This window comes from Pseudophryne corroboree, chromosome 2 (assembly GCF_028390025.1).
Source record: "Pseudophryne corroboree isolate aPseCor3 chromosome 2, aPseCor3.hap2, whole genome shotgun sequence".
NCBI lineage: Eukaryota > Metazoa > Chordata > Amphibia > Anura > Myobatrachidae > Pseudophryne > Pseudophryne corroboree.
Genome location: NC_086445.1, coordinates 407,396,259 through 407,645,444, shown reverse-complemented (window position 1 = coordinate 407,645,444; position 249,186 = coordinate 407,396,259). Strand labels below are relative to the sequence as shown.

At 45.6% G+C, this 249,186-nt stretch overlaps 1 protein-coding gene, 1 long non-coding RNA gene and 1 pseudogene across 3 annotated transcripts; 2 read left to right on the top strand and 1 right to left on the bottom strand.

Annotated features, from left to right (window-relative positions):
- Positions 1-15,193: 15,193 nt before the first annotated feature.
- LOC135023928 (uncharacterized) lies at positions 15,194-52,614 on the bottom strand. The gene is made up of 3 exons (XR_010220821.1): positions 52,529-52,614; positions 16,038-16,166; positions 15,194-15,723 (listed from the first exon to the last, which is right to left on the bottom strand). It is a non-coding gene; the product is annotated as an uncharacterized LOC135023928 (long non-coding RNA).
- Positions 52,615-52,747: 133 nt separating this feature from the next.
- Positions 52,748-201,301, top strand: LOC135023902 (sodium/hydrogen exchanger 2-like). 2 transcript variants are annotated; one of them, XM_063953426.1, is made up of 12 exons: positions 52,748-52,993; positions 88,048-88,511; positions 130,362-130,612; positions 158,452-158,669; positions 160,176-160,381; positions 167,555-167,644; positions 170,464-170,534; positions 180,180-180,338; positions 184,000-184,096; positions 190,388-190,522; positions 197,395-197,485; positions 199,265-201,301. In XM_063953426.1, the coding sequence occupies exons 1-12, from the start codon at positions 52,762-52,764 to the stop codon at positions 199,627-199,629; spliced, it is 2,379 nt and encodes a 792-aa protein (XP_063809496.1). In that variant the 5' UTR covers positions 52,748-52,761; the 3' UTR covers positions 199,630-201,301. The 2 variants fall into 2 exon arrangements, with proteins under 2 accessions (XP_063809496.1, XP_063809497.1); XM_063953427.1 differs by lacking the exon at positions 52,748-52,993 and adding an exon at positions 53,157-53,214.
- LOC135052378 (5S ribosomal RNA) lies at positions 172,381-172,499 on the top strand (annotated as a pseudogene).
- Positions 201,302-249,186: the final 47,885 nt, after the last annotated feature.

Sequence of the window (249,186 nt, the reverse complement as noted above, 5' to 3'; positions counted from 1 at the left end):
CTTAATCCTGGCAATTTCCCCGGAACTTCTCCTGCGTCATCTAGATGTGACGGTCCGGTTTCTGCAAGCCCACGGGTGGCTCATCAACTGGAAGAAGTCATCCCTGATCCCTGCTCAGAGCATGGTGCATCTGGGAGCACTATTGGACACTCACAACCAGCAGTTGTTCCTGTCTCAGGAGAAAGTCCTGAAACTTCAGGACAGGATTCGTTGCTTCCTATCTCGTCCGCAAGTGTCGATACATTCGGCGATGCAGGTGCTGGGCCTCATGGTGTCAGTATTCGACATGGTTGTGTACGCTCAATTTCACTCTCACCCTCTCCAGAGGCTGATTCTAGCCAAATGGGACGGCCTGCCTCACCAGATCAGGTCTCAAATGATCTCATTGACTCCAGAGGTCCGTCTGTCGCTGCTATGGTGGCTCCGGGACCAACAACTGTGCAGGGGCCATCCGTTCTGGATATCCAACTGGGTCCTGTTGACGACAGATGCCAGTCTAAGAGGTTGGGGCGCGGTGCTGGAGCAACACTCCCTTCAGGGGCGGTGGACCAATGAGGAGTCCCTCCTCTCGATCAATATTCTGGAGTTGCGTGCAGTCTTCAATGCCTTGAACCTAGCCCAGCATTTAATTCAGAACCGTCCTGTTCAAGTACAGTCAGACAACGCCACCACAGTGGCTTACATAAATCATCAAGGCGGCACTCAAAGCCGCCTAGCAATGAAGGAAGTCTCACGGATTCTACAGTGGGCAGAACGCCAACTACCGGCCATATCGGCAATATTCATTCAGGGAGTCCTGAATTGGGAAGCGGACTTTCTCAGTCATCAGGATGTGCATGCCAGCGAGTGGAGCCTCCATCCAGAAGTGTTTCAACTCCTAGTGGAAAGGTGGGGCCTTCCAGACGTAGATCTGATGGCGTCTCGACACAATCACAAGGTTCCGGTCTTCGGAGCAAGGACAAGGGATCCTTAAGCAGCATTCGTGGATGCACTGGCGGTACCATGGAGGTTTCGGCTGCCGTACGTGTTCCCTCCGGTGTCACTCCTGCCCAGGGTAATTCGGAGGTTCAAGCAAGAAAAAGGAATTCTGCTTCTCATAGCTCTAGCGTGGCCCAGATGGCACTGGTTCTCAGACCTGCAAGGCCTATCGTCAGAGCATCCAATTCTGCTTCCACAACGCCCAGACCTCCTCGTTCAGGGCCCCTGTGTCTACCAGGACCTAGCCCGGCTGTCTTTGACGGCGTGGCTCTTGAAGCTTCCGTCTTAAGGGCTAAAGGGTTTTCTGAGGCGGTCATTCAAACTATGTTGCAGGCCCGGAAACCGTTTTCGGCTTGGATTTACTATAGGGTCTGGCATTCTTACTTTGTTTTGTGCGCATCTAACGATTATGACGCTTCCAAGTTTAGTATAGCCAAGTTGTTGGCTTTTCTTCAGCAGGGCCTGGACTTAGGCCTGCGTCTGGCCTCCCTCAAGGTTTAAATATCTGCCTTGTCGGTGTGGTTTCAGAGAAAAATTGCGACCTTACCTGATGTGCATACCTTTACTTAGGGCGTGTTGCGTATTCAACCTCCCTATGTCCCGCCTGTGGCTCCTTGGGACTTGTCGGTGGTTTTGGAGGCATTACAAGAGTCTCCGTTTGAACTAGTGATGTGCACCGGACATTTTCGGGTTTTGTGTTTTGGTTTTGGATTCGGTTCCGCGGCCGTGTTTTGGATTCGGACGCGTTTTGGCAAAACCTCACCGAATATTTTTTGTCCTATTCGGGTGTGTTTTGGATTCGGGTGTTTTTTTACAAAAAACCCTAAAATACAGCTTAAATCATAGAATTAGGGGGTAATTTTGATCCCATAGTATTGTTAACCTCAATAACCATAATTTCCACTCATTTCCAGTCTATTCTGAACACCTCACACCTCACAATATTATTTTTAGTCCTAAAATTTACACCAAGGTCGCTGGATGGCTAAGCTAAGCTACACAAGTGGCCGACACAAACACCTGGCCCATCTAGGAGTGGCACTGCAGTGTCAGGCAGGATGGCACTTCAAAAAAATAGTCCCCAAACAGCACATGATGCAAAGAAAAAAAGAGGCGCACCAAGGTCGCTGTGTGACTAAGCTAAGCGACACAAGTGGCCGACACAAACACCTGGCCCATCTAGGAGTGGCACTGCAGTGTCAGGCAGGATGGCACTTCAAAAAAATTGTCCCCAAACAGCACATGATGCAAAGAAAAAAAGAGGCGCACCAAGGTCGCTGTGTGACTAAGCTAAGCGACACAAGTGGCCGACACAAACACCTGGCCCATTTAGGAGTGGCACTGCAGTGTCAGGCAGGATGGCACTTCAAAAAAATTGTCCCCAAACAGCACATGATGCAAAGAAAAAAAGAGGCGCACCAAGGTCGCTGTGTGACTAAGCTAAGCGACACAAGTGGCCGACACAAACACCTGGCCCATCTAGGAGTGGCACTGCAGTGTCAGACAGGATGGCACTTCAAAAAAATAGTCCCCAAACAGCACATGATGCAAAGAAAAATGAAAGAAAAAAGAGGTGCAAGATGGAATTGTCCTTGGGCCCTCCCACCCACCCTTATGTTGTATAAACAGGACATGCACACTTTAACAAACCCATCATTTCAGCGACAGGGTCTGCCACACGACTGTGACTGAAATGACTGGTTGGTTTGGGCCCCCACCAAAAAAAGAAGCAATCAATCTCTCCTTGCACAAACTGGCTCTACAGAGGCAAGATGTCCACCTCATCATCATCCTCCGATTCCTCACCCCTTTCACTGTGTACATCCCCCTCCTCACAGATTATTAATTCGTCCCCACTGGAATCCACCATCTCAGGTCCCTGTGTACTTTGTGGAGGCAATTGCTGCTGGTGAATGTCTCCACGGAGGAATTGATTATAATTCATTTTGATGAACATCATCTTCTCCACATTTTCTGGAAGTAACCTCGTACGCCGATTGCTGACAAGGTGAGCGGCTGCACTAAACACTCTTTCGGAGTACACACTGGAGGGAGGGCAACTTAGGTAGAATAAAGCCAGTTTGTGCAAGGGCCTCCAAATTGCCTCTTTTTCCTACCAGTATACGTACGGACTGTCTGACATGCCTACTTGGATGCGGTCACTCATATAATCCTCCACCATTCTTTCAATGGTGAGAGAATCATATGAAGTGACAGTAGATGACATGTCAGTAATCGTTGGCAGGTCCTTCAGTCCGGTCCAGATGTCAGCACTCGCTCCAGACTGCCCTGCATCACTGCCAGCGGGTGGGCTCGGAATTCTTTTCCTTTTCCTCGCACCCCCAGTTGCGGGAGAATGTAAAGGAGGAGATGTTGACGGGTCACGTTCCGCTTGACTTGACAATTTTCTCACCAGCAGGTCTTTGAACCTCTGCAGACTTGTGTCTGCTGGAAAGAGAGATACAACGTAGGTTTTAAATCTAGGATCGAGCACGGTGGCCAAAATGTAGTGCTCTGATTTCAACAGATTGACCACTCGTGAATCCTGGTTAAGCGAATTAAGGGCTCCATCCACAAGTCCCACATGCCTAGCGGAATTGCTCTGTTTTAGCTCCTCCTTCCATGTCTCCAGCTTCTTCTGCAGAAGCCTGATGAGGGGAATGATCTGACTCAGGCTGGCAGTGTCTGAACTGACTTCACGTGTGGCAAGTTCAAAGGGTTGCAGAACCTTGCACAACGTTGAAATCATTCTCCACTGCGCTTGAGTCAGGTGCATTCCCCCTCCTTTGCCTATATCGTGGGCAGATGTATAGGCTTGAATGGCCTTTTGCTGCTCCTCCATCCTCTGAAGCATATAGAGGGTTGAATTCCACCTCGTTACCACCTCTTGCTTCAGATGATGGCAGGGCAGGTTCAGGACTGTTTGGTGGTGCTCCAGTCTTCTGTACGCGTTGGCTGAATGCCGAAAGTGGCCCGCAATCCTTCGGGCCACCTACAGCATCTCTTGCACGCCCCTGTCGTTTTTTAAATAATTCTGCACCACCAAATTCAATGTATGTGCAAAACATGGGACGTGCTGGAATTTCCCCAGATGTAATGCACGCACAATATTGCTGGCGTTGTCCAATGTCACAAATCCCCAGGAGAGTCCAATTGGGGTAAGCCATTCTGCGATGATCTTCCTCAGTTTCCGTAAGAGGTTGTCAGCTGTGTGCCTCTTCTGGAAAGCGGTGATACAAAGCGTAGCCTGCCTAGGAACGAGTTGGCGTTTGCGAGATGCTGCTACTGGTGCCGCTGCTGCTGTTCTTGCTTCGGTAGGCAATACATCTACCCAGTGGGCTTTCACAGTCATATAGTCCTGAGTCTGCCCTGCTCCACTTGTCCACATGTCCGTGGTTAAGTGGACATTGGGTACAACTGTATTTTTTAGGACACTGGTGAGTCTTTTTCTGAGGTCTGTGTACATTTTCGGTATCGCCTGCCTAGAGAAATGGAACCTAGATGGTATTTGGTACTGGGGACACAGTACCTCAATCAAGTCTCTAGTTGCCTCTGAATTAACGGTGGATACCGGAACCACGTTTCTCACCGCCCAGGCTGCCAAGGCCTGAGTTATCTGCTTTGCAGCAGGATGACTGCTGTGATATTTCATCTTCCTCGCAAAGGACTGTTGGACAGTCAATTGCTTACTGGAAGTAGTACAAGTGGTCTTCCGACTTCCCCTCTGGGATGACGATCGACTCCCAGCAGCTACAACAGCAGCGCCAGCAGCAGTAGGCATTACACTCAAGGATGCATCGGAGGAATCCCAGGCAGGAGAGGACTCGTCAGACTTGCCAGTGACATGGCCTGCAGGACTATTGGCTTTCCTGGGTAAGGAGGAAATTGACACTGAGGGAGTTGGTGGTGTGGTTTGTAGGAGCTTGGTTACAAGAGGAAGGGATTTAGTGGTCAGTGGACTGCTTCTGCTGTCACCCAAAGTTTTTGAACTTGTCACTGACTTATGATGAATGCGCTGCAGGTGATGTATAAGGGAGGATGTTCCGAGGTGGTTAACGTTGTTACCCCTACTTATTACAGCTTGACAAAGGCAACACACGGCTTGACACCTGTTGTCCGCATTTGTGTTGAAATAATTCCACACCGAAGAGCTGATTTTTTTTGTATTTTGACCAGGCATGTCAATGGCCATATTCGTCCCACGGACAACAGGTGTCTCCCCGGGTGCCTGACTTAAACAAACCACCTCACCATCAGAATCCTCCTTGTCAATTTCCTCCCCAGCGCCAGCAACACCCATATCCTCATCCTGGTGTACTTCAACAGTGACATCTTCAATTTGACTATCAGGAACTGGACTGCGGGTGCTCCTTCCAGCACTTGCAGGGGGCGTGCAAATGGTGGAAGGCACAAGCTCTTCCCGTCCAGTGTTGGGAAGGTCAGGCATCGCAACCGACACAATTGGACTCTCCTTGGGTATTTGTGATTTAGAAGAAAGCACAGTTCTTTGCTGTGCTTTTGCCAGCTTAAGACTTCATTTTTCTAGCGAGAGGATGAGTGCTTCCATCCTCATGTGAAGCTGAACCACTAGCCATGAACATAGGCCAGGGCCTCAGCCATTCCTTGCCACTCCGTGTCGTAAATGGCATATTGGCAAGTTTACGCTTCTTCTCAGACGCTTTTAATTTTGATTTTTGGGTCATTTTACTGAACTTTTGTTTTTTGGATTTTACATGCTCTCTACTATGACATTGGGCATCGGCCTTGGCAGACGACGTTGATGGCATTTCATCGTCTCGGCCATGACTAGTGGCAGCAGCTTCAGCACGAGGTGGAAGTGGATCTTGATCTTTCCCTATTTTAACCTCCACATTTTTGTTCTCCATTTTTTAATGTGTGGAATTATATGCCAGTAACTATCAATAGCAATGGCCTACTACTATATATACTGCGCACAACTGAAATGCACCACAGGTATGGATGGATAGTATACTTGACGACACAGAGGTAGGTACAGCAGTGGCCTTCCGTACCGTACTGCTATATATACTGGTGGTCACTGTCAGCAAACTGCAAAACTAAAATGCACCACAGGTATAGAATGTAGATGGATAGTATACTTAATGACGACACGGAGGTAGGTACAGCAGTGGCCTTCCGTACCGTACTGCTATATATAGTATACTGGTGGTCACTGTGTCAGCAAACTGCAATACTAAAATGCACCACAGGTATAGAATGTAGATGGATAGTATACTTAATGACGACACAGAGGTAGGTACAGCAGTGGCCTTCCGTACCGTACTGCTATAAATAGTATACTGGTGGTCATTGTGTCAGCAAACTGCAAAACTAAAATGCACCACAGGTATAGAATGTAGATGGATAGTATACTTAATGACGACACAGAGGTAGGTACAGCAGTGGCCTTCCGTACCGTACTGCTATATATAGTATACTGGTGGTCACTGTGTCAGTAAACTGCAAAACTAAAATGCACCACAGGTATAGAATGTAGATGGATAGTATACTTAATGACGACACAGAGGTAGGTACAGCAGTGGCCTTCCGTACCGTACTGCTATATATAGTATACTGGTGGTCACTGTGTCAGCAAACTGCAAAACTAAAATGCACCACAGGTATAGAATGTAGATGGATAGTATACTTAATGACGGCACAGAGGTAGGTACAGCAGTGGCCTTCCGTACCGTACTGCTATATATAGTATACTGGTGGTCACTGTGTCAGCAAACTGCAAAACTAAAATGCACCACAGGTATAGAATGTAGATGGATAGTATACTTAATGACGGCACAGAGGTAGGTACAGCAGTGGCCTTCCGTACCGTACTGCTATATATAGTATACTGGTGGTCACTGTGTCAGCAAACTGCAAAACTTAAATGCACCACAGGTATAGAATGTAGATGGATAGTATACTTAATGACGACACAGAGGTAGGTACAGCAGTGGCCTTCCGTACCGTACTGCTATATATAGTATACTGGTGGTCACTGTGTCAGCAAACTGCAAAACTAAAATGCACCACAGGTATAGAATGTAGATGGATAGTATACTTAATGACGACACAGAGATAGGTACAGCAGTGGCCTTCCGTACCGTACTGCTATATATAGTATATTGGTGGTCACTGTGTCAGCAAACTGCAAAACTAAAATGCACCACAGGTATAGAATGTAGATGGATAGTATACTTAATGACGACACAGAGGTAGGTACAGCAGTGGCCTTCCGTACCGCACTGCTATATATAGTATACTGGTGGTCACTGTGTCAGCAAACTGCAAAACTAAAATGCACCACAGGTATAGAATGTAGATGGATAGTATACTTAATGACGACACAGAGGTAGGTACAGCAGTGGCCTTCCGTACCGTACTGCTATATATAGTATACTGGTGGTCACTGTGTCAGCAAACTGCAAAACTAAAATGCACCACAGGTATAGAATGTAGATGGATAGTATACTTAATGACGGCACAGAGGTAGGTACAGCAGTGGCCTTCCGTACCGTACTGCTATAAATAGTATACTGGTGGTCACTGTGTCAGCAAACTGCAAAACTAAAATGCACCACAGGTATAGAATGTAGATGGATAGTATACTTAATGACGACACAGAGGTAGGTACAGCAGTGGCCTTCCGTACCGTACTGCTATATATAGTATACTGGTGGTCACTGTGTCAGCAAACTGCAAAACTAAAATGCACCACAGGTATAGAATGTAGATGGATAGTATACTTAATGACGACACAGAGGTAGGTACAGCAGTGGCCTTCCGTACCGTACTGCTATATATAGTATATTGGTGGTCACTGTGTCAGCAAACTGCAAAACTAAAATGCACCACAGGTATAGAATGTAGATGGATAGTATACTTAATGACGACACAGAGGTAGGTACAGCAGTGGCCTTCCGTACCGCACTGCTATATATAGTATACTGGTGGTCACTGTGTCAGCAAACTGCAAAACTAAAATGCACCACAGGTATAGAATGTAGATGGATAGTATACTTAATGACGACACAGAGGTAGGTACAGCAGTGGCCTTCCGTACCGTACTGCTATATATAGTATACTGGTGGTCACTGTGTCAGCAAACTGCAAATCTAAAATGCACCACAGGTATAGAATGTAGATGGATAGTATACTTAATGACGACACAGAGGTAGGTACAGCAGTGGCCTTCCGTACCGTACTGCTATATATAGTATACTGGTGGTCACTGTGTCAGCAAACTGCAAAACTTAAATGCACCACAGGTATAGAATGTAGATGGATAGTATACTTAATGACGACACAGAGGTAGGTACAGCAGTGGCCTTCCGTACCGCACTGCTATATATAGTATACTGGTGGTCACTGTGTCAGCAAACTGCAAAACTAAAATGCACCACAGGTATAGAATGTAGATGGATAGTATACTTAATGACGGCACAGAGGTAGGTACAGCAGTGGCCTTCCGTACCGTATTGCTATAAATAGTATACTGGTGGTCACTGTGTCAGCAAACTGCAAAACTAAAATGCACCACAGGTATAGAATGTAGATGGATAGTATACTTAATGACGACACAGAGGTAGGTACAGCAGTGGCCTTCCGTACCGTACTGCTATATATAGTATACTGGTGGTCACTGTGTCAGCAAACTGCAAAACTAAAATGCACCACAGGTATAGAATGTAGATGGATAGTATACTTAATGACGGCACAGAGGTAGGTACAGCAGTGGCCTTCCGTACCGTACTGCTATAAATAGTATACTGGTGGTCACTGTGTCAGCAAACTGCAAAACTAAAATGCACCACAGGTATAGAATGTAGATGGATAGTATACTTAATGACGGCACAGAGGTAGGTACAGCAGTGGCCTTCCGTACCGTACTGCTATAAATAGTATACTGGTGGTCACTGTGTCAGCAAACTGCAAAACTAAAATGCACCACAGGTATAGAATGTAGATGGATAGTATACTTAATGACGGCACAGAGGTAGGTACAGCAGTGGCCTTCCGTACCGTACTGCTATAAATAGTATACTGGTGGTCACTGTGTCAGCAAACTGCAAAACTAAAATGCACCACAGGTATAGAATGTAGATGGATAGTATACTTAATGACGACACAGAGGTAGGTACAGCAGTGGCCTTCCGTACCGTACTGCTATAAATAGTATACTGGTGGTCACTGTGTCAGCAAACTGCAAAACTTAAATGCACCACAGGTATAGAATGTAGATGGATAGTATACTTAATGACGACACAGAGGTAGGTACAGCAGTGGCCTTCCGTACCGTACTGCTATATATAGTATACTGGTGGTCACTGTGTCAGCAAACTGCAAAACTAAAATGCACCACAGGTATAGAATGTAGATGGATAGTATACTTAATGACGACACAGAGATAGGTACAGCAGTGGCCTTCCGTACCGTACTGCTATATATAGTATATTGGTGGTCACTGTGTCAGCAAACTGCAAAACTAAAATGCACCACAGGTATAGAATGTAGATGGATAGTATACTTAATGACGACACAGAGGTAGGTACAGCAGTGGCCTTCCGTACCGTACTGCTATATATAGTATACTGGTGGTCACTGTGTCAGCAAACTGCAAAACTAAAATGCACCACAGGTATAGAATGTAGATGGATAGTATACTTAATGACACAGAGGTAGGTACAGCAGTGGCCTTCCGTACCGTACTGCTATATATAGTATACTGGTGGTCACTGTGTCAGCAAACTGCAAAACTAAAATGCACCACAGGTATAGAATGTAGATGGATAGTATACTTAATGACGGCACAGAGGTAGGTACAGCAGTGGCCTTCCGTACCGTACTGCTATAAATAGTATACTGGTGGTCACTGTGTCAGCAAACTGCAAAACTAAAATGCACCACAGGTATAGAATGTAGATGGATAGTATACTTAATGACGACACAGAGGTAGGTACAGCAGTGGCCTTCCGTACCATACTGCTATATATAGTATACTGGTGGTCACTGTGTCAGCAAACTGCAAAACTAAAATGCACCACAGGTATAGAATGTAGATGGATAGTATACTTAATGACGACACAGAGATAGGTACAGCAGTGGCCTTCCGTACCGTACTGCTATATATAGTATATTGGTGGTCACTGTGTCAGCAAACTGCAAAACTAAAATGCACCACAGGTATAGAATGTAGATGGATAGTATACTTAATGACAACACAGAGGTAGGTACAGCAGTGGCCTTCCGTACCGCACTGCTATATATAGTATACTGGTGGTCACTGTGTCAGCAAACTGCAAAACTAAAATGCACCACAGGTATAGAATGTAGATGGATAGTATACTTAATGATGACACAGAGGTAGGTACAGCAGTGGCCTTCCGTACCGTACTGCTATAAATAGTATACTGGTGGTCATTGTGTCAGCAAACTGCAAAACTTTAATGCACCACAGGTATAGAATGTAGATGGATGGTATACTTAATGACGACACAGAGGTAGGTACAGCAGTGGCCTTCCGTACCGTACTGCTATATATAGTATACTGGTGGTCACTGTGTCAGCAAACTGCAAAACTAAAATGCACCACAGGTAAAGAATGTAGATGGATAGTATACTTAATGACGACACAGAGGTAGGTACAGCAGTGGCCTTCCATACCGTACTGCTATATATAGTATACTGGTGGTCACTGTGTCAGCAAACTGCAAAACTAAAATGCACCACAGGTATAGAATGTAGATGGATAGTATACTTAATGACGACACAGAGGTAGGTACAGCAGTGGCCTTCCGTACCGTACTGCTATATATAGTATACTGGTGGTCACTGTGTCAGCAAACTGCAAAACTAAAATGCACCACAGGTATAAAATGTAGATGGATAGTATACTTAATGACGACACAGAGGTAGGTACAGCAGTGGCCTTCTGTACCGTACTGCTATATATAGTATACTGGTGGTCACTGTGTCAGCAAACTGCAAAACTAAAATGCACCACAGGTATAGAATGTAGATGGATAGTATACTTAATGACGACACAGAGGTAGGTACAGCAGTGGCCTTCCGTACCGTACTGCTATATATACTGGTGGTCACTGTGTCAGCAAACTGCACAACTGAAATGCACCACAGGTATAGAATCTAGATGTATAGTATACTTAATGACGACACAGAGGTAGGTACAGCAGTGGCCTACTGTACCGTAATGCTATATATTATATACTGGTGGTCACTGGTCAGCAAAACTCTGCACTGTACTCCTCCTATATAATATTATACTGGTGGTCCCAAGTCCCCGCAATAAAGCAGCACACTGAGCACAGATATGGAGTGTTTTTCAGGCAGACAACGTATACTGGTGGTCACTGTCAGCAAAACTCTGCACTGTACTCCTGCTATATAATACAGCTGCTCCCCAGTCCCCACAATTAAGCAGTGTGAGCACAGATATATGCAGCACACTGAGCACAGATATGGAGCGTTTTTTTCAGGCAGAGAACGGATAACTGGTGGTCACTGATCAGCAAAAGTCTGCACTGTACTCCTCCTATAGTATACAGCTGCTCCCCAGCCCTCCCCACAATTAAGCAATAGTGCACAATCAAGTTCAACAATAACGGAGAGGACACCAGCCACGTCCTCTCCCTAACATTTCCAATGCACGAGTGAAAATGGCGGCGACGCGCGGCTGCTTATATAGAATCCGAATCTCGCAAGAATCCGACAGCGGGATGATGACCTTCGGGCGCGCTCGGGTTACCCGAGCCATACGGGAGAATCCGAGTATGGCTCGGACCCGTGTAAAAAGGGTGAAGTTCGGGGGGGTTCGGTTTCCAAGAAACCGAACCCGCTCATCACTAGTTTGAACCTCTTGGTTCAGTTGACCTTAAGTGGCTTTCCCTTAAGGTGGTGTTTCTGCTGGCTATTGCTTCAGCTAGAAGAGTGTCGGATTTGGGTGCCTTGTCCTGTAGTTCCCCATATCTGATATTTCACTGTGACCGGGAGGTTCTTAGAGCTCGTCCCGGCTATCTACCTAAGGTGGTTTCTTCGTTCCACCTTAATCAGGAGATTGTAGTTCCGGCACTTGTTTCTCCTGATCTGTCTCCCAAAGAGCGGTTTTTGGATGTGGTACGGGCTCTCCGTATCTATGTGAAAAGAACTGCTTCTATTAGGAAATCTGATTCTCTCTTTGTGCTGTTTGGATTTCACAAACGGGGCTGGCCTGCTCACAAGCAAACTTTGGCCAGATGGATTAGAATGGTGATTGCACATGCTTATGTGAGGGCTGGTCTATCAGCTCCTGCTCACATTACGGCCCATTCTACTCGGTCTGTTGGACCTTCTTGGGCGGCCCGCCGTGGTGCGACCCTTGAACAATTGTGCAAGGCGGCTACGTGGTCCTCAGTGAACACGTTCATAAGGTTCTATGCCTTTGATACTGCCGCTTCCCAGGATGCTTCCTTTGGACGCAGGGTTCTTGTGCCCGCTACAGTGCATCCCCTCCCATAATGAACTGCTTTAGGACATCCCCTATGTCTATCCTTGTGGAGCCCAGTGTACCCCGCAGCAGAAAACGAGTTTTATGGTAAGAACTTACCTTTGTTAAAACTCTTTCTGCGAGGTACACTGGGCACCACAAGGCGCCCACCCTGACGCAATTAGCTTCTTTGGGTTGGTATGGCATTAGCCGCTGACACTTCCCCTGTCGGGAGAGTGTGGTGTTTGTGGCAACTGGCAGTTGTCGTCTCTTTTACTTGCTACTGCATTGGGCTGGTTAACAAAACTGAGATCCTGTGCACGGAGGCGGGGTGATATAGGAGGCGGCGCTATGCATCTTGGGAAGAAGGTCAAAGCTTTTGAGCCTGTTGGTGCTTCGGATCAAGATCCTACTCTACACCCCTATGTCTATCCTTGTGGAGCCCAGTGTACCTCGCAGAAAGAGTTTTAACAAAGGTAAGTTCTTACCATAAAACTTGTTTTTTGAATGGTAAAGATGAGAAAATAACACATTTACATAGTAATAGAAAAGTAGCAAAAGAGCATGGAAAGATGGGGCAGATGTATTAAGCTTGTAGAAGTGATAAAGCAGTGATTAGTGAAAGGTGATAACGCACCAGCCAATCAGCTTCTGTCAATTTACATATTGGAGCTGATTGGCTGGTGCATTATCACCTTGCACTTATCACTGCTTTATCCCTTCTCCAGGCTTAATACATCTGCCCCAATATGTGGGAAATTGATTAAAAAAAAAAGTATTCAGTATGTTTAATATAACTATACTAGTTACCAGCCCGACAAAATGACGGAACATAACAGTAATGACAGCGCCAGCTGCTGTGCTCGCCCGAATGGAGAAACACTTGAATTGCTCTGTCGGGCGCCATCTATTGGCCACCGGCATGCAAAACACTTGAATTCCCCCATAGAGGTGAGGAGCAGCGTTAGCCTTTTATAATATAGGATGCATTAAGTTTTCAGTTGGCTTTAGTGGACTAAAGAGTTAAATAAAGGGTAACACAATTCAACATATATATATAAAATTAATGATCAAATGGTTTGCAGTGCAATGCTGTTTATTCTTATTAAGCCAAATTTATTTTTTAATGCTAACAACATTAATCAAGTGACTATACAGAGAAACTGTTTGAGGCATTTACTGCCATTGGGTGTGGATCATTACGTCAACCAGTATTAGGTTAACAGTCAATAGTCAAACCCATATAGTTGACATGCAAATGGTCTACAGGGTTAATAGGTCAACATGTAAAAGGTAGGCACTTGAATAGATCGACATAGTGAAAAGGGCATCATGGAAATGGTCGACACAAAAATTGTTTGAAATAATTTTTTGGGGTGTCATTTTCAATGTTAAAACACATATACCACCAATTAGTGCACCGTGTTTGTTCGCCAAGCTTCGTGCAAGGTGCCCTCCTCCACTATTGCTGCGCCCAGCACAGGTTACTTTTTCCAGTTATAGTCCGCATATGAAAAAGCTACAAAAAAACTCCTCCCAGAAAACAAACTTGTACTTAATATGTGTGTTGACCTTTTTTACCTGTCAACCTAATGCATGCCAACCATATGGGGTTGACCTGTTGGCTGTCGACCTATCAACCGGATGCCATCACCATCATTCTTCCTACTCTGCTCTGACGTTTTTCAATTTTTTTTATATTCCTGTAAGAGGTAGTCTTCTGAGGTCCAGGGGTCAATTCCACAATGACAGTAATCTGAAAGCCAGTAGGGTTCAAACAGAGGATGGGGTCCAAGCAGTACAGGGTATAAAGTGTGGTTCACAGCGTAAATCTCAACAAATCTAACTGTGTGCTGATCACAAAAATCTACCTATAAAGGCCTTGAACAGGCCTCAGAGTAACAGGCCTCAGAGTTTGGACTGGTGACTCATTACTAATAGCAAGTCATAAGGTCAGTCTATCATGCAGGTCTGTACAGATAAAGTGATAAAGAAAAGGATACAGTAAGAGCCTGTGGCTCATGTGCAGAAAAGAGGCATGCTCTTAAATTGTGACCTCTGCAAACTAACAGTGAGGCTTTCACGGCGGGTATGGGTCGTTGGATCGACTCAACTTAGGTTGACAGTCATTCGGTCGACCACTATTGGTCAACATGCATCAGGTCGACAGGGTAACTAGGTCGACAGGTAAAAAGGTCGACGTGAGTTTTTTTTAACTTTTTTGGGTGTTGTTTTCTTTGTAAAGTGACGGGGAACCCCAATTAGCGCACTGTGTCCCCTCGCATGGCTCGCTTTGCTCGCCATGCTTCGCCAGGTTACAATTCCCAATCGTAGTCCACGTGGATCGCAAAGTATGAAAAAGTCCAAAAATTTAATTTAAAAAAAAAAAAACTCATGTCGACCTTTTGAACTGTCGACCTAGTACAGGTCGACCTAATGACCATGTCGACCTAGTGACCCTGTCAACCTAATGCATGTCGACTAGTAGTGGTCGACCTAATGACTATCGACCTAAGTGGTGTCAACCTAATCACCGTATCCATTCAGGACATAAAAGAACCAAACAGCGCGGTAATTCAGGGACTGTACTAGAACAGGAGCAGGTGTTATCACTGATGGCTGACTCCTTCTACACTGACACTCAGCTTTAAGTACTGCAGAGAAACATGTTAAACTTATGTCAAAGGTGATATATTTTAACCTTCAGACCTTTAAGTAGAAAAATCAGGATTATGAAATCATTCTAATAGCAGATGGCAGATAGTGCTAAAACGCAATTACATACACAGCAACCATGCCAAATAGCTCAGTATGTTTGTCTCTTAGAAATGATTAGTGTACTAGTATCCAAAGCATGTAAGTTCAAACCTTTATTATACATCCCTTTAATTGGTGTATTGTTCTTTGTGTAGGTCAGAGGTTTCCAAACTTGGTCCTCAAGGCACCCCAACGGTCCTGGTTTTAAATGTATCCATGCTTGGCCACAGGTGACTTAATTAGCTCCCTAGTAAATTTGATTTAACCATCTGTGCTGAGCCATGGATATAGCTAAAACCTTGACTGTTGGGGTGCCTTGAAGACCGCGTTTGGGAACCTCTGGTGTAGGTCATAAATTATTTTTATTTTTCTTAAACGCGACACATATATGTCTATATGTTTCTTTTTCAGCTCACGATGATGATGACTCCATATTCTCAGAACGTCTGGGTATCCTAGCTGATCCTGGGACCAGTTTTCCAAAAACTCTGTCAAAACAAATTAAAAGAAAAGAAGAAAACAAGGAAACAAAAAACAAAACCAGAACAAGAACTTGGCCACCAAAGGGGAATAAGCCCCAGAAACAGCTGATTGCAAGGTCAATATATCAACCTGCAAGGTCAAGACCTTACTTTGACATAGTGCTTGAGGAAGATGATGATGATGATGATGATGATGATGAGGCACACGTAGATAGCCATAATGAAGTATTGTAGCAAAAGCACTTTCTAAAACTGGGATATTAAAACATGAAATTTCTCATTTAGCTATCACAGGAAATTGTAGAAATGACATTAGGTACCTGGGACACTGCAAGGCAAAGTAACCAGGTGCATGAGGCACTTTTGTGGGGCTTTCCAAGAGGAAAAGGAACTGTGTCTACTCAGCCAGTCTTCATATGAAGAAGTAAGAACATTCTGAAATCCTTATACTGTATATGAAAAAAAATAAAAAATAAGGGTTAGGAGAAACAATGATAAAAACTAACCTCCAATGTCTAATTTGTATATGGGTTGCCCTATTTTGTAGTAAATATCAAATTTGGCCACTTTTTATTCTACCTTGAGGATGTTCATACTCTATCTATCTATCTATCTATCTATCTATCTATCTATCTATCTATCTATCTATCTATATTTATAAACAGTGTTAGCAAATAAGAATATGGGCAAATTGCATTGGAGTAGAGTGCCTGATTCAGATAAGTACATAAACCTGATGGACCAGAACCTGCATTATCAACTGCAGCCTCCTCCCTTAGCCGCAGCTTGATTGACATGCTGCTGCGTTTGTGGGGTGGAGCGGGGAAGGCAACCAGTATTGTTGTACAAAATGGGGGCATGTCACCCCTGTTTTGTAAGCGTGCCAAGCACAGGGTCTGCATTGTCAGATGCACACTTCCTGGACCCAACAGAGGGGTTTCCGACAGTCAGTCTGAGTAAGCTTCAGCTTACGCAGACAGCCGAGGGCAGCGACCATCGTGACCAATGTTGCGATGGTGATCAGATGTTGCGTCTCGGATGCAGCACTCGGATTGCAGATGCTGGCACAAGGCATCTATTTCATACATATGCCTACTACAAAATTAGAATTATACATGTACGGTATTGCACAGCAGCTTCCCTGTGGCTGTATAAACCATCCACATCAGAAACAGTCCGAGAGACCAAAGGCTACATAACAGAAGTAGGCATGAGAGGTAAACCTAACATTATTTCACGGGATCTACACCTGTATGTAGTCATAGATTAAATCAGTAAAACACAGCATTATACTTTTACTTTTTCACTACATTTATGTTCATTAAACTTTACAGAGAACAGATTTGTTCCTTGGGTAACAACCAGTTGTTAATCAAAACAGATTATGAGAGTCACTTCCCAATACACAAACGATATACTGTATGTTTACTATATGTGTACAGAAACGCCTTTCTGAGTCACAAAGTTATTACTTATGAAACAACATCATTTGCAAATGTTAAGGGAATACTATTGTTATTAAATACGCAGAAACACATTGTATTCTTTAAGATTATAAACATACAGTCATGGAAACATTTTTTTTTCAACTGACCTTTTTTTATACCCGAGTTTTTATAAATCAGGACAAAATTAACTAAACGTCACCAAGTTCTTAGATTGGTAAACTTAATGTCTTATGGCAAATAACACATAACAGAATACGTCTTTATATAACATGTAATAAATCAACATTTAAGTACAAACCTTGATTTAGCAATCCTTGTAATAAACGATGAAAGAGGCAGAAAATCAAATAAAAAACAATATATGTAATGAAAGTGTGTTTTTAGAAAATTTGTAGTGCAAATATTTTGTGAATATTTTATATTACACAGCACACTATATTATTTATTGATAACAGCTGTACTGTCAGAAAAGCAGAATTGTCATGGAAAAATGAGCCAAATTCTTTACTAGTTCTACATGAGGTCTGTGTCAAAAACTCAAAATGATTGGAACACAGTATTATACAAAGTGGGTCCCTACTCCAGTCACCTGAGTAGGCCACTTGAAACCATGTACTGCTCCACTTCATGCTCAAGTAAAGTTCCAGTTCTGCTCTTCTAAGCAGATCATCTTAATGATTATTTTTGCTCAGTATTTACTACTGAAAGAGAGGGGAAGGGGCCACAGTTAAGTTGCAGGGATATTCAGGAAAATGAAACAAGTACATTTACAGAGGAGAAGGTCCTAACAGAACTCTCAAAGCTGAAAGTGGACAAATCTATGGGGCCAGATGGGATACATCCAAGGATACTAAAAGAACTTAAAGAGGTGCTGGTAGCACCATTGACAGAATTATTCAACCAGTCATTAGCTACAGGAGAAATTCCAGGGGACTGGAAAAGAGCAAACGTAGTCCCACTGCACAAAAGTGGAAGCAAGGAAGAGGCAAACAACTACAGACCAGTGAGTCTTACATCAGTAGTAGGGAAATTGATGGAAACACTCTTAAAAGAAAGAGTTGTAGATTATCTCAAATCCGGCAATTTACTGGATCCCAAACAGCATGGATTCACTGGGGGGAGATCATGTCAAACAAATCTTATTGACTTTTTTGATTGTGTGACTAAAGTGATGGATAAAGGTGGAGCCATGGATATAGCTTATCTAGACTTTAGTAAGGCTTTTGACACAGTTCCACATCGCAGACTGCTAAATAAACTTGAAAGTTTGGGATTGGATATTAGGATTATTGAATGGATAAGATCTTGGTTGAAGGATAGAAAACAGAGAGTTGTGGTAAATGGAGTGCATTCACAGGAGGGAAATGTTACCAGTGGAGTACCCCAGGGATCTGTACTTGGACCAGTGCTTTTTAATATCTTTATTGGTGACATTGCAAATGGCATTAAAGGGAAAGTATGCCTTTTTGCAGATGACACAAAGGTATGCAACAGGGTAGACACACCAGGTGGGGTAAAACAAATGATTGAGGATCTAGGTAGACTAGAGGAATGGTCAAGAGTCTGGCAATTACAGTTTAATGCCAAAAAATGCAAAATCATGCACTTGGGTCTCAAAAATCCTAAAGCTAAATACAGTATTAATGGCACTATACTGGAAACTACTGAGGAGGAAAGGGATCTAGGAGTCACTATTTCAGATGACTTAAAAGCAGGTAAGCAATGTAACAAGGCAATGAGGAAGGCTAGTCAGATGCTTGGCTGCATTGGGAGAGGAATCAGCAGCAGAAAGAAAGAAGTAATAATGCCACTGTATAGGTCATTGGTACGGCCTCATCTAGAATACTGTATTCAGTTCTGGAGGCCATATCTTCAAAAGGATATTAATACATTAGAAACTGTACAAAGGAGGGCAACTAAAATGGTGCATGGCCTACATCACAAAACATACCCAGAAAGACTAAGAAATCTCAATATGTATAGTTTGGAGCAGAGAAGGGAAAGGGGGGACATGATAGAAACTTTCAAATATATGAAGGGTTTTAACAAAGTCCAGGAGGGAAACATTCTCCAAATGAAGAGAAGCAATAGGACACGAGGACATGCACTGAGACTGGAGGGGGGGAGGTTCAGGGGAAATTTGCGGAAAAATTATTTCACAGAAAGGGTAGTGGACAAGTGGAATAGCCTCCCATCAGAGGTGGTAGAGGCTAAGACAGTAGAGCAATTTAAACATGCATGGGATAGACATAAGGATATCCTTACAAAGAAATAAGGATCAAATAAGGTTAGTGATAAAAAATAATATAAAAAAAAAAAAGGGGCAGACTAGATGGGCCAAGTGGTTCTTATCTGCCGACAAATTCTATGTTTCTATGGTGTATGTGCAGTGGAGTGCATTTTCCATAGTGGGAGAAGGGCCACAGGAAGAAAAAATGCTAATTAATTTTGAATGCACAGATGCAGCTAATGTATCTACCTGGCACATACAGGACCTCATTCAGCTTGGATCACTATTGAGACAGAAAGTGCGATTTTCTCAATCCTGGTTCTGCTAAAAAAAAAAAAATGCACGTGGAGAGCCACCGAGAAAAGAAAAAGACATCCACCGCTGCAGTCGCATAATTGCAATGCATACGCAGAAATCAAATACCATCGACAGCTGCGGTTGACCCAGTGGTACTTAGAATAATGATAATGCAGTTGCATCGGCGCCATGTCTTTAGTTGCAATTCATTGCAACTGACATCAGATACGCGTCCTGAAAATGGCCATGATCCACCTGTGTTTTTCCAACCACTCCCCACAAACTCCATGTAACCTCCCACAAATGGACACTTCCTGGAAATCGCTATGCGATCGCACCTTGCTGTGCCTGCAATCGCATTGTGGCTCTGATGCATGCGCAATGTGAATGCAGCCCATACGCAGTTGTCTGATAATCAGCCGATTTGTGATATTTAAAAATTGCAACTGAAACTGAATAAGGCCCACAGTGCTGCACTTCAACACTCCACTTTGTGATGCTCATGTTTGCAGACTCTTGTGACATTGGCCCTCATTCCGAGTTGTTCACTCGCTAACTGCTTGTAGCAGCCATGCAAACGCTAAGCCGCCACCCTCTGGGAGTGTATCTTAGCTTAACAGAAGTGCGAATGAAATGATCGCAGCGCTGCTACAAAAATAGATTGTGCAGTTTCTGAGCAGCTCCAGACCTACTCCTAGCTTGCGAACACTTCAGACTGTTTAGTTCCTGATTTGACGTCACGAACACACCCTGCGTTCGGCCAGCCACACCTGTGTTTCCCCAGGCACGCCTGCGTTTGTATCTGACATGCCACACTCCCAGAAAACGGTCAGTTACCACCCAGAAACACCCACTTCCTGTCAATCACTCTGCGGCCAGCAGTGCGATTGAAAAACGTCGCTAGACCTTGTGTGAAACTGCATCGGCTGTTGTGAAAGTACGTCGCGCATACGCATGCGCAGTACTGCTGTCTTTTGCCTGATCGCTGCGCAGCGACCGAAAACAGCTAGCGAACAACTCGGAATGACCACCCTTATACTGGGTTGTAGTCTGTAATAGGGATGTACATGTTTGCAAAAGTGAAAATGTAACTGGAAGTTCCATCTCCTTTTACTGTGCATGATCATGGTTCTGGTATGAATGGTCGACCATGTTAAGGTCGACATTCATTAGGTCGACCACTATTGGTCGACATAGACATTGTCGACATGGACTAATAGTCGACACATGAAAAGGATGACATGGCTTTTTAAACTGTTTTTGGTGTTTTTCCGTAACATGACCAGGAACCCCAATTAGTGTACCGCGTTACCTTGCATGGCGAGCAAACTGCGGGCAAGGTACCTTGCTCCGCTACCGCTGCGATCGGCACAGGTTACCATTCCCAATCGTAGTCCATGTGGATGGTAAAGTATGAAAAAAGTTAAAAATATTTTTTTTTAAATGCCATGTCGACGTTTTCATGTGTTGACCTGTCCTGTCGACCATTTTCATGTGTCGACCATATGTCCATGTCGACCATGTCAATGTCGACCAATAGTGGTCGACCTTAACATTGTTGACCATCCAGACTTATAGTCATGATCATCTCATTTACAATTTTTGTACTTTTCTCCTAAATGACATCATGATAAATATATGGGCTACATTTATTGCTGTTGTTCTAATTGAATATGTTGATATGTATTTACTTAGGTTTAAATGTGTTACCCTTTATACATTGGGGGTTATTCAGAGTTGATAGTAAACCAAAAAAGCACACTAATTGGAAAAATCACGTGCACTGCAGGTGGGGCAGATATAACATGTGCAGAGAGATTAGATTTGGGTGGGGTGTGTTCAAACAGAAATCTAAATTGCAGTGTTAAAATAAAGCAATCAGTATTTTCTATACACAGAAACAATATAACCCACCCAAATCTAAATCTCTCTGCACATGTTACAGTACATCTGCCCCACCTGCAGTGCAACCTGGTTTTGCCCAATTGCTAACTTTTCTGGCTTTCTAACAAGTCTGAATAATCCCCATTGCCCATTAAAAGTGAAAAAGTCACCCTAGTAGTGTCACAGGTGGTGTAAGAATCAGAGCAATGAATACTTCACAGGCCTGGTTTGTGAAAACATCAAATCCCCTCTGGCATAGGGAAGGGCAGAAACTATAATTAAAACTTAACACAGATTCAGATGCACAGAATCATGTGCATGCATTTATTTTGGGAAGTGAAAAACAGCAAAGTGCTAGAACACTGAGGGGGAGAGCAAGGGGTTACACAGAAATAATGTCCATGAGGTATATTTACTATTGCGTGTTTTCTTAAAGCCATTGATAATTTGTGACTTTGACAGTTGGCTTTAAATGCTAAATCAGGCTTGTTTTATACTATAAACTGACAGAAAATCTACCAGGGGGTAAATTTACTAAGATGGGAGTTCTATTTCAGATGAGATGTTGCCCATAGCAACCAATCAGATTCCAGGTATTACCTTCTAGAAGGTGCTAGATAAATGAGAAGTAGAATCTGATTGGTTTCTATGGGCAACATCCCATCTTAAATAGAACTCCTATCTTAGTAAATTTCCCCCAAGTGTCTCAAAAAAGAGGAAACTGTTTCCAATATCTCTTCCCTAAATAGCCATCATTTCACCAGTCATAGGTGGTCATTCCGAGCTGTTCGCTCGCTAGCTACTTTTACAGCAGTGCAAACGCAAAGCCGCCGCCCTCTGGGAGTGTATCTTAGCATAGCAGAATTGCTAACGAAAGATTAGCAATTCTGCTATTAAGTATTTCCTTGCAGTTTCTGAGTAGCTCCAGACCTACTCCTAGATTGCGATCACCTCAGCCCATTTAGTTCCTGGTTTGACGTCACAAACACGCCCAGTGTCCGGCCAGCCACTCCCCCATTTCTCCAGCCACTCCTGTGTTTTATGTTGGCACGCCTGCATTTTTTTAGCACACTCCCGGAAAACGCTCAGTTACCACCCAGAAACACCCACTTCCTGTCAATCATTCTCCGATCAACAGAGCGACTGAAAAGCTTTGTTCGCCCGTGAGTAAAATAGCATAGATTTGTGTAAAATTGCTTAGCGCGTGCGCCCTGCGGTGCATACGCATGCGCAGAACTGCCAGATTTTAGCCTATTAGCAATTCTGCTAAAATAGCAGTGAGCGAACAACTCGGAATGACCACCATTAACTGAAATTTTCTGATGGAAAGAGAAAGACAGATCGAGGGTGTTCATTTTTAACCATGTAATATGTACACTTAATGCTCCCAATTTAAACAGACATACATACCGGAAATTCCATTTTACAGAAATTAAATGAAATTCAAGATGTGGAGAGAGTTTCTTGTTTTACAGCAGGGGTGGGGAACCTCCAGCCCGCGGGCCGTATAAGGCCTGCAAAGCCGTTTGCTCCGGCCCACCCGCTTCTCCCAGTGAGACACGCCGCCGCTCAGTCCGGCGGCAGCGTGTCTCAGCTGTCAGTGTCAGGACAGGGAGGAGAGCGCGGCGGCGGCGTGTAGAACTTGAAACCAGCCGTCGGTTCGTGAGCCAATCAGAGCTCGTGGACCGGCAGCCAATCAGGAGCCGCGGCTGCCGGTCCGCGAGCTCTGATTGGCTCTCGAACCGGCGGCTGGTTTCAAGTCCTACACGCCGCCGCCCAACATAGCCGCGCTCTCCTCCGTGTCCCGCCGAAAGGAGCGGTAAGTAGCACGGAAGGGGGGGGGGGGGGCACTGTGGGGGCATCTGTATACCTGGCACTGTGGGGGGCATTTGTATACCTGGCACTGTGGGGGGCATCTGTATACCTGGCACTGTGGGGGCATTTGTATACCTGGCACTGTGGGGGGCATTTGTATACCTGGCACAGTGGGGGGCATCTGTATACCTGGCACTGTGGGGGCATCTGTATACCTGGCACTGTGGCGGCATCTGTATAACTGGCACTGTGGGCGCATTTGTATACCTGGCACTGTGAGGGGCATTTGTATACCTGGCACTGTGGGGGCATCTGTATACCTGGCACTGTAGGGGCATCTGTATACCTGGCACCGTGGGGGCATCTGTATACCTGGCACTGTGGGGACATCTGTATACCCGGCACTGTGAGGGGCATTTGTACATCTGGCACTGTGAGGGGCATTTGTATACTTGGCACTGTGGGGGCATTTGTATACCTGGCACTGTGTGGGGCATTTGTATAGATGGCACTGTGGGGGCAATTGTGGATCTGGCACTGCACTATTGGGGGCATATGTGTATCACGTCCCATTTTAACTGTCCACACCCATTTTTTGGGCGTGCGCGCCTCCGGCGCGCACACACAGTACCTCTATGGGGCAGACCTGCTGGGGGGCAGGGTAATTTTTTAAGTTGAGAATTTTTGTATGGCCCCCGAAGGATTTTATAAATATCCAAATGGCCCTCGGTAGAAAAAAGGTTCCCCACCCCTGTTTTACAGGATCCCATAAAGTCAACACACCCCTCTTCCTAGTGAGCTCTTTTAGGTGTTGTGTGCATGCTTATCAAACAGGACCCATAAAGGCTGTGCCAAGCATGTTTTATAAGGGTAGTTCCAGAATGAGAGCCTCTTCATTGTTATGTTTCAGATGAACAATTAGATACTTTTGTAATGTGTAAACAAATGCACTGTAGTATGAGTTTTTATGTGTACAAATCTTAGTGGAAAACAGCAGGATCTTACAAAAACACGTGTGAAATGTATATACATTGAAATAGTAGTTAGTAATACATTACCTGCAACAAATATAAATAATGCATTATAATTTATTTTGTGTAGCACAAATAAGCAAAATCAAAACCAAATAAATGTAAGTTAATTATTTCTGGTACCGTATTATACAGGTAGTGTGATTAGTCATGGAGAAAGGCTGGTATTTGGTTAACAAATATGCCAAGATAAGCAACAGGCAGGTAAATAAGTTTCCAGATCTCTGATATAAAATGCATAAAAGATAACTTGTATCAATCTAGAATGCCATTGCTCATTCACTGAAACTCAAACAGGTTTTCCTTGATATGTTACAAGTTAAACATGTCTTGAAGCAGAGAAACATGTTGTAATCAGTTAACTCTATGTTTACCAGCAGTATCATTATATAGTCAAGTATTTATATAGACAACAAATCATACAGACCTGATCTGGATAATTCCATAGCATATAATGTCTGAGTTTTGTGCAGTGAGGTCAGTTGTTGGTGAGGCACTAGCTTGTATCAGAGCCAGATACAGTATCAGAGACAGTATACTGTACTGTATGATTTGTTGGTGAGTTTTGACTATAACAATGATTCGAATAACAGAAAGATAATATGAATTATACAAAGATCATATTTCTAAATATCTTCTTTGTATTATTCAAATCATTTTTATAGTCAAAACTCTGGAGTGTACTGGAGTATGACAGGTGGTACTGGAGTATGATAGGTGATACTGGAGTAAGACAGGTGATACTGGAGTATGACAGATGGTATTGGAGTATGATAGGTGGTACTGGAGTAAGACAGGTGGTGCTGGAGTAAGACAAGCGGTACTGGAGTATGACAGGTGGTACTGGAGTATGACAGGTGATACTGGAGTATGACAGGTGGTACTGGAGTATGATAGATGATACTGGAGTAAGACAGGTGGTACTGGAGTATGATAGGTGGTACTGGAGTATGACAGGTGATACTGGAGTATGACAGGTGGTACTGGAGTATGATAGGTGATACTGGAGTAAGACAGGTGATACTGGAGTATGACAGATGGTATTGGAGTATGATAGGTGGTACTGGAGTAAGACAGGTGGTGCTGGAGTAAGACAAGTGGTACTGGAGTATGACAGGTGGTACTGGAGTATGACAGGTGATACTGGAGTATGACAGGTGGTACTGGAGTATGACAGGTGGTACTGGAATATGATAGATGATACTGAAGTAAGACAGGTGGTACTGGAGTATGATAGGTGGTATTGGAGCAAGACAGGTGGTACTGGAGTAAGACAAGTGGTACTGGAGTATGACAGATGGTACTGGAGTATGATAGGTAGTACTGGAGTAACACAGGTGGTACTGGAGTTTGACAGGTAAAGCTTTGCCTCCCATGAACCCTGACCACACGTTACCGGTTTTGTGCTACTATCAGGGTTGTCTATCAAAGATCATATGCAGTCCCCAGTTTGCTGAGAATATGAATGCTGTACAATAAACCTTTTGACCTGCAGGTGATTGATATAAGTAAAATTACCCTGGTGCAATGATTGGCAAAATTATATCTAAATTCTAATTATAAGCATTGGCACACCATGTTAGTACAGAGATAGTATGTTATGTTCAATTAAAAAGCATTGGTAGTGGGGGGGTTTATGGTTAGCTTTTAATTAGAGATCAGCGAGTTTGGTTTTACTCGGTTTTACTCGGATCTCAAAACAGCATCTTATTGGCTCAAGGATGTCACGTGTTTTGGATAGCCAATAAGAAAAATCCGGATAAAAGTGAACTGGCATTAATTCTGGCGTTAAATCCAAACCCACTCATCTCTACTTTTAAATAAGATGAACCTTACATTTAATGAAACCCTTTTAGGTTTTAACAAAACATGTTTAGGATTAGAGAGGTTATATAAATACAATATTCTGAGTAATATCAATAAATACTTTTAAAGGAAGCCAAAAAACATTTTTTAAAGTACAACATCCGTTATATTTCCGTCTTTTTATTGTATCATGTTATGATTTTAATACTTCTATATTAAATAGGATAGTTTTGTGAGACGTAGTTGCTAAATATATGATACCGAAACAAATCCTGGAATAATCAATCAAAGTATTAAAGGAATGATGTGTATAATACAGGAAGGTTAATATATGCAGTGTGTAACCTAGGGGTGGGCAAAATATGGCCCGCGGGCCGGATGCGGCCCACAAACCGATCCTGTCCGGCCCACTGCCTCCCACCAGCGAGCAATGACAAGCGGCCCGAACGGCTGAGCTGCTTGTCATTGCTCTGAGCTGCAGTACCTCCAAGCTGCCGGCGGCGCCTCTCTCCCCTACTGCTGCATTGTAGCAGCCTTCTCCCTCCTCCAGAGTCCCCAGTGACAACGGCTGGGTTCAGCCAAAAAGGGGCGGCGCTACGTGCCAAGGAGGGGGCGGGCCTACACGGGACCTCAGGGGGCGGAGCTACACGGGACAAGAGCCAGACTTGTACAGAATAGATCCATCCTTCCTGCCACTGCCAGCCAAAGTGAGTGAGAGAAAGAAAGGGGTGTGTGTGTGTGTGTGATAGTGTGCGTATATTTGTGTGTGCGGGCAGTGGCGTCAGTCTGTTTTTAGGTTTGGGGGAGAGATCTTTAGCTCTCGCTGTACCAACCCCTCCCGTGTTCTGTCACCATGTCACCCCCGTGTTCTGTCACGTATAACCCCCCGTGTTCTGTCACTGTCACCCCCCCCGTGTTCTGTCACTGTGTCACCCCCCCCCCGTGTTCTGTCACCGTGTCAACCCCACCGTGTTCTGTCACTGTGTCACCCCCCCGTGTTCTGTCACCGTGTCACACCCCCGTGTTCTGTCACCGTGTCACAACCCCCGTGTTCTGTCACCGTGTCACACAGCCCGTGTTCTGTCACTGTCACCCCCCCCTCCCCGTGTTCTGTCACTGTGTCACACCTTTCCCCAGGGGCCATTGTTATGCACACCAGTGCCAGCAGGAATGTACTGGTGTCTGAACGGTGAGGGATGCAAAACAAATGAACTCACAGACAGACTGGGGAATATGACATTACATACACAGAAGGTGATAGGGTAACAAAATAAACACAAAATGAACAGAGAAGCCCAAAGGCTAAGAAACTGGGTGTCTCCCTAGTATTAGGAATGCTCAGATGGAAAGAAGCGAGATGTAGTGATTTAATACGTAGAGAACCCGAAATGCTGTTGCTAAGGGCAACAGCAAAAAACCTAAAGGGTTACCAACGGGTGTGGCAGTAAACTCCTTGGTCAGAGATGGAATAATAGACACAAGGAGAGTCTCCACAATCCTAGTCCTCACTTGCAGTGCACTGGTTCAGCTTACTGCCACTAAACTGACACCTGAACACCTTGCACAGTGAGAAAGGATTTTGGCAGGCAAGTCTGAGAATACAGCCGCAAACTTGCTAGGTTCACAGAGTAGCAAAAGAACCCCAGCAGGTTAAACGACTGACTCCAGTCTTACTGCTAGGTCTGGATTGACAGAGTGTAATACCAAATCCCAAGGCTTATTTGCAATAAGCAACAAACAAATACAAAGTTTACACAGTACTAGCTAGCTTTCAGGAACTGACTAACCAACAAAGATTCAGCAGCATCTGCCTAACCTGAGAAGAGGGTTTATATAGCAGGTGCTGTCCACGCCCCACTCAGACCTCACAGACTGTGAGCACAAAAACCAGCACCGGATCCCCTGCCGTGCACAGAGCCTGTAACCACTGCACAGCAAAAGACCCGAACCGGAGTATCAGCTACGCTCAGGTTACTCCGCTAGCACTTGTCTCCCGGTTGCCATGACGACGTGGCAGCACAGAGCAGGAGACCCTAACAGCCATAAGACACTGGATAATTTGCTTGCTGCACAATAATTATCCTAAATAAAATGTTAATGTGTAAAAGGGGCTCTACCTTCCATACTGGGTAAAAGGGGCTCTATCTGGTGTAATGTGTGTAAGTGGCACTGTGTGGCGCAATTTGAATAATGGAGACTATTGTGCAGCCTAATATGAATCTGTATTATTTTTTGCCCACACCCCTTCCACATGAAGCACGTCCCTATATTTTTGGCAAGTGGGGGGAGCTGCTATTTTGTATGTGGCCCTCGGATACTGACAGGAAATGTCAAGTGGCCCCTCAGCTGAAATAATTGCCCACCCCTGGTGTAACCACATCATCCCAGGTAGCACAGTAAATCTCTCTTCCCCTTCACCATCAATGGCACTGCAGTCAAATCTCCTCTGTTCCATCATTAGATCTGCTACAAATATCACTGACCTCTCAGTATGGCCCTTCCAGTGCATTTGCTGGTACATACAGTTGTTCTAGCATTGACATTGGCCAGAGATTGATCCTCCTGATAAAGTAGTGCATAGCAAGTGTGCACACATACTATGAGCTTTTGAAGTGTAACACTGTATATCTGATGTACCAGTCACTCTGACAGGTGCAACATAATTTTTTTGTTAGAGAGTTTGTTATTCCTGAATTACTTTATCACATCCCTATATCTTTTCATAGGGGCACAGTGTAAATAATAATAAAATGTAAAAACATAAAAATGCTTTCACTGAATTCTCAAAAGGAAGGGTGGCTGCATATGTCATACCCCGCCTTTGACCATTGTCTTTGTAACCTATCCAGAAAACTGGGCCTGACTGCAGATCAGAATACAGTATGCACTGCAAGTTAAGAGACTAGAAGGAGACAACATGGCAAACCATGGCAGTTTCAGAATGTTCTATTGATATGTTTGGAGGTCTATACATTTAAATTGGAGGACGCCTTTTTTACAGATACAGTTCTTAGGATAAGCATTCATAAAGAGTTGATTTTGTGATTCTTTAAGTTTGGCGTTTGACAACCATATTAATAAAGCAAAGATCAACTAAGAAAACACTGCCATCTAGTGGTAATTACAAAAAAGACATGCATGCGTAATTGATATTAGAAAAATATGTAATCCTGATGTGAATTATTATGTCATTTATACTGACTATACTTTTGATGTTCACTATTATGTAGAGGCTTACCATCCTATCCCTTTAAACTGGGATGCTCATGGACTACACAGGTTCTGTGGCAGACTAAAACCATTTGATATGCAGGCTTAATTCAGCCAGCCACGGAACCTGTGTAATTCATTAGTGTCCCAGGTTAAAGGGATAGTGTGGTAAGCCTGATTATGTATATTATTGAAATTGTATATCACTGTTCTGGTAAAGAGCTTGTAAAGTGTGTATATAAAAGAAAAGCAGCAAAATCAGTGTTATAGCTTGCATTACGGATGGTGTAAGGGCTGTATGGATGGTGTAATGGTTGGTTAGCATTACTACTTTACAGCACTGAGGTCATGTGTTCAATTTCCACCATGGCCCTAACTGTTTGGAGTTTGTATATTCTCCCTATACGTGGTATATTCTCCTTGTACCTCTGGGTACTCTGGTTTCCTCCCACAATCAAAAAATATACTGATACTGTAGGTCAGGCCTGGCCAACCTGTGGCTCTCCAGCTGTTGCTAAACTACACATCCGAGCATGCCCTGCCACAGATTTAGCATTCCAGAATACCAAAACTGGGACTTGTATTTTCACAACAGATGGAGAGCCACTGGTTGGCCTGGTCTGCTGTAGGTTAATTGGCTGCCAACAAAAATTAACCATACTGCGGAAGTGTGTGTATGTATGCATGTATTAGGGAATATAGATTGCAAGCTCCAATGGGGCAGGGACTGATGTGGATGGTGAAATATTCTATGTGCGCTACATAAATAACTGTTAATAATAATAAAAATTGTGGCACAAGGAAATTTGCTATTTTTTGGAATGGATAGACACAGCTGTTTTTTTTACCCGGGTAGGTATCTGGATCCAAAATCTTGGAGGATGCAGGCAGTCAGAATACCAACAGCGGTAGGATCCCAAAACTTACTATGTAAGGATGGTACTTCTAATCCCTAACCTTTGGCTCTAGACCGTTTACACCCGTTGAGAATTTGGTGTTCCAGAATGTGTCCACCAAAGCGCTTATCTCAACTCTATACCCATTGCTCATACACCATACCCTGGACACTAGATATTCACACAAGAGGACTTGCAAAGCAGATTTGGGTGAGACTTTAGATTCGGAAGACTGGTCTGAAATCTATACTAATGTTGCTTCTAGCTCTATTTGTGTTAATCTGAAAGAAAACGCATATAACCTATTCTATAGATGGTATTATGTCTCTACTAGACTTAACAAGATGCACCCAGAGATCTACCCTTTATGCTGGCAATGTAAACATGCAGATGGTATGTTTCTCCACATCTGGTGGGACTGCCCGAAGTTATCTACGCTATGGCGCAAAGTGGCGGCTCTAGCTAGATCAGTTTTGTCTATTCCTGTTGCTCTTAATCCCAAATATTTTCTTCTTTCTATGAGCTTTCCTGAAGCAACCCATCATCAAAATAAAGTGTTTACCCATATTGTTCTTGCGACAAGGTGCTGCATAGCGGGATTATGGAAGACCACTGAACCCCTTACATTGGGTGACATTATTGCCAAGATTTGGTATATCCACTCGATGGAACATATTACTAGTATACTCCGTGGTTCCGCTATCACCTTTCTTAAAGTTTGGGACCCCTGGACTTCCTATTTCAATATTGCCCCTTCCCTACCCCCCTTACCCTTCTTCTAATACCCTTCTCCACCTTGCCATCTTTTCCCTCTACCATGATCACATTTCTCTTTCACCTTTTATTGCTTGAATTGATACTTTACTTTTCTATAAAACACAAAAGAGATGTTTACATATAGTTCTCTTTATTGAATTGACTGCTACAGCAGAAATGTACTACACGTAGATCCTATTTTATTACTGTCTTGTTATTGTAATCCATAATGTCATTCTGGTGGAGTTTATCTTCAGACCTCTACATACTGTAGGTCAGCCTTTCATTTATGTGTATCATTTTGCAAATAAAATTATCTTTAAAAAAATAAAAGAACTCACCGTCAAGAAGTGGTGTTGTAGAACTAAGTAAAACGATACCTTTATAGGAGGAATCTACTCCACTGTGGTGTGAGTATGGTACGCTACTATAATCTAAACACTCCATTGCTGATTGAAAAGACTTTTCACTCTTTTTTGAGAAAATACTAGATGTGAACTAGACAGTATTACACTATATATATTTCCTCTTCTTTTGCATTTTATATTACTGAGGAATTCAACACATGGGATACCGAATGGAGAAAGACTTTTGCCACATTCATTGACAATCGAAAGAATTCAATTGAAAGACTGACTTCTGTCATTACACTTGGTGGTATAATACTGTATATATCTTGTTTGTCTTACAGAGTGAGCACTTCTAGTATTTGTGCCCAAAAAAGCTTTTGTATATATTTCTAAATTGGTGTGTTGTGACACACTGAGTGCATTTCCACAGGCTGCTGCTCCTGGAGTGCGCACGGGATACCCTAAAAAATTGTATTGTTTTAGATACCCACCATAAGGTTTCCTGGCATATGTCAGCATTGTTGATACCCAGGAATGCTAAGTATCAGCAGAGAAACAGTGGAAATCCATGTGACTCGCATGTACTCATAATCAGGTCATTATGGCTAAATATGATTAAATCTACATATTCCTCTCTCAGGCAATTGTTCATATCACATTCAGCTTCAATACAGCCTGCAAGTGTAGTTGTAAGATATCCACACACAAAGGTTGGTACAGGTTATCCAGAGGCGTAACTAAGGGGGTTCGAGCAAGGCACGTTCCCTGGGTGTCTTGGCAGGCCCAGCAGAGGGGGGCACCACTGACGGCCAGGGCATCATGCCCACTCGCTCCCGCTATTGTAGCTCTGCCCCCCGGGCCGTCCCCGATCCCTCTGCTATGTGAGGGGAGGAGAGCGCAGTGCCTCTCCTGCCCCTCAATGTGCTGTGTCTGGTCTCCGGCGGCGGCGGGGCGAGTTTCCTTGGTTTGGTTTGTTATCAAATCAAAGCTCACAGACCGGCTCCTGATTGCCTGCCGGTCCGCGAGCTCTGATTGGCTAACGAACTGGCGTCAAGATATCCACGGCCGGCAGCCGGAGACCGGACTTCATGGTGCATTGAGGGGCAGGAGAGGTGCTGCGCTGCATTCTCCTCCCCTCCCTCACATAGCAGATAGTAGTGGCCTGGGCAGCGCTAGCGTTGAGAGCGGTGAGTGGAGGGGATAGGGGGGGGGGGGAGGAAATGTGTATCTGGAAATGTGTATCTCTGATCTCTGTGGGGCAATGTGTATACCTGTGGGTCAATGTGTATTTGGCAAAGTGGGGCAATGTGTATATATGTGGGGCAATGTGTATCTCTGTGGGGTAATATGCATCTGGCACTGTGGGGTAATATGTATCTGGCACTGTGGGGTAGTATGCATCTGGCACTAAGGGTCAATGTGTATCTGGCACTGGGGGGCAATATGCATCTGGCACTGTGGGGCAATGTGTATCTGACACTGGGGTATATTTACTAAAATTCGTATTTTCCCGTTTGAGGTCAAAGTTCAATCACGAATGACATCGAAAGTGTAAAGTTGCAACTTTTTAAATTTAGTACGACTAATTTACTAAGCTGTCGTATTCTGCATTTTCGGATTTACCGATGTCGATGTCATTCGTTTTTTTTGGCAGTGTTTTACGTGAGTGACTTGTAAAACACTGCCGACTTTAATACAATGAATCTCGCACGGATCTGAGAGATCCGTGCTGGGCTTCATTGTGCACCTTTAAAAAAAATGTAATCAGTGTTAAAATCTAAAAAATAATTGCGTGGGGTCCCCCCTCCTAAGCCAAACCAGCCTCGGGCTCTTTGAGCCGGTCCTGGTTGCAAAAATATGGGGGGAAAAATGTCAGGGGTTCCCCCATATTTAAGCAACCAGCACTGGGCTCTGCGCCTGGTCCTGGTTCCAAAAATACGGGGGACAAAAAGCATATTTCTGAAACCAGCACGGGGCTCCACTAGCCAGATACATAATGCCACAGCCGGGGGACACTTTTATCTAGGTCCTTGCGGCCCTGGCATTACATAACCAACTAGTCACCCCTGGCCGGGGTACCCTGGAGGAGTGGGGACCCCTTCAATCAAGGGGTCCCCCCCCTCCAGCCACCCAAGGGCCAGGGGTGAAGCCCGAGGCTGTCCCCCCCATCCAAGGGCTGCGGATGGGAGGCTGATAGCCTTTTTGTCAAAAAATGATTATAGTTTTTAATAGTAGTGGGAACTTTGCGGTCAGCGGTGAGGTTACTTTCGGTCAACTGCTGACCACAAAGTTCCCACCATTGGTTACAATGGAGCGCATAGGCGCTACATTGTAACACTGCCGGGTGCTGCCTGTCATACACTACAGAAGCACACAGCCAATCAGGAGGGTGCCACAACGTGGCGCTCCCTGATTGGCTGATGGAACCCTCTTAGACATAAGTCAGAGGGGGTTTCTGGCATTCGAGGAAAGGGGTCCCATGTGAAAACAAGGGGCCCCTTTCAGTGCGAGGTCGGGTGTCCGTTTTGTTATTTTGCAAAGTACGTGGATTACAAATGGATTACAAGAGGAGCCATCTACACTGGATTTTGTGAGTATAATTTTTTCAACAGGTACACCATGGATTTTACATGGAGAAGAGGACCGACCCTCGTGTGAACATAGGTAAGTATGTGTATATGGAGGTGTGGATGTATGCATTAAAGTTTTACTTTCAAGGTGTGTGTCTTATGTTTTTATTGGGGTATTTTTTTAGTAGTAGTACTACAGGTACCAGCGGGCCCGGTTTTCCTCCGCATGCTGGTACTTGTGGTTCTCCAAGTACCAGCTTGCGGGGAGGCTTGCTGGGACTTGTAGTACTGCTACTAAAAACAATATTCATTTTTTGACAAAAAGGCTATCAGCCCCCCATCCGCAGCCCTTGGATGGGGGGGACAGCCTCGGGCTTCACCCCTGGTCCTTGGGTGGCTGGAGGGGGGGGACCCCTTGATTGAAGGGGTCCCCACTCCTCCAGGGTACCCCGGCCAGGGGTGACTAGTTGGTCATGTAATGCCAGGGCCGCAGGAACTTAGATAAAAGTGTCCCCCGGCTGTGGCATTATGTATCTGGCTAGTGGAGCCCGGTGCTGGTTTCAGAAATACGGGGGACCCCTATGCTTTTTGTCCCCCGTATTTTTGGAACCAGGACCAGGCGCAGAGCCCGGTGCTGGTTGTTTAAATATGGGGGAACCCCTGAAATTTGTTCCCCCATATTTTTTCAACCAGGGCCGGCTCAAAGAGCCCGAGGCTGGTTTTGCTTAGGAGGGGGGACCCCACGCATTTAAAAAAAAAAAAAATAACACTTTCCCATCCCCTTCCCACTGATAAACATGCACGGATCTCATGGATCCGTGCATGCCTATCCAAACACGGGAAAAAAAAGCAGGTCTGTTTTTTTTTAGCACTTTTTCACGAATTGTATTTCAGCACGGCAGTGTTTGGCTATTGTCGGCAGTGTTTGTGATTTGCACTTTTTAGTAAATTACCGATTTCTACCAAATTGCAGGCGTATTTGACCGATGGTGTATTGATTCGTAATTTTTTCCTAGGACTTCCAAAATATTACGAATGCCCTCATCACTGCCGAGATTTTTGCTTAGTAAATTCCCGAGATGACACTTTGAAGAAAAAACGTAATCTCGGTCAAAATCGGGACCTTAGTAAATATACCCCACTGTATGTACTGTGTAAAAAGGACTCTGCCTGCGTACTGTGTAAAAATGGAACTCTGCTGCCGTAATGTGCAAAAATTGAATGATAGTGTGCTGAGAGACGACACAGGGGGTAGATGATAGTCATGTTTGCACGCCCCATTTACAGTGGCCATGTCCCTTCTGGTATGTGACCATGCCCCTTTTGCTGCATGGCCATGCCCATTTTGCGCGCACACATACTTTTTTTTCCTATACTTTATTTTTTTTTGGGGGGGGGAGGAGGCGCGCCACTCTTCATCTTGCCCTGGGCTCCGAAAACCCTAGTTACACCTCTGAGGTTATTTTATAATCACATCTTACATATAATAAATCTGTAAGGGTTGTGTCTTTACATAGCAATTTTTGTTAGAAAAAAGAATAACCAGACGCTTGAAATCCGGCGCACTAATAGTTTGTGTTCAGTTTATGCTTCTGTGGAACTTGACTCAGCCGAAGTTATGCAACGGAACCAGATTTAAAGTAACTGCTCCGCAGAGGAACCTATTTAAGGCAGAGATTATAAAGGGCTGTGGTACAGGTGAGACTGTGTTTATACCACGTATACATCATATCTCCTACAGTTTCCTGTAAGCTTCAGCTTCGATATGACAATCAACAAGTTACAGGAGCAAATGCTCAGGGCTGCAGCCGTAGATCGACCAGCTGCTTCTCACATGGGCAGCTTTACGTGGCTTGCTCATGTGTAAATAGCCTCAAACATCTTTCTGTGTTAATCCCTGAAGGAAAAACTGCAAATATGGCTTAAAACAGGATTTTAATACCTACTGGTAAATCATTTTCTCCTAGTCCGTAGAGGATGCTGGGGTCCACTTCAGTACCATGGGGTATAGACGGTTCCGCAGGAGCCATGGGCACTTTAAGACTTTTCAAGGGTGTGAACTGGCTCCTCCCTCTATGCCCCTCCTCCAGACCTCAGTATAGGAACTGTGCCCAGGGAGACGGACATTTGGAGGAAAGGATTTACTTTTAAACTAAAGGTTAGATTCATACCAGCTCACACCTCAACCATGCCGCACAACATGGCATTCAACTTAACACACGCCAACGGCATGAACAATTGCAGCAACATGCTGAAAATAAACGTAACACAACACTCGTGTAACAACAACTAACAACTGCAGGTAAAGTACGCACTGGGTCGGGTGCCCAGCATCCTCTACGGACTAGGAGAAAAGGATTTACCGGTAGGTATTAAAATCCTGTTTTCTCATACGTCCTAGAGGATGCTGGGGTCCACTTCAGTACCATGGGGTTATACCAAAGCTCCAGTACTGGCGGAAGAGTGTGGATGACCCTGCAGCACTGATTGACCAAACTTGAGGTCCTCATTGGCCAAGGTGTCATACTTGTAAAACTTTGCAAAGGTGTTTGCCCCTGACCAAGTAGCTGCTCGGCGAAGTTGTAATGGATGAGCCCACCTTTCTAGTAGAATGGGCATTACCCGAATTCGGTATCGGCAATCCTGCCATGGAATGAGCGTACTGAATCGTCCCTCTGATCCAGCACGCAATGGTCTGTTTAGAAGCAGGACACCCAATCTTGTTGGGAGCATACAGGACAAACAGAGCCTCTGTTTTCCGTATCCGAGCTGTCCTAGCGACATACATTTTCAAAGCTCTGACCACATCAAGAGACTTTGACGCAATGAAGGTGTCAGTAGCCACTGGCACCACAATAGGTTGGTTTATATGGAAAGACGAAACCACCATCGGAAGAAATTGCTGACGAGTTCTTAACTCTGCCCTATCTTTATGGAAGATCAGGTAAGGGCTCTTGTGAGACAAGGCCCCAAACTCAGACACCTGCCTTGCGGATGCCAAGGCCAATAGCATGACCACTTTCCAAGTGAGAAACTTCAATTCTATCTCCTATAGAGGTTCAAACCAATCCGATTGAAGGAACTGCAACACCACATTAAGGTCCCATGGTGCCACCGGAGGCACAAATGGAGGTTGGATGTGCAGCACCCCTTTCACGAACGTCTGAACTTCTGGAAAAGAGGCCAATTTGTTTTTGAAAGAAAACTGACAAGGCCGAAATCTGAACCTTGATTGAACACAATCTTAGGACCGCATCCACACCTGCCTGCAGAAAATGGAGAAAACGTCCCAACTGAAACTCCTCCATAGGAGCCTTCTTGGATTCACACCAAGACACATATTTTCTCCAAATATGGTGGTAATGTTTTGACGTTACTCCTTTCCTGGCCTGAACAAGAGTGGGAATGACTTCCTTGGGGATCCCCTTTCTGGCTAGGATCCGGCGCTCAACAGCCATGCCGTCAAACGTAGCCGCAGTAAGTCTTGCTATACGCACGGACCCTGCTGTAGCAGGTCCTCATGAGGAGGAAGAGGCCGAGGATCTTCCATGAGTAACTCCTGAAGATCTGGATACCAAGCCCTCCTTGGCCAGTCTGGGGCAATGAGGATTGCTCGAATCCTTGTTCTTCTTATTATTTTGAGAACTTTTGGTATTAGTGGAAGAGGAGGGAAGACATATACCAACCGAAACACCCACTGGGTCACCAGTGCATCCACTGCTACTGCTTGAGGGTCTCTCGACCTGGAACAATATCTCTGAAGCTTCTTGTTGAGACGAGATGCCATCATGTCTACTTCAGGAACTCCCCAAAGACTTGTTACCTCTGCGAAGACTTCTTGGTGGAGGCCCCACTCTCCTGGATGGAGATCGTGTCTGCTGAGGAAGTCTGCTTCCCAGTTGTCCACTCACGGAATGAAAACTGCCGACAGAGCTTTTGCATGTCTTTCTGCCCAGAGGAGGATCTTTGTCACCTCTGCCATTGCCGCTCTGCTTTTCGATCCACCCTGACGGTTTATGTATGCGACTGCTGTTACATTGTCCGACAGGATCTGCACTGGCTGATCTTGTAGAAAATGCACCGCTTGTAGAAGGCCGTTGTAAATGGCTCTCAATTCCAGAACGTTTATGTGAAGACAGGATTCCTGACTTGACCATTTTCCTTGGAAGCTTCTTCCCTGTGTGACTGCTCCCCAGCCTTAGAGACTTGCATCCATGGTTACTAGGACCCAGTCCTGAAACCCGAATCTGCATCCCTCTAATAGGTGAGAACTGTGCAGCTACCACAGGAGTGAAATTCTGCATGTGTAGGTTGGATCCGGACCACTTGTCCAACAGATCCCACTGGAAAACTCTGGCATGGAATCTGCAAAAACTGTATGGCCTTGTAGGCCGCTACCATCTTTCCCAACAATCGAATGCATTGATGTATTGACACTCTTGTCGGTTTCAAAACTTGTTTGACCATTTTCTGGATCTCCAGAGCTTTTTCCACTGGAAGAAATACCCTCTGAACTTCTGTGTCCAGTATCATCCCCAGAAAAGACAATCTTGTCGTTGGTTCCAACTGTGTCTTTGGAAAATTCAAAATCCAACCGTGTTGTTGGAGCACTGACAGGGAGAGTGCAATGTTCTGCACCAACCATTCCTTGGATCTCACTTTTATCAGGAGATCGTCCAGGTAAGGAATTATATGGACTCCTTGTTGTCGAAGGAGGACCATCATCTCTGCCATCACCTTGGTGAATACCCTCGGTGCCGTGGAGAGTCCGAACGGCAACGTCTGGAACTGGTAATGGCAATCCTGTATTGCGAACCTCAGATAAGCCTGATGTGGAGGATAAATGGGAACATGTAAGTAGGCGTCTTTTATGTCTACCGACACCATGACATCTCCTTCCTCCAGACTGGAAATCACTGCCCTCAGAGATTCCATCTTGAACTTGAACCTTTTCAGGTAGAGATTCAGAGATTTTAGGTTCAGAATTGGTCTGACCGAGCCGTCCGGCTTCGGAACTACAAAGAGGCTTGAATAAAAACCTCCTCCGTGCTGTGACAAGGGTACCAGGACAATGACTTGATTCTGACATCATTTTTGAATTGCAGCCTTTACTACTTCTCTTTCTGGAAGAGAAGCTGGCAAGGTCGATTTGAAAAATCGGCATGGGGGGACGTCTTGAAACTCCAGCTGGTATCCCTGGGACACTATTTGCAAAACCCAAGGGTCCAGGCCAGATTGAGCCCAGATCTGACTGAAAAATTTCAGACATGCTCCCACCTGAGTGGACTCCGGGAAGGGAGCCCCAGCGTCATGCTGCAGATTTGGCAGAAGCAGGGGTGGACTTCTGCTCCTGCGATCCGGGAGACGCTGCAGACTTTTTTCCTTGTCCACTCCCTCTACCTACAAAGAAGGGAGAACCTTTGGCCTTTTTGTATTTGTTGGGCTGAAAGGACTGCATCTGAGAGTGATGTGTCTTTTTTGTCGGTGCTGGAGCATAAGGCAAGAATGTCGACTTACCTGCGGTAGCCGCAGAGACCAACGCATCCAGCCCATCTCCAAACAAGGCCTCACCTTTATACGGGAGAGCCTCCATATTTCTCTTGGAATCTGCGTCAGCATTCCACTGGTGAATCCACAACGCCCTCCTAGCCGAGACTGCCATGGTAGCGGCTTTTGAACCTAAAAGCCCAATATCCTTCATGGCCTCTAGCATGTATGCAACAGCGTCTTTAATATGACCTAACTTTAGGAGTATCTCGTCTCTATCGTGTCAATTTCAGATGACAAGTTATCGGAACATTTTTTTATAGCACTACTCACCCACGTGCAAGCAATGGTGGGCCTGAGCAGTGTACCATTGGCCACATAAATAGATTTTAATGCAGTCTCCAACTTGCGGTCTGCCGGCTCCTTTAGTGAAGCCGTCCCAGGTGCAGGGAGAATCACCTTTTTTGTTAACCGTGATAGGGCACTGTCTAAAACTGGGGGTGACTCCCACCTTTTCCTGTCCTCTGCCGGGAAAGGATAAGCAACCTGAATCCTTTTGGGATTCTGAAATTTCTTTTCAGGGATTGCCCAAACTCCCTCAAAAAGAGTATTTAGCTCGTGAGAAGGAGGGAAAGTTACATGAATTTTCTTTTCTTTATAACAATAAGCCTTCTCCTGTGGTACCGGAGGGGCTTCCGTAACTTCCAAAACCTCCCTTATAGCAACAATCATGTATTGAATGCTTTTTGCCAATTTAGGATCTATTCCCCTGGAATCACTAGTGTCGACACAGGAATCAGAGTCTGTGTCGGTATCAGTTTGTACTATTTGTGCAAATGGTCTTTTATGTGACCCAGAGGTGACGCCTGTGGATGAAAAAGCAGAACCACTAAAAATGACATCTTCCACTGATTTTCTCCAGCTTTCTGCATGAGACTCAGACTTATCTAATCTTTTACTGATATGATTCACACTATCACGTAATTCTTTCACCCATTCAGGCTCATGGTGGGTCGGCAGTGCCACCACATTACAACTCTGTGTCCCTAAAATGGCTCCCTCAGGGGAAGAGCTCCCTGCCTCAGACATGTCACACACGTGCACAATCACACCACAGACACTCCGAGACTTATAGGGGACAGACCCACAGTAAAGTCTGTCAGAAGGACACAGATAGGATTTGCCAGTTCACAACCCAGCGCCAGTAATAAAATGTCTGTGTAACACAAAATGTCCACAGACCTGTAGCGCTTTTATAATCACACAATATTATATATGTATATATACAGTGCCGTAACTAGGCATTTTAGCGCTATGTGCAAGAAATTACATTGGCGCCCCCCCATGTAAGACAGGGGCAGTGCGCGCCGTAGGCGTGCAAAATATATATAGGGGCGTGGCTTTATGGGGAAGGGGCGTGGCCACAAAATAATAGAAATTCATACTATGGTGCACAGTAGTCTCCATTATTCAAATTACGCTGCACAGTAACGCCACTACACCAGGTAGAGCCCCTTTTATACATTACAGCAGACAGTGTCCCCCTTTTTACACATTACAGCAGACAGTCCCCCTTTTTACACATTACGGCAGACAGCGTCCCCCTTTTTACACATTACAGCAGACAGTCCCCCTTTTTACACATTACGGCAGACAGCGTCCCCTTTTTTACACATTGCGGCACCCAGTCCCCCTTTTTACACACTGCGGCAGCTAGTCCCCTTTTCACACATTGCGGCAGCCAGTCCCCCTTTTTACACATTGCGGCAGCCACAGTCCCCCTTTTTACACATTGCGGCAGCCCCAGTCCCCCTTTTTACACATTGCGGCAGCCCCAGTCCCCCTTTTTACACATTGCGGCAGCCCCAGTCCCCCTTTTTACACATTGCGGCAGCCCCAGTCCACCTTTTTACACATTGCGGCAGCCACAGTCCCCCTTTTTACACATTGCGGCAGCCCCAGTCCCCCTTTTTACACATTGCGGCAGCCCCAGTCCCCCTTTTTACACATTGCGGCAGCCCCAGTCCCCCTTTTTACACATTGCGGCAGCCCCAGTCCACCTTTTTACACATTGCGGCAGCCCCAGTCCCCCTTTTTACACATTGCGGCAGCCCCAATCACCCTTTTTACACATTGAGGCAGCCCCAGTCCCCCTTTTTACACATTGCGGCAGCCAGTCCCCTTTTTACACATTGCGGCAGCCCCAGTCCCCCTTTTTACACATTGCGGCAGGCAGTCCCCCTTTTTACACATTATGGCAGACGGCGTCCCCCTGAGAGAGAGAGAGAGAGAGAGAGAGAGAAAGAGAGGTAGAAAGAGAGATATACTTACCATCTCCCCGCTGGCAGTCAGGCTCCTCGTGCAGCTCCCTCTGTGCAGGCATCGGACAAGGAGGAGGAGGGAGGGGGAGTGGAGCCGCAGCAGCGCTATTTCATTGGTAGTAAGCGCCGCTGCAGCAGCCCCCTCTCCTTCCGTATTGGCTGCCCGGCGCTGCTGTGGATGCTGGGATGAAGGAACTGCATCCCAGCATCCACAGCAGCGCCGGGCAGCCAATACGGAAGGAGAGGGGGCTGCTGCAGCGGCGCTTACTACAATGAAATAGCGCTGCTGCGTCTCCAGTCCCCCTCCCTCCTCCTCCTTGTCCGCTGCCCGGCGCTGCTCTGTGCTCTCTTCTCCCTCCACAGCGTGGCGGCGCACGGCGCACACAGCAGAGGCGGCATGTAATGAGTCAATTTGACTCATTACATGCCGCTGGCCGTGCGCCCTCAGGGCAACTGCGCTGTGTGCCAAGCCCACTTGGCACACGTAGTTACGGCCCTGTATATATATATATATATATATAGCACCAAATTTCACTGTGCCCCCCCTGTTTAGCACCCTCATACTTAGTTCAGCAGTGGAGGAGGACCAGCGTTCTTCTCTGCAGCCTGGAGGGAGAGAAAATGGCGCTGAGCAGTGTGCTGGCTGACTGAGGAGGAAGCCCCGCCCCCGTAATAGCGCGTTTCCCCTCAGATCTTTTGAACTAATATTTATATTGGCGGGGGTAGGACTGTGCCTCAGCATCTTATGCCCCTTATTTTTGCCAGTTTTAGTAGGTTTCATGCTGCCCAGGGCGCCCCCCCATGCCCTGCACCCTGCAGTGCCTGTGTGTGATGGGTAGCATGGCGCGCAGCGTTCCCGCCCGCTGCGCGGTACCTTTCAGCCGTCTCAATGTCTGAAGATCCTTTCATTCTTACACTCACCTGTCTTCTGACTTCTGGCTCTATAAGGGGGATGACGGTGGACTGTGGGAGTAAGCACATAGCCGCAGCTAGCGTTCAGTACCCTTTAGGAGCTAATTGTGTCCTGTCAGCCAGAAGCAGGGCCATGAAACTATTCAGGAAGTTGGTTCCTACTTCTGTCCCCTAAGTCCCACGAAGCAGGGAGACTGTTGCCAGCAGTCCTCCCTGAAAATAAAAAAACTAACATAAGTCTTTCAGAGAAACTCAGTAGATCTCCCCTGGAGTGCATCCAGTCTGCCTGGGCACATTTTCTAAACTGAGGTCTAGAGGAGGGGCATAGAGGGAGAAGCCAGTTCACACCCTTGAAAAGTCTTAAAGTGTCCATGGCTCCTGTGGAACCGTCTATACCCCATGGTACTGAAGTAGACCCCAGCATCCTCTAGGACGTATGAGAAAAATTAATTTTGTGATCAATGTCTACAATATAAAATATACATCATAATATTAGATGGCACTACTGTCTTTGTAAAATTAGTTCTACTGAGCAATAACAGACATCCACGTCAGCGAAGCCACAGGCAAACACTAGTTTATCATAAAGATCAAAAATTATTGTACAACATTTGCTGTTTGGAGTCACCCATGCTACAATGAGTATGGTATAAATGGTTGACAGTCATCAGGTCGACATGAGAGTATTGAAAGAGTCAGACTGTTCACATGCAGCACGTCGGCATGCTCATGTCTACCTGGAGCATGTGCTGACACAGTGAGCTGTTAACCAATTCCTGGTGGTCTAGTGGCTTTTTACCTGCTTCCAGCAGCAGTCATGGCTCCTGTGTCTTCTTCCAGGTCCAGGCAGTGGTGTGGGTCACTTCCAGGTGAGAGCTGCAGTCCTTCAGCATTCCAGTAAGTATATTTCCCCTTTCCCTAACCCTGTGTGAGGTGCAATACCTAAATTTAACCTGCTAATGCTATGCGTTTCGGGATCCGGTCTCTAGGTCGACAGGATTTCTAGGTCGACAGGGTCTCTCGGTCGACATGTTCTAGGTCGACAGGTCAAAAGGTCGACATGCATTTTTCACAATTTTTTTTAACCTGTTCATAGTTAACGATCCACATGGACTACGATTGAAACGGTAATTGCCCGAAGTTCGTGAGCCATGCGAGGGGACACGGTGCACTAATTGGGGTTCCCGGTCACTCTATGAAGAAAACGACACCAAAAAAACATTAAAAAACTCATGTCGACCTTTTGACCTGTCGACCTAAACCATGTCGACCTAAATACCGTGTCGACCTAGAGACCCTGTCGACCTAGTTACTGTCTACCAATAGTGGTCGACCTAGACACTGTCGACCTAGTTACTATCCACCTTCCATACCACACCCATGCGTTTCACAGACTTCACGTCTGCTTCCTCAGGATAATAATATAGCATTGAGAAGAGCAAGCTATTTAAAATTTTATGCAATATAAGACTTGTACTCTACACCAGGCCCATTGTCTGCAATATTGCAGTTTGTGTGGCCACCTTAATGAGTAAGTGATATACTCAACAAATTCCTGCAGATTCTGTGATAAATACTGATATTCAGTGCAGTAGAGACACAGCTGCAAGCTCATTGATCTCAGTCTAGGAGATGCCTGCCTGTCCTGAACTCCTTTACCCATTAATATAGTTAAATTAAGGGAGTTGCAGCACAACACAGACACTTCTGCTCTGCTGGCACAAACCCTCCAAAGTTTTTTATCATACTTCTTTCAATAACAATCATTATTGCCTCTCTAGATCCCCAAACAATTAACAGCTTTCATACCTCACCTCTTAGCATCAATTATTTTAATGTTCTCCTAATCTAAATCCTCACATTCAATGTATGTAATATATGTTCTGCTACATGAGTATTTATATTCAAATATTATAATAATAATATAAATATTATAATCAAATATTATTCAAATTCTCTCATAAGCAAACATAAGTTGTAGAAAACAATCCAGGCTATAAATGTAGCACATCTTACTGTCTTACTAAGTAAAGGTGTACTATTATTATCTCATTACTCATCCTCCAGTTTTATCATCTCCTTAGCTAAATGACACTACTGTAGCTTCATGTGATTATATTTCAAATGAAGTAAAATAAGCCCTGGCCTGCCAATGTTCCTGTCACACAGGAGGCAGTGTCACCTTTGCTTTGAAGTCACAATATTAATTCACATAATTTGCATCATTATTTGATTTCGGGAAACAATTAAAGCCACATTACATTGGTTGACGCGACAGAGACTTTTACTGACACAAATTCAGAAAAAGAGACTCATGGTGGTAACTGTGTGTTTAAAAGCTATACATTGGTTGTCTGTACTGTGCAGGATCTGCTGCCCAACAAAAGCTGTCACTAGTATGTGGTGTAGTATGGTATGCCGGCGGACGGACTCCCGGCGGCCAGCATACAAGCGCCAGAATCCCAACCGCCGGCATACCGACAGCTGGGCGAGCGCAAAAGAGCCCACTGTGCGCCACGCTATCTATTCTCCCTCCAGGGGGGTCATGGACCCCTTAGAGGGAGAAAAGGGTGTCGGGATTCCGGTGCTGGTATACTGTGTGCCAGGATCCCGACAGCCGGAAAACTGAAGATCACCCCTAGTATGTACTGTATCACTAATAAATAGTTTGTTAATATTTACATTAGTGTAGAAGATTTGCAGCCTCACTGAATGAGTACTGATACTGTTTGTACATAGCTATATTTATTTACATTTTCAAAGATACTGGGCTGGATGTAATGGCTTGCGAGACGGCCGGAGCTCCGAGACTCTGGCCGAACTTGTACTTTTTTTTTAAAGCAGCAAACATTTGCAAGGCAAAACCAAACAGGTATTCCTCTCTGGGGGATGCAGTCAATTTATCGCGTTCAGGAGATCGACGCCGGAAACGCAACAGCAAGTGAAATACCGACACCCGAAATCGCGACACACTTATGGTATTCCCACTCAGTTGGTGGATCCGCGCCACCAACCGAGTGGGAATAGAACCTGTAGCGAGCAAAGCAAGCCACCAGGCCTGATGCGTGGCGAGCACAGCAAGCCCGCAAGGGGACTCGCTGCCGGGATTCCGGCCAGGCTGGATGCCGCTGTTGGTATAGTGATAGCCGGCATCACATCTGCCGGGATATCATATGTATCCCCTCTATGGAGTGCAAAGGTAAATTGGAGTGTTTGTGATTATAAAGTGCAGCTGTTCTAATCCTTCCAAAGGCACTTTGCGGCCATTACTACTTCCATGGCACCCAAATATTTGCTTGGAGTTCCATCTATTTTGAGCCGCACCACTCCCAGTCCTCTGCTTGTGAAAGCAGCTGTCATCATTATCATCAGAATGATCATCATCCATGGTGCAGGAGATCAAACTGAAACTGACCAGATTGCTGCATGCAGTCACCTCAGAATAGCCTGCAAATCTATCTACATCTCAATGACACTCCCAGGCAGAGCCGGATTAAGGCCCCCCCGCCAGCAACCACAGATTGGATGCTGACAGACGTCCCTGGGGCTCTCTCCTGGGGTCCAGCCTTGGGCCCGCACCTATCACAGCGGCCCGCACCTGGCTGCACGGATTGGGGCTATCACTCTACACCTGGCAGCACCCAGGAGAGAGGCTTCCACACCTCACCGACTCACCGCTTTCTGCACACGGCAGCCCCCAGAGAAAGACCCCCACGCCGCACCAACCGCTGCTCTCAGCACCCAGGAGAGAAGCCTCCGCACCGCATCCTGCACCCGGCAGGACCCAGGAGAGAGGCTTCTGCGCCACACTGACCACCGCTTGTGGAGGTAGGCAGAGGATGCTCCAGCAGCTGGGCCACTTGTTTGAGTCTGCCCCCAGGCTGAAAGTTGCCAGCCAGCCCCTGCCGGCAGCCCCCAGAGAAAGACCACCACACTGCGCCGACCACTGCTCCATGCACCTGGCATCACCCAGGAGAGAAGCCCCCGCGCTGCATCCTGCACCCAGGAGAGAGGCCCTTGCGCCGCACTGACCGCCGCTCCCTGCAGCACCACGGCTGCAACCTGGTGGGGACCCATACCGAACTCCGTAGCCTGCACCTCCAGCCGCTGACTACCCGTAGCAGCAATCCTGGTGTCAGGGTGAGCAGGTACAGTAGAACCTGCGCTGGTGATGACATGGGGGAGGGCTCCCTGTGTTAAGTGCCCCAGCCCACCAAAGGCTTAATCCAGCCTACCAGGGGTTGCAGTGATCTACTATAGTCCCATTGCCACCCAGTAGTGTCCATTCAGACCTATGAGAAGCGTCTAAGATGCAGCTGACTCAGAATCACTCGGAATTGGTCTAAGTTACGAATGCATGATGTGATGCATGCACCATTTGCTAAACATTGTGCGATCCACCTTCATCCAGAAACACGCCCTCTGTTTGAAGTGTGAGGTTAGATCTTTGTTAGATCTTTGTTTTATGTGTCAGCACATACACATGCGATGTCTACAAAATAATGCATTAATTGTACAAATTCAACTGATTCGCTGCCTTGCACATATATATGACATATACTATTATTTTCAAACTAGCAGCTACTTGTGAGCGCCTTACTGATTTTGTCTCTGCATTTTTATTGCCTATAGACTTCCAGATGTATATTGTATAGTAGCTTTTACAGTTGCTTTTTCTTTTCATAATCTAACTTACAGTATACAGTATTACCACATTATTTAATTTGAAGAGCCCATATATTGTTTTACATCTGTATAACCAACTATCTGACTGTTATTCCTACATGTATGTCCTAATGATATCTAAAGCCCAACATATTCAAAACAGTTCTTACCATCCTTCAAGAGTTATTCACTGTCCTCAAATCTCCCTCACAGTCAGGGGCGTAAAATCGTAAATATAGGAGACAATGGAAGGCAGTCGCTTCCGGACGCCAGCCCTGAAGGGGGCACACTGACCTCCTCCATTGCTCCAGGTTCTGCTTTATGTGTCCCAGAGCAGTAATAAGCAGCGAGCCCAGGGGGGCATGTACTGCCATCCTCCCTCTCCCTGTCTGGGTGCTGTTGGGGTGGTGGGAGTGAATGTGCAGAGGGAGGGTGAATATGATCTGCAGAAGTCAGGGCCCATTCCACAGCAGCTGGCACCTATGGGGAGAGACTTCCTCTTAAGTGCACACATCCACATCCTAATGTCCCCTCCTCCTTGCAGCTGTACAGGGGGTAAAGGCATCCACACAGAGGGAGCATGTACCCCTTAGCCGATGACACGGGCTGGGATTGTCTAACAAATCTGGGCCAGGTAGTTAGTACTCACCCCCTTGCCATCTCAACACCCCTATAGAGAGTGTGTTTTTAGGTCAGTGGTTCTCAAACAGTCTAATAACACTTCCTGCTCTGTGAGCCTCTGGGCAGGCACAATCCAGGGGCACATACCAGGTAATACTACAGTGGACATAATGATTAAGGGGCACTACAACTGTGGGCATAATGTGTAAGGGGCACTACTACTGTGGGCATAGTGTAAGGAGCACTACAACTGTGGGCATAATGTGTAAGGGGCACCACTATGGTGGGCATAAAGTGTAAGGGGCACTACTACTGAGGGCTTAATGCATAAGGAGCACTACAACTAAGCTTTTCCCATGACCCCTTAATTTTCTCATCAAAAGTATTCTGGGGTGCCAAAGTATATATTCGCTTACTAATAAATTTGGCCTCACACTTGTGGTACAGATACAGGAAGAGGGAGGACCTATTTGAGAGGTTATAATCTACATCTCTATGCTACTTGCTCACTGTCTCTCTCTTGTCTGCACCACCCATAATTCAATCCTGCCAGTACCATGTTACAGAAAGATGCCTCCTTTATTTATTAAATTATTTTTTTTGGGGGGGAGGGGGTTAGGCGGGTTCTATGGCGTCCTCCAGAGGCTAGCACCCTAGGCAGCTGCTTAATGGTATTGCCAGCCCTGCCTTTAATGTTGAATCTCATTTCTACACTCTGATCTTAAAGCAGTGGGCCTTCACTGTGAACTGCAGTTTGGAATGGACTTTTTTTTCTGCATCTACTAAGAGTTAAGCAATGTTCAAATATAAGCTGCCTCGGGGCTATTTGAATCGTTCTCTAAGCTTACTTTATACATAACATACACATAGTGGGTTTATCGGTACAGCGTGTACCAGCAACTTAACCTGTACTGAAAATTTCTGGTGACAGCTTTCCCTCAATCTTGGGCCTCTTACATAAGGGGTAAAAAGTACACTGACCAAAGTCCATACTGTATGAAATGAGGTTCTTCCATAGTACTAAAGTTAACCCCTGTTTCATCACAATAGGTTATAGTATCAGACAATAAGAAAAAATGAATTTGGAACTTTTTTTAACTTTGGGTTCACTTGATAATACATGAGTGATAGCAATACATCTATAAACGGGATGCGGTCAAACTCCCAGCAGTCGGGAACCTGATAGTCAGAAGACCAACAGTGGAATCCTGATGGACAGAATCCCGACAGATATTGCTGGTAAGCACAGTGGTTAGGGTTAGGCACTAGGGTTAGGCTGCGGGGGTGGGAAAGGTTAGGGATAGGCTGCAGGGGTGCTTAGGGTTGTTAAAGCTGATTAACATACAGGACAGAAAAGCTATACCTTTTACACTAAAACCCTAGCCGCTGCTGGATGTAATCCTTAACCTACGTACTTTTTACCCAGTTAGTGTACTAAGGCACGTACCCTGTACGCTTTTGCGTACACACGCTGCAACGGACGTACAAAGTACACACTTTGCGTACACACACATCGACACGCTGTAAGCACAATGCAGCTACAAGTGTGGCTGAAATACGCCTTAAACCTTAGCAGGAAAGGGACACGACACCAATTGTATTTAAATAAGTTGGGATCCGACCCACCAACAGTTATTTACTAACAGGGGGTTACAATAGTAATACAATTCACAATAAGAGATACAGGCTACAATCAATGATACATACGTTTGTTCGCAAACGCCACCCGCTCCCGGTCCTCGGTCAATCAAGATACATCACTTTCAGAGAATGTGTGGCCGGCCAGGCAGCGTGGCTTTTTATACATTTGTCCATTTCATGATACAATAGAAACTGTAATCGCTTCACCCATAGGTCACAGGGCTAGTCATTTACAGTACAGGAGGGGTCATAGGTTTGAATAGGTGGACGATGCCTGGTTCAGGTGCACTTGCAGATGGTCTCGACTGGGTTCCCGCCGAATATCAAAGTACAGTAAATACAGTGTAATATTAATATTCTGTTCCTGCACATATTTATGCGCAGGAGCGTGCTATCTTCTGCAAACTGCTACCGGAATATTGCTCTTAATATACTGTACAGCTAGATACCAAACACCACCTCCTAACCTAATTCTGTCCCCTCATATCCTGTAAAGGTAAATTGCTTTGTTATTGTACCTTTCAAGCAATTATAACTCGCTGGTGTGGTGCATGTAGGCTATGTGTAAATCGTGCACTATGTGGATTAAATATGAAATATGTCTTTGTGGCTTTTCCATGCAAACACAAATGCTACCGTATTTACTCATACCACGCGCTAATACGCACCACCGCGTGAGCGGTCATACGCAACTTGCGAGTATGTGCACACACGGCAGAACAAGTACGCGCACGGAGGCCATCTGTGTGGTGTTTGTACTTGGTGCGTATGGCTGCAATATTTTCGACTTCGACAGGGTTAAGCTGCTGGGGGGCTAGTTTAGGGTTATGGGTAGGGTTAATATACTTACCAAGATGCGTCAGGATTTCGTATCCAACCCATATAAACATCTGTGAATGATATTCTTGTCTTTTTTACCTGTCCAGGTTTACAGTTTCCTACTCCACGCCAGAGTGACAAAACTGTTGGATGATACTTACAGCTTGTCTTCTTTATTCCTAGCTTTTGTCTTGGATGATACTTACAGCTTGTCTTCTTTATTCCTAGCTTTTGTCTTGGGGGCGGGATGCATCAAGCATTGTATTTTGCATGCGATACGTTCTGCCACTGATCGCAAGCATAACCGGGTCTAGTAACGCTGAATGCTTGATTAAAATCCCAAAAGACAGCCCTCCTGATAAGAGCTGTCCTTTGCAAAGAAAGCACTGCTGCTGACACATGCTTCGCTGGGGACACTGGGAGGGTTCTGATTGCATCCCTCTCAGTGCACATTGCGTTAAGAAGCCCATAGGCTTCTATCACGCACCATCATCTACAGATGGTGTTGGCTACCTGGTCTTATTCCAGAGCTTGGTGCATATGAGAAATGCGGCTAGTCCTTTGAAATTGGCAGTTTTGGATATTGATGCATCCTGTCCTCAGATTCAATCAGGGTGGGATGCATCAAAGCTAAAAATGCAATCAAACCTTTGGAATTCAGTTTTCTCCGGTTTGGTCGCATTTCTCTTATGCACTAAGCCCCAGAATGTGATACATTCTGGAGCCTGGCCTGGTAGGCAAAGCTATCTGTAGATTGTGTTGCCTAATAGAAGCCTATGTACTTCTTATTGCAATGTGAACCGAGAAGGATCCCTCCCAGTGTCCCTTGCGGTGTGTGCGTCAGCCTATGCATGTGCAGATAGGACTACCAGGTCATAAACAAAAAGACAGTTCTTATCGGGAGAGCTGTCTTTTGCAATTTTATTCAAGCGTATGGAGGGGATGTAGTTATGTGACTGGCGGTCAGGAGACTACCTACATCCCACACCCTCATTATCCTGATGGTCGGCATGCCAACCAATAGGGACTATTATCCATGACACCCACAGAGTGGGAATAGGACCTGTGGCAAGTGCAGCTCGCCACCGAGCCCACAGCGTGGAGAGCGCAGCGAGCCCGCAAGGGACTTCGTTGCACTCGTACCCCCCAGACCAGGCGGCAGCTGTCTATAGATATCATCTTTATGTTGCTGATCCCTGATCTAGAAGAGACATCCTTAATTTTTCATCCAGGCAGCCTGCTTACCCAGGACCAGACGCCTTTAGGCAGCTGCATAAAGCTGAATAATGGAAGTGCCGTCCCTGGATGCATTGCATGCAAACTACAGTGCATGATGCAGCCTGCCCTGTCATACATTACAAAAAATAGATATAAACGTATACCCAGGATCAGCCCTGTTCCTGAAACTTCAGCCCTATCCCTCTTGCAGCTACCCATTACTCAAGACCTAACCATCATGCAAGTATATCTCCCAACTGTCCCGATTTTAATGGGACAGTCTCTTTTTTTTGGGACTGTCCCACCTGTGGGTAGCAGTGCCCAGTGTTCAGGGGGAGGCTGGTGGCTGGTCAGCAGCTACATGAGAACAGGGCAAGCGTCCAGCATGATAAATACATGATTTCGGGCGTGGTCTGCCACCATGAAAGTAGGAAGGTATGCTCAATACCTAATTTACCTGTGTGATTCTCTCACAACATTTATTATTAATATTAGTTGTTATTATTATTATTATTATTACTACAGGACTACAATGTACAAATGAATGAAAAAGATGTGTACCTTAACATACAGTAACACAATGGTGATGAAATACAGAAATGTTTTCAGACGTAAAACAGTTTGATGTCTTACCTACTTTATGTGCAGTGTGGCAACAAACAAAATGCACATACTGTATAAAACAAGAACGTCAGACATGTTACATTACAGCACAATATGGTAATGAGAACAATGCTACTTTCTCTGTAGTTCTAGTCTCCATCGTTCCTTTAGTTAACACTCCGCAGCTACGCGGTCACCCCCTGTGATCTGATGCCAGTGCCCTATACTTACATATGCATGAGGGGAGGGGTCGCCGGGCTGTGCCAGGGCCGGTGGGCAGGTCCGCACTCAGCACCTGTTCTCGCTGGGAGCCTCCAGGAGACAAGACAGGAAGTCAGCGCAAGGTCTCCCAGTCCCCAATCAGTGCCGGCGTTATGTGTCAGTGGTGCTAGGCTGCTGGGGAGTGCGGGGACTGGATGCATCTACCCCGGGCAGACTCTGCCTGTGTGCACTGATACTGTAACATGATGCCCCGAGTGGCCAGAGCCGGGCTCTCTCCTGTGCTGCTCTGCCTCATCACACTAGCCCGGCTAGCCAGCTCATCTTCTGCTCCCAGCACAGAGCTGCACACCGTGCCCCACCATGCCGTCACCCCTGTCGAGACCCGGCTGCCAGTCTTCACCCTGGACTACCCCCATGTACAGGTTCCTTTTGAGATCACACTCTGGATCTTGCTGGCCTCCCTGGCTAAGATCGGTGAGTAGATCCAATGTCTTCCTTGCGACAACTGTCTGCTGCCACTGTTCCACGGGTGATTCTGTCACTCAGGAGCTGAAATGTCCTGTGCAAAGGTACTCGTGTTACTGTCTAGAGAAACACTGCTCGTGTTACTGTATGGAGGAACAGTTGGGCAGCAGGGAGCACGCAATCTAGCAATCATACACCAGCATGTGTAAGCGTGCATGCCAAGCCGGCAGGTGATTATTACACAATCACTCTATAATTATATACAGTGAACTCTGTTTTTAGGATATCCACCCTTTCATGTGTTTGACACTTTGCAAACTAATAAATAAATAATAATAATAGCATCTATGAAACTGTACAGTATATGTATATATGTAGCATGGTGTACAATATATGTATTATGTTGATCACATACAGGATATTGTGTGCATGCTATATCTATATTATTCATCAACTTTAGGGTGCCTTGGTTTCCATTACAGACCATTTTAATTCCCCTTATAAGTTCCTGTACAGATGAGACGGTCATGGTTCTATCCGCAGTTTATCACATCATTTACATTTGTCATGGCACTAAAATCCACACTCTTATTTTTAAATGCAATTGTTGCCCTATTACTTATTCACTCTGAAAACTTCCCTGAGAGACCTGTGGTTATATAAAACCTGACAAAATCTGGGATGCTTTATAAAGCATGTCCCTTCTGTGTTTGGTTAATGATTATTTGGGTTCATTGCAGTCATCTTTTTACACATTACTTTTCATTTCATTCCCATTCAACCTTCATTTACCATGTACTGTTATAGTTAAAATGGTTATATTGAATAAACATCCCCAGTACTGAGAAAAACAAGGGTCCAGATTTATCAAGCATGGAGAGAGATCATTTGCACGGTGATAAAGTACCAGCCAATCAGCTCCTAATTGCCACGTTACAGGCTGTGTTTGAAAAATGACAGTTAGGAGCTGGTTGGTTGGTACTTTATCACCGTGCAATTTATAACTCTGCAAGTCTTGATAAATCTGGGCACAGGTCTTGCTAGGCACTGTATAAATTATTACTGTAGAAGTAAGTATTTGTTGGCAGGTTATTGGAAATTAATAATTGATATGCATTTCATAATTTTAGAAGCTAAGCAACAACAATGAAAAATTACAAGAAGGTTTCTTTGCGGTGTTGTGACACTATCTAATGAGCTGATGCTGCTAAATGCAGTGTCACAACACCGCAAAGAAACCTTCTTGTAATTTTTCATTGTTGTTGCTTAGCTTCTAAAATTATGAAATGCATATCAATTATCACTTTATCTAATGAGCTGATGCTGCTAAATGCAAAGTGATGCTACAAAGGAGAACCTTTTAGACTTTGTACATGTTTAAATTGCTAAATTGTAGACAGCTTTCCTTATTCACATGTAGTTACTATAGCTGGAAACCTATTAGATTAAAATGAAAACGTTTTGAAAACAATAAGATGTGTGGTATTTAATAAAGTACAGAAGCAGAGAATTTCTGTTATTTAAGAGATTATCGGATGTATTCAATTGAAGTCGGAACCGCCACCAAGTCGGAAAGACGGCAGTTTTTGACTTTTTTTGGTCGAATCAGGGTTTGACCTATTCAATGGAGCTGCCGTTTTTCCGACTTGGCAATTCCGACTTGTCGAAAAACACGTGGATTGGTGGATTAGCCGCCGGTCCATGTGTTTTGTCGAATTATCGTCCGATTCCGACAGTTTTTTGGCCCGTTTTCGACAATGCTGATTAGCATTGTTGGAAATGGGCAAAACTTGTCGGAAATGCCCTCTAACTGCACTGTTGGATCCTCTCCATCGGAGAGGATCCGACATGCATTGAATAGACCCCATAATAGTTGTCTGCCCTACAGCTTGTCCTTATGCAACTTGTACAGTCTGACGTAGGAGTTTACAAAAGCTTTACTTCAGGACAAATATCCCACACAACACAATGTAGGTCATGTGGTTTGTGTTTTCCAGGAAACAATCTTACCTATTGACAAGACCTGTCATATGAAGAGGTCTTTTATGTTGCTTCTGGATTTACAAGGTGACTTGTTTCAAATAGTCCTCACTCAGTAAGGCCTACAGCCCAAATAAAGTACATTTGTACAGTATTTTTTTTTACTTAGGTCATGTTCTCACCAAATTATGTTTTCTCTGTAACATAAAATGTCAGTGAGTATCCCAGGCAGTGTAATATGACCTTCTGTAATAATTGTGTTCATAAATAACACTTTATGACTGCACAGCAATTGCAGTAATCATCTATAAAAAACCTGTTGGTATTTAAGAAACTGTAGTAAAAACAAAATTAAATGATTTATGAGTAAGTTAAATACTGTATATTTTGTTAGCTGTGCTCTACTGGAAAAAAAAAGTGTTAGACGATTTACCCTATGGTACATTAGTACAGGGGTAGGCAACGTGTGGCACTCTGCAACTTCACATCCCAGCATGCCCTGCCACAGTTTCAGCACGCCTTAACAGCAAAACTTTGGCAGGGCATGCTGGGATGAGTCGTTGCACAGCAGCTGTAGTGACGCACATTGCCTTGAAATGAACTAGATACATTTGCATGCTTTTGCGACATGGAGCTTTTTAAATTCATTTCAGTATCCCATTCATTTTAATGAAGGTTTCAGTCTGCAGAAATCCAATTAAAATAAATGAGTTACTAAAATGAATGGAAGAAACTTCAATAGCAGCTAAGAAGTAATTTTTAAAAGCATTATTTGCTCCTGAGGTCCTCACAAGGCCCCAATGATAAACAGGTTTGGCTAGTTAACACTATTAATGAGGAAACTTGCATCAGGGGGTTCCTCTCTCAGCGGAATCTGACTCATGCTGGTCAATGTGGGGCTGCAGTCTGAGGGGTCTGTTCATCAATCACTGCTATTTGGCAGTGCCAACTTAGGGGTACATTTACTAAGCAGTGATAAGAGTGGAGAAATGAGCCAGTGGAAAAATGTCCCCATCAACCAATCAGCAGCTCTGTATCATTTTATAGTATGCAAATTATAGATGTTACTTCAGTGCTGATTGGTTGCCATGGGCAACTTCTCCACTGGCTCACTTCTCTTAGTAAACGTACCCCTTAGTATCCAAGTCACTGCAAGTATCAGCGGTGGATACTAAAGCCCCGTATCTTTTCAACATTGCTCTGGTGAGGGGACAGCTGATCTGGTTGTTTGTTTAGGTGCGAACGACTTGCATTCTAGTACTTGTGTGCACCCATATTCTGAGCATGCACATTGCACGCAGAGGCAACATATATTTCCTAGACAGATTGAAGTGATGGAAGAATTCTGTTCCTTTCACAAGAATTGTAATACTCTGAAGGCATAAATATTGTGAAGAGTTGGGTACAACAGTTTTCCGTCATTACAACCTAGTGCCAAGGGTGCCGTTCAGCTATATCAAAGCTAGTTCATTTTCTACCTGGAAAAACCTGTTTTTTAATCACTTGATTGACGCCACCTTTATTGACATGCAGTGTTGACATGAGAGCTTGTGTTGCTTTGTATAATTATGCAGTTATAGATAGTGCTGGGCAAGGCTGTCCATCATAGAGATAATTCAACCTTATCTTACGGCAAGTCATTCGCTGAAATGTAGGCTTCATTTCTTCATATGGGAGTACCAATGCTGGCATCTCCACAATAATTACGCTCACCGCTTCTCATCTCTGGAATCTTCCATAGTTAGACTTATCACTTGGACTCGGCTGCTTGGTATATTACTTCCATGCCCAGTAGTGATTTGTAAAAACTTTATTATGGGTTTGTCACAACTGAGGGCCTGAGCTGACGGGAGGCAGCCTCAGTTGTAGGGGCTGAGATGTACCGGAACCTGGGAGGTTGTATCAGACCCCTGGACATGTAAGTAACATGAATAATAACTGCCCGAAGGCGTGACCACGACAACTTGGATAAAAGTCAATGATGTTTATTATGACAACTCCGCAACACAGCAGCAGTAAAAGAAAACGTAAAAGTCAGCAAAGAATAAATACAGTTCCTGGGTACTACAGGATGGCAGGAGCCACAGGGCACTGGTAGTGTGAGATAGTTCTTATGATCTTCTAGATGGAAAGTCCTTACCAGGCCCGACTGTAGCAATGGAGATAACCCAGGATTGTGCCAGCTGGTGTTCCAGGAAAAGCTGGGTTGCTGAAGATAAAACAGCTGCTGTGGATACTGGCTGGAACCTGACTGTTGTTAGCACGGAGTGGATACTGGCTGGAACCAGTTAAATAATAAATGAACTTGGGAGCGATGAAATATGAACTGAAATGTAGAACTTGAGAGCGGAGAAATAATAATACCGGTGGAGAGTGGTAAAGTGTAGAAAGGACACCGGCCCTTTAAGGGAAGCTGTACTCTGCTGGAAGCTGAGCTGGAAGCAGGTAATGTTGTAGCTGGAAACAGATGAATCCACAATGGATTGGAGAGTCAGGCTACACCGCAGGTGGAATGCTGGTGCGGGTCTCTATGGTGGAAGTCTTGAGACAGGAGCTGGAACCTGGAAGACAATCACAGGAGAGAGACAAACAGGAACTAGGTTTGACAACCAAAGCACTGACGCCTTCCTTGCTCAGGCACAGTGTATTTATACCTGCAGCAAGGAAGGGATTGGCTAGGCAATTATGCAGATTAACAATACTGACAACAGATTGGAGGAAATGATCAGCTGACAGAATCCAAGATGGCTGCGCCCATGCAGACACTTGGAGGGAAGTTTGGTTTGTAATCCATGTGGTAATGAAAACAGTAATGGCGGCGCCGGCCACTGGAGACAGGAGACGCCAGGCTGACAAGTGCACATCTAACCACGCGGACACAGCGGAGGCCGCGGCTGACGTAATCGCCACTCTGACACTCTGCATGCAGAAGCTCAGGGACGGCGGCGGAGGCCGCGGGAGACGCCATGCCAGATGTAATAAGGCGTTACTGTGACAGCGTCTCAGAGAGACAGGAGAGGATGCAGGAATGTGAACATTAGGATAACAGATGGGATCCGGTCCTGGAGCGCTGAGCCAGCCGTAGGAGGCATCTGATGGGTAAGAAATGGCGTCCAGATACCCGGATCGTGACAGCACCCCCCCCTTTAGGAGTGGCCCCAGGACACTTCTTTGGCTTTTGAGGAAACTTGGAATGGAATCTCCGGACCAAGGCAGGAGCATGGACATCAGAAGCATTGGTCCATGAACGTTCCTCAGGGCCGTAACCCTTCCAGTCAATAAGATACTGTAGTTGACCGTAACGGTGACGTGAGTCCAGGATCTTGGCCACTTCATACTCAACGCCTCGTTGAGTTTGGACTTTCGGAGTTGGAGGAAGTGAGGAATGAAACCGATTCAAGATCAGCGGTTTCAACAGGGAAACATGGAATGTCCTGGGTATTTTTAAGAAGGGAGGCAACTGGAGTCTGTAAGCAACAGGATTGATGACTTGTTCAATCTTGAAAGGACCGATATAGCGAGGTGCAAACTTCATACTGGGAACTCTTAACCTCAAATTCTTCGTGGATAACCATACCCGATCACCCACCTTGAGAGCAGGAACTGCTCGACGCTTCTTATCCGCAAACTTCTTGTACCTGAACGATGCCTTGAGCAGAGCTGATCGTACGCTCTTCCAGATATTGGCAAACTGATGCAAGGTGATATCCACTGCGGGAACAGAAGTTGCTGGAAGCGGTTGGAACTCAGGAACTTTAGGGTGGAATCCAAAGTTAGTGAAGAATGGTGTTGAAGCAGATGAAGAATGATACTGGTTATTATGACAGAACTCGGCCCAGGGAAGTAATTGAACCCAGTCATCTTGAGAGGAGGACACATAGATGCGGAGGAAGGCCTCCAAGTCCTGATTCACCCTCTCGGTTTGACCATTGGTCTGAGGATGGTAAGCCGTGGAAAACTTTAGCTTGACTTGGAGGACTTGACATAAACTTCGCCAGAATTTGGCTGTGAATTGAACTCCTCGATCTGAGATAATTTCTTCAGGAAGACCGTGGAGTCGGAAGATCTCTTGTATGAATACTTGAGCCAACTTGGAAGCTGACGGAAGACCGGTGAGAGGAATGAAGTGTGCCATCTTGGTGAACCGGTCAACTACCACCCAGATGGTATTGAACTTGTTGCACATGGGTAAGTCTGTAATGAAATCCATCGACAAGTGGGTCCATGGTCGACGGGGAACGGATAGTGGAACCAGTTGCCCCGCAGGCGACTGGCGGGATACTTTATGTTGGGCACACTTTGGGCAAGATGCAATAAACTCCAAGACGTCCTTTTTCAGAGTTGGCCACCAATAGGACCTAGAGATAAACTCCAGGGTTTTTTGGATACCTGTATGTCCGGCAAAACGGGAAGCATGGGCCCAATGCATGAGCTTCTTCCTTAGCATCGGCTTCACAAAACTTTTCCCTGATGGGGGCGTAGAGTCCATCCCTACCGTGGAGAATGCCAACGGATTTATAATAGGATGCTTGTCTGAAGGCTCTGACTCATTTTCTTGCTCCCATGAGCGGGAAAGGGCATCGGCCTTGCGATTCTGAGAGCCCGGACAGAACTGGAGTTTAAAGTCGAACCTGGAAAAGAAAAGTGCCCATCTGGCCTGACGAGGGTTGAGACATTGTGCGCCCTTCAGGTATAAAAGGTTCTTGTGGTCTGTAAGTATTGTGATTGAATGAGAAGCTCCCTCCAACAGATACCTCCACTCTTCTAGAGCGAGCTTGATGGCTAGCAACTCCTGGTCGCCAATGGCATAGTTGCGCTCAGCTGGGGAGAACTTCCGGGAGAAGAAACTGCAAGGGTGTAAATGGCCATCTTTAGCCCTCTGAGATAACACCGCTCCTACTCCAACGGAGGAGGCATCCACCTCTAAGATGAAAGGAGAGTCGATGTCAGGCTGTTTCAGAACAGGCGCAGAGATGAACCTTTGTTTTAAAAGATGAAATGCTTGCATGGCTTCTTCAGACCACTTGGACGGGTTAGCACCCTTCTTAGTGAAAGCAGTAATAGGCGCCACAATGGTGGAAAAGTCTCGTATAAACTTTCGGTAATAGTTAGCGAACCCTAAGAACCTCTGGACCCCTTTGAGGGTTAAGGGTACCGGCCAATTTTGGATTGCTTGTAGTTTCTCAGGATCCATCTCTAGTCCGGAACCGGACACAATGTACCCTAGAAACGGAATGGACTTGACTTCAAAGACGCATTTTTCTAATTTGCAATAGAGATGATTGACACGGAGACGGGACAGAACCTCTTTAACCCAAAAACGATGTTCCTCTAAATCGTTGGCAAAAATGAGGATATCGTCTAGATAGACCACGACATGACGGTATAGAATGTCTCTGAAGATCTCATTGACAAAATGCTGGAAGACAGCTGGAGCATTGCTCAATCCGAAGGGCATGACGAGGTACTCATAATGTCCGTCACGGGTGTTAAAGGCGGTCTTCCACTCGTCACCCTCACGGATCCGGATGAGATTGTATGCACCTCGCAAGTCCAGCTTTGTAAAGATGGTAGCTCCGCTAACTCTGTCAAAGAGCTCAGTAATCAGGGGTAAAGGATAACGGTTCTTGATGGTAATGTCGTTCAAACCTCTGTAGTCGATGCACGGCCGCAGACCACCATCTTTCTTTTTTACAAAAAAGAAGCCTGCGCCGGCTGGAGAAGAAGAAGGTCGAATGAACCCCTTTGCTAGGTTCTCTTTAATATATTCCTCCATAGAATGCGTCTCAGGCAGAGACAACGGATAAGTTCGGCCTCGAGGTGGAACCTTCCCTGGAACGAGATCAATCGGACAGTCCCATTCTCTATGAGGAGGAAGGATATCAGCAGAAGCTTTACTGAACACATCCGTGAAATCTTGATATGGAGGAGGTGGAACATCAGACGACCTGGGGGAGGAAGAACAGACAGGCAATACTTTAAACAAACATGTCTCAGCACAGGAGGAACCCCATGCCAGGATTTGCGTAGTCGTCCAATCAATTGTAGGATTGTGAAGACGGAGCCATGGAAGGCCCAGGACCACAGGATGTGTGGCTCTTGGAATCACTAAAAAAGAAATAAGTTCGGAATGAAGAACTCCCACTCTCAGACGAACTGGTAGAGTCCTTAAAGAAATAACTGCATCAAAAATTTTGCTGCCATCCACGGCAGTTAAAGAAATGGATGAAGGAAGTCTCTCGGTGGGTAGGGACCACCGTTTAACATAGGCTTCGGTAATAAAGTTCCCAGCTGCTCCGGAATCAAGGAGGGCAATGACGTTCCGATAACGTTGAGCAACTTGAAGCGAGACTGGGAGATTACAATCTTGAGGAGATGGAGAGGAGATCATTACTCCTAGCCGGCCCTCTCCTTGGCGAGCTAGGATTTGGAGTTTCCCAGACGTTTGGGACAGGCATTAATGGTGTGAGACGGAGCTGCACAATAGAGACAGAGAAACTCGGAGAGGCGTCTTCGGCGCTCAGCAGGAGTTAAACGGGAACGGCCAAGTTGCATGGGCTCATCTTTAGATGGTGACAGTTGACGAGGAGGAGGAGCAGAAGATTTTGGAGCAGATGATCTTCCACGCTCAGTTGCTCTCTCTCTGAAACGTAAATCAACTTTCGTGCAGAGTGAGATTAGCTCATCTAACTTAGAAGGTAAGTCTCTGGTAGCTAACTCATCTTTAATACGCTCAGATAAGCCATGCCAGAATGCAGCATACAGGGCCTCGTCGTTCCATGCCAGTTCGGATGCCAGGATCTGGAACTGTATCAGATATTGTCCTACAGTACGTGACCCCTGGTGTAAACGGAGAATCTCGGATGAAGCTGAGGTTACCCGGCCTGGCTCGTCGAAGATGCGCCTGAATGTTGACACGAAGGCAGTGTAGGAAGATAGCAGGGTGTCGGACCTCTCCCATAACGGTGATGCCCAATCAAGGGCTGAGCCACTGAGAAGAGAAATAATGTAGGCAATTTTTGTACGGTCACTGGGAAAATTGCCAGGTTGTAGCTCAAACTGAATCTCACACTGGTTGAGAAATCCCCTGCAGAATCTTGGAGATCCGTCAAATTTTGCTGGCGTTGGAAGATGAAGACGTGGAGCAGAAATGGGTAAGGTGGGTGGGGTTATAGCTGGAGTCACTGTGGTTGACGCACCAGACGCGCCTGATCCACGGAGAGTTGTCTGAATCCCATCCAGCCGAGTAGAGAGATCCTGGAGACAGCGGATGATGTGGCCCTGTGCAGCCTCCTGATGTTCTAGTCGGGCTGCCAGTTCTTGCATCGGCCTGGCCGCTTGATCCTGGTCTCCGGCTGGATTCATTAGGTCAGTGCTTACTGTCACAACTGAGGGCCTGAGCTGACGGGAGGCAGCCTCAGTTGTAGGGGCTGAGATGTACCGGAACCTGGGAGGTTGTATCAGACCCCTGGACATGTAAGTAACATGAATAATAACTGCCCGAAGGCGTGACCACGACAACTTGGATAAAAGTCAATGATGTTTATTATGACAACTCCGCAACACAGCAGCAGTAAAAGAAAACGTAAAAGTCAGCAAAGAATAAATACAGTTCCTGGGTACTACAGGATGGCAGGAGCCACAGGGCACTGGTAGTGTGAGATAGTTCTTATGATCTTCTAGATGGAAAGTCCTTACCAGGCCCGACTGTAGCAATGGAGATAACCCAGGATTGTGCCAGCTGGTGTTCCAGGAAAAGCTGGGTTGCTGAAGATAAAACAGCTGCTGTGGATACTGGCTGGAACCAGACTGTTGTTAGCACGGAGTGGATACTGGCTGGAACCAGTTAAATAATAAATGAACTTGGGAGCGATGAAATATGAACTGAAATGTAGAACTTGAGAGCGGAGAAATAATAATACCGGTGGAGAGTGGTAAAGTGTAGAAAGGACACCGGCCCTTTAAGGGAAGCTGTACTCTGCTGGAAGCTGAGCTGGAAGCAGGTAATGTTGTAGCTGGAAACAGATGAATCCACAATGGATTGGAGAGTCAGGCTACACCGCAGGTGGAATGCTGGTGCGGGTCTCTATGGTGGAAGTCTTGAGACAGGAGCTGGAACCTGGAAGACAATCACAGGAGAGAGACAAACAGGAACTAGGTTTGACAACCAAAGCACTGACGCCTTCCTTGCTCAGGCACAGTGTATTTATACCTGCAGCAAGGAAGGGATTGGCTAGGCAATTATGCAGATTAACAATACTGACAACAGATTGGAGGAAATGATCAGCTGACAGAATCCAAGATGGCTGCGCCCATGCAGACACTTGGAGGGAAGTTTGGTTTGTAATCCATGTGGTAATGAAAACAGTAATGGCGGCGCCGGCCACTGGAGACAGGAGACGCCAGGCTGACAAGTGCACATCCAACCACGCGGACACAGCGGAGGCCGCGGCTGACGTAATCGCCACTCTGACACTCTGCATGCAGAAGCTCAGGGACGGCGGCGGAGGCCGCGGGAGACGCCATGCCAGATGTAATAAGGCGTTACTGTGACAGTGTCTCAGAGAGACAGGAGAGGATGCAGGAATGTGAACATTAGGATAACAGATGCGATCCGGTCCTGGAGCGCTGAGCCAGCCGTAGGAGGCATCTGATGGGTAAGAAATGGCGTCCAGATACCCGGATCGTGACAGGGTTCTTAGTAAGAAACCACCACTGTAATTATTTCTGTAAAAGTAAAGTATTTTCACCAAATTCACGTCTTTGAAAATCAAGATATTCCTTCCAAGTTCCGTATATTCTGAATCCTTGTAAACTTTAAAAATGCAAGAAGTATTTAAAAACATTTTTTCAGACTATTGTGTATAGAGATGAATGGTTTGATTTCTTCACTATCGCACTTCATCTGAAGCAATTTTAAGGGTGAAAGAAAGTAAAACAGAATTAAATATTGACGTTAATTCCAAACAAATAAATGAGTGTGTAAAATGAAATAATTTTTTTGGTGTGTCAAATAGAATTGTACAAGAACAGTTAGACACAGTATTGATTCAAACAATATTTTTCATCCCTAGTCATTCTGCAAACTATAGGGCTCCATTCACACAGTACAATAAAACAAAATATAATTTAAAAACGATATTGTGTGAAGAATAGAAATAGGTATTGTGTGAAGTATAGAAATATCTACTAAAAATTGTATAACTGCATCAGTGTGGTTCAGCATGTTAGTGAGAAACTTGTCCTGTTTGATCTCCAATTGTATTTAATGCACTCTACAGGGTAGGGCACACAAATTCACAACATAATAATTGAGTCTTTCTGCATGGATAACAATGCATTTACAGTAGCTCTAACTTAATCCTATCCTGTGGAAGTCCTGATGATAATTGTAAGTATGTCTGAATCAGAGGCATTGAGAGTGAACACACCCTCATTGAACATCGCCTATGCGCAGTTACAGCCCATTTTTTTCTTCTTGTAAGTGTAGATAAGATTGAACTATGTATGACACTGCATTGTCCACACTTGCACCTACCTGTTTTTCGAGCATGCTCAGTGCAAACCCATCCAAAATATGCTTTAAAAAACCGGTGTACGGTCAGCTCTACCTCAGCACCAAAGTTGTTTTCTGTTATAAAGACACTGTTAAATTACTGATAACCAAGTTACTTTCTATGGTTCATTTTTGCAATCTTTTGCTAAATAAACTGAGGTTACTCAGATGACCGACGTTCATGCAGATATCCGATGCTGTGTCTTTAGATGCAGCTGCAGATCACAGAAGCCTGCAGAAGGGGTCTATGAACACAAAATTCCTCCTGCAGCATTAGCATATTTTAGCACAGCCTCTGTGTCCAACCCTGAATCAGGCACTATTTGTGAACTAAAGGCCCCATACATCAACCCTGAGGGAAACGCTAATCTGCCAACTGGAATGTGCCATCGATGACCGGTGATCCGTTGGGGGATCAGGGAAATGAACAATATTAAAAATCTCTGATTCCCTGATCCCGACCAAAAATATATTGCCCCAATATATTGCTGATATATGGGGCCATTAAACACAAAATTGAGGAAAAGGTACAGTGCACAGTACAGGAATCATGTCAGGTGTCTCACGCTGTATGGCACAAAGGGGGTAATTCCGAGTTGATCACTCGCTAGCAACTTTTTGCTGTGCTGCGATCAGATAGTCGCCGCCTATGGGGGAGTGTATTTTTGCTTTGCAAGTGTGTGAACGCTTTTGCAGCCAACGGCACAAAAATGTTTTTTGAAGTTTCTGAGTAGCTCTGTACTCACTCAGCCGCTGCGATCACTTCAGTCTTTTTGGTCCCGGAATTGACGTCAGACACCCGCCCTGCAAACGCTTGGACACACCTGCGTTTTTCTAAACACTCCCAGAAAACGGTCAGTTGACACCCATAAACGCCCTCTTTCTGTCAATCACCTTGTGATCGGGTGTGCGAATGGATTCTTCGTTAAATCCATCGCCCAGCACCGATCATCTTTGTACCCGTACAACACGCCTGTGCAATGCGGTGCATATGCATGCGCAGTTGCTAGCGAAAAGTTGCTAGCGAGCGATCAACTCGGAATGACCCCCAAAAGGAAGAGGTGTACGAAGACACATCTGTCCACTATTATCCTGGAACCCTATGCCAAAAGGCTGCTGATAAGCGTCCCAGTGCTACTCTTGAGGCTGGTTTGCCATATGGGGAATTCCAATGTGTAAAACATAAGTAGTGGAGTATTAAATTGGGAATAGTTACCCTTGAGGTGCAGAAACTCTCTCGAATAACTTTGATCTCCTCTCAACTGCTTCTGATTTAAAGTTCCTGTAGGAACACACCCCTAGCAGGGAGGCAAAGTCCTTAAGTACAATGGCCCTCATTCCGAGTTGTTCGCTCTGTATTTTTCATCGCATCGCAGTGAAATTCCGCTTAGTACGCATGCGCAATGTTCGCACTGCGACAAGTAACTTTACTATGAAGAAAGTATTTTTACTCACGGCTTTTTCTTCGCTCCGGCGAACGTAATGTGATTGACAGGAAATGGGTGTTACTGGGCGGAAACACGGCGTTTCAGGGGCGTGTGGCTGAAAACGCTACCGTTTCCGGAAAAAACGCAGGAGTGGCCGGAGAAACGGTGGGAGTGCCTGGGCGAACGCTGGGTGTGTTTGTGACGTCAACCAGGAACGACAAGCACTGAAATGATCGCACAGGCAGAGTAAGTCTGGAGCTACTCTGAAACTGCTAAGTAGTTAGTAATCGCATTATTGCGAATACATCGGTCGCAATTTTAAGAAGCTAAGATTCACTCCCAGTAGGCGGCGGCTTAGCGTGTGTAACTCTGCTAAATTCGCCTTGCGACCGATCAACTCGGAATGAGGGCCAATGTTCACACAAGTAAGGTCACAAAATAAATGGGGAGAGTTGGAATAAATAATTACCAGATTTTTATTTATCAATGGGTGGAAAAATATAATGTGAATCAATTCTAGCTTTAAAAGGTATATACAGATCAGCAAATCTATAAATTAAATCTATAAATATTGGTTCTTGTTAATCCTGCAATAAAGTAATCCTCTTCCAATTACAATTAATGATCATAATTATAAAATTCATACTATGTACAAGTCTTCAATAATAAATTCAACTTCACCAAAATAATGAACAAACACTACCAATTAAAAACCTTTCTACCCTATAATAAGTTAGTAAGTATTAAACTTCTGTGTTCCACAGTGAATAGTAAAGTAAGTTCATCTACCACACTAATTAATTGCAATGCTGGTGCATAGTTTGGGTCAATATCACATTGTTTGAGGTAATATCTGTAGTTGCACAAATTACTTTTACAGTATCCGTAAATGTTGTGTTGCTTTCCGTGTCCCAATTGGTCATAGTAGTGCAAACTTCTTTCACGTTAATATTTACAGCTTTCAAGATGATAGTCATAGTCATTTCTAACAGCGAGTGGCTAATCACTTTTCTGCTTTCCATATAGTTTGAATGTCGTCTCTGATACATATCAGCAGATTATGCCAACATTAGCAATAGCATCTCTCTGTAGTGACTGACAGTTGGATAGGAATATGGCTGACACATTTGCCTACCCAATGACAAGTGACTGGTACTTGCTGCTGCTCATACTAATGATGGATACACACTAGAGCAGTATCGGCCCTGTCAGGTGCTGAGGGGTTTCCTCCAGAGCCAGGGTCTGAGACTTGCCCGTCCGGCTGCTGGCGGTGCTGCGCTGCCGTGGTGAGACTCAGCAGGGCTGGCAGCGGTGACAGTGTGGCTGCTGGAGTGTGGGAGACAGGGGACCTGCTGGGTAAGAGAATAAGCTCCTGTGTGTCTGCAGCACTGGAGCTGCCATGTTGGAGACCAAAGTTCTTTGTGTTCAATCGCTGAGCTCTGTGGAAAGCTCAGTCCAGTGGGAGGCAGTTTCCTCTTACAAAAGGGGTCAGCCCACTCTCTTGCATGCTGCCAGTGCTTTATGTTACTGCTTAGAGCAGAAGCTCCAGCTCTGAGCTCCCTCAGGTGTCCCCTGTGGTTTCTCATGATCGAAAGGGTCTCCAACTCCGCTGTGCACACCTGTCACCTTCCACTGCACCTCTGCCGGCGGCTTCTCTGTTCTGCAGTCCGCAGCTGTCTGCCCTTCGGGCGGCACCCTGGATGCCCTGCAACCGTGGAGGGGATCTCCGGTCATCCGCAGTGCCCACTAGCCATGACTATTCAGCATTCATTCCTCAGTCTTTAAAGCAGCAATATTCAGTGTCTTTCAGCCACGTCTCTGCAGCATTCATTCTTAAATATTTGTATTCAGTGTTCCTTAGTCACACCTCTGCAGCATTCATTCTTCAACAATTATATTCAGTGTTCTTCAGTCACGCCTCTGCAGCATTCATTCTTCAACAGTTATATTCAGTGTTCTTCAGTCACGCCTCTGCAGCATTCATTCTTCAACAGTTATATTCAGTGTTCTTCAGTTACGCCACCACAGCATTCATTCCCCAACAGTAATATCCAGCGTTCTTCAGTCACGCCTCGTCAGTATTCAGTCTTCAGCAGCGGTCTTCTGAGTTGTTCAGTCACGTCTCCCTGTGAACATTCTTACAACTTCTTCCAGAGTATTGTAGCCTAACCCTAAGTTCTGTTCTTCAGTTACTCATTCTAGATCCTTGAGTTATATGAGAAAGAACTACATCCGGCCTCCCCAGTTCCTCCCTGCTTCTACAGCCACTCCTCCAATGAATGCCTAGCCTTCGGATTCTCAACTACAGCCCGCTGTGAAAGGCCCAATATGTCGTTTCCAGACTAATTGGAATTGCACGCTCACGCAAATGCCGCCGTCAAAACACACTGCTGCGAATGGGTAGCGGGAGCATAGCACCCTGCTACCCGTTCTGACTAACTCCCGCTGCTTCCCCCTAGGTACGCAGGCAGCAAGAGCAACGCTCCCTGCTGCCTGCGGCCGCACAGCGTTTGTCCCTATACTGAATAGGGGATGCTCCTACTACGATACGCTGTTCCGGAAGTAGCAGACTGCGATGCATATGCACGCAGGCAAAGATGTGTGAGGACACATTTGTATAGGCTGGATTGTTCAGTGTGTACCCCAATCTGTGCCCTCCTGTGGTCCTTAGCGTCAGTGTTAATTTTGACAAGGATTTTCAGTTTAGTTTTAGTCTCAGTTGCTTACTTAAAATTGTAGTGCATTTTAAATCACATTATTTCGGGGATATTCAATGCATGTCGGATCCTCTCCGGCGGAGAGGATCCGACAATGCAGAATTCAATTAGCGGGCAATTAGACTGCTTTAGCCCGTTTCCGACAATACTGATCCGACTTCTGTAGAAGTTGGATCAGTATTGTCAAAAACGTGCCAAAATCCTGTCGGAATTGGCCGCTAATTTGACAAAGCACGTGGATCTACGGCTAATCCGCCGATCCAAGTGTATTCCGACAAGTCGGAAAAACGGCAGCTGCATTGAATAGGTCAAATCCTGTTTCGACCAAAAAAAGTCAGAATCTGCCGTCTTTACCCCCATGTCCATAGATGAGAGGGGACAACCAATCCCGGGTCCCGGCACCTGCGCAATGGACACAGCAGGTGCCAGGACCGGCACATACTCAAACCCCAGGCTTCCATGTACTGCATCAGCTGCAGCCCATAGAAGAAAACATAAAGAAGCGCTGTCATGGAAAGTATTAATTACACAATTTATTAAAAAATTATTTTCTCTTACGTCCTAGAGGATGCTGGGGATTCCAAAAGGACCATGGGGTATAGACGGATCCGCAGGAACCTGGGCACACTATAAAGACTTAAACTGGGTGTGAACTGGCTCCTCCCTCTATGCCCCTCCTCCAGACCTCAGTTAGACTTTGTGCCCAGGAGTGACTGGACACACACTAGGGGAGCTCTCCTGAATTTCTCTAAAAGACTTTATGTTATTTTTTTTATTTTCAGGAAGACCTGCTGGCTACAGGCTCCCTGCATCGTGGGACTGAGTGGAGAGAAGCAGACCTACTTCTTCTTAGTTCAAAGGCTCTGCTTCTCGGCTACTGGACACCATTAGCTCCAGAGGGTTCGATCACTTGGTGCGCCTAGCTGCTTGTTCCCGGAGCCACGCCGTCACCCCCCTCACAGAAGCCAGAAGAAAGAAGCCAGGTGAGTATTGGAAGAAAAGAAGACTTCAGTGACGGCAGAAGACTTCAGTAACGGAGATAACATGCAGTGGTCAGGCTGCCCTCCATGCTCCCACACACCAACGCACTCACAGGGTGCAGGGCGCTGGGGGGGGGAGCGCCCCCCGGGCGGCATGTTGCTGAGGTTGATATCACTGGGGGGGGTCATATTTAGGTGCCTGGGCACCGGGTATGGTCACCCCGCCAGTGTGCTGCAGAACGGGGGGAGTAGCAGCGTTAGCGCTGCCCTCCCTGCTCCTATTTACCAGCGCCTGTTGCAGGGCGCTGGGGGGGAGCGCCCTGGGCGGCATATTTCTAAGTGCTTCGCTGGCGGGGGGACATACTTAGGGGCTCGACCGCCGGGTATGTTCACCCCGCCAGTGTCCCACAAGACGGAGTGAGTAGCAGCGGTAGCGCTGCCCTCCCTGCTCCCGTTTACCGGCGCCTATTGCAGGGTGCAGGGCGCTGGGGGGGAGCGCCCTGGGGGCATATTTCGGAGTGCTTAGCTGGCGGGGGCATACTTAGAGGCTCGGATGCCGGGTATGTTCCCCCGCCAGTGTACCGCAGCGTGCGTGGCGCGCCCCCTGCTCCCACACACCAACGGCTTCCGAGGGTGCAGGGCGCAGGGGAGGGGGGGGCGCCCTGGGCAGCATTTGCTATATGGCTCATTTGAGGCAATATATACATCCCCCCAGCTCAATATAGACATATTAGTTGAGCGGGCTTTAGCATGCCGATTAGGGGCGGAGCTTAGCCCTCACAACAGAGTCAGCGCCATTTTCTGCAGCTCTCCGCCAAAGCCTTGCTTTATAGTATGGAGGAGGGGGGGCACAGTGAATTTTAGTGCTATATGGCAGATATATAGCACTCTGTTTATAATGGACGCATAATCCTTGTTGTGTTATGATTTTCAGTGTTTTCCTATATATTACCCACTATCGGTTAGTCGACCTGTATGTCGACATGTGTGAGGGCTTGGTTACAAGCTGCTGTGGGGACATTAAGTATTAGCAGGTTGGTGTTTGTGTGCTTATAAGAGTAGACACGCCATGGGAGACACAGTTGTTGGTGGGTGCCCTGTGGGCATCAACGGTATTACAGGCTGTTATGGCCGGGTACCTGTATATGTAATTATAGATATAGATAGTGGGAGTGCCATGTTACAGGCTGTTTGAAAAATGGCAGTTAAGAGCTGATTGGCTGGTGCTTTTTCACTCTCCATTTTATCACTTTCCAAGCGATGACGCATCTAGCCCCTGGACTGATTCCGCCACATTACGTATGCGCAGGTTATTGCGATGGGATCGATTCTCTTGGTCCTCTTGGGGTTCCTTCAGGGTCTCAACTTCAGCATGGAGCCTCGAAAGCTCGTGGTCTAGACGCTGTTGCGAGCGACATAAGTCGTCCGTCTTCGTCTCCAAAGCATCCGTACGATTTCCAAGCAAGGCAATCTCCATTTTGAAATCCACAACAGCTTTGGACAGTTCTTGTTTAAAGGCTGTTTGCACGCCGTCCAGAAGGCCAGACATCACTGCCTGTATTTGAGGGTAAATGCCCATCTCTGAAAAATGCGGGGACGAAGGAGACTCCGGGAGTGCACAATGTTCTGGGGGCCCTTAGCCTTGCTGCCGAAGAAGTTTGTGAAGGCCTGGGGAGCCTTCTTGTTCCTTTGTGACATAATGCAGGCAAGGGAGAGGTCTATCTTCTCCAGTACATTTGCAATACAGAGGGGGAAGGAGCAGTGGGGTAGAGAGCGGGAAATGACACAGGTGAGTTATGGGGCGGTCAGGCCGACCATGGGGTATTATTCATCCAGAGACCATCGCAGCCGCGAGGAACCACAGGGCCAGACTGTATAGGTAGCTAAGACGATGAAGAAATATCATAGCCGTGGGTTACAGCGACCACTGGAGGGGGTCAGTGTATCAAAAATGGGTAAGCAGAGTCCAAGCAGGGACGTTATATCAGAATACACTGTGGAGACACAATTATATAGCTATCGTGCCCCTTAGTAGAGGTGACTGTCCAGACGTTGACTTCCAGCAGGTGGGAGCGTAACAGCTCGCGGGTAGCGGGAGACCGTTTGCGAACGGCAAATAAAGAGCGTGGAGGAGAAAGGATAAGATTTTCCAGACAATGAGATACCGAGCCTGTTCAGACCCCAGGTCACTCTGGTCGTCACCTCCAGTGGGTACTTGCAAGGGGTACAGCAGGCCCTCGGGGCCCGGGTCAGCCCACAAATCCAGTCCCTGGCTTCAGAGAGCACCTGGGCCGCGGCCAGTCAGAGCGCCCAGGATCAACTCAAAGGGCAGGAGGCAGGGGTATTATCGGATAATAAAGAGAGCAGTTATAGAAGGTGCAATGATGATGCAGTGAGCCAGAAGAGCCACAGGAGGGAGCTCCAACATTAACTACAGCATAGAAGTGACCATTGATATCACCCAAATGTCTTACCAGCCAGGTAATGCTGCTACCAGAGCTCCAGTGGGCAAGGTGTCATGGGGTCCCAGGTCCACAGTGACCAGCACGCCAGCAAGAGCAGCGGAGCAGCCCAGGCAGCACCCAGTGACTGCCAAAGGTGAGGGGCACAGATGACAGCAGCACCTAGGGGGTGCAATCCGGCAGCATAGATATCACCAGCAATGAGTGTGGATGCAGGGGGGTACTGTGTGCAAATGCCAGGCTGTGCGGTAGTGGAGGCCAGGCTTAGCGGGTGTGGGGGTCAGGCTGAGTGGATGCGGTCCCAGGCAGTGAAGGGAGCTGCAAGATGGCCGCCGCAGCGCAGGGAGCTGGAGCAGAGACACACCTCAGACACAGAGGACAGACGCCAGGAGGAGGTGCAGGAGTCGCGGTTGCAGCGGGGAGCCAGGGCGCTGGATGTCCGTAGGAGCGGCGGCTTCAGTGAGCGGCAGGCGTCCCGGCGGTGCATGCTTCCCTTCTCTGATCATCTGCGGCGGATGCTGGGCCGAAATCTAGGTCCCGGCTTAGGAGGGCGGACAGGCCACAACCCGCGGGCTCACCTAGTGTGAACCCCGGCTCCGCATCGCTGTCCGGGAAGGCATCGGGGGAATGGAGGAGACAGGTGGGTGGAGCGGCAGGGGGATTATAGCCCCCAGGAAAAGCTAATAGGACACTTTAAACGGGTCTGGTGCGGGACCACGGGAGGAACACGTCTTCCCCTCTACAAGGCTAGGCCACGGCCCCCACATAATTGTTCTTTTACAATGTAAAACCCAAGTTCCAGTGTTAATTTTGACAAGAATTTTAAATTTAGTCTTAGTCGCTTTTTTTATTTGTTTTGTTAAGATTTATTCAGTGGATCTCAGTTTTCATTTTAGTCTGATGTTAGTCTAATTTCAGTCCTGAAGTAAACTGTATTCGCCAATACTTTTGGTCAAAATTTGAATCCACAAAATTAACACTGATTAGCGATATCTTCCGGTTGGCCGTGCTGCACAGGTGGGGGTTCAAGTTATTCACTTATGGAATTACCCATGGTGTATTTTTTTTTTATTTAATGTATATTTTAGATAGACTACAAACAAAAATATGAGCATTACAGATGTATGAAATCGAATACCCAAAATTACATAGCAACACACGTCCATAGGTCACAATATAACGTGCAAGCCAGTAACGTCTAGTAATTCTCCACTCAATAGAATAATTCAACACAGTCTAATATCATATAGAAGTAGGGAAAGGAGAAAGGAAAAAAAGAGAAGCCAGCAAGAAATTAAAATAAAAGAGAAGAGGCAGAGGCATGGCAGTTGTATCATAGAGTAAGGGTAACCTCAGTATATTTTGCGGGGTTGAAAGGAAAGAGCAACTGTTCCTGGTGTTTGTATGCAGTACGCTGTGGGATGGGGTTCGTTCAAGGGTATAAAGTCAGTGACCTCAAATACTTAAAAAATATTGGCCTGAATATGTAAAGGTAAATGGTCAAAATAAAGACCCCATTTCTTATGAAAGTGTACCACTCCTTTTTTTAGTATATAGATGTGTCCTTTCTCATCTAGCCTCTGTATGTCATGAGTTGTGGCACACAGAGTGCAGGAAAGTGGCCTGTAACGATCACATTTTCCCCCAAAAAAATGTTCCCAAAACTTTTTGCAAGTAAAACACAATTTTGGGGAAAAATGCAGAAAAAATACGTTCAGTGTTAGTGAACGCGTGACAACTAGGCGTGACTAGATGGGCTGTTTAACTTGACTGCACCAATGATGAGGGAGGACACATCTGTAAGTGAGGGCTGCTTTCCTATCAAAGTGCAACAGGTCTACTTATTCAGATTTGACCATAGTAAAAATAGGGCCGGGGAGACCTATTTGTGGAGGATGGCCTTCATTGTCAAGTTGCCACTATGAGAATAACTAGCAGCGGGGGTTTACCCAAACCATTACAAGAATGTCCCATTTAGCAAAATGGCAAAACAGAAGGCTTAGTGATTAATGGGAAAATGAGCATAGAATATTGAGGCAATTAAATCCAGGAGTTTATTTCAGAATCAAAGAAACTTAGGGAAAAGCCAAACATGGCGAAGGAAAGTCCCAAGGTAGATTTACATTTAGGGCTGTACTGTTTTACCTGATCTGCTTCTCTGTTCCGAGTTCCTCATTTGGATTCTAGGGCCAGGTGTTGCGTAAGAGCAGTACCAGGGATCAGGGCCAGATTATAGGAGGGGTGACATGGGCGGTTGTCCCGGGGCTCCCACACATTAAGGGCCCCCACACTCTGCTATTTTAACTGCAGTACTCCACAGCCGCATAACCGCACAGCCATATAGCCACATAGCAGAGGGGGGAGTGGTTTCCTGCACTACCCTACACTTGGAGGGCGGGACTCCTGGCGCTGAGTGCAGCTGCATAGCCCTGCATTCACAAATGGGAGAGTGACTGTCACTAAAAGAATGGCATGTCCTGGCAGATTTACTACTCCCGCCATCTTGTGGATGTCTGTTATTGCTCAGCGGAACTAATATTTCAAAGACAGTAGTGCCATCTAATATTGTGATGTATATTTTATAATGTACACATTGATCACAAAATGTCTTTACAAACAATGGGCCTAATTCTCTGTGGCATCAGCCAAGTCAGGTTGCATTAAAATGTCCTTCAAATTATGTCCTCGTTTAAAGCTAATTAGAGGCTTACTTGGTAAGTGCTTGGAGAAAAAAAGTGAGAGCAGAGATTGCCGTATCTCGCCCTCAAGCTACTGATGTTTTACAAGCTGAAAATTCACAACAGTGGTTGAACAAACTTAAAGAACAGATTGACAAGTATCACACAGATTTGGTCACATTTAAGAGAGCCAAATTGGTCAAGGTTGAACGTGATTATAAAGTAGTGATGAGCGGATTCGGTTTTACTCGGTTTTACTCGGTTCTCAAAACAGAATCTTATTGGCTATCCAAAACACGTGACATCAGTGAGTCAATAAGATTCTGTTTTGAGAACCGAGTAAAACCGAGTAAAACCGAATCCGCTCATCACTATTATAAAGACCACCGTGTTTATAGGTGGCTTACAGGGAGTGATAACTATCTACTGAGTCAGAAATAAGTTTGCTTTCTAAAGGGTTAAGTTTTATACCTACACCTAGATTTGATAAGTTTCGCTGGTCAGTTGACAAGTTTAAACTTGGCAGGAAACTCATTGAGAAGTTTCAGAATACACGCAAAATGGATTACACGTCTATACCATTAAAGAAAAAAAGTAGTTATGACCCTCCCTCACAAAACCATAGCATTAAGACCTTCACTAGGTTATTGGACCATAATATCCAGAAATCACTTGTGAAACAAAAACATATTAGATATAATTTGAAGCCTCTTGAGAGAAAAGCACTTAATGATTTGAAAAATAATCCTTTGTTAACCATACACCCTGCCGATAAGGGGGGCGCAGTGGTAGTACTTGATACCAAAGAGTATGATGTTGGGGCATTAAGACAATTAGCAGATGTTGACACCTACAGGCTGCTAAGTAGTGATCCAACTGTTCCATTTAAAAACCACTTGGATAGTATTTTGAATATGGGATGTACAAATAACTTGATCAATGGGGAGATATTGACTTTTCTCAAGACCGAGTTTCCTATTTGCCCTATATTGTATTTGTTGCCCAAAATACATAAGGCCTTGGTGAAGCCACCGGGCCGCCAGATTATATCGGCTCGCAAGTCTTTATTTTCACCTGTGGCACAATACTTGGATAGCCTTTTACAGATTTGTGTTAAAAACACTGCAAGCTATGTACAGGACACCAACAACTTCTTGAGATTAATCAATACCCTCCCAGCCTCTGACCATAGAATTTTGGTAACGATGGACGTTACATCCCTATATACTGTGATACCACACAATGAGGGTTTATCGGTTACCCGATGAGCATTATCTCGCTGGCATACAGCTTCACCACCGATTGAGATTTTGGTTGATCTGTTAGAACTAACCTTGACGTGCAATTACTTTCAGTATGGCGGCTGATACTATCTCCAAACGGCGGGGACAGCGATGGGCAGTAACGTACCGCCTTCTTATGCTAATTTGTATATGGATGTTTATGAAAACACACACATCCTCCCGCTGTTTGGGGATAGTATTGGCTTCTACCGTTGTTTTATCTGAATTGCGTAAAGTCTCCTATTAGATTCACAATGGAATATAGTAGGGAGGAAATTAACTTCTTAGATGTGACTGTCTATGCCACGGAAAAGGGGTATGGATACAGACTGTATAGGAAGCCAACGGATTGTAATGCATTATTATACTTTGGAAGTCATCATCCGGGCTTCTTGAATCGAAATTTGCCGGGTTCACAATTTTTGCGGGTTTTCCGCAATAATTCAGAGTCTGATACTGCTAATACACAAATAGAAGAAATGAAACAAAAATTCTCTTCACGTGGTTATAGTGAACAGACCATCAACAGTTGCTTGTGCAAAGCCCTGAACATCTTTTCCAAGGGTAATTTGAGGAAACAACAAAAGCTATAAAATCCTTTTGACGTCACAACGACATTCAACACTGCCGGTCCTACTATACGACAAGCAGTTAAAAACCTTTAACCGGTCGTGAAGAGTACGCCTCTAATTAGCTTTAAACGAGGACGTAATTTGAAGGACATTTTAATGCAACCTGACAGGTCACCAAGATTGGGATCTGAATCTTGGCTGATGCCACAGAGAATGGGGCGCTACCGGTGCCTGAATTGCACCACCTGTAGAAGCATGACTTCAGGTGAATACATCCATCATCCGCATACCGGACAAAAAAATCATGATTCGCCAGCGATTGATCTGTACCTCGGATTTCATATTATATACACTCACTTGCCCATGCTCTTTGATGTAGTATAGTATGCTGGCAGCCGGGCTCCCGGCGACCAGCATACCGGCGCCAGGATCGTGACCGCTGGTATACCGACAGTGTGGCGAGCGCAAATGAGCCCCTTGTGGGCTCGCTGTGCTCGGCACGCTGCGGGCACGGTGGCACGCTAAGCGCGCCATGCTATTTATTCTCCCTCCAGGGGGGTCGTGGACCCCCAAAAGGGAGAAAAAGTGTCGGTATGCCGGCTGTCGGGATTCCGGCGCCGGTATACTGTGCGCCGGGATCCCGACAGCCGGCAAACTGAAGACCACCCCTTTGATGTATGTGGGCAAAACAATTCGCCCGTTCCGGGAGAGGATGGCGAATCATCACCTATCTATTAGAACAGCACTGACAGAGGGAAACTCTGACAAACCTGTCGCCAGGCACTTTTATGAGGCGCGACACACCCTGGCATCATTAAAATGTATGATCATTGATCGGATTGCCCCTCTAAAAAGAGGAGGTGACAGGGCAAGGTTATTGCTCCAACGAGAAGCGTCGTGGATTCACCGATTGGGTACTGTACGTCCTCGGGGCTTAAATGAAGGCATTCAATATGGTAGATTTTTGGAGTGAGCTATTAAATTCTCTGAATTAAAAATATTGGACTTTACGTATATATATTTTTTATTTTTCTTTATTTTTATTTTTGTGCTTTCTCTGATAAACAGACTGTATCCATGCTACCTAAAACAGCTTTATCTAAAATATTGTTTTTTCCATTTTACATTGTTGTTTATATATTGTTTTGGTTTGTATTGTGTTTTTGTTGCATATGCTGTATCCAATACAGTTCCTCCTGATCTGTATGAGCCCACAACGGATTGCTATATTTAGGAGATGTTACAGCCGTAATTAAATTGTTGTGTACATGTGACGCTGCAGCCAATAAGCACTACTAGATATGAGATATATCTCTATCTATTTGCTCTGATTGATGAGATTAACCCAGATGAGTGATGCGCTGATCTATGATTGGTCTTGGCGTCGTGGTCACCATAGTAACCAGAGCACTGGTTAATTGCTTCTAGTATTGGCTAAGGTGTCTCTGCACAGGAACATGTACTTCCTGTCACATGACCGGAACTTGCATTCCAAAGACCGGAAGTGCCGCTTTCCAGTCAGTTTGCAAGCCACTGAGGATCTCTACAGTATGGGATATTGGTATGTGTTATGTGTTGGTTTCAATCTATGTATTGTGTCTGTATGCACATGGAAACTGATCTTTGTGCTTTAAAACATGATTGGGTATCCACTGATGATTAATTGGTGGGAGGTGCTATATTGGTATATATGTGGGCTGTCTAAGGATTTGTGATCTTGACAAAGGTCCCATTTGGGACCGAAACGTTGATGTCTCTGTACTGATGGTCTAATCTGATGATAATAAAGAGGCTTATAAAAACTGGTGAGTGCTTCTAATTACTGGTTCTACGTTTGAATGGATTGGTCATGCTGACCTTGTCCATATGTGGATGCTACCCCAGCAACTGATACTAAGGCTAGAGTGTGGACTGATCTGAAACTATATATATATATATATATATATATATATATATATATATATACACACACACACATAGTCATTTTGGACTTGAGGAGCCTGCACACTGCAAATGCCGTGTCAAGCATCTGATTTTTTTCTTTATTCCTCCTCTTCCTGATGTCACATAGAGATCATATATTCCTCCTCTTCCTGATGTCACATAGAGATCACTAATACCGCTTTCACACTGCACAAATAACCCGGTATCGCTGTACTGTGTGAAAGGGGTCAGTCCTGAATTTCCGGGTCACCTGACCCTGTATTTCAACCCAGGAATAAAGAAGGGTTATTCCCGGGTTATTACCGGGTCAGGTTCAGTGTGAACGGGTTGCTTGGTCGATGCAACCCGGCACCCGTTCACAGTATAGGCAGAGGCGGCGTGGAGATGATCTTATCTCCTAGCGCCGCCTCCGCATCCGCCCCGGATGCCGCCTCCATCCCCGCCTGTGATGGCAACCCGACCTGGCAAATTGCCGGGTCTGGAAGCAAGTGTGAAAGGTCTAATGCTGGGTCACACCTGAGAAGGACCTGTTTCCAAATTCCGGCCTGGCATTGCGATCTGAAAGCGGCATAAGCTACACAATAGTGAAAAAAAGAAAACGCAATCCAAATTCATCCTGTAGTTTTTGTGTGATGCCAAAAATTCTGATTTTTTTTTTGTCTCCATACTGTAGTTCATAAACAGTCTCTAGAAGTATATTTCTCAAACAAAATAACTATGGGGGTCATTCCGAGTTGTTCGCTCGTTGCCGATTTTCGCCATGCTGCGATTTGTTGTAAAATGCGCATGCGCAAGGCACGCAGGGCGCATGCGCTTAGTTATTTAACTAAAAAAAACTTAGTAGATTTGCTGTGGATTCTGCGGCGCTTTTTAGTCGCTTTGCTGATCGGTGAGTGATTGACAGGAAAGCGGCGTTTCTGGGTGGTAACTGAGCGTCTTCCGGGAGTGTGCTAAAAAACGCAGGCGTGTCAGGGAAAAACGCGGGAGTGTCTGGAGAAATGGGGGAGTGGCTGGCCGAACGCAGGGCGTGTTTGTGAAGTGAAACCAGGAATTAAACAGACTGAGGTGATCGCAATCTGTGAGTAGGTCCGGAGCTACTCAGAAACTGCAAGGAATTATTTATTAGCAGTTCTGCTAATCTTTCGTTCGCTATTCTGCTATGCTAAGATACACTCCCAGAGGGCGGCGGCCTAGCGTGTGCAATGCTGCTAAAAGCAGCTAGCGAGCGAACAACTCGGAATGACCCCCCATGTACAGACAACCCTTGCAGATTTATTTTATATATATATATATATATATATATATATATGTATGTATATATATGTGTATATATATATATATATATATATATATATGTATATATATACATATAACAGTTTGGGACAAAGCTAGTAAAGATTCCAGAGTAGCAGTCTTTTCCACAGGAGACTCTTGCTGCTGATGTAATAAACGTTGGCCAAAATACTTGTGTCTGTTAGGAGGGATAGTTAGTATTTTCAACTATAGTTATAGGAAAAACATAGGGATACACAAAATGTGTCATACTTGTATATAGTGTGGAAAATCCCAAATCTTCTATTGACGTTACCAGGCAGTATGTGATTCAGGGGGATCCGGTCTCTAGGTCGACAGTAACTAGGTCGACGACTATTGGCCAACAGTAACTAGGTCGACAGGTCAAAAGGTCGACATGAGTTTTTCACAAATTTTTTTTTTTTTTTTACCTTTTTCATACTTAACGATCTCCTCGGACTTTGATTGGGAATAGTAACCTTGTCCGAAGCATGGCGAGCAAAGCGAGCCATGCGAGGGGATGTGGTGCACTAATTGGGGTTCCCGGTCACTGTACGGAGACAACGAAACAAAACCCCCCATAAAAAACTCATGTCGACCTTTTGACCTGTCGACCTAGTCCATGTCAACCTTGAGACCCTATCGACCTAGAGACCCTGTCAACCTAGTTACTGTCGACCAATAGTGGTCGACCTAGTTACTGTCGAACTTGCATACCACACCCGATGAGCCATAGGTGTGCAAATGATAACAGCTTGGGGAGTATGGGAAGAACAAAGCTTTCTCTAAATATTCACTTTTCAAACCTCAGGTACCAGTCCAAGGCATACTGAAACATGACAGCATGGGAAAATGCTGCCACATCCTGAGGCAAATGCAGGATTTATTCAGGGGGGTTTCCATGGGTGTGGATGTGTGTATAATATATATATATATATATATATATATATATATATATATATATATATATATATCTATAAATATATATACAGTATGTATATTGTAACACTGTAGGGGTGCAAGGCGCCTTTTCCTGGGGAATATGGTAGCACGCAGCAGCTGAGGAACAACACAAGTCCAGTTTCTGGTACAACTGACCCCGGCCAGTTTTATTGAAACAGAAAATAAAACAAACCCCAAAATAAAAATACCTTGCCTGTCCGGCACTAACTAAACATAAGATATTCCTAACTGTCACTAAACAAAACACAGAGTTCTTCAGTACATACTGTATAGCTTACTTGCATCAGAAAGCGTGTCTCTCACACACAGATCCCTCAGCCTTCCCAGGCAGTCTGCCCATACTAATCAGGTTAGCAGCACTATAACACACTTACACAGCTGAAACCCTGATTAGCCCTCTGTGAGGCCAAAGACCCGAACTGGGCCCAATGTCTAGAACTCGCCTTATCTCTCTCTCAGAGCCTTTACCCAGCTTTTACAGCAAACTGAAAAGGTTCAGACAAAACAAAAAGCATTTTTCCTAGAAGTTAACATTTTCTAAAACATGTAAGACAAGAACCTGGGACAAATATACCTGCCCTCAAACACTATCCCAGTGTTCTTGTCACATATCCCCCTCCCCTGTTTCGACCTAGGGGCCGGAACACTTGTAGCCCCCAAACAGAAGATGCGAGACAATGCATCTGCGTTGGCCAATTGTGTTCCCGGTCTATGTTCGACAGTAAACTTAAAGTCCTGCAACGCTAGAAACCATCTAGTTACACGAGCATTCTTGCCTCTATTTACATACATCCATTTTAAAGGGGCATGGTCTGTCACTAGTCTGAATTGTCTACCCAAGAGGTAATATCTCAAGGTATCTAGTGCCCACTTAATGGCCAAAGCCTCCTTTTCCACAATGGCATACCTTTTTTCATGCTCATTGAGTTTCCTACTCAAATAAATGATAGGGTGTTCGTCCCCATCTCTGGTTTGGGACAGCACAGCACCTATCCCTACCTCTGAGGCATCTGTCTGTACCACAAATTCTTTTGAAAAATCTGGTGTTATCAACACCGGTTGTGAACACAAAGCCACTTTTAACGCTTGGAACGCCTTTTCTGCATCAGGGTTCCATTTCACCACATTTGACTGCTTCCCTTTGGTAAGGTCTGACAACGGCACCGCTGTGGTCGCAAAATTAGGAATAAACCGTCTATAGTACCCAGTAATTCCCAAAAAAGCCCTTACCTGTTTTTTATTCACTGGACGAGGCCAGTTTTGAATAGCATCAACTTTATTCAATTGGGGCCTAATCAGACCTCTGCCTATGGTGAAGCCCAAGTATTTGACCTCCTCCATTGCGAGGCAGCACTTCTTTGGGTTAGCAGTTAACCCTGCCTCTCTGATTGAGTCCAGTACTGCTTGTACTTTAACCAAATGGGACCCCCAGTCTGTACTGTGAATTACCACATCATCCAAATAGGCAGCTGCATATTTTCTATGGGGCCTCAAAATTTTATCCATCGCCCGTTGAAAGGTTGCTGGAGCCCCATGCAACCCAAAGGGTAACATCTTATACTGGTACAGCCCCTCCGGAACCGAAAAGGCTGTTTTTTCTTTGGCGCTATCAGATAAAGGTATTTGCCAGTAACCTTTGGTCAGGTCCAATGTGGTGAGAAACCTGGCTGTTCCCAGCCTTTCTACAAGCTCATCCACACGGGGCATGGGGTATGCGTCAAACTTGGACACCTCATTTAACTTACGAAAGTCATTACAGAAGCGTATGCTACCGTCGGGCTTCGGGATGAGCACTATGGGACTGGACCACTCACTGTTAGACTCCTCTATGACTCCAAGTTCTAACATGGTTTTAACTTCCTTAGAAATAGCTTCTCGCTGAGCTTCAGGAATCCTATATGGCTTTAAATGAACCCTGACCCCTGGTTCTGTGACAATGTCATGTTTTATTATGGTCGTTCGGCCAGGCAGCTCTGAAAATACCTCCCTATTTTGGATGAGAAATTCTTTAACCTGATTGTTCTGATCAGCTGATAATGTCTCTGACACCTTCACTGCGGGAAGCAACCGGGGTGAAGACACCGAAGGGCAAGGCTCCGCTGACAGAGACAACCTATCTTTCCAGGGTTTGATTAAGTTAACATGGTAAATCTGTTCGGGTTTTCTCTTTCCCGGCTGGTATACTTTGTAATTAACCTCATTCACTTTTTCCCTAATCTCAAATGGACCCTGCCATTTAGCTAGGAATTTGCTTTCCACAGTGGGTACCAAAACAAGAACTCTATCTCCAGGAGCAAATTCCCGTATCTTGGCACTCCGGTTATAGACCCTCTGTTGAGCACTTTGGGCCTGTTCCATGTGCTCTCTGACAACAGGTACCACGGCTGCAATCCTATCCTGCATTTGTGTTACATGCTCAATAACGCTTCTATAAGGAGTGGGCTGTCCTTCCCACGTCTCTTTGGCAATATCCAACAACCCTCTGGGGTGTCTACCATACAACAAATCAAACGGAGAAAACCCCGTAGAGGACTGAGGAACTTCTCTGATGGCCATTAACAAGTAGGGCAACAAACAATCCCAGTTTTTCCCATCTCTCTCAACAACCTTTTTTAACATACTTTTTAATGTTTTATTAAACCTTTCCACCAACCCGTCAGTTTGGGGATGGTAGATGGACGTCCTGAGGTGAGTGACCTTAAATAACTTGCACAATTCTTTCATGATCCTTGACATAAATGGAGTACCTTGGTCAGTCAAAATTTCTTTTGGTATTCCCACTCTACTAAATACCTGCACCAGCTCCTTAGCTATCGCCTTGGTTGTGATAGTGCGTAAAGGGACAGCCTCAGGATATCGAGTGGCATAGTCCATAATTACCAGGATATACTGATGGCCCCGAGCAGACTTTAACAAGGGCCCCACGAGATCCATGGCTATTCTGTCAAACGGGACCTCTATAATAGGCATGGGAACTAGTGGGCTCCTGAAATGGGGTCTAGGGGCATGATACTGGCATTCAGGACAGGAAGAACAATATTCAGACACTTCTTTATAAACCCCTGGCCAAAAGAACCTTTGTAAAACTCTTTCAGTGGTTTTTTCTGCCCCTAAATGTCCTGCGGTAACGTGACTATGAGCTAAATCTAGTACCGTTCTCCGATAAGGCTGGGGAACTACCAGCTGTTCTACCACATCCTCACCCCTTTTGACAATGTGGTACAAGAGCTCATTACAGATGGCCATGTGGGGATACGTAACCCTGTCACCTGGTACCACAGGTTCCCCATTAACAATCTTAACATTCTCTCTAGCCTTTATTAAGGTAGGATCCTTTAACTGTTCAGACGCAAACAGATCCTTCTTTACCTCCAGGTCAGGCACGCTTTCAGTTCTAACTACTATGTCTCTGTTCCCGGCAAGAGGGTCCTCACTGGACTCCCCATCTGTCACTTCCCCAGCCAAACTAGCAAAAGGCAAAGGGCCAGAAAGTTCCGAAGACCCACGTACATCCATAAAATCACCGGTATTATCAACTGGCTTTTTACTTCTCACATCTGTTGATAACCGTGATTCCCACAGTTTCCAAAAATGAGGAAAATCCCTCCCTATTATGGCCTCATGCACCAAGGTAGGGACCAGTCCCACTTTAACCATTGCTGACCCACAACAAGTTTCTATATTCACCTCAGCAGTGGCATAATGTTGGGTATCCCCATGTATGCAAGTTACCCCAATAGGTATTTGCTGGACCTTTAAGGGGTTCACTAACCCAGCTTTCACGAGGGTAACTAAACTTCCTGAATCTAGCAAGGCCTCTACCCGGTTACCCTCTAAGAACACATCACACATTTGTTTTTCCAGCTCAGGTGAAGGTACCACAGTACAGGCTAACCTAGCAAAGAAAGACATTCTGCGACATTCAAAGGCAGCATCACATTGCATGGGTTCTTGCATGACTGGGCAATTGGCAACAACATGACCTGGCATACCACATCTAAAACATTTAACCACACGATTATCAACCCGTTTGGCCAACATAGACCGTTCTAGCCCCATTGGCCTGTCTCCAGGGCCAGTGTTTACAGTCTCTCCAGCCTTGCGTTCTCTTAACCGCCCAGCAACGTTTTCCCACGGAACAGTCTTACCAGTCTTTACTGAAGGGCGCTGTCGAGGATCTATGGGTTGCTGGGTGGTCATCAGTAGTTCCTCTGCTGCCAAATACCGCTCTACCATGTCTACTAATTGGTCAGCAGTACCCGGGTTTCCATGGCTCACCCACTTGCGCAGGACCATGGGCAAAGATCTCAAGTATCGGTCCATGACGACTCTTTCAACCATCTGGGGACCAGTTAATGTCTCTGGCTGTAGCCATTTTTTTGTTAGCTGAATAAGGTCGTGCATCTGAGAGCGCGGAGGCTTCTCCATGGCGTACACCCAACGGTGCACCCGTTGTGCTCGTACTGACAGCGTGACTCCCAGGCGGGTCAGGATCTCAGTCTTTAGTTTATCATAGTCCCGAGCCTCAGCAGGGCTTAAATCAAAGTACGCTTTTTGGGGCTCACCTGACAGAAAAGGTGCCAGCAGACTGGCCCACTGTGCTTTTGGCCAGTTCTCACGCTCTGCAGTCCTTTCAAACGTGGTCAAGTAGGCCTCCACATCGTCAGCCTCTGTCATTTTCTGCAAGAAGTGACTGGCCCGTATAGAACTAGAGCTGGTCGGAGCACTGACGGCCACATCTCCAATCCGGGCTGCAAGGCTCTGCACCACTTCTGTTAAGGCCTCTCTATCCTGACGCTGTTGCCGGTAAAGTTCGTCAATAGCCACCTGCTGCTGTCTCCTATTTTCCTCCATTGCCACCTGCTGCTGTCGGTTGGCCTCCTGCTGAGCCGCTGTAGCTTGCAGCAAGGCTTTAAGCAGATCCTCCATGTCGACAGATTTTTCAGGCGGCTTTGTAGCTGCTTTCACCCAAGACATATATCAAACCCTCAGGGGTGAGTCTCAGTAACTTCACACTGGGCTGTATCTGCATAAACCACCGTTTTCTGCAGGCCTCACAAAGCTGCTGCTTTCACTTATGCGCAGAACGGGGTTGCTCGCATTCTCCACCAAGTTGTAACACTGTAGGGGTGCAAGGCGCCTTTTCCTGGGGAATATGGTAGCACGCAGCAGCTGAGGAACAACACAAGTCCAGTTTCTGGTACAACTGACCCCGGCCAGTTTTATTGAAACAGAAAATAAAACAAACCCCAAAATAAAAATACCTTGCCTGTCCGGCACTAACTAAACATAAGATATTCCTAACTGTCACTAAACAAAACACAGAGTTCTTCAGTACATACTGTATAGCTTACTTGCATCAGAAAGCGTGTCTCTCACACACAGATCCCTCAGCCTTCCCAGGCAGTCTGCCCATACTAATCAGGTTAGCAGCACTATAACACACTTACACAGCTGAAACCCTGATTAGCCCTCTGTGAGGCCAAAGACCCGAACTGGGCCCAATGTCTAGAACTCGCCTTATCTCTCTCTCAGAGCCTTTACCCAGCTTTTACAGCAAACTGAAAAGGTTCAGACAAAACAAAAAGCATTTTTCCTAGAAGTTAACATTTTCTAAAACATGTAAGACAAGAACCTGGGACAAATATACCTGCCCTCAAACACTATCCCAGTGTTCTTGTCACAATATATACACAGTATATAAGTATATATATATATATATATATACAGTATATATATATATATACATACACAGTATATATATATATATATATAATATACATAAAACTATGATTCTCAGCATGCGGTGCGCTGCGGGTGGGGATGTGCGGGGGAGTGGGTTCCGGAGGCGCTATGGGTGGGGGAGGGGTGGGGGTGCCGTGGGTAGGGGAGGGGCAGGTGCGGGGATCTGGCGGATGGGGTTCCGGAGGCGCTGCAGGTGGGGAAGGGGCGAATGCGCCGCGGGTGGGGCAGGGGGTCCGGAGGCACTGTGGGTGGTGGAGGGGCAGGTGCGAGGGTGCGGCAGATGGGGGAGGGGGTCCGGAGGCGCTGTGGGTGGTGGAGGGGTAGGTGCAGTGGGGCCGCGGGTGGGGTAGGGGGTCAGGAGGTCCTGCTGGTGTGGAAGGGAAGAGTGCGCCGTGGGTGGGTTAGGGGGTCCGAAAGCGGCGAGCGTGGGGGAGGGGCAGGTGCGGGGGTGCGGCAGATGTTGGAGGGGGTCCGGAGGCGCTGTGGGTTGTTGAGGGGCTGGTGCAGTGGGGCCGCGGGTGATGACTGCGGATGGGGGAGGGTGTCTAGATGCTGTGGGTGGAGAGGGGTCTGCAGTTGGGAGGTTCTGTGGTTGAGGGAGGGGCAGGGGAGTGGGGGCTGCGGGTGGGGTAGGAGGCACCGCATATGGGGGAGGGTAGGGGCAGGTGCAGCGGACGGTGGATGCGCTGTGGGTACTGTACCTGCCAGAAAGGTAGTTGGAGGTTAATCAATAACAGCTATCAGTTACACTGCTAATCTCTCTGGCTCAAAGATCCCATCTCTCAGCAGCAGCAGGGCCGCAGACCACCCGGGCTCAGTGTCAGGGTAACTATCGCGCTGTCGCGGGCAGCCAGGGAGCACTGCAGTGTGCGGTGTCCCTGTTCCCACGTAAGCCGCTCTGCCTCACATCTCCCCCCGCCAGCCGCCCCACATGCAGCGGGCCGCACTGTTTTGATTGCATCTGGGACCATCCTTCTTACTGATACTGATGTAATAGGTAATGTTTGTGTACAATATGACAGAGGGTCAGATTCAAAGATTTCCGGAAAGCCAATATTTACCAAAATCTCAGACGTTTAATGATCTGTCCATGCGCAGGAGTCACACAGCACATGTGCAGATCAGATCCTGCGATGCTGCTTGCAGTGCCCTAGAAGCCACAGCATGATTGACATGTTGCTGGCATTTGGAGGTTTTCTGCGAGGAATGTTCCAGAAAATGGAGGTATGCATGACCTATTTTCTGGGCGTGCCAAAGACAGTAGCTACGTCCTTGGATGTAGTTTCACTGGCCCTGGCAGCATGATGTTGCTGGACATCTTGAGCAACCTGGAGGTTAAATTATTTAATTTGTTTGTGCATGAGGAAAATACTTGAAATGAATTTATCAATTTTATGTTTCTATCTACGACTGTTCAATAGCAGTATATAATATTTCACCTTTTATGTATCTTTCTCACACAGGCTTCCATCTATACCATAAGCTGCACACCATAGTACCGGAGAGCTGTCTCCTTATCCTGGTTGGATTACTTCTTGGCGGAATCATATTTGCAGTTAATGAAAGGTCTCCGCCTGCTATGAAGACAGATGTCTTTTTCCTGTATCTTCTGCCTCCAATTGTGTTAGATGCAGGTTACTTTCTGCCCACACGACCATTCTTTGACAATGTGGGCACAATATTCTGGTATGCAGTTGTGGGCACGCTATGGAACGCTATCGGGATTGGCATATCACTCTTTGGAATCTGCCAGATAGAAGCATTTGGGCTGTTAAATATCTCATTGCTGCAGTGCCTGCTGTTTGGAAGCCTGATTTCAGCTGTAGACCCAGTGGCTGTTCTGGCTGTTTTTGAAAATATTCATGTCAATGAACAACTATACATCTTAGTATTTGGAGAGTCCTTGTTGAATGACGCTGTCACAGTGGTGAGTATATATATCTTGCATGGGATCCAGTCTCTAGGTCGACAGTAACTAGGTCGACAGTAACTAGGTCGACCACTATTGGTCGACAGTAATTAGGTCTACAGGGTATCTAGGTCGACATATTCTAGGTTGACTGGTCAAAAGGTCGACGAGTTTTTCACAATTTTTTTCTTTTCTTTAACTCTTTCATACTTAACGATCCATGCAGACTACGATTGGGAATAGTAACTTGTGCCGAGCGCAGCGGTAGCGGAGCAAGGCACCTTGTCCGAAGAATAGTGAGCGAAGCGAGCCATGTGAGGGGACACAGTGCACTAATTGGGGTTCCCGGTTACTGTACGGAGAAAACGACACCAAAGAAACATAAAAAACTCATGTCGACCTTTTGACCTGTCGACCTAGACCATGTCGACCTAGAGATCCTGTCGACCCCTGTTACTGTCGCCTAATAGTGGTCGACCTAGTTACTGTCGACCTAGTTACTATTGACCGTCTATACCACACCCAATGCATATCACGTTTTTTTTTAGTATTAGTATTACATAATACAATATGAAAAAGGTTTTAATAGAATGTTGTTTCATATTATTTCTGATTAGAGGATGTATTTTTTTTTTTTATATAGCTATAGTGGGTTAAGCAACTAAATTAATAATTCCACTTACGTCTTAACACTGAGGTAGCATACGTGCATTCCAATGATAGACATCAAATTCTGTCATGCCAGGGAATTTAGTCTATAAGCTGCTATGTGTCAGAGACTGATATGGATTATACAATATTATCTGTACAGTAGTGCATTATACCAGACATGTCACTTGGATCGGTGATACCTGGGTGTATATTTACTAAAAGTCGATTTTGGTTCAAAATCGACCAGAATAGAACCAACATACACAAAAAATCGACTACAGTGTTTCTATTCCAAATAGCTCATTTACCAAAAGTCGATATTGAGGTCCTTTTAAAACTTGCAGTGTGATGTGAGTTCTATTTGAAGTTCTAATAGTGTTCTACTCATCAAAAAGCAACTCAAAATAAACCCAAAATTGATAGAAAAAATATCGATAACATCGACCAAACATTAACCCAAAATGGACCCAAAATAGACAAAAGCATTTCCATTGGTAAAAACAGGTCACATGCACTGTATTACCCACAAACACCTTCATTCTTGGGCTAAATTTGCATATCCACGATTTTTGTTAAATCATTGCTATGCCTTTCAATGTCATGACTTTTGCAGCCAGAGTGCCCCACATGCTTCTCTTCCATGTTTTTTCCATCATACAATTCTACTTGATAAAAACTCAAATACAGTAGAACTATTTCTGATGATTCTATTAAAAATTATGATTTTGGGATGATTTTCAAATCAACTATTAGTAAATATGAGTTAGGAATTGAACTCTATGCTAAAGTATTGAAGGTTCTATTGTAGTTCTGTTTAAGTGTAAGGTTCTAATTCAGTCGATTTTGAGTTGATTTTTACTTTAGTATATACCTGTCACACAAAATAGACTGAAAATCGACTAAAAATCTAAATTGAGTTTTAGTAAATATACCCCCTGGTGCGCTAAACAGACCCCAAATATGGCCTCATGGGAAGGGGGCTTGGCCTGATAGCGAGCCCCTGTTTTCATCACTCCGGGGGCATGCCCAGCAGTTCCATAGATGCTGGGCTGCCCCCAGAGACTTTCCTTGCAATACTGACTCTTACATTTTGCTATCACCCCTTCGGGGGGTGATACCCGGTTGCTTTTCACACCCCCTGCACCCTTCTAATGACACTTTTACATTGTGGTACTATACAGACGAATGATTGTAATAACCAATATAGAGTTGGAGTTGCCATCTTAAATCTTGTCTATAATATCCCTTTAGATCAACATCATTAAGCTATAATATTTAGCACAACATTGGCAAACAGGTATATAGTTGTTTTGTACATGGGCCATTTAACCCTCTTTATCTGATTAGTGCACCACATCCCATGCACTACATATGCTGTTCAAATATCCTCCTTAGTCTGAGTTGCATGCAAGCTGTCAGCCACAGAAAGCAGATTTACTACATTATGCTGATTCAACTAATGTGAGGTTTGTGCATGTGCAAATGGAAACCACTGCCACAATAGTCATCATTAGTATAGTAGATGCACTTACACCAGCCCCATGCTAGGGGCAAGAGATATATCAGAAACAGACTACCCTTCCCCATACACATAGCTTTCGATACACACGAACAACCACTCACATGACATTTGCATGGTACTTCCACAAGTCAGGGTGCTTATTTGCAGTCTATATGCTACCACCCAGTTCCCATCACAAAACTCCCTATTTTACTGAAAGACAGAAACAGCCAAGTTCCATCCAATTCAGAATAGGACTGACATACCCATAAATGTGTCAATTTGCTTTTGTGCATTCACTGTATGCAAAAACTCGCTGTTTGCATCTTTGCTAAGAGGTCTGTCCACCTCATAATCAGTATTAAACAGCTCAGGTGCAATGACTTAGTTAAAAAAGATATTTACATAAATCTGCACAAAATAATGTAAGATCAACCTACAGCACCTGGTATTCCCAGGTGGCCTTCCATCCAAGTACTAACCAGGCCCAACACTACTTAGCTTCCAAGGTCAGATGAGACACAGTGTGGTGTGGCTGTAGGTTATGTAGTAAGAATGAAAATGAAAACTAGAACACTCATGCAGTGTGCTGTACTGATGTGGTAGCAATGGAAAGGGTTACATTTTTTATTCTCTAAGTGAAGAGATAAGGCTAAAGGGGGGTACACATGGAGAGATCCGTGCTTAAATTCCAAGCAATCTGACTAGATTGCTTAGAATTTAAGCACGGATCTCTCCGTGTGTATGCCCATAGCAATAGCGATGCACGACCACGCGTGTCGCTATCACTTACTCTAGATTTGGCATGCATGCCAAATCTAGTTAGATCGCTCATTTCACCGCTGGGTGAAATGATCGGCCCCCTGTACCACCCTGTGCTGAACGGGGGAGAGATGTGTGCTGAGTGGTCTGTGCTAGATCGCTCAGCACACATCTCTACCGTGTGTACGGGGCTTAACCTGAAACCTTCATTCACATAGTGAAATCCAGTAAGCAGAGGGTCACCAGTTCAAACCCAAGAGTTTCCAAGTTTCTCTATCGTCCTAGTGGATGCTGGGGTTCCTGAAAGGACCATGGGGAATAGCGGCTCCGCAGGAGACAGGGCACAAAAAGTAAAGCTTTACGATCAGGTGGTGTGTACTGGCTCCTCCCCCTATGACCCTCCTCCAAGCCTCAGTTAGATTTTTGTGCCCGGCCGAGAAGGGTGCAATCTAGGTGGCTCTCCTAAAGAGCTGCTTAGAAAAGTTTAGCTTAGGTTTTTTATTTTACAGTGAGTCCTGCTGGCAACAGGATCACTGCAACGAGGGACTTAGGGGAGAAGAAGTGAACTCACCTGCGTGCAGGATGGATTGGCTTCTTGGCTACTGGACATTAGCTCCAGAGGGACGATCACAGGTACAGCCTGGATGGTCACCGGAGCCTCGCCGCCGGCCCCCTTGCAGATGCTGAAACGAGAAGAGGTCCAGAATCGGCGGCAGAAGACTCCTCAGTCTTCTTAAGGTAGCGCACAGCACTGCAGCTGTGCGCCATTTTCCTCTCAGCACACTTCACACGGCAGTCACTGAGGGTGCAGGGCGCTGGGAGGGGGGCGCCCTGGGAGGCAAATGAAAACCTATTTTGGCTAAAAATACCTCACATATAGCCTCCGGGGGCTATATGGAGATATTTAACCCCTGCCAGAATCCACTAAAGAGCGGGAGACGAGCCCGCCGAAAAAGGGGCGGGGCCTATCTCCTCAGCACACAGCGCCATTTTCCTCACACAGCTCCGCTGGCTCTCCCCTGCACTGCACTACAGAAACAGGGTAAAACAAGAGAGGGGGGGCAAAATTGTGGCAAAAATTATATTATTAAAGCAGCTATACAGGGAGCACTTATTATAAGGCTATCCCTGTCATATATAGCGCTTTTTGGTGTGTGCTGGCAAACTCTCCCTCTGTCTCCCCAAAGGGCTAGTGGGGTCCTGTCTTCTTTAAGAGCATTCCCTGTGTGTCTGCTGTGGGTCGGTACGTGTGTGTCGACATGTATGAGGACGATATTGGTGTGGAGGCGGAGCAATTGCCAAATATGGGGATGTCACCCCCTAGGGGGTCGACACCAGAATGGATGCCTTTATTTATGGAATTACGGGATAGTGTCAACACGCTAAAGCAGTCGTTTGACGACATGAGACGGCCGGACAATCAATTAGCACCTGTCCAGGCGCCTCAAACACCGTCAGGGGCTGTAAAACGCCCTTTGCCTCAGTCGGTCGACACAGACCCAGACACAGGCACTGATTCCAGTGGCGACGGTGATGAATCAACCGTATTTTCCAGTAGGGCCACACGTTATATGATTTTGGCAATGAAGGAGGCGTTACATATTGCTGATACTACAGGTACCACAAAACAGGGTATTATGTGGGGTGTGAAAAAACTACCTATAGTTTTTCCTGAATCAGATGAATTAAATGAGGTGTGTGATGAAGCGTGGGTTGCCCCCGATAAAAAAATGCTAATTTCAAAGAAGTTATTGGCTTTATACCCTTTCCCGCCAGAGGTTAGGGCGCGCTGGGAAACACCTCCTAGGGTGGACAAGGCGCTCACACGCTTATCAAAACAAGTGGCGTTACCCTCTCCTGAGACGGCCGCACTTAAAGATCCAGCAGATAGGAGGATGAAAAATATCCAAAAAAGTATATACACACATACAGGTGTTATACTACGACCAGCTATAGCGACAGCCTGGATGTGCAGTGCTGGGGTAGCTTGGTCAGAGTCCCTGATTGAAAATATTGATACCCTGGATAGGGACAATGTTTTACTGTCTTTAGAGCAAATAAAGGATGCATTTCTTTATATGCGTGATGCACAGAGGGATATTTGCACACTGGCATCACGGGTAAGTGCTATGTCCATTTCGGCCAGAAGAAGTTTATGGACGCGACAGTGGTCAGGTGATGCGGACTCAAAACGGCATATGGAAGTTTTGCCGTATAAAGGGGAGGAGTTATTTGGTGTCGGTCTATCGGATTTGGTGGCCACGGCTACAGCCGGGAAATCCACCTTTTTACCTCAAGTCACTCCCCAACAGAAAAAGACACCGACTTTTCAACCGCAGCCCTTTCGTTCCTTTAAAAACAAGAGAGCAAAGGGATATTCATATCTGCCACGAGGCAGAGGAAGGGGGAAGAGACTGCAACAGGCAGCTCCTTCCCAGGAACAGAAGCCCTCCCCCGCTTCTACAAAAGCCTCAGCATGACGCTGGGGCTTCTCAAGCGGACTCGGGGGCGGTGGGGGGTCGTCTCCAGAATTTCAGCGCGCAGTGGGCTCACTCGCAGGTAGATCCCTGGATCCTGCAGATAATATCTCAGGGGTACAGGTTGGAACTAGAGACGGATCCACCTCGCCGTTTCCTGAAGTCTGCTTTACCAACGTCCCCCTCCGACAGGGTGACGGTCTTGGAAGCCATTCACAAGCTGTACTCTCAGCAGGTGATAGTCAAGGTACCTCTTTTACAACAAGGAAAGGGGTATTATTCCACTCTATTTGTGGTACCGAAGCCGGATGGCTCGGTAAGACCTATTCTAAATCTGAAATCCTTGAACCTGTACATAAAGAAGTTCAAGTTCAAGATGGAGTCACTCAGAGCAGTGATAGCGAACCTGGAAGAAGGGGACTTTATGGTATCCTTGGACATCAAGGATGCGTATCTCCACGTTCCAATTTACCCCTCACACCAGGGGTACCTCAGGTTCGTCGTACAGAACTGTCACTATCAGTTTCAGACGCTGCCGTTTGGATTGTCCACGGCACCTCGGGTCTTTACCAAGGTAATGGCCGAGATGATGATTCTTCTTCGAAGAAAAGGCGTATTAATTATCCCATACTTGGACGATCTCCTAATAAGGGCAAGGTCCAGAGAACAGCTAGAGATGGGATTAGCACTGTCTCAAGAAGTGCTAAAACAGCACGGGTGGATTCTGAATATTCCAAAATCCCAGTTAATTCCGACAACACGTCTGCTGTTCCTAGGGATGATTCTGGACACGGTTCAGAAAAAGGTTTTTCTCCCGGAGGAAAAAGCCAAGGAGTTATCCGAACTTGTCAGGAACCTCCTAAAACCAGGAAAGGTGTCTGTACATCAATGCACAAGAGTCCTGGGAAAAATGGTGGCTTCTTACGAAGCAATTCCATTCGGCAGATTCCACGCAAGAATTTTCCAGAGGGATCTGTTGGACAAATGGTCAGGGTCGCATCTTCAGATGCACCAGCGGATAACCCTGTCTCCAAGGACAAGGGTATCTCTTCTGTGGTGGTTGCAGAGTGCTCATCTATTGGAGGGCCGCAGATTCGGCATACAGGATTGGATCCTGGTGACCACGGACGCCAGCCTGAGAGGCTGGGGAGCAGTCACACAAGGAAGAAACTTCCAGGGCGTGTGGTCGAGCCTGGAAACGTCTCTTCACATAAACATTCTGGAACTAAGAGCAATCTACAATGCTCTAAGCCAGGCAGAACCTCTGCTTCAAGGAAAACCGGTGTTGATCCAGTCGGACAACATCACGGCAGTCGCCCATGTGAACAGACAGGGCGGCACAAGAAGCAGGAGTGCAATGGCAGAAGCTGCAAGGATTCTTCGCTGGGCAGAGAATCATGTGATAGCACTGTCAGCAGTGTTCATCCCGGGAGTGGACAACTGGGAAGCAGACTTCCTCAGTAGACACGACCTTCACCCGGGAGAGTGGGGTCTTCATCCAGAAGTTTTCCACATGCTGGTAACCCGTTGGGAAAGACCAATGGTGGACATGATGGCGTCTCGCCTCAACAAAAAACTGGACAGGTATTGCGCCAGGTCAAGAGATCCGCAGGCAATAGCTGTGGACGCGCTGGTAACGCCTTGGGTGTACCAGTCGGTGTATGTGTTTCCTCCTCTGCCTCTCATACCAAAAGTATTGAGAATTATACGGCAAAGAGGCGTAAGAACGATACTCGTGGTTCCGGATTGGCCAAGAAGGACTTGGTACCCGGAACTTCAAGAGATGATCACGGAAGATCCGTGGCCTCTACCTCTGAGAAGGGACTTGCTTCAGCAGGGTCCCTGTCTGTTTCAAGACTTACCGCGGCTGCGTTTGACGGCATGGCGGTTGAACGCCGGATCCTAAAGGAAAAAGGCATGCCGGAAGAAGTCATTCCTACTTTGATTAAAGCAAGGAAGGAAGTAACCGCGCAACATTATCACCGCATTTGGCGAAAATATGTTGCGTGGTGCGAGGATCGGAGTGCTCCGACGGAGGAATTTCAACTGGGTCGATTCCTACATTTCCTGCAATCAGGATTGTCTATGGGTCTCAAATTGGGATCTATTAAGGTTCAAATTTCGGCCCTGTCGATTTTCTTCCAGAAAGAATTGGCTTCAGTTCCTGAAGTCCAGACTTTTGTTAAGGGAGTGCTGCATATACAGCCCCCTGTGGTGCCTCCAGTGGCACCGTGGGATCTCAATGTTGTTTTGGACTTTCTCAAATCTCATTGGTTTGAACCACTAAAAACTGTGGATTTGAAATATCTCACATGGAAAGTGACCATGCTACTAGCCCTGGCTTCGGCCAGGAGAGTGTCAGAACTGGCAGCTTTATCTTACAAAAGCCCATATCTGATTTTCCATTCGGACAGGGCAGAACTGCGGACTCGTCCGCATTTTCTCCCTAAGGTAGTGTCAGCATTTCATCTGAACCAGCCTATTGTAGTGCCTGCGGCTACAAGCGACTTGGAGGACTCCAAGTTGTTGGACGTTGTCAGAGCTTTAAAAATATACATTTCAAGGACAGCTGGAGTCAGGAAATCTGACTCACTGTTTATACTATATGCTCCCAACAAGTTGGGCGCTCCTGCGTCTAAGCAGACTATTGCTCGCTGGATTTGTAGTACGATTCAGCTTGCACATTCTGTGGCAGGCCTGCCACAGCCAAAATCGGTAAAAGCCCACTCCACAAGGAAGGTGGGTTCTTCTTGGGCGGCTGCCCGAGGGGTCTCGGCATTACAACTCTGCCGAGCGGCTACGTGGTCGGGGGAGAACACGTTTGTAAAATTCTACAAATTTGATACCCTGGCTAAGGAGGACCTGGAGTTCTCTCATTCGGTGCTGCAGAGTCATCCGCACTCTCCCGCCCGTTTGGGAGCTTTGGTATAATCCCCATGGTCCTTTCAGGAACCCCAGCATCCACTAGGACGATAGAGAAAATAAGAATTTACTTACCGATAATTCTATTTCTCGGAGTCCGTAGTGGATGCTGGGCGCCCATCCCAAGTGCGGATTATCTGCAATAATTGTACATAGTTATTGTTACCTAATTCGGGTTATTGTTGTAGGGAGCCATCTTTCAGAGGCTCCTCTGTTATCATACTGTTAACTGGGTTTAGATCACAGGTTGTACGGTGTGATTGGTATGGCTGGTATGAGTCTTACCCGGGATTCATAAATCCTTCCTTATTGTGTACGCTCGTCCGGGCACAGTATCCTAACTGAGGCTTGGAGGAGGGTCATAGGGGGAGGAGCCAGTACACACCACCTGATCGTAAAGCTTTACTTTTTGTGCCCTGTCTCCTGCGGAGCCGCTATTCCCCATGGTCCTTTCAGGAACCCCAGCATCCACTACGGACTCCGAGAAATAGAATTATCGGTAAGTAAATTCTTATTTTTACAACTATAAGGAAATGTATTATTAGTGGCTAGCTCATATTTACATTTTAGATGACCAGTATGTTTTACATATAAATATATCAGAATATCATGTTGATGTGTATGTATTCAATGTTGACATTTTATTATGAGAAGGGTATCAGTGAACCACAGTACATGAGCAAAATACGATCTGTTACATATATAGTAAAATACAATAAAAAATCAGAGGTCTGTTCAGTGTAAATATAATACAGATATTGCATTTTTTTATTCTATTATTAAAATGATAAGTCTGACGGGAAATCTTCATTCTCATAACCAGATTCTGTGGCTCAACATGTTGGGTCACAGTGACTGAAAAGAGGGTCACCAGTTTGAATCCATGACTTACAAAATTTTACATCTACAGTATATGGGGAAAGAGATTGCTATTTATGTCTAAACAAATAACATTAGAATAAAATGTCCCTTTCTTTGGCGGTTCGTTCCTCATGTATCAAACATCCTTACTAATTCTATAAAAATAAAAAGCACAAAAAGCATATGTGCACTATCAACATGTCTGCGAATTGTATGGTTAAACATTACCAGTAGTCCTTTCATACAGTATTTGTCTTTGCAATAAGTGCTTTGTGCCAAAAATACTACAGCGCTAATTGTCAATAAGTACACATAGCAAGAATAAAGCAAGGAATCACTGGATTCATTAATACAGCTTTCAGATCGCAATGCCGGGTCGCACCCAGGGTTTGGCTACGGGTCCTTCCCGGGCGCAACCTGGCATTGGACTCTTTCACACTGGCTTTCCAACCCGGCAATATGCCGGGCCGGGTTGCCATCAGGGGTGGAGACCACAGCGGCATTGGAGGCAGGTGCGTAGGCGGCGCGTGCGCACAGCATGTATTCAGCGATCACCGGCTGCTTTGCAGAGCAGCGGGTAATCAAAGGCTCTCCCAACTGCCCCCCCCTGCCCGCGGGTGGGACAGCGGGATAGGGTCCGAATAGCGGGACAGTTGGGAGGTATGCAGTTACACCCTTTCAGATGCAACTGGAGATGCTACTGAGGTATGCCCGACTCAACATCGCCAGTAGATATATGTGCTGCAGAGCAAGCGCAGTGTAAAACTGATTTGCAAGCTCTGCATTTAACCTCTAAGGGAGTTATGTAATATGGTCCGAGTTTCTAGACGCTGTGGGATTCCAGCAATCTCAACTGCAAATTTAAAACAGCCATTTAAATCTACAACCAAGATCACCAGAATCATGCTTCTGAAATCTCAGACCCTATTACATAACCCGTTTACTGCTCAATAGAGAACAATGAAGAAGTAAAGTACAAACATTTCATGTACCTAATTGTAAAAATATATAATCAGACCAGTAAAACAATGTGTTTCTTAAATATTTTTATAGTCACAAAAGAATATAAATAGCTAAGAGGTTTTTTTGTATCTTTCTGTCAAACTTCTATTGTAATATGACTTAACTGAAACTCACTAACAAGTTACAAAACAGCAGTTCTACATAATCCTTTCTGGTCTCCCACAGTGCAAACTTCCTTGCTGCATTCTTGGTTCATTCCCTTTGTAGGTTTTATCTTTAGTGCACTGAGCTGATTCCTATAGTTCATTTCCTTTGTAGGTTTTATCTTTAGTGCACTGAGCTGATTCCTATTTGCAAGTAAAGCAAAAATGTAAACAACTGTGCACAACCATGTTGCACTGCAGGTGGGACAGTCATATCATGTGCAGAGAGAGTAAGATTTGGGTGGGGTGTTCAAACTGATCTCTAAATTTCATTGTAAAAAATTAGCTGTCTAACATATGTGGGCTACATGCAGAAGCAGACAGTATTTACCCTGCGCAGAAAAAAAATAGGATTTTAATACCTACCGGTAAATCCTTTTCTCTTAGTCCGTAGAGGATGCTGGGGAAACTTCAAGAACCATGGGGTATAGACGGGATCCGCAGGAGACATGGGCACTTCAAGACTTTAAAAGGGGTGTGAACTGGCTCCTCCCTCTATGCCCCTCCTCCTCCAGATTCCAGTTATAGGAACTGTGCCCAGGGAGACAGACATTTAGAGGAAAAAGGATTTATTTTGATTTAAACTAAGGTGAGAAACATACCAGCTCACACCTCAAGCATGCCCTACAACATGGCATTCAACCCAACGCATGCAACGGCATGAATAATGACAGCAACAGGCTGCCTATAAACGCAACACAACACATGTGTAACCATAACCAATAACTGCAGATACAGTATGCACTGGGACGGGCGTCCAGCATCCTCTACGGACTAAGAGAAAAGGATTTACCGGTAGGTATTAAAATCCTATTTTCTCCTACGTCCTAGAGGATGCTGGGGACACTTCAAGAACCATGGGGCTTATACCAAAGCTCAAGAACGGGCGGGAGAGTGTGGATGACTCTGCAGCACCGATTGACCAAATAAGAGGTCTTCCTTAGCCAGGGTATTAAACTTGTAAAACTTTGCACAAGTGTTTGAACCCGACCAAGTAGCTGCTCGGAAAAGCTGTAATGCCGATACCCCCCGGTCAGTCGCCCAGGATGAGCCCACCTTTCTGGTAGAATGGGCCTTCACCGATTTCGGTAACTGCAATCAAGCCATAGAATGAGCCTGCTGAATCGTATTACAGATCCAGCGTGCAATAGTCTGCTTGGAAGCAGGAGCCCCAATCTTGTTGGGATCATACAGGACAAACAAAGCCTCCGTTTTCCTAATCTGAGCCGTTCTGGCGACATACATTTTCAAAGCTCTGGCCACATCTAGAGACTTCGATTCCTCTAAGGCGTCAGTAGCCACTGGCACCACAATAGGTTGGTTCATGTGAAATGATGACACCACTTTTGGCAGAAATTGCTGACGAGTTCTCAACTCCGCTCTATCTTCATGGAAGATCAAATAGGGGCTCTTGTGAGACAAAGCCGCCAATTCAGACACCCGCCTTGCAGAGGCCAAGGCCAACAGCATGATCACTTTCCAAGTGACGAATTTCAACTCTACCTTACGTAAAGGTTCAAACCAATGAGATTGCAGGAACTGCAACACCACGTTAAGATCCCATGGTGCCACCGGGGGCACAAAGGGAGGTTGGATGTGCAGCACGCCTTTCACGAAAGTCTGAACTTCCGGAAGGGAAGCCAATTCTTTTTGAAAGAAAATTGATAAGGCCGAAATTTGTACATTAATTGAGCCTAATTTTAGGCCTGCATTCACCCCTGCTTGCAGAAAATGGAGAATACGGCCCAGCTAAAATTCTTCCATAGGAGCCTCCTTGGATTCACACCAAGACACATATTTTCTCCAAATACTGTGATAATGTTTTGCTGTTACCTCTTTTCTAGCCTGAAGCAGTGTGGGAATTACTTCACCGGGAATACCCTTCCGGGCAAGGATCTTGCGTTCAGCCTCCAAGCCGTCAAACGAAGCCGCGGTAAGTCTTGGTACACGCACGGCCCCTGCTCTAACATCCTCTCGTAGAGGAAGAGGCCAAGGATCTCCTATGAGCAATTCCTGAAGATCTGGATACCAGGCCCTCCTTTGCTAGTTTGGAACAATGAGGATTGTATGAACCCTTGTTCTTCTTATGATCTTTTTCACTTTTGGAATGAGTGGAATCGGAGGGGACACATATACCGACTGAAACACCCACGGTGTCAATAGGGCGTCCACCGCTATTGCTTGAGGGTCCCTTGACCTGGAACAATATCTCAGAAGTTTCTTGTTGAGGCCAGACGCCATCATGTCTATTTGAGGAATTCCCCAACGACTTGTCACTTCTGCAAAGACCTCTTGATGAAGACCCCACTCTCCTGGATGGAGATCGTGTCTGCTGAGGAAGTCTGCTTCCCAGTTGTTCACACCTGGAATGAAGACCGCTGACAAAGCGCTTACATGCCATTCCGCCCATTGCTGCTCTGCTCTTCGTTCCGCCCTGGCGGTTTACGTACGCCACTGCTGTTATGTTGTCCGACTGAATCAAGACCTGCAGATCACGAAGAATATGTTCCGCTTGTTGAAGGCCGTTTTAAATGGCCCTTAATTCCAGAATGTTTATGTGTAGACAAGCTTCAGGGCTTGACCATTTTTCCTGGAAATTTTCCCCGTGTGACTGCACCCCAGCTTCAGAGACTCACATCCGTGGTCACCAGGTTCCAGTCCAGGATCCCGAATCTGTGTCCCTCTAGGAGGTGAGAGCTGTGCAGCCACCACAGGAGTGAGATTTTGGTCTTGGAAGACAGGATTATCTGTCGGTGCATGTGCAGATGGGACCTGGACCATTTGTCCAACAGGTCCCACTGAAACACTCTGGCATGGAATCTGCCAAACTGAATGGCCTCGTAGGCCACCACCATCTTCCCTAGCAACCAAGTGCATTGATGAATCAACACTCTTGCTGGCTTCAGAATCTGTTTGACCAGGTTCTGAATTTCCAGAGCCTTTTCCACCGGAAGAAAAACTTTCTGTAATTCCGTGTCCAGAATCATACCAAAGAACGACAGCCTTGTCATCGGAACCAACTGTGATTTTGGCAAGTTTAGGAGCCAACCAGGTTGTTACAGAATTGTCAGGGAGATCGTCATGCTCTGCAGTAATTGTTCCTTGGACCTCGCTTTTATCAGGAAATCGTCCAAGTACGGGATAATTGTGACTCCTTGCTTGCGCAGGAGAACCATCATTTGCGCCATAACTTTGGTGAAAACCCTCGGAGCCGTGGACAGACCAAACGGCAACATCTGAAATTGGTAATGACAATCCTCAACGGCAAACCTCAGGTAAGTGTTATGCACACCAGTGCCTGCAGGAATGTACTGGTGTCAGAACTGTTATGCACTCCAGTGCCTGCAGGAATGTACTGGTGTTTGAACTGTTATGCACACCAGTGCCTGCAGAAATGTACTGGTGTCTGAACGGATAGGTATGCAAAACAAATGAACTCACAGACAGACTGGGGAATATGACATTACGTACACAGAAGGTGATAGGGTAACAAAATACACACAAAGTGAACAGAGAAGCCCAGAGGCTAAGGAACTGGGTGTCTCCCTAGTATTAGTAATGCTCAGATGGGAAAAGCAAGATGTTGTGTTTTAATACGTAGAGAACCCGAAATGCTGTTGCTAAGGGCAACAGCAAAACCCTAAAGGGTTACCAACGGGTGTGGCAGTAAACTCCTTGGTCAGAGATGGAATGATAAACACAAGGAGAGTCTCCACAATCCTAATTCTCACTTGCAGTGCACAGGTTCAGCTTACTGCCACTAAACTGACACCTGACACCTTGCACAGTGAGACAGGATTTAGGCAGGCAAGTCTTAGAATACAGCCGCAAACTTGCTAAGTTCACAGAGTAGTAAAAGAACCCCAGCAAGCTAAACGACTGACTCCAGTCTTACTGCTAGGTCTGGATAGGCAGAGTGTAGTACCAAATCCCCAGGCCTATTTGCAGTAAGCAACAACAAATACAAAGCTACACAGTACTGGCTAACTTTCAGGAACTGACTAACCAACAAAGATTCAGCAGCATCTGCTTAACCTGAGAAGAGGCCTTATAAAGCAGGTGCTGTCCACGCCCCACTCAGACCTCACAGACTGTGAGCACAAAAACCAGCACCGGATCCCCTGCCGTGCACAGAGCCTGTAACCACTGCACAGCAAAAGACCCGAACCGGAGTATCAGCTGCGCTCAGGTTACTCCGCTAGCACTTGTCTCCCGGTTGCCATGACGACGTGGCAGCACAGGGCAGGAGACCCTAACAGTACCCCCCCTCTGACGAGGGGTCAAAGAACCCCTACCACCGGGTTTATCGGGGAACTGCGAGAAGAAAGAGCGTATCAGTCTGGGGGCATGAAGATCACAACTGCGCACCCACGACCGCTCCTCCGGGCCATACCCCTTCCAGTGCACCAAAAATGACAGCCGACCCCGAACCATCTTGGAGTCAAGAATCCTTTCAACAACAAACTCCCTCTGGCCACGTATCAGAAGAGGGGAAGGTCTTCCACTGGAAGAAGGATTACTAATCGCCCGTTTTAAAAGGGAACAATGAAATGTTTTATTGATACCCAAAGAACGGGGCAGATCTAACTGAAATGCCACCGGATTGATAACCCTGGTGATCTTATAAGGGCCGATGAACCGGGGGCCTAACTTATGAGATGGCTGTCTCGACTTCAAATTCTTGGTAGACAACCAGACGAAGTCTCCTAATTTGAAGCTGCAGGGTCTTTTCCGCTTATCAAAAACCCTTTTGGTCACTAATGACACAGACACAAGGGCTTTCTTCACTTTCCGCCAAATACCTCTAAGGACCGAAACCACAGAGGAACCACCAGGCGTGGAGTCCAGGGGGTCAAAAGAATTGGCCTTAGGATGATGCCCATACACACAAAGGAAGGGAGAGATCCCTGTAGCAGAGTGAGCCGCGTTGTTATAGGCAAACTCCGCCATGGACAGATGAGCAACCCAGTCAGTCTGACACTTGGAGACATAACACCTGAGGAACTGCTCCAAGGACTGGTTCACCCTTTCAGTCTGCCCATTAGACTGCGGATGGTAGCCTGACGACAAGCTGACAGAAATCTGGAGATCGGAACAAAATGCCCTCCAGAATTTGGCCACAAACTGGGATCCGCGGTCAGAGACCACATCAAGTGGCAACCCGTGGAGACGCACAACATGCAGCATAAATAATTCAGACAGGCGTCTGACCGATGGCAGCCCAACCAGTGGAACGAAGTGCGCCATCTTCGAAAACCTGTCAACGACAACCCAGATGGCTGTCATCCCCGAGGATTTGGGCAAGTCCACCACAAAATCCATTGAAATGTGGGTCCATGGCTTAGATGGGATAGAGAGTGGATGTAATGGGCCAACAGGAACCCCTCTAGGAGTCTTATTTCGGGCACAGATGTCACATGCCCGAACCCACTGATCCACATCCTTAGCCACCAAGGGCCACCACACCGCCCTAGATAGCAACTCCCGAGTTCTGGCAATACCCGGGTGACCTGCCGACTTCTTGGCATGGAATTCCAGGAACACTCGCTGTCTTAACCTAGGAGGCACAAACAAAAGACCTACCGGAAGGTCTGGAGGAGCCTGCTCCTGTGCTCTAAGGACTAATGATAAGAGGTCCTGGGTAATGCCCACTTTAATACATGATGGGGACACAATGGGCAACGGCTCCTCGGTGGTCTCCTGGATTGGAGCAAAACTCCGCGAGAGCGCATCAGCCTTGATGTTTTTTGACCCAGGGCGATATGTTATCAAAAAATTAAAGCGAGCAAAAAACAAAGCCCATCGTGCCTGCCTGGCATTGAGACGCTTTGCTGACTCTAAATATGCCAGATTCTTATGGTCGGTGAGAATTGAGACCACAAACTTAGCCCCCTCAAGCCAGTGTCTCCACTCCTCGAGTGCATCCTTAATAGCCAACAATTCCCGGTTACCCACGTCATAATTCATCTCGGCAGGCGAAAATTTATGGGAAAAGTAAGCACAGGGATGAAGGCGATTATCAGACACTCCCATCTGAGAAAGCACTGCCCCAATACCCATCTCAGAGGCATCCACCTCCACCACAAAAGGACGCTCTGGATCTGGGTGTCGCAGCACCTTGGCCGATACAAATGCCCTTTTGAGACGGGCAAAAGCCGCTTTAACCTCACAAGACCAGTGAGCAACATCCGCCCCTTTCTTAGTGAGTGCCACCAAGGGCGCCACTATAGACGAAAATCCAGCGATAAATCGTCTATAAAAATTCGCAAAGCCCAGGAAACGCTGAAGCGCCTTCAAACTAGTGGGCTGCACCCAATCCAGGACTGCCTGTACCTTGGAACCCTCCATTTGGAAACCTTCTGGGGAGATAATATATCCTAGAAATGCGATTTGCTGAACTTCAAATTCGCACTTCTCCAGCTTCGCCCCAAGCCGGTGGTCTCTGAGTTTCTGGAGGACTAAGCGTACATGCTTCCGATGTTCCTCCAGGGAATGGGAGAAGATTAGGATGTCATCTAAGTATACAACTAAGAATCTATCCAAATATTCCCTGAGCACATCATTCATGAAATCCTGGAAGACTGCCGGGGCATTACAGAGCCCAAAAGGCATCACCAAATATTCATAATGCCCTGAGTGGGTATTAAAGGCAGTCTTCCATTCATCCCCCTCTCTTATTCGGATTAGATTGTACGCACCGCGTAGGTCAATCTTAGAAAAAATGGTGGCAGTACGAAGCTGGTCAAACAAGACCGAAATGAGAGGCAGTGGGTATGAGTTTTTAATCGTGATACGGTTCAATTCCCTGAAGTCGATACAGGGTCGCAACGAACCGTCCTTTTTACCCACGAAGAAGAACCCCGACCCAACTGGAGACTGTGAAGGTCTGATAAATCCCTTAGCCAAGTTCTCCTGAATGTACTCTGCCATAGCCTGAGTCTCAGGACGTGACAGGGAGTACAACCTGCTCTTGGGAAGCTTAGCATTTGGCAACAAATCAATGGCACAGTCATAGGGGCGATGGGGAGGTAGTACCTCTGCAACTTTTTTGGAGAACACGTCCGCAAAATCTGCATAACACCCTGGCAATCCTGGCAAACTTAGCTGCGAGAGCCTGACTGGAAGGCTCAAGCAACTCCTGAAACAATCAGTACCCCAACTAAGAATCTCCCCAGAGACCCAGTCAAATTGAGGATTGTGGGCCCTTAACCAGGGTAACCCCAACACCAATGGGGCAAAAGTACAGACAGTCACATAAAAGGACAATTTTTCAGAGTGTGTGGCTCCAATAAACAAAGAAATCTGGCTAGTGCAAGAGGTAATTTTACCCTGGGATAATGGTTCCCCGTTTAACCCACAAATCTCAATTTCCGATGCCAAGGGTACTAAGGGAACAGAGTGTTTCAGGGCGAATTGGTGGTCCATAAAAACCCCGTCGGCCCCACTGTCCACAAAGGCCTCAGTCTTGACAGTTTGACCGAGGATCTTCAAGGTCACCGGAATGATAAAAGTCTTCTTGGGAAATTCTGACTTCTGGCCTGACAGGATATTTCCCATCACCCTCAGGCCCTGAAGTTTTCCGGCTTTTCTGGGCATGATACTACCACATGACCTTTATTCCCACAGTACAAACACAACCCCTGCTGTCTCCTCCGCGTCTTCTCACGCGAGGAGAGGCGGGTAGCCCCAATCTGCATAGGCTCCTCGGAAAATTCCTCAGAGTCTGAGGTTCCCTTGGGAAAGAAGGAAACCTCAGTCTCCCTTTCAAGCCTACGCTCTCTCAGCCGTCTATCCACCCGGATGGATAACTGCATGAGCTGATCCAAGCTATCAGGCAAGGGATATTGTACCAGTTGGTCCTTTATATGGTTAGAAAGACCTCTTCGGTACTGGTGTCTCAGGGCTGGGTCATTCCACTGGGTATCATGGGCCAACCTCCGAAACTCCGTACAGTAAACCTCAACTGGCCTTCGCCCTTGCTTAAGGATCGAAATCTGAGCCTCGGCTGAGGCCGTCTTGTCAGGGTCATCATACAACATGCCCAGTGCCGTAAAAAAAGCATCAACACTTTTAAGCGACGGACAGTCAGGCTGCAACCCATATGCCCAGACCTGTGGGTCTCCTTGTAGCAAGGAAATCACTATGCCCACCCGCTGAATCTCCGACCCAGAAGACTTAGGCCTAAGCTGGAAGTATAGCTTGCAGCTCTCCTTGAAACAAAAGAACTGCGAGCGATCTCCAGAAAAACGATCCGGGAGATTTACTTTCGGCTCCTTAACCCCTGAAGGTGCTGCTGCTGCGGGAGCTCCGCCAGCGGCCTGGGAGGTGTGCATTTTAATGGACAAATCATTAAATTGTCGAGTCAGGACCTGCACCTGATCGACCACCTGTTGCAACTTATTTTGAGGGGTATGCTCCATATTCCCACAAAATTTCAACAGGAGTATTAGGCTGCTGAATATGTTATGCACACCAGTGCCTGCAGGAATGTACTGGTGTCAGAACTGTTATGCACTCCAGTGCCTGCAGGAATGTACTGGTGTTTGAACTGTTATGCACACCAGTGCCTGCAGAAATGTACTGGTGTCTGAACGGATAGGTATGCAAAACAAATGAACTCACAGACAGACTGGGGAATATGACATTACGTACACAGAAGGTGATAGGGTAACAAAATACACACAAAGTGAACAGAGAAGCCCAGAGGCTAAGGAACTGGGTGTCTCCCTAGTATTAGTAATGCTCAGATGGGAAAAGCAAGATGTTGTGTTTTAATACGTAGAGAACCCGAAATGCTGTTGCTAAGGGCAACAGCAAAACCCTAAAGGGTTACCAACGGGTGTGGCAGTAAACTCCTTGGTCAGAGATGGAATGATAAACACAAGGAGAGTCTCCACAATCCTAATTCTCACTTGCAGTGCACAGGTTCAGCTTACTGCCACTAAACTGACACCTGACACCTTGCACAGTGAGACAGGATTTAGGCAGGCAAGTCTTAGAATACAGCCGCAAACTTGCTAAGTTCACAGAGTAGTAAAAGAACCCCAGCAAGCTAAACGACTGACTCCAGTCTTACTGCTAGGTCTGGATTGGCAGAGTGTAGTACCAAATCCCCAGGCCTATTTGCAGTAAGCAACAACAAATACAAAGCTACACAGTACTGGCTAACTTTCAGGAACTGACTAACCAACAAAGATTCAGCAGCATCTGCTTAACCTGAGAAGAGGCCTTATAAAGCAGGTGCTGTCCACGCCCCACTCAGACCTCACAGACTGTGAGCACAAAAACCAGCACCGGATCCCCTGCCGTGCACAGAGCCTGTAACCACTGCACAGCAAAAGACCCGAACCGGAGTATCAGCTGCGCTCAGGTTACTCCGCTAGCACTTGTCTCCCGGTTGCCATGACGACGTGGCAGCACAGGGCAGGAGACCCTAACAGTAAGCCTGATGTGGAGGCTATATGGGGACGTGTAAGTAGGCATCCTTTATGTCGACCGACACCATAAAATCCCCTTCCTCCAGACTGGAGATCACTGCTCGGAGAGACTCCATCTTGAATTTGTATTTTCTTAGATAGAAATTGAGGGATTTTAACTTCAGAATTGGTCTGACCGAGCCGTCTGACTTCGGGACCACGAACAGGCTCGAATAAAAGCCTTCTCCCTGTTGTGACGGGGGTACCGTGACAATGACTTGATTTTGACATAGCTTTTGTATAGCACCGCATACCACCTCCCTGTCCTGAAGAGAAACTGGTAAGGCTGATTTGAAAAATCATCAAGGGGGCACGTCTTGAAATTCCAGCTTGTACCCTTGGGACACTATTTTTAATACCCATGGGTCTAGGGCCGAACGAACCCAGAAATGACTGAAGAGTCGGAGACGTGCCCCCACTGGTGTGGACTCCCGCAGAGGAGTTCCAGCGTCATGCGGTGGATTGGTAGAAGCCGGAGAGGACTTCTGCTCTTGGGAACCTGCCACAGCCGGTGACCTTTTTCCCTTTCCTCTTTCTCTAGAAGCAAGGAAGGAAGAGCCTTGTCCTCTTTTGTATTTATTGGGCCGAAAGGACTGCATCTGATAGTGGTGCGTTTTCTTTTGTTGTGCAGGAATATAAGGTAAAAAGGATGACTTACCCGTGGTAGCTGTAGATACCAGGTCAGCGAGGCCGTCACCAAACAAGACACCACCTTTATACGGCAGAGACTCCATAGCCTTCTTAGAGTCAGCATCAGCATTCCATTGATGAATCCACAATGCTCTCCTAGCTGAGACTGCCATAGCATTGGCCCTTGATCCCAAAAGGCCAATGTCCCTCGCAGCTTCCTTAAGGTAGGCTGCAGCATCTCTGATATGACCCAGTGTCAAAAGAATGCTATCCCTATCCAGGGTATCTAACTCAGATGACAAGTTATCTGCCTACTTTTCAATAGCGCTACTCACCCACGCCGAAGCAACTGCAGGTCTGAGTAGCATACCCGTAGTGACATAAATGGATTTCAATGTATTTTCCTGCTTACGATCCGCAGGTTCCTTTAGGGCTGCCGTGTCAGGAGACGGAAGCGTCACCTTTTTGGACAGTTGTGATAGAGCTTTGTCCACAGTGGGGGGTGACTCCCACTTTTCCCTATCCCCAGAGGGAAACGGATATGCCACCAGAATTCTCTTGGGAATCTGAAACTTCTTGTCAGGATTTTCCCAAACCTTTTCAAAAAGAGCGTTCAGTTCATGAGAGGGAGGGAAGATACCTCAGGTTTCTTTCCTTTAAACATACAGACCCTTGTATCAGGAACAACAGGGTCCTCCGTGATATGTAACACGTCTTTTATCGCCACAATCATGTACTGAATGCTTTTAGCCAGTTTTGGATTTAATCTGGCATCACTATATTCGACACTGGAGTCAGAGTCTGTGTCGGTATCTGTATCTGCTATCTGGGTAAAAGAACGCTTTTGTGACCCCGAGGGGGTCTGAACTTGCGACAACACATCCTCCACGGATTTCTTCCATGCCTGGGTCTGAGACTCAGACTTATCCAATCTCTTATTTAATAGAGCCACATTCGCATTCAAAGCACTCAAAACATTTACCCAATCAGGCGTCGGTGCTGCCGACAGGGTCACTCCCACAGTCGTTTCTTTCCCTACTCCAGTCTCCTCCTGGGAAGAGCACTCAGCCTCAGACATGCCGACACACGTGTACCGACACCACAAACACACTGGGCATATAGGGGACAGACCCACAGTAAAGCCTGTCAGAGAAACACAGAGGGGGGGTGCCAGCTCACAACCCAGAGCTTATCCCGGTTCTGAAACTTTTTATATAATGCCTCAGACCTGTTAGCGCTTTTATCCAGCACCAAATTAACTGTGCCCCCCACCCCCCTTGTTTTGCACCCTGTTACTTAATACAGCAGTGTTGAGGAAGGACCAGCGTCTCTGCAGCTCTGTGAAGAGAAAATGGCGTTGATGAGAGCTGTGAGGGCTAAGCCACGCCCCCTTAATGGCACGCTTCAGCCCCACTATTTTTTCAACTATTTATACTGGCGGGGGTCCGGATTTAGTGCCCAGGCACTTAAATACCACATAGCCAGTCTCAAAATGAGGATTTTATGCTGTCCAGGGCGCCCCCCCCCCCCGCACCCTGTAGTGCCGCTGTGTGTGTGTGGGAGCATGGCGCACAACGCGGCCGCTGTGCGTTACCTCAAAGCCAACACTGAAGTCTTCTGATCTTCTTCTACTCACCGGTCTTCTGACTTCTGGCTCTGTAAGGGGGGTGACGGCGGGCTCCGGGAACGAGCATCTAGGCGTACCTAGCGTTCAGACCCTCAGGAGCTAATGGTGTCCTGTAGCCTAAGAAGCAGAGCCTTGAAACTCACAGAAGTAGGTCTGCTTCTCTCCCCTCAGTCCCACGATGCAGGGAGCCTGTTGCCAGCAGGTCTCCCTGAAAATAATAAACCTAACAAAAGTATTTTTTCAGAGAAACTCAGGAGAGCTCCTCAGTGTGCATCCAGTCTCACTGGGCACATATTCTAAACTGGAGTCTGGAGGAGGGGCTTAGTGGGAGGAGCCAGTTCACACCCCTTTTAAAGTCTTAAAGTGCCCATGTCTCCTGCGGATCCCGTCTATACCCCATGGTTCTTGAAGTGTCCCCAGCATCCTCTAGGACGTAGGAGAAATATAAATGTATTTGCTCCCCATTCATTGCAACATGGATTTGTTCCAGACACAAAGTTACTTGCTTTTTTGCTTTACTCACAAACATGAATCAGGCACAAGGGCCCTCATTCCGAGTTGATCGCTCGCTAGCTGCTTTTAGCACCAGTGCAAACGCTAAGCCGCTGCCCTCTGGGAGTGTATCTTAGCTTAGCAGAAGTGCGAACGAAAGGTTAGCAGTTCTGCTGCTAAAAAATATCATGCAGTTTCAGAGTGGCTCGATACTTACTCCTAGCTTGCGATAACTGCAGTCTGTTTAGTTCCTGGTTTGACGTCACAAACACGCCCTGCGTTCGGCCAGCCACTCCTGCGTTTTTACCTGGCATGCCTACGTTTTTTAGCACACTCCCTGAAAATGCTGAGTTGCCGCCCAGAAACACCCACTTCCTGTCAAACAACGAACACTTGAGAGACTGAAAAGCGTCGCTCGAGCTTGTGTAAAACTACAAAGGGGGTAATTCCAAGTTGATCGCAGCAGGATATTTTTTAGCAGTTGGGTAAAACCATGGCCCTCATTCCGAGTTGATCGGTCGCAAGGCGAATTTAGCAGAGTTACACACGCTAAGCCGCCGCCTACTGGGAGTGAATCTTAGCTTCTTAAAATTGCGACCGATGTATTCGCAATATTGCGATTACTAACTACTTAGCAGTTTCAGAGTAGCTCCAGACTTACTCTGCCTGTGCGATCAGTTCAGTGCTTGTCGTTCCTGGTTGACGTCACAAACACACCCAGCGTTCGCCCAGGCACTCCCACCGTTTCTCCGGCCACTCCTGCGTTTTTTCCGGAAACGGTAGCGTTTTCAGCCACACGCCCCTGAAACGCCGTGTTTCCGCCCAGTAACACCCATTTCCTGTCAATCACATTACGTTCGCCGGAGCGAAGAAAAAGCCGTGAGTAAAAATACTTTCTTCATAGTAAAGTTACTTGGCGCAGTCGCAGTGCGAACTTTGCGCATGCGTACTAAGCGGATTTTCACTGCGATGCGATGAAAAATACCGAGCGAACAACTCGGAATGAGGGCCCATGTGCACTGCAGGGGGGACAGATGTAACGTACAGAGAGAGTTAGATTTGGCTGGGTTATTTTGTTTCTGTGCAGGGTAAATACTGGCTGCTTTACTTTTACACTGCAATTTAGATTGCAGATTGAACTCACCACACCCAAATCTAACTCTCTCTGCACATGTTATATCTGCCTCCCCTGCAGTTCACATGGTTTTGCCCAACTGCTAAAAAATTTCCTGCTGCAATCAACTTGGAATTACCCCCAAAGTTTTGTGTGAAAGTACTTAGCGCATGCGCGCTGCGTACCATGCGCATGCGCATAAATGCAGTTTTTTTCACCTGATCGCTGCGCTGCGAAAAACGGCAGCGAGCGATCAACTCGGAATGAGGGCCATTGTGACAGAATGCTACACATAAATTCTGGGGGGCTGATTAAGTTTTCAGTGGGTACATATATGCACAACCAGCTATCGTGCCGATGGTCGGGGAGATTTCCCTTGGCTCTAGACCTCAGCAGATGGCTGGTAAACATTTCCCGATTTAATGAACAATGAAACGTTATCTTATTCCGTCCTTCATAACACTGCACTGGGTCAAATGTAACATCTTCTGGTTGGCCGTGCTGCATGATCAGATGATGTCGTATGTGATCCGTGGGAGCGTGACATGCATGAGTTGTCATTCCAGTACTCCAAATCATGCCGATATCGGCTTAATGTGTAGCCTGCCTAATGGGCCCTACACACTTGGCGATATTCTGAAAGATATGAACGATCTCGTTCATAAATGAACGAGAACTCGTTCATATCTTTCAGTGTGGAGACTTAAGCGATGAACGATGCGCGTCCCCGCGCTCGTTCATCGCTGGTCTCCCGTCGGCTGTGCATGCAGGCCAATATGGACGATCTCGTCCATATTTGCCTGCACTTCAATGCAGCCGGGTGACGGGGGGAGTGAAGAAACTTCACTCCCCCCGTCACTGCCCCCCCGCCGCCGGGTCGCTCGTCGGCCGTATCGGCCGTCGGGCACCTCGGCGGCACATCGCCAAGTGAGTAGGGCCCTTTAGTGTGTCGCAGAAGTTTTTTAGTAGAAAAATCATGTTGCACTGCATGGGAGGCATGCAGGACAAATACTGCATGCTATAATAAAAATGAAGAGAATTTTTCTGCACACTCCAGGAGCTGCAGTCTGCGACTGTGTAACTGATGTGTCACCACATGCCGAGTGAAAACTCCAAATATACCAAAGTGAACAAAACCACAAACAGCGCTCGCTATAGACAAGATTAAAAGTCACCATACATAATGAGGACCAATGTTCATATGATGTTATATAGTCCTTGGATTTGCCGACCACTTTGACTGATGGGACGATAACGGACTCTTTGTGATGACTTAAAGTCCTGATCCCATGTAGTTCAATCTCCCAATTCATAAAGGGAATAAGAGAAAAGGGGGAACAAATATTGTAGTGAAGTCTGAAAATGGTAATTTTCCCTTATTCCGCCCCCGTGATGAACCCGAATGGGTGTATCCGTCACCTATTATTCTTATAATACGAAGGATGGGTACCCTACTCACATCTGAGAGGGGTTGAGCTTCCCAAAAAAGGTTTCTTTTCTGAGATTCCACTTCAGACAGGTGTCAGTATCTTCAGTGGCGTAACTAGAAATTTTTCTCCCCCAAGCCAAAAAATTCTTCGGCGACCCCCCATCCCCCATAATTGGCACTAGAAAAGGGCTAAACATGCGCGCGCCGCAAAAAGGGCGTGTCTTCGTTGAAATGGGTGTGGCTTCGCATAAAGGGGCGTGACATTGCAGGAAAAGACTACCTCATGCCCCAGTTTTGCAACCTGCACGCCCAGACGTTAGCCACCACAGGAAAGAAAAATAATCCTGATTCATGCCCCTTACATTATTTGTCATTTTTCCTCCTTATAGTAATGCCCAGTATACATTATGCCACATACTGCAATGGCCCTTAGACATTATGCCACACACAATAATGCACACACCGTAATGCCCCCGACACATTATGCCACACACCGTAATGCCTGTGACCCATTATGACAGGAATCGCAATACCCGTTATACATTATGCTACACACTACAATGCCCCTGTACATTATAGCACATACAATGTCTGTGACACATTATGACAAACACCGCAATGACCTTGAGACATTATACCACATACCACAATGCTCGTGATATAGTACACAACACACCGTAATGCCTGACACATTATGACACACACCGCAATGTCCGTGATACATTATGCCACACACTACAATGACCCTGAGACATTATACCACATATCACAATGCCCGTGATATAGTATACCATACACCATAATTCCTGTGACACATACTACAATGCCCGTTATACCCTATGCCACACACTACAATGCCCGTTATACATTATGCCACACTGCAATGCCCCTGAGACATTATTCCACATACCACAATGCCCGTGATATAGTATGCCACACACCGTAATGCCTGTGACACATTATGACACACACCGCAATGTCCGTGATACATTATGCCACACACCGTAATGCCCATTACACATTAAGTCCTACAGTAAGGCTTCTAATTACTTTTAAATTACCTGCTCGTTGCCAGGGGTTTTATGCTCTTGGTTCCATGCACGGTGCCAGGGGTTTTCATGCTCAGGTTGTCATGCTCGTTGCCAGGGGTTTCATGCACTGGGTGTCATGCTCGTTGCCAGGGGTTTCATGCACTGGGTGTCTTGCTCGTTGCCAAGGGGTAGTGCTTGTTGCTAGGGCTGTGCTCTCCCAGTGCCACATATGCCCCCAGTTCCAGATATTGCCCCACAGTGCCAGGTACTCACATGCCCCCAGTGCCAAATATAGCCCCCCCACCCCATGTGTCAGGTACACATATACCCCCCCCCAATGCCACATATGCCCCCAGTGCCAGATATTCCCCCACAGTGCCAGGTACTCACATGCCCCCAGTGCCAAATACAGCCCCCTTCCCCCCCATATGCCACGTACACATATACCCCCCCAGTGCCACATATGCCCCCGGTGCCACATAAGCCTCCCTCCCCCTGTGCCACATATGCCCCCAGTGCCACATAAGCCCCCCTCCCCCTGAGCCACATATGCCCCCAGTGCCACATAAGCCCCCCTCCCCCTGAGCCACATATGCCCCCAGTGCCACATAAGCCCCCCTCCCCCTGTGCCGCATATGCTCCCCCAGTGCCCCCCATGCTCCACCAGTGTGCCACCCCCCCCCTCGCTGTTTTGTGTTGGAGGGCCACGGAGGGCACAGCGCGCGCCTCTCCTGTGTCCCTCCTGGGTCTCCGGCGGGTCTGTTAAAGGAAATGCCGGTTCGTGCGCCAATCAGAGCTCACGAACGGCACTTCCTTTCTTAGACCCGCCGGAGACGCAGGAGGGACACAGGAGAGGCGCGCTCTGTGCCCTCCGTGTCCATCCTTACAGCAGTGGAGGGAAGGAGGAGACCGCAGATTGACATGGCGCCCCCGCAGCCCCTCGCCCCCAAGCCACCGCGAGGGCTGCGGGGGCAGTAGTTACGCCACTGAGTATCTCTTACACGGCCACCACAGTGATGTATATATGAAGTCGTGATACTAGAGCGTACCCAATTTACTGCTGGCAGGTCTGTTTAAATCCCGTAAAGGTATCTTTTTACATCAATGCTGAGAAAGTTGACAGATATTGGGCGTACCCAACTTACTGTTTTCATTGTGAAGTCTTTCACATAAAGGTATCTTTTTACCGTCACTCTTCCTATTTTTGTCTCCTTTTCACTGTCTGCATAGTACTGTGGGCACGTGGCAGCTAAAAAAAAACCCCTCCTGGTGAAGTAGATACAAAAAGCAAAGGCATAGCATAGAATAACATACCTCCCAACATGACCCTCTCCAGGAGGGACAGAATGCTCTGCTCCTGGTCTTTTCTCTTAATGTATGATTGCCATCACCTGTGCTGAAACACCTTTCTTATCCATTAACCTGTTCAAAACAGGTGAGGGCAATCATAAATAAAGAGAAAAGTCCAGAAGCAGAGCATTATGTCCCTCCTGGAGAGGGTCATGTTGGGAGGTATGGAATAATCACTGTTTCATTCATAAGAGATGACCCAGCAAGGGGATGCATTGCTGCCACATGCCCACAGTACTCATCACTAATTGGATACCCCCTTAAGTTTCAAACTGCATCAAAATTTGCGAACATCTATACATGCTGTAATATTTTAAATATTGTGGTTAATCTAATATAATTTGTTGCAATTATAAATATTAATGTATTAAAAATGTATTGACATTTTCAATCAAATTCACTATACTGGTAGTTCATCACAGTAGCCCACAGGTTCTCAAACATGGTCCTCAGGAACCCACACAGTGCATGTTCTGCAGGTCTCCTCACAGAATTGCAAGTGAAATACAGAATCACACATTTTTTTGTTCCCCTACTGAGATAATGACACATATATATATGTATATTATATAAAATATATCTAAATATACACATAATATATAATATATATGTCATTATCTCAGTAGGGGACCCAAAAATGTGGGATTTTGAATTTTGGATAAGGGATACTCAACCTGTAATTAGCTTCACCTGTGAACCTTTTTAAATGTGTCAGTGAGTAATGAATGCACCTGTGCTCTTGCTGGGTGACCTGCAAAACGTTAACTGTGTGGGGTCCTGAGGACCGAGTTTAAGAACCACTGCAGTAGCCAATTACTTTTTGAAAAAATGCAGAAATTCAAATCTTCTTTGCTTCCTGTACATTCACCAGTACATTAGTAAATTCTACAGACTTTTTCCTATGTTACTGTGGCCTACTACGCTAACTAGCAAATCAACCTCTGCACTCTGTTTCTATATACACATACCACTAGCATGCTATGTTTCCATATAGATGGGATAAGCTGCTTGTAACCTGTCTTACCTGCTCCACACTGAAACTCTCACAACATCAGCTGAAGAAGTTTCATTTGGCTGCCATCGACATTTCCTCCTTACTGAGCTATTGTTTTCCACTACTGTACCTCATAATACAGTGTGTGGGCACTATAATTGCCTAGAGGATAAATTAGAATTTCCCAGTCAGCTATAAAACTACAATATTTCTCTCAATGGACATAGTTTTTAATAATGTACAGTAACGTCAGAGAGAAATTCTGTAGCGATTGAGAACCCGAATCATTCATTTTCAGTTATATTGTTCAGTATACTGTAGCGTCTCAAAGTGCAGTTAAAGTGCCAGATAAATGAAAGAAGGCAATATAGAAAAAGCAGAAATGTGTAAATTGCAATTATTACACGTTACTACACTATCTACCTGTCTAAGCTAAATTCATTAGTTTTTTTGTGTAACTGATAATATTATGACAGTTGCCAGGAGTGCTGAGCTAGGACGAGTACACATTACACAGTACAATAGACAGCCTGTTCTCAAGTCGTTTGTGTACACTGTAGACTTTATTTTATTCAGTTCAAGCCCAATTATCACTGCTTTAAGTTTTTCTCTAAGAGCCAATAGATTTCTGCTTTATATAAACCTGTAACAGGGCCCAGCCTGTTTTTTGATGCATTTTCAAAACTTCGTAGGGAATATCCCCCAACCATCCTGTTTTAGGTGGGACTGTTCCACCATAACACTGTACGACAGTGTCCCGCAGAGAGGGAACTCTCTCTCACCATTGCTCTGTGAATTGAGGCACCTGCATCGTATTTACACAGTGTAAGAATTCACCATCAATGGTACAGAATCCTGCCATGTTTTTTTTCCGTTCACCCTGGTGCCAGGGCACAGAACCTAGCTACGCTCCCTGTTATTACCCACAAAGCCCCACTCCCACCTATGATTGGCCCAGTGAGTATTAATGACCATATGTGTGCAAAATCACAGATAGTTACCTATCGATAGTTTCACAGCATCAAGGTCAACAACCAATGGTATCATCGAAGGTGACCATCAATGATTAACCCACAGATGGCCATCCCTAATGCATTGCTGTAAGTGAGAACCTAGGGCCAGCTCAGCATCTCTAAGAGTGCTGGGCACATTCCAAGAGTGATGCAAACTGGGACATGCCTTGAGGGTGCACTCTTTGTACGGAGAAGATACCTAGGTGCTGAGATTTTAATAAGTATACCCAATATGGGACCACTGCAGGATAAATAAAAAGGGTAATAAAGAGAATATTAAAATAAAATTTCTCTGTCCTAGTGGATACTGGGGAATAGTAGATTACAATGGGGTACAGATCGGGTCCACTTGCGCTTGACACTTTAAGAAATTAATAGTGTGTGCTGGCTCCTCCCCTCTATGTCCCTCCGAGCAGACTCAGTTTAGAAATTCTGCCCAAGGAGCCGGGTGCATTCTGTTGCTCCCCAGAGAGTTTTCTTCAGAAATTTCTTTTAGTTTGTTATTTTCAGGCAGCACTGGTTGGCAGCCAGTCTGCTTGCGTCACGGGACTTGGGTGGGGGGGACCAAAACAACTTCCTCAGAGTTAATGGTTCATATCCCTGGTGACAGGACACTGAGCTCCTGAGGTGATGTTTCTCATACCCGTCGGGTGTGAGCCCATGCCGCCACCCCTAACAGATGCCAAAGAGACGTGGTGTGGTAAGTGATACACCGGGGTCCCAGTTAGCAGGTCCCCGGTGCTAATGGCGGCATGAAAGGACAGTGGTCACCTGGCTACGGGCCGCAGTGCCCGCTGAGTACCCACACTGGCTTTATAGTAAAAGGGGGTTACGCACAAAAATGGAGTAAGCCAGTATAACTAACCTGTAGGGACCGCACGCCATTATGGTGGGCGGGGCTTCCCGAAGAGCGGGACCAGAGGCTAAACGGCGCCATTTCCTGCTGCTGCTGATCAGACTAGGCTGCATGCGGAGACTTCTCCTCCACAGGACCCACTGAATCACCATTTGTCTGGTACCAGGGGGTTATAGTGAAGGGGGGAGCACATAGTCAGCGGTTATACCACTGGGTGGAAAATAAGAGACACCCATTGGGGCACTGCTCGGTCTGTGGTGTTGTGTGCTGGTCCCAATCCTCTCTGTGTCACTCCATTCAGGGTAGTCTGGGATAACTATATCACTAATACTGCACTGTGGGGATCATTCAGACCCGATCGCACGCTGGATTTTTTCTCAGCCGTGCGATCAGGACTGAACTGCGTATTTGTGTGGCCCACAATGCGCAGGCGCGATGGCCATCGCCGGGCAGCGAAGAATCTAACGAATAAAGCGATTGCAAGAAGATTGACAAGCAGCAGGCGTTTGTGGGCGGCAACTCACCGTTTTCTGGGAGTGTCTGGAAAAACGCAGGTGTGCTCAGCCGTTCCAGAGGAGTTTTCCTGATGTCACCACCTGTCCGGATCGTCGCAGCTGCTGAGTAAATTCTGGGCTGTGCAGAAACTGCACAAACTTTTGTTTGTGCAGCTCACTGCAAAGCCGATCGCACCCCTGAAAAGCGTTTACCCCCTCCCCTGTAGGTGGCAATTTTCTAAACGCAGCAGTGCAAAAAATAGCCTATGTGCGACCAGATCTGAATTAGGCCCAGTGTTTCATACTAATCTGTCTGTTTTCTGCTCAAGCATGTCTGTGTGTATTTTATGCAAGGCTAGGTTTATACCTTCCTCACAGGGGTCCCTAATGTGTACCCAATGCTCACTACCTTCACAGGGTAGTAATGTGCAGGAACCTGAGTGGATGGAATCATTTAAAACTATGATTACAAGTATTAATTCAGAGTTATCTATGGCTAAACAAGAAAGACAGACCCTGAAACAAACTATGGACACGTTCATGTTAGCTGCTGCCGACCACAGACAGGCTCCTCAGCCCCCCCCCTGTTGGTCTCATAAACACACTCTCCCACGGTTATTGCAATCTGGCTCTGATTCTGAACTACCAGAGTTTGATGAGGGAGGTGCTGAGGTGGACGAGGATAATTCCCTGTCCCTAGGAATTGATGCCCTCTTTTATGCCATTAGAGAGGTACTCAATATCCCAGATAAGGAAGCAGAAGAGACAGAGGAGTGTTTTTTTTTATGTGAAACCAAAGTCTTCTGTAACCTTCCTGGTTTCTAAGAAATTAGATTCCCTGGCTAAGGCAGCATGGATAAATCCTGACAAAAAATGTATTACCCCTAAACGGGTGCTAAATTTATTTCCTTTCCCAACAGAGGAGAAAAAAATCTGGGAAATCCCGCCAACAGTGGATACCTCTGTGTCCAGGCTGTCACGTAAGATTGTTTTACCTGTACCTGGGGCCAATTCTCTTAAAGACCCAGCTGATCGCAATATTGAAACCACTCTTAAATCAATTTACACTGCAGCGGTTATAGCCCAACTCCCTACCATAGTATGCAGCTGGATTTCTAGAGCCATGGTAAAATGGTCTGATGAGATTCTCTAGGGGCTACTTACACTACCTCCAGACGAGATAGTTACATTACTACCACATATCCAAGATGCTGCAAACTTTATGAGTGAGGCTGTTAAGAAACTCAGTATCATTAACGGGCATACCACTGCTATGGCAGTATCATCTCGTAGAGCCCTGTGGCTGCGACAATGGTCAGCAGATGCTGATTCTAAAAAGGGGTTGAGAACCTTTCTTTTACAGGTGATGCCTTGTTTGGGGAAGAACCGAACAAGTGGATATCTCAGGCAACTGCAGGTAAATCTACAGTACATATCTGCCGTCTGCCCCGCCACCTGCTAGACGTCCCTATCCTGGGCTCTCCCTGCAGTCCTTTCAGGTGGCAAGATTCAGAGGCAAAGCCAAAGGTGCCTCCAATGCTGCTAGAGGAACTCATGGTAAGTCCCGTAAAGCAGCGGCTGCTGGAACTGTGGACAGACCTCAGGATCCTCTTCCACGAAGCCTTCCGCGTGACGGTTGGCCCCAGCAGCAAGGTAGGTGCTCGCCTTCAACACTTCGCCCACATATGGGCAGAGTCCTGCTGGGATCCTTGGGTGAGGGACCTCATATCCCAATTCTAGGAACTCCCTCCTCTCAGATTCTTCAGGTCAGTCTTACCAGCTTCACCAGTAGCAAGAGTTTCCTTACAGGAGGCAGTGCAAAAACTGCTTTGTACAGGAGTTACTGTTCCAGTACCTCCTCAGCTGCACACAAGTGGGTTTTACTCAAGTCTCTTTGTAGTTCTGAAGCCAGATGGCTCTGTACGACCGATCTTGAACCTCAAATACCTGTTATGCACACCAGTGCCTGCAGGAATGTACTGGTGTCTGAACTGTTATGCACACCAGTGCCTGCAGGAATGTACTGGTGTCTGAACGGATAGGGATGCAAAACAAATGAACTCACAGACAGACTGGGGAATATGACATTACATACACAGAAGGTGATAGGGTAACAAAATAAACACAAAGTGAACAGATAAGCCCAGAGGCTAAGAAACTGGGTGTCTCCCTAGTATTAGGAATGCTCAGATGGAAAAAGCAAGATGTTGTGTTTTAATACGTAGAGAACCCGAAATGCTGTTGCTAAGGGCAACAGCAAAACCCTAAAGGGTTACCAACGGGTGTGGCAGTAAACTCCTTGGTCAGAGATGGAATGATAGACACAAGGAGAGTCTCCACAATCCTAATCCTCACTTGCAGTGCACAGGTTCAGCTTACTGCCACTAAACTGACACCTGAACACCTTTGCACAGTGAGAAAGGATTTAGGCAGGCAAGTCTGAGAATACAGCCGCAAACTTGCTAAGTTCACAGAGTAGCAAAAGAACCCCAGCAAGTTAAACGACTGACTCCAGTTTTACTGCTAGGTCTGGATTGGCAGAGTGTAGTACCAAACCCCAAGGCCTATTTGCAGTAAGCAACAACAAATACAAAGCTACACAGTACTGGCTAACTTTCAGGAACTGACTAACCAACAAAGATTCAGCAGCATCTGCTTAACCTGAGAAGAGGCCTTATATAGCAGGTGCTGTCCACGCCCCACTCAGACCTCACAGACTGTGAGCACAAAAACCAGCACCGGATCCCCTGCCGTGCACAAAGCCTGTAACCACTGCACAGCAAAAGACCCGAACCGGAGTATCAGCTGCGCTCAGGCCACTCCACTAGCACTTGTCTCCCGGTTGCCATGACGACGTGGCAGCACAGGGCAGGAGACCCTAACAATACCTGAACCCTTGTCTTCGAGTGTTCAAACTCAAGATGTAATCTCTAAGAGCAGTGATTGCAAATCTGGAGGGGGAGTTTCTGGTGTCCCTGGATATCAAGGATGCATACCTGCATATCCCAATTTGGCCCCCTCACCAAGCATTCCTCAGGTTTGCGGTACTGGACCAGCATTTCCAATTTTAGGCCTTACCCTTTGGTCTCTCCACAGCCCCAAGGGTATTCACAAAGGTCATGGCGGAGATGGTGCTACAATTGTGCATGATGGGTGTCAATATAATCTCCTACCTGGACGATCTCCTGATAAAGGTGGTGTCCAGGGAACAGCTGCTTCACAGTAACGACCTGACTACTCGTCTGCTTCCGGATCACGGATGGATCCTTGATTTCCAGAAATCTCACCTGGAACCATCTCAGAGAATTCAGTTTCTGGGGATGATCCTGGATACGGTGTCTCAGAAGGTTTACCTTCCTATTGACAAGGCTTTGACTATTTAGTCTATGGTCCTTTTGGTGGTGAAACCTCGCATTGTCTCAATTCATCTTTGCATTTGCTTGGTAGACAAGATGGTGGCTTCCTACGAAGCGATCCAGTACGGCAGGCTCCATGCGCGACCATTTCAACTAGATTTGTTGGACAAATGGTCGGGATCTCACCTACACATGCATTAGCATATAACCCTGTCACCGAATGCACGGATATTCTTGCTATGGTGGCTACAAGTCTCCCATCTGGTAGAGCAGGCATTCCCAACCGCAGTCCTCAAGGCACACCAACAGTGCAGGTTTTAGTGATATCCAGGCTGCAGCACAGATGGTTAAATCAAAATAACTGAGGTACTAATTAAGTCACCTGTGCTGAAGCCTGGATATCACTAAAACCTGCACTGTTAGTGTGCCTTGAGGACCGTGGTTGGGAATGTCTGCGGTAGAAGGTTGGATTTTCAACACCCAATTATGGACGCTGTTGACAACATATGCCAGCTTCCGGGGTTCGGGGGCTGTGACCCAAAGGGTCAACATCCTGAAACTCAGAGTAATTTACAATGCTCTAGTACAGGCCTCATACCTCCTTCGGAATCAGGCCATTCAGGTGCAGTTGGGCCACAGCAATAGCGTACATCAACCGACAGGGAGGAACAAGATGCAGGGCCGCAATATGAGAGGTGTCAAGTCTCTGGGCGGAAGCCAATGCAAGGACCATCTCAGCCGTTTACATTCCAGGAGTGGACAACTGGGAAGCGAACTTCCTAAGCAGGCACGACCTCCATTCGGGGCAATGGGGTCTCCACCCTCAGGTGTTTCAATAACTTGTTCACTGGTAGGATTGTCCACAGATAGACCAGATGGCTTCTTGTATCAACACGAAGCTGAGTCGTTACTGTTCCAGAATGAGGGACCCGCAGGCGATCGTGGTGGACGCTCTGACGGCACAGTGGACTTACCAGTTCGTGTGTCTGTTTCCTCCAATTCCTCTCATTCCAAGAGTTCTAAAAAGACTCAAAAAGGAAAGAGTTCAGGCAATTCTAATTGCTCCAGATTGGCCTCGATGGGCCTGGTATGCGGAACTCCTGACCTTATCTATGGAGGAACCCTGGCCTCTGCCGTTTCTCAAGGACCTTCTTCAACAAGGACCGTTTGTCTTTCCAGACTTACAGTGACTAGGTTTGATGGCTTGGACGTTGAGAGGGAGATTTTAACAAAAAATGGTCTCCCATCCAAGGTTATTTCAACTATGGTCCAGGCCCGTAAGGTGGTCACATCCAAACATCACCACCGTATTTGGAAAAATATGTTTCTTGGTGCGAGGGTAGAAAATATTCCCCTGTGGAATTTCGTCTGGGCCATTTTCTACTTTTCCTGCAAGCAGGAGTGGATAAGGGCCTACAATTAGGTTCCATCAAAGTTCAGATTTCGTCTCTCTCTATCTTCTTCCAGAAACAACTAGCGGTACTACCAGAAGTACAGACTTTCTTAAAGGGTGTTCTTCACATTCAACCACCCTTTGTCCCTCCCACGGCTCTGTGAGATCTCAAAGTGGTCTTGACCTTTCTTCAGTCGGACTGGTTTGAACCCTTGCATAGTGTAGACTTGAATATCTGACGTGGAAGATTGTAATGTTGCTCTTAGCCTCTGCAAGATGGGTGTTGGAATTGGGGGCCTTATCCTATAAGAGCCTGTACTTGATATTTCACGAAGATAGGGCGGAGCTCAGCACTCGCCCACAGTTTTTGCCGAAAGTGGTATCAGCATTTCACGTAAATCAACCTATTGTGGTACCAGTGTTATCTGATACTTCCATTGCTCCAAAGTCCCTGGATGTTATGAGGGCTTTGAGATGTATGTAAAAAGGACTGCTCGTCACAGGAAGTCTGACTCGCTTTTTGTCCTTTATGATGCTACCAAAATTGGTCACCCTGCCTCCAAGCAATCCATTGCTCGTTGGCTCAAATTGACTATCCAGCAGGCCTATACTTCAGCAACTTTGCCGCTGCCGAGTTCTATTGAGGCCCACGCAACAAGGTCGGTGGGTTCTTCCTGGGTGGCTGCCCGGGGTGTCTCGGCCTTACAGTTGTGTCGGGCAGCTACTTGGTCTGGTTTGAACATGTTCATTAAGTTCTACAGGTTCAACATCTTGGCCACGGATGACCTTCAGTTTGGTCAGGCGGTTTTGCAGGGGTCTCAGCATTCTCCCACCCATTCTGGGAGCTTTGGGACGTCTCCATGGTAATCTACTATTCCCCAGTATCCACTAGGACGTTAGAGAAAATAGGAATTTAATACCTACCAGTAATTCCTTTTCTCATAGTCCATAGTGGATACTGGGCGCCCGCCTCCGTGCTTCCTTTCCTGCTTACCTGGTTGTAAGTGTTCTTGGTTGGGTTTGCTGTTGCTTTCTCTGTTCCATGTTTGGTTAGCGTTGCTAGCCTTCTATAGTTGGCGTTGCTTTCCTCTGTTATGGTTAGCTCTGCTTTCTTTGTTGTTATTGTGTGTTGGTTCGTTGAAATGTATGTGTTCACATTGAAATCTCGCCGTCCTGTCACCCGGCCCGACCGCAGCATGCTGCAGTCGGAGCGGCGGGACTGCCGTACATGTGTGGGAGCAGGCATAGGCGCCCATGTGCAATATCCTTGCGGCCAAGCGAGTCCCGCTGAATGAGGCCTGCTTGGCCGCTATGTGTGGCCATAGCCTAAGAAAGCACTGGATGATGATGAATGACATAAAGCAAACTAATTTTGTTTAATTGCAAAGAAATTAAATGGAAAATGCAAAAAAAGTAGAAAAAAATATAGTTTTGGGGGTAATTTGAGGCCATTTTTTTCCGTCTTAAAAATGACATGCAATTAGATCTGAAGCAAGTACCGACATTTTTACCTTAAGCTAAAGATTTTTCCAACTCTTTTCACACTTCAATACGAATATGTAATCAGAGTGTGTAATCAGATTGCAAAATAATTTTGCACTGCAAATTTTCAGGGAAAATGGCAACTCGCACCTTGCATAAGGCATCTCGTAACTAATTGGATTGACCCTAAAGTGTTAGTCATTTGGCATGAACTCCATGCGGTATATTTACTTATTGTTGGTTTTGTGAATTTGATCAGTTTTTTAAATTGACCAACACCGCAAATTTACTAAAGTAAAAACTGACGGGATTGTAAAAAACCATTGGAGTTTAAAACACTTTAGTACATTGGACAAACAATCAATACTTTTATATAGACAGCTATAGAATCACCCAGATTTACTAGCCAATTTGTAAAACAGAGACGAAAACTGACCCAAAACCGATGGCAAACATACTAAATAATAGATTACCAACTGACAGGGGTGTTTGAGTTCTAAAACACATTGTATTGGGTAGAGCACTTATTAGCAACTTTTACACATGTAACTATACCTTTGTGTTTTGTGACTGCAAGACTAAAACTACAGTAATGTTACCTCATATTGGATAGGTGCTGGATGGATATCTACAGTACATCGGCAATTGTTTAAAAATGACATATACAATTGAAACATATGTCAAAATTTATTTTGTACGCCATGCCAATATTTTAGCAGTTGAGCAATTATTGGAAGACTACTTATGCATCTTAGTTGCACTAAAGTCCATTACTGTAGTCTCTCTCAGTGAGGATTCATTTGCCAAGTGATAGACAGGAAGGGACCTTGTGGCCATTCCTCTTGCCATATGGTTACTCAGAAGGCAGAAGAGTTACTGAAGGATCTGCAATTACACAGCGTTTTTGTACGCAGTTGCTGAGATTAGTGAAGTCACTGGTGACCGTCTCAGTGCAAACCCTGTCAGCTGAGACATTTGCAAATTTCCATACAGTATGAATGTGCAGATCGCCCACCATCAGATTAGTAAGAAAACCATCAGGTTTATGTGCTAATCTGAATCGGGCCCTCTGTCACCTCTCAGCCTGTCTATAGTTCATGTATGTAGTCCGATTTACTTTCCTCCACCAGATCCTTCTACAATACATCTACTTTCTATAACAAATTAAGGGATGGGTTGAAGATCTTTTCATAGATTCAGATTTAATCAGATTATCTGCTTGGTTTGGGTTTCAGATTTAATCATATTTATTATGTACTTGTGTATATTTAGTATTGTCACAATCCTGTTGTACTGTAGGTCCTGCAGGATCAGCGTCACAGCTCATATACTTCTTGTATCACAATGTTTTGCCAGTATACGTTTAGAATCTCATTCAGTGTTGACACCAGAATGTTGACATGGTCTGAATGTTGACAATGACAATATGTCAACATGACATAATATTGACATAATGAATGTCGACAATAGAATGTCCACAGCAAATTTTTAAAAGATTTTAGGGTTATACATTTAAGTTTAGATTTAGGGTGAGATCGGAATTAGGTTAAGCTACAGTTAGGTTTAGCGATATTAACCTTGGTAATGGAAAACTGTATGTTTGACATGCCAACTGTCGACATTCACAACTTGACATTCTGGCAATTTCAATATTATAAAGAAAAAGAGAAGAGTAACTCGTGCCCTAGTTGCAGCCTTGGACTAAACTCTCAAGAGCACCACTTGTTGTCAAACATACATATACAAAAGGGAAATAGAGTAGTCCACAAGCGCTACTCAATGTTTATTGGTACGAATTCTAAATCCTCCCAAATAGTGCCTCTATTGGGGTAGGAATTCCTTAATATTCTAGGACTCTTCTTTCAAGCATAGGTTCGCACCTCTAAACTGACCTCCACACTGTGCGGGATGTACATCAAAAGGTTTCTTTATAACATAATTCGCATCACTTCACATTACTTCGGCTGGACATCATCTTATTCCATATGAAGGACACTCACCTCCAGTTAGTTCCCTATGTTCCTTGAAAGGTTTCTTTCTCTGCGTCGTCACCCTAGGCCCGTCACAGTTCCATATGCTATCCACCACATAAAATTTAACCCAATAGAAAGGTGAACTTATCCACCAGAGTCCTGCGTCGGCAGCAGCAGCTACAGATTGGTGTGGAGGTCAGTTTAGAGGTGCGAACCTACGCTTGAAGGAAGAGTCCTAGAATATTGAGGAATTCCTACCCCAATAATGTCAATATTATGTCATGTTGACATATTGTCATTGTCAACACTCAGACCAGGTCAACATTCTGGTTTTGACATTCTGAATGTCGATATCCTAAATGTCCACATTTTTTATGACATCCATTTTACCATATTAACAGTGTAAGATATGCTGTACTTGGCTACATGATGGAGGCAATCTACTAACATAACTGTGTGACCTTATCATACAGCCCACCAAGAACCTTTGCAACCTTTTGGACACCTATCCTTGTGTATCAATGCCTACTTCCCTATAGATTGTAAACTTGCGAGCAGGGCCTTGTTACCTAATCATTTACTAAATGTCAGTTTTCTGTCTGTGTTTGAAAAATGACAGTTGGGAGCTGGTTGGTATTTTATCTCTCTCCACTTTATCTCCAAGGCTTCATATATCTCCCCCTACAGTATGTTTTTAGATTAAAGACAATTTGAGTTACCAGTTTTCTAAACCCCCTCCTCCACAAAAAATCAGCAGATTTCACAAACATGCATGTACAAACATTGAAATGGATGGAAAACATGTAAAGTGACAAATTCATTGGCAGCGTGACACCACCTATACCCTCAAGCAGCCTGATCTTTAGGCGGGATCGGTATGGAAAGCCGGTGGGCGGGATCCTGACTGTCAGTATACCGACAGCGGGATACCGGCCACTGGTATGCCAGCAGCGGGGCGATCGCTAGTAAACCCCTTACGGGCACACTGCGCTTGCCACACCCATAGAGGGAGGAAAGGCTGTGGCTCCGGGGGGGGGGGGACTCCAGCATCGGTATTTCAACACTAGTCGGGATTCCGGCATCTGCATAACGACGTCCGGGATCCCAACTAGTGGTATGGTGATCGCTTCCAATTAAGGCAGTCAAGTCTAAATTCCACCATAACAGAGCGACAACAATCATGTAGTTCCCAATGCTGCAGTACAAACTAGACCTAGGTTGGTTATCACAAGCCTGTGCGATATACATACTACAAAACACTACATGCACCGTATTCCAGAATTTACCAGTTATAAAAAGTTCTGAGGCTCTTTCTGGCCTCTTTGGGCTATGGTGGTCATTCTGAGTTGTTCGCTCGCTAGCAGTTTTTTTAGCAGCCGCGCAAACGCTATGCCGCCTCCCACTGAGAGTGTATTTTAGCTTAGCAGATGTGCGAACGAAAGGATCGCAGAGCGGCTACAAAATAATTTTGTGCAGTTTCAGAGTAGCTTCAGACCTACTCAGCGCTTGCGATCACTTCAGACCATTCAGTTCCTGTTTTGACGTCACAAACACGCCCTGCGTTTTTCCTGGCACGCTTGCGTTTTTTCGAACACTCCCTGAAAACGGTCAGTTGACACCCAGAAACGCCCTCTTCCTGTCAATCACTCTGCGGTCAGCAGTGCGACTGAAAAGCTTCGCTAGACCTTGTGTGAAACGACATCGTTCGGTGTAATAGTACGACGTGCATGCGCATTGCGCCGCATATGCATGTGCAGAAGTGCCGATTTTTTGCCTGATCGCTGCGCAGCGAACGAAAGCAGCTAGCGATCAACTCGGAATGACCCCCTATGTAATGAGCATTATTATGACCAATGGACCGGCAACTTTGTGCCACAGTGGTTCAAGTGTAATGGAACCAGGTCCATAAGACCCCTGCCCTTTATACACAAAGAATAATATGATTAAACATGCACAATTTTAAAATGAAATGTCATCACTTAAAAATCTCCCAAAGCCATTATTTACCACTTTATTAAAACTAATCATTTTTTTTATATTTCTTTAATCTGTTGACTGTTCTTAAATTATAAAAGCTAAAAGTCTTGGGACATCCTTTTTGCCAGCAACCAAGTGTTTTTGCTATACTGGCCTCTAATGATTTGCTGGCAGTGTAGTATAGTCCCTATCCAACCATTCCATCCTTTTTTTTTTCTTTTTTGTACAGCGTACAGTACATTGGCCCTCATTCCGAGTTGATCGCTCGCTAGCTACTTTTTGCAGCCGTGCCAACATATAGTCGCCACCCACGGAGGAGTGTATTTTCTCTTTGCAAGTGTGCGATCGCATGTGCAGCTGAGCAGGCCGAAAAAGTTTTTTGCAGTTTCAGAGTAGGTCTGAACTTACTCAGCCCTTGTGATCACTTCAGCCTGTCCGGTCCCGGAATTGACGTCAGACACCCGCCCTGCAAACGCCTGGACACGCCTGCTTTTTTCCTTCCACTCCCAGAAAACGGTCAGTTGACACCCATAAACGCCCTCTTCCTGTCAATCTCATTGCGATCGGTTGTGCGAATGGATTCGTCACTAGAAGCATTGCACAGCAACGATGCTGTTTGTACCCGTACAATGAACGTGCGCATTGTGGTGCATATGCATGCGCAGTAGTAACCTGATCGCTGCGCTGCAAAAAATGGCAGTGAGCGATCAACTCGGAATGAGGGCCTTTGTGGCTATACTACAAATGAATACATTACAAAAATGTATGCTTGTGTTTATTATACATTCGATTGTGTATCTTTGTCCCAAAATAATATACCTGTGGACATTTTTTTTCTTAGGTGCTGTACAATTTATTCAAATCATTCTGTGAGATGAGAACTATTGAAACGACTGACATCCTTTCTGGAATGGCTAATTTCTTTCTGGTGGGAATAGGAGGCGTTTTAATTGGAATCATTTTTGGATTTATTGCTGCCTTCACTACCCGCTTCACCCGCAACATCCGTGTGATTGAGCCTCTCTTTGTCTTTCTGTACAGCTATTTGTCATACTTAACTGCAGAAATGTTCCACCTTTCAGGAATTATGGCGTAAGTAACTCACGAAACATGTACTTGGTATCTTCTAAGTTTTACTGTTGTTCTATTGTACTCATCTATTTGTAAAAAGTCTGGCTGTGATTAGTACACCACCACTGCAATATTCAATATAGAGTCATCTCCTATGCAGTATGTTCCATTGCTTCTTTACTTAACTCTGTTATGCAGAGATCAACTTTTAGAAATGGAAAATAATTAGAGATGTGCGGGTTCGGAATTTACTCGGTTCTTAACGCCACAATTAAATGACAGTTCGGATTTATTCAGACTTTTCTTATTGGCTATCCAAAATACGTGACATCCGAGAGCCAATAAGATGCCGTTTTGAGATCCAGGTAAATCAGGGTAAAACCGAACCCGCACATCTCTAAAAAATAATATATATTAATAGATGAAGTTTATCACATTTCTAGAAATATTGGTTATTTATTAACCATCTAGTTATCTCAACATAAATCATCATAAATAGGACTATTGTAATACAAAGAAGAAAGGAAAAGAGAAGTGAGGATGATGTTTACAGCTCTGTTTAAAAATTTTATTTATTGCCTGTGGCATATTTTGTATAGTATCACAGTGATGCACTGTTATGTCACATAGATGACCTGTTTGTTGAGGTCCACCTCCTTGGCAGCTGGGTTGCTGGTTACTGCGCATATGAGACAGACGTCTGCCTATTGCTCTTCAACTTAGTTGAAACTAAGTAAAGTCTGGAAGTCTTCACTGAAGCCAAGAAGGCCTTTGTTGAGTCTACATTGCCGCCAATTTCTAAATGGAGCCCTACTGTAAATGATTATAACAGTGGCAACAGATGTGGTTTCGTTGTGAACATGCTTATGGACCCATCCAGATTCTTTCTCTCCGGGCAAACTATACAACATGTACAATAGGATTTCACTTTCTCCCACTCTGCCTCAGCCCTCCGTTTCTCCAAAATGTCACATAGTTCTGCTAAACTTGCCATTGCTATAACTTTTAAATTAAATGTATCACAGTGCTTTATTGTCAGTATATTGAACGAAAATTGCATATGGCTCTGGATACAGGGAGATACCTCTTAACATTTGGAAGGGTGGTTTGTCTTTTGTCATGCGCCCATTGCATGTCATGGGTAATGCCCCCATTACACAGCATGCTAGGGGTGTGCTGAGTGCGTCTCATGCGCCCAGCCTCTCTCTATACTGTTTGGGCGATCATGCACAGAGCAGTGGTGTGAGAGATTGGGACAGTTGGATATTGCCTGAAGAGTGGAAGGCATAGACTAGTTATTGACCCATGCCATCTATGTTGGGCAAATGTTGTGGCCACACCATTCATCATCAAAACTCTCCAGAATGCTCCTCTAATCAATTCTGGACAATATGGGACTTATGACACATGAAGTCTATGAAGGGCTGAAAATAGTCATCAAGCAATGCAACGAAGCAGTTACTGGTCAATGACGTGTTCATATCCAATGGAAGCTAAATAATGCTGCACTGACCTGCTGGGTATGCGTCTGGTACCTCCTGCATTGAATGTGGATGTGATTTGAGCCAGTGTCGCTTGCCTGTTACCACGGACAGCTCTGGCCAGATGCCGCTGGTCATGATCTTTAAGCATCCATGGATGGCCACTGCGCTGTCCATGGTGGGTGGTAACGCCTTGCATGATACCATAGATTGAGGAATGTTAAATGTCCGCACAACTTCGGAAATGGATTGTCCCATCTGTTGGGCACCCACTATCATGCACGGTTCAAACTCCGATAATTCACATTACCTTGGAATGAGCAGCTTAGCCAATGTTCAAACTGACACACAAGATGACAGATACATCTGATGCAGGTCTGGGCATTTTCAAGACATCACAGTACGGTAGTGCCACTTACAATTACCTTTACATACAGCTATCCCATGCAAGGTACAAATATATATTTTGTTTTTCACAATTGCTTCTGGTTCTGAATCCTGTATGTTATTACACAATATACACAGATACAGGGGCTCACATAGAGGTGGATTTAAGCACATTTCTTTTTTAAATATTTTTACAGCAAAAGGTGTTTTTCATATTGCGTATATGCAGTACACTGGAGTACGTCTCAGTCAGCACATTTCCCCTTTGCAACATAGGGGTCTACTCAATTGAAGTCGGAACTGCCGTCTAGTCGGAAAGACGGCAGTTTCTGACTTTTTTTGATCGAATCAGGATTCAACCTATTCAGTGGTGCTGCCGTTTTAACACGTGGTTCGGCGGATTAGCCGCGGATCCATGTGTTTTGTGGAATTAGCGGGCAATTACGATAGGATTTTGGCCCGTTTTCGACAGTGCTGATCAGTCTTCAAAAAAAGTTGGATCAGCATTGTCGGAAATGGGCAAAACCTGTCGGAATTGCCCACTAATTGAATACTGCACTGTCGGATCCTCTCTGTCGGAGAGGATCCGACTTGCATTGAATACACCCGATAGCATGACAGAATGGGGGAAGGAACTTACCAGGCTGACATAGTCCGAGCACAGTAAGGGTCTGATAACGTACCTTACGAGGGATTCAGAGCTGTAGAAGCCACTTATACACCTTGTCTGTGGCTTGTCTGTCACGACTGTCAGACACAAGATACAAAAGGGATGTCCCCTTTGTTACATGCAGGCATCCTTGCCTTCCCAAAATAAAGACCACATAAATGCTGCACTGCTACATCAAGGAGTTCTGTGCTGAATGACAACTTCTGAGCCTCTCATTCTAGTCAGAGTGGCTATACTGTGACTAATCGGAGTATGAGAATGGGCACTGATTAGCTACAACCAGGGCCGTAGAGAGCTATGCCGGGCCGCGGTAAAGGGGGCATGTCTCAAAAAGGGGGCGTGACAACGCTCTTTACTATAACAGTATTCATATAAAAATATAATTAGGGCCCCGCATGCTCCACAGGAGGGCACAATTTTAATGCAGGGGGTCACGGGAGAGGGCACCCGCGTCATTCCTTACTTGAATGGGAAGCGGGTCCCTCCATCCCAGCCAGCGCCATCTTCCCAGTGGTATTTGCTGGCCACTAGAGAGTCTTTGCTTTCTATGTGTGGCACCAAGAGATCACCGGGAAGATGGCACCACGGATGCTGGCAACAGGTGTACTTGGGGGGGATCGAACCCAGGCCCCCTCCGAGCCCCTCCAGCAGCCCGGGCCCAGATTATTTGTACTTGCTTTCCTCGGCACCACTGACTACAACCCATGTGGGTGTAGCTACTTCTAACCAGTCACAGTGGCTTTTGTACCTTTATTCATGTGATATTTTTTTTACCAAGCCAAGGAGTGTGAATGCCAACATGGAACGAAGAGCACTTTCCCTAGGATCTAGGGGATAGATTTATTAAGCCTGGTGAAGTGATAAAGTGGAAGGTGATAAAGCACCAGCCAATCATCTCCTAACTGTCAAGTTCTAGGCTGGGTTTGAAAAATGACAGTTAGGAGCTGACTGGCTGGTGCACTATCACCTTCCACTTTATCACTTCTCCAGGCTTAATAAATCTGCCCCAAAGTGAGAAATAAGTGATGAGTCTCGCAGTAATTTTGCTTATATGTTTAATAACACAATATTGGCCCCATAAGAGAATGCATTGCCCTCATCATAAGTGGACTGTGATTCCTCTCCTTCTGGATGACCATGATAAAGCTAAATATTTATCTTACTTAAAACCCTTTAAGAGGTCTAAGAACACAGTACGCTATTTACATATGGTATACCGTAAGGGTACGCACGTTGCGTAACAATCGCTTAGCCGTAGTCGAGACGCTCGAGCGTCACGTTCGCTTACGGCCAAGGGATCACAGGCAGGCACGCTATAGGCTGCCGACTAGATAAAGCCAGATATTTATCCTATATAACACACTATACAGAGGTTAAGAAACACTGTACGCAACCGGCGCACGAGGTACCGTAAGGGTACGCTCTTAGCGTAGCGGACGCTGTATCGGGAGCAAGCCGCTCGAGCGACACAAACGCTCGCAAGAATACGCTGTTGGTATCGGGCACACTATAGGTAAGCGACTACCGTAATGCTACGCTATCAGCGTAGCGGACGCTCGAGACCACGAGGAGATCACGAGCGGCGCAGACGCTCACAAGATAACAATCAGTAGGCCTTGAATGTAACACACAGAAATGATATTCTTATACTGTAAACCCTTTTGTAGTGATAAGGTGAAAATCCAACACAGTTTAAGCTGGTTTACACTAAAGCTGTTTGAGCGATAGAGACGCTCCTATTACCCACTGCAATAAACACACAATACCGGTCTAAGGGTCTAACGCCTTTTAAGGAAATGAATGAACGTTCAAAAAAACATAATACAATACAAGTCATACACTACAATATAACATAGACTACCTAACCAGATAACTACACAGGAAATACAATATCAGTACAATAACTATATGAGAGAAACGAGAGAGAAAGAGAAGAGAGAGAGAGAGAGATATGGCTCAGAATAACAAGAAAGACAATATGATTGCGGAGAAAACTTACGCACAAAGGGGAACGATCGCATGCGCCTCTGGACATCCAGCTCCCGATTATCAGCAATGAGAACCGTTGAAGAGTAGAGCTGGATGTGATCGGCTTGTCTATTTATGTCCCACACACAATACAATTCAATGGTCCCTACAATCTCATTGTTCATTGGACACAGGAATTCGTCTTCGCACTAAAACAAAAGGTCATAGGTTGATTCATACAGGTGGGCTGTGACTACTTCCAACTGCTCAGGTGGGTGGGAAACTAGGTTTCCCGCCGCATGGATAAGTAAGTGCAAATAATAGTAAATGGACATAAACTTCTTATGTCCATAACTATTCGCACGAGCGATTAATTCGCTGCAAACCAACACCGGAATATTGCTAATTAAATACTCTTCCGATGGATACTAAACACCACTGTATAATCCTTGTCTGACCCTTTGTATCAGACAAAGAGGGATCTCTCTGTCCATGAACATGCTACATTAACTAAACTTTCAGAATCTATCAAAGGGACCATGATCTACAAAATACATTATATGGTTAAAATATATATCGATTGAGTCGCCCGCTAGACGCATACAAACTCTACCGTAAATGCGCATATCGTGCGCCTGCGGGTGCCCGCGAAGGCGAGTATGCGCACTCACGGGAGAGCTCTTGCACGCGCAGCGGGAGCTCGCATGAGGTGCAAATATGGCAGTGTGCATAGTGATATTTTTCTGACTTTGACAGTCCACCCTTTGGCAGTCAACAATAACTGCCACTTCCTAAAACATTTCAAAAAAAGAAAAATATATGTCAAGTGTAAATACATTTCCATGATTGGGTAGGGGAGGAGAGGAGAAGGTAGGAAAAGGGTATGACCTAGTGAGATAGCAGAAGCATGTGTGTATGAATCCATGTTTGGGGGGTCATGTATCATCGTGCCGTACGTGTTTTAAATCAAGCTTCGAGGTATTGCGAAGTATACATTCGAATTCCTTCTTATCCCGTGGTACGGGTCTGTGGATGGGCTGTCAAACTTTACCGAGCTTTCTTCGGCTTTTGGTTGCAACAAAATGGGGGAGCACATTTTAGTTGATGATACATGAATGGGGGAATATGTGAATGCTGATATCTGTGCCGGTATTCCCTATCGCCTATGTGTGTGCTTTATCTGAAGGTTGTAGAGATGAAGATAAGACACAATTATGGTAAATGCAGTGGTATTCTATGTCAGGTTAATGAACATTTGTCGGTTGAAGTCTTGTTCGGTGTCTGTTGAATGCAGTCTTCTTTGGGCTTTTGCCAATAGGTGTGTGCAAAAGCTTTGTCAATGTCCATAGACTTACAAAAAGTGTTGGGCTAGCGTAATTTTAAAATTTCTAGGGAAACTGGGGGTCTATGGCATAGTTCATCAAATATCTGTGTATAAGGTTGTCAAAACTTCTTCTTTAATCCATCAGTTGTCTGTATACAGGCTCGTCAAATTCCTCGTCCAGGTGGGTCTTTTTACCTTGGAGAAAACGGAAAAACAGGTGAAAGAAACGGACCGTATAATCGCATTTTCATCACATCATTGTCTCTACCGTTGGGTCATAAATCAAATCCATTGGAATTACAATTTCCTCACTCCTTAAACTCATTACCCTGGTACTACGTTTGCACTTCATTAAAGCCTGACCGCATCTAAATATCAAGCCAATCGTTATGATAACACCTAAGATACATAGGAGAAACTTCCCTACATCCATTATGACTCCTTGAGCCCATTCTCCTAAACCAAAGAACCAATTTCGCGGGTTCAACCATGACACCCAACCAGTCAGCTCATTACCCACAGCAGCAAGGGTGAGATTGTGTCTCCTGCGAAATTCTCACTTTAATTGGAGAATATCGTCCATCTTTTGGTCTATGACCTCGACCGGGTCCTCGGTACTATTCGTTATATATGTGCAGCATTTCACGCCGTACTGCGTTGCCAGTGTGACACAATATCCACCTGTCACTGCCGTGAGATAATTGAGAATCATTCTATGCTGAACCAGTTCTGTTTTATAAGCTTGAAGCTCTCTTCCAGTATACCTAAAAGTGTCATCATACATTTCTGTGATATTGTCTAACAAATTTGCGAGCGCAGATATGTATTTATAATTCAACACTCCTCTGGCGGTGCGAGTGATGTCTAACGCAAGTAGAAACTGAATCCCGGTGGATTCATGGATCATGTCAGAGGCCGGATGCTCTGTTCTTTCTATCAGGTGCCGTTTAACTACGTGCTCGTAGTGGGTGTGAGTATAAAGAGCTTGGGCAACATGGTGTATATCTTTCATTTTGGCATGTGATACAGTCATTACTTCAGGCAGTACTTTTCCAATATAACACAATCCTTCAGAGTTTGGGGCAAGCCACTTATATGCCTTCCTCCCGCATATGAAATATGCATCATCAGGGAGAACATATGGGACGGAGTAGGACATAACCATATTACACATCTTCCATGTGAAATCTCCTAACCCTAATTCTCCCATCTGTCTAGTACACGTATCAGCTTGTACGATATGTGCACAGTATCCTGGTGATACCTCTCCAACTCTCGTAATCCTACTTCCTAGGGTATACCTATATCGGAAAGATTTTCCTCTACTGGCTATGTGGCGTATAAGCTCTGTATCTGTCGGCATTCTATCTGCTCTATATGAAAAGGTCATGGTTTGGTTACTCCATGACACTTCCCAATTTCCCGGCTTTCGGGGATTGGAAATGTTAAAACATATTAGGGATCTATCCACATGATATTGGTGGAGCTTCAAACTAGGAGGACTGGAGATATAAAAGCTCCTGTCCACCGGCCTCCCACCACTTAGCTCAAGTACCTCCCCTATCGTTAAAGGAAATGGTACTAGTCCTGATTTGCTATGACCTTGAGGTACTTGAGAGCATACCCAACAATCTGTTTGATTTAACACACTACCCACTAAGGAGTGATAGTCACTCAAGGGATGCCGGTCCATGTGGATATTAAAACTGGATTGGCATTTCTTGATGCACCCATCCTCAACTACATTGTCACAGAGCCTACAGATACAGTTTTCTTCAGCTAACAATCCTTCACAATTCCTTCTATGGTCTATGTTATCGGATCGTTTTCTGATACTCGCCTTTGCTTGTTGATTATGTTGTTCTCGGAAAACTACACCTCCATCTCTGTCATCAGAACCCATTCCAGAACCTCTCTCGACCTCCATGGTACTCTCGCCGGAACAGACTGCTCTGGTCAACATCATGGTCAACAGGAAAATCCGGATCACAGTCTCTTGAGGCAAGTCCATCTTAGGAGGAAACGAAGAAGAATGAGAAGGGGGAGAAAAATAATTTGAGGGAGAGGGGATGGGAAGTGGAGAAAAACAATAAAAGGGAACAGGGGATCGACAACTGCTTCCGATCTTATGATTTTCAATGCTCGGGTGCCGCCTCAGTCCTCCTGGAACAGACACTCCAGTGATACAGCTTCCTCTACCGTCTGTTCCTTATCACGGGACCTCTCTGGATCAGCAACCTTCTTACAATGGGACGAATGAACCCAAGTCTCTCTCTCGGCAACCTTCAATGCTGTAGTGCTAGTCAATAAGACTTGGTATGGTCCTTCCCATCTGTCAATAAGGCAACCTGAGCGTAGAAAATTCCGTATCATTACATAATCCCCAGGTTCAATGTCATGACAATTACTATCTGGCAAATCAGGAATCACCAACTTCAAATTATCATTTTGATTCCTTAGCTGTTTACTCATGTTAATCAAGTATTTTACAGTCACTTCATTGTTACACTTCAAATCATCCTGAGGGTTAATCATAACATGCGGTTGTCGACCAAACAAGATTTCAAAGGGAGACAGATTAAGAGGGGACCTGGGAGTGGTTCTGATGCTGTATAGTACAATGGGTAAAGCTTCTGGCCATGTCAATCCTGTTTCTGCCATAACTTTGCTCAGTTTATTTTTAATAGTGCTGTTCACTCTTTCCACCTTCGCACTCGCCTGTGGACGGTATGGAGTGTGTAGCTTGCTATCAATTCCCATCAACTTACACATTCCTTGAAAGACATCACCTGTAAAATGGGTACCCCTATCACTTTCAATTATTCTAGGGATACCATATCTACATACAAATTCCTGCACAATTTTCTTAGCAGTGAACATAGCGGTATTTGTGGCCGCCGGAAATGCTTCGACCCAATTTGAGAACACATCTATACAAACAAGTACATATTTCAAATTTCGACAAGGGGGTAATTGGATAAAGTCAATCTGTATTACCTGAAAAGGGCCGCCTGTAGGTGGGATATGCGATGGTTCTGTTGGTATTGCCTTTCCGATATTCTTTCTCAAGCAGGTAAGGCATGACATTGCTCTCTTACTTGCATGAGATGAAAATCCTGGGGCGCACCAATATGCTCTTACCAACTTATACATTCCCTCCTTGCCTAGATGAGTCAGCCTGTGTGCTGCCTCAGCTAAACATGGAAGATATGCTCTGGGGGCCACTGGTTTACCTTGTCCATCCGTCCAGAGTCCTGAGAACTCCTGGCCATATCCCTTTGCCTTCCAGACTGCCTTTTCCTGTGTGGAACACAAATTTTGCATTTCACACAGCTTCTGTGTGTTGATGGTATTAAATGCCATCAATTGTGTGGTGTCTGTCTGTCTGGGGGTACCAGCTGCTAACTTAGCAGCTTCATCTGCTCGGCTGTTACCAAGTGATACTGGGTCCTGGCTATATGTGTGTGCTTTACACTTGATAACAGCCACTCTGTCGGGTTCCTGTATCGCTGTTAGAAGCCTTTTGATGTGAGCTGCATGCGCTACCGGTGTACCAGCTGCCGTCATGAAATTTCTGAGGCGCCATAGGGCTCCGAAATCGTGGACTACCCCGAATGCGTATCTAGAGTCGGTGTAGATATTGGCTGATTTGCCCTTAGCCAATTCACATGCTCTGGTTAGGGCGACCAGTTCAGCAACCTGGGCTGAGTGAGGTGGGCCTAGCGGTTCTGCTTCTATGGTGCCTTGGTCATCTACGACTGCGTATCCAGTACACAAGTCTCCCGAGTCTGACTGTCTGTGACAACTACCATCCGTGTAGAAGGTCAGATCTACATCTTCCAGTGGGTTGTCACTGATGTCAGGCCTTGCGGTAAAATTTTGGGTCAAATATTCCATACAATCATGTGTGTCCTCCTTTGTATTAAATTCTCCTTCCCCACCACTCTCATCCTCCACCCTTTGTGCCTGTCCAGGCACACCTGGGAGATATGTTGCAGGATTTAATGCACTGCATCTCCTTATGGTGATGTTTACGGGGGCCATTAGTGCCAATTCCCATCTTGTAAACCTCGCTTATGAGACGTGCCTGGTTTGGGCAGAATTTAGCAAGGCTGACACTGCATGTGGTGTATGAATTGTGAGGTTGTGACCTAGCACTACATCTTCGCTTTTCGTTACTAGCAATGCTATCGCAGCAACGCTTCGCAAGCATGTGGGGAGGGATCGCGCTACCGTGTCTAGCTGAGCGCTGTAGTATGCTACTGGCCTGCTGGCATCACCGTGCTTTTGGGTTAGGACGCCTGCCGTGCAACCAGCACTTTCTGTTCCGTACAGCTCAAAGGGTTTCCCATAGTCTGGCATACCTAATGCTGGCGCCTGTGTTAGGCACTGTTTAAGTCTCTCAAATGCCATCTCGGACTCGTCTGTATGCGAAATCCGATCAGGCTTGTTTGAGGAAACCATCTCCTGCAAAGGTAATGCTAGAATGGAAAATCCTGGGATCCAGTTACGGCAATACCCACACATTCCTAAAAATGTTCTGATCTGTTGCTGGGTTTGTGGCAGAGTCATGTCTCTAATTGCTTGAATTCTATCAGCGGTCAGGTGTCTCAGTCCTTGTGTTAGACAGTGTCCCAAGTATTTTACTTTAGTTTGGCATAATTGTAACTTGTCTTTGGAAACCTTGTGTCCTGTGTCTGAAAGATGAAACAGGAGCTGTTTCGTATCCTTCAGGGATGCTTCCAATGAATCAGAACACAGTAGTAAATCATCCACGTATTGTATCAATACTGATCCACTCTCTGGTTGGAAAGACTGTAAACAATCATGCAAAGCCTGGGAAAATTTACTTGGACTGTCTATGAAACCTTGTGGTAATCGAGTCCATGTGTATTGGACTCCTCTGTATGTAAATGCAAACAAATATTGGCTGTCAGGGTGCAGAGGTACCGAAAAGAAAGCGGAGCAGAGGTCAATAACAGTGAAAAATTTCGCAGTGGGAGGGATTTGCATAAGGATGACAGCTGGATTTGGCACTACGGGGAACTGACTCTCAACTATTTTGTTAATCCCCCTTAGATCCTGCACTAGCCGGTAACCCCTCCCCCCACTCTTTTTCACAGGGAAGATGGGACTATTGGCAGTGCTGGACGTTCTTACCAGAATGCCCTGTTGTAGCAAGCGCTCTATTACTGGGTACACTCCTAACTCCACCTCTGGCTTCAGAGGGTACTGTGGGATTTTTGGAGCTATCCTACCATCTTTTACTTGCACAACTACTGGAGCTACGTTTGCCATCAATCCAGTGTCTTGTCCGTCTTTAGTCCACAGTGACTCTGGTATCTGGGATGTCATTTCTTCTACTTGGGATGGAGTCCTATTTGTCATAATGGTATGTGACATTAATTTTGATGGGGAGTCTAACATGTCTCGCACTTCCTGAGCGTGATTCTCAGGTATGTCCAAGAATACACCTTCAGGAGTACAATAAATGATGCACCCCATTTTACACAATAAGTCTCTTCCCAGGAGATTAGTCGGTGCCGATGCAGCCAGCAAAAAGGAATGCTTGGTATGTAAAGGCCCTATTGTAATCTCGGCTGGTTTGCTAACAGGGTAGTGCTGGACAACTCCCGTTACTCCTATGGCTGGAATTGTCTTACCAGTGGTTCTCATGCCCACTGTCGAATTTATCACTGATTTGGCCGCCCCCGTATCTACAAGAAAGTTTAATGATTTACCAGCTACATTAATTGCAATTTCGGGTTCACTACCAAGACTTGCAATCAATTTTACTGGCTGCAGATTACAGGTATGGCCACACCCCTATTGGGTATGGTGACCTCCCTGAATCCCGCTGGCAGCAACTACTTGTGAAGGGGTTAAATGGGAACTACCAGAGGCTTGCCAGTCTCTGTTCGGGGGGTATCTTTTTGTTTCCCCTGCATGTGGCTCATAACTCCGTTTCTGCGGACCCTGCTCCCAATGTCGTGTGTCGTGTCGTTGTCTAGGGGGTTGATAAGGCTTTTGTATGTTTCTTGATTTACAGTCTCGTGCAAAGTGTCCCTCTCTATGACAAAAATAACAGGTTACCACATTTGACTTACCCACAGGGTTTGGTGATCTATACAAAGGCTGCCTTGTGGTCAGGGCCTGTATACTTACGGCCATTAACTTATCACCTTGTAATTCCCTGTGTCTGGTGATATTCCGATCGTGATCCACAGCTGCCTCTCTCAAAGTAGCCACCGACAGACCTCGCCAACATGGTTGCGTGGTCTGTACCCTTGTCTTTAATGCCTCTTTTAAACCATCCATTAGTACAGATACTGCTACCTCTCGATGGTTTATGTTTGTTTTAATGTCCTCTATGCCTGTGTACTTTGCCATATCTAGCAATGCCCTGTGAAAATATTCTGCAGCAGTTTCTGACTCTTTTTGTTTAATGGAGAAAATCTTGTTCCATTTAACTACAGCTGGAAAATACTCCTTTAACTGTAAACTTATCCTTTTTACATTGTCTTTGTTGTACACATCTGTAAGAGGTACATCCTGATCCAATCCACAGTCAGCTAAAAATTGAGCCGAGTCGACATTGGAGGGTAAACAAGCCCTCAGCAATACCTGCCAGTCTTTGTTATTGGGCTCTAAAGTGTTCCCTAGGTCTCTGATGTATTTCTGACTAGCAACTAGATCTTTTCTAGGATCAGGGAATTCAGACACTATGGTTCTTAATTCCATTCGGGAAAACGGGCTGTACATGGCAATGTTCCTGATAGGAGTGACTCCTGTAGTGTCCGTTTTCCCATTTGGAACTGCTATTACCCTCACGGGAGCAAGTTTAATAACCTCATTCTGTGTAGATTCTACAACCTGTGGTGAAATGGTTTCAGCATAGTGTATGGTGCCGTACTTACCCGTTGATACGACCTCACCTGTCCCTCCGCTAGGGGGCTTTGTTACTAATCTTATGGGTTGGGCCGTGCCTACTGTTGTTTCTGATATGGTGGCTGCTAGAGAGAGCGCCGATATGGTTGCCGATTCGTCCTCTTGATCACACTCCTGGGGAAAGTTCAAAACAGGGTACAACTTGCACGGGTTAATACTTGCATTGGTTAACTTATTAACATTTACACAGTTGCTAAGTGTTTGTTTGTTACACCCTAATGCGTCATTCTCCGCAACCAATTTCTCTCCTGATATGTATGGTGGCGGCGGGGCCGTGGCTATCAGTTTCCTGGTAGGATTAGATCCCGCCGCCTGAGCCAATCCTCTCTGTATTTCACCCTCCTGTTGCCATAACTGCAAATAATCATAATGTTTGATTCGTCTTTTTGTTGATTTAATGAGACATATCCTCCTCCTTAAATTTTGTAACACTTCTGGGCTAAAGCTGCCTACTCTTGGGAACTTCTCCCCGTCATGCACTGTCATTCTCTCCCATTCATCACATAAAACCTCTGTGTGTGAACCGTATTTTTCACACATTACGTACCTTGCCGACCCGATTGGTCGGTTTACTGAATCAACCCGAACCGAGGTTGATCGCCCCCTACCTGAACAATTGGCCCCCATAACTTGCAGGTGTTGCTTTCACCACCTCTGACCTTCAATCAGGGTCTTCAGCGAACCCTTACAAAAACCAAAATGTTCACGATAGGCTGACGGTGGCGGTTTACCGAGTACCCCACTCACTCGCCCACGCCGACCAATACGACCTACACACTGCCCTAGTGCTGGCGTACTCGACCCAGGGCCCCTATGAACCTTCGTTTACTGGAACATGTGAGTGTGTTCCGCAGAGCATTGACCCTTTCCAGTAACTGTTGGTTGTTGGATAATTCCTGAGTGACCAGCGAACTTCCCTTCAGAAAATACACAAATCACGTCAGAATGTACAAATAGTGTTTGTGACCCGTTTCGTACACAAATGGTACTGGTCAGATTTACTAATGCACACAATTACGTGCGGTACAATCGTTCAGCACATAAGCAACTAATCTTATGTGCGGAGCGACCAGTGGAATCGAAAATTGCGGCTGCGAATTCCTTCAGCATGAGCTTTATTGGCCTATATGGGTTCTACACCAACCCCCTGGGTTGTGCTCTCTTCTCTATTTATAGCGGACTTCCTAGTCTGCTGTACCTGGACCTCCTGGTCAATTCCGGACCTCCTGGTCTGTGCTACAATAGACCTCCTGGTCTGCTGTACTCTAATGCTCAGATTTTATGTTTAACAAAGGATGCCTCCCTTGCCACCATGCACGTCACTTACATGTATGTACCCTGCAAGAACTCGACTTCCTGTGGTTCAAACCTCAAAATTGTATAAACTTATATATGCAAACACTCACTCACCACATGTACACTTTTGTTTCTATTTCTATTTCTGCGCAGAAATTTTCTTTCCTTTAGACCAGATGTGTTGTAAATTTGGAGAAGGATCTGTTAATCTAAGTTTCGGACACTAAAATAGATTTGCGCTATTTATCGCGTTGCCACCTTTTCGCCTGTTACAATAACACTAGCGTGTGATTTGAGTTACGTGGGTGTACCCGGACGCTCCGTTGCGTAATATACGCTGCGTGCGTCGGCCTTTGAGTTGCGTACGCGAGTCTCACCCTTTGTTAGAGACACGTGTACACAAAGCAAATATCCACCGTAATACAATGTACACGTTTATCAATGTAGATGATCCTCGATCATCTACCGAACACCACACCAATCTCTCCTTGTATCTTTTAGGCAGAGCTGCGTGTGTGCTTTGCAATTTATCTCTTAATGTATTACTTTTATACTTTAACTATGAAATAGCGGCAAATCTCTCTTAGCACGTTTATCAATTATAGAATGGCAAACAGAAGAGTGATATATGAAAATACACGAATGAAAAGAAATGCAGATATGTGTGTGCGTGCGTACGCAAGACAGAAATAAACAGTTTTAAAAGACACTAGCGTGTTGTTCTTACCTCCGGTTCCGGATTCCCTCAGCACCCTTTACTAAGCGAAGCAGACGCTTATCCAGACAGCACTACGAGGAATATGATCTCCCGCCCTTTGCTGATGGATAATGTCTGCTGGAATTTCCTAGCAGAGATATGTGAAGGACCGACGAGCCGCCAATTGATAAAGCTAAATATTTATCTTACTTAAAACCCTTTAAGAGGTCTAAGAACACAGTACGCTATTTACGTATGGTATACCGTAAGGGTACGCACGTTGCGTAACAATCGCTTAGCCGTAGTCGAGACGCTCGAGCGTCACGTTCGCTTACGGCCAAGGGATCACAGGCAGGCACGCTATAGGCTGCCGACTAGATAAAGCCAGATATTTATCCTATATAACACACTATACAGAGGTTAAGAAATACTGTACGCAACCGGCGCACGAGGTACCGTAAGGGTACGCTCTTAGCGTAGCGGACGCTGTATCGGGAGCAAGCCGCTCGAGCGACACAAACGCTTGCGAGAATACGCTGTTGGTATCGGGCATACTATAGGTGAGCGACTACCGTAATGCTACGCTATCAGCGTAGCGGACGCTCGAGACCACGAGGAGATCACGAGCGGCGCAGACGCTCACAAGATAACAATCAGTAGGCCTTGAATGTAACACACAGAAATGATATTCTTATACTGTAAACCCTTTTGTAGTGATAAGGTGAAAATCCAACACAGTTTAAGCTGGTTTACACTAAAGCTGTTTGAGCGATAGAGACGCTCCTATTACCCACTGCAATAAACACACAATACCGGTCTAAGGGTCTAACGCCTTTTAAGGAAATGAATGAACGTTCAAAAAAACATAATACAATACAAATCATACACTACAATATAACATAGACTACCTAACCAGATAACTACACAGGAAATACAATATCAGTACAATAACTATATGAGAGAAACGAGAGAGAAAGAGAAGAGAGAGAGAGAGAGATATGGCTCAGAATAACAAGAAAGACAATATGATTGCAGAGAAAACTTACGCACAAAGGGGAACGATCGCATGCGCCTCTGGACATCCAGCTCCCGATTATCAGCAATGAGAACCGTTGAAGAGTAGAGCTGGATGTGATCGGCTTGTCTATTTATGTCCCACACACAATACAATTCAATGGTCCCTACAATCTCATTGTTCATTGGACACAGGAATTCGTCTTCGCACTAAAACAAAAGGTCATAGGTTGATTCATACAGGTGGGCTGTGACTACTTCCAACTGCTCAGGTGGGTGGGAAACTAGGTTTCCCGCCGCATGGATAAGTAAGTGCAAATAATAGTAAATGGACATAAACTTCTTATGTCCATAACTATTCGCACGAGCGATTAATTCGCTTCAAACCAACACCGGAATATTGCTAATTAAATACTCTTCCGATGGATACTAAACACCACTGTATAATCCTTGTCTGACCCTTTGTATCAGACAAAGAGGGATCTCTCTGTCCATGGACATGCTACATTAACTAAACTTTCTGAATCTATCAAAGGGACCATGATCTACAAAATACATTATATGGTTAAAATATATATCGATTGAGTCGCCCGCTAGACGCATACAAACTCTACCGTAAATGCGCATATCGTGCGCCTGCGGGTGCCCGCGAAGGCGAGTATGCGCACTCACGGGAGAGCTCTTGCACGCGCAGCGGGAGCTCGCATGAGGTGCAAATATGGCAGTGTGCATAGTGATATTTTTCTGACTTTGACAACCACATAGCACAAGCAGTGCTTTTGAGCACTCTTGTCTCTCGCAGCCACATTATGCTTTTGGTTGTAGTTTCCCGGTAGGTTGCAAAACAGCTGCTTGATAAATTTGGTTTCTATTAGTGTCTTTTTGTTCTATATTTCAAATGTAAAAGAAATTGGGACAGCGATGTGTTTAGTGGCATTGTCTAAACTGGTGGTTTTACAGCAGTTTTGCATTCGTAAATCTGATTTTCAAAACTGACGGCAAAACCACTGCAAAACAATGCTTAGTAAATTTAGCAATTGCAGAAAGTAAAAATGCAAAAAATAATGCATGTAGGGATTACATATTACTCCCTTCATCAGATAAAAGTGCACAAAGGCCCTCATTCCGAGTTGATCGCTCGCTAGCTACTTTTTGCAGCCGTGCAAACACATAGTCGCCGCCCACAGGGGAGTATATTTTCGCTTTACAAGTGTGCGATCGCATGTGCAGCTGAGTGGTACGAAAAAGTTTTTTGCAGTTTCTGAGTAGGTCTGAACTTACTCAGCCCTTGCGATCACTTCAGCCTGTCCGGTCCCGGAATTAACGTCAGACACCCACCCTGCAAACGCCTGGACGCGCCTGCGTTTTCCCTATCACTCCCAGAAAACAGTCAGTTGACACCCATAAACGCCCTCTACCTGTCAATCTCCTTGCGATCGGTTGTGCGAATGGATATTTCGCTGTTTGTACCCGTACGACGCGTGTGCGCATTGCAATGCATACGCATGCGCAGTTTTGCAGTTTTTTTAACTGATCGCTGCGCTGCAAAAAACGGCAGCAAGCGATCAACTCGGAATGACCCACAAACTACTATGCTTTTACACTAATCACAGTATTCCACCCAACAACCCCATTCTCAGAGGACTGCCCCTCCTCCAGTTCATACAGCAATAAAATGCTGGTATTATAGGTGGGAAACAGTGGCCTGGTTCTGAGATTCCTACTGTTAAGAGTAATAATCACAGTGTTCCTCTACTGTCATTCATTGGCATAACATGGGCAGAGCAGGTTGAGCACATGCTGTTGACGCCTGCTCCTACAGGATGCTGTGATTATCACTTTTTTCAAAGCTTTAAATGGGGTGCTGTGGCAGTCCCATGGGGGAACGAACAGCTAAAAAATTATGGGAGTGCTGTCAGGAGCACTCTCACTCGTGTGTACATCTGGCAGAGTTCTTAAGGCCCATACACATTAGACGATGTCGCTCTGTGAGCGACATCGTCTAACGTTTCCCCCTCCCGGGCCGGCCGGTCGGCGGCCGCCTGTACGCACTGAGCGATATGACCGCTCATATCGCTCAGTGACGTCATGCCCCCGCCAGCCCTGCATGAAGGTCGTGGACGACAGTCCACATCCTTCATGCATGCCCTACCGACAGCGACGCTCGTTGCCGACCCGCGGGGCCGCGCATCGGTTGTCGCTGGCGGCATACTCACTTAACGATAAAATGAGCGACGTCGCTCAAGGAGGGGGAAAATGAGCGACGTCGCTCATTTTATCGTTAAGTGTGTATGGACCTGCAGTGTACACACGCTGTGCCACCCGCACCAAGGGGGTCATTCCGAGTTGTTCGCTCGGTAAAAATCTTCGCATCGCAGCGATTTTCCGCTTAATGCGCATGCGCAATGTCCGCACTGCGACTGCGCCAAGTAAATTTGCTATGCAGTTAGGATTTTTACTCACGGCTTTTTCATCGTTCTGGCGATCGTAATGTGATTGACAGGAAATGGGTGTTACTGGGCGGAAACAGGCCGTTTTATGGGCGTGTGGGAAACAACGCTACCGTTTCCGGAAAAAACGCAGGAGTGGCCGGAGAAACGGGGGAGTGTCTGGGCGAACGCTGGGTGTGTTAGTGACGTCAAACCAGGAACGACAAGCACTGAAATGATCGCAGATGCCGAGTAAGTCTGAAGCTACTCAGAAACTGCTACGAGGTGTGTAATCGCAATATTGCGAATACATCGTTCGCAATTTTAAGATGCTAAGATTCACTCCCAGTAGGCGGCGGCTTAGCATGAGCAAATCTGCTAAAATCCGCTTGCGAGCGAACAACTCGGAATGACCCCCCAATTCTCAGAATTGTCCTCAGCTAGCCTGGGCAACTGGAAGCTATGTGAGTACTTCTCCTGTGTCATCTCCATGCTGCATTTATTAATGTGCTGACTGCAATATCTCCTGTGTGGTCTCCCCAACTTCCTCCCCCTATCTCTTTCTATTATCTCTGTCTCCTCTTAATAATTTTCTCCCAGAAATTACCTTCCGTTTCCAATACTATCCCAAAACTGCGCCACCTACCAATAGTACCTCCCCACCCGATACTGCCCCCAATAATGCTCCCTGATACTAATATTGCCCAATACTGCTCCTCCTCCCAGTAATTCCCCAACATGGCACCCCCCAAAACTGCACCAATACTTCTCCATCCTCCACCCTCCCAATACGTCCCCAACACTGCTGCCCCTGCCAATACTTCTCCAACGCTGTTCCCCTTCCATATTCTATCCCCAAACTATTCTCCATCAGATTATTCCCGTAGCACAGCTCCTTCCTCCAAATACTGCAATAACATTGCTCCCTCCTAAAAAAACTCCCCCAACACTGCTCCTACTACAAATACTCCCCCAATACTGCTCTTCTTCCAAATTCTGTCCATCACTGCTGCCCCTCTAAATACTACCCTAACGCTGCTTCCCACCACATACAACCCCAATGCTGCTTCCAGTCCACATACTGCCCCAAGACTGATCCCCTCTCAAAGTATTGCCACAACACAGCTCCAGTTTGAAGAACCATTTCACCAGTGCCGACAGGTTCCCTAGACAGTCTGGGTACAAACTTTATGCTAATTCTCCTAGCTGCAAATCAAAATGACCTTGTTAGTGTGTTGAGTACAGAATTGCTGTAGTCATAGACCGGTTTCAAGTAACAAATAATAAAATAATACACATACAGGTAGGCAGTGAATCATTGTCATGATCTTTTCTCTAAACAAATACATTTTATTACATTTTATTACTTTTCCCAAGTGCATTTATCAGTTTTTATTGCATGACAAGCTATAGTAGGCAGTCATTAACTACTGTACTCAGTGTTAAGCATAAAAATGTGACTGAGGTTAAAAATAAATCTAGTGCGGAGCAGTTAACCCATTTCACAGCTATACACATCATTTAATGCTGTGACAAGCAGCAGAGACAGAAACTAATATGTTTAGGGGGTCACTTGGCATCAACTGTTTGATTGGCAGTATTCAGCTATTCATGATGTGTTGTAGGAATTCAGAGTACTTTCCCTGCAATACATGTTTGTCATATGAACAGTATAATATGTATATAGATAGACAAAAATTTCCTGGCGCCAACCGAATACCTACACAGTTGCCGCAGCTTTCAATTAGGGAATACTCAGCCCTTAAACCAGAATAAAGACAAAAACAATAAAAAGCGCTGGTAACTGCGTGTAAAAAGGCTTTTTTTATTATTATCTATTTGTTCATTTCTAAAATAAGATTGTTTACATCTCATACATATTTTAATATAATCTTAACATGTAATATGCAATATTTATAAAACATGTACTCCAATTTTATTTTATTTCTCCAAGCTCCAAAGATGAATTAATTCAACAGATTCAATTATACTGACAGCTTCTGCTGAACTTGGATAAATAACGTTACACTTGTTACAATTTATTCTTTACTAAACATTCACAACTAAAACAGATACTTTTCAACCACTTTAAAAAAGATAAATTGTATCCCCAGTGTGCTTTTCAGGGAAACTATCCACACCTATGTGGTTAAAACACCTTGTCATGAAGCGTTCTTAGTTGTTTAACCACTGAGACTCTTAATCCATTGCCGGCAATCTATTAAACAACTTGTGCTCAAATCATATCATCAGTCTCTTTTGCGTGCAAAAAAGTCCTCAATGATCACTTAAGGTATAGCTCTCAGCGTAGCAGACAACACTCCAATGTAATTATAACATGGCCATGTTTGGTGATTTTTAAAAAGATCGATATTACCACATCCGTCCTGGGAACCCTGGTCCGTTCACTCCCGGCCCTGGTAGCAAAATTCCTTTTAGCGGGTCATATCTGGAGGTCTGAAGCAGGTTCCACAGCCAAGAAGATGTTAGAAATATAGGATATCTCTTAGTATCCACAAGTTATAAAAACACGTTTCTCCGCCTTCCTCCGTTAATCGGCGGCTTCCTCAGTCAGTGATGGGCTGAGTGACTGAGGAAGCCACCAATTAACGGAGAAAGGCGGAAAAACGTGTTTTTATAACTTGTGGATACTAAGAGATATCCTATATTTCTAACATCTTCTTGTGTGGTTTGATGACGTTGACATATCAGTGTATCACAGTTGTGTTGCTATTGATCTACAGCAGTCTCTTCCTGAGTGGCATCTATTATTGTCTCTGTTTATTTTGGTGTGCGGTCGTGAGAATGTTGGATCTTGAATTAGAGCGAACATTAAATTTCTTGTTAAACTTGGCAAGAGTGGGAGCGAAATCAGATTGCTGTTAGTGTAGGTTTTTGGGGATAATGCTGTGTAGAATACAGCCGTTTACAAGTGGGTGAAACATTTTTCTGAGGGAGAGAAAGTTTCACCGACGATGAGAGATCATGACGGCCAGCAACAAGCAGAACTTAAAAAAAACATTGCAAAAGATCATCATATTGTGTGTGAAAATCGTTGGTTGACTATCAGGAGCATAACAGAGCAAGTAAACATCAACAGAGAAACAGGAAAATCTTAACTGAGGATCTTGACATGAGGAAAGTGGGTACAAAAATTTGGCAATATCTTTCGGAGCGGCAAGATGACATTATGAGCCATGTCATCACAGGTGATGAAACATGCGTTTACCAGTACGACCCCGAAACGAAGCGACCAAATGCACAATGGAAGGCTGGCAATTCTCACGACTATAAAGGTTCATTCAGTCTAAATCAAGAGTCAAAACTATATTGATATTTTTTGGGGATATTTGAGGCATTGTTCATTATGAGTTTGTACCAACTGGACAAACAGTAAACCAAGTTTAATATTTGGAAGTACTGAAAAGGCTGCGTGAAAAAGTTAGAGGGAATTAACCCAAGCTTTTGCCAACAACTCATGGATCTTGCATCACAACAATTCACCTGCTCACACGCTACTGTTGGTGAGGGAGTTTTTATATTCCGCAATGAGATATATACCACTTATGCCGTGATGAGTTCGCAAATTTAATTGTCAGACCGATACTGTAATGGATCTAGTATCAGAAAAGAAGCCCCGTTTCCTAAGTGAAAGGAAACAGGAATAAGCAAAGGTCAGTGTAGGCAGATGTGGAGTGTAGTTAAACAAGACATTGGCACATAACATCCAATGTGTCAGCTCAGTCAATCAGGACAGGGGTCTTGGCCATTCCATGATGGAACCAAAACACAAGGGGGTTTTAAGAAGTAGACTCTTTTTTGGGAGCACTCTAATTCAGAGGGTACCCTCTGAATTAGAGTGCTCCCAAAAAAGAGTCTACTTCTCAAAACCCCCTTGTGTTTTGGTTTCTCTAGTTTGACTATTTTCTGACTCTAGGGAGCACCACTGAAAGCAACATTTATATGTACAGGGATAGACAATCCATATACATATTGTTGCTATATTCAGAAGTAATTCAATAATAAATTCAGTTTTTCAGAGGCTTAAATTTATTTGAATTTAAAGGACTTGTGCGGTTCCCACCACCCCCTTTTTTCCATTCCATGATGGGAAATGGACGTGTTTTTTGAGTGGGTGTCGCAAGAACCTAGAAGCATGTTTAGACTGCCTCTTATCCCCTATGCTCTTCTTTAACCACCCATTCACCACTGCTCTGCTATGTCTCCCAAATGTATGGCCTAATTGAAGCAAAAGACAGCTAGACAAGAAAACTGGAAACTCCAAACTGGAAAATGGGACAGTTGGGAGGTATGTGTTAGCACACCACTAATCAAGTGATGCAATCAAGCCAGTCAAGTATATTATACATGTAACAATAGCAGGCATATCACACCGAGCCTCTGACCCGGGATATTTCCAGGGCAACCCGGGTCCTGGCTTGATGTGAAAGGGATTACCTGGGTTCTGTGCCCAGGGAATTTGACCTGGGTCACAACCAGGGTCGAACCTAGGACTGACCAAGGTACTCTACAGTGTGAAAGTGCAACCCAGTTATCCGACACTGATCACGCTAAAAGTAGCAGAAAGACAGACTATTGGCACTTGCAGATGATCAAGAAAGCAAAATTAATCAACATCCAAGGCGCAAAAACACTTATGCAGCTTATTGAGTGAATGAGGGCCACCTAACCCTCGTATATAACAGCAGTGAACAAGAAAAAAACTCAAATCATAGCGCTCAGTGTGGTTTCATAAAAATAACTGAAAAAATACTTATAGTCCGTATGTATAACAGAAGTCCAATCTCAAGGCAATTCCTCCTGTAGTAATCTAGGGGCGATCAGATCTTCCACTTCATGCGATGTATTAACAACATATGTGAACAGAAAAAATATATAACATAGTGTAGTACGTCTCTAAAAATGCTGAATATACACAATGCAGCCCAGAAATCAACTTTCATAGAAGATGGATGGCGTACCCCACTCACAGTGATAAGAATTAATCTTCACACATAAAGGTATCTTTGAGTCCACCAAATGATTATGAGTGAGATATAAGGTGTAGTGCGTACCGTTACTCACTCAGAATGAGATGCGGATCCTCACGTAATGGTTTCTTTATATCAGGCTCCAGAAATATCACCAGGAGTAGAATAATATAAAAACACTTTAATAACATAAAATACAAACAGTGGACCTTTACACATAAATGGTTCAAGGCAGACAGTGAGAAATGCTGATAAGGCCGCCGGCCGAAAACAGCATTAATCAGCAAGATGGTATATCCACAAATCCAACCTCAAAAAACCAAGTCGTGCAGGAACCACCTGTATGCACTCATCCAACGCGTTTCTCCCCGTAAATGGGGCTTCTTCAAGGATCAAGAGTGCTATACTGACGTGAATATTTATAGGAACAAACCGGAAATTGAAAGGAAACAGCTGATTCCCAATAGCAATTGTGGTTGCTATGGTAACACGTTTCCACGTGTACCCAGCATCCTATGCAAATCTAAATTGACTATATGAGTTTCCGTTACCATCGCGGACGGGCACTTCCGCCCTCACTGATGTAACTTCCTGTCCGCGTATCCATGGTTACCGCTCGTAATCACGAACGGAACTATGTCCTGGCGTGCTATCTGTGTCACGTTGCTGACAGACACTTCCGCCCCCACATTATTGCCCGTACTTGCGAACGGACGTGGGTGTTGGCATGCCCTCAGCATCCCGTTGCTGACGGGCATTTCCGCCCACACATAGCTGCCCTGACTTTACTGTCATCGGACTGGATAAGGGGCTCAAAAAACATTAAAAAATCATAATACCAATACATCACTAAAGTAAACCAATGTATACATTTAGAATAAGAACTCCCTTTCCTGTAACGATGGTGATCTGCATGTATCCCGAGCTAATGAGGTTCACTTCCTATAAACTAGCACTCAAAGTAACCACTTACCAATATGGTTGAAAAATGTGCCTGAGGGACAATTTACGCGCCTTAGGCGAAATTGTTCGGAAAAAGATAAATTTACTACAGAGGCACTTACCATGAAAAAAAAAAAAAAAAAGATTTGAACAAAAAGGATACAAACCCCTACGCCTTCAAGAATCTCTGGATAAAATAGCAGCTGTGGACAGGGAGACGTTACTGATAACCAAAGTAAAAGAACCCTCAACAGAAAAAGTCCACAATTTGGCCTTTGTTACACAGTTTAATGGGTACCATAAACATATAGAAAACGTATTTCAAAGAAACTGGCATCTTTTAAAGAAAGATCCAGTCTTGTCCTCTATGTTGCCTGAAAAACCTAAATTTATTTACAAAAGAGCACCAAATTTGAAAGACAAATTAACGTCTAGTGCATATGTTGAGAGACCCCTAGGGGGTATGGTGAGAAATCAGGGATTTCATAGATGTGGCGACTGTGTAATGTGTAGGAGTTGTCCATCTAAAAATAGAAAGTTGAATGCGTTCCTATGGAATGATAAGGAATTTAAGATTCAACAATTTCTCACGTGTAATAGTAAATACACAGTTTACGTGATACAGTGCTCATGTGATAAATTATATGTAGGCAAAACCAGCAGGACATTAAAAATACGTTGGGCAGAACATCTACGAAATATACGGAAGGGGTTGGTCACTCACCCTTTCTCACTTCATTTTAAAGAGGTCCATAATTGTTCAACAGATCATATAGTTTCATTTTGTGGTATCGAACTAACTAAAGTGCAATGGAGGAACAACGATAGAGATAGCAGATTAGCAAAAAGTGAAATGAAGTGGATTTTTAATTTACAAACACTTGCACCGGGAGGTCTTAATCATGAGTTTGAACTCAGATGGTTTTTATAATGCTGTTACAGTTGCCCAAATCCAACTTCAAGTTAACAAGGCTTTATAAAAACCATGTTATTTTATTAATTACCAGACATTTCTATGCTATATAGGTATGTCTTATTAAGTTTAGATATATGTATTTTTATTTCTTTAAATTGTTGCTTTCCGCAACAATTTTATATATATGAGTTGTCTAGTTTATAGGAAGTGAACCTCATTAGCTCGGGATACATGCAGATCACCATCGTTACAGGAAAGGGAGTTCTTATTCTAAATGTATACATTGGTTTACTTTAGTGATGTATTGGTATTTTGATTTTTTAATGTTTTTTGAGCCCCTTATCCAGTCCGATGACAGTAAAGTCAGGGCAGCTATGTGTGGGCGGAAATGCCCGTCAGCAACGGGATGCTGAGGGCATGCCAACACCCACGTCCGTTCGCAAGTACGGGCAATAATGTGGGGGCGGAAGTGTCTGTCAGCAACGTGACACAGATAGCACGCCAGGACATAGTTCCGTTCGTGATTACGAGCGGTAACCATGGATACGCGGACAGGAAGTTACATCAGTGAGGGCGGAAGTGCCCGTCCGCGATGGTAACGGAAACTCATATAGTCAATTTAGATTTGCATAGGATGCTGGGTACACGTGGAAACGTGTTACCATAGCAACCACATTTGCTATTGGGAATCAGCTGTTTCCTTTCAATTTCCGGTTTGTTCCTATAAATATTCACGTCAGTATAGCACTCTTGATCCTTGAAGAAGCCCCATTTACGGGGAGAAACGCGTTGGATGAGTGCATACAGGTGGTTCCTGCACGACTTGGTTTTTTGAGGTTGGATTTGTGGATATACCATCTTGCTGATTAATGCTGTTTTCGGCCGGCGGCCTTATCAGCATTTCTCACTGTCTGCCTTGAACCATTTATGTGTAAAGGTCCACTGTTTGTATTTTATGTTATTAAAGTGTTTTTATATTATTCTACTCCTGGTGATATTTCTGGAGCCTGATATAAAGAAACCATTACGTGAGGATCCGCATCTCATTCTGAGTGAGTAACGGTACGCACTACACCTTATATCTCACTCATAATCATTTGGTGGACTCAAAGATACCTTTATGTGTGAAGATTAATTCTTATCACTGTGAGTGGGGTACGCCATCCATCTTCTATGAAAGTTGATTTCTGGGCTGCATTGTGTATATTCAGCATTTTTAGAGACGTACTACACTATGTTATATATTTTTTCTGTTCACATATGTTGTTAATACATCGCATGAAGTGGAAGATCTGATCGCCCCTAGATTACTACAGGAGGAATTGCCTTGAGATTGGACTTCTGTTATACATACGGACTATAAGTATTTTTTCAGTTATTTTTATGAAACCACACTGAGCGCTATGATTTGAGTTTTTTTCTTGTTCACTTGCAGATGATGTCATCTACAAGCGCCAGCCAAGGGATGACCTGGGTGCAGCCTACAGTGTTAACACTGTTTCAAACAGGCTTTAAACCATGTTCAATAACCCAGGTTGGATCCAAGTTTTTAGTGTAAAAGGGATAATAGTAATGTCAGAACACAGCTATAAACAACAGTAATTAGTCAAGGAAACGGGAGCTGCATGGTTTAAATAGTCCAGTGATCTTCTGAAAGGTGCATTAGATAAGTTGTGGTAATAGTCTCTCAAACCCTGCATTTTTCGAAGAATAGCTTTCAGTTTCAGATAACCAAGGTAACAGACCAGCAACACAGAATCCAGTTTTAAAGCTCAGCTTTATGGCCCCGGACTTTCTGGCTCCTGGAATTTGTTTGGTTTATAATGTTTTACTTGTTTTGCAAAGCAGAGAATGAGGAAAATATAAGAAAGGGAAGTTAGAGGTGGATTTATTAACACAAGACTCACAATTGGGAAATATGCTGTGCTTTCAGAACAATCGCTACTATAGAAGTGTGGAGGAAGTGACTCTTCTATTCTTCAAGTTGGATTAGATTTGTAGGCTCATTGCTGTAAAAATTACTTTCAGTTAGCTACTGTAATTTTCTATGTTTCTTTTTAGTTCTGATACTTAGGTGGAGATGCATCAAGCCTTCTAAAGAGTGAATAGGTGGAGACATTGTCCATAGAATCCTGCCACACACTTTTCCACAAATAATTTTTTTGTTGCATTGCTAATGTTGCAAAAGTACAATGCACAGGGACCCTAGACACTGGAGCTAGCCGCGCATCCAGCTGCTGTGTGTGACTCAGACGCTAACCTAAACCTAAGCCAGAGCACTTTTACCATATAGTGTAAAAAGGATAGATGGGTAAAATGTGCATCTACAGTAGCTCCTAAAAGTCTTTGCCTGTAAAGATCTACACCTACCCTACATTATATAACTTTATTGGAAATTGGATGTATTAATGGAGTTTTCAGGGGTGTGTGTATGTCATTTATTTTAAAGTAAGCTGAAGTGTGTATCTTTTAATAATAAATTAAATGTCTTTATATTTTTACCTGTTATTTTGTTTAACGCTTCATCTTTTGTTCTAGCAAAGTTTTAGACTCATACTAGAGTACTTGAATTATACGAGTGCAATTTTGGCCCCCGAACACACCCTAAATGCACATCTGCCTATGCTCCAAGCTTTGAAACTGCTGCAAAATAGCAGAAATGCTAAAAGATAGCTGGAATTGTGAATCGCAAAGGAGAGACAAAAGATATTTATTATTTAATAACCATAGCTAGCTACATGAGAAGACCCTGTGAGGGCTCACATTACATTTATGACAGTAGATGTTTCTGTTTCAGCATCACAACATGTGCCATGTCTATGAATAAGTATGTGGAAGAGAATGTGTCCCAGAAATCTTATACAACAATCAAGTATTTCATGAAGATGCTGAGCAGCGTCAGCGAAACCTTGATCTTTATCTTCATGGGCGTTTCCACAGTTGGAAGAAACCATGAGTGGAATTGGGCTTTTGTTTGTTTCACATTGTTCTTCTGCTTGGTATGGCGTGCGATGGGTAAGTGTGATTGACATGAGAAAACAATACCATAATGACATACCACAGTGCATGAGGCTGTTGCTTGAATCAGCTTTAATGCAATGTGTGTTCTCTTTGCTCGATTCATCCATTTTCATGCACTGGTGTAAGTTTTAATTGAACTACATTATTTCCAGATTTGCCCTCATCACCCAGCGTCTTTGCACCATATGGGTGTGAGACGGCATCATAGCCGTATACAAAATCACTCTCATTGTACTAGGCATGCTAGGTTAGTAGTTTTGTCACAGAGGAATTAGTATAAAGTCACATACAGAAATATATAAAAGTCAGTAGTCAGTTACTATTGCATTGTACTTTTGTTATATTAGTAAGATGCATATTTTGAGAAAAGTCTCTGGCGGGACGCTTGGTGTGGCTAAGTTACAAAGTCTGTGTTGCACCAAATAAGGCTAGTGGGTATGATTAGAGCAAAGGTATATGTGGACACATACCTGTATTTCTGCAATTTAGGAAGTAACTAAATTGAAACAGAAATAAAAAACAATTCTTCCTATGGCGCTGCACAATGAAGCAGCGCGAGATGGTACAAAACAAGTCACCAACTTATTACACATGCATTAGAGAAGAAAAGGTACAATCGGGGCGATTCCGAGTTGATCGCAGCCAGCAACTTTTTGCTGCTGGTGCGATCAACTAATCCCCGCCTATGGGGGAGTGTATTTTTGCTTAGCAGGGCTGCGATCGCTTGTGCAGCCCTGCTAAGCAAAAAAAGTTTTCAGCATCCTAGGAGTAAGGCTGGAGCTACTTACCCTGTGCGATGGATTCAGCGACGTTCCTCCCGGCTTTAACGTCAGACATCCGCCCTCCGTTTGCCTGGACACGCCTGCGTTCAGACGACCACTCCCCGAAAACGGCATCCAACGGTGAGTATCGCCCCGTAATGCCTCTCCCCTGTCAATCTTCATGCGATCGGCGCTGAGTCTTCTTTTTTCGTTGTGCGCGTCGTTGCCCGGCGACGGCGTCGCCAGGCGATGACGCGTGTGCGCAATGCATACGCCGCACATGCGCAGTTCTGACCCGTTCGCACCGCAGCGAAGTACTGCTGCATGTGAACGGTTCGGAATGACCCCCAATGTCACTTGCGCTCCAAACGTCCCCAGCTTATGATGGTCCTTAGTGTGATGTTTTCACAATGTCCACTCGGTTCTGGACATTGGGAAAACATCACATTGAGGACCATCATAAATTTTGGACTTTTGGAGCGCAAGTGAGATTGTACCTTTTCTTCTGTAACTAAATTGAAATATATATGTTGTTAGCTATAGTTATACAAGTGTTAAAGTGCACATGTTGTATACACACAAAACAGTGACACAATGCGGGCAGTTTACAAACTATAAGGCCGCATTATTGTAAATATTGGTTGAGCCCACACAAAATACCCGGCTTCGCCATGAGTAGAACAGAGACAGCTGGACTTTCATATTGCTATGAAGCTATAATCCTGCTTCTCCCTTTTAGGTGTATTTGTTCTGACGCTGATAATCAATCGGTTCCGAACAATCACGCTGACAGCAAAAGACCAGTTTGTCATTGCCTATGGAGGACTTCGCGGAGCCATATGTTTCTCCCTGGTGTTTCTCCTCCCTGACTCCCCTGCATTTCCACGGAAAAAACTTTTTATTACAGCAGTAATAGTGGTGATCTTTTTTACAGTTTTTATTCAGGTGAGATAGTATTATTTGCTTGGATTTCATTGGAAATCGTATAATGAAACTGAATAACACGGCTTGCCAAATGATACTAAAGATTCCCATGCATGCTGTGGTTCTGGCAGCCAATTAAACTATTTCAAACAAAACTGTTTTTATCAGAATCAGAATCAGCTTTATTGGCCAGGTGTACTCACGTACACTAGGAATTCTTTGTGGTACAATGCATCACCAAGCAGCAACATGAAGGGGGAATACATAGCATAGGAAGGGGGAAAAACATAGCATACATTACAAACATACATGTATGAGTACATACTGCACATTGCAACTGTACAATAGACTCGACATATTAGACATAGTATACATGTTAGACTAAAAACGAAGGCTGCTTGTGAGAGCAGCACCGAGGCAGCCATCCGCGGGGCCAACTAGAACTCAAACAATGCACATAATACAGAAGATTTAAGTATTACATCAAAAGATAAACCACACAGACAATGAAAAAAAAAAAAAAAACCTTGAGCACACAGAAAGAATAATGCATGATTGGTGCAGGCATTTTGGGTAATAACCTCCAGGGGTTGTGTATTCCACCCTCACAATGTTCATAGGCAGACAAGAGATTGCAGATCCTGCCCCATGATATCTGCTGTCTGAATTGAATTGTCAATTTTTAGCATTCAGCATACAGCATGTGTAGCCAAACTTAATACGAGGACTACCTAAAATGTAACTACAAGCAGCTATTGAGAAACCCTGATGCCTTTTCCCCATTCTAGCTCGATATCATCATGGGCAATTAGGTTTGGTAGAGGACATTTTATTTGGGTGGTCTTCAGTATGCCGCAGGCCGGGATCCCTGCGACCAGCATACCGGCGCCGGGATCCCGACCGCCGGCATGCCGACACATATTCTCCCTCTTGGTAGTCCACGACCACTCTGGTGGGAGAATAAAAAGCGTGGAGCGCGTAGCGTGCCACCATGCCCGCAGCGTGACGAGCGCAGCGAGCCCGCAAGGGGCTCATTAGAGCTCGCCCACCTGTCGGTATGCCGGCGGTCGGGATCCCAGCACAGGTATGCTGGCCCCCAGGATCCCGGCCGCCGGCCACTCATACTACACCCATTTTGGTATATACTTGCAGCCTGGTTCAAGCATTACAATTCCGCCTCCACTCCAATACCTTCATGCAGCAATTCGGAATGACAGCCTATGATCACACAGACATATTATAACTTTTTATTTCTCTGACGTCCTAAGTGGATGCTGGGGACTCCGTCAGGACCATGGGGAATAGCGGCTCCGCAGGAGACAGGGCACAAAATTAAAAGTTTGACCACTAGGTGGTGTGCACTGGCTCCTCCCCCTATGACCCTCCTCCAAGCCTCAGTTAGGTTTTTGTGCCCGGCCGAGAAGGGTGCAATCTAGGTGGCTCTCCTAAAGAGCTGCTTAGAATAAAAGTTTGTTAGGTTTTTTATTTTCAGTGAGTCCTGCTGGCAACAGGCTCACTGCAACGCGGGACTAAGGGGAGAAGAAGCGAACTCACCTGCGTGCAGGATGGATTGGCTTCTTAGGCTACTGGACACTAGCTCCAGAGGGACGATCACAGGTACAGCCTGGATGGGTCACCGGAGCCGCGCCGCCGGCCCCCTTACAGATGCTGAAGAGAGAAGAGGTCCAGAAATCGGCGGCTGAAGACGTCCCAGTCTTCTTAAGGTAGCGCACAGCACTGCAGCTGTGCGCCATTGCTCTCAGCACACTTCACACCGCGGTCACTGAGGGTGCAGGGCGCTGGGGGGGGGCGCCCTGGGCAGCAATGTAATTACCTTTACTGGCTAAAAATACATCACATATAGCCCCTGGGCTATATGGATGTATTTAACCCCTGCCAGGATTACAGAAAAAAACGGGAGAAGAGCCCGCCGTGAAGGGGGCGGGGCCTATCTCCTCAGCACACAGCGCCATTTTTCCCACACAGATCCGCTGGTGGGAAGGCTCCCAGGCTCTCCCCTGCACTGCACTACAGAAACAGGGTTAAAACAGAGAGGGGGGGCATATTTTGGCGATATTAATATATATTAAGCTGCTATAAGGAAAAACACTTACTATAAGGTTGTCCCTGTATAATTATAGCGCCTTGGTGTGTGCTGGCAAACTCTCCCTCTGTCTCCCCAAAGGGCTAGTGGGGTCCTGTCCTCTATCAGAGCATTCCCTGTGTGTGTGCTGTGTGTCGGTACGTGTGTGTCGACAGGTATGAGGACGATGTTAGTGGAGGCGGAGCAATTGCCTGTAATGGGATGTCACCCCCTAGGGAGTCGACACCGGAATGGATGGCTTTATTTATGGAATTACGTGATAGTGTCAACACGCTACAAGGTCGGTTGACGATATGAGACGGCCGGCAAACCAATTAGTACCTGTCCAGGCGTCTCAAACACCGTCAGGGGCTTTAAAACGCCCATTACCTCAGTCGGTCGACATAGACACAGACACGGACACTGACTCCAGTGTCGACGGTGAAGAAACAAACGTATTTTCCAGTAGGGCCACACGTTACATAATCACGGCAATGAAGGAGGCGTTACATATTTCTGATACTACAAGTACCACAAAAATGGGTATTATGTGGGGTGTGAAAAAAACTACCTGTAGTTTTTCCTGAATCAGATAAATTGATTGAAGTGTGTGATGAAGCGTGGGTTACCCCCGATAGGAAGTTGCTAATTTCAAAGAAGTTATTGGCATTATACCCTTTCCCGCCAGAGGTTAGGGCGCGCTGGGAAACACCCCCTAGGGTAGATAAGGCGCTCACACGCTTATCAAAACAAGTGGCGTTACCGTCTCCTGATACGGCCGCCCTCAAAGATCCAGCTGATAGGAGGCTGGAAAATACTCTAAAAAGTATATACACACATACTGATGTTATACTGCGACCAGCAATCGCCCCAGCATGGATGTGCAGTGCTGGGGGGGTTTGGTCGGAATCTCTGACTGGAAATATTGATACCCTGAATAGCGACAATATTTTATTGACTATAGAGCATTTAAAGGATGCATTTTCTTTATATGCGAGATGCACAGAGGGATATTGGCACTCTGGCATCAAGGGTAAGTGCGCTGTCCATTTCTGTCAGAAGAAGTTTATGGACGCGACAGTGGTCAGGTGATGCGGATTCCAAGCGGCATATGGAAGTTTGCCGTATAAAAGGGAGGAATTATTTGGGGTCGGTCTATCGGACTTGGTGGCCACGGCAACAGCCGGAAAATCCACCTTTTTTACCTCAGGTCACCTCCCAACAGAAAAAGACACCGTCTTTTCAGCCTCAGTCCTTTCGTTCTCATAAGAACAAGCGGGCAAAAGGCCATTCATATCTGCCCGAGGCAAAGGAAAGGGTAAGAGACTGCAGCAAGCAGCTCCTTCCCAGGAGCAGAAGCCTTCCCCCGCTTCTGGAAAGTCCTCAGCATGTTGCTGGGGCCCTACAAGCGGACTCAGGTCCGGTGGGGGGGTCGTCTCAAGAATTTCAGCGCGCAGTGGGCTCACTCGCAAGTCGACCCCTGGATCCTGCAGGTAGTATCACAGGGGTACAGATTGGAATTCGAGACGTCTCTTCCTCGCAGATTCCTGAAGTCTGCTTTACCAACATCTCCCTCCGACAGGGAGACGGTGTTGGAAGCTATTCACAAGCTGTATTCCCAGCAAGTAATAGTCAAGGTACCCCTACTACAACAAGGAAAGGGGTATTATTCCACGCTGTTTGTGGTACCGAAGCCGGACGGCTCGGTGAGACCTATTCTAAGTCTGAAATCTTTTGAACACTTACATACAAAGGTTCAAGTTCAAGATGAAATCAGTCAGAGCAGTGATAGCGAATCTGGAAGAAGGGGACTTTATGGTGTCCTGGGACATCAAGGATGTTTACCTCCATGTCCCAATTTGCCCTTCACACCAAGAGTACCTCAGGTTCGTGGTACAAAACTGTCACTATCAGTTTCAGACGTTGCCGTTTGGATTGTCCACGGCACCCCGGGTCTTTACCAAGGTAAAGGCTGAAATGATTCTACTTCAAAGAAAAGGCGTATTAATTATCCCTTACTTGAACGTTCTCCTGATAAGGGCAAGATCCAGAGAACAGTTAGAGGTCGCAGTAGCACTATACCAAGTAGTGCTACAACAGCACGGGTGGATTCTAAATATTCCAAAATCCCAGCTGATCCCGACAACACGTCTGCTGTTCCTAGGGATGATTCTGGACACAGTTCAGAAAAAGGTTTTTCTCCCGGAGGAGAAAGCCAGGGAGTTATCCGAGCTAGTCAGGAACCTCCTAAAACCAAGAAAAGTGTCAGTGCATCAATGCACAAGAGTCCTGGGTAAATGATGGCTTCTTACGAAGCGATTCCATTCGGCAGATTCCACGCAAGAACCTTTCAGTGGGATCTGCTGGACAAATGGTCCGGATCGCATCTTCAGATGCATCAGCGGATAGCCCCGTCTCCAAGGACAAGGGGGTCTCTTCTGTGGTGGTTGCAGAGTGCTCACCTTTTTGGAGGGCCGCAGATTCGGCATTCAGGACTGGGTCCTGGTGACCACGAATGCCAGCCTGAGAGGCTGGGGAGCAGTCACACAGGGAAGAAATTTCCAGGGAGTGTGGTCAAGCCTGGAGACTTCACTTCACATAAATATACTGGAGCTAAGGGCAATTTACAATGCTCTAAGCCTGGCAAGACCTCTGCTTCAGGGTCAGCCGGTGTTGATCCAGTAGGACAACACCACGGCAGTCGCCCACGTAAACAGACAGGGCGACACAAGAAGCAGGAGGGCAATGGCAGAAGCTGCAAGGATTTTTCGCTGGGCAGAAAATCCTGTGATAGCACTGTCAGCAGTGTTCATTCCGGGAGTGGACAACTGGGAAGCAGACTTCCTCAGCAGACACGATCACCACCCGGGAGAGTGGGGACTTCACCCAGAAGTCTTCCACATGATTGTGAACCGTTGGGAAAAACCAAAGGTGGACATGATGGCGTCCCGCCTCAACAAAAAACTGGACAGGTATTGCGCCGGGTCAAGAGACCCTCAGGCAATAGCTGGGGACGCATTGGTAACACCATGGGTGTACCAGTCAATGTATGTGTTCCCCCCTCTGCCTCTCATACCCAAGGTACTGAGAATTATAAGGCGAAGGGGAGTAAGAACGATACTCGTGGCTCCGGATTGGCCAAGAAGGACTTGGTACCCGGAACTTCAAGAGATGCGCACGGAGGATCCGTGCACTCTACCTCTAGACTTACCGCGGCTGCGTTTGACGGCATGGCGGTTGAACGCCGGATCCTGAAGGAGAGGGCTCCGACGGAGGAATTTCAACTGGGTCGATTCCTACATTTCCTGCAAACAGGATTGTCTATGGGCCTCAAATTGGGGTCCATTAAGGTTCAAATTTCGGCCCTGTCGATTTTCTTCCAGAAAGAATTGGCTTCAGTTCCTGAAGTCCAAGCTTTGTCAAAGGAGTACTACATATACAGCCCGGTTGTGCCTCCAGTGGCACCGTGGGATCTCAATGTAGTTTTGGGATTTCTCAAATCCCATTGGTTTGAGCCACTCAAATCGGTGGATTTGAAATATCTTACATGGAAAGTGACCATGCTACTGGCCCTGGCTTCGGCCAGGAGAGTGTAAGAATTGGCGGCTTTATCGTACAAAAGCCCATATCTGATTTTCCATTGGGACAGGGCAGAACTGCGGACGCGTCCTCAGTTTCTCCCTAAGGTGGTATCAGCGTTTCACCTGAACCAACCTATTGTGGTGCCTGCGGCTTCTAGCGACTTGGAGGACTCCAAGTTGTTCGACGTTGTCAGAGCCTTAAAAATATATATATATATTTAAAGGACGGCTGGAGTCAGAAAGGCTGACTCGCTGTTTATACTGTATGCACCCAACAAGCTGGGTGTTCCTGCGTCTAAGCAGACGATTGCTCGTTGGATTTGTAGCACAATTCAACTTGCGCATTCTGTGGCAGGCCTGCCACAGCCAAAATCTGTAAATGCCCACTCCACAAGGAAGGTGGGCTCACCTTGGGCGGCTGCCCGAGGGGTCTCGGCATTACAACGCTGCCGAGCAGCTAAGTGGTCAGGGGAGAACACGTTTGTATAATTCTACAAATTTGATACCCTGGCTAAGGAGGACCTGGAGTTCTCTCATTCGGTGCTGCAGAGTCATCCGCACTCTCCCGCCCGTTTGGGAGCTTTGGTATAATCCCCATGGTCCTGACGGAGTCCCCAGCATCCACTTAGGACGTCAGAGAAAATAAGAATTTACTTACCGATAATTCTATTTCTCATAGTCCGTAGTGGATGCTGGGCGCCCATCCCAAGTGCGGATTGTCTGCAAAACTTGTACATAGTTATTGTTACAAAAATCGGGTTATTATTGTTGGAAGCCATCTTTTCAGAGGCTCCTCTGTTATCATGCTGTTAACTGGGTTCAGATCTCAAGTTGTACAGTGTGATTGGTGTGGCTGGTATGAGTCTTACCCGGGATTCAAAATCCTTCCTTATTGTGTACGCTCGTCCGGGCACAGTATCCTAACTGAGGCTTGGAGGAGGGTCATAGGGGGAGGAGCCAGTGCACACCACCTATTGGTCAAACTTTTAATTTTGTGCCCTGTCTCCTGCGGAGCCGCTATTCCCCATGGTCCTGACGGAGTCCCCAGCATCCACTACGGACTACGAGAAATAGAATTATCGGTAAGTAAATTCTTATTTTTTCTTAAAGCACTTGATTGCAGATATATATTGTTAGCCCCATCAAGTAACATGGAAATGAATATATGTACCATTGTATATTCCATGTGTTTTGTTCCACAAGCACAAATAGAGACATGTACAATTGGATCTTTGGATTGTATTTGAAATGCAAATCATGTTTCCAATATGCTAAAAAGTAAGTCTGTTAAATGAGCCTAAGTGTGCTGAAATTTGCATTGTGGATTATCTGAAATCACTGTTACCATAACACCTCCAATCTAAATTTGTACTGTGTTGATTGGATGTAGAGCCATTCTGAGTTATACGCTCTGTATTCCTGCTAAATGTCAGATTATATCAATAGTCATTTGTTATAAAATATAATTAAGTAACTCATTGCAAAATATGAAAAATGTTATATGCTCCGGATTTTTCTTCTTTTTTTTAGGGCATAACTATTCGTCCATTGGTAGAATTTTTAAATGTGAAAAAAGCAAATAAAAAGCAGGAGATCATCAGTGAAGAAATCCATAATCGGGTATTTCAAGAATCAATTTGAACAAACAGTGAATTTTATATTGTGTGTTGTATGTAATTGTATTTACTGGGTATATGAGGCTTCTGGGAAGAATGATGACATTACAGAACAGTTGGAGGATGTTCTCAAAAATGGTGTTAATATGCTTTTTCACCAAGCTGGTTTTATTTCGAAATGAAAGAGTTTGAGGTTGAGAACAGTGTTAAAATCAGGAGTTAAAGTGAGCCGGAACAGGGCGGAACTGCGTTTCGTCAGTTCCACTTGGAGACGGAACCCAGTTTCCGCCTCCTCCGGCTCACCTAACCTGATGTGTGCCCGGCGCCGCACAGGGAAATGCTGGGCGCTTGCTGAGATTGTGTTACAAGCGGGCGCCCGGCTCTCTTTCCATAGCGGAAGCCGGCGGCAGTAGCTCACTACTGAGCTCCTGCTCCCAGCTCTGTCAGTGTGCGCTATGGGAGAGACGTCATGACGTCTCTCCCATAGTGCAGCGGAGCGGACGCCAGGAAGACTGCTGCGGTCGGACGCGGGAGCGGGGCTTGGTGAGTATGGTGTGTTGTTGTTTTTTTTTTTTTTTTATGTGTGTGAGTGCTTCTACTGGGGGCAGGCTACTCGGGGGCAAACTACAAGGGGGCAAACTACAGGGGGGCTAAACTACTGGAGGCATTACTAATTGGGTGCTAAACTACAACGGTGCTAAACTACAGGGGGGCATTACTACTGGGGGCAAACTACAAAGGGGGTAAACTACTGGGGTCATAACTGCAGGGGCATTACCACTGGGGGCTAAACTACTGGGGGCATAACTACAGCGGCATAACTACTGGGGCTAAATGACTGGGGGCATTACTACAGGCGACATTACTACTGGGGGCAATACTACACAGGGGCATTACCATTGATGGCATTACTAATGGGGGAACGACTAATGAAGGCATTGTAAATGGGGCACTTCATAAGAGGCATCACTCCTGGGGACACAAGGGGCACTACTACTGGGGGCATTGCTATGGGCTCTATATAAGGGGCACTACCACTGTTGGCACTACCAGTACAGTGGACATTGCATAAGGAGCACTACTACTGTGGGCATTGTATAAGGGGCGCTGCTGCTGTGGGCATTATGCGTATTACGGGGTGCTACTACTGTGGGCATTATGTGTATTAGGGGTGCTACTACTGTGGGCATTATTACTATTGTATGACCACGCCCCTTTTTGAGACCACGCCCTTTTTGTAATACCTTTATTACATGGGCGCCGGGGGGAGGGGGGTGAGTTCCACCACCTCTCTAGGACCACTTTAAGCACTGCTTACAATGTTTTTTTTTGTTGTTTTTAATTACCTATTTCCACTTGGCTGATTTTTATATATATATATATATATATATATTTATATATATATAGCAGGTGGATTTGGATCTTAAGCTGAGCTGTAATACCCTTTTGTAAATACTGTAAAACCACAAAGTAACCGTTTTGTGCTGCCACAATTGCCTGTAGTGTCATTGTCAAGCCAGGGGGTCTGGTAATTCCCAGTGTTAATGGAAGCAATTTGTATGGGATATCCTGTGATGTTATATTGTGATGTCACATGTATTTCATTGCAGGTAAAGGCAGAAACCTAAATAAGGTGTTCTAGGCATAGTATTACTAATAGATCCATGCTGTAATAGTTACTATTACAGTTTTCATTGGATCTGTTAGAACTAACATACAGTAAGACCTATTGGCGTTTTAGACGACTCTTCAAAATCTCCCTTTTTAACAATGTAAATACATTTAGGAAAGAAAAGTGAGAATAAATAGAAGAATCCTATCACTGTTCCTCACTTTTAAACTTTCGTAGAGTATGAAAAATTACATTTATCTGGGTTGCTTGTACTCAGGAGAATTAAGCAATAACACTTCTGGGTATATTCCTGGGTTTGCGCTTAGTTACAATCATTTAGTGTTGATCATATATTATGATATGGTCATAATGTCAACATTATGACCATGTCCATATGCTCATGTGGAGATTCATAATAGTCATAATGCTTAGATTCATAGTGCTTACCATGGCGACATTGACCATGTCCATGGCCCTAACCCTAATTCCTATCCTAACACTCCCTCTGGTGCCTAACCCCACCCTCCACCATAGTCTAACATAGTTAGTTTCCCAAATTTAGCGCCATTACAGTCCAGGTTTTACTCATTTGTATGTATGAGTCCAGACAGATAAATCAAATTGACTGAGGTACTAATAAAGTTACCTATGCTCAAGCATTGTCTGGACTGTAATGGCGGAGTTTGAAAAACTCTGGCCTAACGACATTATGGATGTCAACATTTTTATTGTCGACCTAATGTCTGCATCTCCTCCATAGGAATGAATGGGGATGTGCTGTTTGGTCAGAGCGTGGGAACTGCTGTCTTGAAGGAGTGAAGAACAAATGTATATGTAATTTTGTTAAATAAAATTTTTGAGAATGTCCTCCAATATGGTTAAAGTATGTTCTGTCTATTATTTCCATTCACCAGTATTTAATGCCCATTTATGTGTTTGAGAATATATTTGGAGACTGCTTTTAATCCAGTCCATTTTATCAAAATGTTAATAATACTGTAAGTGCACAGCATTTTAGCAAATTAATCATTAGCAAATTTTAACCTATACACAAAAACAGTTGAGCATCTTATATGTAAAATGATGGCTCGCACGGACCGTACACACAGTCTTACTTTCCATTGGACTTGCAATATTCATATACAGTATACATTTGTGGAATAATGAATTATGATTTATGTACCAATAAGCAGATGTCATTTCATCCACAGTTCTTGGACCATGTAAAGGCAGGCATTGAAGATGTATGTGGCCACTGGGGACACAACTACTGCAAAGACAAGTAGGATTACAGTATTTTTCATTTTGGTAGCCAGTGTGCCTGAAGCAGAGATTAACATAAGTCATTTGTATTTAATGAGTTATTCACATCTAAGCAGTGTGTCCACCTGCTATCTGTTCACTTGTATTGTTGTCATCATCATCAGCATCATCATTATTATCAGCATCAGCGGCACACATTTACATTATACCAGCCTATATTAAATGCAAATAACACAACTGCAAACAGACATATGCTTTAAGCCGGGTGTAGTACGGTATGCCGGCGCTCGGGCTCCCGGCGACCAGCATACCGGCGTCGGGAGCCCGACCGCCGGCATACCGACAGCGGGGCGAGCGCAAAGGAGCCCCTTGTGGGCACGGTGTCGCGCTACGCGCACCACACTATTTTATTCTACCTCCAGGGGGGTCGTGGACCCCCACGAGGGAGAATAGCTGTCGGTATGCCGGGTGTCGGGATTCCGGCGCCGGTATACTGTGCGCCGGGATTCCGACATTCGGCATACTGAAGACCACCCCTTTAAGCCAGCTCTGCACAGCCCACAGATGCCTCAACACACCCTCTCTGTACTTTGCCTACATGAGAACACCTCACTACAGCCCAGTTACATCCCTTCAGTCACAATGAAAGATAAGACTGAAATGCATTAATCTCTGCATAATTCATACTTGTGTAGGCTCTGTACTAGAGCATGCACAGTGCAAAAACACACAAGACACACTCTGAAAACAGGCTATAAGTTCAACTGTACAAATGCCTTATAGAGTCTTCATTCATGCATTGCCCAGGTCTATACAGGGTTGAAAACCAATTAGGAGCAATGTTAAATATGGTTTCCACAAATAATACATCAATGGCTAACAGCCCTGCAAACTTCCAACTAATCCACCATCCATCATCGGCTGAGTCGTGCAAGCCGGCTGCTGCAACAACAGACCTGACCCGACCCTCCCCTGCATCGTTGGTAACACGCTGCCATTTTGAGAAACAGAGGCCGTTGCCCACCTCTCCTCCCCAAACAGCCCCAGACTGTCGATCACTGACAGTCTGGTGTCTTACTGCTACTGATATGGCAGACCACAGTATGGTCCAGCGCATGCACAAAGTACGGAACATCGGTACTTTGCAGCATGCGTTGCTACTATAACTGGACCTAAATTAGGCCTACAGTGCAGTATGCCAAACAAACAAATACTTTAAAGCTAAAAACATAGCATATAGGGATAACAGCCGTACCAGATAAATGGTATAGTCCAAATACAGTCTCCAAAAAGGAGGAGGATGGAACCCGGGTACTACTTCTTCAGGGCTGCCAAGTACCACTGAATGGGATGTGTATAATCCTCCCAATTCACTCGGATGATGCGTTTTAATGCAACAGGCATCTTTGTCAGAGTAAGTGATAATAAAAACTGACAGGTTTATATACCTAGAAACAAAAAATGTCTAAATCAGGAAGTGTCTTTTTTTCTGATATATACAATGTTTTTGCATGGTTTAAAGCATCTTAACTATCTGCCAATTTTTACAATCTGCTTTCTACAACATTCAGTATTATTAACATCACAGGTACCATCAGCACCTTGTAATTGTTAGCTTATCGACCATCAACCCTCCCAAACTACCTTAGACCAGCATTGTTCCTTCCCTCCCCCCCCCCCCCCCCCATTTTTTTTCCAACTTCCTCTAATTTCAGGACTCTCACCACTGATTCAGGGGTAACCATCCCTGTCTAACATTGGCAGCAGATCCCCTATTTTCTTCTCCAATCTATATCTACTCTTTTTTTTCTCCATTTCGTGAACTCTTATCAGTGATTCCCGAGCCTTCGATATCAAAATATCCCTTCTACTTTCATACCACACTGGCAACGCCCGAATCCTTCCGATCTTGGAAGCTAAGCAGTGTCGGGCTGGGTTAGTACTCAAGTGGGAGACTCTTGAGGAATACTCAGTTTAGTAGAAGTTCCTGGACGGTTTTGCTCAGCGTCTAACACTGACAGCAGATTCATCTTACTCATTCCATCTTTATCTACCCCATCCGTCTCTTCATTATTACTCATAAGAGATCTAGCTGACTTATCATCAACCTAATATCCTTATAATTTTATTTACATACTTACCTAGGACTCATATAGAGATTTTTTTCAGGCCTCCAGCTGTTATTTTCTGCATTTTCGTACCCAGGCAGTCCAGAACTATTACTCAGTATTTACACTGTAAAAATTTGTTCTGTGTTCCCCTTTTCCTAACCCCCCCTCCTCTTTTTGATATTTTTGACAGTATATTCTACTACCATTTTACAGATTTTTGTTAATAAAAATAAGAATTTACTTACCGATAATTCTATTTCTCGTAGTCCGTAGTGGATGCTGGGAACTCCGTAAGGACCATGGGGAATAGCGGCTCCGCAGGAGACTGGGCACAAAAGTAAAGCTTTAGGACTACCTGGTGTGCACTGGCTCCTCCCCCTATGACCCTCCTCCAAGCCTCAGTTAGGATACTGTGCCCGGACGAGCGTACACAATAAGGAAGGATTTTGAATCCCGGGTAAGACTCATACCAGCCACACCAATCACACCGTATAACCTGTGATCTGAACCCAGTTAACAGCATGATAACAGAGGAGCCTCTGGAAAGATGGCTCACAACAATAATAACCCGATTTTTGTAACAATAACTATGTACAAGTATTGCAGACAATCCGCACTTGGGATGGGCGCCCAGCATCCACTACGGACTACGAGAAATAGAATTATCGGTAAGTAAATTCTTATTTTCTCTGACGTCCTAGTGGATGCTGGGAACTCCGTAAGGATCATGGGGATTATACCAAAGCTCCCAAACGGGTGGGAGAGTGCGGATGACTCTGCAGCACCGAATGAGAGAACTCCAGGTCCTCCTCAGCCAGGGTATCAAATTTGTAGAATTTAGCAAACGTGTTTGCCCCTGACCAAGTAGCTGCTCGGCAAAGTTGTAACGCCGAGACCCCTCGGGCAGCCGCCCAAGATGAGCCCACCTTCCTTGTGGAATGGGCTTTCACAGATTTTGGCTGTGGCAGGCCTGCCACAGAATGTGCAAGCTGAATTGTACTACAAATCCAACGAGCAATAGTCTGCTTAGAAGCAGGAGCACCCAGCTTGTTGGGTGCATACAGGATAAACAGCGAGTCAGATTTCCTGACTCCAGCCGTCCTGGAAACATATATTTTCAGGGCCCTGACTACGTCCAGCAACTTGGAGTCCTCCAAGTCCCTAGTAGCCGCAGGTACCACAATAGGCTGGTTCAGTTGAAACGCTGAAACCACCTTAGGGAGAAATTGAGGACGAGTCCTCAATTCTGCCCTGTCTGAATGGAAGATCAGATAAAGGCTTTTACAGGATAAAGCCCGCCAATTCTGACACGCGCCTGGCCGAGGCCAGGGCCAACAACATGACCACTTTTCATGTGAGATATTTTAACTCCACAAATTCAAGTGGTTCAAATCAATGTGACTTTAGGAACCCCAAAACTACATTGAGATCCCAAGGTGCCACTGGAGGCACAAAAGGAGGCTGTATATGCAGTACCCCTTTTACAAACGTCTGAACTTCAGGTAGTGAAGCTAGTTTTTTCTGGAAGAAAATTGACAGGGCCGAAATTTGAACCATAATGGATCCCAATTTTAGGCCCATAGACACTCCTGTTTACAGGAAATGCAGGAATCGACCTAGTTGAAATTCCTCCATCGGGGCCTTACTGGCCTCGCACCACGCAACATATTTTCGCCAAATGCGGTGATAATGCTTTGCGGTTACATCCTTCCTGGCTTGATCAGGGTAGGGATGACTTCATCCGGAATGCCCTTTTCCTTCAGGATCCGGCGTTCAACCGCCCTGCCGTCAAACGCAGCCGCGGTAAGTCTTGGAATAGACAGGGTCCTTGCTGGAGCAGGTCCCTTCTTAGAGGCAGAGGCCACGGGTCCTCCGTGAGCATCTCTTGAAGTTCCGGGTACCAAGTCCTTCTTGGCCAATCCGGAGCCACGAGTATAGTTCTTACTCCCCTCCGTCTTATAATTCTCAGTACTTTTGGTATGAGAGGAAGAGGAGGGAACACATACACTGACTGGTACACCCACGGTGTTACCAGAGCGTCCACAGCTATTGCCTGAGGGTCCCTTGACCTGGCGCAATACCTGTCCAATTTTTTGTTTAGGCGGGACGCCATCATGTCCACCTTTGGTTTTTCCCAATGGTTTACAATCATGTGGAAGACTTCTGGGTGAAGTCCCCACTCTCCCGGGTGGAGGTCGTGCCTGCTGAGGAAGTCTGCTTCCCAGTTGTCCACTCCCGGAATGAACACTGCTGACAATGCTATCACATGATTTTCCGCCCAGCGAAAAATCCTTGCAGCTTCTGCCATTGCCCTCCTGCTTCTTGTGCCGCCCTGTCTGTTTACGTGGGCGACTGCCGTGATGTTGTTCGACTGGATCAGCACCGGCTGACCTTGAAGCAGAGGTCTTGCTTGGCTTAGGGCATTGTAAATGGCCCTTAGCTCCAAAATATTCATGTGAAGTGATGTCTCCAGGCTTGACCACAAGCCCTGGAAATTTCTTCCCTGTGTGACTGCTCCCCAGCCTCGCAGGCTGGCATCCGTGGTCACCAGGACCCAGTCCTGAATGCCGAATCTGCGGCCCTCTAGAAGATGAGCACTCTGCAACCACCACAGGAGAGACACCCTTGTCTTTGGTGACAGGGTTATCCGCTGATGCATCTGAAGATGCGATCCGGACCATTTGTCCAGCAGGTCCCACTGGAAAGTTCTTGCGTGGAATCTGCCGAATGGAATTGCTTCGTAGGAAGCCACCATTTTTCCCAGGACCCTTGTGCACTGATGCACTGACACTTGGCCTGGTTTTAGGAGGTTTCTGACTAGTTCGGATAACTCCCTGGCTTTCTCCTCCGGGAGAAAAACCTTTTTCTGGACTGTGTCCAGGATCATCCCTAGGAATAGAAGGCGTGTCGCCGGGATCAGCTGCGATTTTGGAATATTGAGAATCCAACCGTGCTGCCGCAGCACTATCTGAGATAGTGCTACCCCGACTTCCAACCGTTCCCTGGATCTTGCCCTTATCAGGAGATCGTCCAAGTAAGGGATAACTAAAACTCCCTTCTTTCGAAGGAGTATCATCATTTCGGCCATTACCTTGGTAAAGACCCGGGGTGCCGTGGACAATCCAAATGGCAGCGTCTGAAACTGATAGTGACAGTTCTGTACCACAAACCTGAGGTACCCTTGGAGAAGGGTAAATTGGGACATGTAGGTAAGCATCTTTGATGTCCAGAGAGACCGTATAGTCCCCTTCTTCCAGGTTTGCAATCACTGCTCTGAGTGACTCCATCTTGAATTTGAACCTTTGTATGTAAGTGTTCAAGGATTTTAGATTTAACATTGGTCTCACCGAGCCGTCCGGCTTCGGTACCACAAATAGTGTGGAATAGTACCCCTTTCCCTGTTGCAGGAGGGGTACCTTGATTATCACCTGCTGGGAATACAGCCTGTGAATGGCTTGCAATACTGCCTCCCTGTCTGAGGGAGACGTCGGTAAAGCAGACTTTATGAAACGGCGAGGGGGAGACGTCTCGAATTTCTTGAGACGGGCCCCCAACGTGCCTGAGTCCGCTTGTAAAGCCCCAGCGTCATGCTGAGGACTTTGCGGAGGCGGGAGAGGGCTTTTGTTCCTGGGAACTGGCTGTTTGCTGCAGCCTTTTTCCTCTCCCTCTGCCACGGGGCAGAAATGAGGCGCCTTTTGCCCGCTTGCCCTTATGGGGCCGAAAGGACTGCGCCTGATAATACGGCGTCTTCTTAGGTTGAGAAGCTACCTGGGGTAAAAATGTGGATTTTCCAGCAGTTGCCGTGGCTACCAGGTCTGATAGACCTACCCCAAATAACTCCTCCCCCTTATAAGGCAATACTTCCATGTGCCTTTTAGAATCCGCATCACCTGACCACTGCCGCGTCCATAAACCTCTTCTTGCAGAAATGGACAGCGCGCTAACTCTTGATGCCAGTCGGCAAATATCCCTCTGTGCATCACGCATATATAAAAATGCATCTTTCAAATGCTCTATAGTCAGTAATATACTGTCCCTATCTAGGGTATCAATATTTTCAGTCAGGGAATCCGACCACGCCACGCCCGCACTGCACATCCAGGCTGAGGCGATTGCTGGTCGCAGTATAACACCCGTGTGAGTGTATATACATTTTAGGATATTCTCCAGCTTTCTATCGGCAGGTTCCTTTAGGGCGGCCGTATCAGGAGAGGGTAGTGCTACCTGTTTAGACAAGCGTGTGAGCGCTTAATCCACCCTAGGGGGTGTTTTCCAACGTGCCCTATCCTCTGGCGGGAAAGGGTACGATGCCAATAACCTTTTAGGAATTATCAGTTTTTTATCGGGGGAAACCCACGCCTCATCACACACTTCATTTATTTCCTAGGATACAGGAAAAACTACAGGCAGTTATTTCTCACCAAACATAATACCCTTTTTAGTGGTACTTGTATTATCAGAGATATGCAATACATTTTTCATTGCTTCAATCATGTAACGTGTGGCCCTAGTGGAAGTCACGTTTGTCTCCTCATCATCGACACTGGAGTCAGTATCCGTGTCTGTGTCTGCCATTTAGATAACGGGCGTTTTAAAGCCCCTGATGGCGTTTGAGACCCCTGGACAGGCACAAGCTGAGTAGCCGGCTGTCTCATGTCGTCAACTGTCTGTCGTAAAGAGCTGACACTGTCACGCAATTCCTTCCATAAGCTCATCCACTCAGGTGTCGACTCCCTAGGGGGTGACAACTCTATAATAGGCAATTGCTCCGTCTCCATCTCATTTTCCTCCTCAAACATGTCGACACAATCGTACCGACACACCGCACACACACAGGGAATGCTCTGATAGAGGAAAGGACCCCACTAGCCCTTTGGGGAGACAGAGGGAGAGTATGCCAGCACACACCAGAGCGCTATATATAGACAGGAATACCACTATAAAATGTGCTTTTCCCTTTATAGCTGCTGTTAGTATTAAAACTGCGCCAAATTAGTGCCCCCCTCTCTTTTTTACCCTTTTCTGTAGTGCAGGACTGCAGGGGAGAGTCAGGGAGACGTCCTTCCAGCGGAGCTGTGATGGAAAATGGCGCCCGTGTGCTGAGGAGATAGGCTCCGCCCCCTTCTCGGCGGCCTTTTCTCCCGCTTTTTGGTGAGTTCTGGCAGGGGTTAAAATACATCCATATAGCCCTGGGGGTTATATGTGGTGTATTTATGCCAGCCAAGGTGTTTACATTGCTGCTCAGGGCGCCCCCCCCTAGCGCCCTGCACCCTCAGTGACCGAAGTGTGAAGTGTGCCTGAGTAACAATGGCGCACAGCTGCAGTGCTGTGCGCTACCTTGTTGAAGACTGATGTCTTCTGCCGCCGATTTTTCCGGACCTCTTCTTGCTTCTGGCTCTGTAAGGGGGCCGGCGGCGCGGCTCTGGGACCGAGCTCCGAGGCTGGGCCTGTGTTCGGTCCCTCTGGAGCTAATGGTGTCCAGTAGCCTAAGAAGCCCAATCCACTCTGCACGCAGGTGAGTTCGCTTCTTCTCCCCTTAGTCCCTCGATGCAGTGAGCCTGTTGCCAGCAGGTCTCACTGAAAATAAAAAACCTAAAACTAAACTTTCACTAAGAAGCTCAGGAGAGCCCCTAGTGTGCACCCTTCTCGGCCGGGCACAAAAATCTAACTGAGGCTTGGAGGAGGGTCATAGGGGGAGGAGCCAGTGCACACCAGGTAGTCCTAAAGCTTTACATTTGTGCCCAGTCTCCTGCGGAGCCGCTATTCCCCATGGTCCTTACGGAGTTCCCAGCATCCACTAGGACGTCAGAGAAATTTGCATATAATTTTTATCATTTGTTTCTTCTGAGACTTCTATACACATACATATAAGAGTGCGCCCACAAAAGAGTCTTCTTTTCTCTTTTTCTGTTGCATGTTTCATTACTGACTCAGGGTGCACCACCAAATTTAAGATTAATTAGAAAACAATGGTTTTCTCTTTGTACTCATTATATTTTGTCTTAATATTATCTATTAGATACATTAATATTTTCCAGTGCGGTATACCCCCGATACATTTAGGTTTATATACCTAGAAACCAAAAATGTCTAAATCAGGAAGTGTCTTTTTTTCTGATATATACAATGTAAGACTAGAAAAATTCATGTATGTAAATGGTGAGAGCTGCCTTGACAATGACGCCTGCTGCATCGAAATGCGTCAAACGAGTCATTAGGGGGCCTATGCACATCCCATCCAGTGGTCCTTGCAGCCCATAAGGAGTAATACCCGGGTTCCATATTCCTCTTTATTCTGCACTCCATCCAAGCTCACAATATTTTTGAGAACTCCAGGACTGGCACTTAATCTTCAGTATTGTTCCATACACTGGGATGACTTCTAAACATGTCACTATGGATTACTTCATGTTTGGTAATACCACATTAATTGCACCAATCACCTTTGGAGGGTAGGAGGAGTTTGAAATTATTGTTTTTTATATGAGTAGATATTAACTTCTTTAAAAAAAACAAAAAATAAACCTGTCAGTAGATTTAACTTTTTTCTGCAGTTAGAGGACCTATTTTCAGGAATGCTTGAGATTTAGTGTAACTGTATATGGTTTTTCTTGTCATTTGGAGATTTATACCAAAAATATACTTTAAAAATTACCTATTTTTTTCACACTAGTCCGAGGCATTCTTCCCCTCAGGAAATGTTATACATTAGCAGTGCTCCTCAAAGTGACCATAGGAAGAAATGATTGGTGATAATTTGCTGTATATGACACAGGGCCTGATTTAGAGTGGACGCAAGTAAAACATCAGACACAAGCGCCTTAAGTTTTACTTACCCGCGTGCATCTTAGGCCCACTGCACATGCATCCAGAAGGTCACTGTTGGTGGATGCATATTGGATCTGCGTGGAGATCCATGTAGTTCCGATAGGCATTCGTGAGATGTGACAGGCCGAATTGCTTGATTCTGCAGGGGTGTCGGTGAACATGTCAAGAGCATGCCGGTGTCATGGACTGCACCAACACCGGCAGCCAAATACCATTGGACATTCTGATCAACTATAGGGTTTCTCAGAAAACTGATGGTGCGGCTACTGTCCACTTGATGGTCCATTTGTGCACACCATTACAGATTTTAGGTGCAGCCGGTGGGCGTCTTAATGGGCATCCCATCAGGTGCAGTGTTAGCATAATTTTGCAGTAATGGCTACGACAAACGTTGCTACTGCTTAGTGTCCAAATCTGAATCAGGCCCATCATTACTAAGCATCAGCAATTATTAATTTTTTTCTGGATAATAAGGTTCCTGATAAATGATTCAGTACTTGTAACCAGTTAAGGGGCTGATTCAATTAGACCAAAGCTGCCGACGGCTTATAAGCACAGTTACAGTAGGCTGTTCCCTGCTCACACCTCCATAGGATTAGTTTCAGCGACACTCACAGGTAATTAACTCAACCATGTATTCTGATATCTGTTGTATCAAAAAAGTATTATTTTATATCATTAATGTGTGTCTTTTGCTTAATTAAGGATATATGTGTTTCACATAGGTTTAAACAATTTGATGAAAAATACTTGCGTAAACTTTTAATTAGAGAAAATGAGCCAAAATCAAGCATTGTGTCTTTATATAAAAAGCTGGAAATAAAGCAAGCTATCGAGATGGCAGAGACTGGTATAAGTAGGAATCCATCTTTATCTTCAATAGGGTAAGTACAGCACATACTTTTGTAATAAATACAATCTACTGTGTAATAGATTTCTATATATTCAGGGGCTTATATTCTTCAATACGGCAGCAGCTCCCCGCTAGCCCTTCGGCATATTACCTTGTGCCAGCAATGGGGTCCCTCCTCCTTCATGGTGCCATCTTCCCAGTGATATTCGGGAAGATGGCGCATGCCACAAAGAGAGAAAATGCTCTGGCCCAGTGCCACAATCTTTGCTTCCACTGCACTGCACCATCTTCCTGAATCCCACTGGGAAGATGGTGCCGCAGAGAGGGGAGATCTGCTTCCTGGCACAATGTAAGTATACTCTGGGTGCAGTGCAGGTGCCTCTGGACTCAGGATCTTGTGTGCTCTGTACATCTTGCACCTATTATAAATGTATAAATATGCCTATGCGGGGTGGGTTCAGAACAAAATAACAGGGGTAGCGCCATGATAAGGGAAGGCAGGGGGGTTTAAGTGATGTATGCCGGCCAAAAGCACACGCGCTCCTAGGAAAGTGGGTGTGGCCTCACAGGGAATGCCGAACCCACAAAAAAAAGCCTTCATTTTGGTTAGACAGAAAAAAAAAAGCCACATACATTGGCCTACACAGAAAAAACAACAACACACTGACCCCCAAAACTAAAAAAAAACAACACTTGCCCCCATGGGGAAAAATACAAACACAGGAAAAAACTACAACATTTATTGGGTGATCGGGTGAGAGCCGATGTGATGGGTATCAGGGTTATAGAGCAAGTGGGGACAGATGTGGAGGTAACAGGGATAGATGCAGGTGCAGAGATAGGTGTGGTGGGTGACAGGATGAGAGTCCATGGAACAGGTGTGGTAGGTGACAGGGCAAGAGAGTTTGCAGGGTGGACAGTTGTGCCGGGTGACAGGGTGAAAGAGTCTGCAGGGACAGGTGTGGGTGACTGGATGAGAGTCCATGGAACAGGTGTGATGGGTGACAGAGTGAGAGAATCTGCAGGGGCGACAGTTCTGCCGGGTGACAGGGTAAAAGAGTCTGCAGAACAGGTGTGGGTGACTGGATGAGAGTCCATGGAACAGGTGTGATGGGTGACAGAGTGAGAGAGTCTGAAAGGGCAACAGCTATGCCGTGTGACAGGGACAGATGTGGGTGACAGTCCATGGGGAGAGGTGTGGTTGGTGGCAGGTCCTGCATGTGCAGGGCAAATGGTGGTGACGGGGTATAAGTCTGTGTGGTAGATGTGGCTGGTGACAAGGTGATAGTCTGCAGGGCAGATGTGGTGCGTGTTGGGGCATGAGTCAGTGGGGCAGATGTGGTGGGTGACAGGGCATGCGTCTGTTGGACAGGTCTAGTTACAGCAACCCCCCTGAATCCACTCTCTCCTTTCAGTAATCCCCTCACAGTGAGTACCCCATCTCCATCCTTTAATAATCAACTCACAGCACATATTGCCACCCCCCTACCTCTTTCCCCTTTCACCCAGCAATAGAAAAATTACCTTCTTTCTTTACTTTTGCTTTCTTCCCGGCAGTTTGCAAACTGCAGTCTGCCCTGACTGTCGCGATAGTGCATGTGTGGCAGAGTAACTCGAGGGGGCGGAGCTAGCAAAGAGCAGCCGGGGACCCGTAGTGCATCCTGCCTGCCCGTCACCTCCCGCAGCCGGCCATGTACATGACTATGTTTCTGCAGAGGCAGCCATAGATGGCTGCCCTTGTCCTTGCCTCCTGGGCCATCCAACCATTGCAATGCTGATCCTGTAAAGTTGGAGGCGGAGCTGGGCTGACATCAATCAGCTGCATGGGGGATGGCCATCAACAACAGCAGACTCATCCTGGTGGTGGCCGTGCAGCTGCATTGCTGCAATAAAAATAAAAGTTAAATAAAAAATGTCCTAATCCGCCAATGTGCCTTTGAATATATTATTGTTTCCTGAGATATCGGCCTCTGGGGATTGCTGCTGTTGCTGACATTGTGGAGAGAGCTGCTGAATCTCTGTAAGGATATATTGTATATGTAATTGAATTCTGGCTATATTTGCTACCACTTAACTCTATTATTATTACATTTTATTTATAAGGCACCACACATGTTTCACAGCGCTGTACATACGGCGCACATTTGAACAATACAAGGTACTCAGAACTTACAGTAACTTAAAAACTAAAACAGAGTACAGGTAACAATTAGCTCCACAATTCACAGTACGCAATACAGCTGAGATGTAAGGAAGTAATTGGTGTACTACTAGGGGCGGGCAGCCATTAGAAGATATGAACAGTTACAGGCAAGAGGGCTGTAAGAACAGTATTGAAAAGCGTCCTGCTCCAAGGAGCTTACAACCTAGGAGGAGGGGGAAGACAGACAGGTGACATGAGTAAGCAAATCCGAGATGGGCAAGGCATGAAGCAGGGGGTTGAGAGAGCGGCCTCAAGACTAGGTTATGCGGCGGAAGGGTATGCTTTGATGAACAAGAGGGTTTTGAGTGCCTGTTTGAAGCTTTGCAAGATTGGGGACATGCACACAACACACACAAATACACACATAACACTAGGCATACCTACTATACATTTTCTAATTAAATATAAACTTAGGCCATGATCCCAATCCAACTATATTCTAACAAAATAGGCCAATATAGTCATAACCCAGTTAACCTTCCAGCATGTTTTTGGATGGTTGGAAGAAACCAGAGAACCTGAAGAACATGTACATTCGTTGTAGAAAGATGCTTCATTGATATTGAACCCATAGTCCATGAACTGCAAGGAATTCAATGCTAACTAATACAGGGGATCGGTATGAAATACCTCCAATCAAAATACCGACGTTCAAAATCCCGACACCAATTGATTGATGGTCAAAATCCCGACAAGGTCAAAATCCCGACATGGACAAAATACCGACATTTAAAATACAGACCAGGTCAAAATACCGACAGGTCAAAATACCGACATGCAGTTTTTTTGTTTTTTGTGTGTATGTCGACATAAGTCAACATGGACACCATATAAAGTGTACCGCGTCCCCTCGCATGGCTCGCGGCTTCGGGCACGGTGCCTCGCTGCGCTCGGCACACTATTATATTCCCCCTCCCGGTCCACTGGGATGGTAAAGTATGAACAAGTCGGTTTCAATGAAAAAAATCATGAAAAAATCATGTCGGTATTTTGACCTGTCGGCATTTTACATGTCGGTATTTTGACCTTGTCGGTATTTTAAATGTCGGTATTTTGTCCATGTCAGGATTTTGACCTTGTCAGGATTTTGACCATCGGTCAATTGGTGTCGGGATTTTGAACGTCGGGATTTTGATTGGAGGTAAACTGACTGCATCCCCTAATACAGTATGTCATTACTGTATTAGGAAAATGGTGCACAAAACGGCTAAGGATTCATTTAGGAATATCTGCAAAATTATAACATCTTCAGATTTGTAAATGTCATTAATTCTGAATACATGAGTTAATTATAATAACAAATCATGTGCCATGGAGCGTGTTTGCTACAATAAACTCTGCTTTATCTGTAGTTAGTGGCCATATCAATATATTTTATGATGGCTTTTTAAACCAAGAATAAACTTATTTCACTTTCTAGGAAATTCAAATATATTTGACATTGTTGTTGTGGTCAATTCACTAATTGTATTCATCTCTAATAAATCAGAACATATGAAAAAAATAAAGTGCAACCTCTTTCTCCAAATGAAGTTAATGAAATGCGAGATGTGCTATCAAAGAACCTTTACCAGATACGTCAGCGGGTAAGTTTTTGGGCGTCTCTTTTCCTTCCTGGGTGACAGCTGCACTTGCTAACATTATCAGCTCCGTAGCCTAGAGAATCTCAATATGCAATTTCATTTGTGTACAAACATGAATTAGGCCCTTAGTTCAGTCATGAAAAATGTTAATATACTTTTGCACTTACGGCATAATTGGCAACAGAAACTAAGCAAATACTACAGTATAAATAAGTAACTTGTTTATTAGACATTGTTTTCTAAGGTGTAACAAGCTGCTATTAGCCCTCTTCTGTTGAAAAGGTATCTTTATCGGTGATGGTTTTTACCTATGGGTTGCAGGACTGCAGCCCCCCCCATAACTAAAACCCATATGGAAGTCCTACCTGTCAGTCACAGACACACAAGGCAGTCTAATTGGGAGGTGGTTCCTCCCTCTAGGACTGCCGGAACGGGCAGCAATTATCAGAGAGCTGGCCTAGCCGGCTTCTACACACTGCAGCCGATGCAGTCCATAGAAGCCAGGGGATTGCATATGCGCCGGGGTCCCGGTGTCTGTGAACTACATAGCAGGGCCGGCTCCAGGCCTACTAGCACCCTGAGCGAAAACATGTAAAAGCGCCCCCCCCCCCCCCCCCCCATGCGCTCACGCTCCAGGGAAAGTGGGCGTGGCCTCTTGGAAAGTGGGCGTGGCCTCAGGACTTCATATTATTAGACTATAAATAAATATGTTTTCACACCCCCTCTACGCACACAATTAGCAGCCTTACACATAACAGCCACAGTAGTGTTCCTTACACACAATGTCTCCAGTATAGTGTCAGATACACATAATGTCTCCAGTATAGTGCCAGATACACAATGTGCAGTGCCAGATAGACATGATATACCCCCCAGCAGTGCCAGCTACACACAATATGCCCCCCAGCAGTGCCAGCTACACGATAGTGTTCACTTTTTAGGGCAGGGAGGGCACATTTTTAAGTTAGGAGGGCAAAATGATGTACATACTGTAATGCTTGGTGCTCATTTACCTACATGGTAAAGCATGGACAGTGCGCGCTGAAGGCGCGCAGCAAAAATTTAGGGGCGTTGCTTCGTGGGGAAGGTGCGTGGCCACATAATAGTGGCAATTCGCATTACACCACACAGTAGTGCAGTTAATACACACTGCACCAGGTAGAACCTCCTAGACACTTTGCGCCAGGCAGAGCACGTTAGACACTTTTCGCCAGGCAGAGCACGTTAGACACTTTGCGCCAGGCAGAGCACGTTAGACACTTTGCGCCAGGCAGAGCACGTTAGACACTTTGCGCCAGGCAGAGCACGTTAGACACTTTGCGCCAGGCAGAGCATGTTAGATACATTGCCTAGCCACAGACACCTAGCGGGAACACTACATGATATGCTCCCCAACCGTGCCAGCTACACATGACATGCCCCCCAGCAGTGCCAGTAACACATGACATGCCCCCCAGCAATGCCAGATACATAAATGGCCACACAGTGCCAGATATGTCCCTACATAAATGCCCCTACAGTGCCAGATACAGAAATGCCCCCACAATGCCAGATACATAAATGCCCCCACAGTGCCAGATACATAAAATGCCCCCACAGTTCCAGATACATAAATGCCCCCACAGTTCCAGATACATAAATGCCCCCACAGTGCCAGATACATAAATGCCCCCACAGTGCCAGATACATAAAATGCCCCCACAGTTCCAGATACATAAATGCCCCCACAGTGCCAGATACATAAATGCCCCCACAGTGCAGATATACCCCCACAGTGCCAGATACATAAACGCCCCCACAGTGAAAGATATACCCCCACAATGCAGACATACATGCCCCCACATTTCCAGATACATAATTGCCCCACAGTGAAAGATATGCCCCAACAGTGCCCCCACACAGAGCCCTATCCACGATACCTGTGGTTGTGGCGGGAGGGGGAGTGCCGCTGAGGACACGGGCGGCTCTTCTAAACTCTTGTGTGCGCGGCTGACCGGCGTCTAACGTCAGACGCCGGCGCCGCACAGCCGCATACACAACAACTTAAGTTTATGCCAGGCAGCACTGCAGGCTGGCTCCAGGCACAAAGATGGCGGCGCCCATAAAGGGTGGCGCCCCGCGCGGCCGCTCTAGTCGAACGTGCCTGGAGCCGGCCCTGCTACATAGTACAGGTGCCGGGATCCAGGTGGCGGCGGGGACCAGGTAACAGGGACAAGGCAGCTTAGACCCAGCATCATGGCCAGTAGCAGCCCTCCTCCTCCACCCAGGTAGGAGCCGCTGCTGATCTTTATTAATTTTGGTAGTAAAAAACGATTAGAAATAAAAATGGGTTAGGTCAGCTGGAGGCCCCAATGAAGAAGCGCTGTTACAGGCACAATACTAGTCAGGCCCCAAAGCAAATCTGGCAACACACTACTATTATTGATACTTTTTTCGTTACTAATGTGCCCATGGTTTGGTACATCCTGAACCAGAAGCCTTAGATTCATTTGAATGAAGCCAAGGATTAGCAACAGGGCCGGCGCTACCATTAGGCAGCTTTAGGCAGCTGCCTATGAGCGCCGGCCACTGGGGGGCGGCACCGCACACTGCCGATGAAAGAATGACTTCTTTATTATTCCCTTAACTCACCCGAGCCCCTCCTCTTCCATAAGAGACGAGGAGCAGAGATGCCGCAGGCCCTCAACTGCTATCAGCCGACTTCTGTGGGTAAGTCTAGCTGGGTACCGCATGTTAGACACCCACCGCCCCCTACGCGATTGCAGACTCCCGCAGTTTATGCCCCCGCCGCAAGCGCCGCCAGCATGTTACTCCCAACCACTGAGCCACCCCATGACAGACTCCAGCGTGTTATTAATACAACCCCCCCCCCCGCGCTCCAGCATGTTATTAACTCCCCCTCCCCCCGCTCCAGCATGTTATTAACTCCCCCCCCCTCCAGCGTGTTATTAACTGTTCCTTCCCAATGTCCTCCCTAATTGCTTCACACCTGTTTGTTCAATTATTTTCCATCATACAGGATTAATCCTGTCCAAGTTATATAGAGAGAATACTGCATGGAGTTTGAAGCAAGGGGAGAAGGTTCTCATCTGTTACTTTATTGTTACTTTCTAAATCTTTTCTGTGAATGTTGGATAGCAGCGAATAACAGTGTATCAATACATGTATCAATAACACTGTATCAATACATCTTATTTGTTTATACTACGTATTGATTTGACCATACATAGACTGTGGAAAGGGGGTAATATCTTTATCCTATTGCCACTCAATTATCTCTGTGCCTCTGTTCAAATACCCACTATTATTATACAGGATAAATTCTCTTTATATTAGGTACAGAGTAGATTGTTTGTGGCCCACAGTAAGGGGATAACACCCTTACTTGTCATTTCATTGTTGCCCTTATAAATTTTTGAGGGCAGGAAAATAGCAAGATATCTCATACTTGCCTACCTGCCCCTCTCCATTAGGGAGAAAATGCTCTGTTCCTGGACTTTCCTGGTAATGTATGATTGCCATCACCTGTGGTGAAACACCTTTCTTATCAATTAACTAGCTCACCACAGGTGATGGCAATCGTACATTACCAGGAAAGTCCAGGAACAGAGCATTTTCTCCCTCATGGAGAGGGTCAGGTAGGCAGCTATGTATCATCTTATTCTCCCTGCTTGCATTATGTATTGATCTGATTATATACAGATAGGGGAAAGGGGGTGAGATTCTTACCGCCCATATTGTTATTTATTTTCCGTGAAATTTGTACAGTATAAAAATAACATCACGTGCAGACTGTCATTTGTGTTTCTCCTTCTCACTCAGGAGTGTACCGCATAGGAGACAGGAATGCAACCTAACCCTTTGCGCTACCTGATATCAGACATCAAAGGGTAGTTGCCTCAGTCTCATTGCTTGATACCTCCTCTTTCTTTCTCCTGGCTAGGTTGGGGGAACCCATCCTCTCTCATTCCTCGTCCTATACCACTTAGGCAAGACGGGAGAACAGCAGAAGGGGGGTTACACCTGCATCCTAGCCACCATTATTCCCTGCTATACTTTTTCATTAGGATCATGTTAAAATAATTACAACTATTTAATGGTGACTAAAAAAGGTTGGGAACCCAGAAATTGGGCACTTAAACTGTACCCTAGATAAGAGTATCTACTATTTAAGAGATATACTTGAATCTATTGCTATTTTGATATAACATTCATCGTTTGGTTAGGAGGAATGTGTACATAAGGCATATATTGCTATTTTGAGGCACTGGTGCCTCATACCTCCATTGCAGGATTTAAATTATTCAATTTGTTTTGGATGTAATTATATTTACTACATGACTACCTGATATAGATGTTTTCTGCTCATTTAGGAGAAAGCAGCATCTAAGGCACAAGTGCCTCATACCTCCTTTTAGGGGATTTTACCAAAACTAACAATCTATATTTTTGAACTCGTGACCTACGATTCAAACATTTTGCCCTGGGACATCAGATATGGGCTACAATATCAACAAGATGATGGTCACTTTAGAATAGAATAATTTCTTTTTCTAAGGGATCACGCATTCCATATATAGGGGGGTGATTGCGCTAACATATTTCTGAATAGTTAAAATCAGGTAACACTATAACTACTATTATTACATATTTTCACACATGATCACAATTCTTTCTTTTTAAATATACATGTGTTATGTTAACTGAAAAATCTTTTTTAAGGCATACCTAATAAAAATTAAAATTTTATCTAAGATAATTATACATTGTCAATCAATTTCTGCTTCAGATAAGAGTGCTCCCTACCAGGGGTGTCTTGTTTGTTTCAGTACATTTTGTATAACTTATTCCCAAAACAACACAGATGTGTGCTTTGGAACACTCATCTGTGTTGTTTTGGGAATAATGCTGCTTGGAGCAGTTTAACCGTGCGGGTGTTATAACCGTGCGGGTGTTATAACTTCTAACATGGCTACACCTGAATACAGAGGAAATCATGGTCCCATAAAACATGAACTAAGCATCTATAAGTTATTTATAAAGTTAAATTGTTGCTGGAGTAAAAGGAGTTTAATTTATTGGTAAGTTGCAGATTCTCCTTGAAACCTGAACTTATAATGAAAATTCTATAGTATTGTATTGAATAACTTATTCCTATTGTGGCATTTATTTAAGATTAGAGATACATGGGCACTGTTATTTAGGTTATTTGCCTGGTACCCATTTGATCTTTTTTTTTATCTTACTGTATTTCATCCAATATTAATTTTAGATAATGGTTTTTAAGTATTACATCTTATACTCAGTTCCGGCGCCACCCCCACCATGAGTGCAGACTCCAGCACATTACTATCCCCCCCCCCCCCTTCAAGATTGCAGGCTCTCCTATGTTAACAGCCGCCCCCCCCCCCCCCCCCCCCTCCCTAGATTGCAGGCTATGTTTTGCAGCATATTGGCGGATCAGAGTGGCATATTGATTATTTACCTGTGTGCATAAATATATTAGACTGCATACATCATATATACATATATATATATCTATCTGAAGCCGCATGTCCGGTGCCTGTCTGCCCCTCACCCCCCCGCCACCCCTCATTCCCACCCCCTCCTGCGATGCTCTTTCCCTCCTTCCCTCAACCCAATGACTTGCGGGGAGCCTTGCGGGGAGCTGTTGGACTCCAAGGAGGAGGCCACGACTGCACCCGGGGTGGCAAGGGCTTTGTCAAACACCAGATGATCTGCCCCCCCTCCCAGCCGGCCCTGACAGGCACCAGCGACAGGGAGTCCAAGCCTGGCAATCTCTACCCCGTGCACGAGTGCATTTTAAAGGGCAATATCCGCCCGCTTTCCACCCTCACCAGAGCCACAGCATCAGCCAGAAGGACAACCACACTCAGTGCCTCGCACCTCAGCTGGCTGTCATTCATGTGACCGGCAGGAGATTTGCAGCGCCTCTCTAGTGCCTGAGAGGTGTCAGCTGGCTGTAGATGGCCAAAATAGCATGGCAAAACATTAATGTGTATATATATATATATATATATATTGTAAGTGACACTTATAAGATGCCGACTTCGCACTCTTTTACCTGAGGGTCCGGGTATGGGGGGGAGTCAGCTGAAGATTTGCCTAGGGTGCTGAGAAACCTTGCACCGGCCCTGATTAGCAGAAGATAGTACAGTATGTCATTGATAGTGGACTGGCGCTACCCTACATCCTATGACACATTGTAGCATTTTTGACTGAATAAATTGTAGCATTTCAGCTGCAGTCTGATACTTGTTTTTCTTATTCCAGACTCTCTCCTATAACAGACACAATCTTGCAAGCGGGACCAATGAAAAACAAGCAAAGGAAATACTGATTCGTCGGAGGCACAGCATGAGAGAGAGTTTAAAGAAGCATAATAGCCTAATAACAAGGAACAGAGCGGTACATTTATTTTTCTGTTTTTATTTCTAGGTGTGTTTGTATACCAAGGGATAGTCATATGCAGGAATTAGGCCTTTCACCCAAAGCATTTAGCCAAGAAAAAAAAAAACATCTTCAAGAAGACAATACCAAACACATATCTAATAGCAGTGTAAGAACCCATAGTAAAATTAGAAAACACACACAGTTTAAAAGCAGTGTTTAGTATTTATGTGTTAAAAGAGCTGTGTTAGTTGCATATCTTCTAAGGTTCGTGACTTTTAAGGAATATTTATGGAGGGGCAAAACATACAGTGCATTCAGAAAGTATTCACAAAAAAACTTTTTTCACGTTGTTATTATGGGCTATTGTGTGTAGAATTTTGAGGGAAAAATTAATTTATTCCATTTTGGAATAAGGCTGTAACATAAGAAGTTGTGGAAAAAGTGAAGCACTGTGAATACTTTCCGGATGCACTGTATGACCACCTATTGTTCTGGGTTCAGACTTTGGAGAATCTGTGCTTGGAAGAACCCCTGACAACAAGCAGTACCCCAGTGAGGCAGGTATTGGGGCATTACTGTGTGGGGCATTACAGTGTGGTGCATAATATGGTGCTGGGGACAAAAGTATGGGGACACAAAAATTTTTTTATTTTATTTATATATATATATATATATATATATATATATAGTACGATGTGGGGACCGGCACTCTCAAACACAAACACAATTGCCCCGGTGCCTCCTCAAGTGATCCAAGGACCATGTATATCCACAAAGAAGGAGTGGCACTCGTGGGACTTCAGTCAAACAACAAAGGACACAGCGGTCACTAGTTGGGTCTAATCGACGTTTCGATAATTTAATATCGTCTTCAGGATAAACAAAGTGCATACAAGACAACATTTATATACCTACTCACCACCCCTGATGTATCCACGCCATCGCTGCGGGCGCCGGGTCCTCGGACGACAGTAAAACTCTGTCGCGCACTTCCTGTGCGCCCGGACGCTCGAGCGGTTGCCTGGAGACCAAAAACATCATGTGACATCAACAAATAACAAATGGCATCGGGTAATGCAGGAGCGCGTGTATCTAACATAGATACACGTACAGGGACAACAAGTTAATAGTTACACATGCAAATGCTGAAAACACAACATATATACAAAATAGCAAAATTGTATAAGTACCTGCTGGAGACATATACTGTGTACAAAATTGTAAACTAGCACAAATTGGGCTAGAGGCGTCAAAAAAACATAGATATTGCACAAACCAGGATCAATGGTAACTCATAATGCTGCAGAAAAAAAGGGCAAATGCTTCCTAAGTAAGTAGCGTTACTGATCATCCACGTAGGGATTCATGAGTCCAGAAACATCATGGAGCTAGACTAGACGCCTCAAATCTAATTATAGCAGGAAAATTATAAGAAAAATTGAATTTTTTTCTGGGAGAGTACATGTAAACTCACAGAAAATAATTCACAAAAAGCACAATATACTTCACAAAAAGCAATTCAGGGGAAGATTCTCATTGAGCCCTTTAGGTGCAATAGTATTCAGGCGGTATATCCACCTGGCTTCTCTCTGAAGTAGGGCCTTGCCCCTATCACCCCCCCTAAGGCGTTTAGGTTCAGTATCAATGATTTTGTATCGCAGTGTGGTAAGACCATGTCCTAATAATTTGAAGTGTCGGGCAACAGGTTTATTTGATCCACTGCTGGCCCCTTCTAAGGCATGTCTAATGGCCGACCTGTGAAGTGCCATGCGATCTTTAAACATCCTAGTGGTCTTCCCCACATATAGGAGACCACAGGGGCATCTCATAATGTACACCACATAGGTACTGGTACATGTCAGTACATGGCGTATGGCGATCCGTTCCCCCGAATGTGGATGGGCGAAGGAATCACCATACTCCATGAAACTGCACGTAGTGCAGCCAGTACATCTATAACAACCCGCCTTTCTCGTGAGGAAGGTAATCGGCCCAACTTTTTTGGTATTGGAGACATCGTTCTTAACAAGTCAGTCTTTGAGATTCCTATTCCTAGTATAGCTGGCTAACACTTTGGTATTTTTGAGCATACTCAATTCGGGATCTGTTGTCACCACCGGCCAAAGGTTCTTCACGGTCTTCGCTATACATGGACTGACTGGACAATATTGTTGAACGAACGGGATACAGTCACCAAGCCGATTTTGACGGTCCCCAGATGGAGTCAGAGTTCTAGAACGTGGAATGGCCAGCGCTCTTTCTTTGGCTTTCACCAAGTCCACGTATTTGTATCCCCTGAGCATGAATTGCTTCATCATGTCCTCAATCTCTCGTTCAGTATTGGCTATATCATCTGATATACGGTGTATCCGCAAGAATTGTGAGAAGGGTAGGCCCCTCTTTGTGGAATTGGGATGTTGGCTGCTGGCATGCAAAATCGTATTGCGATCCGTGGCCTTCTTGTACAATGAAGTACAGATTTTGCCATTCAACACAGAGATTTGGACATCCAGATAATTCACAGACTGTGTGCTCATGTGGTACGTGAATTTGGAGGCACCTTTGATTTTTTGAAGAGGGTTCGGGGCTATCAGGGAGGTAGTTTCAGAGGGACCAAAGTGTTCGCGTAGTCTGAGTTTCCTATTGAAGCGGTAGGAATCAAGCTTCCATTGGAACTCATTAAATGAGGAGGAAGGTATAAACGACAAGCCCTTGTTCAGTAGTTTCTCCTCCTCCTGCGAAAGGACTCTGCTGGACAAATTGAAAATTATTTTTTCTTTGGCTTCGTGGTCTTGTTTTTCTGCTTATTATTTTCTGTTCGACTCGCGGTGGTACGTCCAGCAACAAGGCTGTGCGATGGGGTCCTGTGTGGCCCCTGCCTTTGCAAATACTTACATGTTTGAGGTGGAACGCAGTGATACCAATATTGCAGCTAAAATTCCGTTCTTCGTACGTTACATTGACGACCTGTTCCTGATATGGACAGGGACAGAGCAGGACTTCAAGATCCTAATGACAGCCATCAACACCATGGAAAGCACCATCAAATTCACGTACCACATGAGCACACAGTCTGTGAATTATCTGGATGTCCAAATCTCTGTGTTGAATGGCAAAATCTGTACTTCATTGTACAAGAAGGCCACGGATCGCAATACGATTTTGCATGCCAGCAGCCAACATCCCAATTCCACAAAGAGGGGCCTACCCTTCTCACAATTCTTGCGGATACACCGTATATCAGATGATATAGCCAATACTGAACGAGAGATTGAGGACATGATGAAGCAATTCATGCTCAGGGGATACAAATACGTGGACTTGGTGAAAGCCAAAGAAAGAGCGCTGGCCATTCCACGTTCTAGAACTCTGACTCCATCTGGGGACCGTCAAAAACGGCTTGGTGACTGTATCCCGTTCGTTCAACAATATTGTCCAGTCAGTCCATGTATAGCGAAGACCGTGAAGAACCTTTGGCCGGTGGTGACAACAGATCCCGAATTGAGTATGCTCAAAAATACCAAAGTGTTAGCCAGCTATACTAGGAATAGGAATCTCAAAGACTGGCTTGTTAAGAACGATGTCTCCAATACCAAAAAAGTTGGGCCGATTACCTTCCTCACGAGAAAGGCGGGTTGTTATAGATGTACTGGCTGCACTACGTGCAGTTTCATGGAGTATGGTGATTCCTTCGCCCATCCACATTCGGGGGAACGGATCGCCATACGCCATGTACTGACATGTACCAGTACCTATGTGGTGTACATTATGAGATGCCCCTGTGGTCTCCTATATGTGGGGAAGACCACTAGGATGTTTAAAGAGCGCATGGCACTTCACAGGTCGGCCATTAGACATGCCTTAGAAGGGGCCAGCAGTGGATCAAATCAACCTGTTGCCCGACACTTCAAATTATTAGGACATGGTCTTACCACACTGCGATACAAAATCATTGATACTGAACCTAAACGCCTTAGGGGGGGTGATAGGGGCAAGGCCCTACTTCAGAGAGAAGCCAGGTGGATATACCGCCTGAATACTATTGCACCTAAAGGGCTCAATGAGAATCTTCCCCTGAATTGCTTTTTGTGAAGTATATTGTGCTTTTTGTGAATTATTTTCTGTGAGTTTACATGTACTCTCCCAGAAAACATTTCCATTTTTCTTATAATTTTCCTGCTATAATTAGATTTGAGGCGTCTAGTCTAGCTCCATGATGTTTCTGGACTCATGAATCCCTACGTGGATGATCAGTAACGCTACTTACTTAGGAAGCATTTGCCCTTTTTTTCTGCAGCATTATGAGTTACCATTGATCCTGGTTTGTGCAATATCTATGTTTTTTTGACGCCTCTAGCCCAATTTGTGCTAGTTTACAATTTTGTACACAGTATATGTCTCCAGCAGGTACTTATACAATTTTGCTATTTTGTATATATGTTGTGTTTTCAGCATTTGCATGTGTAACTATTAACTTGTTGTCCCTGTACGTGTATCTATGTTAGATACACGCGCTCCTGCATTACCCGATGCCATTTGTTATTTGTTGATGTCACATGATGTTTTTGGTCTCCAGGCAACCGCTCGAGCGTCCGGGCGCACAGGAAGTGCGCGACGGAGTTTTACTGTCGTCCGAGGACCCGGCGCCCGCAGCGATGGCGTGGATACATCAGGGGTGGTGAGTAGGTATATAAATGTTGTCTTGTATGCACTTTGTTTATCCTGAAGACGATATTAAATTATCGAAACGTCGATTAGACCCAACTAGTGACCGCTGTGTCCTTTGTTGTTTGACTGAAGTCCCACGAGTGCCACTCCTTCTTTGTGGATATATATATATATATATATATATATATATATAATATTTTATTTCATTATTATTATTATTATTTATTTTTTTGGGGAGAGGGGGGCCCTGCCTATTTTGCCAGTCCCGGGCCCCATAATTTCTGAAGCCCTGCATTTTTGGATATAAAGTTTTTCTTCGTTAGTTAAGTCATATATGCGCCCATAACCCAAACCTATGTAGAGATTGTGAGACAGCAAGACTATGCTATAACCTGTTATTAATTGCTGAAACAACATGCACAAAACAACACTTCATGGATGTCTGTGTTGGTGAATCTGCGCAATTGCTATATAAAGGTGTTTGGGGACCCATGACCCCCTTTTTTAATTTTATCACAGGTAGTGGCAGCCGAGTGTGTTGAATGGGTGGTCTTCAGTATGACGACTGACGGGATCCCGGCGCACAGTATTCCGGCGCCGGAATGCCGACAGCCGGCATACCGACACTTATTCTCCCTCGTGGAGGTCCACGACCCCCCTGGTGGGAGAATAAAATAGCGTGGCACGCGTAGCGCACCACCATGCCCGTAGCGTGGTGAGCACAGTGAGCCCGCAAGGGGCTCATTTGCGCTCGCCACGCTGTCGGTAAGCCGGCGGTCGGGCTCCCGGCGCCGGTATGCTGGTCGCCGGGAGCCCGACCGCCAGCATACCATACTGAACCCTGTTGAATTACTGTGCTCTGACCAATAGTTAGAGCGTAGGGTCCTTCTGCACAGAGCAGGGTAAAGTGAGGTCCCTGAAAATGACACATATCGTGTGTGTATAACGTTTTCTGCTTCGCCTCTTTACCGAGGTGAAGCAGGAGGAGATAGTGACAAGATACATTAATATCTCAGATGCCAGAGCAGGCGAGTGAAAACTCTCCCCTCCGGCAAACCCTGCTGTGTCTCTCTCCTCCCCACCAGTTTACTGAGTATGCACAAGATCTTGCAAGCCTTGCGAGATCTCATATGCAGCCCGGAGCCAGCAACCGCCGCAGCCAGAGACAGAGCTGTCCCTGGCTGTGGTGAATGGACAACGACACCTGCAGCTGTCAAAATGATAGCTGCAGGTGTCAGAATGGTCAGTTCATACATTCCCCTGTCATTTAACACACATCGCCGCAGTCATACATGGGAGAGAAGCAGTATCAGTGCACATAACATGTGCTGATGCTACAGTATTTCTCCGGGTGGTCTTCAGTATGCCGGCGGTCGGGCTCCCGGCGACCAGCATACTGGCGCCGGGAGCCCGACAGCCGGCATACCGACACTTATTCTCCCTCGTGGGGGTCCACGACCCCCCTGGAGGGAGAATAAAATAGTGTGCGCGCCACCGTGCCCGTAGCGTGGCGAGCGCAGCGAGCCCGCAAGGGGCTCATTTGCGCTCGCCACACTGTTGGATATGCCGGCGGTCAAGCTCCCGGCGCAGGTATGCTGGTCGCCGGGAGCCCGACCGTCGGCATATCATAGTGAACCCTATTTCTCCACCATAACAGGGTCATACATCTACCACTGGGTCTGTATATGAAGTGGAACAGAACTTGTATTGAAAAAAAGCTGTAGCTGCTACATTGTAGCACTTTGTATACAGATTCAGAGACTTAGTCGCACACAGATATGCAGGTGTCAAATATTATATTAATCAGCATAGTCTCCTTGTCCGTCCTAGTCACCTTGCACTGTGAATAAGATGCATTTTCGGTAAAAAAAAAAAAAAAAGAAGAAAAAAATACAGCCAATACTAGAAGATTCTCATGCGACCTGGCGTGACTGCAGCAAAAATGTATGAAGACATATCTGTACTAGTTGGTGGGGAAAAATAGACATATAGTACAGTATATGTGCAAAATGAGATGTGCTGCATTTTGTCACTGTTAGCAGTTAGTAAATCACCATCTGTGATGTAAGCGAGTCTATACCCTCATGGCATATTTTACCTTCCCTACCAGCCTAGTCTTACATTTTCTCACATCTATTCTGTTGATCAGTGTATAATGTGGAGATGGTGCTGCCAGTTGTAGATCACCTAGAACTATCCTGTGCATTTTTGTTGCCTAGGCCACTGCCCACCAAGCACGGTATTTGTCTCTTCCTGGGCATACGAACCTCTCTGAAGGACAAAGACAAAAGAATGCAGCTCCTTTCAAAGGTGAGACATGTAAGAGTCAATGACAAGGGGCCTAATTCAGAGTTGATCACAGCAGAAAATTTGTTCGCAGCTGGTCACTACCATGTGCAGTGCAGGGGAGGGGGGGGGGGCAGATATAACATGTGCAGAGAGAGTTAGATTTGGGTGGGGTGTGTTCAATCTGCAATCTAAATTGCAGTGTAAAAATAAAGCAGCCAGTACTTACCCTGCACAGAAACAAAATAACCCACCCAAATCTAACTCTCTCTGCACATGTTATATCTGCCACACCTGCAGTGCACATTGGGGGTAATTCCAAGATGATCGCAGCAGGATTTTTGATAGCAATTGGGCAAAACCATGTGCACTGCAGGGGAGGCAGATATAACATGTGCAGAAAGAGTTAGATTTGGGTGGGTTATTTTATTTCTGTGCAGGGTAAATACTGGCTGCTTTATTTTTACACTGCAAATTAGATTGCAGATTGAACACACCCCACCCAAATCTAACTCTCTCTGCACATGTTATATCTGCCTCCCCTGCAGTGCACATGGTTTTGCCCAATTGCTAACAAAAATCCTGCTGCGATCAACTTGGAATTACCCCCATTGTTTTGCCCAACTGCTAACAAATTTGCTGCTGCGATCAACTCTGAATTACCCCCAATATATCTTGCTATCTTGACTGCTTTAGTGAGTGAGCAAATGCACATCATTTATACACTTCCAGGCTGTGAAATGCGATCACATAGTGCAGTGCTGTAGATTAGACTGTATGACTGTATTAGCTACTACTGGATCAGTGAACAGCAAACGAAAATTAAACTTTGTGAATGGCACATAAAACCATAATACCAAAGTATTATAATATTTTATTACTATGGCGATGCCTCCTGAATGTGCCAGTCCCTTAGTAATTCCATAAAGCAGATGGGAGTGTAAGATAAAACTAATACATATAGGGGGTCATTCCGAGTTGTTCGCTCGTTGCCGATTTTCGCTATATTGCGATTAGTCGCTTACTGCGCATGCGCAAGGTTCGCAGAGCGCATGCGCTTAGTTATTTTACTCAAAAGTTAGGTATTTTACTCACGGCATTACGAGGATTTTTCATCGTTCTGGTGATCGTACTGTGATTGACAGGAAGTGGGTGTTTCTGGGCGGAAACTGGCCGTTTTATGGGAGTGTGCGAAAAAACGCTGGCGTTTCTGGGAAAAACGTGGGAGTGTCTGAAGAAACGGGGGAGTGTCTGGGCGAACGCTGGGTGTGTTTGTGACGTCAAACCAGGAATGAAACTGACTGAACTGATCGCAATGGCAGAGTAAGTCTGGAGCTACTCAGAAACTGCTAAGAATTTTCTATTCACAATTCTACTAATCTTTCGTTCGCAATTCTGCTATGCTAAGATACACTCCCAGAGGGCGGCGGCTTAGCGTGTGCAATGCTGCTAAAAGCAGCTAGCGAGCGAACAACTCGGAATGAGGGCCATAATAGCAAGTCTGGGACTAATGGCTTATATGAAACGTAGGTCATTTTTTATATTCCATTGAGACAGAAATTGCTAGTCCATGGAAATGCATACACTATTATAGGCATGATTTAAATAATGTTAGTTCCAATAAAAAGAGAATGCTGTTTTCTGAGTAGAGTAGATTCCTAGACAACAGTATAGCATTTTAAATTCCGGCTTACTAGTAATATCAGTGTTTTGGAAATCCTGTTATCTTTTGTCGGTCAAAATGACGTCAGTGACATTGACATCCTTTTCCTACTATTGGTTCTATGTTTTTGTGTTGTGCAGTAGGTGACAGTGACTCTGATGCTGGTAACTCCAGCCAAGAGTTGAATTTCTTCCCCAGAGCTGCAGAGATCTTGCGGAAGGAGAGGCAAAAACGTGCTCCATACATCAGCGGACTTGAGTGGACAGATGAAAGACTACATGGCAATATTCAGGACTCCAGTGCAGTAGACAAATCTCCCCTGCAGAGAGAACTTCGGGAGCCCCTCTTATCTAAGGCAAGGTTTGGCACTTTAAGAGAAGACAGAGAGCCATCTGGAGAAAACGCTGCACCAGTACCACCACCAAGAGTTAGGCATGCCTCTGAAGCTGAGAGTCAAAAACAGAGATATAGAGAAAAAAGAACTCACTCCCGAGCACCAAAGTAGTGAAATCCAGACGGTTTTATCAACTACATCAAAAGCACACCTTACAGGACATGCAGCCATCTGCAAACTGAGGCTTTACCATTTGTCCTGTATTTCGAGTCCAGCGGGGCTGTACGTAAGGAAAGTGTATTTGTGCTTTTTCAAATGTTTCCCTATGATCCATGACTGAATGGGCTGGACAGATTCTAATGAGCACAGACTTTCCATAACACTGTGTTAGATACACTCCTTAGCAGTAATTTATTACACTGTTTCTATATTTAATAATTTAATATAGTACATTATGAGGCAAAACGTGAAAGCTGAATCACTTTTACTTTTTTTTTAAATTATAAACAGCAACTTACAGTACTATACATTGCACTGATTTATTGGAAGTCACATCCTGAGAATCTGCAGGCTGGAAAGTTCAGGTGTGATACCCGAGATTGTTTTCAAGTGACTTCAGTTTAGATGTCTCCTACTACTGATATCTCTGCTTTCATACAAGTTGTCTCTATGAAGTAATTTGGACCCAAACATACATATTTTCTACTCCAGCATGATGTCAGTCAGAATTAGTTTAGTAGTAACATGAATGCCTTGCACTTTGTGGAGTAACACACGTTCGGTTGTCTGTTATTTCAGGGCCAGGGAAACCCTGTATCATGATCAATTGCAGTGAGATTTGCAAGACAACCTACTGTATGTATGTTGAGTCTTCAAGCAATTCTTATAGAGTGTCAATTTCATTTGTGGAACCTATGTCATGCACTTATTGTCTTTTAACCTGCTAGCAATATATACTGTTTTATAATATTGGTCATGATTACATTTGACGAATGAAGTTCTTCTGCACAAAGATAATCATACATGCTTTAAGATAGATTTTGATTTTAGAATGATATTTATTACAATGTAGTGTGTGTAAAGAAAAAGATGTATTAAATTCTAATGTGTATGGCTGAAATTCAGTGCATATTTTCTATAATAAACACTAACTAACCTGCTCCACTTGCAATATTCATCTATCCAGTACTCATAAAAGACTATTTATTTTATACAGTAATGCTACAATGATGGATAAGTGTAATAAATGTAGTTATCCCTTTAAATGGATACCTTTTGCCAGCATGGTTTATTTCCTGTGACTATGCAGTAAAATACAAAGGTGTAGACCACAGGTTCTCAAACTCGGTCCTCAGGACCCCACACGGTTCATGTTTTGTAGGTCACCTATAGATTTTTAAAATGTGACAGTTGGCGATAGATAGGTCACCTGATGGGTGACACGAAAAACAAGAACCATGTGGGGTCCTGAGGACCAAGTTTGAGAACCACTGGTGTAGACCATTCACAAAGCACAACATGGTCACGTCTGCCGAGGACCTATTGTGCACCTTTACTTGCATACAGTAAGTGAATGGAGATTTTCAACAAGGCATAGGGGATTTCTGGAGTGAGATTGTGGCACTTGCTAACAGCTGCAATGTGCACTGGCTATGAGGAGGAGCTGGGCAGAGTAGGCATATTCTAATGTGCACCGGCTGTGAGGAGGAGTTGGGCAGAGTAGGCGTATTCTAATAACGAATAAGCAGGTACACTGGCACACACCTTATGTTGTGAAGCAGTATACAAAATAAAATTCTTTTCTCTGACGTCCTAGTGGATGCTGGGAACTCCGTAAGGACCATGGGGAATAGACGGGCTCCGCAGGAGACTGGGCACTCTAAGAAAGAATTAGGACTACTGGTGTGCACTGGCTCCTCCCTCTATGCCCCTCCTCCAGACCTCAGTTAGAATATGTGCCCGGCTCGAGCTGGTTGCACACTAGGGGCTCTCCTGAGCTCCTAGTAAAGAAAGTATTTATTAGGTTTTTTATTTTCAGTGAGATCTGCTGGCAACAGACTCACTGCTACGAGGGACTTAGGGGAGAGAAGCGAACCTACCTGCTTGCAGCTAGCTTGGGCTTCTAGGCTACTGGACACCATTAGCTCCAGAGGGATCGAACACAGGCCCAGCCTCGGTCGTCCGGTCCCGGAGCCGCGCCGCCGTCCCCCTTGCAGAGCCAGAAGACGGAAGATTCCGAGGAGAAAATCGGCGGCTGAAGACTCCGGTCTTCATTAAGGTAGCGCACAGCACTGCAGCTGTGCGCCATTGCTCCCCATGCACACCACATACTCTGGTCACTGATGGGTGCAGGGCGCTGGGGGGGGGCGCCCTGGGCTGCAATTAGATTACCTTAAAAATGGCAAAAAACACATAATATAGTCTAATAAACTATATATGTGTAAAAATCCCCAGCCATAATATTAATAAAAGAGCGGGAGAAGTCCGCCGTGAAAGGGGTGGGGCTATCTCCCTCAGCACACTGGCGCCATTTTCTCTTCACAGTTCCGCTGGAAGACAGCTCCCCAGGCTCTCCCCTGCAGTTTCCAGGCTCAATAGGGTAAAAAAGAGAGGGGGGGCACTAAATTTAGGCGCAATACTGTGTATTATAGCTGCTATAGGGAAAACCACTTTGTGTAGTGTAAATCCCTGTGTTATATAGCGCTGTGGTGTGTGCTGGCATACTCTCTCTCTGTCTCCCCAAAGGACTTTGTGGGGTCCTGTCCTCAGTCAGAGCATTCCCTGTGTGTGTGCGGTGTGTCGGTACGGCTGTGTCGACATGTTTGATGAGGAGGCTTATGTGGAGGCGGAGCAGGTGCCGATAAATGTGATGTCACCCTCTGCGGGGTCGACACCAGAGTGGATGGATATGTGGACGGTATTAACGGACAGTGTCAACTCCTTACATAAAAGGTTTGATGACATAACAGCTGTGGGACAGCCGGCTTCTCAGCCAGTGCCTGCCCAGGCGTCTCAAAGGCCATCAGGGGCTCAAAAACGCCCGCTACCTCAGATGGCAGACACAGATGTCGACACGGAGTCTGACTCCAGTGTCGACGACGACGAGACTAATGTACATTCCACTAAGGCTATCCGTTGCATGATTACGGCAATGAAAAATGTGTTGCACATTTCTGACATTAACCCAGGTACCACTAAAAAGGGTATTATGTTTGGGGAGAAAAAGCAACCAGTGGTTTTTCCCCCTTCAGATGAGTTAAATGAAGTGTGTGAAGAAGCGTGGGCATCCCCTGATAAAAAATTAGTGATTTCTAAAAAGTTACTAATGGCGTACCCTTTCCCGCCAGAGGACAGGGTACGTTGGGAGACATCCCCGTGGGTGGATAAAGCGCTCACACGCTTGTCAAAAAAGGTGGCACTACCGTCTCAGGATACGGCCGCCTTAAAGGAGCCTGCGGATAGAAAGCAGGAGGCTATCCTGAAGTCTGTATATACACACTCAGGTACTATACTGAGACCTGCTATTGCTTCAGCATGGATGTGCAGTGCTGCAGCAGCGTGGTCTGATTCCCTGTCTGATAATATTGATTTCCTTGACAGGGACGCTATATTGCTAACCATAGAGCATATTAAAGACGTAGTCTTATACATGAGAGATGCACAGAGGGATATTTGCCGGCTGGCATCTAGAATAAATGCAATGTCCATTTCTGCCAGGAGAGTATTATGGACTCGGCAGTGGACAGGTGATGCGGATTCTAAAAGGCACATGGAGGTTTTGCCTTACAAGGGTGAGGAATTGTTTGGGGATGGTCTCTCGGACCTTGTTTCCACAGCGACAGCTGGGAAGTCGACATTTTTACCCCAGGTTCCCTCACAGCCAAAGAAAGCACCGTATTATCAGGTACAGTCCTTTCGGCCCCAGAAAGGCAAGCGGGTTAAAGGCGCATCCTTTCTGCCCAGAGGCAGGGGTAGAGGGAAAAAGCTGCACCATACAGCCAGTTCCCAAGAACAGAAATCCTCCCCTGCTTCCACTAAATCCACCGCATGACGCTGGGGCTCCACTGGTGGAGCCAGGTGCGGTGGGGGCCCGTCTCCGGAACTTCAGCGACCGGTGGGTTCGCTCACAGGTGGATCCCTGGGTTCTCCAAGTGGTATCTCAGGGATACAAGCTGGAATTCGAGACGTCTCCCCCTTGCCGTTACCTCAAATAAGCCTTGCCAGCTACTCCCCCGGACAGGGAGGTGGTGCTGGCGGCAATTCACAAGCTGCTCCTCCAGCAGGTGATAATAAAAGTTCCCCTCCTTCAACAGGGACGGGGTTACTATTCCACAATGTTTGTGGTACCGAAACCAGACGGTTCGGTGAGACCCATTCTAAATTTAAAATCCTTAAACACTTATATAAGAAGGTTCAAGTTCAAAATGGAATCGCTCAGGGCGGTTATTGCAAGCCTGGAAGAAGGGGATTACATGGTATCACTGGACATCAAGGATGCGTACCTGCATGTCCCCATTTACCCACCTCACCAGGTGTACCTCCGATTTGTGGTACAAGACTGCCATTACCAATTCCAGACGTTGCCGTTTGGTCTGTCCACGGCACCGAGGGTATTTACCAAGGTAATGGCCGAAATGATGATACTCCTTCGAAAGAAGGGAGTTCTAATTATCCCGTACTTGGACGATCTCCTTATAAAGGCGAGGTCCAGGGAGCAGTTGTTGGTCGGAGTAGCACTATCTCAGGAAGTGCTACAACAGCACAGCTGGATTCTGAATATTCCAAAGTCGCAGCTGGTTCCTACGACGCGTCTGCTGTTCCTGGGTATGATTCTGGACACAGAACAGAAGAAGGTGTTTCTCCCGGAGGAGAAGGCCAAGGAGTTGTCATCTCTGGTCAGAGACCTCCTGAAACCAAAACAGGTGTCGGTGCATCACTGCACGCAAGTCCTGGGAAAGATGGTAGCTTCTTACGAGGCAATTCCATTCGGCAGGTTCCATGCAAGGATTTTTCAGTGGGATCTGTTAGACAAGTGGTCTGGATCGCATCTTCAGATGCATCGGCTGATCACCCTGTCCCCGATGGCCAGGGTGTCTCTGCTGTGGTGGCTGCAGAGTGCTCATCTTCTAGAGGGCCGCAGATTCAGCATACAATACTGGGTCCTGGTGACCACGGATGCAAGCCTCCGAGGTTGGGGGGCAGTCACGCAGGGAACAAACTTCCAAGGACAATGGTCGAGTCAGGAGGCTTCCCTACACATAAATATTCTGGAACTAAGGGCCATCTACAATGCCCTAAGTCAGGCAAGACCCCTGCTTCAAAACCAGCCGGTGCTGATTCAGTCAGACAACATCACGGCGGTCGCCCATGTAAACCGACGGGTTCACTACGGCTGGCCGGCGGTCGGGCTCCCGGCGACCAGCATACCGGCGCCAGGAGCCCGACCGCCGGCTTACCGACAGTGTGGCGAGCGCAAATGAGCCCCTTGCGGGCTCGCTGCGCTCGCCACGCTACGGGCACGGTGGCGCGCACACTATTTTATTCTCCCTCTATGGGGGTCGTGGACCCCCACGAGGGAAAATAAGTGTCGGTATGCCGGCGGTCGGGCTCCCGGCGCCGGTATACTGAGCGCCAGGAGCCCGACCGCCGGCATACAGAAGACCACCCAAACCGACAGGGCGGCACAAGAAGCAGGATGGCGATGGCAGAAGCCACAAGGATTCTCCGATGGGCGGAAAATCACGTGATAGCACTGTCAGCAGTGTTCATTCCGGGAGTGGACAACTGGGAAGCAGACTTCCTCAGCAGGCACGACCTCCACCCGGGAGAGTGGGGACTTCATCCAGAAGTCTTCCAACTGATTGTAAACCGCTGGGAAAGGCCACAGGTGGACATGATGGCGTCCCGCCTAAACAAAAATCTACAAAGATATTGCGCCAGGTCAAGGGACCCTCAGGCGATAGCTGTGGACGCTCTAGTGACACCGTGGGTGTACCAGTCGGTTTATGTGTTCCCTCCTCTTCCTCTCATACCAAAGGTGCTGAGGATAATAAGAAAGAAAGGAGTAAGAACTATACTCATCGTTCCGGATTGGCCAAGAAGGACTTGGTACCCGAAACTACAAGAAATGATCTCAGAGGACCCTTGACCTCTGCCTCTCAGACTGGACCTGCTACAGCAGGGGCCCTGTCTGTTCCAAGACTTACCGCGGCTGCGTTTGACGGCATGGCGGTTGAACGCCGGATCCTGATGGAAAAGGGCATTCCGGATGAAGTCATTCCTACGCTGATAAAAGCTAGGAAAGATGTGACAGCAAAGCATTATCACCGCATATGGCGAAAATATGTTGCTTGGTGTGAGGCTATCACAGAAGAATTTCAGCTGGGTCGATTTCTGCACTTCCTACAGTCAGGAGTGACTATGGGCCTAAAATTGGGATCCATTAAAGTCCAGATTTCGGCCCTGTCTATTTTCTTTCAAAAAGAACTGGCTTCACTGCCTGAAGTTCAGACGTTTGTTAAGGGAGTGCTGCATATTCAGCCCCCTTTTGTGCCCCCAGTGGCACCTTGGGATCTCAATGTTGTGTTGGATTTCCTAAAATCACATTGGTTTGAGCCACTTCAGACCGTGGAATTAAAATATCTCACGTGGACAGTGGTCATGCTTTTGGCCTTGGCTTCAGCTAGGCGGGTGTCAGAATTGGCGGCTTTGTCCTGTAAAAGCCCCTATCTGATTTTCCATATGGACAGAGCAGATTTGAGGACGCGTCCCCAATTCCCCCCTAAGGTGGTATCAGCGTTTCATTTGAACCAACCTATTGTGGTGCCTGCGGCTACTCGGGACTTGGAGGCCTCCAAGTTGCTGGACGTAGTCCGGGCACTGAAAATATATGTTTCCAGGACGGCTAGAGTCAGAAAGACTGACTCGCTGTTTATCCTGCATGCACCCAACAAGCTGGGTGCTCCTGCTTCTAAGCAGACTATTGCTCGCTGGATCTGCTCCACGATTCAACTTGCACATTCTGCGGCTGGACTGCCGCATCCTAAATCAGTCAAAGCCCATTCCACGAGGAAGGTGGGCTCTTCTTGGGCGGCTGCCCGAGGGGTCTCGGCTTTACAACTTTGCCGAGCTGCTACCTGGTCGGGATCAAACACGTTTGCAAAATTCTACAAGTTTGATACCCTGGCTGAGGAGGACCTTGAGTTTGCTCATTCGGTGCTGCAGAGTCATCCGCACTCTCCCGCCCGTTTGGGAGCTTTGGTATAATCCCCATGGTCCTTACGGAGTTCCCAGCATCCACTAGGACGTCAGAGAAAATAAGAATTTACTCACCGGTAATTCTATTTCTCGTAGTCCGTAGTGGATGCTGGGCGCCCATCCCAAGTGCGGATTGTCTGCAATACTTGTATATAGTTATTGCCTAACTAAAGGGTTATTGTTATGAGCCATCTGTTCATGAGGCTCAGTTATTATTCATACTGTTAACTGGGTATAGTATCACGAGTTGTACGGTGTGATTGGTGTGGCTGGTATGAGTCTTACCCGGGATTCCAAATCCTTTCCTTATTGTGTCAGCTCTTCCGGGCACAGTTTCCCTAACTGAGGTCTGGAGGAGGGGCATAGAGGGAGGAGCCAGTGCACACCAGTAGTCCTAATTCTTTCTTAGAGTGCCCAGTCTCCTGCGGAGCCCGTCTATTCCACATGGTCCTTACGGAGTTCCCAGCATCCACTACGGACTACGAGAAATAGAATTACCGGTGAGTAAATTCTTATTTTTGCAGAGCAGAATATGGAAATTAGCTAGATGAACATTTTTAGAGTTAGGTTTTTATTCATGCAAACAGCAATTTCTACTCCACAGAAGGACTTCAGATACTTCCGCAGAGAAGTGTATTTTCAGATGGAGTCCAGTCAATGTAATAAAAAGCTTAAAATACAACACTATCGCCGGTAACACAATCCCTGACACTTATGACTAATAGAAGACGTACATGAGGCTAGACTAAGCTGTAGTCTAGAGAAAAAAAATTATGTTTTTTTTCTATTTTATTGCAAGAGTTGGTTCTAGAATGGTAGGAAGTTGGATACTTTTGCACAGAAAGCCTCTGGAGGGTGCTAAGAGCCTAATTCAGCATGGACTGGTATTCAGAAATTGCAGTTCTCTGCGAGTAGAAAGGCGCTGCTCCGACAGGAAGAAAAAAACACCTTGTGCAAAATTGCAAATGCATCACAGATCACTATTCACTCGCAGATGCATACACAATTCCCGGAACATCAAAGAATCCTTGCCGTCTGAGCAAATGTGAGTACATCTGAGGCTGCCACTAATCTGTGACTGAGGTTGCCTGGAAGTGGTCTGCGCTGACGTCAGAGACCCTCCCCAAAAACGCCTGGGCATGCCTGCGTTTTCTCAGACATACCCAGAAAACGCCGGCTTCCTGTCAGTCAAACAGTGGCTACATTGCGATTATGATCTGTATGCATTTTCTGTTGCTATTACCCCTCGCGTGTGCACAATGTGAACGCTATTTGTGTGCAGTAGTTCAATAATTGCTCAATTTGCGAATCCTCTGAATAGCGATCCACGGTGAATTAGGCACTAAAACTCCTGTCAGGCACAGGTCTAGTTTGTGGAGATCAAATGTGCTTGGTGGATCATCCAGGCTCACTGTTGCAGCGCCATGTCATTTGCTTTGTGTGTAAATTGGAAATTACCTTCACCTTATGTGGTCATTCAGTCTTGTCCAAGTTCTTGGGTAATAGCCCTTGAAAAGCCAGAGTTTTACTCTTGCTGTCAAAAATCAGATTTTAATTGCTAATCAGAAAAATTACAATATTTTGCAGATCTATGTGTGTAACTGAGCATACAGCAGTAATTCCCATTAAATGAGTGGCAAAGGCACAACATAAAAATACATAATTAATAGATTATGGTTAATGATGTAGACAGTGCTGTGTATTTTGGCAAGAAGCACCCATTGAATATGTGTTTGTGGAGTTCCCTTTCGCATAGCTTCTATCTTTTACTGTGTTCCTTTCTGCACCCTTCTTACCATCAAATAATAGTCAATCAAGCACATGCAACAAGGCTCCTAAGAAGGAATCTATGCAAACAAATAATTAGAGGCTCTCATACAGAAGCAGCCCTATAGCACAGTAATTCCCATATCAATATAATGGGGAAGGAAATAGTAAGTAAAAAATATTTTCTGTTTTTGAAAAGTCTCCCAGTCACTCCCTACTTACTCTAATCATTATACTTACAGTCATCAGAAATGTATGTGTATGCAACAAATGTATATTATTTTGGGAATGACACATTCAGGGCCGGTGCAAGGTCTTGCGGCACCCTAGGCAAATCTTTTGCCCTCTCAGACGGGAGATGCAGGTGCCCACTAGGTGAGCTGGGGTGAATTGCATCATTAATACATATACAGAGAAATGGGACAACTCTCAAGGAGTTTTAAAGTTTTTGTGACTTTTTTCACAATATACTGTACTTTCACTTTAAAGCATTTGACCGTGTGTCATGGTCACATCTGCTAAGAGTCCTTCACTGTCAGGGATTTGGGGCTGATTTTGTTAAATTTTTCCGCACTATCTATGCCTCTCCGGCCGCATTCCTCACAGTGAATGAAATGAACACTGATACCTTTATGTTGAATAGGGGAACGAGACAGGGATGTCCATTATCCCCACTTTTATTTGACCTTGCACTGGATCCGCTCATCAGACACTGTCACCTCAATACCACCTGGCGCGGGATTAAAATTGGTAATCAGGACCTTAAAGTCACGGCCTATGCAGATGACTTATTGCTATACTTCTCGAATCCCAAAGATGCGTTTCCTAGCTTATTGTTCCTGCTGACGGTTTTTAAATCAATTTCTGGGTTCAAGATCAATAACTCTAACACTGAAGCTCTAGCCCTCCATCCCGGTGCAACTTACGATTGGGATGACCAATTCCCTTTTCAATGGGCAAAACAGACAATCACATACCTAGGCCTTAAAATACCTATTAACCCAGCTGACTTATATAGACACAACTTGCCACGAGTCATTGCACGTATCCTAGACGACTTTCAGAAGTGGAAACACTTACCCCTCTCTTATCTAGGCAGATGTCAGTTGATTAAAATGATCACCTTCCCGAGACTACTATACCCCATTCAAATGTTACCTTTACTGATATCTGAGGCAGACCTGAAAACTCTCAACAGGGCCTTTAGTGAATTTATCTGGGCACATAAAAAACCTAGAATCTCGCTATTTAAGTTGTCCCAATCACAAAAGTTGGGCGGTGTCAATTTACCCTGCATCAAAAGTTATATGCTGGCTGCGAATTACCGTTACGCAGTTGACTGGATATACGGGTCGGAGGCTTTCGCTAACACCGGCTTGGAGCAGGCCTTTTGTCCTGACACCCCACTCGTTAGCTTGCTGCACACACGTCCGTCCTCTTTCTCCCCTCAGATACAAAGTAACATCCTACTAATGTCAACATGCAAGGCTTGGAGACAAGCATGTTCTAGAATGGGCGTCTCCAGCCATAACACCACCTTTCTCCCCTTATCACACAATCCAGATTTTCGCAGGACGACTATACATAAAACGTTGGTTGCTCTGGCACATCAAGACATTAGATTACTGTACCAGTTGATTGACCGAGACACCTACCAGATGTGCACATATTCTACTCTTTGCGAGAGGTTTCCACAACTTCCAATCCCATTATTTGTATATTTCCAGATTCGTAGCTATCTTCACAAATCGTTAGCCACAATGACCGTACAAGACAAAACTAACAATTTAGATGTCGTTCTACAAGCCACACCTAAGGCTCGCTATTCTACGGCCTTTCTTTACACATTTCTTAAAAGAATCATAAACTGTGAAACTACACCATCAGGACTGACTAAATGGGCAGTGGACTTCCCAACTATCACCACTTCTGATATGCTCACAGCATTTAACAAAATCGACAAAACTCTCTCGTCAGCATCTTATGCTGAAATTAACTACCAAATATTACATCGCTCCTATATCACACCGAAATTACGATTCCAAATGGGTACGGCTCCTGACTCCAAATGTTTTAAATGCGGAGCTCCTGGGGCAGATATATACCATTGTTTATGGAGCTGTCCTGAAGTCCTCAAGTTCTGGGATTTAGTACAACATTATGTTAATAATGAACTGCATGTCGATGTGGTGGCCACCCCTGAGTGGGCTATTTGGGACGTCCACTGTCAATCTTCAACGCCTGGGCTGTCCCTTGGCCAGCGCAGGCTGTTGACCAAAATAGCAGCTGCAAGCAAAAAGGCTATCCTGTCACAATGGATAGCTTCTGATTCATTGTCCCTAGCTCTGTTACTGCCAAGGTTATCATACCTATTTCATATGGAGTGGCTTGAGATGTCTATTGATAAAGAATGTAAAATTGAAAAATTCTTTGATATTTGGCTCCCTTATGTACAGAGGCTCGATGATACTATCAAGGTTCCCCTTCGACAGGCTGTAAAATATACCACTTGGTACAATCTTGAACTGCTTATCCTGCTTATTTCTAGGAATTGTGAAACTGACATAGTTTGTAACTTGTTTCTTCCTTTGCCTGACCATTAATGTTAATTTTTCTACTATGCCATGTCGATCCGCTGTTATCATTTTCAGTTGTTGTATACTGTAATGTATGCTTATATTTTTTGTGAATGTCCAATAAAATATTTTGGAAAAAAAATAATTCCTTCAGTGCCATCTATTCTTTATCTACTCTATAATACTGTATATGGGATCTGGGGGGGATATTCAGTTGGGATTGGGTACAGGATGCACTGGCAAGAATATCCCGCAGCATCCGGACCACCATAATTCCAAAATTTTAATGAAATTAATTAACCTTACCCCTTACCCTAGCCCTCCCTCCCCCCAGCCTAACCCTAACCGTCATACTAACATTCAGGATGCTGGCTGTCGGGATTCTGAATGCAACATCCCATCCGCCGGGATGCCACCTACATCCCTTTAATTGTATGTGTATACATACATATATACACACAAAAATACATATATTTCTCTGACGTCCTAGTGGATGCTGGGAACTCCGAAAGGACCATGGGGAATAGCGGCTCCGCAGGAGACTGGGCACAACTAAAGAAAGCTTTTAGGTCACCTGGTGTGCACTGGCTCCTCCCACTATGACCCTCCTCCAAGCCTCAGTTAGATTTTGTGCCCGGCCGAGGTTGGATGCACACTAGGGGCTCTCCTGAGCTTCTAAAAAGAAAGTATATAATTAGTTTTTTTATTTTACAGTGAGACCTGCTGGCAACAGGCTCACTGCAGCGAGGGACTAAGGGGAGAAGAAGCGAACCTACCTGCTTGCAGCTAGCTTGGGCTTCTTAGGCTACTGGACACCATTAGCTCCAGAGGGATCGACCACATGGAACTGGCCTTGGTGTTCGGTCCCGGAGCCGCGCCGCCGTCCCCCTTACAGAGCCAGAAGCAAGAAGAGGTCCGGAAAATCGGCGGCAGAAGACATCAGTCTTCACCAAGGTAGCGCACAGCACTGCAGCTGTGCGCCATTGCTCCTCATACACACTTCACACTCCAGTCACTGAGGGTGCAGGGCGCTAGGGGGGGGGGGGCGCCCTGAGCAGCAATAAAAACACCTTGGCTGGCAAAAATACCACAATATATAGCCCCAGAGGCTATATATGTGATAATTACCCCTGCCAGAATCCATAAAAAAGCGGGAGAATAGTCCGCGAAATAGGGGCGGAGCTATCTCCTTCAGCACACTGGCGCCATTTCTCCCTCACAGCTCCGCTGGAAGGAAGCTCCCTGGCTCTCCCCTGCAGTCTACACTACAGAAAAGGGTAAAAAAGAGAGGGGGGGCACTAAATTTAGGCGCAGTATATATAACAGCAGCTATAGGGGACATAATTCAGTTAGTCCCTGCATTATATAGCGCTCTGGTGTGTGCTGGCATACTCTCACTCTGTCTCCCCAAAGGGCTTTTGTGGGTCCTGTCCTCTGTAAGAGCATTCCCTGTGTGTGTGCGGTGTGTCGGTACGGCTGTGTCGACATGTTTGATGAGGATAATGATGTGGAGGCGGAGCAGATGCCTATAGAAGGGATGTCACCCCCTGCGGGGCAAACACCTGAGTGGATGGACTTATGGAAGGAATTGCGTGCACGTGTCGACTCCTTACACAAAAAATTTGACGACATGCCAAATGCGGGACAGCCGGCTTCTCAGCTCGTGCCTGTCCAGGCGTCTCAAAGGCCATCGGGGGCTCTAAAACGCCCGCTACCTCAGATGGCAGACGCGGATGTCGACACGGATACTGACACCAGTGTCGACGACGATGAGTCTAGTCTAATGTCCACTAAGGCCATTCGTTGCATGATTGAAGCAATGAAAGAGGTGTTACAAATTTCTGATATAAACCCAGGTACCACTAAAAAGGGTATTATGTTTGGGGAGAAAAAACTACCCGTAGTTTTTCCCCCATCAGAAGAATTAAATGAAGTGTGTGAAGAAGCGTGGGCTTTCCCTGATAAAAGATTGGTAATCTCTAAGAAGTTACTAATGGCGTTCCCTTTCCCGCCAGAGGATAGGTCACGTTGGGAGACACCCCCTAGGGTGGATAAAGCGCTCACACGTTTGTCTAAAAAGGTGGCACTACCGTCTCCGGATACGGCCGCCCTCAAGGAACCTGCTGATAGAAAGCAGGAGGCGATCCTGAAGTCTGTATATACACACTCAGGCATTATACTTAGACCAGCTATTGCGTCAGCATGGATGTGCAGTGCTGCCGCGGCGTGGTCAGATTCCCTGTCAGAAAATATTGACACCCTAGACAAGGACACTATTCTGCTAACCATAGAGCATATAAAAGACTCAGTCTTATACATGAGAGATGCACAGAGGGAGATCTGCCGGCTGGCATCTAAAATAAGTGCATTGTCCATTTCTGCTAGGAGAGGCTTATGGACTCGCCAGTGGACAGGGGATGCAGATTCAAAAAGGCACATGGAAGTTTTGCCTTATAAGGGTGAGGAGTTATTTGGGGATGGTCTCTCGGACCTAGTTTCCACAGCAACTGCTGGGAAGTCAGCATTTTTACCCCAGGTTCCCTCACAGCCTAAAAAGGCGCCGTTTTATCAGGTACAGTCCTTTCGGACTCAAAAAAACAGGCGTAGAAAAGGCGGGTCCTTTCTGTCCAGAGGCAGAGGTAGGGGAAAAAGGCTGCAACAAACAGCAGGTTCCCAGGAGCAAAAGTCCTCCCCCGCTTCTTCCAAGTCCGCCGCATGACGGTGGGGCTCCACAGGCGGAGCCAGGTACGGTGGGGGGCCGCCTCAAAAATTTCAGCGATCAGTGGGCTCGCTCACAGGTGGATCCCTGGATCCTGCAAATAGTATCTCAAGGGTACAAACTGGAATTCGAGGCGTCTCCACCCCACCGGTTCCTAAAATCTGCCTTGCCGATTACTCCTTCAGACAGGGAGGCTGTGCTAGCGGCAATTCACAAGCTGTATTCCCAGCAGGTGATAATCAAGGTGCCCCTACTTCAACAAGGACGGGGTTACTATTCCACACTGTTTGTGGTACCGAAACCGGACGGTTCGGTGAGACCCATTTTAAATTTGAAGTCCTTGAACACATACATAAAAAAATTCAAGTTCAAGATGGAATCGCTCAGGGCGGTTATTGCAAGCCTGGACGAGGGGGATTACATGGTATCCCTGGACATCAAGGATGCTTACCTGCATGTCCCCATTTACTATCCTCACCAGGAGTACCTCAGGTTTGTGGTACAGGATTGCCATTACCAATTCCAGACGCTGCCGTTTGGACTCTCCACGGCACCGAGGGTGTTTACCAAGGTAATGGCGGAAATAATGATACTCCTTCGAAGAAAGGGAGTTTTAATTATCCCGTACTTGGACGATCTCCTAATAAAGGCGAGGTCCAAGGAGCAGTTGTTGGTGGGAGTAGCACTATCTCAGGAGGTGCTACACCAGCACGGTTGGATTCTGAATATTCCAAAATCACATCTGGTTCCGACGACACGTCTACTGTTCCTGGGTATGATTCTGGATACAGTCCAGAAAAAAGTGTTTCTCCCGGAGGAGAAAGCCAAGGAGCTGTCATCTCTAGTCAGAGACCTCCTGAAACCAAAACAGGTATCGGTGCATCACTGCACGCGGGTCCTGGGAAAGATGGTGGCTTCTTACGAAGCAATTCCTTTCGGCAGGTTCCATGCCAGAATCTTTCAGTGGGACCTGTTGGACCAATGGTCCGGATCGCATCTTCAGATGCATCGCCTAATAACCCTGTCTCCAAGAACCAGGGTGTCTCTGCTGTGGTGGCTGCAGAGTGCTCATCTTCTAGAGGGCCGCAGATTCGGCATACAGGACTGGGTCCTGGTGATCACGGATGCCAGCCTTCGAGGCTGGGGGGCAGTCACACAGGGAAGGAACTTCCAAGGACTATGGTCGAGTCAGGAGACTTCCCTACACATAAATATTCTGGAACTAAGGGCCATTTACAATGCCCTAAGTCAGGCAAAATCCCTGCTTCTACACCAGCCGGTACTGATCCAGTCAGACAACATCACGGCAGTCGCCCATGTAAATCGACAGGACGGCACAAGAAGCAGGATGGCAATGGCAGAAGCCACAAGGATTCTCCGATGGGCGGAAAATCACGTACTAGCACTGTCAGCAGTGTTCATTCCGGGAGTGGACAACTGGGAAGCAGACTCTCAGCAGGCACGACCTCCACCCGGGAGAGTGGGGACTTCATCCAGAAGTCTTCACGCTGATTGTAAATCGATGGGAACGGCCACAGGTGGACATGATGGCGTCCCGCCTAAACACTAGAGAGATATTGCGCCAGGTCAAGGGACCCTCAGGCGATAGCTGTGGACGCTCTAGTGATACCGTGGGTGTACCAGTCAGTTTATGTGTTCCCTCCTCTGCCTCTCATACCAAGTGTACTGAGAATAATTAGAAAACGAGGAGTAAGAACAATACTCGTGGTTTCGGATTGGCCAAGACGAGCGTGGTACCCGGAACTTCAAGAGATGATCTCAGAGGACCCATGGCCTCTGCCGCTCAGACAGGACCTGCTGCAGCAGGGGCCCTGTCTGTTCCAAGACTTACCGCGGCTGCGTTTGACGGCATGGCGGTTGAACGCCGGATCCTGAAGGAAAAGGGCATTCCGGAGGAAGTAATTCCTACGCTGATTAAAGCCAGGAAAGATGTAACTGCAAAGCATTATCACCGCATATGGCGGAAATATGTTGCTTGGTGTGAGGCCAAAAAGGCCCCAACAGAGGAATTTCAACTAGGTCGATTTCTGCATTTCCTACAAGCAGGAGTGACTATGGGCCTGAAATTAGGCTCCATTAAGGTACAGATATCGGCTCTGTCGATTTTCTTCCAGAAAGAACTAGCTTCACTACCTGAAGTTCAGACGTTTGTGAAAGGAGTGCTGCATATTCAGCCCCCGTTTGTGCCTCCAGTGGCACCTTGGGATCTCAACATGGTGTTGAGTTTCTTAAAATCACATTGGTTTGAGCCACTTAAAACCGTGGATCTAAAATATCTCACGTGGAAAGTGGTCATGTTATTGGCCTTGGCTTCAGCCAGGCGTGTGTCAGAATTGGCAGCTTTGTCATGTAAAAGCCCTTATCTGATTTTCCATATGGATAGGGCGGAATTGAGGACTCGTCCCCAGTTTCTCCCTAAGGTGGTATCAGCTTTTCACTTGAACCAACCTATTGTGGTGCCTGCGGCTACTAGGGACTTGGAGGATTCCAAGTTACTGGACGTAGTCAGGGCCTTGAAAATTTATGTTTCCAGGACGGCTAGAGTCAGGAAAACTGACTCGCTATTTATCCTGTATGCACCCAACAAACTGGGTGCTCCTGCTTCTAAGCAGACTATTGCTCGCTGGATTTGTATCACAATTCAGCTGGCGCATTCTGCGGCTGGACTGCCGCATCCTAAATCAGTAAAAGCCCATTCCACAAGGAAGGTGGGCTCATCTTGGGCGGCTGCCCGAGGGGTCTCGGCTTTACAACTTTGCCGAGCTGCTACTTGGTCAGGGGCAAACACGTTTGCAAAATTCTACAAATTTGATACCCTGGCTGAGGAGGACCTTGAGTTCTCTCATTCGGTGCTGCAGAGTCATCCGCACTCTCCCGCCCGTTTGGGAGCTTTGGTATAATCCCCATGGTCCTTTCGGAGTTCCCAGCATCCACTAGGACGTCAGAGAAAATAAGATTTTACTCACCGGTAAATCTATTTCTCGTAGTCCGTAGTGGATGCTGGGTGCCCATCCCAAGTGCGGATTGTCTGCAATACTTGTACATAGTTATTGCCTAACTAAAGGGTTATTGTTGAGCCATCTGTTGAGAGGCTCAGTTGTTTTCATACTGTTAAACTGGGTATAGTATCACGAGTTATACGGTGTGATTGGTGTGGCTGGTAGGAGTCTTACCCGGGATTCAAAATCCTTCCTTATTATGTCAGCTCGTCCGGGCACAGTGTCCTAACTGATGCTTGGAGGAGGGTCATAGTGGGAGGAGCCAGTGCACACCAGGTGACCTAAAAGCTTTCTTTAGTTGTGCCCAGTCTCCTGCGGAGCCGCTATTCCCCATGGTCCTTTCGGAGTTCCCAGCATCCACTACGGACTACGAGAAATAGATTTACTGGTGAGTAAAATCTTATTTTCTCTGACGTCCTAAGTGGATGCTGGGACTCCGTAAGGACCATGGGGAATAGCGGCTCCGCAGGAGACTGGGCACAACTAAAGAAAGCTTTAGGACTACCTGGTGTGCACTGGCTCCTCCCACTATGACCCTCCTCCAGACCTCAGTTAGAATCTTGTGCCCGGCTGAGCTGGATGCACACTAGGGGCTCTCCTGAGCTCCTAGAAAAAGAAAGTATATTTTAGGTTTTTTATTTTCAGTGAGATCTGCTGGCAACAGACTCACTGCTACGAGGGACTAAGGGGAGAAGAAGCGAACCTACCTGCTTGCAGCTAGCTTGGGCTTCTTAGGCTACTGGACACCATTAGCTCCAGAGGGATCGAACACAGGACCCGACCTCGATCGTCCGGTCCCGGAGCCGCGCCGCCGTCCCCCTTACAGAGCCAGAAGCAAGAAGTTGATCCTGAAAATCGGCGGCAGAAGACTTCGTTCTTCAACAAGGTAGCGCACAGCACTGCAGCTGTGCGCCATTGCTCCTCATGCACACCTCACACTCCGGTCACTGATGGGTGCAGGGCGCTGGGGGGCGCCCTGAGCAGCAATATTAACACCTTGGCTGGCAAAAAAATCACAATATATAGTCCCAGAGGCTATATATATGTGAAAAATACCCCTGCCAGAACTCCATAAAAAAAGCGGGAGAAGTCAGCCGAAAAAGGGGCGGGGCTATCTCCCTCAGCACACTGGCGCCATTTTTTCCTCACAGCTCCGCTGGAAGGATCGCTCCCAGGCTCTCCCCTGCAGTTTCAAGCAACAAAGGGTAAAAAAGAGAGGGGGGCACTAAATTTAGGCGCAGTATATATATATATAGCAGCTATAAGGGAAAATCACTCAGTTATAGTGTTAATCCCTGTGTATATAGCGCTCTGGTGTGTGCTGGCATACTCTCTCTCTGTCTCCCTAAAGGGCTTTGTTGGGTCCTGTCCTCAGTCAGAGCATTCCCTGTGTGTGTGCGGTGTGTCGGTACGGCTGTGTCGACATGTTTGATGAGGAGGCTTATGTGGAGGCGGAGCAGATGCCGATAAATGTGATGTCACCCCCTGCGGGGCCGACACCTAAGTGGATGGACTTGTGGAAGGAATTACGTGAAAGTGTCAACTCCTTACATAAAAGGTTTGACGACATACCAAATATGGGACAGCCGGCTTCTCAGCTCGTGCCTGCCCAGGCGTCTCAAAGGCCATCAGGGGCTCTAAAACGCCCGCTACCTCAGATGGCAGACACAGATGTCGACACGGATACTGATTCCAGTGTCGACGACGATGAGACTAATGTTACTTCCAATAGGGCCACACGTTACATGATTGAGGCAATGAAAAATGTGTTGCACATTTCTGATGTTACCCCAGGTACCACAAAAAAGGGTATTATGTTTGGGGAGAAAAAACTACCAGTGGTTTTTCCCCCATCTGAGGAATTAAATGAAGTGTGTGAAGAAGCGTGGGCTTCCCCCGATAAGAAACTGGTAATTTCTAAAAGGTTACTGATGACGTACCCTTTCCCGCCAGAGGATAGGTCACGTTAGGAAACATCCCCTAGGGTGGATAAAGCGCTCACACGCCTGTCAAAGAAGGTGGCACTACCGTCTCCGGATACGGCCGCCCTAAAGGAGCCTGCTAATAGGAAGCAGGAGGCTATCCTAAAGTCTATATATACACACACAGGTATTATACTGAGACCAGCTATTGCTTCAGCATGGATGTGCAGTGCTGCAGCTGCATGGTCAGATTCCCTGTCGGAAAATATTGATACCCTAGACAGGGACACTATATTGCTATCCATAGAGCATATAAAAGACGCAGTCTTATACATGAGAGATGCACAGAGGGATATTTGCCGGCTGGCATCTAAAATAAGTGCAATGTCCATTTCTGCCAGGAGAGGATTATGGACTCGGCAATGGACGGGTGATGCAGATTCTAAAAGGCACATGGAAGTTTTGCCTTATAAGGGTGAGGAGTTGTTCGGGGATGGTCTCTCGGACCTCGTTTCCACAGCTACAGCTGGGAAGTCAGCATTTTTACCCCATGTTCCCTCACAACCAAAGAAAGCACCGTATTATCAGGTACAGTCCTTTCGGCCCCATAAGGGCAAGCGGGTTAAAGGCGCTTCCTTTCTGCCCAGAGGCAGAGGTAGAGGGAAAAAGCTGCAGCATACAGCCAATTCCCAGGAGCAAAAGTCCTCCCCCGCTTCCTCTAAGTCCACCGCATGACGCTGGGGCTCCACAGGCGGAGCCGGGTACGGTGGAGGCCCGTCTCAAAAATTTCAGCAATCAGTGGGCTCGCTCACGGGTGGATCCCTGGATCCTTCAAGTAGTATCTCAGGGGTACAAGCTGGAATTCGAGACGTCTCCCCCCCGCCGTTTCCTCAAATCGGCCTTGCCAGCAACTCCCTCAGGCAGGGAGGCAGTGCTAGAGGCAATACACAAGCTGTATTCCCAGCAGGTGATAGTCAAGGTGCCCCTCCTTCAACAAGGACGGGGTTACTATTCCACAATGTTTGTGGTACCGAAACCGGACGGTTCGGTGAGACCCATTTTAAATTTGAAATCCTTGAACACATATATAAAAAAAATTCAAGTTCAAGATGGAATCGCTCAGGGCAGTTATTGCAAGCCTGGACGAGGGGGATTACATGGTATCCCTGGACATCAAGGATGCTTACCTGCATGTCCCCATTTACCATCATCACCAGGAGTACCTCAGATTTGTGGTACAGGATTGTTATTACCAATTCCAGACGTTGCCGTTTGGTCTGTCCACGGCACCGAGGGTATTTACCAAGGTAATGGCCGAAATGATGATACTCCTTCGAAAAAAGGGAGTTTTAATTATCCCGTACTTGGACGATCTCCTGATAAAGGCGAGGTCCAGGGAGCAGTTGTTGTTCGGGACAGCACTAGCTCGGGAGATGCTACAACGGCACGGTTGGATACTGAATATTCCAAAGTCACAGCTGGTCCCTACGACACGTCTACTGTTCCTGGGGATGGTTCTGGACACAGAACAGAAAAAAGTGTTTCTCCCGGAGGAGAAAGCCAAGGAGCTGTCATCTCTAGTCAGAGACCTCCTGAAACCAAGACAGGTGTCGGTGCATCACTGCACGCGAGTCCTGGGAAAAATGGTAGCTTCTTACGAGGCAATTCCATTCGGAAGGTTCCATGCAAGAACTTTTCAGTGGGACCTGTTGGACAAGTGGTCCGGATCGCATCTTCAGATGCATCGGTTGATAACCCTGTCTCCAAGGACCAGGGTATCTCTGCTGTGGTGGCTGCAAAGTGCTCATCTTCAAGAGGGCCGCAGATTCGGCATACAGGACTGGGTCCTGGTGACCACAGATGCCAGCCTTCGAGGCTGGGGGGCAGTCACACAGGGAAGAAACTTCCAAGGACTATGGTCAAGTCAGGAGACTTCCCTACACATAAATATTCTGGAGCTGAGAGCCATTTACAATGCCCTAAGTTAGGCAAAATCCCTGCTTCAAAACCAGCCGGTACTGATCCAGTCAGACAACATCACGGCAGTCGCCCATGTAAACCGACAGGGCGGCACAAGAAGCAGGATGGCAATGGCAGAAGCCACAAGGATTCTCCGATGTGCGGAGAATCACGTGTTAGCACTGTCAGCAGTGTATATTCCGGGAGTGGACAACTGGGAAGCAGACTTCCTCAGCAGGCACGACCTCCACCTGGGAGAGTGGGGACTTCAACCAGAAGTCTTCCAACTGATTGTAAACCGTTGGGAAAGGCCATAGGTGGACATGATGGCGTCCCGCCTAAACAAAAAGCTAGAAAGATATTGCGCCAGGTCAAGAGACCCTCAGGCGATAGCTGTGGACGCTCTAGTGACACCGTGGGTGTACCGGTCGGTTTATGTGTTCCCTCCTCTTCCTCTCATACCCAAGGTACTGAGGATAATAAGGAGAAGAGGAGTAAGAACTATACTCATTGTTCCGGATTGGCCAAGAAGAGCTTGGTACCCGGAACTTCAAGAAATGATCTCAGAGGACCCATGGCCTCTGCCGCTCAGACAGGACCTGCTGCAGCAGGGGCCCTGTCTGTTCCAAGACTTACCGCGGCTGCGTTTGACGGCATGGCGGTTGAACACCGGATCCTGAAGGAAAAGGGCATTCCGGAGGAAGTCATTCCTACGCTGATTAAAGCTAGGAAAGATGTGACCGCAAACCATTATCACCGCATTTGGCGAAAATATGTTGCGTGGTGTGAGGCCAGGAAGGCCCCAACGGAGGAATTTCAGCTGGGCCGTTTTCTGCACTTCCTAGAGTCAGGGGTGACTATGGGCCTAAAATTGGGTTCCATTAAGGTTCAGATTTCGGCTCTATCGATTTTCTTCCAGAGAGAACTGGCTTCACTACCTGAAGTTCAGACTTTTGTTAAGGGAGTGCTGCATATTCAGCCCCCTTTTGTGCCTCCAGTGGCACCTTGGGATCTCAACGTGGTGTTGGATTTCCTAAAGTCACATTGGTTTGAGCCACTTAAAACCGTGGAATTAAAATATCTCACGTGGAAAGTGGTCATGCTGTTAGCCTTGGCGTGTCAGAATTAGCGGCTTTGTCATGTAAAAGCCCTTATCTAATTTTCCATATGGATAGGGCAGAATTGAGGACTCGTCCCCAGTTTCTCCCTAAGGTGGTATCAGCCTTTCATTTGAACCAACCTATCGTGGTGCCTGCGGCTACTAAAGACTTGGAGGCTTCCAAGTTGTTGGACGTAGTCAGGGCCCTAAAAATGTATGTTTCCAGGACAGCTAGTGTCAGGAAAACTGACTCGTTGTTTATCCTGTATGCACCCAACAAGCTGGGTGCTCCTGCTTCAAAGCAGACTATTGCTCGCTGGATCTGTAGTACGATTCAGCTTGCACATTCTGCGGCTGGACTGCCGCATCCTTAATCAGTGAAAGCCCATTCCACAAGGAAGGTGGGCTCTTCTTGGGCGGCTGCCCGAGGGGTCTCGGCTCTACAACTTTGCCGAGCAGCTACTTGGTCAGGGTCAAACACATTTGCTAAATTCTACAAGTTTGACACCCTGGCTGAGGAGGACCTAGAGTTTGCCCATTCGGTGCTGCAGAGTCATCCGCACTCTCCCGCCCGTTTGGGAGCTTTGGTATAATCCCCATGGTCCTTACGGAGTCCCAGCATCCACTTAGGACGTCAGAGAAAATAAGATTTTACTCACCGGTAAATCTATTTCTCGTAGTCCGTAGTGGATGCTGGGCGCCCATCCCAAGTGCGGATTGTCTGCAATACTTGTACAGGTTGAGTATCCCATATCCGAATATCCGAAATACGGAATATTCCGAAATACGGACTTTTTTGAGTGAGAGTGAGATAGTGAAACCTTTGTTTTCTGATGGCTCAATGTACACAAACTTTGTTTAATACACAAAGTTATTAAAAATATTGTATTAAATGACCTTTAGGCTGTGTGTATAAGGTGTATATGAAACATAAATGAATTGTGTGAATGTAGACACACTTTGTTTAATGCACAAAGTTATAAAAAATACTGGATATAATGACCTTCAGGCTGTGTGTATAAGGTGTATATGTAACATAAATGCATTCTGTGCTTAGATTTAGGTCCCATCACCATGATATCTCATTATGGTATGCAATTATTCCAAAATACGGAAAAATCCCATATCCAAAATACCTCTGGTCCCAAGCATTTTGGATAAGGGATACTCAACCTGTATATAGTTATTGTTTAACTAAAGGGTTATTGTTGAGCCATCTGTTGAGAGGCTCAGTTATTGTTCATACTGTTAACTGGGTATAGTATCACGAGTTATACGGTGTGATTGGTGTGGCTGGTATGAGTCTTACCCGGGATTCAAAATCCTTCCTTATCGTGTCAGCTCTTCCGGGCACAGTATCCTAACTGAGGTCTGGAGGAGGGTCATAGTGGGAGAAGCCAGTGCACACCAGGTAGTCCTAAAGCTTTCTTTAGTTGTGCCCAGTCTCCTGCGGAGCCGCTATTCCCCATGGTCCTTACGGAGTCCCAGCATCCACTACGGACTACGAGAAATAGATTTACCGGTGAGTAAAATCCTATTTTCTATGCTCCTTATTGTGTTTCATCCTCCCATCTGTAAGTTCATTACTAACCTGCATACAGACAACATGCTTCATTTAGTTTTTCACTAGATGAATTCAGTGGTGCCCTCCAGTGGCTGGCGCCCCTAGGCTGCCGCCTAAAGCTGCCTAATGGTAGAGCCGGCCCTGGACACATTTAACTTAGTAGTCCTGGTATTGGTGCTGAGTAATGTTAAGAATAACCTGTCCTTACCTGGAGAAATGTATTGTTATTCCCAGGATTGCTTCAGAAAGATTCATGGGATACTTTAACCACGTTCCATGCGACCACATCAAACTGAGCTTTCCCTGGCACGGGTGCATCTGATGCCATGTCAGATATGCCCACCTGCATTTTTGGCTCATAGAATTTCTAAAATCCTATGAGTGCAGCTGTTTATGTACTACGAAAGTTACTGTAGGTGTGTGTGTGTGTGTACACTGTGTATAATACAAATTTAAACGCAGTAAAGTTTTTGTTGTTTTTTTACTGCATACAACTATTTTTCTCAAATATTTCCCCAAAATTGATGATTTTTTAGAAATGATAAAACTGTGTAAATAGCTATATAAACTTGATTCAATATTATTATTACTATTATTATGATTAGCCAGTTAAGTTGTTAAATAATAATTTACATTTGCAACAACTGGAGACGTTACTTGAATTTTTAACAGGTATGGGTTTAAATTTTCAGGTAAATGTGCCAAAGAAGGAGTGCATGATCATGGGTTCTAGCATCATGTACTGTAGTTCTGTTCTTTATTGCACAGCCCTGTTATCTTTATATGAGCTATCTACTGTATGTGCCAATGGTAAATATGATGTGCCTGATTCAGAATTGGGAACAAATAAAAAAAAAAAAAAATTAGCAATTTGAACCATGTTGTACTGCAGGTGGGCCAAATATAACATGTTCAGAGAGATTTTAGTTGGGAAGGAGTGTCCTAGTTTAATTCCAAATGGCATTGTATGACGACTATTTGTTTTCTACATGCGAAAGCAGTTAAGATTTTCCCTGTATGCAAAAAAAGAAAATAAAAAAATAATACAAATAAATGCATTTGCACCCCTTGCATTCAAACATGGTTTGTTTAGGGAGCAAATTTCTTTTTCATTTTCTCCTAACTCTGAATCAGACTGTAAATATTTGGAGTCTGTATAACAGCGTGTCCTCTAAACGACTCCGGAAACATTAGTGTTTAAAGCATGAACTTGTTAGGAGAATTCCATTGCTTAAGGTTCAATGCACAACAGACTCTCAAAAGAATTGCTCACTGCAGAGTTCATTTCCATAACACACAGGTTAGAGTCACAACTTTACCTTACTGGTTACTACTGTATGTTGTATGACTTTTGTATGTATTAATGGTATCCGGACTCCAGGTCGACAACAAAAAGGTCGACGACAATAGGTCGACACACCTTAGGTCAACATGGACAAAAGGTCGACAGGAACAAGGTCGACATGAGTTTTTCACAATTTTTTTCTTTTTTGGAACCTTTTCATACTTAACGATCCACGTGGACTACGATTGGAACGGTAATCTGTGCCGAGCGAAGCGAAGGCACCATGCCTGAAGCATGGCAAGCGAAGCGAGCCATGCGAGGGGACGCGGTGCACTAATTGGGGTTCCCGGTCACTCTACGAAGAAAATGACACCAAAAAAACATAAAAAACTCATGTCGACCTTTTTCCTGTCGACCCTTTGTCCATGTCGACCTAAGGTGTGTCGACCAATTGGTGTTGACCTAAGGTGTGTCGACCTTTTTGTTGTCGACATGGAGTCCCAGACCCGTATTAATGTGTCTCTTGGTGTAGCTGCAAGGACATGAAATAATTACCTCTAATTGCAGTGAATGTAAGAAACCAGTCTTCTGTTGAAAGTCAAATGCATTAGCTGTAATATAAGGTACATATACTGCAGGGGTCAGGGAACTCTTTTACCTTTTACCCCAAAATATATTTAGATACGCCGACGTCACCCCCTTGATTTGAAAGGAAGGAAATCATATATTATTGTGCATATATACTGGTTATCACTGTTTATATGGCATTTCTGAGATACTGTGTATAATTATTATTATTATTTTTTATTATTGCCAGTTATTTTTTGGCAATGAATGGGTTAATTAACACTTTCTCCCCAAAACACCAGAATGAATGTAAGAAAGATGGATGAGGGGGGAAGGGGACACATGACTTTTAGGAGACAGATGGTCACATCCTCACCTCAGCAATGTCAGTGGGAATTTCCCAGTGTTATGTGGGCCACTGTCTGATCCTATGGAACTCCATCAGCGGTCAGCCACAGAACACTTCAAGTTCTATGTGTGGGTTGGCGGGAGGACAGTACAGTGCAGGACGGGCGGGCGTGAGGGAGCGCAGTGTGACCACAGCACGTCACACCGCGGCCAGAAATACAGCGCAGGGCGGCCAGGAGCACAGCGGCTCATCGCACAGGGCAGTAAGAAGGGTGTGCGGTGTGACGTCAGCACGTCACAGCGCGAGCCGGACGGACGGAGCTGTGTCTCGGCAGCGCGACCGTCCATTGCCCCCAGGAATTTTATTTTTACCCCATTTGGGGTAATTTACCCCTGTTCCCTGACCACTGATATACTGTAACACATTTCTCCACCACCAACACCCCTCTAGTACATTACCTCCTGTCTACCCATAAGTACATACACTTCTTGCCACTCTGCCTCCCCTCCCCTGTACTGTATGTCATTGTTTTCCTTTCTCATCTTACCTTATATACAGTGGCTTGCAAAAGTATTAAACCATGTAAACAGTTAAGAGATTTATCTCTATTACAAGTGATAAACTACGTACACATATTTTTCCCAACAGTATTTTTATTGTGAACCAGTAGGCTCATAATTCATTATTTTCTGTTTTTATTTTAAATAAAAACTGAAAAATGCTGTTTGCGTAAGTATTAAACCCCTGTGCTGTGGAAGCTACAGGTTTCAGCTGGCCTCTACCTGTAAATGATTAAACAAATTGTCAGCTTATGTGGATAAAATACTCCCTAATTCAAGTACATTGGTCATACTGTGAATCTAAAGCAGAGGTTCTCAAACTCGGTCCTCGGGGGCACACACAGTGCATGTTTTGCAGGTCTCCTCACAGAATCGCAAGTGAAATAATTAGCTCCACCTGTAGACCTTTTAAAATGTGTCAGTGAGTAATTAATACACCTGTGCACCTGCTGGGTTACCTGCAAAACATGCACTGTGTGTGCCCCCGAGGACCGAGTTTGAGAACCTCTGATCTAAAGGAAAGCTGTGAAAATGAAGACCAAAGTACATTCTAAGAAAACAGAACATAATGTTATCGACATGCAGCAAATAGGAAAAGGATACAAAATAATATCCAAGTGATTGGATACCCCACTGAGCGCTGCTGGATTAATTGTGAGGAAATGAAAGCTGCATTATATCATTCAGGCTCTGACTAGACAAGGCCATCCTTCAAAATTCAGCATCAGAGCAAGAGACTTGTGAGCCACTAAGAGACCAACTATCACTAAAGGAGCTAGAGTTTAGTGGCTGAGACTGGGTCAAGTTGCACCAGACAACAATATCAAGACAAGAGCTCTGCATACAACTGCCCTGAGAAGGATGGTGGTTAGAAAGAAGACATTATTGATGAAAAACCACATCAAAGCACATCTTAAGTTTGAAGATACAATCAAGTAAATCCATCTGCACATATCTTGATAATAATAAATATTTAGTGAAAAACCCGCACTGTCCTTATCAAATTAATATTAGTATCGGGTGTGCAGACTAATGACAACTATAATAATCCAAAGACAGGAGAAAAAAATTGAAATTTTATTTGAAACCAATGAAAGTGAAGTTATATTACATCCACCCTATTTGTGCAGCATTTAAAGACAACATCTTTTTTTCTCTTCTCGTGTCCTCACATCTGAAGGTTACCAGAAATCATCCGAGTGACCCAGCTAAAATCAGTGATAAGGTTTTGTGGTCAGATGAGCCAAAAAATGAACTTTGACCACAATTTTAAAAGCTATGGGCCTAATTCTGAGTTGATCGCAGCAGCAACTTTGTTAGCAGTTGGGCAAAACCATGGGGGTAATTCCAAGTTGATCGCAGCAGGAAATTTTTTAGCAGTTGGGCAAAACCATGTGCACTGCAGGGGGGACAGATATAACATGTGCAGAGAGAGTTAGATTTGGGTGTGGTGTGTTCAATCTGCAATCTAATTTGCAGTGTAAAAATAAAGCAGCCAGTATTTACCCTGCACAGAAACAAAATAACCCACCCAAATCTAACTCTCTCTGCACATGTTATATCTGCCCCCTCTGCAGTGCACATGGTTTTGCCCAATTGCTAACAAACTTGCTGCTGCGATCAACTCAGAATTACCCCCTATGTGTGGTGCAACCCTAAAACTGCCGATTTTTCAGCAAATACCATTATAGAAGTATGGAGGAGGCAACATGTTGTGGAAATGCTTTTCCTTAGAGAGAACTGTGCATCTAATTAAAATTAAAGGGCTGATGGATGCTGCAAAATACAGGGACATGGGGGGTAATTCAGATCTGATCGCTGCTGTGCATTTTCACACAGCGGGCTATTAGGTCCAAACTGAGCATGCGTATACACCGCAATGCACAGGTGCGTCGCAGCAGTACAAAGCGGATTGCCGCTTAGCGATGGGTTTGTGCGATGGATCCGTTCGCATGGGCGACCGCAAGGAGATTGACAGGAAGAAGGCATTTGTGGGTGTCAACTGACCATTTTCAGGGAGTGTCTGGAAAAATGCAGGCATGTCCATGCGTTTGCAGGGAGGGTTCCTGACGTCAATTCCGGTCCCGGACAGGCTTATGTGATCGCAGCGGCTGAGTAAGTCCTGAGCTACTCAGAGACTGCACAAAATCTGTTTATACAGCTCTGCTACACATGCAATCGCACACTTGCACAGTGAAAATACACTCCCCTTGTAGGCGGCGACTATCTGATCACAGCAGTGCAAAAATGGCTTGCTAGCGATCAGGTCTGAATTAGACCCATAATTGTCATAACTTACTGCACCTTCACACTTACAGTAAGACTAGTGAGGTTTAAGACTCAAGGAGGGGAATGAGCAACATAGTAAAACCAGCTAAGAGGGTCCAATAACATAACATGAGGATCCAATATCATAACATAAACAGTGTTGCAAAGGCATTCCAGAGCACTAATTAAAGGTCCCAGACTCTTGCATACAATTTATCCAGATCTTAATGTTGCTCACAATATTTTTTAATGGGAACACTTGAGTGCCTCCTAAAAATACATTTACTGTACTACAGCCGAATACTATTTGTTACACAGAATGTATCCCTAGATCTTCCATGATTTCCCACAACTTAAGGAGCTCCCAAAGGTAGAAGTCTACAAACTACCTCCATCACTGATCAATGAAGGTGAGAAACCCAAACGGAGGAGTCAGTTGCAGCAGGACTCAGGTGACACAGTTGCGGTATAGTGTGAATGTCGACACATGTCTAGGGAACCTGGGAAGAACCACCTCTGGTAAGTAAGCACAGAGACCACAGTCCCTCTAACTAACACATAGTTCCTTTTGCAGTGGCTACAGTGTAGAGGAGACATGTCAAACTAGCGGCCCGCGGGCCACATGCGGCCTACAATCCATACTTTTGCGGCCCAGCTGTATTAATTGTAGGAGGATTCTTCTGGAATCAGGATAAAAAAATGTCTCTCAAAGAGGAAGATAAATTGGACGGGGGCTGACACGGGTTGTAGACTGAATAGACACAGAAGGCACCAGAGGGCTTGTGGTTGGAGGGGACATAAGGAGCAAGAGGGGAAACCATGGGCATGTGGCTGGACTGGAGGGGATAGCAGGGTGCTGGAAGTTACACATTTTAGTAGCTCACAATGATATGTATTACAGAGGAGAGGCATACGCACAGTGATATATGAGGGGGAATAACACAGTTCCCAGATCACACTATTAAAGTTGTTTTCTTCACGGTATTTGACATCTCTTTGATTATACTTTATTGTTGGTTTTTCTATTAAACCTTTCAAAATTGCATATAAGACTTCGTATTTTTCTTGCGGCCCACACAAGATCTAGACTTTGATTATTTGGCCCAGTTGGATTTTAAGTTTGGCATGCCTAGAGTAGAGTATGAGTAGGTCAGAATTGTTACTGCACCATCACCTAGTGCAAGCACAGGGAGTGAGAAGGAGGTAGGGATGGGTGTAATGTGGTAGGTGGTCCCAGGGAAGGTGTCAGGCATCAGGAACCAAACAAAGGTCTCAGCGACCGTCTGATGAAAAAACTCAGTGAGGTCTATGGCTAATCCACCTCTGTCTCAATCCAATTTGAAAATTGCAGTCCATAAGTGTCATCCAACCAACCTTAATTGCCAGGAGCAATCTGCAAGGATGAATGGGCAAAATCACTCTAAAACATTATGTAAGCCTGTTAAAAACTTCACCCCTAACAGACATAAAGCTGTTATTACAGCAAAAGTGGTTCTACCAAGTATTAGTCTAGCAGCATTTTCAATTTGTATTTTTTTTTAAATCTGTATAAAAATAATGAATTATGAATTGTAAAATTTACTTTGAGAGCTTACTGGTTTTCTATAAAAATACTGTTGGCAACAATCTATGTGTCATGTACAACACTGGCAAATCGGTTGACTTTTTAGAGGGATGAATAATTTTGCAAGCTACAGTAGATAAGCCAAACTTGTGGCTAATTTTTTTTTTTTTTTTTACTTATGTACCTATACGTGTAAATCCTACACCTTACGTATTTTTTTGAAGTTGCTATTTCTGAGACCTAATAGTATCTGTAAAGTGACTAGCATCTAAATGGACAGCTGTAGCAGCCAATATATAAAAAAAACAGGGTCACTTTCTAAGTATAATGTGTTTGCAGTTACCTTTACTGCGTGTGTTATGCGTCTCCTTATATGCAAATTTTTGTCCATTCAACAGAAGTTGGGAACTGCACTTGTACATAGAAATAAGCTATTTGTGTTCAACAGCATCACTATGCAGTTGTACCACATGAGCACTACATGATCACTGTTCACTTGTCACTCCAATGTAGTGGTCATATGTATCTAATGAAAAAGTGGACATAATTACCGGCCAAATCACAGGCGTTCCTTTGAGCACAGCAAAACTGGATTATTTCTACTACCTTAGCTAAGATGGCACTTAAAAAATGGTTTTGGCCACTCCAGCAGTGTCTTCCGGGTCTGGTGACTTCTGGAGGATCTTGCACAACTTCCACTGGTTAGTATTGCTAATCCTAACCCTCCCCCTAGTGCCTAACCCTATGCTGCCAGTCTGTGCAGAATGTTTACAATTCACATGCCAACACTGTGAACATGTCGACATACTGCAGGTACAGACATATTCAATGCCCACATTTAAGTGTCGACATCATAACGACATACCATGCAGCACACATGCTTTGTAATACAATACAGAGCACACATACCCAGTAAATCAGCACACTTCATTGGGCACAAACACTTGTAATAATCCATGACCATCCATGGGAGCACAGTGTAGCCATCAGTGTGCTGGGCAATAGTTGCCATTTCCCTTTGCCCACATCCTCCTTATTCTTCTCCCCAGTGTTTCTCCCATGGTGGGCAGATAATGAAGTCATCATCACTGTTACGCTCAGCCAAGATGAGATTGCTAGTCTCTTAGTGGAGATCACACACTATTTCAAGCAGTCTCCCTGAAAGTTAGGTAGAGTTGGCAAGTATAGTCTATAAGCAGAGTTTAGACCACAATGGGCAATTAATTATTCTATATGGTGTGGTTGAGGTAGAGGCTGGGAACATTTAAAGCCGATTTCCACAAAAGAAACAGAATAATTTTCCAGCCAATATAGAATGAGGTGAATATTTTTCAGAATAGTACTGAAAACATCATTAATCCCTAGTAACTATTTCTGTCTTCCAGCTACAGTATGAACACTTGACTAAAGGTGAAACCTGGCCAAGCTTGTCTATTTTTTTTTTTAAATAACCCTTTTTAGTTATACATCCCTTTACTCTAATGTAGTGAATATCTTTGAGGAATACATATAATTTGACAGTGGTCACATGACATCCCGACACTGCAAATGCCAGCATTGGAAGGGGTAAGTATATCTATGCTCCCCCACCATAACCCTAAGGGGTTGGTGGCTAAGGCTAACCACCACCCCACCCCCCCCCCCTTCCCCCCGCCAGGCCCTGATCCTAAACCCCGATACTAACCTTCAGGATGTCAGCTGTTGGTGATCCAGCGCCAGTCTTCTGAGTGGTGTCGGGGTTCCGGCATCTGTCACATGACCACCTGCACTCTGACGGCCGGGACAATGAATGCATCCCATCTGTGAATGGGAGGCTTTACCATCAATGAAGGACTCGGTCTGTCCCAATGAAGAGCTCTGTTGCAATACTGAAAAGAACTGGACTATGTCCACCTACACTGTGACAAAGAGAATACCCTGTAATACACAACACTGACTCCAGGTTTCTGGCAATGGGGGAATCACAGAGTACAGTATGTACTGTAATACCCTCCTTGCAACATGTGGTTCCCTTGAAATGATTACCATATTTAGAAAAAAACCTTTATTTTCACCTGTCCCATGCCATCATTTACACCCTGTAATTCCTGAAGCCAGGAGCCAGCTCCCAGTAATGTAAAAGGTCCTGGGATGATCACTTACAGTCATGATGTCAACATTTTTAAAATGTCAACATACAGTATTGACATGTTCCCAAATTTACCATATGAAATGACACGTGAAATCCTGAAACTCATAGGGTTAGGCTACGGGAGGTTAGGAACAATAAGGGGGGAACTGCTCCGTGGGACTCAGAAGACACCACTGGAGAAGTCACCGCTAGATCACCAGGGATGGTTTGTCGCCACTCTGTCATGACGACATTTCAGCAGTACCCATACGATGAAGCTCAACATTCTGCATGTCAACATTTTGACCATGTTGAGCTTTTATACCACAACTCTCTGTTGGGTATTCCAAGTTATTAAAACTGACACTATAACATATTTTAAATGTACATCTGTTTACACTCAATAGCCATTTTCATGGGATTGTAGTAATAGAGAAATTGTAAAGCTGTATCTCCATCTTGTGGACATATTTACAAACTACATGACATCTACATTTCCAAACCAAATTGTTTGCATTTAACTAGTATAAACTAAACAATAGTTACTAAGTTAACTTTGTTCTGCACTGCGAGTAAAGCAGATTTATTGAATTTAATTTTTTCAGTTTATTATTCTTTGTTAAATATATAACAGATATTACCAAAGAATAACTATAGATAGAAAAAGTATTTTTCTTTTTATGAATGTAATCAAGAATGGTTCCCACGATATACAACACAAAATAATAAGAAGCATATTTATTGCGCTAAACATGCACTGAATTCTTCAAAACTGGCTATTAACTACTTAACTGACGATTTCTCCTTTCAAAATCATTAATAACAGGAGTTTAATACCTACCAGTAAATCCTTTTCTCCTAGTCCGTAGAGGATACTGGGGTCCACTTCAGTACCATGGGGTATAGATGGTTCCGCAGGAGCCATGGGCACTTTAAGACTTTTCAAGGGTGTGAACTGGCTCCTACCTCTATGCCCCTCCTCCAGACCTCAGTATAGGAACTGTGCCCAGGGAGACGGACATTTCGAGGAAAGGATTTACTTTTAATTTAACGGTGAGATTCATACCAGCTCACATCTCAACCATGCCGCACAACATGGCATTCAACAAACCACATTCCAACGGGCATGAACAACTGCAGCAACATGCTGAAAATAACTGTAACACAACATCTGTGTAACTACAAACGTAACAACTGCAGGTAAAGTACACACTGGGTCGGGTGCCCAGCATCCTCTACGGACTAGGAGAAAAGGATTTACCGGTAGGTATTAAAATCCTGTTTTCTCATACGTCCTAGAGGATGCTGGGGTCCACTTCAGTACCATGGGGTTATACCAAAGCTCCAGTACTGGCGGGAGAGTGCGGATGACCCTGCAGCACCGATTGACCAAACTTGAGGTCCTCATCGGCCAAGGTGTCAAACTAGTAAAACTTAGCAAACGTGTAGCCGCCCAGGATGAGCCCACCTTTCTAGTAGAATGGGCATTTACCGACTTCGGTATCGGCAATCCTGCCATGGAATGAGCGTGCTGAATCGTCCCTCTGATCCAGCGCACAATGGTCTGCTTAGAAGCAGGACACCCAATCTTGTTGGGAGCAAACAGGACAAACAGAGCCTCTGTTTTCCGTATCCGAGTTGTTCTTGCGACATAAATCTTCAAAGCTCTAACCACATCAAGAGACTTCGACGCAGTGAAGGTGTCAGGAGCTACTGGCACCACAATAGGTTGGTTCATATGGAAAGACAAAACCACCTTTGGAAGAAATTGTTGGCAAGTTCTCAACTCTGCCATAACTTCATGGAAGATCAGGTAAGGGCTCTTGTGAGACAAGGCCCCCAACTCAGACACCCGCCTTGCGGATGCCAAGGCCAATAGCATGACCACTTTCCAAGTGAGAAACTTCAATTCTATCTCCTGTAGAGGTTCAAACCAATCCGATTGAAGGAACTGCAACACCACATTAAGGTCCCATGGTGCCACCGGAGGCACAAATGGAGGTTGGATGTGCAGCACCACTTTCACGAACGTCTGAACTTCTGGAAGGGAGGCCAATTGTGTTTGAAAGAAAACTGATAAGGCTGAAATCTGGACCTTGATTGAACCCAATCTTAGGCCCGCATCCACACTGCCTGCAGAAAATGTCCCAACTGAAACCCTTCCGCAGGAGCCTTCTTGAATTCACACCAAGACACATATTTTCTCCAAATACGGTGGTAATGTTTAGACGTTACTCCTTTCCTGGCCTGAATAAGAGTGAGGACGACTTCTTTGGTAATACCCTTTCGGGCTAGGATCCGGCGCTCAACAGCCATGCCGTCAAACATAGCCGCGGTAAGTCTTGATACACGCATGGCTCCTGCTGCAGCAGGTCCTCGCGAAGAGGAAGAGGCCGAGGATCTTCTATGAGTAACTCCTGAAGATCTGGATACCAAGCCCCCCTTGGCCAGTCTGGGACAATGAGGATCACTCGAACCCTTGTTCTTCTTATGAGCTTGAGAACTTTTGGTATTATTAGTGGAAGCGCAGGGAAGACATACGCCGACTGAAACACCCACTGTGACACCAGTGCATCCACTGCTATTGCTTGAGGGTCTCTCGACCTGGAACAATATCTCTGAAGCTTCTTGTTGAGACGAGACACCATCATGTCTACTTGAGGAATTCCCCAAAGACTTGTCACCTTTGCGAAGACTTCTTGGTGGAGGCCCCACTCTCCTGGATGGAGATTGTGTCTGCTGAGGAAGTCTGCTTCCCAGTTGTCCACTCCCGAAATGAAAACTTCCGACAGAGCTTTTGCATGTCTTTCTCACCAGAGGAGGATCTTTGTCACCTCTGCCATTGCCGCTCTGCTTTTCGTTCCGCCCTGACGGTTTATGTACGCGACTGCTGTTACATTGTCCGACTGGATCTGCACGGGTCGATCTTGAAGAAGATGCACCGCTTGTAGAAGGCCGTTGTAAATGTCTCTCAATTCCAGAACGTTTATGTGAAGACAGGTTTCCTGACTTGACCATTTTCCTTGGAAGCTTTTTCCCTGTGTGACTGCTCCCCAGTCTCGGAGACTTGCATTCGTGGTTACTAGGACCCAGTCCTGAATCCCGAACCTGCGTCCCTCTAGTAGGTGAGAACTGTGTAGCCACCTCAGGAGCGAAATCCTGGCTTTGGAGGACAGGATTATCTTCTGGTGCATGTGTAGGTGGGATCCAGACCACTTATCCAACAGGTCCCACTGGAATACTCTAACATGGAATCGGCCAAACTGTATGGCCTCGTAGACCCCTACCATCTTTCCCAACAACCGAATGCATTGATGGATCGATACTCTTGTTGGTTTCAAAATTTGTTTGACCATTCTCTTGATTTCCAGAGCCTTTTCTACTGGAAGAAATACCCTCTGTACTTCTGTGTCCAGTATCATCCCCAAAAAGGACAATCTTGTCGACGGTTCCAACTGCGGCTTCGGAAAATCATGATCCAACCGTGTTGTTGGAGTACTGACAGGGAGAGTGCACTGTTCTGCACCAACCATTCCCTGGATCTCGCTTTTATCAGGAGATCGTCCAGGTAAGGAATTATATTGACTCCTTGTTGTCGAAGGAGGACCATCATCTCTGCCATCACCTTGGTGAATACCCTCGGTGCCGTGGAGAGTCCGAACGGCAACGTCTGGAACTGGTAATGGCAATCCTGTACTGCGAATCTCAGATAAGCTTGATGAGGAGGATAAATGGGAACATGTAAGTAAGCATCTTTTATGTCTACTGACACCATGAAGTCCCCTTCCTCCAGACTGGAAATCACTGCCCCCAGGGATTCCATCTTGAACTTGAATCTTTTCAGGTAGAGATTCAGAGATTTCAGGTTTAAAATTGGTCTGACCGAGCCGTCCGGCTTCGGAACTACGAAGAGGCTTGAATAAAACCCTTCTCCCTGTTGTGACACGGGAACCAGGACAATGACTTGATCCTGACATAACTTTTGAATTGCAGCTGTTACCACTTCTCTGTCCGGAAGAGAAGCTGGCAAGGTTGATTTGAAAAATCGGCATGGGGGGACGTCTTGAAACTCCAGTTTGTATCCATGGGACACTATTTGCAAGATCCATGGGTCCAGGTCCAACTGAACCCAGAGCTGACTGAAAAGTTTCAGACGTGCTCCCACCCGAGTGGACTCCCACTAGGGAGCCCCAGCGTCATGCTGCAGATTTGGCAGAAGCAGGTGTTGATTTCTGCTCCTGTGATCCTGGAGACGCTGCGGACTTCTTTCCTCGTCCCCTCCCTCTACCTGCAAAGAAAGGGGAACCTTTACCCTTTTTGTATCTGTTGAGCCGAAAGGACTGCATCTGAGAGTGATATGTCTTTTTCGCCGGTGCAGGAGCATAAGGCAGGAATGTTGACTTACCTGCGGTAGCCGCAGAGACTAAAGCATCCAGCCCATCTCCAAACAAGGCCTCACCTTTGTACCTTTTGGGAATCTGAAACTTCTTTTTAGGGTTCGCCCAAACTCCCTCAAAGAGAGTATTTAGTTCGTGAGAGGGAGGGAATGTTACATTTAATTTCTTTTCTTTACAAAAATAAGCCTTCTCCTGAGGTACAGGAGGGGCTTCCGTAACTTCCAAGACCTCCTTTATAGCAACAATCATGTACTGAATGCTTTTTGCCAACTTAGGATCTATTCCCCTGGAATCACTAGTGTCGACACTGGAATCAGAGTCTGTGTCGGTATCAGTTTGTACTATTTGTGCCAATGGCCTCTTATGTGACCCAGAGGGATCCCCTGTGGATGATAAGGCAGAACTATAAAAAATCACATCTTCCACTGATTTTCTTAAATTTTCTGCATGAGACTCAGACTTATCCAATCTCTTACTGATATGATTCACACTATCACGTAATTCTTTCACCCATTCAGGCTCATGGTGTGTCGGCAATGCCACCACATTACAACTCTGTGTCCCTAAAATGGCTCCCTCAGGGGAAGAGCTCCCTGCCTCAGACATGTCACACACGTGCACAACCACACCACAGACACTCCGGGACTTATAGGGGACAGACCCACAGTAAAATCTGTCAGAAGGACACAGATAGGATTTGCCAGTTTACAACCCAGCACCAGTGATAAGATTTCTGTGTAACACAAAATGCCCACAGAACAGTAGCGCTTTTATAATGTTAAAATAAGATTTTACTCACCGGTAAATCTATTTCTCGTAGTCCGTAGTGGATGCTGGGAACTCCGTAAGGACCATGGGGAATAGACGGGCTCCGCAGGAGACTGGGCACTCTAAAAGAAAGATTAGGTACTATCTGGTGTGCACTGGCTCCTCCCTCTATGCCCCTCCTCCAGACCTCAGTTAGGATACTGTGCCCGGAAGAGCTGACACAATAAGGAAGGATTTTGAATCCCGGGTAAGACTCATACCAGCCACACCAATCACACCGTATAACTCGTGATACTATACCCAGTTAACAGTATGAAATATAACTGAGCCTCTCAACAGATGGCTCAACAATAACCCTTTAGTTAGGCAATAACTATATACAAGTATTGCAGACAATCCGCACTTGGGATGGGCGCCCAGCATCCACTACGGACTACGAGAAATAGATTTACCGGTGAGTAAAATCTTATTTTCTCTGACGTCCTAGTGGATGCTGGGAACTCCGTAAGGACCATGGGGATTATACCAAAGCTCCCAAACGGGCGGGAGAGTGCGGATGACTCTGCAGCACCGAATGAGAGAACTCAAAGTCCTCCTCAGCCAGGGTATCAAATTTGTAGAATCTAGCAAACGTGTTTCCCCCTGACCAAGTTGCAGCTCGGCAAAGTTGTAAAGCCGAAACCCCTCGGGCAGCCGCCCAAGATGAGCCCACTTTCCTCGTGGAATGGTCTGTTACTGATTTAGGATGCGGCAATCCAGCCGCAGAATGCACCAGCTGAATTGTGTTACAAATTCAGCGAGCAATAGTCTGCTTAGAAGCAGGAGCACCTATTTTGTTGGGTGCCTACAGGATAAAAAACGAGTCAGTTTTCCTGACTCCAGCCGTCCTAGAAATATAAATTTTTAAGGCCCTGACTACGTCCAGTAACTTGGAATCTTCCAAGTCCCTAGTAGCCGCAGGCACTACAATAGGTTGGTTCAAGTGAAAAGCTGATACCACCTTAGGGAGAAACTGGGGACGAGTCCTCAATTCTGCCCTATCCATATGGAAACTCAGATAAGGGCTTTTACATGACAAAGCCGCCAATTCTGACACACGCCTGGCCGAAGCCAAGGCCAATAACATGACCACTTTCCACGTGAGATATTTCAAATCCACAGTTTTAAGTGGCTCAAACCAATGTGATTTTAAGAAACTCAACACCACGTTGAGATCCCAAGGTGCCACAGAAGGCACAAAAAAGGGGCTGAATATGTAGCACTCCCTTTACAAATGTCTGAACTCCAGGCAGTGAAGCCAGTTCTTTCTGGAAGAAAATCGACAGAGCCGAAATCTGGACCTTAATGGAACCCAAATTTAGGCCCATAGTCACTCCTGACTGTAGGAAGTGCAGAAAACGACCCAGCTGAAATTCCTCTGTTGGGGCCTTCCTGGCCTCACACCACGCAACATATTTTCGCCAAATACGGTGATAATGGTTTGCGGTTACTTCTTTCCTGGCTTTTATCAGCGTAGGAATGACTTCCTCCGGAATGCCCTTTTGCTTTAGGATCCGGAATTCAACCGCCATGCCGTCCAACGCAGCCGCGGTAAGTCTTGGGACAGACAGGGTCCCTGCTGTAGCAGATCCTGTCTGAGTGGTAGAGGCCATGGGTCCTCTGATATTATTTCTTGAAGTTCTGGGTACCAAGCTCTTCTTGGCCCTGTCACGATCCGGGTATCTGGACGCCATTTCTTACCCATCAGATGCCTCCTAAGGCTGGCTCAGCGCTCCAGGACCGGATCCCATCTGTTATCCTGATGTGTACATTCCTGTATCCTCTCCTGTCACTCTGGGACGCTGTCACAGTAAACGCCATATTACACCTGGCATGGCGTCTCCCGCGGCCTCCGCCGCCGTCCCTGAACTTCTGCATGCAGAGTGTCTGAGTGGCGATTACGTCAGCCGCGGCCTCCGCTGTGTCCGCGTGGTTGGATGTGCATCTGTCAGCCTGGCGCCTCCTGTCTCCGGTGGCCGGCGCCGCCATTACTGTTTTCATTACCACATGGATTACAAACCAAACTTCCCTCCAAGTGTCTGCATGGGCGCAGCCATCTTGGATTCTGTCAGCTGATCATTTCCACCAATCTGTTCTCAGTATTGATAATCTGCATAATTGCCTAGCCAATCCCTTCCTTGCTGCAGGTATAAATACACTGTGCCTGAGCAAGGAAGGCGTCAGTGCTTTGGTTGTCAAACTTAGTTCCTGTTTGTCTCTCTCCTGTGATTGTCTTCCAGGTTCCAGCTCCTGTCTCAAGACTTCCACCATAGAGACCCGCACCAGCATTCCACCTGCGGTGTAGCCTGACTCTCCAATCCATTGTGGATTCATCTGTTTCCAGCTACAACATTACCTGCTTCCAGCTCAGCTTCCAGCAGAGTACAGCTTCTCTTAAAGGGCCGGTGTCCTTTCTACACTTTACCACTCTCCACCGGTATTATTATTTCTCCGCTCTCAAGTTCTACATTTCAGTTCATATTTCATCGCTCCCAAGTTCATTTATTATTTAACTGGTTCCAGCCAGTATTCACTCCGTGCTAACAACAGTCTGGTTCCAGCCAGTATCCACAGCAGCCGTTTTATCTTCAGCAACCCAGCTTTTCCTGGAACACCAGCTGGCACAATCCTGGGTTATCTCCATTGCTACAGTCGGGCCTGGTAAGGACTTTCCATCTAGAAGATTATAAGAACTATCTCACACTACCAGTGCCCTGTGGCTCCTGCCATCCTGTAGTACCCAGGAACTGTATTTATTCTTTGCTGACTTTTACGTTTTCTTTTACTGCTGCTGTGTTGCGGAGTTGTCATAATAAACATCATTGACTTTTTTCCAAGTTGTCGTGGTCACGCCTTCGGGCAGTTATTATTCATGTTACTTACATGTCCAGGGGTCTGATACAACCTCCCAGGTTCCGGTACATCTCAGCCCCTACAACTGAGGCTGCCTCCCGTCAGCTCAGGCCCTCAGTTGTGACAGGCCCATCCGGAACCACGAGTATCGTTCTTACTCCTCGTTCTCTTACTATTCTCAGTACCTTTGGTATGAGAGGCAGAGGAGGGAATACATAAACCGACTGGTACACCCACGGTGTCACTAGAGCGTCCACAGCTATTGCCTGAGGGTCCCTTGACCTGGCGCAATATCTCGTTTTTTGTTTAGGCGGGACGCCATCATGTCCACCTGTGGCCTTTCCCAACGGTTTACCAACAGTTGGAAGACTTCTGGATGAAGTCCCCACTCTCCCGGTTGTCGGTCGTGTCTGCTGAGGAAGTCTGCTTCCCAGTTGTCCACTCCCGGAATGAACACTGCTGACAGTGCTAAGACGTGATTTTCCGCCCATCGGAGAATCCTTGTGGCTTCTGCCATCGCCATCCTGCTTCTTGTGCCGCCCTGTCGGTTTACATGGGCGACTGCCGTGATGTTGTCTGATTGGATCAGTACCGGCTGGTTTTGAAGCAGAGGCCTTGCCAGACTTAGGGCATTGTAAATGGCCCTCAGTTCCAGAATATTTATGTGTAGGGACGACTCCTGACTTGACCAAAGTCCTTGAAAATGTCTTCCCTGTGTGACTGCCCCCCAGCCTCGAAGGCTGGCATCCGTGGTTACCAGGACCCAGTCCTGTATGCCGAATCTGCGGCCCTCTTGAAGATGAGCACTCTGCAGCCACCACAGTAGAGATACCCTGGTCCTTGGAGACAGGGTTATCAGCCGATGCATCTGAAGATGCGATTCCGACCACTTGTCCAAGAGGTCCCACTGAAAAGTTCTTGCATGGAACCTGCCGAATGGAATTTTGCTTCGTAAGAAGCTACCATTTTTCCCAGGACTCGTGTGCAGTGATGCACCGATACCTGTTTTGGTTTCAGGAGGTCTCTGACTATAGATGACAGCTCCTTGGCTTTCTCCTGTGGGAGAAACACTTTTTTCTGTTCTGTGTCCAGAACCATCCCCAGGAACAGCAGGCGTGTGGTAGGAACCAGCTGTGACTTTGGAATGTATAGAATCCATCCGTGCTGTTGTAGCACTTCCCGAGATAGTGCTACTCCGACCAACAACTGCTCCATGGACCTCGCCTTTATAAGGAGATCGTCCAAGTACGGGATAATTAAAAACTCCCTTTTTTCGAAGGAGTATCATCATTTCTGCCATTACCTTGGTAAAGACCCTCGGTGCCGTGGACAGTCCAAACGGCAGTGTTTGGAATTGGTAATGGCAATCCTGTACCACAAATCTGAGGTACTCCTGGTGAGGATGGTAAATGGGGACATGTAGGTAAGCATCCTTGATGTCCAGGGATACCATGTAATCCCCCTCCTCCAGGCTTGCAATAACCGCCCTGAGCGATTCCATCTTGAACTTGAATTTTTTTATGTATGTGTTCAAGGATTTCAAATTTAAAATGGGTCTCACCGAACCGTCCGGTTTCGGTACCACAAACAGTGTGGAATAGTAACCCCGTCCTTGTTGAAGTAGGGGCACCTTGACTATCACCTGCTGGGAATACAGCTTGTGAATTGCCTCTAGCACAGCCTCCCTGCCTGAGGGAGTTGTCGGCAAGGCAGATTTGAGGAAAACGGCGGGGGGGAGACGCCTCGAATTCCAGCCTGTACCCCTGAGATACTACTTGAAGGATCCAGGGATCCACCTGTGAGCGAGCCCACTGATCGCTGAAATTTTTGAGGCGGCCCCCCACCGTACCTGGCTACGCGTCATGCGGTGGACTTAGAGGAAGCGGGGGAAGAATTTTGATTCTGTGAACTGGCTGACTGGTGCAGTTTTTTCCCTCTTCCCTCGTCTCTGTGCAGAAAGGAAGCGCCTTTGACCCGCTTGCTTTTCTGAAGCCGAAAGGACTGTACCTGATAATACAGTGCTTTCTTAGGCTGTGAGGAAACCTGAGGTAAAAAATTTTCTTCCCAGCTGTTGCTGTGGATACGAGGTCCCAGAGACCATCCCCAAACAATTCCTCACCCTTATAAGGCTCTATGTGCCTTTTAAAGTCAGCATCACCTGTCCAGTGTCGGGTCTCTAATACCCTCCTGACAGAATGGACATTGCATTAATTCTGGATGCCAGCCGGCAAAATATCCCTCTGTGCATCCCTCATATATAAGACGACGACTTATGTTCGCAAAATAGTATCCCTGTTTGACAGGGTTACAGACCACGCTGCAGCAGCACTATCTGCAGGTCTCAGTCTAGTACCTGAGTGTGTAAATACAGACTTCAGGATAGCCTCCTGCTTTTTATCAGCAGGTACCTTCAAAGTGGCCGTATCCTAAGACGGCAGTGCCACCTTTTTTGACAAACGTGTGAGCGCCTTATCCACCCTAGGGGAAATCTCCCAGCGTAACTTATCCTCTGGCGGGAAAAGGTACGCCATCAGTAACTTTTTAGAAATTACCAGTTTCTTATCGGGGGAACCCACGCTTTTTCACACTTCATTCACTCATTTGATGGGGGAACAAAACACTGCCTGCTTTTTCTCCCCAACATAAAACCCTTTTTTAGTGGTACTTGGGTTAATGTCAGAAATGTGTAACACATTTTTTATTGCCGGGATCATGTAACGGATGTTCCTAGTGGATTGTGTATATGTCTCAACCTCGTCGACACTGGAGTCAGACTCCGTGTCGACATCTGTGTCTGCCATCTGAGGGAGCGGGCGTTTTTGAGCCCCTGATGGCCTTTGAGACGCCTGGGCAGGCGCGGGCTGAGAAGCCGGCTGTCCCATAGCTGTTACGTCATCCAGCCTTTTATGTAAGGAGTTGACACTGTCGGTTAATACCTTCCACCTATCCATCCACTCTGGTGTCGGCCCACAGGGGGCGACATCCCATTTATCGGCATCTGCTCCGCCTCCACATAAGCCTCCTCATCAAACATGTCGACACAGCCGTACCGACACACCGCACACACACAGGGAATGCTCTGACTGAGGACAGGACCCCACACAGCCCTTTGGGGAGACAGAGAGAGAGTATGCCAGCACACACCAGAGCGCTATATAATGTAGGGATAAACACTATCACTGAGTGAATTTTCCCCAATAGCTGCTTGTATAAACAATATTGCGCCTAAATTTAGTGCCCCCCCTCTCTTTTTAACCCTTTGAGCCTGAAAACTACAGGGGAGAGCCTGGGGAGCTGTCTTCCAGCTACACTGTGAAGAGAAAATGGCGCCAGTGTGCCAAGGGAGATAGCTCCGCCCCTTTTTCGCTGACTTTTCTCCCGCTTTTTTATGGATTCTGGCAGGGGCAATTATCACATATATAGCCTCTGGGGCTATATATTGTGATTATTTTGCCAGCCAAGGTGTTTTTATTGCTGCTCAGGGCGCCCCCCCCCCCCCCAGCGCCCTGCACCCTCAGTGACCGGAGTGTGAAGTGTGTATGAGGAGCAATGGCGCACAGCTGCAGTGCTGTGCGCTACCTTGGTGAAGACTGAAGTCTTCTGCCGCCAATTTTCCGGACCATCTTCATGCTTCTGGCTCTGTAAGGGGGACGGCGGCGCGGCTCCGGGAACGAACACCAAGGACGGGTCCTGCGGTCGATCCCTCTGGAGCTAATGGTGTCCAGTAGCCTAAGAAGCCCAAGCTAGCTGCAAGCAGGTAGGTTCGCTTCTTCTCCCCTTAGTCCCTCGTTGCAGTGAGCCTGTTGCCAGCAGGTCTCACTGTAAAATAAAAAACCTAACATATACTTTCTTTCTAGGAGCTCAGGAGAGCCCCTAGTGTGCATCCAGCTCGGCCGGGCACAGAAATCTAACTGAGGTCTGGAGGAGGGGCATAGAGGGAGGAGCCAGTGCACACCAGATAGTACCTAATCTTTCTTTTAGAGTGCCCAGTCTCCTGCGGAGCCCGTCTATTCCCCATGGTCCTTACGGAGTTCCCAGCATCCACTAGGACGTCAGAGAAATACACAATATAGCACCAAATTACACTATGCCCCCCCCCCCCTGTTTTGCACCCTGTTTCTTGGTTCAGAAGTAGAGGAGGACCAGCGTTCTTCTCTGCAGTCTGCAAGGAGAGAAAATGGCGCTGAACAGTGTGCTGGCTTTCTGAGGAGGAAGCCCCGCCCCCGTAATGGCGCATTTCCCCTCATAGATTTCAATAATAATTTTTATACTGGCGGGGGTAGGACTGTGCCTCAGCAACTTATGTCCCCTTTTTAGTCAGTTTTAGTAGGTCTCATGCTGCCCAGGGCGCCCCCCCTGCGCCCTGCTGTGCCTGTGTTTGATGGCTAGCATGGCGCGCAGCATTCCCGCCCGCTGCGCGGTATATTTTCAGCCGCCACGATCAAGATCCTCTTCGTTACACTCACCTGTCTTCTGACTTCTGGCTCTGCAAGGGGGGTGACGGCGGGCTGTGGGAGTAAGCACATAGCCGCAGCTAGCCTTTAGTACCCTTCAGGAGCTAATGTCCTGTCAGCCAGAAGCAGAGCCATGGAACTATTCAGGAAGTTGGTTCCTACATCTGCCCCCTAAGTCCCACAAAGCAGGGAGACTGTTGCCAGCAGTCCTCCCTGAAAATAAAAACCTAACATAAAGTATTTCAGAGAAACTCAGTAGTGCTCCACTGGAGTGCATCCAGTCTGCCTGGGCAGATTTCTAAACTGAGGTCTGGAGGAGGGGCATAGAGGGAGGAGCCAGTTCACACCCTTGAAAAGTCTTAAAGTGCCCATGGCTCCTGCGGAACCGTCTATACCCCATGGTACTGAAGTGGACCCCAGCATCCTCTAGGACGTATGAGAAAAAAGGTTTTTTTCATTTAATACAGTTTAAAAATTATTTTTAAAATATTTAAATATTATATTATGCACATCTGTAGAATGGATCTCCTCGTCAAAAACTGGGGGGCACACTGGGGAGGCACAGCCGCATGTGATCTGACCATGCCAGTTTTTTTGGAGAGGGATCCAAAGGATTCCTCTATTGTAATCATGACCCGATGGCCATTCATGCGCTCGAGCCGAGCAATGTCCGAATCTAGAAGTAAAATGATCACTTAGGCTCTATTTAGATCCCATGTCCTGACGTGTCAGCAATGGTAAATAGCCCAAAAAGTAAATTCTGAGTTGTTGCGATATGCTTGGCTGTAGTATTTGTTAAAGAGGCCCCTATGTGATCTAAAAATAAAGATTTTAAAGTGCTGTCCTGAATATGAATAAATAAAGTCAACAATCGATACAAAAGTATTGTATTAATATTTAGCAGACACATTTTAGCTAGAATTACAGTTTCAGGAGTACATTTGGGTAAGTCTCTTTAGTGAATAATCTTTACAATACTTTATGATGTGAGATCCATCAGGCTGTTTGAAGAATGATGGAGTACAGTATCTTCCAATGAGTCTACAGATTCTTGATGGGTTTAAGGTCTGGGCTTTCAATGGGCTATCACAGCACATTGCTCTCCTTTTATTTAAGTCACTACAATGTGAATTTTGCAGCATGTATTGGGTCTGTGTTATGCTGAAATATAAACCTTTTATCCAGTCATAAATTTCTACTGCAGATTTTCCGACAAAATATATATCTTATGACATTTATTTGCCCAGTTTCCAATCCCTATAGTGAAGAAGTAGAAATATCCCAGAGATCGTCCTCCTGCCACCATGCTTCATGATAGACATAGTGGGGAAAATTTACTAAAGGTTCTAAAAATTAAATGTGGTGATGTTGCCCATAGCAACCAGATTCTGTCTCTCCTTTCTCCATTGCATCCTAGAAAATGATAGACAGAATCTGATTGGTTGCTATGGGCAATATAACCGCTTTTCATTTTTAGAACCTTTAGTAAATTTACTGGTGTTCTTGATGTGCTTTGTTAGTCTCATTTTTTTTTTTTTAATTTTTTTAACTAAACGTTGGGTTCTAGAATCCGGTGATTCAGGTCACGTTTATGGCTGTAATTTAAAAGGGCAATGCTTTTACTAGAAAACATGGGTAGTAAAAGGAATGCATATCCACTTGGTGTGAAAGTCTCCCACATTCTGTCTGTTTACCAGGCAGGGCTGGTTGTTATACCTGCATTGTGCCTACTACAGTATATGGTGTGATTTCTACTATCTGTGTTGTGTGGGAGGGAATTCCAACCTCCCGAAATCTAGGTGGAAAATAATCAATGCTTAAAGCACAGCAGATATGTAATGTATGTAATTATTTAATTCTTCTATCACAGTAAGTCAGTGGTTCCCAAACATTTTTTTAATCATGGCGCCCTAGAGTATCAACATTTTTTTCTTGGCACCCCTAGGTCAAAAGTTTATTTGAGAATTTTAGAAAACAATAAGTAAATTATGTTTATGTGTCATCCTTAGTTTCTTTAGTGCGTTGCTGGACAATATTTGCTTCTGTTTGTCGTCATATTTTATTATTGGCAGCCACCAGCATTGGTTTTGTCTATTGCTTTGCCAAAAATTAGTTTGAATTGGTCCTGGACCACCAATCCGAGGCACCCCAGCTAGTCACCTGAGGCACCCCAGGGTGCCTAGGCACACAGTTTGGGAACCACTGCAGTAAGTTATAGTTTGCAATATTCAAAATAGAATTCTTATCATTGTGTTACTGTTAAGTGTTTACTGCAAACCTCTAGTAAAGTCAGGGGTGTAGCGAGGGTGGCTCCGGTGGAGCGCGATCTCCGGGTGCCAAAAAAGTTAGAGGACGCACTGCTGCCTGCCACACCCCTTTCACTTTTTAATTTATTTGAATTAAACAAGTATATAGTTAAATACAGCTACTTACATAGCGGCTCTACCATGATACACACACACACACACACACACACACACACACACACACACACACACACACACACACACACATTAATTTTTGTTGGAAGCTAATTAACCTACCAGTCAGTATGTTTTTGTATTGTGGGAGGAAACCGGAGTACCTGGAGGAAACCCACACAAGCATGGGGAGGATGTACAAACGCCACACAGTTACGGCCATGGTAGGAATCAAACCCATGACCTCAGTGCTGTGAGGCAGTAATGCTAACCATTACACCGTCCGTACTACCATTCCATATTGTTGTTGCAAGCCTTCGGCACACACTGACCCTATTTTAAACATGGGGGGCACCCAAAGGAAACTTTCACCCTGAGCTCCACAAGTTCTAGAACCGGCACTGTCACCAATTTAGGATTTTTAAATATTGTTTTTTTTTTCAAATGTAACATGCCACCACATGTGGCTGGGTCCCCAATTCAGTATAGGGGAGGGGGGCGTGAAAACATACACTAGCTCCAGGCACCATAGCGCCTACCTACACCTCTGAGTAAAGTTCATTATTAGAATTGGTGATGACATTGTAATGCAAACATCCCCAACAATCCTGTCCATGCACAAGGAAGTTCCCTTTCAGATATTACAAACTACAACCTGCTGTAATATAATGGTTCTCTTTTTTTAATCACCTTTCCATACATTGCACAGGACAGTTTTTCTTATCTCTTCTATGGTACACTGTAACAACTGTCCTTCTCTTATAGATGCCTGGTTTAGACAGATTTACATTTGTGTCATAGGGGTCTATGTACTAAGCCTTGGAGAGAGAGATAAAGTGGATGGAGATAAAGTACCAGCCAATGTCAGTTTTCAAACGTAGCCTATAACATGACAGTTGGGAGCTGGTTTGCTGGTACTTTATCTCCGTACACTTTATCTCTCTCCAAGGCTTAGTACATAGACCTCACATTCTCTAAATTACTTGATATTTCTGAAAATAGTCTGTGAAATCTTTGTATACCCTTCCAAGACTGGTGATTTAGTATTTCTGAAGCTCTGGTTTTGAAATGCTGTAACAAACCATGGGACCTCTATAATCAAGGGAAGCACTTTAGTTGTGCATAGCTGGACTCATCAATGAGTCATGTGATCTCTGAAGGCAACAGATTACTCCAGGGTCTTCAGTATTTAGTTTTAACAAGGGGTGAATGCATGTGTGACCCATTAGTGTCTACTATTTCCTTTATACCTCATTTAGAAAAGGCTTTAGTTTTGTTTTTGTAACTTTACATTACAAAGGATTTTGTGTTGATCAGCGCCAACATTTCTCAAATAAATTCATTCTGAGTTTATTATGTAAGATAATTTGAATGTGAAAAATTCCAAAGTGGGTGAATCATTTTTTGTTTATATCAGTTGTAGCAATTTTTATTGAAATTGCTTTCTTTATTGCAACATCTCTATAGTAGGATTTCCATTTTCTTCTAGACGTTAATGGCTTACTGAAAATGGAACATGAATGATAGATTACTGGCATCTAAAGTGTTTCCATAGGACAAATAAACAGGAAAATCTGTAGCACCATCTAGTGGAAAACTTTCCAACTCACATGTTAGCTATTATATCCAGATTTTTATTTATTACAGGGTAAGGTAAAGCAATTTTTTGGAGTCTTTTTTTCATAATGTGGTATATTACGTATAATTTGATTCATTTGACCAGCTGTGCTTTTAAAATGTGTTAATGTCGCCTAAGCATGCATGTAAATGTGATAAATTGGTATTTATTATTGATATTTATTTGCACAAACTGAAGGGATCTTGACATGTATTTCACCCATAGCAGCTCCCACTTCCATGGAATACATGATGCCTGCCGGTACTTATTTTCCCCTAACCTCTAATCAGGCACTCAATGGGCCTGATTAGACTTACTGTAGATGCAGACATGGTCACTTCTTTTACCACGGTCGTGTCTGCGCTGTTATGCTAATGTTGCATCTGACTTTTAAACAACTGCATCAGTGCATTTCTATCACAGTGCATATTTAGACACATCATCGGCTCACCATCAAAACATCTGCCAACCCTATGGCAGGTGCAGTTCTCTAAGTGTGGCCTCCTGCATGAATGGTTGAGCGTCTTTGAATGCAGCAGCTTTCAGCAAAACGCCAACGTCGGCGTCACCACCTCCACTACCCCTCCATTGAA

Excerpts from the sequence above, each read along its gene's own strand:
- LOC135023902 (XM_063953426.1), top strand. The coding sequence starts at position 52,762 with ATGATGCCCCGAGTGGCCAGAGCCGGGCTCTCTCCTGTGCTGCTCTGC. Across the intron at positions 170,535-180,179 it reads CACAACTACTGCAAAGACAA|GTTTAAACAATTTGATGAAA; the intron begins GTAGGATTACAG and ends TGTTTCACATAG. Across the intron at positions 190,523-197,394 it reads TAATAACAAGGAACAGAGCG|GCCACTGCCCACCAAGCACG; the intron begins GTACATTTATTT and ends TTTGTTGCCTAG.